Below are 288,358 nucleotides of genomic sequence, written 5' to 3' on the forward strand. Positions count from 1 at the left end.
GGAAAAAAAAAATAAAATAAATAAAAATTCCAGTCCACCCTAATTTAGTGAAACTTTGTTGCTTTTTCTTGTTGTCAATGGGGTACTCAGAATGTGACAGATCAAAAATCGACAGATTAAATACCTGATTTCTCCTTAACAGCTGTGATTAGAAATTCCTACCAGGGAAAACCTGACTCACAAACCATGGGTGAACTTATTCACCACCACACAGCTTACCTAGCGCTGTGTTCAAAGTCAGAACTCAAGTCTTACCAAACACTGAAAAATAAAACAGGGGCACCAGTGAGAGGGTAATCTACCCACACAGCCACCACATTTTCCAATGTTACTTTCAGATGTTGACATAGTTTGATTTTCTGATGTTTTTACACCAAGTAAGCAACATTTGTGATGCTTGTAGGCGGACAAACAAAGATTTTTCCATGCTGGTAGCTCAAATGCACAGAGCATTACTGAATGTTAACTTCCTGCAAAGATAAAATTTTGCTCCCCTTTAATTTCGGTGAGGGGTCAAAGCACAATTGATTTCCTGTCATGAACTGGTCCACACTCGTTCAACTCGTGACTTAAGTTTGACCCGTTGTTCAGGAGCTATTGATTGTTTACATCCTCGAGAGTGCAAGGACTGGGCTAAAAGCTAACAACAGTAAAATATTTTGATAGTCATTCTAGATCCTGTTTGCTTAGAACTCTATATTATTTTCTATCTCGTCTGCCTCACCAGTTCTGGTCAGACCATGCCCTTAAGATGCTTTCATACCGGGTGCAGTTGTCTCCACATCTGTTGCCTAGCATATCCTGCCTATTGGTGAGGAGTTAAGTAACCATCTAAAGTGCCCTGCATAGTCACTTTGTCACCAAACTACTAGAATCAAGTATTTTTTACGAAGGCAGGAACACTAATTTCACTGTACCGCTCGCTCATGTGACCTGGCCTTTAGCAGAGAGCTACTGCGCGGCCATGGCTACTAGCTACATTTGATACTAACAGCAACTCATTACATAGCCAAATACAGTGGATTGTGGCTTGAAACAAAGAAAATGGTTAGCAATACAACACAGTTAACCTCCTAGTACCCAACTGGTCGTCGGTGGAGTTAGGGTTAGGGATGGAAGGGTTTATGATGTTAAAGGGTTAATACAGTACAGCAAGTTTGGCCCAGACCAGAGCATAAAGCCAAGATATTGTTTTGCATGCTTTTGTTGTTGTTGTTGTTGTTGTTCCTCACGCTGTGCTTTATTAACTTTTCTGCTCTCCTCATTTTGTGAATTAAAGGACTTTAGGGACCATGGGCTTATGTTAAGAGGTGATTGCAGGAGGTTTAAAGCATTAACGAACGGTTTTCTATTAGTAATTTGGATTTGGCATTTGACTGCATTTTCTTCTGAACAGATGCTGTAATTCTGCTTTATCATCGTATGATATTGATTTAAAAACTCTCTTTTCTTTTTCAACAATTTTCTCTTTTTTGTCTTGTACTTGTCAAACAATATTTCCAATACCTTGAAATGTAAAAAATAGTTTTTGTGTCTGTGACTCAAGATAGTTTTCACAACAATATGGAATGTTAATAAGTAATACATTAGACAAGAATTCAAAAAGATAGTAGTGGTGTAAAGACTACAACCCTTAAAAGGTCACAATTTGCACTTGTAGCAGGATTTTTTTTCCAGTTATATGTTCATGTGAATTATAAGTGATAAATGATTATGTAGGCTGGATTTGTTGTAAAGGACAGTACAAGCTATTCAAGAGAAAAATGAATGCAAATACACTGGTGCTATATAAAAATACACTCACCACACATACACTTTAACACACACACTACCACAAGGGACTGGTATTTTTAGTCATGCTATTCGATCAACCTGGCTGGCCACTATAATGAGGCGAGGGAGAAGGAGGCTGGTTCCTTTCACAGGTCAGCGGACTGACAAAGCCCAGTGTCCCGGTCTGGAACCAGGGAGTTGTCTGCTTGCTGGGGATTGTGTGGGCTGCGTGTGCCTGTATGGGAGTGATCTGTATTCACCTCCATGGTGCTGTGGCCCGTTTCTGTTTAATATGGGCCTGCTGTAGCCTCCCCGCCATCACCTGGCACTGCAGAGTTCATTCTCGGCGTGTGTTTTTATCAGCACCCCTAGGGCCATATGTAATTGCTCGGTGCTGATGAGAACAGCCCCAGCTCAAAGTACCATCTCATACCGCAATTACACCCCTGGAAGTGCAGGGAAAAAACAGTGAAAATAAAGAAACTACCCCGGTGTGGCGTGGCAGGTGAAAGACTGTGGCCTTACCTCCTCCTGCTGAGCCGAGCTAGGGCTGATAGAGGACTAAAAGTCAGCCATCTCCTTGGGGATAAAGAGTTTTTAAGCTGTTAATCCTCTGTCTGTGGATGATTGAGGTGAACATCTGACATTTGAAGCCTTTTATGTTAAAGTTTCCAAAGCTGACAGCTGTGTGTGTGTGTGTGTGTGTGTGTGGCAATGTAGCTTTGCCAAGACAATGAAGGTGGCAAACTTTCAGAGGAACTTCCTGTGTGCTGTGTGTGAGAGCTGTACACACAAAGGGGGGAAATCTGAGTGGTGCTCTCGCCCAGACTGTGACAGCTTGCCGCTCCTCCGCTTATGAAAATAAATGCTGACGAGTGTTGAACTGGCTGGGGTGCTCGGGTGTCAGCCAGAGAAGAGAGACGGCTCTCCAGGCTGACAGGCCGACGCGCCTGGTTTGCATTGAGATGCATGACGCAGCCCTTCGCCTCGGCCCCACTATCCAGCCTCTTTGCCCCCCCACTCCACCCCAAATGCTTCTGGGGGGAGGTGGATGGCAGTTGGAGCAGAGCAGGGACCGGGGCAGCTGAGGCTCACAGCCAAGGCAACATGTCCCCTATCAGTATTCTGCTGTGACGAGTGCTGATGCTGCCCTTGCTGTCGCGTCACCTCCCTGCAAAACTTCAGCCTGTCTTTGTTTCGATCTGTCATTGCACTTTTCCTCTGACATCTGCAGCTTCTGCTTTGAGGCAGCCTTTTGCGTGCGTGAATGTTTTTCTTCTCTGTGACTTTCAACATCTGAATGTTGCTGAATATTTAAAGTGGCTCACTGCCAGCTGCTTTTGTCCACATGCCCTTACAATTTAATAACTTGACCTACGCTTATATGAGGAGATTTCATGCAAACAAAGCACATTATGCAACTAATTTATAACCCGTCATCTTCAATACCAAAACAAGATTAAGAGTTGACAGTCTTGCTAGCAGCTCTGGGGCTGGCACAGCTGTGATTTGATTATGATTTGACATAATGCCAGCATGCTAACATGCTCATAAGGACAATGCTAACATGCTAATGTTAAGCATATAAAATATTTACCATGTTCACCCTTTTAGTTTAGCATGTTAGCATGCTAGCATTTGCTAATTCAGAATAAAACATGTTCAGCTGAGGATGATGAAAATGTTCAGCAGGTTTTAATCAAAGTGTTGGTAAAAAAAAAAAAAAATAAATAATTAATTTGATTTTATGACAGTGCTGGATGAAAAATTAGGGTATCACCAAAGAGATTATAATTTACTCTGAATTGAATGATAATTTAGAATTAATATATCTAGCCTGGGCCGAAGCAGTGGAATGACCAACATTGCTGCTGCTAGGGCTAAAAACTGGGATGATGTTTTGTGGCGGTCTTGGAATGTGAGGACTTACTAATATAAAGATAAACAAGGTTTTCAGAAGAGGATTAAATACATATGACCTATCTCTCAGAACCCTTCTTCTACTACCACCATCACTAGAAGTGCTAATTCGTGTACATCAAGCACATACATAGATTGTGTCAAATGGGATGTTTTCTACCAGCTGCTCGAAAACTTTTCCCAACCTATTTAAAACAGAGATTCTAAAAAGCCAGCAAGAATATTTTTGTCACACAGAGAAGAGGTTGGCCATGACAGTTTAAATGTATACACGACAGCAGGTACAGTGAGCAGCCTCTCTACTCTGCCTCTGGCTGACTGATGCCAGACTATCTGACCTGAATTTGGCTCCTGATGAACACAGCTTTTGCTTTAGGAAATATACCTCCTTCTTCAGTTTAGTTATTTCAGTCTGCATTATGGCAGTTTCATGCGACCTTTTTCTACGTTTGTCTTCTTCCTGTAGAGGAGGGGAGCGACAGGCATTATTACTGAGCTGCAGGGGCAGAGAACCAATACCACTGCAATTTTAGACCAACATTTTTAGGCTGGTTAGACTTATAATTTCAGAATAAGGTGCTGGGTGATATTTATTGTTCAGTGTCAGTGGATAGGCAGTACATTAATTGTTAGCCTCCACTTGCTGCTTAAACCTTACTTGGTTTTGCATACTCTCTACTCTTTAATTCTTTTTGCCTTTTGCATTGCCAGCTGCCTTACTGCCTCTTGTTTGCGTTTGCTGTGGCTCCCACGCTTTGCCATTAGTTTCTTGTAATGTTCTCTTATTTTAAACCTGAAAACCTGGTTTCAATTTTAATGATGTGTGTACTTATATAACAAGCTAAAATCTATCTTACATGGCCATTTTGACCAGGTCTCTCTTGTAAAAGAGATAATATACCTAAAAGGACTTCCTGATTAAATAAAGGTTAAATTAGATCAAAATGAATAAATAAAAAGTATTTGCTGAGTGGCATTAAACATTCACAACTTAATGAGTAGCAATCAAAGTTAAAGAGTGACTTAATACCTCCTTAAAATCCTGTCTGTATCGCCAGCAGTTAACTTCTCACCTTGCAGCAGTGATTTTACAGGCATACTCCAGGCCATGTGACATCACTGTTGGATGTGGTTGCAGGTGCCACAAATCACACTTCTGACCTCTTGTGTTCCCTGGTGCAGTCTGTTTCTCCATCACCAGCCTTAAAGCCACGGTGAATCAGCTTCTTACTCTGGGTCCAACGTGAACACACTGTTTCCTACCAGTTTAAACACTTTTGATTAGTTCACATGAGAGATTTCTGCAGTTCTGTTTTTGTCCTCGCTCCTCTCACTGGTTTGACGTGGGCGGGGCTCAGTTGGAAAAATGTGATGTCACATATTTCCCTGAACCAATCGGAGTTTACTTACTTACTGAACTTATTATCAAGAGTGTATTTTTTCTCACTAACTCTGATTGTTGCTTATCAAGTATTCAATAATTAACTTTGGCAAAGAAACCAATGAGATTTGAGGCCAGATGTTTAGTGGCTTTAAAACATTTCTCCAGATATTTCAACAGCCATTTAAACCATTTTAGATTTAAGAATTTGTATTCATCGTGCAATAAACAATTAGTTTACCATCCTGAATAAAATCTCTACCAGATGTATTTTTACATTATTAATCTGTTTGCTTTTTCCCAGCAGGTATTTCAGTTTGTTTTATCTGTAATTTCTCTAATACAATTTATTTGCTTTTAAATCACATGTGAACTTCACTTTTCACTCCTTATTCCTCTGGGAAATGTGGTGGAAATATGAGGTCATTCTTCTCTTAGTTGCTCTGCCATTGCTTAAAACAGTTATGTTTCCTTTCAAGGCAACAGAGAGTTATGTCTAGGTGTAGGTTTGTTGTGGTTAAAAGGTTTGGAGGGAAATTATCTCCTCAACTGCAGATCTGACTGTCACAACAGCTGACGTAAAGAGTCACCAAGGTCATTAAGCTCATAATAAACTGGTGATGTTTTAAAGGGACACTCTGAATTTTACACGTAAAGTTCAGTTTCCCTGTCATGGAGTTGTAGTTAGCATTTAAAAACAGCTGCGTAAGACTTAAAAATGTGACATTTTACAGGCAGAGGGGGGGTCTAATGAAAGATGCCACATGCATTATGGGAACTGTAGGAGTTTTGGAGCTTGACTCATACTAAGAGCTTTAAGTCAGGATATGTTGGCCTCTGCTGCAAAGATAATCATTCTTTTTTTGGAATCTGATACTTCAGCTTTATGGAAGTGCAGTGCTAAATGGCCCCTTAAAGCTATTTTCTCTATTACCATAAAAGTCTAAACCATTCAATGCATTTGACACAGCTGGATGGTTACTACACATTTCAGACAGCTCACAAAATGCTGCATGTACTTAATAAAATACATTTCGAGCAACATACTGTATGTGGGCTTGTATAACTTTACAGTTCTGTTAAACCTAAATCCATTCTGTAAAGATTTCACTGCATGTCCTCAGCCAGATGTTACGTCCCAGTCTGTTTCTCTCATGCCACCAGCAGAACGTACTCTGCTGAGGAGGCTTAATGTCCTTAAACTCCATTAAAAGTGATAAGTAGCTGTGTAATACTGCTGTGTTAGGACAAACTACAATTCTCATGCTGTTCTGCTTGATATATAAAGTTGCAGTAGCCTGTATCTCTGTATCCATTACACACACAACCTGAAAATGGCCCTTGATGTGGCCAGTATTTTCAGTGAAGTGTTCTTTGGGGGCATTGTGCATGGACATTCATCAAAAGGGCTGGCTTGTGCTTGATGTGGATATGCATGCGACAGAGAGCACACAGTCGGACACAGGCAGCCAAGACAACAGGCTGTATTTGATTTGTACAACACTGAAGCATATCTGAAAAAGAAGCATGAGTGGTGCCTCTGCACTACGTTTCTTAATAATGGGGAAGATAGAGAGAATATTCAGAAAATATTTACAGAATTACTATAGCATTATTACAGATACATCTGAAAATGCACTTGATATTAGGCTCAAATGGAAAACCTGTAATCAAACACAGTTCTCAAGTATTTGTAGGTCTGGACAATTTCAAATAACTGTTGGACACAGTTATATGTTGGATACATTAAGGTCTATGGCATCAGTCCATAAACTCTTACATTATGGGTCCATGTTCATGATCTGTTTGAATTTACAGCTTTACAGTTTTTTTGAAACAATACATGAAGCCATTTGTCCTAATACTGTTGTTACATGAGCATCACTGCTAAAAGAGTCATTTGAAATCCAGAAAACACAGGTCATTTTCTATATGCAGTGATTTTCTGTTTTCTCTCTGCAGGCAGTACGTCAGTCACTATTTTCATTTCTTTCTAATAATGTGTGCTGTATGTAATGTTTGCATATTGCCTCCCTGCCACCTCAGCTCCTATTAGTGATAGTATACACTCATTAGAATCACGGTCTCTAACACTTACCACCCACATCTCTCCTTCCCTAACACACCAATTTTATTTTTCCTTTTGACACTGATTAAATTCCCCCGCAAACCTAACTCAGGTTTATTGGAAAATTGATGTGTGGGAATGAAAACATTGTCCACAAAATGCTCCATAATTACAGCCTTAGTTCAATACAACTGACGACTGAGTGGGCTTTTTGCTGCACTAACTCAGCCACAAACGCCTGTAAGCTTTAAACTGTGTCACTCTCTGCTCACTCTGGAAACTTTATCATTTATTTTTTAAAATTTACATCTTACTTGCTCATGATATAAACACTGTTCTGAAGGTCAGCTCAGAAATGTCAGCAGTGTTTGGAGCTTCATGTGCTTTGCTTGAGAAAACATTAATATGGATTGAACTTCTAGGTGTCACATAGGATTTTGTTTTCTGTGAGTGGAAATATTCAACATGTTTCATGCAGTTTGACAAGTGAAGTAGACTGAGGATAGCAAGTACATGCATTCAGCAAAACCATCAATAAATAAAACATTTTGTTAAATCAGTGCATTACACAGGGTTCTGTTAAATAGTATACATTATAATACATTATACCTGTTAGTAAGCTACTTGCAACTATTGAATACACCCACTGTAATGTACTTTGGCAAACTGACTTCTCTTATTTCCAGAACAAACTTGGACAAAATGGACACAAGCTCACCATTACCATCAAAGTTCATCAATCATAAAAAGCTGGGCTGAGTCTTTTTAAATGGAATACTGCTGAACATACAGAACTAGATTATGTAACAGTTTTAAAGCTTTGTTGCTAACTCCTACATGCTGACTTTTGACTTATGTCCTGTTGATGTAAGCCCACTTACCTGGACATTTGGGTGCCAGTGTCCATTTGGAAAGCTACTATAAACTGAAATCTGTACCTTTTATCCACAAACAGGCTGATGAATAAAATGTTTTATTCATCAGCCTGTTTGTCCCTCTGACCCAGTGTGATGATGCCTATACTGGTTTTTCAGTGATATTGTAACATATGGGGGCATGCTATTACATAACCATATTGTTTTGCCAGGGGAGAATGACATTTTTTAACCAATTTTCAACCTATCACCAGAGATTGGTGTACTGTACAATGACTGTATGTATCACAAGTAGACTGTCCTGGATCAGGGCTGAGCTAGCAATAGCATCAGCAAGCTAGTCTATAGTGCACAGACTTGGTTGGTTTTGATATGGTTAGTATTCTATTCTATTACTGTGTATCACTGCTTTTGTGTTACAGTACAACAGTGTTTGGTCTGTGTATTCTTCATTATCAGATGATCTGAAAGATACATGCACACATGATAGCATTGCTCATGAAGGATAAATTCTGATGAGAAGTAACAAGACAGAGGTTAGGGTCATTAGCTTAACAATAACTAACCAGCCTGTTAGCCTGTCATCTGTAGTTAGCAACTGAGACAGACAGGCAACATCAATAGACCTTATTCACTGCAGGCATTTTGTCTTGTTGAAAGCACAGTAACTAATAACACTAATGATGGTTTTGTTCCTCTTAAGTGCTCTAGTAAGCCATCCAAGTTAGTCAGGCTGAATAATAGCAGGACCTTGAATCTGGTCCTGGAACCCCCTGAATCAACTGCAGCCATTATCAAATATAATAAGTACACCTATGTTTTGTCTGTGTGAAAGTGTGATTTCCTCATTTATTTGTCTTGAATTAATTAAACACATGATCCTTTGTTAAGTTGTTCTTGTTAAGTATGTAATTCATGCTCACATGTCCTGATAGAGGAAAACAATGGCCTCCATGAAGGAACTCATGCACCATTAAAGTCTTTACCTTGACCTTGTGTGTTTTTTTTCTTTGTTTTTTTTTAAAAATCTATTTATTTTCATGCGCTACAGCTTATATAACAAGCACACTCTCTTTCACCTTTACTGTGTTTCCCTGTAAACTTGTTGAATTTACCAACTGTAAATGAGCACTGCCAAACACATCAGTCATAAGTAAGAGCAAAAAAAATTCAATCCTCCCCCACAGAAAACAGCTAATAAAAAGGCAATGCCAGACTGAAGAATGGCATGATAGCAAAGTGGACTAATAGACCAGCTTTACAGATGCTGCTCATCTCATCTTTAAGTTGGACGGTGTTTAAAGGACAACTCAAGAGTGAGACAAGGACAGATTGGAAATGCAACTATCTGAAGCTCAGAACACTACATAAGAGATTTTATGATTTGGAATTATAGGACACACAAAGCAAATGTTTTCATCAGTCCTGTCCCTTTCAGACATTGAGGGCTGACACTCGATGCAGCTGAAGGCCTCCACTACACAATCTGACAAAAAATCAACACCACAGTACATTAGCCCTGACCAGCCTTGGAACTGCTGTTCACACCGGAGATAATGCAAGTGTTTTGACCAGCCTCCTGTTTTGTGTGCTGAGGAGGGGGAAAGAGAATAAAGACATGGATGAAGCTGTGGCCATGGAAACTGACAGCAGTTTGCACATTCTCAAGAGCAAACTTGAGGTGAGCAACACCACAGTTTGACTATCCAAGACTCCTACTATATTGTTGGTGTTTGTGATTAGTGAGGACTGCATGAAAAATTGTCTGTAGTGCATTTTTTATTATTGCAAGTAATGTAATGAATCAGCTTAACCATTATGTATATTGTGCCATTGCAGTGGGTCTACTACAGTCATTTTAAGTCTTGGTTCTCATTGGCTACTGAAAGTGATAGAGCATTAAACGCTTTCAGCTCATTGTTTCATATTCCTGCCCCACAAATGTACTGTCTGGTCCAGTGTCACTGCTCTCATTGAACTGATTTATAGCAAGAAGGAAGCAGCTGTTTTCAGTCCAAAAGTTAATAGTGCAGCCAGATATTTTTGCCAGGAGTTGGTGGAGACCAAAAGGGAGTGAATGTTGGATGTACATTCATCCAGGTGGCCAGAAACCTGACTCCACATGAATACTATTGTTGCTCCATGTCTGCTGGATGTGTAAAATAAAGCAATTTGTTTGTTAACATGTTCACCATTATGGCTTTATGAAGTGACTGTATATTAATGTTGTGTTTACAGGTTGCTCCTGTGTCCAAAAGTATGAACTGAGAGTACTTGATTGTCGTCTCCTCTGTCACATAGAGCTGATAGATGTCTTATGTTCCTTTGGTTACCAAGCAGGATTTTTAAAAAGACTTTTTAAAGGGGCACCACTAATTTTATATACCTTATGTCCCTCATCTTTATATACAAAACTAAATTGCTTGAGTACTCCTTTAATGCATTTATTAACATTATGACAGTGGAGGAAACTAGTTGACTCTATCAATACATATATTACATAATTCACAGTACTAGCAGTCCATAAAGTTGGACACAGTCCCAACATCCTGCTGGCAAAACAGTGGGTGTTAAAAGGTCAGAACTTCCATCAGCCTCTGAATGTTTTTAATTACCATGGAAGAAATGTGATTATTATGTGGGTACAGTATAAAAAGACTGTGGCTGTACAAACACTGCTGGTGTAATGACCACAGTTAACTCTCCAAACTTTGGTTTCCAGCAATCCTACAGCCCCAGGATTCTGCATCGCTTTAACCCACCCACCAACAGCACTACCTGAAAACAGGTGCACACACAACTGCACTGAATGCCCAGTGCTTGCATAAATGAGCCCATTATTTCTCACTGCACACTATAATAGCTGTGAAAAAACAAGCATTCAAACATTTAAATGCATGAGAGAGGTACAGTATATGTGGCGTTCTCAGTGCCTGTTCAGGTTTGTAAAGAGAAAATCTTCTAAATACAATAACCCTGGGGAATAGAGGACTGTTTTACCACATGGCTGATTAAACTGGGGCCACCTTAACCTGACAAGCAGCCTGTGTCTATTCTAAAATACCAGCAGATCTGATCTATGCAAGACTATTCATCAGAAACAAAGGAAAACAGAGGCTTGCTGCGCTGCTGCCGTGATGAATTATAAAACAGCTGAGACCTTAAGTTGACCTGTGACTTATATCTACTGAGCTGCTTGTATACAGAACATATTGTGGATAATAAAACCACTGCTAAAGGCCTGACTTAAGCACTGCATGGAAAAAAGTGCCACTGCAGCAGCTAAGCATCCGCTTTCTCAAAAGCTTCCTCTGCAACCCTTCATTTACCTTTCCGCTCATATTAAATCACTCCCAATGTAACACATACACCAAAACAACTGCAGCAGTGGACTTCTGTTAGGTTGACCTCAGCTGTGTGCATTCAAGAGAAAAACAGCACCAACACCAGAGCACAAACTGTGCACTGCACCAATCTTGTCATATACTGCAGGGTATACTCACTAATATGTTTTTATTAGGCTAATATTGAAATGAAAATGAAACTGAAATAAGATTTAGCTAAAACAAATCATTATATTTAATATCTCATGGGTGCTTGTTTTGACTTACATATTTGGTTAAAATTGCAAAATGAAATTAAAATTTCATAGAATTTTCTGCAGTAATAACACCCTGTGCAGTGGTGTCTTCCCAGTAGTGTGAATCTTTGGTAATATCTGGCGAGGAAACTACGGGAAATCATAGCCTTGAGTCTTAGAAGTTTCCATAAATACGTCCATAAAAGGTTTTTATCACTTTTTAGAAAATGGAAAATGATGTAAAAATGAGGTGCAGTCTCATCATTGTGGCTAAAATTCAAATTTCAGCATAACTTTAATGCTGATACGAGATAGTTACAGACTAGTAAGTAAAATCAGATTGATATAAACCCTGAAATAGGGACTTTTAAGCTGGGAAAATAATAAATTGATGCTTCCCTGCAGATGTAATTGATTTCTGTTTCTGCTGGTGGGTGTTTGCCTGATGATAATCACCAGCTGGAGCTCTGAGCTTTCCACCTTTATAGTTTCCAGCGATATTACTGGTGACAAAGCTGACATGAAATACAACAGATTTAATATGGGCAAATTAACTGGTTATATAACATGTAATATAAGCACTTTATGAGCAGGCTGTTAATGTAAGCACAGAGGAAGTTATTAGATTTGAAGGGCATGTGGACCACTATATCACTGACACCAATACATCAACCTCCCCCAATAGTTTAAAAATTTACATTGAATTATTACAGCCTGGCAAATGAAGCAAGCTCACAATCTGCCCCCCACTACCATCCTCCAAGAAATAAATATCTCCCAGACACAAGTTAAAAGCCCAGAGGCTACAAAATCAATATTTCATAGGCAGGAGGTGATAAAGAGTCTTGATCCAGCCCTTCCTGTCTTTGAAGCAGCCAGTAGTCCAGTAGTGAGCAGCAGGATGGCTCGATGCCATCTGAAGCCACAGCCAAGTGGATTTGGGCCACTGCACAAATTTAACAGGTATAGGAAAGAATTGGCCACACTTCACCCTGCAGTGTGTTGATAATTTTGGAAATAAAAGCCTAGATGACCATCACAGGTTATATGTGGGGCTCTTTATCCACCAACTCCCTGTCACTTTGAAATGACCCTGAATCAAAGTCCAGGGGATAAAAGTATCTTGCACAGGCTGCGGTCATTACATTACAGCTCAGTCATTCTAACTCTCGGGACTCAGGACCAGTTTAAAAGAGTCCAAATCGATACCCAGACCAGCAGGTCAGGTTAGTTTCACATCCAGAGATTTTCAAGACCAAAACGCATGATCAACATTTGTTGCTACAAACATAAACTCTACCTCACCAACTTTTTATAGTGTTTTTTATGCTGCATGTCTGTTTTAGTCGTTCTGTTTTAAATATCCATGTTAAGGAGAGGGGTTAGCAGGAGGTGCCTATGCATAGATTTTGATAGTTTAGCCTCAGATTTGTTGACTGCAAAGCTTGATGTATATTGTACAAGATCAGGCTGTGCTGTACAGTAATTGTTTTCCCTACAGTAACTGTGATGGTGGGCCAAACACACACATTTTGCAGGTGGAGCATGTCAGCTACAGAGCAGCCTAGGTCATAACCACGGAAGCCTATTCGTGTAGCCAGCACAGGTATGGTATAACTCCTGGAAGTGGAGGTATAAATAAAGCTTCAGGCTTTACCCATGACCACCACACCCTGAGAAGACTTCCATTAGGGCTCCCTGGAAGATGTATAAACCCCTCCTCCAGACCTGTCAGCCCTTTCATTCCAAATTAGACTAAACAAAGAGACAACCTATTAAACGTTAAATGCCAGACTTTTTGCTCTTATGATCTTATCTTATTCAGTTAATATTTTATGGAGTTGATGAAATGTTTAATGGATTGTTTTGTATTGTATTAGCATTACATAGCTACATATGTTTGGTAAGGCATAGGGTGTACATCACACCAAGACAGTAGATGCATTAACTGATATAAGAGTGAGGACAACCTGATTGACTTTATTCATTTAATCTTTCCTCCAGTGCCTGTCACCTGATCAGTGTCATACTTTCCTCTCTAATATTTATTTTGTATTGGAGAAAAAAAGCATCCTGACATCCATCCATTTCCCCCTGATTGATAATAATAGTGTTGATGGAGCTTTTGGGTCTTCTTGCACTCTGGATGTGATATGAGCCAACACTGCTGCCATCATTGTAGTGTTTTTTTTGTTTGTTTTTTTTTTAATCAGCTAGGCAAATTTGGCAACTGGCCTGGGCTCCTGAAGGTTCCAGGTCTCTGTGTGATCAATTTGTGGTAATTTGGTTTGCACATTATACACAATGATACCGCATGCACATAATCAACAAAAATGATGGGAGCCTTAATGCACCACCTGTCATATCACCAAATCTTGAATTCAAATTTAATTTTAAGTCCCTTTTATTTTGCTGTTTCTTGTGGTTACATTCTGTATTTCACTGAATTAATATATAGAGAACACATAGGCCTACATGATTCACAGAAAGAAAAGAGGAGGTGGTGGTCAACAGGGGCCAACGGCACATTTTTTTCTCTGCATAATGGTTCATTTAAAAGATTTTTTACAACTTTGAAGCTGTGAAAGAACTCAGTATCTCACAAGTAAGAAGCAAATGTTATAGAGAAGTTTAAAAAAAGAATATACATTTGTGAAACAGAAACATTTTTTACGTTCAATCACCTGGTAACCCCTGCTGTGGTAATTTTGGTTAACTGTTTTGATTTGCTTGCTTACAGCATGACAGGAGTGACATTTTGTTTCCTTCCTGCTTGTGCATTTTAACAGAAAGACAAAAAACTAAACTTAAACCTGAAATCAAATCAACTTCCAGGCAAGACCAAGATCAGTGCTGAAGAATAAACAGACATATAGGTAAAAACATTTTTCTCAATATACCTACACATTAAAAAACGACTTGCTTAAATAAACGTTAATTAAAAACAAACCTCATAAACAGGGTCAGAGGTCATGGTTCACCTGCAGAACATCTGCAGGAGCTGGAGGAAAGGTCAGCTTTGCTACAGGCGTTTCATCTGTGGCTTGAGCTCAAGCTGTCCAGGCAAAACTCAGTCCCCATTTTTATTACTTTGCCTCCCTGCTGTCACAAACCAGTAGGCGATGTTAAATACTGCAAAGAGGCAGACAGAACAGCTACTCCTACATCATAGTAATAAAAAACAGACTGCCAGTCCCGCACAGACACTGGTGCGGTAGCCTTTGGCAAGGTGTTACTCCCTAAATACCTCAGCAGAGGTGAGTCAGAATTTAATCAGGTGGTTTTTAGCATAATAATGGAGAGTAATGGCCGAGCAGAAATGACCGTAGGAAGCCAAAAACGCACTTAAGGGGAACATCGAGGAAAAATGTCCCCTCTGCTGTGACAGTGTAGTGACCTACTGTATATGTAATAATTCACTGATCCATTTTGCCCGTAGAAACTGCAGATAATGTGCAGCGGTTTGTGGAGGCACGGGTGTTAGATCCTCCTCCTCGCCACATGGAGGCGCCGCAGACCCGCATTCCTGCGTCCCACTTGCTCGCTTGACAATGCAAAAAAAGTAGTGGAGCCGTTACGGGGTAAAGGAGGGGGGGGGCTCTTTTTGAACGCTTTAGCTCCAGATCAGATGCTCCCTGTGCGGGCTGTGGAGGGAGCAGGCAGGCAGGCAGGCAAGCGCTTCTGCGAAGGGGGCACTCAGCGATGAATGAATGGAGCTGAGCGCACAACTTCTCTCCAGTCCTCCTTCTCTTCCTGCTGCTGCTGCTGCTGCTGCTGGAGTTTTCTCTAGGATTTTCTTCTTGTGACAAAACGAACTGGACTTTACTTCCTCTGCCAGCATGTATTCAGCAGCACTGCTACTGATGCTGGCCGTCGGGATCTACGCAGATAGTATGGAAGGACCAACAGGTAAAAGAAGGAAAAAAAAGAGAGATATGTTTGGCAGTTTGGATGTGGCGACATGCTCTACGCGCACCTGTAAATCTCCTCACAGTCAAAGTTAGCGCTTTAAAGTTGATTTTCGAGGTTTAAAGTCGCATTTTCACCCACAGTCTAGACACGTGTTGAAGTCATGATCGCATTCTGCTCTTTCTGTGCTTTCCCAACTCAGAAAGTTGTCTCTGGAGTGTGGATTCAGCTGTGAAAATCACACTCTGGCCATATTCAGTGGTGCGAACTTTGTTCTTTGTGCATGCAGTGAGACGTTAATATTCCAAGGGGCATGAAATCTGGAATTGCCTGCATCCTCAAGAGTATAATCATAGTATCATCTCATTACACGACTCAGTGCTGTTTGGTGAGATTTTCTGAGGACACTTCCTCTCAAGATCAGATGTGCAGAGTTAACAAACAGGCTTGAAAATGGAAGTAGACTCAGTATATGACTGCTGAACGCTCTCTCTCCCTGTACCCTCCTTGAATGTCTCTCTATCTTTGTCAAGTGTATTCGGCATCATGACGTTCACTGTCATGTTTTCATTGTTCAGGCTTCAGTGGTTGACAGCACCATTCTCTACTCCAGTGTGCCAGACCCAGAAAATGTAAATCACATCTCAGCGATTAAGTCTTCCCTCATTGGGTTTTTTATTGCTGATGTATATGAAATGGAGTGCGAACTTGCCTGCATGTTAATAGTATTGATGGGGAATTTTTGCATAATCATGATCCTGGAGCAGGGGACAATCTGGTTGACTGGTTCAGTTTGCGGCAGAGCCGTTTGGGAGAAAACTTTGGGGGTGAACAAATCAAGACGAGTGTGTTTTCTGCTGCTACAAAGCATTAGAGGGGAGATGAATTAGTAATGTAAGTGTTGTGCCCCAAATAACAGCACTGGCAGCTGATCCAAATATTCTCTATGTGTATCTGTCAAAGTTTGATAGACACAAGGAGACAGTTTGAAAGTGCTCTCAGAGAGGAAAACTGATATTTTAAGATGTAATATCTGAATTCCACAGAGTCTATCTGAGATAGGAGTTCAAATCCTCTTCACTTTGCCTGTGGCAGGTTTAACATTTGAACGGCTGCAGCAGTTTTTGAAGATTTCTGAAGGTCTCCGAAACTCGTCTTTTGAGAAATGTTGTTGAGTACAGTTGAAAAAATGCCTCTGGTCACACCCTGTCAAGTTTGTCTCAAGTAAAAGTGCCAGTTGGTTTATTTCAGGAATGCTTTGCAACTTGTGCAAGTGTTGTCGCTACGATATAAATACTCTGGTACATGAGTATCAGTTACACAGCTACCAAAAGCAGTTGCTGAACAGACGTGCACTGAGCCACTCCCTGCTCTCCAGGATCAAATTGGCTCTGTAGGCAAGATTTAATGCAACAAGCCAACTGTCTTTTGAGCTTACACAGAACAACACAGAAGATTGCATCAGTTGGCATTTATTCAATTTAAAGTTGGATGCAATTTCTATTGTCAAGAATGGACACCGGTGAAATTATTTTTCTATGCAGAGGGTGAAGACAAAGCTGGCCCTAACTGCTTATGTTTTAGGCTGTGTTGAACCTTAATCATCTTTTTGGCAACAACTGAAGTGTGTTGTGGTATCAAAAAACTACAGAAAGTTGGCATCAATTATCTGGTCAGACAGAATGATAATCTTGTTGCCTCCTAATTGAAATCCAGATTTTGTTAGTTTTGGACTGTTTGTTTCCACAAAGTTCTGATTGATTTTTTTTTTTTTTTTGGACAGTTGTATATTCATCAATTTAAGATATTGTCATTAGTAGTACAGCTGCAATGAATGATTATTTTCATCATCAGTGACTTGTTCAAGAAGTTGATTAGTCATTTGGCATCTGGCATTCCAGAAAATAGTTAAAAAATACACATTAAAAATTTCAAAAGACCCTTTAAATGTCTTTAAAGAGGAATTTTGACATTAATTCATAAAGTAGCCACAGACAACTTTTTAACTCAACCGCCCTCCCTAGTGTTTCGGAGTGGTATTGCTGCTGTCGCTGCTGTATTTGTTCCCCTGTCCAGCATTTCTGCTACCTGGGAAAGGCTGCTGATAGCTACGAGGAAAAAACAAAATCCATATCATATCATGTTGTGATGGCAACTGGATATGCTTACAGTGCACAAAAAACCCCAAAACATATTGGTGCATGAACAATGGAAGACATACTTCCTTTGTGCCATAAATTGAGCAATTCAGAGAAATGAGAAATTCTCTCTCTTTTTAAGCAAATCAGATTTTGAAGTAGTTTATCTTGAGGTCCAACAGAAGATGCTTTTAAAATTCACCATCAGCTTTACCATTGCCATGTCCAATTCATTTATCAGTATGCTAAATGACAACAGCAAGGGAAGCTGTGCCAATCAGACAATCACAACACTGAAGCGTCTAAGAAGCAGTGTGTTGGGGCATTTTGGGTTCTTCACAGTAGATGGTAAAATAACCGACAAAGATCAGGCTGCTGACTTTGTAATAAAAAAAGCACTGCCTTACTCTCCAGTGATAACAAGTCTGAGGACTTGTCACCCAAGTGAGGCAGTGGAGGTACCAGAAATGAGTTGAGCAGTGGCAAGTGGATAATTTTGTCTGACTTTCTCCACACTCATCCCCCTGACTCTTGACTCATAAAAAGGCCATCACCAGTAAAATAGCAAGATTTATATGAAGTTGTGACACCACACAAGGAAATATAGATTAGGGGAGGGAGGGAGAGGGGTGCAGAATATGGATTACAATCAAATTAATTTGAATGAATTACATGCCAGTCCCAATTCATTTGAACTTGATTTTTTGAAAAAGTGACAGCCCCAGTTTTGGCTGTTCCATTGGTATCCTTAGATACACATAGGGCTGGTACAAATGTATTACATTTGGTGCCAATACTACACTTATGACCTTCACTGGGGGAAAGTAAGCATGCTTTAACTATGTTTCAAATTTAAAGACATATGCATTCAAATAAAGAACTTAGAACCTAAATAAAATATAGTATATTTAATAAAATGTGTGATAAAAGAATAAGTCAACAAGGTCAAAAGTGCAACACACATTGTTTGTGTTGCACAGGGTTGCATCATTTAACACACGTCAGTTGATGCCCATATCCAATGCCAAACTTATCATACAAATAAAAGAAGCAGTCAGGGTACAGTAGCTGGGTTGTAGCGATCCATTAAGTTAAAGTGATAAAATGCTGCTTTTCATAAAACAAAGGTCCTGTTAGACAGAAACTGGGGATGTTATGGTTCACAGTTGGCACCATAACACCCTCAGTCCAGTATGCTTTTAAAAGGGTTTGTACCCTGATAGGTGGTCAAGCCTTGATGACGCACATCTAGTCTGCAATCTACATGTGCATGAAATGTCACTGGAGAGTGTTGGAAACTTATCAAACTTTTGATACTTGTTGCTGCTCGATGCTTCAGACACATTTTGGTTGGTACAAAAATGTGTACTGAGGTTTTGTACACAGCTTTAGCTCTAGGTAAAATTCATCAAAGACCATGCCTTGCAGTTTGTTGATGTCATGTGGTAGGATCTGAGGGGGTTAAAGTTTGAACAGTTGCCTTTGCCAACAAATTGTTTCATGCAGCTTTATTTTGGTCGGGGGAAAACATGAGAAGATGCAGTGCCACCCTCACCTTGTATTTCTGTCATATTCAAGCAAATGCCCCAGTATTTTAGGGAAGTGCCTGTGTGTGGCTGTAGTCTGAGGAGGTCTCTTACCTCAGCTCCGAAGTTTCACCTACAGAATGTGTGATTGCTGGGGTGAAATCTGGCATGTTAGCAAGGGCTCAGAGGAGTAAGAGCAAGAAGGTAATTTAATCTTGAAATGAAACCACGTGAGCGAAGACACGCAGCTCGGAAGAAGGATAGCTTGAAAAGATCTCGCTTAAATAGGTGCTGACATGAGAAGGTGGGATTTCATGGACTGCTGGGAGGGTCCTTGTATTAGGAAAAAAGGCCTGACACACACAGCTCTCCTAGGGCAAATGTGGAGGCCAGAAATGGATAAAATGGAGCGTATGCTCACACAAACCCAATGATGAAATGTGGTTGTTCCAGAGGAAATAACACAAGATTCTTTAATAGAACAATGGTGAATTGCATAATGGCTACACGCTGTTCAAGAAAATGACTACACTCTGTAATTATAGTTCATGATAATGAGATGGAAAAGGAACAAGGTTGCTTTGACACCCATTTTATAAAAGAAGAAAAATCTCAGAAATCTATCAGTGTAAGCCAGTTCACATCACTTACCATACAGTTACAAGCCTTCAGGTTTGCAGGACTGAATTTCAGAAGGAAGAGGCTAAACAATCCACCTTTAATTGTCTGTTTGGCTGATGAAAAATGGACGCAATTAAGCTTGAAATGGATAAAAATGACCAATTTGAGATGATAAAGTACAGCCCACATCTCACTCCTCACCTCTCCGATGCAGATTGCATTTTACAGACTGCCTACACGAGCCTGTTTTTTTTTTTTTCACTTTAAACAGACTATTAAATGGTCAAGCATCAAATGCGTGGACAGCCTGGCAGACTGAGCCAATGAGAGCAAACCAGGCTGGCTGAGGTGAAAGTCAATAAGGCCTTTCCTCCCCTATATTCCACCTCTTTGATGGCTTTTGAGAAATTTTAATTGCCTCTGCTGTTAGTTGCCAGTCATTCTGTTCGTCTCTGAGAGTTTTATTGGCAGCGAGGCTAAAGCAAACTTGTAAAGGTGTTTGACAGAATTGAAGTTTTACTTTTAATCATCAAAGTGGAAGATTTCATGAGCTTTTGGAAGTTCTCAGGCCAATGAATAGCTGAGCGACTTGGCAAACTTCAGTGCCTTTATATAGAGCTGCAGCATGATTACTTCTATTTATCTAAAAATGATTTCCCTGTTATCATCGAGGGAAGGCGTCATGGCCGCTGTTGTGCCACTGAAGTCAATTTTCTCCATGGGAATGGAGCTGGTGAAACGCAGTGTTGCCTCCAACAGACTTTACTGTATCTGTCAAGGCTGAATTCCAGCTCCTTCTGCTCCATCTAGTCCACATCTAAGTAGACATCAGTTGTCAACAGTGCTGTTCAGTTGTGTGTTACAGTGATGTGAATGCTTTTTTGGGTAATAAGTAGTGTAAGATTACAATTTCAGATTTAGTAATTTGTTTACAGTTAGTAATCCCAGTAATTCAGCAATATTTCAACATTTTTGCAGTCCTCTTGTTTAGCAGTGGAATTAGAAAGAACATTGTCTTTAAAGGCACTAACAGGTAACATAACCAAATACTGTTACTTTTGCTGTCAGTATTTCTACGTAATGCTACATGACTAATGGTTAAGGAGTAATTGATTGATTGATTGATTGATGCCAGCTACTGAGTTCACATTTGTTACGTTAGATTGTCTTGAGTAATTTATTCACCTAACTGTTGAGCAGAGTGTCTGAAGCCACATGTTGGTCATTTGTGGTGGTAGCCATCAGTCCACCCTTGACCATTATTGCCTCATGCAGTAATGTTTATGACATTGATCTACCAGTGTTGCTCCAGCTGCACACACATGCCTGTCACCACCATGCGTTGTTAATGGAACTGACAGCAGTGCCAGAGCGCCTTGGCCTGGACCCATGAGGCGTCTTTGTGGAGAGAACCAGGACCGGTATCGCCTCTCCAGGTGTTCGAAATGTGTTGTTTTTCCACCCATCGACAACAAATCATTATTGAACAGATGGAGAAGCGCCAGCAGGCGCCGCGCTGCCTTTCAAGCTGATCGCTAAACAAGGTTTAGACAATAGAATTAATTTGCTCAGTTTTAGACATCCTCACGTCTTGGTGAATGCCTGTGCTGGTATTCAGTTTAGATTACTTTAAAGGAAACTGCTGGGTTTGTGATTGCTGTTGCTCACTCTTCTCCCTGTGACTCATTTCATTGCCTGATGCAGCTCTCGGTTTTATTTCAACAAGCTATATAATGATCTGCTGGATGAATCGCTTCAGGAAATCAGTGAAATAACTGAGGGGAATAAATTCACGTACCATGAACGCCTCAGCTGCTTGAGAGTCAGCTGTTGGTGGAATTTGGATTTTGGAATTTGCTGTCTGTTGCAGGTATGTAGTGTATTGCTAATTGTATGTCAGAGACTGGACCTGCTGAAGGAGCAGCCAACAAAAGCCAGAAAGTTTAAAGCATCCAGACTTTTCATCCACAGACGATATTCAGTCAGTTAAGCGTCCTCGCTGCACTTCTGCCAGCCTCTGTCTTCTTCGGTTTAAGAGCTCACCGTCTGCTAGAGATCACGTCTCAAATTGTCCACAGAGCATTGAGAGTGCCAGGATGATGCTTTGAAAGCAGCGGCATAGACGGCTTACCTGATTGCGGAGCACTGTCTCTGAAACCTTGACTACATTTCATGTCAGCAAAGTGTCTCCTAATTCCTCAAACAGCCTCAAGAAAGGAAATATCATCAAACAAGACAGGAGCACTTATCTTGTCAAATCTAAAGGAGTGAACCACGAACACATTTCCCTTAAAAAACTTTCATAGTATTTGGTAACAGCTGGTGATGATGTGCCTTGCATTCCATGGCCTCTGTTGCTTTGATGATCTATGCTGACCCACCCTAACTGAGAACACTGAGAAGTACAAACCCAACAAAATGTGAAATAATAACACAAAGGGAGTTCTCATGATGAATGCCTTATCAGAAGTAAAGAATTTTTGCTTCTCTTTGTTTTTTCATTAGTTTCAGGGATTCCAAATATTATTGTAACCCATTTAGATATACTACAGATCTAAGAGATACATAAAAAATTCTAGAAATATTAACATAAAACTGTATTAGAACAATGTTCCCATTTTTAATCTAAAGAATAACAACAGTGAGTTCCTGCTAGTTGCAAAAATCAAGGCACAACCACTGTGTCCTATTGCATTAAAGAGATGGTGAAAATGTCTGTCACTGTTTCCTAAAGCCCAAGTTGATGTCATTGACACTGTATTGTCCAAACAACAGTTCAAAACTCAAAAAGAAGATCAGAAACTCCTCACAGCTGATATTGAAAAGTGACTTAAGCGATTAATTGGTTATCAAAATATTTGCCCAATTTCAGTCGATCAGTGAATCAATTAATCAACTAACTGTTTGACACATCTTGTAGTCTTAAGTGCTAGAGTTTAAGGCAACTGGACGTCTTTTAGTTTCATGAAGACCTTTCACCTCTCATCCATAAGGCTTCCTAAGAGTTGGTTGGGAGGGCCCAGTTATTTAACACTTGGTGTGGTTGGCGGTCCTGAGAGTTTCTCACTCACCCTGTCATCATGTGAAACATCAAACTAAAAGAAGTCCAGCTGCCTTCAACTCTAGCACTTAAGACAACCATGACCTGAGAACCTATATAGAGACACATCTTACGTTTACTTCTAATACAAAACGATGCATTTTGCATCAATGTGTTGTATACTGACAACTCCAAAAACAGTACACTATCACAATTAGTATGTACAGTAGCACATATACATACTGTATGCTGTTTGTGGTATGGAACGGCAACACAAACCAGGTCTAGAGGTTTACATCCTTTCTTGTGAATGTTGGGAAATTAAGGAATCAGTTTAGAAAGAGGACTGGCTATTTATTCCTGTCACTGAGCATCGAAAACTGTCAACTACTGAAAGCTATCTTTGAATTCCTCCATTAGATATGTACTTTCTCCTTGAGACAATTTTACAGTTTAATTGAAAAAATTAAATTTAATTGAAAAAAGTTCTTGTACAGCTGCTTGTGTTTATTTTTCATATTCTTCAATGTGAAATTGAAAATAATTTGAGCCCTGGCATACACTCAACATCACAGATTGATGATAGATAACCAGTGTTTGAGGAAGGATTTCTCCTTTCAAGGATAATTTACCCTGTGGTATTAAAATCATTGATCTCAGCACACAGACTTGGCCAACTTGTTGGGATTGGAGGGTGAGACTGATGATGTCGAGTTCTGTTGGTTGAAGCTTCGGCTGTGGCTTATATTAAGGATGAGTTGGACACGGAGATGAGATATGCAGGAGCATGACTGTTCTGCAGTGATGGCTGCCTGACCATTTAGTCCAGTCCTGCTCTCCGTCAGATTCGGCTGCTGCTGCCGTTGCCTCCCAGATTTGTCACTGCTGCTGACAGCCAGCCATGAATAATCTTTATGAATATTCCTCTATCGCTTGCGCTGCCGAGCCGACGATGTGTTTACACTGCGCGGCTGAACCAATTGTCCGGGCTATTCCTAGGCCATGAAACCTGTGGTCAGACCTGTCACAACTGATGACAGTTTGATGCGTGTCGTGACGCTGGCAGCGGAGAGGAAACTGTTGCTCGGTTATCGCTGCAGCGTGAGACAAACGAATAGCAGATTCAGCAGGCCTGGGTCAAAGTTCAGCCACAGGATGATTTTGTGGTGATGCTGTCACGAAGTGTCACTTTAGATTGAGATGACATCTGGGGCCAAACTGCGGGAATAGCATTCCTCTCGCTTCCTTTCCTCACTGCAGCTTCTGGGGAGAAAATAACTGCATGATGCCAAAAGCTATTTCCTTTCAGCTCTGCTACCTCCTCCTCAACTCTTTATCTCTCAGAGTTTTCCCTCTCGGGCTCACATGTTTAGTCCCCCGTGTCATTAATGTAGAAGACCACAGTGCTGATAAACTCAAGTTAGATTAACTGCCAAACTACGAACTCACTCCTTCTTATAACCTTCCCTTCATTTTCATGAGATACGGAAAAAAAAAGAAAAAAAAAAATCTGTGATATGGAGCAAGACCTGGGGCGTGAAGGTCCCAGGGTAGCTGTAGATATTACGCTTTAAAAAGTAGGCGTTTAAAGTTATCAAACCTGTGGGCCTCCAAGTGTCCCTGTGGTGCACAAGAGATATTAAAAGTTGAAGAGAAACTTGAAAGAAAAAAGAAAAAAAAATTATTAAATAAATAATATGACATGTCCCTCAACAGAGTGAACAAGGGCACTGCAGCAGTGCCTGTTCACCCCTGTCAAGGTTAGCAGTGACCCTCCTGTGCACAGCAGGGGAGGTTCTGCAGCATGAGCAGCAACACCTGTGTGTCTGCTTTCACTGTGGGATATCTCTATCACCACCTTCTTCACTTCCTCCTTCTGTATGTAAATTTGAGTCATCGCCAGTTTTTGTGGCTCAGCGTTGCCCTTTTCCAGAGAATCTCATTTTCTAATGGTATACATGAGGTGTCAGAGCCCCTGAGTGCAGACTGAGGAAGTGTGTGTGTGTATGGAAGGGAGGGGGGCAGTGATGAGTATTACTCTCTCCTCCATCTGCAGTTACTCTAAATGGGCTTTGGAGAATATAACCCTCAACCTCTCCTGTGCAGCTCCTGTATGGTTGGTAGTTTGTGTGGCATGTTGTCCAAGCACATTGTCAAGCCAGGGGCAAGAAGCAATATCTATTCAAATGGGATTAGAGATGCTCTGATCCAACCTTTTCTTTCCTGATACTGATCCAGATAGCTAACAGATAGATAACTGATAGGAGAACCTATCTGGTATCTGTGCTCTCTTTTACAAATTTAAACCTGACCATATACAGATTGAGGTCATTTTGATGTAACATAACATGAGACAAAAGATTGCTGCAGCTCTAAAAACAGAGTTGGCAGTGAGCCATGCCTGAGTGAATATAACACAGAATATGTGTAGTAGCTGTGCAGTAATTGTACAAAGAATAGAGAAAGAGAGCTTGAGAGAAAACTTTAGATCCTGCATACTCTCCTCACCTCTTCACACCTGCGTGAAAGTGGGTGTGCTTGTCAGATTGCTGGTTTCAGAAAAGTTAGGAAGATTGTCGGGCCGCAGCCCCCCCCCCCCAATTCTGATGTCAGAAAAGTGTGGGGTTAGGGGGTTTCAGATGCTGTGCAGCGATCTTACAGGCACTTTAGTTGAAGCTCTTCTGACAGCTTTACACCAAGCAGCTCCCGGCCATTGGGAGGAACTGTGTCAATTAGCAGCAGGACTTGTGAGAGAAGCTGACTTTCCCTGAATAAATAGGTTTCAGAACGAAATTAATAAACACTTCCAGCGTTGGCGTTTCCTGCTGGGAATCAAACCTTTAACCCCTGTAGTGTTAACGCCTTGCTTCCTCATCTTGGCCCTCTTGCCTCCCAGCCCATCTGTCCTTCTTCTTCCTCTTTTAGAGATTACTTGGCATGCACATTTTTGTTAGTTCTGTTTCTTTTTAATTTCTACCTTCCCTCTGACTTCTAAGTGGAGGGGCCATCTTGGCAGCGATTCAGACGATGGCGGCATTTTGGCAGGTACGAGAAGCAGTAGCACCTGGGCCAGCATCTGCTGTGTTTGCCTTCCAAACACTGTCTGCATCAGTAGTGAGTACGGGGGGCCGTGGCCCCGTGGCCTCTGAACTCAGACAGATAAACGTAAAGGATTACATTCATGAGCAAGGAGCTGATGGACCATGCCCTGCATGGGAATGAGCAAGCTGTAGCAACTTTGCATTCACATAGGAACACATTAGCCTAGCCAAGGATGATTGGAATCATATGCCTATAAAATCCTCATTCTGTTTTATGAGATGTATCTCTGCAAGTGCCTGTAGCATGATGTTGCTGTTTTTTTTATAAGTTTGCTGTTACAGGAGGTCCTGATTCAATAAGTGAGACACTCAAGTGTAGGTGCAGCATAACAGGTGGAGGTGGAGAAAAAGAGGCAGAGAGTGAAGTGAGGGAAGTGGAAGAAGAGAGGAGTGTTCGGAGTATGGGGGTGGGGGGGCATTATTGATTACATTGGTGGGGGCTGTAGGAAAACAGCATGGAAATCAGCTGGTGGTCGGTTTTTCTGTTTGTGCTGCAACTCTGCTCACCACCTTTCATCTTCCCTCCACCGTCTGATCTAGCAGGCTGGCCTGAGGTGAAAGTGACTCGGGGGAGGCGTCTCCAGATCGGCCACCAAACATGTGTGTCCCTGTGTCCTCCTGGCCTACACCCCTAATCTCAGCATCAATAGAGTCTGAGCAGATGGCACTGTGGACCGGGGTCACCGAGCCCATACACAATAATAATAGGCCATGAGAGGATGATGAGGCTGGCCCAGACACTGGAGGGATGACGCGGAGATGACCTGAGTAGACATTCAAAACAGATCTACTTTGTTTGCCCTTGCATAAGGCAGCAGTTGACATATGTTGTTTGTGAGCTGGTTTAAACACATCCTCCTCTATATTGACCTAGAAAAGTGATGAGAGCAGCAGAAAGCTGGCCATCAAACGACTGCACTAGTTGATTTATTTATTTATTTTCCGGATTCTTTGTTTCATGTAGAAGCTCCTTGCTGGTGTTAATCTATTATGAAACTAAAGAAAATCCTCTGCCACAGGAGGAGCACTGGCTCTGAATGCTGTGTAGGAAATAGGTTAGGGATGGAGTTAAACTGATGTGGGTGTTTGAAGATTTTGCTGCTGTTTATCGTTGTTTTATTCAACATTCAGGCTAAATTCAAGCCAAAATAATTCTCTGAAAGTAACAACAGAATACAGTTCTTTCTCTCGTTATTATTCTTATTCATTTAGGTATTAAAGAAGTGTTTAAATTTCAAGAGATGGAGACAAGCAGCACCTGTAGACAAGGGACAAATGGGAATAAATATAAACATCAGTAATGGTTTAAAGTCAGTAAAGTGTAGTTTAAGTTAAAGGATGAAAGCATTGGTTGGGTGTGAAGATATAATGGGGGCAAGAGAAACATCAAACTCACCCCCAGCTGATGCTGACTCAAATCACTTGAGGTAATTTATCTTATGTTATATGAGGTGTTTGACTTCACACACCTCATATAACATACACAGCAGCACCTCTAAACAGACCGTATGTGTTTAGATTGATTTAGATTTAGATTTAGAATCTAGAAGATTTCAAAAGTCTATGAATTAACTCAGTCACATCACTTACCCTAACATATTAAACTAAGGTTAGCCAACATTAACATTAGCCTCTAGTCCAAGTTAGACTGTAGCAGTTAAACCAGACTGTACTGACTTATTCATATAACAGATACATATAGGCTTTCTATAAGTGAGTTAATACAACTTTATAATTATTCTCATTGAGTTTGAGAAAGTTCTGAGTCACCCACAAGTTTCTGTCCTGGAGGCACTTCTTCAGGTTTGTTATTTTATTGTAGTTGAAGGCATATAAGGGAAGGTGAAGCTAGGTATAGTCAGCATAACTGTAAGAGAAATATTGTACTTCTGAATAATGTGGCCTAAAGGGAACATAGAGGAGACTGAGACCAGGTATCAAACCTTGGGGGACACAGGGAGATCAGGAAAATGCTGTGCTTCAGCCTTAAAGCAAGAGGTTTGTATAACGTCCTGACTCAGCCGCCAACAGGTCACTTTTTTTCTTTCTTTACTGTTTCTACTCATCTCATATGTCATGTGCTTAACAACTAGGTAACTGTAACTTGTCAGTGGCCTGTTACTTAAGAGCAGGCAGGGGTTACAGCGGCCCTGACGTGGCTAGTGGAGGAGAGGAATGCATATGTAGAACAATGTATGACATGTTTGTCACTGTTGCTCCTAAGGGACAGTTTGCACGTAAATTGCTTCTGCCTGAATCTATGCAGCCACGCCCCTGTGGTTCCATAGCAAGTCCCAGTCATCTCTAATTATATGCACACAAAAGTAGGCTATGTATTGTTTTCATATCTCCACTTCAGCCCCCCTTCACTCTCACCCCCCTACCACTCGCCAACTCTGTCACCCACTTTCTGCCAGGCCGGAAGACCTGTTGTTAATTAAACCTGCCAATCATAGAGAGAGAGAAGGAGGGGGAGGGAGAGAATGGGAGGGAGGGAGCAGAGGAGAGAGGGAGTTCTTCACTTTCCAGAAAGTGTTTCACAGCAGTGCTTACTTTATGGTAATAGAGTCAGTCACATCTTCATTTTAGAGGCTGCAGCCAAGGACAGTAACAGTTGACTTAAATAGTGTTTGTGTGTGTATGTGTATGTGTGTGTGTGTGTGTGTGTGTGCCTTGTCCTCACTCTGTATTCGCATGAGTGCATTTAGGGAGTTTGGAGCAATTAATAAGGGGCACAGATTAGGAATGCTGTCAAAAGTGACAGCTCTTTTTTATTCTGTCTTCAGCGAAAGGCAGGAGAGGTTGAGTAACGAGCTCCGAATACGTCTCCTTTCGCCTCTGTGTCCTTGCCGCATGGACAACGTCTTTGACCCCATGTGTTGTCCATGTTTAATTAAGAATCTGCTTTAGAGGGATTATAGTACAAGACAGAGTGAATCTGTAGAGGCAAGGAAGTGAGAGCATAAGTAGAATCGCTAATAGACGGTTTAGTGTGGCTGGTTGGCTGGGCAGAGTATGAGTGGTGTTGGGTTGAGGGGTATTGAAAACAATGGCCACTGTGGGAGTGAAGGCTAACGAGTTTGTCTTATCCATGGGCTGGCCAGCATGTTTTTGGGGCGGTTTACAGTAAATCCTTACTTAAGCAGTGTTCTGTCTAATTAACCTGATTTGTTTGTGCTCAGTTGGATTGGAGGCATGCTTGGATTGCTCACCTACTGGACTGCTTACTGCAGCACAGATGTAAGAATGCCCCGCTACAAAACTTACCTTGCGGCCATGTGAGAAAGTGCACACTAACACACAAACAATGACAGACACACATGCTTGGGTAAGGGGAAAAAAGCACGAGTGCACACCCATGAGTTTTGAGTATTAAATCTTTTTTCTCCCATTTGTGTCACTGAAAGGTTTTTTAAGTATTCATGACCGATATATCACCACCATTACTGAGCCATCATCACCATTGCTGCTACTGCTGCTACTAATGCTACCACTACTAATAAGTCTACTAATACTGCTGTGCCAATGCTGCTGCTGCAACAGAGTACTAATGTCGTAGCTACTACTGCTGGTATTCTAATTCATTCTGCTACCCTTATTACAGCTACCACTACTACTAATGCCTTTCCTGCTTTGTACTAATGTTACTACTCCATCTAATGTTTCTGCTGCTGCTTGTTACTAATGCTTCTATACCTACTACTACAGAACTAATGGTTCTACTACTACTATTAATGATGCTTCTATTACTTAGTTGAACTGATGCTCTAACTATTACTACCAATGCTTTGACTAAGACTGCTACTGCTTCTGCTGCTACAATGCTGCAAGTTCCAATGCTATCTCTACTATACTACTACTGCTACTACTACTGTTAGTACTAATGCTTCTAATAAGACTACTAATAGTGTTGCTGTGGCACTTACAACTATACCATAGTGCAGTGCACACTGACTATGTCATGTCCAGCACATGTCCAACAAGTCCTCCAACCGAAGGCTGGGTCATTTGTCGTCATAGCTACCATAATACAATAATAATTCTAATTTTGAAAAAAAAAAAATCCAAACAAACAGTTTTTGACCTTCAGAGGGAGACAAACAGCAGCCTCTAGTGTTGAAGTCCAAACTTTTCGTCCACTCATCCATCCATCCTCACTGCACTGACTCACTCCATAATGATATCCCCTGACTTCCCTCTTTGTTCTTGTCGTATGAATATGGCCATTAGAGGGCTTTGTCACTTGAATGTTGTACAAGTGTTACTACCACAGCCGCTGCTAGTAATGGTACTGCTACTGCTGTAAATATATATTTTTCTGCTGAAGCTGCTGCTGTTGCTGTTCTCAGTACTACTTTCATTTCTACCACTACAACTAATATAATCACTGCACTTGCTATACCCAGGAACACTGCTACTAATACCACGACTGCCAGTAATTGGTCAAGGATATGGGTTCCACATTGACGACCACTGTAGTGTTGATTAAAGCAATTATTAATACAATCAGTCAGCTTCATCATATCCCTGTATACCTGTCTCACCATAGTCTGAAGACATAAAATAGCTTTAAAAGTATAGGTTGCTGTGTTAGCTCCCACTGTGGCTCCCCCAGCTTTGAACCAGAGATATGAAGCCCAGGCTCTGAGGAGATGACAAGACCACTGAGCACCTGACTCAGGACTGACCTCCAACTTTTGCTGGTGCAACACAAGGCCTGTGGGCTTTGGGTAATTTTGATGGCAGGGTTCGCCAGAGGGCACCAGGGCTGTTTGCTCTGCTGGATGTCTGCTGGGGGGGGGGGTGTTAGAGCAGTAAAAGGACTCAGAGAGCGTGTGGGTGTATGTGGGTGTGTGAGATCTGACCTAGCCAGGGGCATGAATAGAAATGTCCAGTAATTGCCTGATTCTGTCACTGAGATCATTACTGCAGGTGTTTGAGCCCTTGCGGATGCAGGTGGGGATGTAAGCCTGTGGAGCTTTGACAGAAAAACAACCATTCCCCTAGATTTTTTAAAGACTTGGCATGAGGTTATAATGATTAGGTAGGTGGGGGTCTTTTCACTGTCACTAAATTTGACAGTTGGTCTTAATGATGTTGACATTTCAAATATGCTTGGGAGAAAATGTTGTTCAGAGCAATCGCCCTCTCCCTTCATGTTATGAAAAACAAAATCACTGGCATGTGAAATTTGCATGGTGGAGGAGGAGGAGGGGAAGTGGTTGTAGCAGGAACTGGGAGGAGGGCACAAGTTTTTTTTCTAGTTGATTAGGCAGCTGAAATCATCCTTTGTGAAGGCAGCGCAGGCAAGGGAGGGAGGGAAGTTAAACCTCCCAGAGGAAGGCCTTTTGGGTTCATTGCTGGTGGATTGATGCGGGCTGGGTTTTGTTCTGGGCTCGGTTTCAGAGGCGTGGGCCCATTCAGAGGCGAGACTGGAGGCTCCTGGATTTATTCCAGCCCAGTGGGTAGCTGCAGCGGTGCCGGCGGGCCACGCTGGAGGATTTAAACTCCTATCGCAACGGCAAAGCAGCATGCTACTTGCAGAGAAAACGAGAGCAGGGAAGCAAAACCGTATACTCTCATTATCAGAGTCTACAGGAGACTGAGACGAAGGGATGGACAGAGAGAGATTGCTGCAGAAAAGGGAGCAGAATGAGCTGAAGGAACAAAGAGTCACAGAACAAGATGGAGGGAGAAATAACAGAGCAGAAAGTTTGTGTTATGCCTCAGTAATGATATATCTGTCTTTAGCTGCAGACTGAAGGAAGAAGAGAAGGCGATTAGAAGGGGAGGAAATGAGGAAGATGAGAGGGCTACTTAGTAACTATGTGAGGGATAGAGAGGCCTGTTGTCCACTGTTTGGACACAGCAGAGGCACTGTCTGCAGCTGCATGGTCCCTGTGGTAGAGCTCCATCTGTGGGACTATGTGTATCCAAACAAGCACACACATATGCGCACAGAGAACTCGCACTAAAGGGAGGCTTCTCATTAATGTGCGCTACAACACAAGGCTCATTTTAGAGACCATTACGTCCTGGTAGGAGCAGCTCATTTGTCAAGATAGTGCAGGAATCATGCCTGATTTGTCTTCTTTATTGTGGTGCCACACTTGATGCAAAGTCTAACCAGTCCACAGATACTTTAAAACTGGGACTAGATAATTCCCCTTGTGGAAAATATCCAACACTGAGTGTCTTTGCATACAGAGAGTAGAGAGAGAGTAAGAAAGGGGGTAAGAAAGACAGAGAGAGCAATCTATTTATTCTCCTGGCCCTCTGCCGTCTCGGCCTTCTTTCAAGACTTCGAAACACCCAAGGGAGACTCTTCACTTTTGTAAACCAGGTGTGAGAGACGGAGCAGTTTTGTGTGTATGCTGTAACTGTGTCTGTCTATATATAAGAGTTCAGTTAACGATACCTCTTCTGACTTGGGGAAGAGCTCAGCGAGTTTTCTGGGGCATTCTCCCTAAAGTGGTGCCCTCCAAGTAGCACACTGTACGAAAAGTCCGTCTTAAATGTAGACCTGATGCAGCTTTGGGGCTATTTCATAGGGGAGTGGCTGAATGGGCCTGTCTGCTGGCCTGCTCCGGGGTTACCGATGATGAATGGACGAACTCAAGGACTGTGTCCTGAAGTGGAGAGTTTTCCGGGACTGTACAGCATGACCTTGGAGCAAACGTGAAGAAGATTCACAACTCTGGTCTGATTGATGATCTGTGGACCTGATCTTTCACCTGCAGGCTTAGTGGCTGCAGAGTAGAGCGACATGTCGCAACAAGTACACTGATGTATTAGTCTGCTGATACAGGACTTTTATTAAGAATATAAATATCAAACAGGTTGTGTCGTCCACCTGTGGTAAGCTGGACATGATGCACACTGTCATTATTAAGACATTTTGTCAAATCCAACTCTAGTATCAAATCTTGTTGGAACACTTTAGAGTTCCTTGACTCTAGTTAGATTTGACAAGAACTCCTTGTCGATTTTAATTAGAGTCAGGTAAAGCAAAAGTCAACTTTTTAATGCCATCAACAACAACACAACTTGAAATGCTGATTAAATATATCCTGACACATTGAAATAACTACTGCTTCTAACCAGCTTCTGCTAAATGCTTTACTGGATGCATGAATGTTTAACTTGGATTCCCCTGAAATAAAAATGATCAGCATGGTCTGCATTCCTCAGAAGAACCTCTCTGTCTTGTTGGACTAAAAAACAAAGTCCACTTATTTCCAAGTCATAGAGTGGTGTTACAAAGATGATGCATCATTTCACACTCACACAGTCCTTGGCAAATTATGGACAACATCACAACAAACCGAAGTTTCATTTAAGTTGTTACACAATTAATTAGCTACAGCTGATTCAGCCAGCTAAAATTGAGACTACCTAAATGTTTCTACATTGCTTTTTGCCAATAAAGAGGAGCAAAGAGAAATAAAATGCTTGATAACAGGTTTGTTAGCAAGAGAGCTTGATGAATCTAGGTAGCTGGCCAAGCAAGACCTAGATCCAAAATGGAACCCAACACCAACCCTAGAAACTATCCTTGGTGTCATTGGAGAATGAGGCAAGGTATTGAACCTCAGTGCTTTAATAGTACCAACTCAAATGTATCCGAAGCACCATTGGCATATACTGTATATTACTTCAATATCAGTATCTGCCTCAGTGTTGAGGCTATACTCATGATAGTTCAACTACTGTATCACATACCCTTTCTTCTGGACAAGAATAGTTGAGTAAAAGTTAAAACGCTAATTATTTTAAAAATAAATACAAGAGGTTGTACAGTAATGTACCAGTATTGCATGTCAGGAAGTGGTAGATGCTCTAAAAACATATAACTATATTATATTTCTCTTCAAAAATCCATATCAGTCAAATCCTGCTGAAATTGTGTCTTTGGTGTCACTAAATGTGTCCATTGGGATAAATGTAAACTGTCACCACTGACAGACTCTTCACAAACACGACTAGTGCATCTAATGTGCGCAGGAGGCTGTAAATACATCAGTCAGGTTTATGCTGCATTCATGTCAGATTGGATTTGCTGAAAGTACAGTATGAGCTGCCAAGTGGGATGCTGGCAGTTTGGTGACAGTGTATATCACATGAATGCCTCCAGTATCCCACTTCCTGATACCACCTGAACGTAGAATAACTATTTGGTCCACTTCATAGTTTTTGCTCTACTTCTCTCTTGGTCATTGTGCTGTTTTCTACCAATAGCTTTCCTGCCACACCAGCACCTGTGCTATGCTTGTCATCTTTCTGTCTCCAAACCTGACTCTGCAGATCTCCTCGGAAAGGGCTTGATTACTTCAGCCAATAACACAAGTAGATCTGATTGCAAAGACCCTCAGCCATGAATAAGGGTGATTATTGAAAATTCTGAAAACTGCATTTATGGTAGAATACCTCACTATATGGTTGTAATGTGTCATGTTATGTGCTACTGATTGCCATGTTTATAGACTCTTGTTGAAATGGATGATAATTACAGCCCTACTCTGACAGATCATAGTCTTCACTTTACTGAGTGGCGAGTGGAAAATGAGGAAATTGGTGGTATTTTGTCCCTAACAGCAGTTTTTCTACTCCCAAAAAAACATAAAAAAGTGCAATCATCGATGCTTCATTAACAAACCAATGATCAGTGCTTCTATTAAAAGAGGATGGAGGAAAGGGAACTGCTGGCCGATAGTTGGCATATCATCCCTCTTGCAAATAAATTACCCACTTTCTCAATGACTCACATACAATAGACTCTAATTATAATCATTCTCAAGGGTTCGGAGGAATGTGTTATATTGCTAAGTAGGCTGCCCATGCTGACAGAGATCCCAAGACTCTGCAACGCTGAATGCTGCCTGTTGCTTTTGTGGCAGTGTGTAGGTTTATTCTAGCCGATTCTCTAAACTAAAGACAGGTTTATGAGGGTGGTTATTGCTCCCTCTCCCCCCCTTCCCTCTGATGTTCTAGTAAATTCGACTGAATATCTTTAGAGAGGCATCTTCTCTGAGGAATGTGCTTCTCCACAGGGGACTGGGTGTATTTGTAGAAGCGATACGTCTACTTGAAGAATGTGTCTCCTGAGTGTCTTAACTCTCATTTCTTCTCTTACTGCCAAAATGAAAGAAGACACACAGCGCTGTCTAACCATTATCCTCAGGGCTTAGTCTCTCCTGTCTTCTTAGATGAGACTTAAGATGTGTGTGTGTTTTTTGAATGCGTGTATACATGTCTGCATCTGTTTGTCTGCATGCGGTGCATGTTTCTGCCACAGAGATGACATTCACACCTTGTGTACCACTTAGAGAAACCCTAATCACGACAAACAAACAAACAAACAACAAAAAAAAAAAAAAATCAGATATTTAGTATAAATATTATCCATAGGGGGACAGCATGGTGGTGCAGTGGTTAGAGCTGTTGTCTCGCAGTATGAAGGTTCTGGGTTCAAGGCCCCTGGCACCCTGATGCCAGTGCTCTTCTATGTGGTGTCTGTATGTTTTTCCTCCAAGTCCAAAGACATGCAGGTTAACTGGTGACTCTAAATTGCCCTTAGATTTGAATGCTTGTTTGTGTCTATATGTCTGCCATGTGACTGGTGACCCAAATAGGGTGTACCCTGCCTCTCACCCAATGTCAGCTGGGATTGGCTCCAGCCCCCCATGACTCTCAAAAAGATAAGAGGTATAGATAATGTATGGCTAATCCATAAGGTTAACATTAATTGTTGTACACTGCAAGCAAAAATCCTCATTTTGTCAAGTACTGTTTGGCTTACTGAACTCCAAAAAGAGAATAACGTGTCATAACATTATTTTGACATTGGCATTATGATGTCAAATTAACTTCTTTTTATATTTCATTTGTCTTGATTCTGCCGTGGTGATATGCCCTATTGTGTGCTCTTTCAAAATTCTGACACTCATTTGCATAAAATTCTTGAAACATCAAAAAAAACAAAAAAAAAAACATGTTGAAATAATCTCTTCGCTTGCAGATTATACCACTTAGGTTATGAAAATATTTTCTTTGTTGTATGATATACTATTTTGTGTAGCACAGGTATGATATTGTAAATTTGTAGAAAACTTGTGTGAAAAAATGGAATGGGGATTGGCCTGTTTCTGTTTTGATTAGAAAAATAAGTCCTATTAGACACTGAAAACAGGCAGAATTTGAAGGGCTGAATACAACACAGATACCAGTGACATGAAATGACACAGGTATCTGAGGTTCAATACCTTGCCTCATTAATTAGTTCATCTACAAATATTTTCAACTATAAGGAGGAAATTAAAGTCTGTAAATTGGTTCTATTGGCATACATTTGCTGAGGCATGGTAAATCACAACTGACACACGCAATTAAAACCTGTGATTAGTTTAGCGTCCCCAGTTCATCTAACTTGGGATGGCACCAGGGAGAAAACTCAGGTAGATATGAGAGAGTAATCAAACTCCAATAAGACCTACAACCTTTCTGATGTGAAGTGACAACTGAGAAGCTCTATGTATCATTCTATTCTACTATGTCCAAAAATAACAGGGGCACAAGGTGCACCAAAAATGTATGACGGTATCATAATACAAAACCTGCAAATGATTGAAAGGACTAATTAATACCTATGACTCAACAGTTACTCAGTGAGGTGCTGAGATCTCTGGCTTTCAGAACTCACTTTCTCTCCCACCCTCTCTTGTGGAACAATCCCCCCCCTCACCCCTTCCGCTCCCTCAGCTACTGGCATTTTCAACCTGCTGATGGATGGTGCAATGAGTGACTCCCAGCTACCAAAGCTGAAACATTTTGTTCTCAAGCCAGAAACTGACAGCGAAAAAGCAGCATTTTATTACAGTATTTATCAGTATTTATAGTATTTTGCATGGTAACATATGACCTCTGAACCTGTCGTTTTTATTTGATCTCCACTGCATTTAGTCAGTAACTTTATTGTCTCCATGCCATCCGCAGTGTATACAATTTCTATCGGCATTGCCCCAGGTCTTACTTTTTGCCAATAGAGATCGATAAAAGTAAGACTGCTTAATACAGCTTCAAAGCCTAATGTATACAGTGAGTTTCATAAGTTCTGGAAGTGCAGCATATTCTTCACAGACACAAAGTTGGCAACCCTGCAGTGCCAGTGCCCTGTCTGTATGAATAACACATGAAGCCAGAGATGGCTGTTAGCTGTGCCGTTTCCCACGCAAAGCCCTATGCCAGTGGCTTTCCTCAAGGATCAGCTGCTCATTAGGATTGTGTTGCTGCTAATTGATCAGCCACATCGGGCCTGGATGACCACCCCCCACCCAAACCTCGGCCATGTTGGATAAGAGGAGATCTTTTTTTACCCCCCCTTTTTTTGTTGAAAAACTGGCGGAAGCTTCAGCATGATCCAAGCAGCGTGAAGCCTCAGATCTACAAACCATAGAAGCAGACAAACAAGAATAGCTGAAGGCAACTCTTTCTTCCTCCCTTACATACATGCACATTCACACCCACTGCTCCTCTCCACAGACACACTTTTTTCTCCTTCCTCCCCTTGCTTTCTAATGCACACAAAGACAAACACACACACGTTTTTTTTGTGCTTTGTTGCTACCCATCCGCCAGCCCGCACCTCTTGCCTGTCTTGGCCATCAGTCAGCCTTCCCACTGCGCTGCTGATGTGACAGAGGAGCCGTCAGAGCATCTCAGTCAGAGGCTCTGATGGTGAGCCAGAGTGACAGAGCGACAGGGGGAAACGCGCCAAACAAACAGCCAGTAATATTGCCCTGTCCTTTCACTTACAGCTCTCTGTCAAACCAGAGTGCTGACAGAGTGGGAAAAAGTACGGGCACGTTTACACATGCACACACCCAAGCAATATGTACACACACACACAAACACATAAATGCAGTATACACACAGCTGTTTGCATTATAATTGGATCATTTCAAAGAAGCTTTCTTGCTGATGCACATTGAGTGATTTCCAATAGCTTTTCGCTGCAAAGCTCCGTTAGCCAAATGCGAGGATTCATGAATGCCAAAACTGTATCCCTCACATTCAGTATGTGACTTTGCCGTCGTAACCCCCCTCTGAGCCATGCTGAGTTATTTACACAGCTTCGGGTAAGGATTATGTCCGCGGGCCCTGATTGTTTCCCTTGCATGACTGGCATTAATGTGTCTGGGTAGCTAAACAGGATGGGCGATGCACAGAGACACGTCTGGCTCTTACCTCAATCAGGGCCTGGATGATCCAGGATTACTGTAGATCGCATCCATTCATTCCCTATGGGCTGCAGCTTGGTCTGTCTCCAAGATGCCCGCCTAGTGCTACATACTAATCACTGCTGAGAGGTAGCATCTGCATATACGAGGAGATTTTGGGAATACTTGCGAACATAGAGTAACATGTAGTTGCCATTTGTGGTGTAACAGTGAGGGAAGTTACGTATGTTTAGTTTTGGTACTGCAATGTTAGCTTTGCAGGAAGAATCCAAAGGTCTTGACCGTGCTTTATTTATACTAGATTTAAGAATCAGTGACAAATCTACCAGATTACTTAAACTAACCATTCTGTAAGTATACACTGTAGGGTTGTGAGAACTTACTTCCTTCCGCACCACAAGACTTTGGCTCATTTTTTCCTTTATTTAGGGTGCAAAATAATTAAACCGTTGAGTGCCATTATTGAATTTAATGTGGAAAATCAGTCCCTTTTCTTTCTGAAATAGTCATTGTCTCCTGGATGATTTCTGCGGAACAGTGACAAAAGGGATTAAGAGGCCCTAATTCTCCTCAGAAATCCACTTTAGCCCTACTAGAGAATCTCGCCTGAGGGTTGGAGAAAGCTTTATATCCCTATCGCCAGACTGAGCTGCTCTTAGCCTTATGTGTCCCCAGTTTCACTCCCATTCAGCAATGACAGGTACGTCTGATAGCGTTCACCTGGGGCAAATGACTAGGATTACTTCCTAGACACCAACTTTGAAGACCCTTTGACCTCCAGACAGACCCAACGGATCCTCAGACGTCTGAATGCCTATGAATGATATAATTTCCATACTAATATGGAATGTAACTGCATAATTCAAGACATTACACTCCTCTTGGTCCACTGTTAGGTCACCTTTGACCTGTGCACCCAAACAGATCCCGCTCATATTCGGGCACTAAGCACTGACTAAGCACTCTTCATCTTCCAATTCGTCTTTCAAGGCATGTATTTCTGTAAGTGTAAGTGCTGTCAGTCTTGATTATACTCAAACAAACAAAGATATGTCCAGCAGCATGACTGCAGGCTACAAAGACTCTGTGGGCTGCTGAATGCTGAGATCTGGCTGTTCTCAAAGGTCACACCCGTGTTCGTCGAGTCAGTGATGAATTATTCTTTTCTTAATCGGGACAGAATAGACGCTGTCCGTCTTTCCAATGGGCTGCACGGCTGATGTCACTGGCATCAGGGATTGCCATAAATCACCTCTCAGGCTTAGTTGCAGGTATGAATGTGTGTGTGGGGGAGGGGTGGGGTGTACCGCTCCTTGGATCTCCTTACTCTTTGAGGCTTGTGGCTTGATTGAACAGTTAACAGGTAGTTAATTTACCCTTCAGCAATGACAGACCCCTATTGTATGTGAAGCAACTACCGGGCACCCTGCAGCGAAATTGATCTCTCCCCATTCCTCCCTTATCCTAGAACCTATGGATTTCAAGATTGTGACCAAAGAGAGTAATCCCATTTCGAGCACCCCATTTGGTCCAGATGTATTTATGTGTTTCATCTTTCTGAGAGTGAGTGATTCATTTTGTTGTGTCGGGGCTCTCTGCCTGAATAAAGCATTAGCAGACAGGTTAGCCTAATGTAATGCTCCCTTCTGGAACTTCACTCTGTGATAGCCTAAGGGTGCAAACATAAGTGGATTAGAAAACACACACAAAGAGAATCCACTGTCTGTTTTGTAAAATCCGCACGTCCCAGCATCTTCAGCTTACTCTCCTCCTTCTCTCTTCTTAATACACACCCAAGCACTTGCAAACAAGCGCACGCACAAGCATGAAAAGACCCACACGCAGGAACATTATTCTGGGGCGATACTTTGGTGGTGGCCTTGCGCCGAGCATCTCAGCCTCTTGCTCAAATCTAGCTGTGATGCTAACACGAGGTGAAGTGTTATCCCAGCAAGGCCCGGTCATGAGGCTCGCCCTCTGTGGGGTGGCACAGCACCAACTGTGGTAACCACAGTGGGCACAACCTCGAGCAAGGCAGCAGGAGAGAGTGAGATCCAGAGATAATGATGCAGTGCATGTTGCTTCCATTTTTTTTTTTTTTTTTTTTTTGCCATCGTTATGCTGCCTGCCTCGTAGCCTTTTCCAGAGGCAGGCCATTAGTGGGATGTGATGGTGTCCAAAGCTTTCTTCAAGTGACAAACATGATTTAATCCTACTGTGTGTTGTATCTCCATCTGAAGAAAGGACGTGGTCTTGTGCCCAGCGCTGGGATACATCATTACAGAGTGAAATGTCCTCTGTCTCTCCTTCACAGAGTTTTCAGTGAGGTCCCAGGGGTCCTTGTGTTGTCTGGATTAGATACCAGATACAGTATGTCTTCCACACTCACAAAGAAAAACATTCATTACTTCATCATTGACGGCCCGTGTGTGTATTAATATGTGAGGGGGTGGGGTAGCTTGTTTTTGCTCAGGCATGGCCTGAGCTGAATGTCTTCAGACAGCATTAGATAATGCAGGCATGACAGGGGCTTCACTTAATTCATTGACCTCATTCTTTGATCTTGTTTATTTGTGTTCTTCTTGCTGCTTAGTGGGCCTCTCTAATGACGACGGGCAGCTACTGCGGCACGGTGGCTCAAGCTCATGCCTCTCTATGTGTGTGTGCCTGCTGTGAGAATGCTGAGAGATGAAGAGGAGGAGATGTCGGGTTATTAAATTATTTCAAACATTATTTCAGCTCTCCTACTCATCCTTCGCAGGGACTCCACACAAAAGGAGGAGAGTAATAGACTTTTAAACTAACTCTGTGAATGGCTGATTTAATGCCTGTATTTCACAATGCTAAATCAATACTTCGCTCCACCTTCAGGCTCAGCACAGCAGCTCCTATAGGATATCCATAAATTGAGTGGATGATGGCGGCCAAGTCAAAGCCACCTACTCCCATTAAACCCCATCATGAGGAGGGACAGGTATAGGTCACATTGTCCAAGTGCTGACAGAGATTAATTGAGGCCGTGTGACTTTGTGCACCCACAGGGCCTCAGGGGGCATCTCTGTCCCTGCCCTTAAATAACCTCGCAGTGCCCAGCCACCTTGCCGACAGTAACAGGTGAATATTTTATGAACCGCAGGGATTTGAGAGAAACTGCAACCGATTTTTTTTTTTTGGGGGGGGGGGCAGCTAATGGCTTTAGCTGTGAGACAGGGAAAGAACTGGAATTCACTTTCCCTCAACGTGAAGATTTGGAAATCTATTCCCACAGACAGAAGCTGTCTCGATTGCTCGGGCAAACTAAGTGTCATGTTATTCTGCCCTGGCACTTGGAGTTTCTGTTTTTTAAAAAGGGAAGGCCAAACCTCTGAGAGAGCAACTGCAGCAAACTGTGCAGGGAAGTGTGGATGTGAAGAAAGGTACAGATGGCTGTGTTGGAGGTAGATGCAACAGCAAACTGAAATGGAGACTCTATTTGTCATTTGTTTTTCAAATCTTCAGCTGCCTGGGACTCTGTCTCCGTCTGCTAATGTCAACCTGTCTGGCTGTGACAAACGCTTGAGTTAAACCGCTTTTTATGCCTCGGCCTCTTTTATTGTTTGTGGGTACAAAGCAAGCAGGGCTCTCATAATTAGACCGGTGATTTTCAGCCTCAGGATAATTTCTGAAGAGCTTCCTTTGCCCTACAAACATCCACTGTATGATTACACTTTTGAAGATGTACAGTACATCTCTTAAAGTGGTAATGCATCTTTTTTTTTAATTGTATGTCACCATCATTTTGTTTTTTACTTCATCTCTTTCACCTGTCAATCCAAAAATGATTCTTTGGAGGGACTTCACATTGGAATGACTTTATATCTTCACCAAACCTGAGGATAATTTAAAAAATCCAGTGAGTCAGCTCTTTATTGTAGTGACAATGGATATAGTTTGAAATAATAAGATGGCAGCGAATCATGTTGGACAGACAAGATGAAAAGATGTGTTTAGAATTTAGAAAAACAAATGATGCCTTGAAAGTAGTTCATATTTCAGAAATATTCATTATTTACCACATTATATTGCAACATAAAATGATGTGCAATAAAAAAATAAATAGAACAAATGGTCGATAAAATATTTTACAATTATTTTTCGTGCTTAAAGAGCATGCACAGAAATGAATCATGAACTGCCAATCATGTTGCAGGAATAGAGGCATGCATTGCACAGGTTAGGTTCTTGATTAGTTAGGACTGATTGAAATGTTTGATAAGTGTTTATGTTCTGACCAGGAAGAAAAAAAACATAATTAACTGTGGTTTCTTCAAGTAGTACTCAGGAGCAAAAATCAGCTTTACAACTTGAAAGAAATAATAATTTGTCATTTGTCATAATAGGTAGTGATATTGACTGAGATGAACATTTTTATGATGATGACATTCTGTCCACGATGACCTGTTTGACTGGGGACCTGTTGGTCTTAACTTAATTGACCTTCTTTATCACTGCCCAATTCTGTTTATTTCAAACCAAAAACACTTAAAATGCATCGCTTCCTCTGCAACAGAAAAAAAATTCCCACAAAAGACACCAAGTTTTCAGAGAGCAGCATTGTTACGTTAATGAACCCGCTGTGAGCACTCTAAGTCCACTTTGATTTGACTCACACTGGTTTTATTGAGCTCCATAAATGTTTGGACAGAGGCTGCTCTTTTACTTTTTCACCTGTGCGCTGTTATTAGTCTGGAAATGAAATGACACAATACCTACAGCTATGGATTGTTTGCTTCATTTAGAAGCCTTTTTAAAGCATCATCAGATCAATAGTTACATAGTGTGAACATCCTCCTGCCATTTCAAGCTGCCAGACATTTTTCCATTGCAAAGAGAAACTCATACACAAGGTGAATACTGTGTATTTTTGTGTTAGTATTTTCACATCTGTCTGATGAAGGTTTAGGTGTGTGCCACTAAACAGTGTGTGTTCTCACATTTTTTGCATGTGTTTCCACACTGTGGCTAGGTGTGTTTGTATGTGTGTGTGTGTTTGAGGTTCCATCTGTCTCTGTTTGAATAAATGCAAGCTTTTTCAAATTGCTCTCCATAAATGTCAGAGTAGAGTACATCAAAAGGCCCATTGCCTTCCCCACCCACCCCCGGCCCTACCTGGTGAAATTGCCCCCCCCGCGCAAATCTCTGCACCCACTGCTCCATTCAGAGTAAATTACCTTTTGTACACAAAGATGTGACACATCATTGCATGAAAAACATCTCGGGTTTCATCACTCTTTCCAACATCTCGGGCGCTCATCCCCGCTCCTTTCTTTTCCTGTTTTTTCAACTCTCATTTCCGTTCTGATGAGCTGCGGCGGTGACGAAACCCGGGAGAGGAAGGGGGTGGGTAAGGGTGGGGCAGGGGGGGATGTTGTCTAGACGCGGTGGTTTACAGCTGAGACGGGCGAGGGTGGGGATGGGATAATTCTTGCACGGTGGGAGGTGTGAGGAGAGGAAGGCTCTGCTAGGTTTGCAGAGGTTTGTGGGGGGTAAATGGAGATAATTAGAGACATTTTGGAGGCACAGAGGGGGTCTGAATCATCGGAGGCCGCTCCACTTCGCCTGCATCCCTCCATCCCTTCACACATGATGAGATGCAGTGTTTGCTGCAGAGTATCACAGTTTAAATGACAGCAATGCAAATGCAAATAACTCTATGGAGCAAACACCTGCATCCTCATGTGGCTGCTGTTGTTTTTCCCCCCTCCACTTCACGTATGGGTAATTACCACTTGTGACTGAGAAGAATGCAGCAGTGATGATAAGGAGTTGACAAGGGCACCTCTCCTCCACTAGGGGCAGTGTGCACCCCCTGGGAAAATACAGAGCGAGATTGCTTTTTGAAAAACTTAATGGAGAAAGACACTGACGATGCATTTAGAGGACTCTGTAAACAGCAGCCTCTTACATTGTAATAACTTTATTTTGACTTTCAGTTGGTGCAAATAGCTGTCTGGTTGGTGTCGCCAACAAGAGCAGTCAAGTGGAGGAAATGATATATTTCAAATTAATTTCTAATTAAACCAACTGCCTGCTCAGGGGTGATGGCAGGAAGGTTTGGGTTTTTTGTCTGACTCATGCAAGTTCTGTTTTACTCATATATATTTAATCCTCTCTGTCAAAATGAAGCCTTCAGATTGTGTATCAATGAATTTGTTGATCATTTTCACATTTTTTATTGTTTACCTTATGAAATGTTCAAAAGAGCCCAAAAACCCCACATCCCAAAAACGTTATAAAATTTGCAAGGATGATGTATCCTCACATTTAAGAGGAAATAAAGTTTTGCGTTTAACTCAAAACGTTTACCTGTTTCAGTTTCCAAATTCCATGTCCCACTGTAAATACAAAAAAAACACACTGCGTCACTTGTTGAGTTATAGCTTTAAGTTAAGAGGCTAGTTAGCACAGATAATGGGGCTGTAATGTCTGTGTATCATCAGAGTTTGTTTGGTATTTCTAGTATTCCACGTCATTTTACCGTGTTAAGGCACCCTATTTATTGCTCCCATGTGAAATAGATTCTTTAAACTGTAATTCTGCTTAGAGCTGCAAAGAATGATTGCGATCATCATTGATTAATCTGCTAATTATTTTCTTGAATAGAGTAATTGTTTTGTCAGTAAAATGTGAGTGGTGAAATAAAGTCTAAAGCTGATGTATTGAAAGCAGAAGTACTTTACCCTTTACCCTCTCACACGACAAAGAAAAATGTTGCCACGTATTCTAACCCCAGAGCGTTAGCATTTTGTTGTAGGCAACAGAGCTGCTCTAAAACCTGAGCTTGTGTCACTTTGAAAGTTCCTGTGACGTTAATGTTAAAAAACTGAGCACCCAAACTCCACAGAACACTTGACTCAGTGGCTACAGAGCACTACAAACATGCTTAAGCACTCCTGTGTTGATGTTTGTAACAATCAGGTCTTTCCGACAGACGTTCCCACATGACTCTTTCTTCTTCACATCCCCTCTTCCTCTGTGTCTTATTTCTCACTTTAGACGTTCTCACCTCTTAAGCTCACTTGAGTCTTCCTGTCGCAGCTCTCTTGAGCACATACTCAGTCTGTCATACAGTCACACTCCACTCCTGTGTGTTTGTGTGTGTGATAGCCGGGGGTGGTGTTTTTCATCAGCTCAGATGATAAATCCAGTCAATTGTTTGTCTCCTTGCTCCTTCAAGGTGTTTTGCATCACATGTCGTCATACAGGGACATATTGCATATTGTCAGTTTCCTGTGCATGTTCCGTGTCTGGGGTTTGTGTGCCGTCAACAGCCTCTAGTCCTCTAATCTGCACAGACAAATTGACATTTCCTATATGTGATATCAACATTCACTCAAGTGAATGAATGTGACAGTTTACCTGTATTTGATGAGAGAATAGGGTCTGAATTAGCTTTTTTTTTTTTTGTTCAAAAATGATCATGAGTACTGAGGCATGGCTGGTGGATTGGGGTACAGATACAGTATTCCATTTTTGGCTCAGAATAATTCTAGACACATCTGTGCTCTTTATTTAGATTGTTTATGTCCATTTGATGCATTTTAGTAGTAAGCTACTTCTACATTTTTGTTTTCATAGTCTCATTCTTTCCTTTGTTAAAATAAATGTTGGTAACACTTTATTTTTCACGTCCCTAGTTTCCTAATTTCCTAGAAAGTAACTGATATGCTGCTGTGATTTCTAAAGAGGTCCCACATTTTGTTAAATACCGTAGGGAAAGTGAGACCTTGTGCAACTGGTACAAACTCTAGTCAGTTGCTAAGATAACCTTCTTTTTAATCAGTTAAAGAATAATAAATTGCCTTTATAATTAGAATTTAGTAGCATAATTAGTCAGTTAACTGATTAGTTGGTTTTTGCTTCATACTGTGCTTGAGTGTGATCACCTCTCCTGCCGGTCAGCTTGATATAGAGCACACACACAATGCGATAAAGTAGGTGACAATATGCACTAGGTTGGTTTGCAGACCAATGAACAGAAGATATGCAGCGCTACTCTACAATAGACATTCTAAATTTGTAAATTTCCCCACTGTGGGACTAATAAAGGATTATCTTATCTTATCCTATCTCATCTGATGCAAAACTCAAGTATACCTGAGACAACCTTTTCAAGTGGATCATTGATCTGTGCCCAGGTATGATACGCAGCTCTCCCACTAGTCAAACAAACTGGACTTTGGGGGTCAAGTGTGCTCAGATCTAGACCTGGGTCCCTGATGTGAAAGCCCCCTAATTCATTTTTAGTAAAAAATCTGGCTGGCTCCAGATTGTCCATTGTGAGATATCTGAAGATGTTTCCTCTGGTACTCTGAGCCGCAGTGTCAAATAAACAATATGTAAAATAACAATATTTTTCTCATGTATTGCTCATGCGCATAACACATACATAACATATAACACACTGAGATTGTTGGCCACATTACGATCAGATTTTCCCTTATTTTTCCCATCCTTGCTGTATATCTATTCTATTTCAGTCTATTCTGTTTTTTGTTTTATTCCTCTGGTATTTTGTTGCTGCAACAGTTCAATTTCCTCGGGGCGATCATGAATGTTTTATTTTATCTCATCTCATCCTCCTCTCTTTTTTTCCTCAAAGTATCTGCTGCATTCTTTTACTCTCCAAAGGACTGAGCTGCAATACAGCGCTGCTGCTTCAGAGCCGGCACCCGCTGCGCTCTCTGATCATCACATGATGCTGGGTCTCTGCCTGACAAAGCAAGGGTTTGGGTTGGAAGACTCAATGATCCTCTGGGGAAAGAGTGCCTTAGCTAAATGGAAAGAGAATAGCACAGAGAACATGTATGTATATATTGGAATGCAGCATATAAGCATGCAAGATACACAATTGGTGCTAATTGGAACTGATGTTCAACCAGCAATAATACAACAGCAGCACAGACTGTACTCGTTGGTTTGTAATGAAAAATTGAATATCTACAACTGTAAATATAAAAGGGGCACTCCGCTGATTTACTTGTCATGTTGCTTCTCAGTTGTGGAACCCTGCTGATGTAACAGTCATCGTGGTTATGAAGACCTGGGCTTGAGACATGTGATTCATCACAAAAAGGCCTGTGATATAAACTGGGACTACCAAGAATGGAATGTAGTAAGAGGCAAACCTTTGAGTTGGATTGTAGGAATTGAGGTGGATACCAACATTGGTGTTTGAGTGTAAAAATGTGATAAAATAAAATATTATACCAACATATATTTTCATAAACACCCCTTTGTTTCTGTAGACCATGAGCTACGAAAGGAGCAGAAAATAAAATAGAAGTCAGTACAAACTGTGTAATGGCAGTGCTGTTTATAAACCACGTGTCATCTTTGACATCTCTGTAAACGCAATTTCTTGTAATTTACTGGCTGACATATACAGTGATAATGATATATCTGCAATAAACCGGCTGGATTATTGGTCCAGCTCTAATCCACAGGGGGGGTGATAGGCTCTATATCAATTACACGACTCTTGTAGAAAAGTAAATAGCAATCCCTCCACACACTTCCCAGTCAAAACACACACTTCATTTTGTCATTGAGGAGCAGAGAGCTGCAGTTTGCAAATCTCATCATATGACATTTCATCCTGAAATGAGATATGCGGCGTTTGAAAAACGGGACGCCTGCTCTTACAAAACGACTGCTGGAATGAAAGTAACAGGATTTGGGTTATCATTAAAATCATGATGAATACTGAGTATTTTGGCTTTTTTTGGATCAAAGTGAACAGATATGTACTATATGATGAAACTATTGCCAGGATGATGAGAAGAAATCGAGTTAAGTTAATGATTCCCAGCTATTGTTCTTTTTGCTCTGGACCTGTTGGGAAATGCTGTGTGGAATAACATGAAATGTTTTGCAGACACATATGCACACTATATTTGCAGCAGGTATGACTGCTTGAATTCTCTCTCGTACTCATTAAATTTGCCATTTCATGTCATTTAATGGGAGCCCGGGGAGAAGAACACCTAATGATTGTTTCTGAAAACAATTTACAATAGACAGATTGTTCTGATAGGAGAAAGAATATTTGTCCCCAGTATGTAAAGAAAAGCCCAGAGGCTCATGTTTATCTCGCTCTGTGCATTATGCTGCTGCTTCTCTTCCAGCAAAATGAAAGTACAAAGTATTTTCACTTGCAGTCAGATGTGAGAGGTGTGAAGAAAGCCTGATAAAGTAAACACTTCCTTGTTCTCCTTTCATGCTTATTTGTAAAGACTCCAGCTTTACAAAACCACCTCTTTTTTTTCTGCAATCCATTTGCCTTTGAATGAAGCCAAGAAAGCGGTCAATGGCTTCAGTGGAACCAGTGCTGAGGAGGTTTGGGCTGATTAGCCCCTGGGAGACTTTGTGCTAATGCTCTTTTTCATTACTCTCCAAGATTATCAAAAGCTACTCTCTTCCAAGTGTGCTTGTTCTTTCTCTGCTGTGTCTCGTGTTCACTTACAAATACAATCTAGTTCTCTCATCATCGGGAGGGGACACACGTACACACACACACACACACACACACATGCACTGACTGGCTAGACTTTGCTTTTTCTGTTAGCACTCACTCAGAGATGAGAGGGAGGCCAAGGCAGAGTTAGGCTGATAAGGGAGATGAAAGCTGGGGAAGAAAAGAGGGAAACGAGGGAATAAACTGCTCCTTAAGGAGAACGTAAAGATCAGTAATGTGCCTCCTTGCGGTGATTAAGAGGACCCAGAGGTGGGCTCGCTGGGGTTATTTTGCAGGAGCCAGGATCAAGGCCACGTTGACAGCTCCTGAATTCCCTCTCACCCCTGGCTCATTCCTCAATGATTCAGTACTCCTGGCTCACTCTCCCCTTGCTACGATACACACTTTGCAGACGCGCTCGATGGTCATTGTCACCCATGAGCACTTAGCGGGGTTTCGAGGGTCCTTTCTAACCGTCCCCATGCAACAGCGTCTGATTGAAGCCATCTGCTCGTGGCTCCTCCGGTCCTGTGCTTCCTTGGGGGGGGCTTCTCTGGTTCTGTTCAGCTCAACTCATACACATTCATGTGTTCAGATATTTTGGACAATAAAAGGTGATGGCTTAAGTTCATAGTGGAATGTGAACTGATTCAGTTAAAGAAACCGAATCATAGCTTTATTGTTGAGTCCAAAATGCTGTTGCATTACCAAGTAGAGGCAGTTGCATGTTGTACATCAGTCATACAATGGATCAGTCATGCTGGCATATAATGGAACAAGACTGATTTCACCTTGTATCATCACCTTGGATTGAGATGAAACTGGGACAGCAGGCTTCAGGAGTGAGTAGAATACAGGAAAAACTTGATTATAGTCTTAGTGACATATTAGTGTGAGATATGTGGCTACAGGCAAAAGATTTCAGTGCAAGATTCTTTAATGTTTTCACTTTTAATGGCCATTACACCTAAATCCCAAAACATATTGTCACTTACACTCAGTGGTATTTGGCCATGCAGATTGTCTCTGTTTTTGTAGCTGTTATGCTGATATATTGAAAATTATGCAAAGCAAATTGTGTTTTGTTAGGGTTTGCTAAAAACATTGAGAAACATTTTAATGTTTTAAAAAATTCAACACCAACGTCTTTTTCCAGGAACAAAACAACGTCTGGACTAATCGAACAAATCCACTGACATCAGTTTTTATTTTTTATACCTGTTTCTTTGGTAGAAAGTAGTGTTAATAACCCCCCACCCCCCACGTGCGTGACATCCGTACACTACAAAAACCTTCTTCACACCATCCTTGTAATTACTGTTATAAAGCTAATGTGTTTTTCCCAGTTGGTAGCTTGATATAACGTTAACGCTGCATGAGGTGTGAGAGCCAATCTGATCTCCCTGTTCAGAGAGTGGATGTTTAATTGGAGGTCACTCTGTGCATTCTGCCCACTGACACATACAGTCCTAGCAGTGGAAGACATATGGATGATTCGGTGCCCCCACATCTTTTTGTGCACTACCTGCAGAGGGGCTGGATCTTGGCAAGATTCCCACTGCCTCATCTTGAAAGGACACACTGTCTCCAAATACACACAAATACACATCAGGGTTATCTCTGATAAGGTGGTGGCGGCAGTGTGGGACTATTTTAACAGGGCTTTTTTTGTTCTTGTTTTTTTGTTGTTCCTTTTGTCTTCATGTAATTTTAATGTTGTATGGGAAATATTCTGCCTTGAAAAGGTCTTAGTGGGGCTGTTTCTGTGGAGAGCCTAAGTATACCTCGATGGAATCTTTTATCTACTGTGGCAAAAATAAAATTTGAATTTTGGGCATAAATATTAAAATTGAAATATGTGAAATTGCTATTGGCAACCAAAACACCATACTTGTATTGTCCTTTGGAAGCTTGAACCAAATAGCGCGCTCACATAATCGCTCACACACGAACCTGGAACCACAGGTTTGTCTTGTTTAATGCGTCCTGATCAGTTTAAGGTTACGCTTTATTTCCTTATATTTGGAGCTGTTCTCCCACTCTGCTATATCCCATGTTAAAAAGGCCAGATGCCAAGTGGTACTAAATGAAGAACAAACCGACTTGTTTGCTCTGCGACCTAGCCTGGATGCTGCTCCTTGTAAAATATTGGCAGCTGTTGGAGAGTGTGAATGTTAAATGAGGATGGGATCTGGGCTGTCAGGGGGGCCTCAGTGGTCCAGCTGGAGTGATGGATGGAGAGCTTTAAAATATTATCTGAACAGCAGCTTAAGTGTCATAATGGATATTACCATATCATAAACTTTCATTCCTTGCTTAATGCCCTGAAGACAGACACATAAGCTTCTGCGCATGCCTGCACATATGCCCATGTGGATGTGCGCCGTATGCCCGTACACAGACTCGTGCACGCAGGCAGCCGTAAACGTGCACACAGGCTCACACGAGCTCTAGTTAACCTCTGCAGAGTCCCGGTTGCTCTCTAACTCAGCCCAGATGGCCATGTGGGCTGTGGGCACTGGCCCCTATATTGGCCATTATTAATATGCAACACAACTTCCCAGCCCTTGTAATTCTTTACCCTTGCTCTACAGTCTTTTAACTCCTCCCCAGTGTCTCGACAGGCCTGCATATCAGATCTGTACTTCTGTATGACCACAGCTAAGCACCTAATTATCAGCTTATACTGCCCCATGAAGGAGGTTGTCGTCTGTCATCAGGGCGGGCGGTGCAGTGTGTCGGGGGGGTGCGTGGGGGGGGGGGGGGTGCGTGCGGGGGGAGGCTAGGGCTGATTTTGTCATTGCCGTTGTGGTTTCTGAGGGCCCTTGTGAAGGTGTCAAGGCCAGCCCATTGAACACAAGAGTACAAGTGGAGCAGGCCCCTAGCTGTGGTAATTAGAGGCCCCGCCACGGAACCTGTATCTCAGACACAACTCGTCTCGCCCCTTTGCTCACAGTTGTTTTTGGTACAATATCTCATGAGCAGTCCACGCCAGGCTCAGTTGTTACATACTTGTGTGGCTGTTGCTTGGTGAAGGGCTGTAATCTGTGAAGTGCCAAAAAGGGCTTATGATGCTGTCCGGAAGAGAACAAAAGAGTCAGAAATATTGAATAATTTAGACTAAAATGAGTGTCATTTTGTAAGATTCAGATAAATCTACCCCTAATTAGCATTTACTTACATTTGACATTTTTGCACACAGAAAAATCAAACGCTGGCAAGTTGTCTTGTGGATCTCGAGGCTTTTAATACCCAGAAATAATGCATCACGAGGTCATTAAACTACACACAGCGCTCATGTAGACCAACATAATGGGCTGTGTCGCTTTTTATGAAAAGATACCAGAGGGATCAGAGAGCCTTGTGTTTTTATTTTTCTTCCAAACGTGATACAAATAATAATTTTTCAATTTCACTCTCTGTGCACTGTGAAGAATGCATTGTGACTGCACGCGATTGTATGAGCAAACCTTTCGTGTATTGCTGATGGGTGTTTTTCTTTCTTGTTCTAGCCAAAACATGAATTGAAAACAACATTTCCCCTGAAATTTTAGTGGATGCAAAATATTAAAAGTGCAGCTTCTATTGATTTTATGGTGTATTTACAGTGAAATGAAATGCTAAGGCTCTGAGGCGCAAGTGTCAAGTTTACCAGAGTGTTGCATCATTACAGGTGGAGTGGATGAATCCAGTAAGACAAACACCTGAAAAGGAGCTTTGTTGTGTTGGTTAGTTTTAGGTAAACAGGTTTAAAATACATGCATTTCCAAATGAACACACTTAACAGCTGTGAAGAAAAACTGCACTGTCCCATTTAGCCAAGCTATAATGAAGTCAACTAGCATTAGCCTCTACTAGATGTGTTAGCAATTGTATAGATGTACTTACAAGGCAGTGATAGTGGGATGGGCTAATAGATATGAGGTGTTTTTTACTGGCTTCTACAAAGCTGTATCGGTGTGGTTTGATGAGTCAGCAACAGCGCAGGGATGAACCCTGTGTCCTTAGTTGTGTTGAGACAAAGCTTTAGAGGCCTTTACACTGAGCTGCACCAGCACATGTCAGCAGACACTGTATCACATTCTGATGAAATAGTGTGTTATCTGGCAGTTATTACTTCAGTTGCTACAATCCTATTAGAGTGGATTTGATATTTTCCAGTTGTAGACATTGCATAAGGTCAGTGAGTCATCTGAACTGTGACAATGGGGTGTTGTGGTTTTATTGTGGACAGGTCTGAATGGATGCTGTCCTAAACATTTGTCATTCTGGGTATGCTGCCCTGAAAACATATCAGGGACTTTTGATTTCACACACATCCTTCTTTCTCTATGGGATTCATAGCTAATACATAACAGCTAGCTGGCTGAATAACAGAATGGCTGGTAGATATTCTGTCTAGCCTGACCTTACCTCTGCTGTTCGGTCTCAAAGCCTTGACATATGATCTTTTTGTATCTTTCTCCAGTTGCAGATTTCCTACGTGAAGCTGCTGTTGTGTGAGATGGTTCCTTGTGTTGAAGCAAACTTGTAGAAATGCAGCTTGAGAGAAAAAAAGACACATAAATACCACATACCAACTTTATTCAGTGCAGTTCACTCCCAGGTTGTTTTTTTTTTTTTGATACAGCATTTCTTGTTCAGGTGTGACCAGTCAGTTATAGTGGGCAATTTAAGCCAATTCCTTGACTTGATGACTTATCTCTACTCTACATTTACCATAATTCCATAATTGTCCCTGTGGTCAATGGTGGAAGTACTGAGATCCTTTACTGAAACAAAAGTAATAATACCACAGTGTAAAAATACTGCATACAAATAGTTGTAGAAAGACAGAGGTATTGTCAGCAAATGGTCGAAAGGAAAAGTTTGCATTATGTGCATTTTTAGTGGAATTTTTTTAATGTTGGTTGAGACAGAGAGGGTAAAGCTGTATTATCATCAGCAGCTATAGCAGCCACATCTTCACTATTTGTCATTTGGTTGCATTTGAATTGATCAATTGCAGATTAGTTTAAGAATCTACTCCACTAGTGTATAATATCAGCTATGTTGCAGTATTATCTGTGTGGCTTGTTTTGACAGAGTACCTCTGCCTAACTAAATCTAACTTTAAGACATAATCTTAGTTTATACTGTACTGATGCATAAAGTAAACATAATATTTCCCTCTGAAACAAAGTAGAAATCAAAGGCAGCAGTAAGTTTAAGTGCTCAGGTAAATTGCAAGTGTCTTAAAATTGCACTACTTGAGTACTTGAGTATGTAGTCAGTTACTTTCCACCACTGCCTCTGTTCAGCAGAAGTAATATAGTCTTGCTTAAACGCTTAAGCAGACTAAATGAAGTACATATGCTCACAAGGCAGCCTGATTGAGCGACATTTGTTTCTCATTTTGCTCAACAGTCACATGTTATAGCCTTATATAAATGTGAGGTGTATGAATATTCATGCAAAGGGTAAATGTACTCTGTTCATTTGCACTTATTGGTCTGAATCTTCATGTTTTATGGGGCGTCTACTGAATACAAACGAGCCTTTGGAGGCTTTTTAGGAGTGAACAGCCTCTGCTCTTTCTTTTTTTCTTTCCTTCACTCTTCCTTCCTTCCTTCTTTTCCTCACAGAAATTGAGGTTACTCTAAATAACTACAGGCATTATTTCCCTGTGTGCTGGAATAAAGCAGCTCACAAAAGTCTACTAAAAGATTGAAGAGCAATTATGTCTACATTTTGGACATTTGGTAATATTTCTTTATCATAATAATGGACAGCACTCTCATAGCTTAAGCCTCTTATTATGAGTGCTCATTTAAATGTATATGGTGCTAAAAGAAGCGATGCTTATAATGTGATGTAAAGCCTCTTGTTACTGAATACCACTTTGTGTCTCCGTGTCTTACAGTTCTTACATCTGCAGCTGAATGGGTTTAACCTTGTGCTGCTACTAGAAAGGTGCTCCATGCACCCTCAGCACAACACTCACTCACTTGGCCGGGAAAGATGTGGGGTGAAAAAATAAAAAATAAAAAGTGAGAGCAGAAGACAGAACAGCTTAGAGAGGGGAGTAAATGATGCCACTGGAAGGAAAGGATCAAGTGTTCCACAGGGCATCTGAATCAAAGCCCTCTCTTCTCCCCTCTGCAGAGTGAGAGGGGAGGTGTGAGCTGTAATTAAGTCGAGCAAAGACAGTGTGACTCTGTGAAGAGCACTGATCTCTTTCAAAAATCGCTGTGGTTACGGTGGCCTGCTACATGAATTTAGCAAATTGTTGGTGTGTGCAAATGTGAGTGCGTGCCAGTGTCTTTGTCAGTGCTGTTGTGGTGAGATCTGCTTTTGGGCTTGTGGATTTCATTTACCTTGTGTTTTTCTTCATGTGCTCAGTATATTTGACCTAGCAACAGCACCAGGTGGTACCTTGTTTTTCCTGCAGAAAAGCCTGAATTCTTTGGCCTAGATGCAACAAGGTGCTGAAAACATAAATCCACCTCTATGGTGACTTGATAACATCACACAGTTCCTGCAGACTTTTAGCAGCACATTCATGTTACTCACTAGGCCTGAGAATTATTCAAACAACTAGTGATACAATTCCTGAATGTCAGTGTCTAATCAAAGACATGTCACTATCAGCGTATTTGTTGCCCACTACAGTTCAGATTGGAATACTGATTTTATAAAATACAGTGTTCTTAAAATTATTTAAATGAGAAGACCTGCAGTGATTGGATAATTCATTGACTAGTTGATGGACAGAAAATCTCGATTAAATTTGATAATTAATTAATTGTCATTTTTCAAGCAATGCCAAACATCTGATGGTTCCAGTTTCTTAAATGTGAGAACTTGCCACTCCTTGTTATTACAGGACATTCAGTACATTTTAAGTTGAATAACTTTGGCCTTTTGACAGTTTTTGGACAAATGAAGATATTTGATGACATCACCTTGGGCTTGTGTACATTCATTTTATACTGCTCTCTAATGCTGTATAGAACAGAAATATAATGAACAGCAGACTTAAAATTAAGTGACATTTGCAGTTTTCTATGTTCTTCCACACCTGATCATTTAAAGAAGTGCAAATAGTTAAGACCTCAAAGAAAAATCCCAGTCAAATGTATTTAATGCTAAGATGCTGTTGCAGTATGCTCTCAGAAAGTTGAAAGAGTGTAACTCATCGAACCTGGTCTTGTAGGGAACGCACTGCATAAATGGGAAGGTGTGCTAAAGTATATTGTCTAGCCATGTGCCTGTTGGGATTGGGATGGCAGAGAGGCTGTACAGTCAGGGCCCTGTCTCAGTAATGGAGGTCAGGCCCCTGCAGCCAGTCCCTTGGGTACTACAGGCAGCTGCAGGGGCCTGTGGAGTTCTGAGGATCCCTGCATCTCGTCACTTGGTTTTCTTGGCACGTTTGCTTCCCTAGCTGATTTTTCTGTGCAAAGCAAGTAGAAATAAATAATAAAAAATTACGAATGGCTTACTGAGTGTTCTCTTCTTGTGGCTGACCACCCGCGGTGAATACCAGGACTGAGTGCATAACATATTCTGCACAAACATAAAGAAGAAAGCCGCCAATAAATAACCATCACAGTCGGCGTTTCTGCAGTACAGTTGTTGCCTCATTTGTGGTCTCACATGACTAAGTTCAGTCTGCTCAGAGCGATTCTGAGCATTTATTTTTACCATTTGATTGTATGGAAATCAGCATCAGAGCCGCTGGGCAGTTGGCTGCCGTGACATCATGCAATCATGCATGTTGTGTAAATCTATGCACGACATTACCATAACTGCAAATAGCATCCAGCCAGATAGATTCAGGCTATTTTTTAGGCCTCTCTGTGTTAAGGCTTTTAGATCAGATGTGTCTGATTTCTCATTGACCCACACCCTCTCAGAAAAGTATCACGCTTTAAGACCTTTCATTGATATGTAGCTTCTAATTGGCAAGGAAGAATTTAAGTGTGAAGACAGTAATAATTTCCAATATGAATACATCACCACTAAAAAGAGATATAAAGCTTTCAACTAATGCATTTAGGTCAGTCCTGAAATGAATTTTCCTCTGTTGCGGGGGACAAAAAAGACTTGACATAACCACTTAAAACAGCTTTCCACATGAAGGGAAAAAGTGTCTCCTCCAGCACTCTTGATTAAATTTTCATATATAACTCTAGTTGAGTGTATCTGTCATTTTCCTCCCTTTCTCCATCAGAGAAGAGGCCCAGTGTTATAATGCAGGTACTGAAGAAAAAGCCTCCATCTCCTTAAATTGGGGTGATTTGAGCCTCATTGGACAAGGTCTGTTTTTATTCATCAACCCCTATTCATGCGCCCCCTCTCCTCATGACATCTCTAACAATTGCATTAACTGGTGAAGCAGTTGCGGGAGATGGAGCCCTGTAATTGATGTCTCTGTGGAGGGGGGGAAATGGAAAGATTAAATGAGAAACGAAAGAGGAGAGCCTGTGCTAATGAAAAGTATCTGCTCTGTTTGCACTTGCGCTTTGTGACTCTCTTTTTCTACGTGGCAGAGAATTTACGCACCATCTCCACGCTGACAAAGGGTGAAGTATATCTCTTAGCCGGAACCTTTCACCTGTTCTCTGCCGCTATCTATCTATTTTTATATCTCGCTTGCTGCTATATCATATACTCTACGGATCAGTTCATCTGTATTGCTGTGTTGGGTCAGGTTAGACTGATACTTCAGGAACAAATGTGTGGAAGATGCAAATTTTTTTGGACAGGAAAGTGGTCAGATTTAAAGCACATTAGGTAATCAATGACCTTTATAAACCTCTAATAGGCAACTGTCTTCATTTAGCTGCATTTATCAACAACCCTACCAAACTCTGCAAGTAGACTAAGGTGGTTACTTTGTGCTATGAAGCAGTGAAAACCTATCCATTACCCTTTTAAAGATACTGAAAGAGGTCAGAGTGTAATCGGCCTCCGAAGGCACAGGTATAGAAGGCCAGTCCCGGCTGCTGGGATTTTCACAAGTTGCAGTTAGGGACTGGAACCATCGCGGACTAGTAATGAAACAATTTCACACAACAGCATATGCCCTGCGGTGCCAATCTTGCCATCCGCTCCCAACCCGAGCAGGAAAAGTGCAGCATGCAGTTAGAGGGAAATTAGAATTTTACCATTCACTGCCTTGTGTGTTCATAGCAGCTTCTGCCCAGTCTACTGAATCAGAATATGTCAGGCCGGACCGAGATGGCATGAAAAAGCTAAGATAGGAAGCGGGGACAGGTAGACGGGAAGGAAAGGAAGAGGAACGCTCATGAGAAACATGGGTGCAGCTTCCAGGACACATAGTTCATCCTCATTTAATGGAGACTTACAGCCAGGTTTGTTTCGGGTTGGACAGACATATAGCCATTACCAGGGCATTTACTCTACATTTACTGTCTTGTAAAGGTCACACGAGCGCAGCGGTTCAGCCCATCAGTCATAACATGCTTGGATATCTCCAGTCAAATCCCTGTATAATGATAAATGATGATAAATGATAGCAGCTGTTCCTCCGCCAAGTACATTTTGATCGATCTCTCCCCACATACGCAGTCTGTTTACTCACAAAGGTTATCACAGTTGGCATAAAATCAACCACTGCGCTCTGCTACACGTATGTTTTCATTTAGTCTCACATGTGATTGAGTTTTACTTTGGTTTTCAGACTGATATAATAATCCCACATCCAGGGCCAGATGCATAAAAATTTTTAGGTTCACAACGAAAACTAAAATTCAGAAAACAGGCAGGAGCAACAGAGGAATTTAGGTGATGTTGTATAAGAAGTGACAGTCCATGTTAGGAGGACAACCTTAATGTCAAGTATATTGTTATTACTGTATAAGGTCTGGTCTTGTGGGTCATAACTGAAGGTAGGGACAAGCCACCTATGTAGTTGTTTTTATGTATAAATCCATGCATATGCGCGTGTTTCCATTCTTTAAAACTCAGTTTTATTATCAACAGTTACCCATAAAGCATTGTGGACACACCCCCTATTTGCATATCAATACATGTGTCTGCTCCATCAGTCTTCACACGTGTTGATGAAAAGAAAGGCAAAGAGCACCGTGTCACTGATTGCTCTTGTTGCACTGGTGAGGCTTTCCATACACATACTCAATGTTACATACTTCTTACAGGCCTGACATCAGTTCAGTCCTCATTAAATATGAGAGAAGTAATCAGTGATTTCATTTATGTTAACTGTTGTGTTTATTTTATTTTGCATATAAGTCACAACAGAGGGGAAAACAAAAGTAAAATTACAATTTTGGGGAATCTTCCATTGGAGTTTTTGGGTTTGTCTTGTATTACAGATGTAAATTTTTCCCTAGATGGTCTCTAACTGAGCTGTGAGATGATTTTTATAGAGATTTTTCTAAAACATAGTAATTGAATATTTGGCATGGAAACCTACTATTATTACAGTAGGAAATATATACGTATATGTATGTGTATGTGACATAATACACATCCTCATCATTCACTCAGTTTGTAACTGATCATAACCAGGAATCATGTAAAAACAGACATGATTCACAACAGGGGAAATAAAAAAAATTAAAAAAAAACACAAGGAAATAAAAAGATTCAGCCAATGAAAATACAGAGAATAATTGACTATAATAATGACACAGCGGTGACTGTAATTTACATTGAGTTTATAAATGTGCCTTTGATAAATGAGCACACTGCAATAATCATGCACAGTCTATAAAACTGGCTGGTTACCTAACTTACACACATTAAAATTCCACCTCTCTAAATCACACTTGGCTGATTCTAGAAGATGTGTGTACTCGTGACATAGGTCTGAAGTAGGAGTGAGGTGCAATTTTAGAGGGACCCTATGAGCATTTCACCACCAGTAGCGCCAGTGGGTTCCCATTTTGTTTGTATGTTGTGTAGATAATATGCCAAATACACAGCAATATGCAAACAAAAAGGACGGAAGAAGAAGACTGGATGTAAATAATGCATGATTTCAAATACTTTTAAAAATTGGCTGTGTTAATGTTTTATGAGGAGAGAAATGCCCTCAACACGTTTATTAGACCTCAGGGCTATACAAAATGTGTTTTGGTGAGAGAACTGAATGTAAACATAGTTTTTGTTTGTTTACAAGCAAACTGCAGGGCACCTTTAATGTGGTGTATACATGATTTTTGTGCATATGCATCATTTATACATCTGGCCTCTAGTGTCTGGGTTTCAGTTTTAGTTAGTATAATGATGATCTCAATGCAGTTTCAGGTTGGAAACATTGAAATTCATTGAATTTTTTCACGGCCTGAAAAGGTCATGTTTATACACATACAGATATTGGCTCTCTGTGACTTTGGTCTGAATACTGCATATTGTTTTCAATCAAAAATCAATATTGATCAAGCTATACAGTCTGTAAAGAATGTTTGTCTTTGATAAAATTACCATAGTCTAATCTTTTCTTCATTCTTCTTCATCATCTTACTCCCTCTCTTGTGCTGCTTCCTGTCCTCCTCCTTGGTAAGGCCTCTGAAAATGCAGTGGTTGTTATTAATGGTCTAAGAGGAAGTGGTGTTGGGATGATGCTTCTGCTGGCTCAGTATTGATGAGCTGTGCAGCTGCATCTCTCTCTTCCCTGTCCCTCCCTCCCTCCCATCCTCCCTCCTCTCCTCCCCTCCCCTCCCCTCTACGTAAGTAAACTTGTCAGGTCTGATGCATTGCCTGCACACGCTCAAATGCAAATCACGCAACAGCGGAGCTTTATCTCAAATCAAACAAGAGAAGCGGCAGAACATCCTGGATCCTCAGTCCCAACAGAGCTGCTGTATCTGAGAGGCTCTGATTAAAGGAGTGCCAGCAGAGTGCTGCTGCTGGTTATACAATATTAGGTGGTTTGCCTGAGGAATTTGCTTTAATGCAATGGGAAATGAGCTTAACAGATATAGCTGCCTTATCAGCACAGGGTGAGATTTTTTGGTCAGGTTTCAACCAGTCAAGTCTGATTTTTTTTTTTTCTTAGAAAGGGTCCGGTAAGATTACTGATAAGAATGGCCCTGTGAGTGAAATCTGCATTAAAAATAGTATCTCATGTGCAGAGGAAGAGGTAAAAAAAAATGAAAAAATAGCAGCGATCAAGTCAGTCATGAGAGAGGAAGTCCAAAGGTATCTCTTTAATGGAAGTGAGTAGCTTTTGCAGTTCATGTTCTTCAAATGAGTAGTGAAAGGCAATCTTTCAGACTGGCAGCCATCCATACTAGCTGGGATTTATATCCGTGAGAATCAGTCGCCACTCTGCCCTGCGCTGTGTAATCACTGTTATCCATGTAAGAGTAATTGCAAATGAGTGTCCTTGTTAAATCTGTATATAGATGATTTAAGCCCATCTGAGAACTGCGCTGGAAGAGTGTGATCAATAGAAACCCGTCCTCATCCCAGACTTCTTTGATTGCCCTTGGTGTTTTTGTACTGTATAGCTTTTGGAGACCAAGAAAAAAATCTTGTTTTCCATGAATCCTCTTGTTACACATGCTCTGTGCTGTCTGTGATTTGTTCTCATTATCCCCGCCCCTCTTTAGCTTTGCTCTTTCTCTCTCCTTCTTCTGTTTGAGGGCTCTTCACCCCGCCCACGGTTTCTGTCTCTGCCCCCCTAATTTATTTCTCCCTCTCCAGAATAAATGCTATGTAAGAGGCTTGTGTTTTCTTCCCTCTCCATCACAACGTATTTATGATGTGCCTGCTGTGTGTGCTATTAGTCAGCGTCGTGGTGTTCACTGTAGAAGTGAGCTGGGTTGGACATTCGTACCCGGGGTCCATCACAAACACTTCAGGCTGGTCTACACCTTCTCCCCATTAATCTCCCCCCAGGGCCTCCTCTGGCTGCCTCGCAGCCACTTTGTGCAACAGAGTTATGCTCTACCCTCTACTTCCTGACTTTGATCCTACACAAACACTGCTAATAGGATTTAATTAACACTTTCTTTGGACACTGAGGTATGAAACCACTGACTGGTTACAGAAAGCATCTATCTCTGAAATGGTTAGTTCTCCAATAGGGCCTAAAAAAAAAAAGAGAAATACCAGCCTCATCCTTTCAATTTGACCATTTTTTAATCCAAACAAAGTCAGAAAAATTACTAATATTGAGTTTTCCCCTCAGAGATATTGTGGGGAAACCTCTGAAACCATGTTTAGACCATCTCTGAAAGCTGTGTTAATGAGATTCTTTGCTGCCTCTTGCAGGATTTGCCAGCTAAATCCCCCCTCACCACACAGAGGATTTTTCTGATCAGGAGTCTCATGCAAAATTACTAATAAGAAAAAAACCTTTTGTTGCACGCTCGTGTGGATTTTGATGAAACATTGCAACTGATAGGACTGAAGTAATAAAGTGATTTGAAACTGAACATCTGGCATTGTGCTGTACATGGATAACACAACAAGTCTAGTTTTATAGGGTTATAACAGCAGCAAGGTACAAGGGAGGTGAGAATCTGTCTGCACAGGAACAGAAAAAGTCTCACTAAGTATTTTTTTTTTCTTTGCCAGGCACAAGAAAGAGCTGAGAATGTGTTGAAGTTGAGACAGGAGTACAAGCCAAACACAGATAACACACTCCAGACATGGTATCTTACGACAAGCTTGGGTCTTGTTTGGCAAATTACCTCTCCTACCTTTCAAAGAGGAGGGCGCCTCGTTCTTGCACATTTATTTATTTTTCCCTCTTTGTTCTCCTGAGAAACTTGTCAGCTGTGACAGCAGCTCACTAAAGTTATCTCGGGCCCCGCTGTCCACGTCTCCAGGTGTTACTGCTGCTCTGCATGGCGGCACATTGCTCTGGGACTGTGCAGAACGGCGCTGCGCTATCGGCCCTAATAAGCAATTAACATTCTAAAAACTGCTTTCTCTCACTTTCGAGTTATCATTGTGTGGAAATTCAAGCGATCTTGGTCCCAGGTTGGCCGGATTCCCTGTTGCTGCAATGAACACAAATAATTCATTCCCACAGTCGTTACGGCTTTAGCCTGTGTGACATTGACAGGTTCATTATAATTTCATTCATTTTTAAGTAAACATCAAAACAGCAAACATCCTCAGCTAACCACACACACACACACACACACACACACACACTTCTCATGCACACAGTTGAGGAAATGCACACACATCAGTAAGAATTCAGCAGAATGCATGTGGCTTTTCTAATTACATGGGCTTGCCCTCCCGCTGCCAGAGAAGCTCATTTGGGCACTGAGAGGAACGCGTGCACAAAAAAGCAAAGGAGGCTGGGAAGGATGAGTCTTAATGAGGGGAATCAGTGGAACGTGTCTGATGGTGACATTTCTTCCTGGAGCTGGAGGGCTCTCGATGAAAGGCAGGCCTTCACCGCGGGCCCTGCTCCACCACTCAGCCCTCTCATCCTCAGATAACCGGGCACGGCGCAGCACAACAAGCAGCCCTCACACAGGAGGCAATTAAAACTCTGATCTGCTTACACACCCGGAAACACTTGCTTGGCCCGCGGGTGGAGGGGGAGAAGAGGGACGGGGGCGGTGGGGAGGTTCTCTGGTGGTGGGGTGGTGATATTTGTTTGTCAGCAGGAACAGCGAAAATGGTGGTCCAAAATTAGCAGTCTTAGTAGTTTAATGTAACATACAGTATTTCTTCAGACTCAAAAGTTATACATTAACAAAGAAAACAGATGGAGCTTCTGAACAAAACACAAAAAGCAACATTGGGGGAGTAGGCCAAATGGGATACTATTAAGTGGAAACTGGCACAGAGTCAGAGTATCTCTTTAACACCAGCAGCACTGCTGCCAAGCCTTAATGCGATCTGTTAGTGAGGAGGATCCTGGGAGCACAGTGGGCTCAGAGCGCTTGGAGTTAGATAGAAAACCGTTAGGCCTGTCTTCCGAGCCGGGGCCAGACTGAGCAATGGCCAGTTCAGTGGATTGGTGACACACCCGTACTGGACTGTATGTCTTATAAATGAGCATTTTCCCCGCATCCCGCACCATTATTCCTGAATCACCCTCTGGCAGCAGGTCCCGTGCTGTTCTCCGGGCGGGTGGATCTGTACAAATCACACTTTCTTTTGAACCTCAGGAGGCTCATTTGCTTCTGTAGAAGCAATGGTCACATTAATTCTTGCTTTTCCTGTGTGTGCAGAGTTTGCACAGGTTGCAAACTGTAGGCTGTGAGGACATTGGCGCTAAAACTAGTAAAGAAAAACAAGTTCACAACAACTTGGGTTTTATTTTTGCAGCTTCTGCCATTGGTTATATCAGTTATGATATCATTGTACTCACCTAAGTGGTTTCTGAGATTGACTGTTACTGAGCACATGTGATGTTGCTAAAAAATCCTCATAGCACAGGAAAAATATAAGCCAGGGCACAGCTGGAGCAAGTGCAGTAGTTCAAAGTTGAAGCAGGAAGTCAGGCTGGAAGCTGTGGTGGATGATAAATTTAGCTAACCTGGAGGTTTGCTAAAAACCTGCACGGCTGTCTCACTGCTGATGCTTATTTAGATAAATTAATGCATCTGTGGTTGTTACAAATGGTTATTATTAGCAGTGACTCCGTATTCTAAAACAGTGGCTCCTAAACTTGTTTTGTTTCTGAAAAAAATCATGCTAACCTGAATCCTTGCAAAGATTCACAGACCTTTTTCAAAGCAGACATTTTGACTGGTATTAGCAGGAAAATCATAGGTGGAACTAATAACATCACTGATCCTCTGGCCCCAGCAATTATTGCATGGCAGCAATTAGTGGTGTTATCAGTTGCCACTGTGTTTGACAAAATATCTGCAATGAAAAAGGTCTATTCAGTTTTAGAATCAAAGTCCAAATCTACTAAATAAAAACCCACATGTTCCCTTAAGTGATTCATCCGTTATTTATTAATTAATCTGTTTTCAAGCACACATTTGCTTGCTCCAGCTTCTCAACCATGAAATGTCTGTTTTATATCATTGTCAAATCAATAGCTCGTGGTTTGGACTGTTAATTGGACAAGACAAGCAATTTGAAATGGCCTCTGGGAAATTGTGATGGGTACATTTTACTATTTTGTGCCATTTTATAGAATGATGAAATGAATGATTGAATGATTGATAGATAGATTCATTGAGAAAATTATCAGCAGATTAATCAATGAAGAATACAGCAGCTGTCTGAAAGACACGTGTAAACCATCTGTGTCAATGGGAAACATGACTCTGTAGATGAAGCCAAGTAGAACATATAGCTTGCACCCATGCATGACTACAAATTGGTCCTCCAAGTCCAGACTATTCGTTTTTAGATTTTCTGAAGTGCACCTGTGTTTTCTGTCCAATTAAAACAAAAACACAATGCCCCCACACCCCCACCCCACCCCACTCCAGTTTGACAACCGAGCTGGTGGCTTTAAAAGCCTGTGGTTTGTGTGATAATGGCAGAATAGTTAGAGCAACCATTAGAGGCCAGACAGGGTTGGGTCACCTTCACAGGCTGAGAGCCAGGTTGTTGTTGTCCTCCATCAGCTGAAGAATCCCCCCCTTTCGCTGCTCTGGCACCACTGCCCATTATTTCTGGCTATCTGAGTGACCTGTGGCTGCTGTGTCATTTTCACACCACAGGGCTAATTGCACCAAATGGCAGCAGATTTTGAGGGAATTGATGAGATAGGCAGTCCATGCTGACCACCCAGTGCCAACCATTAGCTGTAATTTAGTTTATAGCTGCAGTGATTCTCCAGGAGTTGATGTATTAACACATTTACAGTGAGCTTGTGGTGATGCAACATCATTTCTCTGGTGTTCCTTCACCACTTTTCTCCTGGTAGTATGTACCAAAGAAAGTTTACCAATAGTTAACAGTTTCATGTTTTCTTCTGTCTTACAACACATTTTTCCTCTTTCCTCTCTGTAGCTGGCTGTACCTTTGACGAGGACTCAGACCCAGGCTTGTGTGAATACCGACAGGGCCAAGAGGATGACTTTGACTGGCAGCTAATCAGGACCTACAACTGGCCACACCCGACCCCAGATCTTCTACGAGGTAGGCTTCAATATATGTCACATTCAAGGCTTCTTATGGGCCAGACCACACCACTTTGGCGGTCTGGGTGCATTAAGTCCAAAGCCCCAGTCTGATTGGGAAAACTGTGGTCTGTGTGCTGCTGACCGTGGTGTATAACGCCCACCTGCTGCAGTGGAACAGCTTACTACAGACCAGTTGTGGACTGTGCTCGCACTGGACGGCTCTCATGTGTGAAAAGCAACAGGTGGAAAAGAACATCTGTTCTAGTGACTATTCCAGGGGCTATGAGTAAGTATCTTGCTGTTTTTGCAGCAACATTTAGGGTGATAATTTTCCAGTGTGCAGTAGTCAGAGGAAAGCACATGTATTACAAGGTGGGTTTTTGAAGGATCCATTATCAAACATGATTAATGGCTGTGTTAGTGACTACCTCAGTAAGATAGGGAAAGTTTACTTGTAGAGCACCTTTCATCAATAAGTCATTCCAGCATGCTTTACATTACACATAAAAAGCATTTAGACGAGTTATAAAAGAAAAACAATATAAAAAGACCTACACCTACCACCTATAAAAAAATAAGCTACAATTTCAGCACTCAGCTCCTCTTAATGTTTAGTTTTGATTCTGAGGACAGTAAACAAACCAGATGAGGGGTTTGGATGGTTTGTAACAGCAGCAGACAGGAAGCATATGTCAGTAAATCCCATTTTGCTGAATACTGAACCATATGATTTATAGTATCCTTATGATGGAAACCACAGTAACATCTATATATGTATCATATGTATGGTGGAACAGACTCCTTCATTTCACACCTTTCCAGCGATGAAACAGAGAGGAAAGTGTTTGCCAGTAGCTTTCTGAAGCTGCCAATCAAACAAGAATGCCAACTTTGACACAGTCTTTGGCTGGGTGTGTGGAGGTGTGAACGTCGGCAGCTCTTACACCATGAATATCTTTAAGTTAACCATCATCAGCGCCATCAAGGAGAGATTGACAATTGCCATTTTATACCCGTTCTAATGATTCAGACTTAAAGGGTGGCAGTTACTAACACTTAAGACGACACCTTGTACGCCACTTTGACATACGACCACACTCGTGAGTGGTGATTGTATCTGCCAAGGGATCATGAAATGTTACCAAGGGTAATTTACAAGGCTTGTTAATAAGCCAATCTGATGGCCAGACAGTCAACCCTTAGTCTTAGTTGTTTAGTCAGGTTCCTGAAGCAGACATCTGGGAATAAATATTTTGTAAAAACAAACATAAACCAAAGAAGCACCAAGTGTCTGGAGATATTTCCCAGCTAGTCTAGAAATAGAGTCATAAACAATGCTGTTTTGGTACAAAAACACAACACAGACACGATAACCCACCAGTCTACTATAAAGCAGGCTTGCCGCAGCTTTTATGTGCTGTGCTGTTTTTCAGACGGTTCATTATGGGAGCTCTGTGAATGTTCTGAATAAAATAATGACGCATTTAATTAAAACAAATTTACTGCAAACTGAGTGAGACTGTTTGTGCAGCATTCTGTCAGTTACCAGAGGGGACCTTCAAATCCAAACCTCAAGTCTGAAATCTTTTCAGAGTAGTCCAGGCAGGATAAATGTGTCCATTCCTGTCTGAATGGGGACGGTCCAAAGATAAGGAGCTACTTTATTATCACTGCCAGTGCTGTGAGAGTTACTTTCAAAAGTAAGATTTTTTTTATTTACAATGGTACAGATTTAGATCTGTACATTAGCTCCTGTTCAGGTTTAGAAACATGTATCCAGATATATCCTGACTGCAGTCCACCCTCCCCTCACCTAGCATAACAATGCATCTGAGATATATCTCAAGAGATGCATTTGTGATTGGATTTTGCTTCCAGACTCACTCACAATTTATAACAAACAAACTCTGACTGTTGCTTAACAGAAAAAAAAACCCTACAGATTTACTTGACCAATGCAGCTAGAGCAGAGAGTGGTGGTGGCTGTTGGGTATGTTGCCTCAGGGAGGCTACAAACTTCATCACCTTGTGCTGAGTTGTTTGACAAACAGACTGTGTTTTGGGGGTTTGTCTTGCTATACGGTATGCACAATACAGTGTTAACTGTGGTCCTGCACAGACAGGCATGCATTTGCCTGTGCTGTGTTCCTTCCAAATGCAGTGTGACCAATCACAACTGATTCCTGTATTTTGGCTGCTTGTGCACCTTTATTCAGAGCTACTCACATATGAAAGAATCACTCAAGATGCCCCAGAGAATAAAGAGGTTCATAGATAAATCACTTACAAGATGGAGCCTTTCTGTGTCAGTACTCAGCCTAAACTCAAAACTGAGGGTGACATGGTTTTTGTCAGTTGGACCCAGTGCAGAACAACTTTTTGTGCAGCCATGCAGTAGTCCTATTAATTCTTAAAGCTGCACTAACCAGTATTTTTTCACATATGGGTCAAATGGTTGTGTAACAGATTCTAAAAGATCTCTCATAGTCATTGATGCACATAGAATTATCGCCCAGCTCTGCAGTTCCCCTCCGCTCCACAGATTATCTACACTTACCCTATTATACAGCCGGTCATTGTTTTGGTAGTAAACATAATGCAACATTTAGCAGCTAAAGAGCAAGATGTTTTTTTTTCCTGCATCTGTCAGGTGGCCAGAAACACAGCTCAACAACAATGCTAATGTTACTCAGTGTCTACATGATGTGTAAATACACAAACCATTGCTAACATGTTCGCCATCACAACTTTTAAAGGTTTTAATATGTCAGTGTTTTTAGCTTCTAAGACCCAAAGAGAAGTGAAAAAAACAAAAAAGCAAAACAAAACAACATAAAAAATCTGCAGCTTTAAAATAACAGAATTTTTCTCCTCTCGATTTAAGGCCACATATCAATCAATTGCTCAGTTCAGGGCCATATCGAAAGGTTACTTTCATAATTATCTTTTTGAAATAACTGTTTTCTTTGGGAAAACAATCATCCAAATAATTGCTGATTCATTTTAAATTTCATTATGCCATTCGTCTGAGCTTGTACATCTTCTCCTCTCTAGTAAAAGTAGAAAATTTAAAAGATGATGCAAGAAATACTCAAAACATGATCCCTCTGGTAAAAATGAAGAAGTTGACTAACAGAGATTACACATGCACATTGCAGAACTGCAGAGAAATCTCTTACAAATAATCAGTCAATCAAATGGATGAAGTCATGTGTCTTTAAGAAAAGTGTGAACATGTTTTATTTCTACTCTGGCTGAATGTTAATAGATGTTGAAATGGACCCACAGCCTACGTCTGCATGCTCACCAGGTTTCCTCAGTGATTTATGCCAAACAATCTTATTACCTTGGACCCAGTTCCAATCATCAACCTACTGACAGCTTGTTTTCTCAAATTCAGTCCCCTGCTGCTTTTCTGTTTAACTTTGTCATGCATCTACACAGGTGGCCTGTTTCCAATCTTCGCTGACATTTTTCATATATGTTTATTTAAAACGGTCTGTTTTTCTTAGGAACTGCTATACAAGCACACATCTGAGAGGCAAACATCCAAGTGTGAATGTTGCTGGTTCTAGGCTGCTGTCTGTGGTAAACTGTGGCGATTTGTGGAAAGGAGCCGCCAGACGTCCGGGATTTCATAATTCATTCGCTGTTATCAAGTGCTTGTTCCGCTGTTCCAGGCACAGCTCCCCCGAGGCAGGCTGGGTATGTTAACGAACTCCCTGGGATTGGTGGAGTCTAGCATGGGTCATTGCTGATTACACTTCCTGGTGTTCCTCAGTGGCCGGCAGCGCCACAAAGGCCGCTTTTCATCTTCTTTTCATCCATTAGAGAAGGTCGATTTCAGGCGGGATGAGCACATGCTCGAATGACTTGAATGTTCCTCTCAGATGATGCTGGATAAGAGATGAAGATTTGATATATAGCTGTGAGAGATCCCATCATCAGAGAAACATGGTGTGAGCCCACATATGGGGGTCATACATAAACCATAGACTCTGAGAGGACTAGTAGCTATAGCTACTGACATTAACACCAGTTTTATTCTGTCCCTCTGAGATACTGTATGTAAACGATAAAGTCTTTTCATGTCTGCATCCTAAATATTAATTCCTAAGTCAGTAAGTTAGAGAGATAGTATATACATATACACATGTCACATATTCATACACACACACACACACACACACACACACACACACACACACAGTAACAAGTCTCTTTGTTAGACTGGAAATATGACTTTACCTCTTCATCACAAGTGTGATGCACATGTATGTTTTTACATCAATGAAAAAAGAATTTATCTGTTCAACCCCCTGGATTATCCTGCAGCTCAGGAAGAATATTCAATGTGGTAACACTGCAGATATACATTTTACAATGTATTTCTCCAGCAGCTTTAAATTCTTACAGAGACGCTAAAGAGACTGCAATTGAGACAACAACTTAGTTTATTGGGCACCAGCAGCTCAATAGTATTGATTTGCGCCCACCAGCCAGTGGAATACCAATGACATGAAACATTGCAGCTAAAAGGGAACATGTTACGCCTTTCAGCTTAGCAGTTTTTTTTTTTTTTTTTCATGGTCGTGTTTCTTATGAATCCTTCAGCCCTGCTTATCAGCATTGTGGTGCAGGATATGGGATGCCAAGACTCAGTGTCAGGAGCTATGTTGGAAAACAGACATGACTGCTGTGCACGATAGACAGCGTGTCTGCTGTTTTGATAGCAAAAATGAACAGGTTTGTGCTAGATCAAACAAAGTAGATTCAGCGGCCCTTGGGGGAGATTTTATTGGAGTTAAATTAAACTGAACTCACACAGGGCTCCTCAAAAAAATTGACAAGATTTAAGTTGATTTCACTGCTGGGTTCCCCTGAAGCCTGCAACGTCTAGAAAGGTTGGTCTAGATCAGAGGCTATGTGGTGGTTGCCAGTGGAGAGTGGAGGGAGAGGTGTGAGGAGAACATGCTGCACGAGGTGAAAGGGACAGTTACATGCTGGCGTTATAAAAATAATGGGACATAAGTTATTGTAGCTCGTCCCACTGATTTGACCCGCTCACCAACATGGTCAGCAGCTGCAGCAGCAGCAGTGGCTGTGACACAGCTAATGGAGGCAATTAGACCACTTTAAAACTGTTAGAGTCTGATGGCCACAATTTGTGTCAAAAATCTCACACTTACTTGGAGTTGTACCCCAGTCAAGGGGCAACTGTCTTGTTTTTTTTCTGGAGGAGGCCACAGTGCAATTGTTTTTTTGTTTTTTTTTCTAAACAAAAAGTGGTCGTCAGTTAATTACAGTTTAATCAAGCACAGACGGTCAATAGCTGGTCTGTGGTTAATACCTGGGGTTTTACAATGATCAGTGCAGTTCAGTGCAGTCCAATAGTTATATACATATCACCTTTTAAAACAAATATGAAAAAGGTAATGCTTATTTATTTTCCATATGCAGCTTGTGTAATATATATGTGGAAACACCTATTGTAGTGCTGAGGTGACCTGGACCTTTTCACATTTAAAAAGGAGCAGCAGCAGCGCCGTCATCCACGCAAAGAGATGATGTCTGTTTTCAGTTTCCTTCACTCAATCCTCCCATTTCAAATCAAGACAGAATGCAAATATCATGTGGCTTGCAGAGAAGGAGCCATCGTTAATGGCAACTTTGGTCCAGCAGCTGTGAATGTTATTGCAGCTCTGGCCCAAAATGCACAAAGCTTGGCAAACCCAACTTCTGAGGCTCTTCTTTCTTCCCTCAAACTTCCCTATTGGGGTTTAACACGATGCTCCTTTGCTGAGCAGAACTTCAAACATTTTATGGTGTCTTGCCTCCAACCTCTGCCCTCTTGCCTGTCCCCACTCTTCCGGGTTTTCTCCTGAACACTGCTGGCTTTGATGATCCAGGGCCCAGAGTAGAAAAACTAACTAGAGGAGGCAGAATGACTCTTTGCATTTAAATGGCACATTAACAGAGAGCAGTTTCTCTTGATCCCCATGACTTATTTGAATTTGTCAGCATTGGAGAGCCTGTTGTTGTGGAGGTAAAATAAGGTCCATGAAAGGCCTATTCATGAATACAGGTACCAGTCAAATTTCTTATCTGCTGTGTAGTAAAATGTGGTCATTAGCCTCTTTGATATTGTTTTCAGCAGAATAACAGCAGCTTTGATCATTGTTCAGATGCCTGATAGGTTTAAGTTTACATAAACTTGACAAGCACCTCAAAGGCAGAATGATGCCATGATGGAGGTTGATGTGTTAATTTGCTGTTTGTTATCAACAGTCAACAAAAGATTCTTTTATCCCTATTTAACCATAATCACAATCTTTCACTAAAATTAACCAACTATGTGTAAAAAAAATAAATAAATAAAAGTCCAACCCAAAATCGTTTTTGAACCTTGAAGGAATAGTTTGACATTTTGGGAAATACACTTATTTGCTTTCTTTCCAAAAGTTAGTTGAGAAGAACAGATTCCTCTCACATGTTTAGGAGCTGTGTGCAGAGTAAAAGCAGCTAGCCAGGCTCTGCCAGCTCACTAATTAACATGGTTTTTAACAACAATTAGTCACCTCTGAAGGTGGATTACTGTTCACTTATTGTGTGTTATGGTCATTAGTTTTGTTACCATAGTGTGAGACACTGCATCATTCAGGTGCGGTGGTTAAAATTTGGTATCTGTACTTTTGCAACTATTTTGCAGCCACTGCACCAACACAGTGCCTGGTGGATTTCTTTTACACCTCTTTATACCCTCTTTTACTGTGTCAATACAAATTTGCAGCTTCTGTACCAGTTTGTGGCTGGCACTGGTGTCAGACAGCACCTGAATGGAAAATGTTGCTGACTACTCAGTACAATGCTGTGATCTGGCCCATTTTTTTTTTTTCCTCTTGAAGCAGTGACACTTGTCAGTGCAGTCATCAGTTGCTCTGAGGTTCTAAATTGACTTTCTTTTATCACGCTCAGGAGAAAGTTAAGGGGAGGACATCAGCCATCTGTGTGTGTATCTTGGGTGAGACTGACTGAGTCTACTAAATAGCACAAATATAAAGGCTTGAAAAGTGAAAACAGATTGGAAAAAATATATATACTGAAGAGAGGAGAAAAGGCGATGGAGGCACGAGGAGAGACTCAGGATTGATGTGCCAAAACGAGCGATAGAGCTTTTTCTTTTTATCAAAGCAGCAAGAATTTTCCATGTGGAACTTTAACCTGCCTGTTGCTTTCTTATCCACTTGTGGCACAGTGAATGATAAAGGCTCAGGACAAACAGTGAAATTGCACTTTGTGCTAGAAGAAGACCGATAACAAAGCCATTGAAAAATCCTGTCCCCTGTTCCTTAGGCTTGACCCTGAGCACCACACACTGTGTGCATCAACTATCATCAAGGAGTTTTTACCCTCATGAGTCAACTACACAAGTACAATGCTATAGAAATTATGTCGACAGCACTTATTGATTGGTTTATTATGCAGCTAGACAGAGATGTGATTAGGCGGGCTCCATCTGATTCACTATTGTCTTTAGAGAACTGCTGCTGACCACTATAATCAGTTGATTCAATAGGCAAGATTTTTTCAAGAGTGCATGTCATAATACAACTACATTCTTGAAATAGATTAAAGTGTGTGAAGAGAAGGTAATCATTTGTGAGCTTTGACAAGGGAATTATAAACAGTTTCATCTTTTCCTCAAGTGTACCATCTATTCTAAATATATATACATTATGGGTATGAACATGCTATGCTCCAACTGAGGTTCAGTTTATTCTAAATCCTGAATATATGTACAACATCTGTATATTTTTGACAGTTTAACTCTGTGTGACGTGTGCTGTGTGATTATTTTATTTTTTATTTTTTCATACAACACCATGTCGAGTTCAATTCACAGGCATGGGTTGACATTTTAAATTAAGGTGCCCATTTTGTCCTCACATCTACAGGGGATTATGCAGTCTCAGCAGCAGGTCTGATAATAATGTGACCATCCCCCAGTAATGAGTATGACTTTAATGACAGGCCTGTAAATAGAGGCCAGTGTGAAGCTGCTCACATCATGTGAGTGAGTGACAGCCGTGTTTTGTCAGTGACAGGACTTACTCGATTGGCAGTAGGATATGGAAAGCTCTCACCCATCTGACTCACCCTGTTAAGACCCAAGCTTCATCTTTTCACCCTTTTTGTTGTTGATGTGCATTGAGGAGTACGAGTGAGCCAGGTTGTCAGATTGGTTGTCATTTGAGAAATATCAGGAAAGTGAAAACACAGCCAGCTTGATGTCTAAAGAAAATCAGCTTTTACCCCTGCTGATTTCATCCCACATTTTTTTAAGCCACATCTAATGTTGTATTCTGTCACATAAAATTACATGCAAAACAAAATGCCTTGTTTACTAGCTTTAGCACAGTACATCGCGAAAGCTTGTGATTTGTTTTTTTCAGATGTGTTACTGACTAAATATTTGGTTTGCAATTAAAATCTGTTGAGCTAGTCAAGCTAAGGACCTCCAAAATGGCTGCTAGTGAGTACATAAATATCAGCTAAAATCCACTCCTCATGTCCTCCTTTGAAAACTCTCATTTTTGCTTCAGTTTGCACTTTCCGTGCCTGCAAATGTGGCTCTTGAGTCCTATGCTAACAAGGGGGTCAATCTCAACACCCTTTCTAAGCTCTATCCAGTTTATGAAAGGCATTTAGAGTAGATTTGCATTATTTATTAGCTGTGTCCATGCCCTTCAATGTCTGCCTGAGCTTTTAATACCTGGTATTAACAGCACGTTGCGCTGCAAGTGACTCTTCCTACAAACAGGTCCCATTGCTCCAAAATGGCCTCTGCTCTCTATTGCTACCACTGATAATTATAAGGCTTCTCATACTCCCTGTTGACTTCTCTCTCTGACTACTTTATCTCTCCTCTCACACATCAGTTCACACGCTGTTACACACACCCACAGTAACATTACAATGTCACCACTGCCTGTTTGTAGTTGCTGTCACTATTTCTTACAAATGTAAACAGCCAAGAAAGCCACACTAAAAAGTTGACATTAAAAACAGTAGAAGAGGCTAAGAATGTTTCTAAAATAGATGTGTTGGTGAATCTGAATATACAAACTAAATGTCTCCTGTTTGCGGTTGATCTAAACATACTGTATGTGACTTGAACAGGAATATAGGAGAAGGGGTTGATTGTACTCCAGAGAGATGTTTTCACATTCTTAGTCACTCCAGGTGCATTAATGGTAACAATGTTCTGGAGTAAAGTGCACAGTATAAATGTAAATGGATCTCTACCTTGCATAAGTCAACAGCTTGCATGAGGACTATGAAGAAGAGTGCCTTCCTCTACTTGAGTGTTGCAGCTAATAGCTCATGTTCTGATTATGGTCTTAGTCAGGTTAAGCTACTTACTGTGCATACATTTTAATATCCTGACCACAAATACCTCTGTGTACCTGAATTAAGAAAAGAATTCAAACATCACCTTAGATGTTGTACTTAAAAAGGCAGCAAAAGACATGATAGACTGTCTTAGTATCTGAGCACTTATATTTAGGTTTGTAATAACTGGAACACAGAGAGTAAGAATATGCATATTAATGCATATTTTTGTATATAAATGATATTTTCTAATAACTAACTCAAATATTACAGTAAATACAATAAATATACTGTATAATCGATCAGTATTAGGTTTGTATCATATATTGTAAATAGGTTCATAATGGTGGGTAAGTTGCATTTAGGATTTTTTTTTTTTTAATGATGCTGCTATGGCAACATGGGATGGATTGGCGTCATATTAGTGCCTACTAGTAGTGTACTGTACTGTAGTGTAGTGTGGTGAGTGTAGTGTAGTCCTGTCCACTAAGACTGACCTCTGTTTCTCCCCATTATCCTTACTGTTGCTTTCTTCCTTTCCTTTTTCCTTCTCCCTGCTTTGTTCTGTCCATTTCTTCTAATATCCTTTTCTCTTGTCCTCTTTTTTTTTTTTTCCTGTACTTCCTGTCTTCATCCTCCTCTCCCATCCCTCAGGTGCTGGCAGGCTATCTTTAGGAAATATTTCCATATCGCCTCACTGCGAACATCTCACTGACAGTGTAATTGATATATTATATATTATAAGTTCCAGAGTTAGGATGAGTCATTTGCATATAATGGGCTGATAACTGATGTAATAATGAAAGCCTAGAGCCGCGCGCAGGAAGGATGAGGCTTGCGAAACTAATGACCATTTAAATAATGCACAATAAGTGATATTTTCCAGCCAGATCAAAACCTCAGGAGCTCTGTAGCGAGCAAAAGGAGAACAGACAGGAAATCCACAGTTTGACTGAACTCCAGAACAAAGTCAAAATCTTTCAAAGAACTTTGTCAACTCCTTAACTCCTTTAACTAGCACCTGCTGAGACTACCGGGTCCATGACCCCTGGTCCTGAAAGACCAGACACAAACATTTTAAAAGTACCAAAACTGAGAGAGTTACTTTTTATGCCTAGAGGTCTCAGGAAGAATTTTGTCACTATCACAAATTAACTACTCTGTGACTTTGTAATCTGATGACTGAGACAACTCCATAAGTGCCTCAGCTGTAGAATGCATCATTTGTCATAGACTTGCTGCTTGAAATTATGTTTAAATGCAACCACAATGAGCTAGAAATTGTGTTTTGTTTTGTTTTTTTTTGTTTTTTTTGCTTAGGTAATAAAACAAAGTGGTTTCTTCTACCAAAGCAGTGGTGTCTTATGCTCAGTCACCCGCTGCTGCTGTTGCACTGTGTTGTAACTGAAATTTAATCAGACAAAACAAATCTGATTAATATTTTGGCAGCAACTGAACTGAGATACTATGACATTTACTGCACTACAAAATGATGTTGTAGCACTGCTGGTATTATTTTTGTGACATCGCATATGGGCTAATAACCATCAGCCCTCCCAAGAGGGCGAAGCAGTTATGTTGGGGTGGGGGTGGCGGTGGGGGGGTTGGTGTGGTGTGTGTGTGTGTGTGTGACATTAATGTTGATACTCTGTCTGGGAATTAGATAGACATACTTCTTAACTAAAGAGCAGCCTTCCTTAATTCTGACTCAGTCGAATCAGCTGCTCCCACACTGCGTGAACCAGCCGCCTCTGGCCTGTCAGCTGAAACGCAGCATGGCTTCATTTCACAGAAGGACCACGTTTCCTCCGACACTCACTCAGGGCATTCCTTATGTTGGGTGATGTATCAGATAGCTTCATTAACATGTCTCCAGACTCTGACTATGAGCCTGTGAGCACTTCATGTAGACACTGCCTGTATCCCTGGAAAGCATCACCATTTCTCTGCCCTGCTGTAACCTCTCCTCAAGCACTGCTATTCTATCATTGATGTTCCTATACCGCCATGTATACCATCTCCATAGAAACACACCAATACTCTTTTGTCTTGTCTTGCTCTTCAGTCCCCTCAGGTTCAGGCCCCCATTGGGCTGCTCCCAAAAAATGACCCAGTTCATGTTGTCTAGGTTGATTGTAGTGGTTGAGAGGGCCATCTCATGGCTTTCAGACATGGTGGAGTGTGAGTGCTCTGAGCATTAGCCTTTGTTCAGACTGACAATAGCTTTCCAGCAGAATAAAACATGCAGCTGCTCTGGTCAGAGTTGTGAACCTCTGACCCCGCAAAACTCTGAAAAATGTATTTTTTTCTTTTGTTTTCAGGGTTTGCTAAGGTCTTGAAAAGTCTTACAAATCACTGGTTCATTTCAGTTTTAGCAAAACCTTAAATGAACTTAAATGAATGAATAATTTTTAATTGGCCATCCATACATTTTTTTTTACTACTTATGCAGGTATTGTATGTGATTGGTTATTACACTGTGCTGCAGTAAAAGTTGGGTTGTCCTGTTGTGTTTAATGCCTAAGCCCTCTGCAGCAGCACCCCCCTCAACAAACATCCCATCCACAGCCATTACACTTTGCTACCAAAATGTGGGAATGATTTATTGAAGTGAGTACTCAACACGTCAGGGGTTTAATTACTATGGAGCTGTTAATATTGTTGAACTAAGAAATTCTCTTTGCTTTCTTCTCTTGCCTTGTCTGGAGCTGTAAACAGAGAAAACTGTAATTAGTTTGTACTCTTTGTCCAAGAATACATCAGGAGCAGACATGATATATTATGTTATTTCTTTCTGAACACAGGACTGCAGCTTTTTAACTTGGTTAGCTGATCTTTTGTGCTGATATTGAATCTCTACAACTTTTATCCTGTTCACATCAGGAGTCTTGAGCAGATTACAAGTGGTACAAACACCCATCGGCCCTATCTGTCATTTAAGATATGGATTGCATAAACAAAAAAAACAAAATAAATGGAGAAGCAGTGTTGGCAGATACATAACCAAACCACATATTGGTATAGCCCTAGTTTTTAATGCCTGTAATATTCTTCCTCCACACTCCTCCTTCCTGATAGCATGCTGTGTGTGATGAATCCCTCTGTGTGTGTTAGTATTTCCCACTACTCCATCTCCTTTCAGCTCATGTGTTAGGTATCAGTTGCCCCTGTGGTTGCCTGACTCTCTTAATTCTCGTTTCCGTCTGTGGCTCGCGGCTTTGGCTGCAGGTTGTTTTTGTTGTCGCCTATGCGGCAGCAGTCTTTTCCCTCCGAGTGGCAGATAAAATTCTGGTTGACACAGAGGGATGACATGGGAGGGTTATCGAATGCAGAACAGACAGCCCCGGCGCTCCACTTCCCCGTGGTCGGCTTCCCCACATGGGTAATTGGCTTCTTCTTCTGCTCCATTCTTTTTCTTCGTCTTCTTGCTCGCTGCCCACTGATGAGTGCTTGTCGCTATCTCTCTTTTGCTTTCATTCTCACCAGCTCTTTTTTGCTCATCTCAGCTACGGTGAAATTGAAAGTTTGTAGGATTAAAATTTGAAATGGTGCTGCGAAACACCCGCCACACTCTGCTCAGCATTTGAAGAAGCTAAGGCGACTTGGGAAATAAGGGCTGGGACTGGAGGCTGGTGGAGATGATGATGTCAAAAGGAAATATTTTCACTTTCAGCTGCTCGCATCCAAATGTGAAAGCTCTGTCTGGGGATGGAAAGACATCATTATCTTCCTTTCAAACCTGTTGAGTTAGCTTTGCTCTGCCCAGCTGGTGACCTTTTACTTTTCTATATTGAATTTACTGTAAATATTCAAATAGTGGCCTCGAATTATATTTACCTCAACTGCTCTCCTTTTTTAATTTTGCCTTCTGTTTTAATATGATGTTGATACTGTGTTAAACTGCCACTGCCGTGACAAATTTACCTTTCATGTACATTTTCACAGCACTAATTTTGATTGTGCAACAACAGTCATGTCATACTTCCCACTCAGTTCAAGTTTCTCTTCTTTAACAGAACATTGTCCTTAGATAATTATCTCTCGTCACTTCCATTTTGTAGCCTGTGGATTGCTACTGATAAGCTACCACTTCCTGCACATATGTTGCACATTAAAGGCCTTCCTGCCGCTCAAAGGATATAAGCCCTTTGAAACATCCCTTTCATTTTCCTTTGAAACATGGAGAATACCTTTTTTAAATTATTTCAAGTTGTCGTAAAACTTCACATCACAGTGGAAACATTATTCTTCAACTTATGGAAGAAACTTAAACAGTTGATAGACTTGGAGGGTTGCTCCTCTTTTCTTCATTATCATATTAAATTTTAATGATTTACCTTTTTAGATTTAGTAGAAGGAAGAAAATAGAATTTTTAAAACAATAATAGTAATCAAGAACAGAGGATACTTGTCATTCAAGAGTGGAGGCGAAAAAATTAATAAAATCCTGTCATTTCCATTTTGTAGTTTTTGGATTGTTGAACTACCATCAATAAAACTTAACATTTCCTGCACTGATTTTTCACATTAAAAGGCCTTACAGCAGCTCAATGGATAAGCATCTGTAGGAAGTGTCATATTTTATTGATGGTAACTTAACAACACTTAACAACACTCTGGAAATGCAGAGCATTAGATTTAGGAGAATGCCCCCATGTATCATAGCCAAATGGCTGTTATTTAAAACTAGGCTGCCATTCAAATGACTGTATTAGAGAACTTATGGCTTGTGTACATACTAGGAATTTCTTAAAAATTATTCAAAAATTTTAAAATGTTTGACTTCCATATCCTTTTGGTAGTTTTTACAGTATTTCATAGATGAATCTTGACAAGAATACAGAGCCTGCATGCAGTCGTGTGACAGCTTGGCAGTTACCTCTGGTTTCTGTCTTTGTTTGCCTGCTTGTCTTTGAATTAGCACAGTTCCCATAGTGCCTAAGTTAAAGTCGAGCTGACCGCTCGGAGTGATGCTGGGAGGTGCACCCATGGGTACCTTATGGTTCCTACGCTGTGCTTCAGCAGTGGATGGGAGTTGTCTTGGCTTTCCCCCTAGCGCATCTTTATGCTGAGATGAACTGACATGCTCTCCTGGAGCATCCACTGGAAAAGAGAGAGAGAGTGAAAGCGAAGGAATCTACACTTGCAGCTAATCCAGACTTCAGGATGTGCTGTTCCAGGCTGCTATCTTTAACCGGGGGCTGCAACTCCCACAGAGAAGAATGCAAGACTTTGATTGGGCCGCCCACATTGGTGCAATGTTTTGGCCAGAGCTGGAGGCTTAGTTGTATCATAGTTGCTGCTGCGCACTTTTTACTGCAGGCCAGAGCTGAAAACAACGAATGGAAGGTTGTGACCTTGAAAAGTGCCCTCGGCTTAGAGCATAGCATAGACTTTTGCTTTTCTGCACATTCTGCTCCATGACGAGAACAGCGTACTCAAAAAGATGCTGCACAAAGAAACCCCCAAAATCTCAGGAAAGCAGCGCACTGGCACATGGCTTCACTACATTGCAGAGACGGTCAAGACAAATCTCTAACACTCCTCACCAAACCAGTGTGTTTTCATTTCTTAACAACAGATTAATCTGAGCTTGGCAATTTATTCTGCATAGTTTTAATTAGATGTGGAACAATCCCCCCTGATTAGACCATGCTGTGTTTGGTGGGGAGGCAGGGTGGGGGGTGGGGTGGTCAGTTTGCTACTCAGTATTCCTAAGAGTTAGCATTTGAAACTCCTCCACCGTCAGAAAGGGTGAAGACTTCCATAGTGATGGCATGGGGAGATAAGGGGAGTTTTATTTCCCCAAACAAATGGAAAATTAATTGGACGAGAGAGGGTGTAATCCTGCTTTTCATGGTCCGTAACCGCCCTCATCCTGGGACTTTGCACCCAAAGGACTTCAAAGCCTGGCCAAGAAGACCTGACAGAGACCAAGAGAAGCCCACATCTCGACAACGCATCGTCTCCACCTCATCTTTTTTTCCTCTTTTGCTGTCTAAGTCTTGCTCTGTCTCCTTTCCCTTTCTCTGCTTCATGCTAAAATACTATAAAGATAGAGAAAATGAGAGCGATAAAGTAATTAAAAGTCAGGAAAGTTTCTCTCGGCACTGCACACTAAATTAGGTTTTTGAGTAATTTTTGCCTTCAAGTGGTCTTTGAATGCTGCATTAACCGTATCTCTAAAGGAGTTGTAATGAATTAGTATTAAATTTGCACAGGTCCTCATTTTCTTTTGTTCTACCTCACTTCTAATTGAGTGATGGTCCTGAAAGATCATTAAAAGATGTAGGGTTAGGTAAAACATTCCACCTGAGCAAAAGGTCATCCAGAAGTGTCAAAGTACCTTTTGTTTTTTAAATTTTGGATGAGGAGGTTGGGGTCAGGTGGGGCGTGGCGTCTCTCATCTCAAACCATAACGTGTGATCCCCATTGCCTGCAGGTACGTCTCTACAGCTGTGATAACAGAGCATTTTCCTCGCACCTGTCAGCACAGATGAAAAGGTGGGGGAGTTTATCATGCCTCGATTGTGACAGGACGGAAAATGTCCAACAAAAAAAAAAAAAAAACTGAGCAGTCTGATACAGGCACTGTTAGGAGTAAGTCATTAGATGAGTATGTGTGTGTGGCTTTATCCTATTAAGAAATCTTATATGGTTTATCCATCTCCTGTGTAATAGATATGAAAGCAAGAATATTATGTTGAAACTATCTGTGTAATTGTAGTGGAATGACAATGGTCATATTTCAGCAAAATATGTAGAATGGCCAAGGATGATTTAAGTTGAATAATATTAGTATTTATCTTAAGCAGCCAAACCTTACAAGATAGTGCTTGAGACATGACATGTCGTCCAAACATGTTTAAAGGCAAAAGTGTTAGTACATGTTCCAAATGAATTAAAAAAAATTTTAAAAAAAAGCCTGCCATTGCACTGTAGCTTCATCTTAGACTGCCTACCTGAACTCTCTCCAAGGATTTTCCATCTTTTGCACGTCTTTGTCTCGACACAGTGAACTTTCAGTCGCATTTGAAGACATTTGAGTGCTGGAAGTTTTTCAGTGAAGAATGAAATTCAACCCATGCCTCTCCACCTCCACACACCTAGTCAATAACATTTTAAAGTGTTGACAAATTGCAAAGTAGTTGTACACAGCCCCCTGTTTCCCCCATTGGAAGAAGGTTTCATACAAATCAGAGACTGCAGCAAGGACTGTTTTAGTAATACTGAGACCCTTAAAGGCATGCTATATTGTTGGGCTTGGTAGATCTCAATACTTTTATGGAACTGACTGAAATGTGTCCTTGATGCAGAAACCAAAAGGAGGCACTGAATATCTGGTCAGGTAGTTCCTGATTTAAATCAATTCAATTTAGCCCATTTTTTGCCAAGTTCTTTTATAGACACTTTAAAAAACCTTAACATTTAAGAACTTAACCTTTTTCAAAGTTTCTCAGAGCATGCTATTTAAAAAGTGTCTGCACAGAAATGCCGATATTGAATTGAAATTTGAATGATTGTCAGCTTTCATGCTCTGTGGTGATGTCAAGTATTGTGTAGACTAAAATCACCTTCAGTGGATTCCCACAACTCAGTAGAACTGTTGATCTATAAATTAAATTATCAGTTCCCTTTTTGTTGTGTTGATCCCAAAAGTCAACTTCTGCAATAAGAAAGTTTGAAGAAGAGTGTTTTGTGTGCTCCTATACTGAATGCATTAAAGAAGTGTGCAGGAGTAGTGAAATAAAAACCAAAACTAACTAAAACCAAAGCAGTCCTCAGAATTTTGAATTGATCCATCCCCAGTTTCAAAATCTCTCTCTGAAAGATTGAAATCAGCCTGCCTTTGTTTCCTCAGCTCAGCTGTAGCAGCGGTTTCTCATCTCAGCATTTTGAGCTTTGTCACTGTTCAAAGCACTGAACATGGCTGTGATTAATAGAGTCTATAATGCACCCAGCTCATATACTGCCCTCCTTCAGTGCATACTCATAAATAAAAAGAAAATGAAAAATAATGCATGTAAGTAGCAAGTGGATGGATAGGATTCTTTATGAGGAAGAATAAAACAAGATGTTGCTTGCCTGGATTGAGCCACTGCAAATGTCAAACTAAAACAAATAAATAAATCAATATCTGAAATAGAGATACAGTGGTCTTCAGAGTATGTGCTTTGTTTCAGCACTGTTGTGTTCTGATGTAGCTCTGTTGTCTAGATTGTAATATAAATGAGGAGGTACTGCTTGAACATTCACCCATGTTAATCAATGAGCTTATGAAAATTAAAAATGTAAGTAGAGCACATACTGGACACGTTGTGCCTCACAGTAGTTGCCCATTACAAGCAACTGAATAGTAGTTCAGTAGAGGCCATGGTCAGGTCTCTACGCCCCAGGGTATCTTGGGGCAGAAATGAGCTGTGTGCCCCTTTTCAGCCTCCACCACAACAAGTTAGTTTAATCATATTTTGATTAAATGCAAATGTATTCAAGAACATGCACCATGTAAGCCTATTATCAACTGAAATATTAAAGGAGACTATTAAACATGTACCAGTTTTCAGGCTAGGTTACCCTTCAAGTAACAAGTTGTCTTACCACTAAACTTTATGCAGAGGTGCTGGCATACAATAGCTGCTGTGCATGTGCTTCACAGTTGCTGTGTAACTGTGTATGTAATAAATCTTATTTTCCCCCTCCCACTCGTTCTGCTGTTGAGGAGTTGTGCTTGTTTTTAGACCTTGTCGGGTGTCAACTAAACTCGAGTGGGATGTTATGAGAAAGTGTCTTCTCACCAACAGGATCTCATTATTTTCAAGGTGCCCTGGTTCTTCAGTAGCAGGAACAGCAGCACTTTTTTCTGCTTTGCAGGGGACAGAGAGAGAAACCATAGCAAGAATTCCCAGAGACCACTGAAGGCACATCCTAATTTTTTTCATGCTTGAGTTTAAACTGTACTTTAGGGACCACTTGTAGGTAAAAATGCAACTTTATTTCGCCTGCAAGTACTGCTGAATGAGAAAATAGTTCCTGTCACAAATTGAATTCCTTTATATTTTGCCATATCTATCCAAATAAAATGGGATTTTCTAAGGATTTTGGTAAGAAATGTGCAAAAACTAAAGGACAAACTGAAATTCATGCTCGTCTGTGAAACACCAGCATTTGATAGGTGGGTATGAAAAACAGTTTAGGTACATTTGGGTGAACCTGATAGACGGAGATTGAAATAAGAGAAAACTGAAGTCAGAGAGGAGAAAAGGGGGAACAAAGTGAGGTGAGATCATGCGACAGTTTATTATGCAGATAAGGAGAATCAGTGACTCCTAAACTGTCTGAGCGTTTCCTAATTCATCACTGTCGCTTTCAGTGTGTGTGTGTGTGTGTGTATGTGTGTGTTACTTATGGTACAGCGGAGCATCTGCGTGGCAGCCACCAGCACTGATTGATCACCCCTCTGCAGACTACAGGAGCACATTCCTGGAGCCGCGCCGTATCCATGGATGCCTCAGAACCTTGATTAAGGCAGAGACGACCCCAGAAATGAGTGCCACTGGAGGGTTCGCCCTCTCAGACATTGTTCTTTCTCTTTCATTCTCTCTCACTCTCACTGTCTCGCTGCTCTTCAGATTAATCTACCCGCCCCCCTCATTCACCCATCTGCTCACTTCTTTCTCACTTTTTCCTCCTCTTTTCTCTTGTCCAGCCATTTTGGCACCTTTCTCAGTTGACTTCTCTCTGTCTTTCACTCACCTCTTGCTTTTTCTCCTGTCCAGTTTTTATTTCCTCATTCTTTCTTTCATCTTTCTTTGTCCCTCTGAGTCCATCTACCCAAGGCTTTTTTTATCTTCATGTTTTTAAAGTAAAAGGCTTCAAATCTTGATTAGGATTTCTAAGTGTTGACAACACTGTCAACAAAATCATTCATGTATCCCCCAGTAGATTGCCTGCGTCTGTCAGTTTTTGGAATGGTACTAATTTAGTTTGTTCAGTTCTCCATGCTAATGTTTTAGCATATGCTACAGTGAGTAATGGTAGTTTTGTTTATTTGCTATTTTTGCTATTTGTCAGATACAGATTTTCTCTATGTTATGGTTTGCAACCATTAGGGCTGGTGGTTTGTGCCCAGACTTTCATTCTTTTTCCAAAGCTATGGAGGATTTGACTTTCCAAACAACTAGCATTTTTTTAATAAAATCAAGGCAGTAGTTCCTCTCTGATCCAAGCCAAGGTGTGTTAGCTACAGCTACATTAAATGGCTAATGGTCTGCTCATTCTGTCAGTCTAGCTCATTTAGTATCATTGTAGCCTCTTAGGAAAAATGTTCCTTAGAATCAACAAATCTAAAAAGTTCCAGTAACAAAACAAACAGTTGCTCCTCTTGGGTTAGAATCCCATGTTTAATGCTGAGCATTTGAGCATCACTGACTAAGAGGCACAAGACTGTGAGTTGATTGATAGATGGACTGCCATTAGGGAGTGGCAAATGACAAGCTTCTTAAGGACAGCTGACAAAATAATACCACTAAGAGGTCACGTTAGCCATCATGTCTCAAATTGGACTGGTCATAGGTTTTAAGGACAAATCCATACTGAATCCCCAAAAAGCTGCAGTTATTTTTGACTTTGACAACTGATGGGCAACACCTGCTGTGATATCACTGAGTGGGGAGTGACCAGGAATACAGCCCGCTTGAAACTTTCAGTTGATAAAGAGCCGTGGAGCAGATGTCTCTTTCCTCTGAATTAATGAAGATTTACCCTTTAAAGGCCAAACTGATTTAACAGAACAGTCTAGTAAATCTTGATATGTTGCTTTAGTTTTCTCCTCTCCCTCTTCCTTTTTCCTTTCCATCTCTGGTGGGCTGCTGACACTGGAAGCAAGGGCTGTGAATTTGTCTTCCATTACAATGGAGCATTCCCCAGGAGTGTCACTGGCTCGAATCATACAGCTGCTATTACATCCCATAGGCATTACATTATTTATCTTCCCAGCTGACACCTATCACCCGTAGTAACTGCTCCGCAGCCCCGCTGACATCCCTGCTGTCACCCCACTGCTGCAGCCCATTCGCCCCACATTAACATCTCCAGATCCTCGGGGGACCCAGTCTTGCACTTTCCCCAGTCTCAACATAGGAGGTTGAATTTGCACAAAGCTGTGAAAGGATTAAGGAAGAACGTTATGATGTGAGGCTGAGGTACAATAAATAACTCTCCCCAACCGTTTGATTTGCCCCTCACTCTAAAATCAAACAGTAAAATAAAACAAAGAAAGTCAGTTCTGCTTTTTATGTACAATTTGGGAAAGTTGATAATCCTTTGGAGAACTTCAAAAGGGTATATGGAAAAATGCCAGCAGTCCAACTATATTAGTTACAGCACTACTGTAGCACTCAGTTCTGCATAGCAAACACAGCCTGACCTTGATCCAAAATGAATGCACACGCCACATAACCACAGTCACTACCGTCTCTTACACACACAAACACAGGTCAAAGGTCAGCGGTGTATTGTTTCCCATCTCTTGTGGTTTTCCTGCACTGTCTCTCTGAGGGTCTTCCAAACCCTCTCTCCTGTCATGGATTAATTGGATTTTTGACCCAGTTCCAGTTTGCTCCCCTCCTTTTTCCTCATGCTCCGCTTGGGCGCTGTCATGAGATTGTGTAAAATGCTTGTGTGTGGGTCATGAAATGTGTGTAGAGGATTTAGTGTGTCGCTGGCTACCTCGTTTCCAGTCTGTTGGGACCCTTTGTCTCCCTGCCACCCTCCTTGTCACCCCCCCCCCCCCATAGGAGGGCAACAGCCGGCGCACAAAGCCGGACTCCCTGTTTGAATCCGTCCATGTGCGCAGACATACAAACCAACACACACACACACGCACACACGTATTCCCCCTCCTTCCCCTCTCAATTCCAGCCACTTGCTGCCTTGTCACAACTATAACAGCCACTGCCACTACCACTGCTATTGTTCTCTTGGCATTTTGGGACCACGCTGGGGGGCTGTTGGCGTTAAGTTCATCTGTAGTGCACTGCACAGAAAGCCAGTAAAGGGGAAGAGACAAGGAATTACCCTGCCTGCATGGCTGAAAACTCGTGTCTCTCTTTTTTATTTGTTGTTCTACCTCTGTCGCCCTAAATCAAGCCCCAGCTCTCGGTAATAAAACTGATGAGAAGGCTGTCTTGGGATGCCTCCACTGCCTTTTGTGCGGCTGATCGTGCATTATTATCGAAAACTTGTCTTGTCACTCGCTCCGAAGCAAATTTCACAATAGAGTGTGTGACCTTGCACCGAACATGTTGTGGAAAAATAATGAATGTAATTGCTGCAACTTTGTGTGGATATTTCCCTGTGGGCTTTCATCAGGATTTTTCATCTTGGTTTGCTTGTAATTACAGACCTAAGGCTGCCGTGGGTGCAGGGTCAGCTTTTGCAGTCCCTTTATGGACATTTGTCTGCTCTCCTGCCATGATTTGTAGTCAGTTGGACGGCTCTGCTCCCACCGTTAGCAGATCCAAGGATTAAGAGTTGTGCTCATAAATGTCAAATGATAGATCTGAGAACAGCATGCATTTTCTCTCCAACTTCAGCTGAGATGCTTATTATGCTGATTTATTACTATTGATTTCAATTTCCAAGGCTTTATTTGCTGGAAGCTGTACCATTAAAACTGCAGCCACACAGGATATGAATTAAGATCCCAGGGATTACAAACGCCTTTCAATTGTGTCTGGCAGAGCAATGACTTTTGAATGAGCAACACAGTATGTGTGAGTGCAAATGAACTCAAAGTAATGCCTGCTTCTTGTTTGGCCCATTTGAATCGCGCAGCCAGGCTATTGGCTGGTTTTGTGTCTCCTCGCAGCCAATTGGTTTGAAGCATGGGTGATTTTGAATAACTCACTGTCACAGCGGTGTGTGTGGTACGTTAAGCCGTTACTCCATTGCTTTGGCCCCAAAGGGGATTTGAAAGGCCCCTGTCAGTTAACGGCTCGCCTTCCAGTGACACATTTAAAATTTAAAACACCCTGCTTCTTTATCCAACGGGGTGCCATGTGTTTTGGTTTGAGATTAGGGACACATACAGGTTCATTGTTATTTGAAGAGCCTCAGTGAATTTTGCAGGCCAGCATTAGTGTGCCCTCTACTGCCTGATTCAAGTCCCCAAACATGTCTAGTAACAGACTGAGGGCTATTTTTAAAACTCTAAATCCATAAATTTGGTTGTCATTGTTATCTTTACTCACTTAAAGATTTGGAATTAAGGCCCTAAGTTAAGTTAAGTTGAAGTTAAGGGATAATGGAATCATATTGGTATATAAAAATCCCCCACCTCTGATGTGATGGATTTATTATAGCTGTTTAATTTTATACTTAATACTTAATGTTTAATGCTCTAAGGTTATGGAGACTTAAATTAATAAATAATTGTTAAAAAATAAAAAAATAAAATAAAAATAGAAATTGTTAAATTATCACATACATTTTTGTTCAGTTTTTCCTTTTTTTATTATTATTCATTATTCTGTTTTAATTTGATTTTATTTCAAAATATATTGGCTGCTGGTTTAGTCTGAATGAAGCCTCATTTGTCTTGGTTATATATATATATATATATATATATAAAACTGCGTTTTATTGGATGTTTTTCACTATTTCCTGCTTGATATATTTTTTCTGTATTATTCATGTGACCTTTTATTTAATAATGTTAGTAATTTAATCATATTTCTGAGCTTTTGGGTCTCCGTATTAATGCTGATCTAGAGGCTTTCTGTGAATGAATTTCCTGTGGAGACACTGTACATGTCACAGATTTTTGTGGCTTAAATGGATTTTGTATTTGACACAAACTCACAGCTGTCAGCAGCTTCAGTTAAAAAAAAGAATATTTGAATCTGTGCTCGACTTCAAAACCCTGTATCAGGCAAAACGATTACTGACAAACTCACAAGAATTGCTTCTGTTGTTTCAGATTCCACATCTAGCATTTCAGGCACTTTCCTGCCCATACTAACCTTGGCTGACAATATGTTCCTGGGTCAGGGCCTCATGACTGGGCTAAGGAAGAGACAGGTGGAGGAAAAGAAGTGCTGGTCTTTGCAGGGAGAAGGTGATCCGGACCAGATGGTAGCCTCTCTCCTCCAGATGCACTTTACCCTTCCATATCTGCCACTGGCACACAGTAGGACTGTAAAAGATAGGACCTTATCGCAGCCACTCTGTGTGTGGCGGTGGGTGGAGGGGGTAGGTGGGAGTGGGACCTGCAGTGGGCCTTGATCCAGCCTTCCAGATCCAATACTCCCCAACCCCTCCTCCTCTTCCACACAGATGCTGCAGCTCTGCACTGCACCAACTGATGAAAATCTGATTTTAGGCTATTGGCCTCAAACTTCCCACCCACTTCTCACAGTCCCTGTCAGTGAAAGGCAAATACAGCCAACAAGCGGGCTTATCTCAAGAGGAGATGGGTTTGGGGAATGGAAGGCTTTGTTTGTCTTTGCCAAGCACAACTGAAACCAAGGACTCAGGATGGCTCCCCTGCAGGACCTGGTTTTATCGATTGGCGTCTTCCTCAGGTTACTCTACCTGAGTACTTGTTCTCATGTTGCACTTTGTAATGTAACTTGCACTTACAGGATATTGTACGTCTCCTCTTTCCTTCACCTCTTTGTGCGACTTGATGTCTGAGAGATCTTAGGGTCCTGACTGTGATGGAGCCTGTTACAGTGCGACCGCTCAAGCCGTTTCTATTTTCGGCCCAGAGACACACCCTGTAGGAGTCATCAAGAAAGTGATAATACGTCTGTCTGAAGAAGATGCATTCTCTCTGGAGGATGTGTTTTTTCTCACCCTGAAGGACCGCAGCCTCAGTCACATCCATTAGTCGTTATCAAGAAAGCAGTTCTGTGGCATTTCAAGGCAGACAAAGAAAATAAATAAAATACACAGTTTAGCTCCAGATCATGAATTTTTCACTTTTAGCTTTAGTGGTTTTTGTCTTTGATGGACAGTTTGTTGGTTAGAGTTAAAGTTTCAACCACAAAGGTTTACATTGTTTTACATCCTCTTGACAGCTAGTGTGTGCAGAGGGAAACAACATTACAGATCAACCTGCAGCCAAAGACTTTATTTGTAATGGAATACATTTATATTGTAATCATTTCAAGTACTGAGCAAACACCAGCTTATTCTTCAACTTTGCTGTGTCCAGACTAGATCACTGGTTCCCAGCTCTTGCTAATGACCTTTTATTGTCAAACATATTTATCACAGAAAATAACCTGTAAGTAGATCAGAAAATACAGCATTTCGCAAGATCAAATACACATATGATGAAAAATAAATCACTATCATTTTCACTATCATACACATTTCTTACCTAGAGTTCGAAATAGCCCTAAATGCAGTGGTGTAAAATTGTGATAGTTTCAAGTTTGATCATCCTCAGGGTAGCACAACAAGAAAAAAGACTGTTGTCTTTTCAAACACAAGGTATGCTGATGAATGTACTCTAAAACTCCTGTTTTTCTAAAGGTCCCCATACATCATTCCCTTCAGGGGAGGAGGCGCCACTGGGGAGAGCTCCCTGCTACTGTACCTGTTAGTCCAGGATGTCCCTGCACAAACCCTGATCCTCTGCAACAAGACAGAGCAAAGAGAAGGAACAGGGCCTGGGAAATGACATGCTCTGTTTACTAAATGACCAGAGAAACCTAGAAGAAATAGGACAGAGAGAGCGAGGAATACTGGCATGAAGAGCACAGAGAGTACCAGCTCCCCAAAAGGCCTCCGGGATGCCGAGATGAAACAAACAGTAGATCACAGGAGTTAGATGAAGAGGCTGAGGGCGGGTGGTATATATCAAGATGCAGCAGAAGGGTGGAGAGCTGGTAGTGGTATAAGGAGAATAGTCAGCCCACACGTTGTAACTGGGCGGCTGCTAATGCACTATTGATTTCTGCCACTGAGAAGATTCAACAGCATCCCACATCCACTTCCATCCGCTTGCGTCTTTGTCAGCTGGCCTGGACTCCGAGTTAGGACCAGTGTTTAGGCTCCAGGTCAGGATCAGGATTCGATCTATTTTGGGGAAACCCTGAATCCATGCTGCTGGCAGCAGCAGGAAGTCTGTCTTTTATTACTAAACACTGCTTCTAGAGAGACTGTGCTGAAGTGTGGGCAGTCAACAAGCTTGTCATCGGGAAAAGTTGGCCACAACTAAACTTTTTTCATGGTCATCAGCTACAGGCAGCCAATCAGACTTCTCTGCCTTGTTGCTGCCTTGTTCTCCTGCTAAATAAGCCATGTATTGTGTTTTAGGAACAATAGTTGAGCCCTGGCGAGTACACAGTGAACAAAATGTTGACCACAGCCATTCATATTTCCTTTTATTTGTAGCTGCAGGAATAATTGCCTTGAAAATAGTGCTTGAAAAAAGTGGGGGCCGGAATTGTTTTTTTTTTTTTTTTTTTTTTTAAAGTACAGTACATGTGTGAAACACCTGCAACATTTTTATCCTTCTCTATTTTTTTTAAGTGTGAAGTGCTACCCTCATCCACCTCCATTTACATCAACAATAGCTGCTCAACTTTGCTGGCTTGAATGGAATTCATTACAGAAAAAACTTTCAACCCAATTTAACTACATGAGTTTTCTATAATGAGACATGTAGGTTACATTTTCAGAGATTTTATAGTTGTTTGTATCAGTTATGAGAAGGCTGTTTTCACTACAATAGTGACATATTAGAGTTTACCACTCACCTCAAATTTCTCTTCCAAAGATGTTTTGCTATAGGTAGACATTTATCACCCATGTCATTGTCTGACTGCTTCTATTTCGACCCACTGAATCTGCTGTTGGGTTCCAAGATCTCAGCAAGTTCATCTGAATCAAGTACAATCTTAACTTATAGGACCAATGACCACAGCTGCAAAAATGGTAACCAAGTAACAAAGTCATAATAAACCAGTGTTTTCTATCAAATAAACTACTGGTTGGATCCACTCTTTGTCAGTGGTGCTGAAAAAAGAGTCTGCCAAATTAAAAAGACAAAATATATTGTTTTGTACCTATTCTTTATTCTGACATGTTTTCTGATCTGATGCCCCCATCAGCAGAAAAAACACTAAAATCACTGATTATTAATGAATTAGTCCATTTTAGGATGTGATAAAAGTTTGGCTGGGTTTAGGGAAAGGTTGGGTTTTTAAACACAATCATGGTCATGCTTAGAAGAAACTGACTTTGACTGTTGTTTGGAGACTGGAAACAGCAGCTTCCTGTGTTTAAGTCAAGTGTTACTATGTCATAATATACAAAAACAGTACAAAAACAACACCCATGCTGATAAACACTGAAATTTCCCTTTTTTCACTTGTGAAATTTCAAAGCTTTCTCTTGTTTATGTGAGGTCTGCCAAAGCTGGCTACAGAGGTATGAGCTAGTTGAATATGATTGTCTGTAACAGCAGAAGAGATGTTTGGTACTGAGTGGGCTCCAGTAGATACAGTATTTCTGTTTGCTAATGTTTAACCTAAAGTATTCCTTTTAGATAAGGGTTTTGGGGTTAGGGAATGAGCTCCTCTCTAGTCATGAATGTGTGTAATCCCTCAGCGTAAACAGAACACCAGCTCAGGTATTACTGCTACGGTGCATGTGATGCAGCATTTGCATAAACAATGAAAGCGACATTGTTGGCACATTTCAGCTCAGTGTGTGGTGCTAATCGGTGCATCTTGGAAGTGTCAGTGTAGAAACACAGTAATAACTCTGTTGTTGTCAGCGGTCTCCAGGTTGTCTGCCGGGCTCTTGAGTCTCACCTGGGGAATTCATTAGCTGGAGTTGTCAGCTGCAGTCAAACTCGTATTGTTTGCGGGGCGTTTAGGCTCTGTCAGTATCGCATTCATGACCAGCTGCTGTTGGTTTGCAGATTTCCCATTTGCACGGTGTAAGCACTGTGTCACTTTGTAAATGGCAAAATCTGCATTGCCTTTTGGCTCCAGTAAACAAGCCCCAGCCGCAGTGCTTCCTGCCAGCCGAGCAGATCACACACTACAGCCAGAGATACAAAGAGGAGCAAACAGCGAGACCAATCTGTGCCCTCCCAATCATCTACACCCGCCGCACTTCACTTCTCTTGTATGTGCAATATCATCTGAGGTCACCATGTCTCTGGGTTGCGATATCAGAAAAAAAAGAATAAAAGACAGAAAGCAAATGAAGATCTGAAAGACCAAATTCTGAGTCCAAATTGAAAATCTTGGATGACCTTCTCCAGATGCCCAGGAGGAGGAGGAGGGTCGAGGAAAATAGTCTAGCTCGCGCTCACCAATCATACGATCTCGATCAACATTACCAGAAACCAGACTCTTAACTGTTATTCACGGTGAGTGGAGGTAGAGGAGGTGGTGGTGGGAGGTAGACAGTATTAGATAAGAATTTGATTAAAATGCATCAGGTTTTGTTTGGCCTTTTCCAAGGAAAGATGGTGTAGAATGGGGCCGTCTGAGTTATACAAAACGTTATTGATGGCAGTGGAGGGAGGCTAACGAAAAATGACGGAGACAAACATAAAGATAAAAGCCCTCACTATCTCTCCCTCTTTTCTTGCTGCACTTCCCCACTTCTCCTTTCCACTTTCGGCTCCTTTCCTTTTTTTTTTTTTTCTTAGTGTAAGTGTGATAAAAGCGGGCAGACCTATGACTCAGGTTCCCACCCCACATTCTGATATGAATTCAGGGAGCCGAGGCCGTCCCCTAATCTCTTAATGCATGTTCCCTCGCCCTTGGCAGGGTCATGGGAGAAATAGATGGAGCCTTATCAGCTTTTATGGATTTATGGAGAATTTCTCTGCATTGGATGTTTTTTTTTCCTTACACCAACCTGTGTGTGAGTGTGTGTATACGGTATGTGTCTCTGTGCATGTTTGTGTCCTCGAGGATGTTGAGTAAGGTTATCAAATTCTGTAATACCTGCATGAATTTGATCAAGTTTCTAATTACTGCATCAATCATGTTGACTTACTCCATCATGCTAAAATGAAAAGAAGTAATGGGCTTATTTTGCAGAATTTGAGCCAGTGTGTTAACCTTCAGCAGCTGATCTCTCATCTCTTCTCTTAGGCTACATCTATGATTTAAAGTTGCACCAATCAATATTTTTCATATTAAAGATTGATCAAATGACTGTGCGATGTGAAAGCTGTCACTCATGGTGAATAACCCACAAATAATTTTTACTTGATTCTGCAGCTCCTCTCATTTCCTACAGAGATTTTTTGCATCTTTAAGCTCCTTGTTTGGGGTCAGTGACTTTACTGTTTTAACTCAATCTTGCCACTTTTGTCAAGCTCTGTTCCTGGCAGCTGTCAGCTCCAGTAAACCCACTGTACACTATACCTGCCAAGTACAGTAGACAGACAAAGTTAGCTGCTAACTGATGAATATAGGGGAGCATTTAGCAGCTAGTTGGTGGAGACTAAGAAGGAGAGATGAGAGGAGAGTGAATATTGGATGTACATTCATCAGATGAATGTTAATATTGCTCCATGTCTGCTGGATGTGTAAATTTGCAACTATTTGCTAACACGTTAGCCATGATAACTTAACAAGACCATGCCATGTCAAATGTTTGTGTGATGTTCTGCATGCTGTGGACTTCTGCCAAAAAATAGACAAAAAATGATTGGTGTTGCTTTACAGACATAATGAGGTGGACTCTAACATTCTAGAAAACAATCAGCAAACTGGAAGACTAATCATAGGATCATTTCAGATACACTCTGCCTCACATGGAAAACTGAAGAGCAGCGGCTGCTGTAGTTGGGGGCTGTGACAAAAAGTTACGTCAGTTTTAGTAACCTAATCTAGTAACGAGTCTTCAAAAACTACTGTTAAAGTAATTCTCTGTGAATCAAATGGTATCAAATTCCATGCACACATATATAGCCAGTTGACAGTTTATTAGGTACACCTTGCTAAAACTAATACAGTCTCGTAAAGCAATTATGCACTAGGTCCTTCCGTCATGCAGGTTGTGGTTCAGTTTTTGTTGAAACTGTTTTAGAGAGGTATTTGTTTCAACCTTATGATTATTTTGGAGGAATTAATTTATTGTGCTGTTAAACTGTATTTTGTTACACCTAGAGATTTTTCTATCATTTAGCCTGGCTTCAGTGGTATAAATGGGGAACTTGGTTTGAAAAGCCTGAAGACCTTCTCGATGCTTTATTGTGAAAATTGTGAGTTTTTGTTGGAACTGAGTGTCTGTAGGTTCTTGGCAAATTTCAATGTTTTGCCATGGAAAAGGATGTTTTTATAACTCAGATACACAATGTACAATCTGCCCCAAACTTCACATGACTGAGAAGAGTCCCAGCCTGAAGACACCTACTTGGGTCTTGCACATGGGTGTGGCAAAATGTCTTGATTAGCGCCACCTACCAAATTTCAACAAAGCAGCCTTTATTTCTAGTTATACTTGAAATATGAAGTGATACATAATGTGCAATACATCAGTGAATCTCAATCTCAAAATCTGATTCTTTCATTACTGTACTATGCTCTTTTCCACCTCAGCCTGATCGTGTTGCAGCTCCTCTCCTTAAAGTTAGATGGGCTCTATGCATCCCGCAGCATTAGCCAGTTCAAAATTAGCATGTGTGCTTGTGAAATATTATTTGGACGTGATAGCCTGGTAGTGACTGAGTTCAGACAGTGAGGCTGGAAAAATACACAGGTTCACTAAGCTTTGACGCTAATAATCATTAGCAAGCAGAAGTCACTTAGCAGCTTTTTATTTTTATCCTGTGCTTAGCATTGATATAAAATCTTCTGTCCCTCTAAAAATGACAAATGCTGCCAGCAATACATCATATCAGCTGTCACTAATTAATATTAAGTCAGTAACTTGATGACAGGCCTAAATTAAACTTGGCTGTTGTCGATTTATGTGCACTCTGCACGCCACTGTCAGTACTTGTCAAAGATAGTTTATGAGCGAAGAACCTTCTACTCTGTAACACCACTGTGAAACCACAAGTGAATTCACCGTTTCTTTAGTTCCAACAAAGTGAGTTTTTAGTGGATTATGTCATGTGACTGTTGGAGGTGGCATTCTCCCAACTGAACTTTGATTTATATCTGTGGATAAATTATTTGATTAGTGATTGTAGATTTTATATTTATGAATGATGGCCTTTACTATGGGTGAAGAGGCTTAAGAAAATAAGGTGTTTGAGATTGACTACTCTACAGTTGTGTTATTTCAATGTGTCAGATACACAGGCTATTTAATTCAACATTGCAGCAACATGAAAATAAACATTGGCACATACCCAATATTAATGAACTTCGATTGGGAAAAGGGCCTAAAAACTAGGATATCCCTAGGTATTAGAGAAAACTCACATTCCATCTGTTACCAAGTAGCCTATGTATTGCTTATTTTGGTCTGGACTACTGGAAATGAATTAGAGGTGCAGCAATTAGTTGATTCATCGATTACTTTATAGCAAAAATGTCAAAGATTTGACAGTTCCATACTCTCAAATGTCAGAATTTACTGCTTCTCTTGGTCTTACTTTATCTGACTGATGATCAGATAAAAGACAAAGATAGAAGGCACTGTCTTCTTACAGCAGACCAAATGATTGAATGAGAAAATAATTGGCACATTAAACAATAATGAATAGAGTTGTTAGTTGCAGCCCTGCAATGAATTTATTCAATTTCTCTGGGTAGATAAAAGTTCTCACTCACCATGGAACAGTTATTCTGTTGACTGAGTAAAGCTTTGAAGTAAAAAAATAACAAGGATAAAAACTAGATCTTTATAATTGAACAGAAAATGAAGATGTACTGTTGACACATTTGAGTTCTTAGATCAGTTGAAAACCAGATGTTTCACATCGTGCAAAGAGGCGTTGCAGGTGGTGTAGAGGATCCTAAAATTGCAGCTGTCTTGATGTCATGAGAGTACCATTGCTGATGTCAGCATGACATCACAGCAAGTCTGGATGAAGTCAGGTCAGGTAGAAATCTGACCGGCACATGTTATCACCAATCAGACAAGCTTACATATTGCATGCAAAATGGCATCATGGTATCTTTAAATGTCCATATAGGAAAAGCTGTTTACTTGTCTTGTTCATCACTCTTTCAACCACTAGATGGCTTCCCTTGGTTCAAAGAAGACTGTAGCTATCAATACAAAGATACTGTAGAAGCTATGTCTTTATTTAAGTTGCTAAATAGGATGATTTGCTCAAAGATATTTGTATATTATGTGGAAAACAGTATTACTGTAGCTGAGGCTATGTTTCCTCACTGTCTCCTCATTCTTCCCAATGCAATCCTGTCATAAGGACAGCTGGAGACTTGCCCTCCAACAATGAGGGGGTCCAACTCTCATAGCTGAAGGAAAAGCAATTTACCCACAGAGCCCCCCACACCCACCACCCACCCCCGAGAACTCGCACATCAAAGCAGCAGCGGTGGTTGGGCGGGGGAGGAGGTGGCGGGGTGGTGGACTAAGCCAGAGCCTGCCCCGCTTCGCCCGCGAGCAGGTGAGGAAGAGAAAAAATATTAGCGTTGTCCAAGAATACAGCCGGATCTCAAAGGACAGCAGCTGCTTGTTATCACAGGATATTTCTGGCAGTTTGACGTCTCATCCATGCTTTTGGGGCAGGGAAGATGGAGCTGAGGGAGGGAATGGACAGTGTTCAGGGAGGCTTTGTGATATGCATTTTAAATCTCTTTATATCCAGGCTGTATGTGGATCTGACCTGGCTTCTGACCTGTTTCTTTTTTTTTCTGGATGAAAGAAATCAGAAGTCCCTCTGTAACTGTGAATGAGCAGACAGGACACACTCCAGGCTACACATGTAACCAGACTCCTGGTGACTTGCTTTTGCATACCAAATGATGCAACTGTATCATGGAAAATTACTTGATAACACACAAACCGCACATAGTATAATTGAGTTCATTTCACATTTGCCTTTGCCTAAATAAATAGCTGCACTCAGAGGATAATTTCTTATTTCAGAGCACATTAAAGAGTAAAAAGACTCTCTAGTTTGTTACCAGTACACTACACTCTAAAATCTAAAATAACACCACCAATTACTTCCTGGAATGATGAAAATGAGTCCACACGTCACCTGTTAATGAAACACTTTCACCAATTTTTTTTTCCTTGATGCTTGGTTTTTGCCTTTACTTGAAAATTGAAAACAGATGCTGAATCTTTGCGTATAAATGAATGCTATTTATGTCTTCGAGGCTGTTTGCATTTTAAAGAATTTGGTTGAAGAGGAGCTGTTGGAGGGAGAGGATTAGGAGATAGAAGAACTGGGGGTGAAAAATGAGGAAGAGGAAGAAGAAATAAGGAGAAAAAACACAAGATGATGATAAAAGGAGGAGGAATGATGGGGGAGCTGAATGAAGAAGCCACTTCTCACTCTTGGGAAGGTCAGCTCGGGGTTTGCTTTTTGGCCTGTAAACTGTGTGTGTGTGTGTGTGTGTGAGAGAGAGAGAGAAAGAGAGAGAGAAGTGTGTGTGTGTGTGTGTGTGTTGTGTGTGTGCATGCTGATATGTGTCCTGGATGTCAGCGTGTGAGTATTACAGCCATCTCTCTGGTTTAAGCATTCCCTTGGTTGCCATTATGGCCTAATAACCGTGTCAGTATGATTAATGCAGGAGGCAGGGCTCTGATTGCACTCTCGCTCAACTACAGTACCTAGGCAACTACACAACCCACGATCCCGCTGTCTGTGCTCGTCCGCCCCGGCCATTTCAAACGCTTTGCACTGGATGTGAAGGTTATACGTGCACTTAGCTCTCGCTCACCCCCCCTGTTGGCAGCAGTGAAGAGTCAGTCTGATGATGATTGGGAAATTAGAAGTTAGGGAGGAAACTATGTGATCCCCAAGGCCACTTTAAGCAGACCAAGGTAATAAACACAGACAGCTTACTGCCAGTCTTTTTTTCTCCTTGTGTTTATCTTCATCGCTGTTCAGCAGTTGTTCCTTGATAGGTTACAATGACACAGCATTTCAAAAGCATCTTGGGACATATGTTTATAATGTTCCAGGTGGTTGAAGGATCATTTAAGTCAAAACTAGTTACGGCAGCTGATTTCAAACTTTATGTCTGACAACCCAAATTTAAAGAGATAACACTTAAACGATTCTGTCTGTCAATGACATTTCCATGATCTTATCTGTGATTGTGTTTTCATTAAAACTTTTCAAACATTGTAGTAAAATAAAATGGGAATCGGTTTATGTCTCCTACGTCACCTACCTTCATGTGAATACTTGATATGGCGCATTAATATTTGTATACATTATCACATTTCATGCTGTTTGCTTTTTATTTTATGAAAGAGTCTGAGCCTTTCATATTTTTTATGAGTGATGGTGATATAGATGGGGGTAAGGTGCAGCATGGGTGGGGTGTAACTGAAAAATTTCTTCCCATTGGGCTGATATTTGATATTTCAGCTTCAGTCTGTTTTTTAAATCTAACTTCTGGCACCTCTGATCATGTTTTGAAGTCTTCAAAAAGTGTTTCTCATCTGCGATTGTGGTTTGGATAGTTTTTTCATAGTAGAGTGCCAGTTTGCACCAGTTAATAGCACCACCACAGGTGGGTATGTCGTTGGATCCGAAAGTTTGTGGGTTTGATTATAATCCCCAGACTGTGTTTACATTCTTTCATTCACTGGGTGATATAAACAGTGGGTTATGTCTATACTTACAGAACTAGAGTCACATCCAAGTAAGGTTTCTTTTCCCTCGTCTCATTGCTGAATAAACGACTACTGCTGTGCAGTCGTTGTGTTTATTTCCTTTCATTCACTGCAACACAGAGCAGCGATTATAGCATAGAACATTTGAAGTGGAGATGGCTTTGCTGGATATGTGGTATTTAAAAAATGCAGATTTCTGAGCCTTTTTTCAGCTCGCTTCATGTTGCCCTCCAACACTTACATTTGCAGTCAGCAGGGACGACTGCAGAAAAACCGTTTTCCTCTAAGTTAGTCAGAACAACTAATAGCAGCTGGTTAACATTTGTGTATTGGTGATCTTTAATGCTGGGACCATGATCTGACTACAGATGTTGTATTGTTGTATTGTCAACAACAACAAACAAGCGTTGGGCATGACACTTGTATCCCTGACATTTTATTGTGTCATGGTGGAACATAATTGATTCAGAGTTGCCAAAATTATTGCTTGGTTTCTATTCCCTTTTTGGTAACATTTGTAATCCATCCTCATGTTGCCATGGTTATTGACATTCAGGCCCGTCCTATCCATTCATCTTTGCCTTTACTAAAGGAGAGGTTTTTTTAATTTGGATTTTGATGTCATGGACAAAAATCATGTAGTAACTTGTAAAATTTTGTTTGTTTATTCATTTTTAAATAGGAATCTAATTGTTGCAAATCTCCCGTTTATTTTCCCATTCTCCACTGTGGCACTGCTCTCTTGGCCAGGGGGATTTCTGCCATGCTGCGGGGATGACAGAGCCAACAGTGACTCTGTGAACCTAAGTCCAAAATGAAAGCCCAATCTGACACCCAGCACTGCAGCTTTGAACACACCAGATCTGAGGCAGCGCTGCAAAACTGATGGAAGCCCTGTGAAAGCAGGGAGAGGCAGAGACAGACCAAATACAGACAAATAGCCAGAGAGGATCGTGCGGATATTCTGGGTAACAACCTTGAGCCTGTCAACTTTGGCTCTCAGGCTCTTTTTCGGGATTTAAAAATAAAAAGAAAGCAGTTGAAAACTAACATGACATGTCTATCCCAGGCTGAGGTGTTACAGGTGAAGCCCAAAGAATTGCATCTTGTTATTTTTTATATCTCAGGTCACTCAGGTCTGTCTGGCAGTTGAAAATGCTGAAATGGCTGCTATGTGTGAATTGTATAGGTACAGCGGCTGCTGTTTAGAAAAAGTAGAGTCTTTCTTTTCACACAAGGTCATTCCATTTTATCAGAACTAAACTTTCAAACAGCTCTTTATCTTTTCCTGTCATCTCAGTAAGCTGTCCGTGTTTGCCAATAATATTTCAGCAGTAAAATGAGCTCTATTTGAATTGATACTTGAGAAAAAGTACATATAATCGTCTAACCTGTCTTTCTCCTCTAGGGTCCTTCATGATGGTTAATTCGTCGCAGCATTTCGGAGGCCAGCGGGCTCAGCTACTCTTGCTCCCACTCAGCGAGAACGACACCCACTGCATCCAGTTCAGCTACTTCCTCTACAGCCGTGATGGCCACAGCCCAGGGGACCTGCAGGTCTACATTCGGGTCAACGGAGGCCCCAAGGGAAGTGCTGTGTGGAATATCTCGGGCTCCCAGGGGCGCCAGTGGCACCAGGTGGAGCTTGCCGTCAGCACTTTCTGGCCCAGTGAATACCAGGTAAGAGTCTGTAGACAATTATATGAGGATAGTTTTTAATCAAGTTTTCAGGCTTTAAGATCAGCCAGTATTGGCAGTAATCTGGGACTTCTGCCATCACACTGAATTCTTCCAGATACAGTGCTCTATAGTGCTAATGTAGCATTTTTTCAGAGATGAAACCTGGCAGGTAATTACAGATTTGTAAATTGGATACAAACAGTGTAGAAGCTCACATGTATCCACCACTTTTGTCCAGAGCCCAAAAATGGTTAAAAAAAAAAAAAAAAAGAAACAAAGGAAAAAGTAAACTGACAAATGATCTCATTATTTAAGATTTTATTTTAGGTACAAACAACATTTGTACCTCAAGCCCGTTTGATTTAGCAATGTTCCTTTATGTAATGAGTATACATTTGACATAGACATTGGAGTGCAGACACTTTCAGTTAAAGGGGCACACCACAGACTTCACCCATGAAAATCAACTTTATTCTTCACGGGGACTACTACTATAATTGCCTTGAAGAGACAGGATCGAAGGAAAGAGTTGCATTATGTGAAATGTACTATTCGCTGTGTTTGGAGCTTAACCCATACTAGAGACTACAAGTCAGGATATCTTGGCCTGTGCTGCTTTTATTTTAGTCATTAGTTCACCTATTTTATGGAATATATAATATTTAACTGACACACTGATTGACAGAAAATTAATTGAATCTTTTCCTTGTCAGTTTTACCTTTATCAATATAAAATGAACATATTGATCAGTAATCAAAAGATAACTGATACATGAATAAATAATGAATGTAGTTAGTCAATAGTTGCAACTCTTATCGGTGAGTTGCTAGCTATGATATGATGGATAGTGATGCTAACTGATAAAAATAATTACATACAGTACATAATGAAGCTGATGCAGATTAGAGCTGGATAAAAAAAACAACCAAAAAAAATCAATTTTCTGATTAATCACAATTTGTTTTAATGATCAAATATACATTTTTAAAATCCCAACACTGATCTTTGAATTTATGGCTTTTCTCAGTAAACATGTAAACCTGCACTAAGTGCTATGTACATGCGATTGTCTGATTTTCCTGATTGTCAAAGACTGAAGAATCAGCCAGTCTTAAGCTTTGTCCCAAGCTGTAGTCTTGCAATTTATGCAATTGTGATATAATAATGATAATAATAATACGTCAAATTTCTATAGCGCTTTTCAAGACACTCAAAGATGCTTAACAATATAAAAAAAGAAAACAGAAACAGTAAAAAGAAATAAGTAGATTAAATAAAGTGACTGTTATAACTATGCAAATGCCAGGTTGAACAGGTGGGTCTTGATTAGTGATTTGAAGGTCTATAATGAGTCTGAGTTCCTGATGTGTTGTGGAAGGGAATTCCAGAGGGTACGGGCAGCGGCAGTGAAGGCTCGGTCCCCCAAGGTTCAGTGCTTGGTTCTGGTGATGGGGGTCAGGAGGTTGGAATCAGCAGATCAGAGACAGCGGGAGGGGGAAAGAGATAAGAGGGGGCAAGGTTATTGAGGGCTTTGTAGGTGATGAGGGGGAGTTGCACCGGGAGCCAGTGGAGCTGTTGGAGGATGGGGGTAATGTGGTCTCTGGAGCGAGTGCAGGTGAGTAACCAGGTAGCTGAAGTTTGCAGTTTTTGGAGGTCAGTAGTATTGAACAAATATATTTTTGTAATATCATCATGCTAAATTCAGCCATATTGCTCAGCCCCAATAAATATTATCTTTCCCTTCACTGAAAACTTGAGGTGCCATAGCTGCTCTGTGGTCAAATACTGAACCATGGCCACTGTCAGCCTCAGTAGTGCTATTATCATCCTTCCTATCATTCAATCCACATGCTATAGTTAGCAAATTGCAGCTGTGTCATATATCACAGTGGCTCAATAGATGTATAATTACACTGGGCATGTGTTTGCCTTGTATCTTTATTTATTAGTCAATTTACCTGTGTGCTGCAGTGTAATCAATAGCTCCATTTGATGCCTGTATTGTCGGTGCTGCATTATTAGCACTGTTGTGTAGCTTGTAAGATTCTGATGACTGGATGCAGCCCTGCCTCACCTCATTACGGCCGATAATTTATCCCCTAATGCTCTCTTTCTTCCCGCCAAGCGTGCCGCCTCCCACAATCCCCCCCGCCACACCCCAAAACAGTCGTTAATGAGAAGGCAATGGCTGGTGTAAGGGATTGTGGGAGCGTGGGTCCACCGAACAGTCGATTGACCTCAATTCCATGCGACCCTCAGTGCGGGGGAGCGGGCCGGGTGTTTGCTTCCATAACCTTGGCGCACTCTGGGCCCAATCTCAATAAATCAAGAGCCAGTTAATGAGATTAGAGGGCTGCACAGATCAATGAGGACAGCCTGCGCTTTACCATCCTCAGCTCTCCTGTCCTGAGCGACTCTCACAAACAGCCAAACTGATTTAAAGTAATGATTTTCTTCCCTCCTGTGTGGACATTTGAAGTTTGTCTGCCACGCACCACGGCAGAGGAGGAGGCTGAGGCAGGGGGAGAGTGCTGTCAGAGGGGGGAGCTGAGGTGTACAATCAGACAAGTCGGTCTGGGCGGGGAGTTTGCTTAGCGCTGCAGTGTTTACCATTTGGAAAGGCGTGCATAAGCAATGTAATCTACTACTTTGGTAATGTATGTCCAGGCTGCCTGATTGATGAGAAGGTGCTGTTCTCTAAAGTCTTCCTGCTGGGCATGTAGACACAGGACAGATTGCATTATTTGTCCTATAAACTTGAATGATCAGCAGCAGGTAATGAAGCAGGTAAAGCTGTGCAGATGAGTGAAGAGGCTTAAACACAGGCCTGAAGGAACAAGTGTGTCTGTCTGCTGGATGAAGAGAGACACGGAGTGAGTCTAGAGTGAGGCTCGGTGCCTCTTTTAAAGTGTTCCCCTCACTTCTTTTTTTTGCCATGGGAACGCTCCCCCTCTCCTCACCAGCTCCCACTGTTATGACTCAAAGCTCAGCACAGGCCCCACAGGGCTCCACTCATCCATCCAGTCCCATCGATAAAGATCATTGTCCAGCACTGCCAGCCAACAGATCAGCCCCTGCAGGCCACTAAGGAGCAATCCACACAGGGAGAGGACTACCACTTCAGAGAGCTTGGGGGTTTGGCAGAGAAAGTGTGTGTATGTGTGGGTGGCTGCTGGAGGTAGTGGTGGTTAGAGATTAAATAAAAAAAAAATAAATAAATAAAATCTAGTAATCAGTGAGCATCAACACCCCCTCAGGAAAGACCAAATGCTACAGAGATGTGTTGGACTGTGATCAGAGGTGTGGGGTATTCTGCATTCAGACTTTCACTGATATGAGATTTTAACATTCAATGCTAGTATTTTTGGATTCCAGATGTCCATTGTTGATAACATATTTTGTGCTAATAACTTAGAACATTTTCTGGTTCATCCAGCATTTTAGTGATGGAAGGGTGGAAGGGAGTCTTAGACAAGATGAAAGTAAAACATATGCATCATATCAGCCAGAACTTTTGGGAACTGTGTGGGTTAGCAACTGTGAAAGACAGATATTATTATATATATAGATATTGGCCCACTGGTCAACTTATCCATTAAAGTGGCTCTCCAATGATTTAGTGCTACACTTGCATAAGGCTCATGGGACTCACAAGAGGCAGATTTTAAAAAAAAGAATGGATAAAACTGATGCAGCAGAGGCTGAGATATCCAAAGTCAAAGCCCCTAAATGCTGGATCCACAACACAACCAATATCACCTTCTGCTTAGACCCCCTGCCTCTTTCATATGAGCATGTCCTTCAAACTCTGTATTGCCAGTTTGTAACAAAAGTTTTTGATTTGTACTTTCCAAGATAACCCTGATAACATCATAGGGGGTTATTTTCTCTGGCTTGACAAAGGTCCTCTCGAGCCACAGAAGAAATATAGAATTGTTTTCTCAGCTGACTGATAGTCTCCACGATGAGTGAACTGACCTTTACATTGACAATTCACCTTAAGTGCTGCAGCCGTAAGGTAGTGCTTAACTTTATCACTAGCTGACTATTAGCTAACACTTTAGCACTTTGTCATACACATTCCTCCTGCCTGTCAAAACTTGGTACCTACATTACCCAGCTAGTAGTGCCTAATGTAGCCTTGAGCTGCTAACCTCAAACATACATAAGGAGGTGTCTACAGAAGTTACAAAATGCTTTATACAACTTTTTTTCATATATGCAGTTGAATTGGAATTTACCCTTTTGAACATTTTTTTTAAAAGAGCATAGCAACAAATTTAGTGACTTTGGAAAGGCATTAGCTACTTTCCCTTACAGAGTGTCCAGAACTACAGGAATTTACATTCCTCCCTGTTCACTTGTCTGGATTGACAGCTGCATTGAGTTAGTGGAAGAGAACAGACGTCTTCAATCAACCATGAAACATGAATGAGCTGCACACGTGCATGTCAGTCAAGCAACAGGACATATGCAGCATATATTTTCTGTTTTTTAAACTGTGTTTGATTTCATACTGTTAAATAGGTTTTATCAGCTGGACATCTTGTCAGACAAATCTTGCCAAAACAAACATTATATATGAATCATTGTGTAGCGATGTCACATATAAAATTTATGACATCATCTTAGCAAATTCAACATGGCTTATTTCTGCATGCAGGCTCACACTTTGAATTGAAAATAGCTGTTACACTGATACTTCACTTTGTCCCGCTGCACAGTAACACCTTTTAAACTTGCACTGTCTGACTGGATCAGAGTGTGTCATCTGACCTGAGTTCATGACCTTAAGCAGTGTCAGCCAAGCAGTGTCTTGGAGGACATTTCAGTTGGAGAAAGGAGACTGTCAGGGCTTTGAAGGACAGAAGAGAAAACGGATCAGACTGGTTCACTTTTTCCCTGTCAGCTTGGTTTTGGAAAGTACAGTCAGTGTTAAAGAGGTGCTGTTTTGGAAATGCTGGCTTCTCACCTATTACTGTTTCTTACTGCTGCTCCAGGTCCTTCTTTTCTCCCTCAACACTTTGTCCTCCTTATCCTGCTATCTTAATTCACAGGGCATCTCACTATTACTATTATCTTTCCTATCGCTCTCTCTTTTGTTCCCTCATTTCATTGCTTTTTCTACTATTATACTATTATATTATATTATATTCTACTATTATTATTATTATCTTGTTAAATTATTCACTTATTTACTTTGCTTGGAATATTGCTGACTAAAGTTAGAATCCTTAAGACCTTAATGTACTCAAACTCTCGCATGTGGACGCGGGACAGTGAAGGATAGACCTAAAAGATATTTTTTCAGCATTTTTTTGTCAGCTGAATAGAACTATTTCTCTGACAGAATGTTATTGGTGGTGAGGCTCAGGGAGGACTCATCCCATGACTTCTGTATTTCAAAATCCTGGTGTCCCGCTGCCAATATAAAAAGAGGGTTTTTAACTTTCTTTCTGATATTAAATTTTTATGTATCAGTTTCATGATATTTTCTGTAATGTACATGATTACGTACTATATAATTTCGCAGATTAAATAGTTGGGAAAAGTAGCACACACAAACACACACAGTCACAAAAAGAAAACCTCCAGCAGCCACACTGCTGTGGAAACACTGTACACCTCACTGTATTTCCTCAGCCTGCAGAGAGAAGACAGCAGGCCCAATTGCATGCCATACATTTCAATGTTTTACTGCCACAATCCCAATATGGATCAATAGTGTTGGTCTCATTCTAGCTGAAGAAATCAATTAACAGAACATTGTTGCAATTTTCGTTCAACTCAAACGACTGCATGTACATCGTTAAATTAATTAAAGTCCTCATGAAGATTGATGGTGTCCACGCATCAATTTAGAGCTTTATCATTAGTGCACATACATAAATAATTTCTGCGGCACTGTAATGAAAAACAAAAAGCTAAAAATATTAATTACCGTGGATGTCTTGTTTTTAATGCAATCCCTTTTACTGCCAGCACTCTTGATTTTATGTATTCACTGTGTGGCCTCCTGGGATGCAGTATGGATTTTGTTACTCTACACTATCAATTCTCCAGCATTGAATTTTATGAGCCAAACAAGATGCTGCAGGAGGTGCATATTAAAATGCTCGCATACGTTCCACATCAAATGGGACTGTCCAGCTGTTTCCGTCTTCTTAACTGTCTGCAGTTGCTGTTGTTGTGCCAGAGCTTCCTGATCCTGATTTCTTTCTTGTGTCATTTCCTTTGGTCGCTGACAGTGACACAGCACTCCATCCTGGGAGATGGCACCCTGCTGCTCGCAGTAAACCAAACCATACTTCACAGATTGTGCCTTAGCAATGTTACAAGCCTCTTTTTTGTCAGCTGTTTTTTTTTTTTTTTTTTTTGGTTGGTTTTTTTTTTTCATAATAAAAGCCTGAGAGAGACTGAGACAGGCTGGAGAATGACATCACCTTGAACTGGATACTCTCAATTGGACAAATCCATCTCTTATATTGTTTGCAGAAATAGATTTTCCTCCGTGCCTACTTGTGTGAGTATTGGAAAAGGGTGAAACTTTGCTATCAAATATTAAAGATGCTATCAGCCTCCGTCATGACAAACAGTATCGCTGTGGCTTAAGCTTCCACCATCCACTTTCTATGTCCTCCACCAATGCAAGGAGCTCCACTGTCTTTTCCCCCACTATTTTCCCCTCGATACATCTTTGTCCTTTTTATGATGGCCCTGGGAACTTCATGCACTGCAACATAAGAAAACACATGCAAATAAACAAAATATGAAAATGAAGAGAGCCAATGCACATTGACAGACAAAAAATACTGCAGAGAACACAGGCGAATAAAGAAACACTCGCCCAACACTTCTGCAGCAACACTCCCCACACACACAGACAACAAAAACACACACTGAGCCTGTAGATAAGGAAAATAAACGCAAAATCCATTGATAATATATTTTCCACAGTTACATTTTGCTTCTATTTTTGTCTCATGATGAACAAACCATTATGATAGACAAGTAAAAACATAAGGCCATTTCTGCTGCCTAAGCACAGAGGAAACTCGACAGTGAATATACTTTTTATTAAGTTGAAAAAAATTTAATATTCAGAAAGTAATTTCATGTTATCCTAAACCACAATTATAGATTAAGATTATAAAAGCATTTGCACTGTCACAAATTCTGCTGGCAATGAAATGAATAAAATACTGCTGTAACCACCATTCACTGTCTCTGTCTCTGTTAGAAGTCATGTTTTAAACCCAGAGTGACCCACTTTCTACTGTCTTTGACATAATTATCATGGAAATTAACTTGAAAAGTAATTTTACTGATATATTAAAAATGGTGCTCTGTTACTCTTTCTTCCCAATTCATTCTGAACTAAACGAACTGAAACAACATGTTGTCTGGTCCCTGTCAGAATCCTGTAGGAATGAGGACTCTTGGTAGATTTTTGACCTCATCTCATTCACTTGGCAACTTGGCTGTGGAGCCTAGGTTTCTATGGTAACAATATCTGTCAATGGTTTTGGAAAATAAACTAATAATTTAAGTTTATTTTAGTTTTAACATTCAGACTGCATGATTCAGATATTATTGCAGCGTATATGGTGTGTAAAATTTTAAGGCTAACAGACTGCATCACATCCCCTGGAAACTTGCTTTTGTAACTTAGTTTTAAAAAAAATAAATCTTTGCAACTTGCAATGTCTTTGAGGTGTGTTTTTCTATTAAGTTGCCTTGTATGTGTTTGGTTGCGTTGCCTGTGTTGGTTAGGGGTGTGATTCTGAAGCCAAGACTGAAACCGTGATACACGGGTCCATAATTTTGTATTGCGATACAGGAAGATGGAGCCATGATGCCCCCCCAATATTTTATTCCACAATTAACACTAAATCATAAATTATTATTCTATTTAAAGTTAGGGCCTACTCTACATTTTATAAATATTGCACAGTAGACCAATTTTATTGTCTTCCATGGCATGTGACTATTTTGATCCAACATTTTTATACCCCCTAGTACTGGCAGCACATTTTCTTATGCTGCTGTTGTAAATTGGTTGCTAAATTTACTCATGTTTTTTTATCAGCTGTAGTGTGTCAAGCTCTCAGGGCTACCATAGCTTCTCCCGTCAGACTATCCTTATCCTGCACTGAGCAAATTGTATCATTTGCAGATCCCTGGTTTGTATATACAAACTGCAAGGGGATCCCACTGTAGTCATTTGTTTAATAGCCTGTGTTTGCATGTGCACAGCTATTGGATGCCAAGTGTTATCCCTCAGCGTCTGGCACAGTCATACTCAAACACGCTTTTCTATAAGTGAGGGCAATGCGGAGGAGCTTAATGATGGCTCAAAGTGCGGAGCTGAGTGAATCGATGGTGGTGGGTGCGTTGACGCGTGATGAATTGAAGAGTTAATCGGTCAGACGTCTCTAATGGCCCGACATAGGAATGAAAAATAAAAATAAATTAGTGGAAAGAAAGCCTTAGTCTGTATCCATCTGCCAAGGCCTTTTGTGGTATTGATTGGCCCTAGGCACTTAAAGCCTGATGTATTGTCAACATTGCAATCCATTGCCCGTCTGAGTGCACAGTCACAGTCTGACTTCCACTTGGCTTTGGTATAGATAACTAGGGGTAGTATGAGTGAGTGAATATCTCTGACTACCACAAATGCATTCACACACACACACACACACACACACACACACACACGTCTAACATAGTGTACAGCTACAGCTTTCATCTTTCCGGCCGTTAATGCACTCAGCACTCAAGTTCAGAGTTTGTCGCGCTGCAGTAAAAAGTAAAGAGTTGCTTGTAGAGGGAATGATTTGGGCTCTGCTGACTGTAATTACTACTTGGAAACCTAGAATGACTTTGTTGCACTCTGGGAGGCCTCGTGATTCACTGTAAGGCTCTGCATGCACCCGTCTCATTTAGATGAGTGAGTGAATATTTAAGCTGTGTTTAAGGACTCCTGCAGCTGCCGTATGGATTGATAAAGGGGACAGTTGAGTAGGAGAGAGGGATTTATTCATGCACCACGCACTGTGGGGCTTGATAAGGTAAAATATCTCACATTTACAATAAGTCTAGTCAAATAACCCCAAAACCTTGAAAATTCCCCAAACGGTACACAGTGCAGAGTGAATGTTTTCAGACACTGCCATGTTTGTTCATTTTGAGCAATGGTTCTGTCAGCAGTTTTAATCATACATTTGGTTCCCAGCTGGATAAACATATTTTTAATAAAGGGTTTTATATGTTTAGAAAGGTTTTCTATATGTAGTCCAATAACACAAATTTGCCTCAAGGGGCTATTTAACCCTCTGTGCTTAGACGCTTCATTCAGATAAGATTAAGAACAAAACCTCTTAGAAGGAAAAAAGAACGGAGGAAATATTAGGATAAGTTAATGATCAGGATCATAACAACTGGGCTCATAACAACTGAGATTTGCGTGTTGACAAATGTTTTATTGCAAGAAAAGTAGATTGAAAATGTGTATCTCCATGCCTACAATCCACATTAGGAATATACAGTACAATATATTTAGCAGTCCAAGCTGTTTATGAACATTGACACCACTGAGATCACTGCACATAGCTGAAACCTCTATCCTGTGGTTGCCTTGCATTCAGAGCTCTTCAGGCCTGTTTTGGTAGCAGAAATTGGATTCATTACCTCCTTTATCATAGTTTGCCCATGTGATCTGTATGACCTTTAGAGTACAAAATAGTGGCTCTAGTGAGCACTTGTTTTTTTTTTTTTTAAATTCTGAAGGACTGAAAAGATTCTGCCCATAACTAATTTTACTGTAGAAACATACCTCACAACAGAATTAAAACTTTTTAGTAACAATATTAAATTTTACCCTGGAGATTGATTCACAGGGGATTTAATGAAAAATCTGTGCATTTCTGTTCTCAACAGGCCTTTGGACCCGATCCCCTTAATTTCCTAAACTGTCGATTTTCTTGCCACTCAAGATGTAATGGTCTGTAGTCATTTAAATTATCCATTGTCTCCACAGGTCATCTTTGAAGCGACTGTTTCCGAGGAGCGACAGGGCTACATTGCCTTGGACGACATTGTGCTGCTCAATTACCCTTGTTGTAAGTAACACACCCTGCACTGCTTATAGCCTACATGCTGACCTTTACCGAGCCAGAGGAAAGTGTCCAGCAGCACAACACAAGCCAGAAAGCTCAACACTTTCCTTGAGGTAATTGAAGACTATGGGGTAACTGAAGGTACATGTACATGGTACCTGTCTGAGCATCAGAGCCACACTAACACAGCAGGAGGCTTCTCTTTTGTCCTGGCAGAATGGCTGACCTTTTCCTCTGATCGCTATGCTCCCAACTGAGTGCTTTTAAAACTAACGTGATGTTACAGACAGGAAAAGGACAGCTAGTAGTTGTACTTTGATCCTCTCTGGTACTTTTTTCTTTGTCATTACTGGGATATCAAGGGTTTGGAGCTTTATGAATCCTGGTAGAGTTACATTATGTTCTGTTCTGTTACATTTACCATTATACCCCCCATATACTTTTTGTACACTGGCTCTGTATAGATGGCACCATCATCAGACCCTTTTCTTTCACTGATTGTGTTTGCAAGGTAACATAAGGTAAATCTGATTGGTCTGCCTGGAAGTAGAGGTCATTGAAAATCTCCACTGACCCATACTGACATCTAAGACAAGCTCACATGAAGCCACAAAAGTAAATAATGAGAATTAATTTCAACTGAAAATGGGGTCATTATTGGCTTAGTATTAAATAGTAGGTTTATCCATTTGACAGTTAGCATGTAGACCAATTATTGTTTCCCAGATAGATAGATACACATTTTTCTCAGGAGTTAATAGTGACCAAAACAGAGGTAAAAAGAGAGAGAGAGAGAATTCATGGACTAAATTCGTCATCTGTGCAATTGTAATAGACAATTGTTGTGCTTTTAGCTTGTCCTACTGCTTGTCTGCACCTGTTAGCAGAAATCAATTCATGCAGCTTACATAACTGTCATATGTCAGTTATCTGCAGCTTCAGCTGTCAGTACTGACATTGTATTGTTGTTCAGAATGTAGTATTTCTGTAAATGTGTCTGCTTAGAGCACATTGCTTCTGTGTGAACGTATATTTTTAGTTGTGGAAAATGTTAATGACTGATACGTAGGTATTTATGAGCTCATGACATTCAGATATTCTTTCTGGCTCTTCTGAAAAATCACGCAGGCCACACACTGTAAATCATTGAATCCTTGCCAGGAAACAGACAGAGGAACTGAAATAATTCTTTACCAGCTTTTTTTTTTTTACTTAACCTAAGCTCATCTCAAAGTTTACCACTTGCCCTATGTTGCCCTATTCTCAAAAGAGCAGTACATGTTTCCATGGTGAGGGATTGGGTATGTGGGATTTGGGTATTCAGCATTGCCAGAGTCCCTCAGTATTTGCCTCAGATCATGTTAGGCCTGTACAGATGGTGGCGCATGGACCCTCACCTGAACACGGTAAACACAACCCCATTTGAAGGCAGCATGAATCTTTGTTAGAGTGACAGCTAGGTTCTCGGTCACCTTCCTGACCAGAGCCCCTCTTGGGTGATTACTCATTTTAGCTGGACAACCATGCTAGGAAGACTCCTGGTCCTTCCTAACTTCTTACATTTTACAATTGTCAGGGCTTAGGAACAACCAAAGCCTTAGGAATGGTTTTATACCCTCAAACTGATCTGTGCCTTGCCAGAATTTTATCACAGAGGTCTACAGAGTTCCTTGAATTTTATTGCTTGGTTTTTGTCTTGTGCAGCATGAATTGTGGGACCTTATATACACAATTGTGTATTTCTGTGCCTTTCTACTATGTCCAATCAGTTCAAATTCACCACAGGTAGATTGCAGTCAAGTTCTAGACACATCTTGCCACAGCAAATGAGAGATTTTGGTTTTTGATTTTTAATAGATTATAGGGGAAGGGGCCTGAATACTTTCTGAGGCCCCTGTATGTATACCATAAACATATGAATAATAATTCACAATTTTGCCTTATACTAAATACTAATCTACTCACACACAAACTAATGATACATACATACACAATCACATATTTTTTGTATCAGCCAGTGTAGCTGCAAGAGCACCCTTACTGCCCCTTAAAAATACTCACACACACACACACACACACACACACACACACACAAAGATGTAAGTAGACATTAGTAAGCTGGTATAAATTTCTCCAAAGGCAAAAAGAATAATGGTATACCCCCTTAGGAAAGATTCAATCTCAAAGGCAACTGCTATTCAGTTTTCATTCCCACTCATTTGACATTTGTGTTGTTTTCCTCTAGAGTCCATGTCTTTATTCTAAACACGTGTTTCAGTCAAGACCAATCTCTCCTGCAACAAGAATAAGAAGCAGCATCACTAATTTAAAGAACCACCATCTCAGACTATTGGAATACATTTGAGACTCAAATTACCTTGCCTCTATTTATGTTTAGTGGTATTAATTAAGGCTAGGCAGGTCACATATCCACACTACTGGGCTTTTAGATTTTAAATTAAATTTTATCAGTATTAATGCTGTTGCCTCATCCTCAGATGACTTTTTCCATAACTGGCACTGTGAACGCTTGTCTTTGAGAGATGACTTGAAGTTTCCTCCAGACAAAATACCCTGACTGGCACAACAACAAACATCCATAGGGTGTTTACTTGTTTTCATTCTTTCGATGTTACTTCAGCTATTTTTACTTCCAATCTGTGTAGGTTTTAATGGAGAGAAGGTTTATACATGTGAAATGAGTTGTTAGAAATACACCTGAGGAAATAAGTTACCATAAAGCCCTCTCATTCTGCTTATATGAGATGGCATGAAAAGGACTGTAGGGAGGAAGAAGAAAAATGAGCAGCAGGTAAAATGTGAAATGCAATTTCTATCATCCCATCCTCAGCCAGATGTTGCTGTTGGTTACTGTGGAAACCGAGCATGAACGTGCGTGTTGTGTGAGTAGTCCTGGAATTTAATTTAGCCCCTTACATGGGTGTCCAATAGAAACATAACATATCCTGATTGCATCATAGCAGGATTTCCCGTCAGTGTGGCCCATCTCTTATATGATTAAGTTTATTATTTTCCTATTTCATATTATCATTTTGTTTCAGATGGCTGGACTCTTTCCAGTGTGATGTAGGACTTAACTCTCTATGTGAAATCAGAATGTTGTTAGCTCACTGACAGTGGTCTCATTGGTTTGGTTTTTAGATGGTTTTATTTAAAGGGTGGTCATGTTGGCCAATCTCATTTTTTAAAAGTTGTGCAGGAGAGGTGAGATGAGATGCACTTTTTTATGCTTCACCACAGCTTCTTCTAGAACACTTAAATCATAGACTGTGATAAGTCACAAGAAGTCATAAATATACAATATTTTTTACAGTACAGGCCTAGCTATTCATTGCTTGCTCCTAAATCACTTAGACTTCAAAGGTGAGTACTAGCTATCCTCTATTTGAAATTCATTATGCGCTAATGTTACCTTGTTTTTGGCTACATTTTAGAGAAGAAAACTAGCTAGCAAGCTGATGAAAGAAGGTGTTTTCCTGATACTAATAAACACTATTACATTAGGTAGAAAGCAGACATTGTTATAAAATATACATTCTAAGCTTCATGTTCGGAACAAAAGAAACTGCTGTGTCTGCAAGCTAGTGTTGCTTACTCAACTATTAAACATAACTCCTCAGAGCGGTAAAGTGAGTTATCTACTTACAGTCGCTACCCACTATTTTATATTCATTATCAAGCTAACTTTATCTCGGTTTTGGTAAAGAAAATCAGCTAGTTGAGGAAAGCTAGCTAGGCCTGATGCTAAAAACACTCACATAAGTCAGATGGTGATGTATTTACACAACCTAAATTGTACTCTTTATAGCAAAACATCAGTTGCTGTGTCTGCTAGTTAGCATTAGCATCAAAATGACGTTACAGTAGTATCTGTTAGATGTTCATTATAACCTTCAGACAACAACTGTAGAACTATAACCTTTATCTCAATTGTAGCCCTTTCTTTAGCGCTTCAGTTATTCTTTTGCAGCTTTGTTTATATAGAACAAGAAAGACAGGAACTGTTTGCTGTGTTTGCAATGAAAATGTAGTTATGTAGTTGTTATGTAGTTGTATATTATTATAAAAAAATTACACTAGCTGCTCTTAAAAAGTAACAGCATTATATACTCTTGAAAACTTCTCTCAGTTGAACTTTTGTAATTGTAAACACATGAAAAGATGAAGAAAACAAATTTGGAGGTACAGATATTGTTGATATACTGTGGGAGGTTTAGGTAGCAAAAGCTTTAATATTCCCAACAGAATAGTTAGATAGAGTGAAGATACAGTGAAGACCACAGCATATTTTAGTCTAAGGTAATTCATTTGGATCTTGATGTATAGCCAAGTTAGGCATGATTGAAATTGCTAAGTACCACTTCAAAATAGGTTTATAGTAAAATGGGTTATACCTGATTCTTTATAGCATTATTGACAGTAGGCCATTTTCACAAAAGACATTTTTGACATGTCACAGCAGGAGAAGCACAGGTAAAGTGTAAATAATCAAATCAGTAACAAGTGAATTCCATTCAGCTATTTCAGTTTCAGGATCCTGAAATTGTGTACGGTGACTCACACTGTGTCCCACTGTCATGGATTGACACCTGAATAAAACAGTGGCATAATGTTATTAGTAACACCTCTGCATTTCCTACTATGACAAGTCATAATGTCTGCTGTGAAAAAGATATTTTGTAATCGGTTTGAGACCCATGCGATTAAAATATATTTATGATAATATGTTTATAGTAAAACATTATTTTGAAGCATAACACTTTATTTTGAGTGCTTTATGGGGAGCTGAACTGATACTAGTACAAAAGTATATCGGCCTTCTGCTTCTTAATAGCAGTGAAATGCTTTTTGTCTGCATTACAGTAACAAACCATAATGCCCGGCTGACGTATGTGAGAAACTCACATACTGGAAATATGACGTCTTTGATTGTGCTCTGCTACTTGCTTATGGATCAGAACAGAGCTGAGCAATGACAACCATCTGGCAACAAAGTAGCAAGAGCAGCAATCAGAATCACCTAGAACTGACAAGCAGACACTCAGCCTCTAAGACATGAGAAGAAACAATGGTACTTGATTTTCAAATGGGTTCACCTGGTTTTGAAAATTATCAATAATTTGTAGAACTCCACTCCCCATTTAAAGAACCCTGTGGCAAGGTTTTGAAAATATGGCACACAATATTAAATGGCAACAATGAGGATATAATTACGTCTCTAGAGGCTACCATATGGTGTTGCAAACATTACAGTAAACAAACGTAATGCTCATTGTATATTGGAAGAGACTAGTGTGACTAACTGTGGGGGTATGCCATTTGATAAACAGAATACACAACAGACACATTTAATGCTCTTAAGCATGCAAACAGTATTGTTCAATAGAGTCATTTGGTAAAATTATATCTTTTCCTACATATATTTTGCATCTCAGCTTTAGCTGAGCAGTACTCTTCAACTGTCACAGAAATAAAGTCAGGTTTTGCTTGTGTTTCTTGTTAGGGCTTTAAAAGTAATTCAGAGTCTAGATTCAGAAGTTTTCTAATGCTGAAAAAGTATCGCATTTGATGCTGAAGAAAAACAATGTCCCTCTGTGATCCTAGGCAACTATGTCTCTGTCAAAGTGAATGGAGAATGTGTGTGTGGCAGGATGGGTGTGATCTTCAAAAAAATGTCTGTCATAATAAGTTATTTAGTCTCATATGCAGCCTTATGATCTGCATTTTCTTAACACAAGTTGAAGCTTCTGGAAACTGGGTGGGATGATTCTGCTTGGTTCCAAGACAGCTTTAGTAGACAAAAATTAAAATTCATGAAGTAAGATAATTACAGGTTTAATGACTTGTTTAGAAGAATGTTTTTGCAGGCAACTACATACTGTAGGTTCATATGTTCATTATACATGACTGCACTATGCAGTGTGTATGCATCCATGTCTGTGAGGCTGTATCTAGGCCTGCGTGTGTGATTACTTTACAGGCTCTGAATAAATTACAGTCACATCTGTGTGTTTAATATATTTAGACAGTGATGCTCAGCTCCAGATGTGCCATTTTCATCACCATGTGTGTGTGTGTCTTGTGTGTCCCTTTCCACAGACAAGGTGCCTCATTTCTCTCGGCTGGGTGATGTGGAGGTGAACGCCGGGCAGAACGCCTCGTTCCAGTGTGTCGCCACAGGCAAAGTTTCTGAGACTGAGCCGTTCCTCCTGGAGGTGAGAGGGAGGGGGTGTTTATAGGGGTGTGTTTTTTTTTTCTTTTTTTGTTTATTATCTTTGCTTGAACAGTCAAGCCAACATCTCAACATCTGGATAACAGAAGACAACTAGGGGCTGTAGAAAGAAGAAGCTACACAAAGGAAAAATAGAAAGACGTTTTACATGTTTGGCATTTAGCTGACAGTCTTGTCCAGACCAGCTCACAGTAGGTGCATTCACATGCATGGCTGCTGGACGTACTCCATTAAAGTCTTATTCAGGCTGCTGTTAACATAAGCTTTTCATACTGTGACTAAGTCTAAACCAGTTAAGAGAATATTCCGGTATGCAGGTAATGTGTCCACCGCATAAGCCTGAAAAGCATTCAGTAACCAGTGACCATCCTCTTTGACTAAGCACTGATGCATTTTAATACAGGTCAAAGACGAAAAGGTCCCAGTAGTAATTGCATTAGCAAGTGCTTTTCTCTGCACTGCTTTTGGACACAACAAAATGTCAGGCACACTTTGAGTGAGCACATGCTTTGATGATCTGTCTTAGGGAGGGGACAGTCACCATAACCAGGTTTGTCAGAATTGGTTACACTGTGATCTTACCTTCAACATGACCACATTTTTACATGTTCTATGTCATGCTCAATGACACTTGGCTGTTGCAGAGATTAAATTCAAGCCTTTCCACCCCCCAAAATCAGAGATGGAGTTGAGTGGAAATTTCAGTCTGTTGGGTGATAATCTTGACACAATCTCTTTTGCGTAACACAGACTAAATCTGCTGTCAGACAGCGAGTGGTGGCACTCGGCAACTTAACTGCTCTACATTTTGAATCACCATCAGCAGGGTGCGAACGCTGACTGCCATGGCACCCAGCTACCTCCAGTCCTACCAGTCTGTAACTACGATAATCTTATTACACAGCAAAATAGAGGGGGTTGTAGCTTAAAATAGAGGGACTGGTTAGCAGTATGACACAGTTAATATTATGATAAGTGTTGTTTTTTGTACTAGACTGGATAATCAGACTTGATGTTGATGTTGATTCAGTACTGTTTCTTTTCATTGATTTGTTCCATGCAAATAAAGAGGTGTGTCGTTTTGATAAGCTACTCTTAAAATCAACTTCTGTGTTGTTTCCTTTGCTGTAGTTTTCATGGTTGCCATGGTCACACAGCTAGCTGCAGTGCAGAGTTGAAAAAGTTAAACCATCATAAAACTTTTTCTTCTTGTTGCTCCTGCTGTCCTCAGTGTTCTATTTAAACATGATGTCCAAGCTGCTAGCAAGGTCAAAAAAGCTGGAGTTCATGCCAGCCTTTCATTATTTTAATTGTGTAGTGGCAGGTTCAATACACCTGAGCTTCCTGAGCACAACAAACCTTTTTAAAAAAGTGAATATGATATTTTCATATTGCCTGAGTTTATAAGACACACACACACACACACACACACACACACACACACACACACACACACACACCACTGAAATGAACTGCACCACCGTGAGTTCTAGGATACTGAGGACTGTAATGCCAGGGTCAGACTATACAATATTTTTGCCTTTTCATTTTGGTTGCTGTTTCAGATGAAGGATTCTGACCAGAGTCAGAAAATCTTGGCTTGACTTGGCTGACAGACATGGCAGGTTACAAGCTAGACCCTGACCAATAATGGTTTGCTGTCTTTCATTACTTTCGTGATGTAAAGAGGTGATTGGGAAAGGAGGTGTCGGGGACAGACCTTAACATTCCACGTGATATCACTGGCAACACGCCTGTAGCTGTGGATCGACATCATGGAACAGCCCATAGAAACTTTCAGTCATTATGTCTGGATGTCACAAGATGCTCCAGATGATAAATGGGGTATCCTCAGCAATGGAACTCTACACATTCTGTCAACATTTAAAGGGACATACAACCTTTTTTACACTTCAACATGGTCATGAAGAGGACTACTCAGTCTGTGAAACAGTTGTTTAATGTCTTTAATTTAACATGAGTGTATTTTTAATTTTTTTGTATGGCATTTTCAATTTCTGCATAAAAAAATGTGAGTGCAATCATTTAATATTTTACAGTATTGGATGGATTTAGCAGAAATGTGGTTAAAATGTGAGCTACATTTGGATGGAAACCTGGCTGGAGACTCAGAGTTTTGTCAAGTCTGAAATAATCATTGAAGTGACATATCTTTCATATCTTGGGTGTGGACACTACATTTTTTTTTTTTATTTAAAAGCCAGGAATTAAAGATTTAAAGAAAAAATTTTAGTGTGTTGCTCTACGGGAAATGTAGGATGTAGGACACTGTTGTGGAGCTAGACCCATATAAGAGACTACACATCAGGATATCTCAACTTCTGCTGCGTCAATTTTGTTCATTATATTTTAAAATCTTCCTCCCACAATTTAAATTTATGGAATTGCAACACTAAATCTCTGTTAATATCCAAAAATTGAATCACCTCATCTGACCTTGTGATTAACTGCATAGTAGCTATTAAAGGAAATGGGATCCATTATCTTAGGTGTCAGCATAATACCAGTAATAGTAATTTGATATTGTTAAATAATGCAGTGAGTTTGTGACTCAGAGTTTGTCTTTTAATGGTTGTGTTGTTGCGGGGAAATGAGTCATTTGAGGGTTTGGAAGATTATTAAGTTTGCGCCTCTGCTTTTGTAGCTTTTTGATTGTGATGGCATTTAGTTTACTAAAGCCCCTAAAGTCATTTCTCTCATGCAGCAACTGAAAATAGTTTCAATTTTCCTAGTTTGAATATGAGCTAATATTAGTCTTCAAAAATCCATCCCTGAATGCCTCCACTCTTCCTCTGGCCTTGAAGCCCGCACATCTAAGTGCTTTTGAAATGATGGCAGCAGGGAGAAGGCGCTTTGCAAATGAGATCTCAGTATACTTGGTGATCCATCCCTTGTGTTTCTGCCTGATTTTATTTCACACCCCTTTCTCTCTTTTCTCAATTGAAGCCTTTGAAGATCATCGGCATGTGAAAGAGACATTTTTTTTTATCAGTTCCACAGTTTGCAAATTTGTTGACGGATCTACACACACACCCACATACTGTAGAAAGATGCAAACAAACAATATGCGGCTTGTCTTTTATAATTTGACTGTATACCACAGTGAACTTCTCTGCCTAAGTCAACTCTCACTTCAACTCCTCCCTCCATTTCTCATTAAGAAAAAAAAAACTTGGTAACAGCAGAAAATAGAGATATATCACAAACCATTACTGCCTTCTGTTCCTCCATTTGTTGTTTGGGGCCTGTTTGATCACCAACACTGAGTCTGCTAATTGCAGCCTTCTCTTTGATCTCCCTGGTGCTGTGGAGGTCCTCTCTGGGCCAGTCTGAAGCTGCTCTCCTACACTCTTTATTCTATTTAGGTAGTAGAAATAAATTGTTAGCATAATGTTTCTTAATCAATTAGCATCATATTTCCTCTGCTGTCCTCTGGCCCAAATTACAGACGGCTGTCTCAGATGCTATTTAGATCTTTAACATCAACATGTTCCGAGTCCAAACCTGGATTAGTTATTGCACCAACTCTTAATTACAGTATGATGCAGGGCTTGCTGCCAGACAAGAACAGCAGCAGGCTTAGCAAAGGGGAGCATTTATTTGCTTTAAAGCCTGCTGGTGGACTTTAAAGTCGATGTAAAAATCTAAAACGTGCGTGCTCTACTCTGAAGAGTCACTTCAAACCAAAACACAAAGAAGAGTTGAAAACAAGAAGAGCAGGAAACAAATTCAAAACTCTTTGGAGGTTATAGGAAAGAGGAGACAGATTAAATTGATACCAGAGTTCAAGGTAAAATGAGGTGTAATCTGTAGCTTTAGGCGGTAGTACCCAACCACTGTACATCTAATTTCATATTTTCTAACAGCATTGCATTTTTTTCCCCTATCCTCCTAAACCAATTCAGACATGCGGATGTCAAACCCACTTACTTGTGAAAAGCGTGAGCAGGCGACAGCTTACATAATAATCTGCTTATTCTCTGAGAGAGCTGCATATATTGCAGCTTGCACCTGGAACAGCTCATTGTGAGTGTTGTCTTCTGATTTCCTGTTCCACTGGTTGAGCCAATTGCCACTGTGCCTGAAGCACTGACACATTAGCATGGCAAGAGATGAGGAGATGTCAGCTCGAGCCCCTGTGCTGGAAACAACAACCCCAGGGGCCTGTGTCACTTGCTTTTGCGAGCAAAAACACTGTTGTTATCAGTGACATTTATCACATACTTATTATCTTGCCCTCCCATGTAGCTAATTCCAAGCCTCCTTTGTCTTCCTGTCTGCCTCTCAGCCTGTCGCCCATTTTTAATCACTTGAATAGACTTCAGGTAACTCTATGGATGGGTCGGTGTGCTTGCAGCTGATTTCTCTCTCTCTGGTCTTTGTCTGGTTGTCAGCGGAGGAACGGTGTGGTGCTGGACATGCCTTTGCTGTCACGGCTGAGCCACAAGCGGCTGATGGCAACTTTCCAGGTGGAGGCACAACGTGGGGAGCAGGACCTCTACCGCTGCATCACCCTGTCCCCCAGAGGTGCTGCCGTCTCCAACTTCGGAGAACTCATTGTCAGAGGTGAGCTACATTAAGGAACATGAACAGTTTAGTACACATTTAAGCCAAAGAACTAGCTCAACATTTAGGAAAATATGCTTATTAGAAAAAGAAAAAGTGGCAAAAGAGTTGTGGCGTTGCAGCTGAAGATGCTGCACAGAAATACAGAGTTTGAGCATGAAACAAATTTTCGTTGTTCTTATCTTTCTCTCTTTGTATGGGTTAAACAAAAAAGACAAGTTTTATTTATTAGTGGTGGTATTAGTATGCATTTATCACCTTCCTCCACTCTTTGTTCTTAGCTAGAGCTCCATACTTAATGTGCAAACACTGATGGTTCACAACCAAGTCTATTTTAAAAAGTAAAAATATACAAGCACTCTCAGCATCTCTGTATTCATGTTTCAATAAATCACATAAAATCATAATCATAAAACACTCAGGTGTAATCACTGTGTACTGCATCAGTCAACAAGCCTCTGTCTGTCCTTACACGCACACACTATTTGATGAATTAATTTGATGTTTGCCTTCTTGATAAGGGTTGTATTGTCCACCAAGGCCGAGTTTTTTATGTGCAGAGAGGAAAGAATTAGATGCGCAATTATTCATGCAAATAAGCTCTTACTCAGTGTCATTAAGGTGAATATTAAGAATCTGCAGCATTCAAGAGTCTCTCTCTCTCTCCTCTCTCTCTCTCTCTCTCTCTCTCTCTCTCACTCACTCTCTCATAGTCCTGATGTGATTAAAAGATTTTTATGACTCAATGCTCTAGCAGAGCAGAAATAATGTTATTGAAACTATAAAACAAAAATGAGACAATCCATGACAGAAATCCTTGACTTCTCCTTTGCTCTCATGATGTGGTTGTTTTCTGCTGAAAATGGCAATATTTGAATATATTGTTATTCATCAGTTCAAGGACTTATTTTCATCTATAGTTCTCTGTTGTTTCTAAGTGTAATTACTTAACTAAACAGTTCCAAAAACTTTATTCTAATAGGATTATACATTTAGCTATTTAATGACATGATGTTCTTTGCAGTGCCCCCAACGCCGATTGCACCCCCTCAGCTCCTGCGGGCAGGCCCTACCTATCTGATCATCCAGCTCAACACTAACTCCATCGTAGGGGATGGACCAGTCATTCGACGGGAAATCCAGTACCGGGCCAGCCAGTCCACGTGGACAGAGACTCACGGTGTGGGCTCACTTACCTATAAGGTTTGGCATTTGGAGCCAGACACAGAGTACCGCATCAGTGTCCTGCTCACCCGGCCTGGGGAGGGGGGCACCGGAGCACCTGGACCCCCTCTGATCAGCAGGACAAAGTGTGCAGGTGAGTCAGATCAAGCATCGTATCATCTGCCAAAATTCTAAGTAAAATTTATGGCAATGAAGCAAAGTGGAGCTTCAGTTGCAAACAAGAGACAGAGCTGCTCTGGCACCAGAAATAATCTCATTTGTTGGTATAAACATCAGAGAGTGAGACTCTTTTTTCCTTCAGTTTACAGTCTAGTGAAAAAGGAAGGAGAGGAAGAAGCTAATATTTTGAAGCCAACAATTTTATTTTTGGACAGCATTTCTGAGTAGCCCAGCTCTTCCTAAATATAATGATGTATGGCAGGTCTTGTTAAGTCACAGCAACAATGCCAAAACTCCATCAATAACGGAATACAAAGAGTAAAAACTGAGTAAAACAACTGCTCAAAAGTTAAAAAATGTATTATTTATTAATAGTTAAATGATTGATTAGTCTGTAGATTTATTTTTTTTATGCTAAATAATTTTTTTGTATTATTGCTGACCGGCTGAATTTTTTCAATAAATCACACACGACTCATATTAAAATGTCAGAGGATGTGTCTTTGCCCTAAATAGAAAGTGTAATTAGACATGACTTTTGATGAGTTACTGTGACACCACTAGTGCATATAGCGAGCAAACAGAAGACTTAAAGCATCAGCAGAAAACAGTAAACATAAGACCATCTGGTTACTCCTGCAGTTCACAGATACAGAAATCACTGTTTTCATAGTCTGTTCCTGCTCTGATGCTCCAAGATTCATCAGAGTTCTGAGCTGCAGCTGGGAGCTGCATCAAACTATTTTGAAGCGTCACTTAACAACTTGTAGTTTGCCTACAGCTAACTGAGAACAAAAGGTGTGTTTGTTGTCATCGCAGCACGGAAGGTGTCTGATGGTTTCTGTTTATCCTGGGCTCACTCCTAATAAACCCACATATTTATATGAAGAATTGAGGTATGCTTTCATCTGCAGTCATTTATATGCAAGATGAGAATGTGGAAAATCCTGTGACAAACAACAGATAATGTGTGAAGATTCGCAGCAGCACCACACCTGGGGGTTAATGACTGGTCTGAAGCTGGCTGTAGAAGAAAGTGTAATTCATGAGCTTGTATATTATTAACTTTCTCATTTTCTAATGACATGCAAGCAGAGGGCAGAGTCTTCTCACAACCTCTCATCTGTGTTTTAGCCACGGTGCTACTCATCTGGTTGAAATGGCACCCTGCTGCTCTGTCAAGTAGACAGCATGACGCCCCTGTCACCTGCCACACTCTTTGATCCACTCTTGTCAGTGCCTTCCTCATGCCCACCTCCTGTCTACTCCCATTGCTCAGATCTGAAGCTTTATCCCTGGGGAGAAAGCAGCAGACAGAAGAGGCCCTGTGACATAAAACTCTGGATGAATTTGTCTTCCTAATGTGTCACAGAGAGCCATTTCTTTTAACAGAGAGACTCCTCTTTTTGGACAGTTGTTGAGTGTGACATTTCATACTTACTGGTGCGGAGGATTTCACTCCCATCGGTGCCATTATCGAGGGTGGCCAGCCACACAGGCCCTGTTCAGATGCTAAACGAATTATGTGTCCATTTGCCTTTTTTCCCCAGTGTTCGTGCTTCCTATTTGTGGCTACAAATAGGCAAACTTGGCATGAATGTGGATGTGCCATTCAAGTACTGTAACATTAATGCTTCCTGTCCTCCATCTGGAAGCTATGTGATTAAAACATCTTTTTCAGTTGGTATAATTAGGTGAAAGAGACAATCCTGCTGAAAAGTAGTAGCATGTATATCAATCCAGTCATCTGAAAGCTTCATTGTGAAATGTTTGTTAAATACTCTCTTTTCCAGCATGAGAATTTTGAAGTGAAACTGCAAAGACTAGAGGCACACAAAAAAGTCAATGACAGCAGGCTTTTTGCTTCATCTTTTGGTGCAGTCATCCAGGAACACATTGGAAAGACATTAGATGTGTTTTGACAAAATGTTTTATGTCACAAATACTTCAGAAGAGTATTGAATTGTCTATACGTTCTTCCTTACTTTCCTCCATTTGTCTGTCCACCCCATTCTCATGAATATCTCAGGAATGCCTTAAAGAAATTTCTTCAAATTTGGCGCAAAGTTCACTTGGACTCAAGGATGGACTGATTATGTTAGGATTTTGGTGGTCAAAGGTCTAGGTCACCTGGACCTCACAAAACACCACGTTCTTGGCCATAACTCAAGAAATCATGTGTTAATTATAACAAAATTTCTGCTGGACAGACAGATGGATGTCAACTGTAATTCTGGTTTGATACTATCAGAGTGGGGAGCCAAAGTCATAGATTTTCAAATCCTTCACATAGTGGCTGTAAATGATTTTTCCAGTTTATTGATACTCTGGCCTTGTTTTTTTGAGTCTTGGCTGTCATTCCTGTTGGTTTGTTCACAAGCATTCTGATTGTCTGACTGGCTGTGTTTCTTGCCTAGTTGGACTTTGCTGCGGCAATGTCACTGATAATAATAACTGATGATAATTATGACCAAAGATCCAAGCATAAGACTAGTTATGAAAAACTGGAAATACCGTTAAAGTTGCTGTTGGTGCTGCTGGAAGTATTTAGCCAATCCTGGAGTCACACTCACGTAACTACATCTGCATTCTTTAAAATGTGAAGTTGTGCGCGACTTTGCAGATAAGTAATTTTGGGAGCAGTGACAGCATTTTACGACTCACATTCCTTCAACATAATTTATATCTTACAAGTGAAATTTCAATATATTGATACCTGCAGAAATTCATTCTGAAGTACATGTGTCAGCAGTCAAAACCCCTTGTGGTTTCAATGGTAAGTATGAGGGTGTGTGCTGATAGTCCATCATAATTCCAACATAGCTCCTGGCGGGAGGGACAGGCCTCAGTGGCAGCTCACTGAGGCAGCTGTTAAAGATGAGGAGGATGAGATGAAATGCGCAGACCCATAGGGACTCTCCCTCATTCATCTTTTCCTCTTCCCTTGCTCATCTCTTGTCCGGCTTCCCTATCCCTTCTTCACTCCCTCTGCCTCTGGCTAATCCTTCTGATTAGGCTAATCAAGCTGAATGTCAGTTTGGGGCAGGACTGGTGGAGGACTGGAGGGTAGAGAGGACAGGACAGAGCCTGCTGCGGTGCTGCTGTAATGATGAGTAATGGTGTTTGGTGCAGAAACTGAACATTCAGTCAGTGAGCCTCTGGTGGCAGACCTGGTTTTAGCTGGATTATGAATATTGTTAAAAAATTGGATGCCAAGCCACTTATTCTCATGCACCTCTTGACATGAAAATTAAATTTTACTGTATGATTGATTCATTCCAGTCCCCTGGGAAGGTGTTAGTATGTATTGTTATCGCAATTTAGTAACATACTTCAACCAAACTCTGCCTGTCTCACCCTTTTGGGCAGAACAAACATCTTTCAAATCAGCAAGGAGTCTTGAGACATTTCCTTCTCCGTCTCATCTCTGTCCCCTCAGAGCTGATGTCTCCTCCATGACATTGCTTAGTTAATTTACGTAGCAGCTCTGATCTATGTTTAGTGATGCAGCAGGGCTATAGCTATTGCTTCCTCGGTCCAGCACCCCCCCCCAGCAGTTTGAGCTCTACACTGCCATTCCATTGCCCTCCTCTTGGTTTATCTGATGTCTCAGCAGTACACTTGGAGATCCAGGCCAGGCCACAGGACAGAAATAACCCTCTGTGTGCTTGAAACTGGACATTTTGCATGACAGGGGCATGGCCATTTGCAATCACAACGTTCACACATGACAGCAGTAATTAGGCATCGTCCACTCACATGTGGTTCTCTGCCTGGGCCACTGGTCTCATGAACCTCATTCATTCATGTTAAGATAATAGGAAATGTAGAATGCTACATTGTATGCTACATCCTCCAGCAGTTTTTTTTCTTTGTTTCACCCCTCTCTAACCTCGAAGTGTAAGTTTGGAAAGTCAGCTGCAACTATTGCTGTCTGCTTTTCCCCATCTCTTTTAAGCTGTATGGGGTAAGATTTCTAGGTAAAAATACACTTGTCAGCATAAATCACAAACTATAATATATATTCCTTCTTACTAGCAACAATTCCTAGGTTATCTCCACAGGGAAGCGTCCTGATTAGAGGTCCGCAGCAGGCACTGTTCATTGTAACTTAGTGACTACTCCATAATCTTTTTGGATATGTGGAAATCCTTGCTGCCCCAAAAAATGAGGAAGTGGTACCCTGAAAAAGATACTGGTCTTCACCGTGTGCATCTGTGAACTCTTTCTTTCAGTCAAAGCTTATGACTTAAGCAGATGTTTGGAGTGTAAATCGATGGGTAAATCCCCATCTACCAGTGCAATGCATAGATGCAGACCACACCAATCTGCCTATTGATCTCATGCTCTGTCCTTCACATCACCCCAAGCACCCTTACTTCATCTTCAATTAACCAGTCTATGAATTTCTTTATTATTATTATTATTATTATTATTATTATTATTATTATTATTATTATTATTGGGGGGCCTTTATTTGGACAGGACAGTGAAGAGAGACAGGAAACAGGGAGAGAGTGAAACAGGGAGAGAGAGTAGGGGAATGACATGCAGACCGGGAGTCGATCCATGGACCAGCTGCTCAAGGCACTAAGGCATGTGGTACGCGCCCTAACCATTCGGCTATGAGGGTGCCTCTGTCTATGAATTTCTTGACCTGCGAATGACCCCTTATGTAAAAGCACTCAATACAGGACATGCTGATAGGTGTTTTAATTCATGTACATTAGGTCTCCAAAAGTCTGAGTCCACTTTCTGATGATCACACTTCTAAAAGCAAGTAAAAAATAACACTTCTGAATAAGTATAAAGTATAAAGTGGAGACCAAAACAGAACTAAAAGAACTGGACTTAGATATGTCAGGTCATCAAAAGCAAGACTCCAAAGGATGTGATACCAAAGAAGACAACTTCTTGTTCCATATTTGTTCCACTATCCCCAGGTGTCCAAATAAATAAATAAAACAATAAAATAAAATCAACGATAACAATAGTAATAATAACTAGTTGCTAGGTTACTAGTCATTAGCTTTTGACCACATCTTATGGTCTTCATCAGCAAATGGAATATGTCAGTAATTATTAGTAACCAGTATGGCTATCAAGAGATTGTGTCATTTTTTAACAAATTTATGCTCAGAAACCCAATTTTCCTTTTTATTTAAATATTGCTTATGCTCTTATACTCTTCACAATATATAAAATCAAAGAAAATCAATAAAATATAAAAAGATAAAGTTAGAATACCCACATTAGCAGATGTATTGGCTGTGAATTAGTTCTGAAAAATCTGCATAGACTTTAAATGTAGACTAGAGTTGTCCAATTTGTCCAAATGAAGTTCTGGTTATAAGTATGGACATTTCTTTACTTAGTAAGAACTGTGAAACAAAGTGCTATCAGTGAGCCCCTTTCTCACAGTCTTCTGTGATCCTTCACAGAAGCTGGTTAATATGAGCTCTGTGTTTGCACCGTATTGATATCATTTCTGTGTTCTGTCCCTCCTAGAGCCCATGCGTGCCTTGCGGGGTCTGACAGCTACAGAGATCCAGCCACGGCAGCTAGCCCTTCAGTGGGAGCCCCTGGGCTACAACCTCACCCGCTGTCACACCTATTCCTTGTCCTTGTGCTACCGCTACTCGATGCCAACAGGGGGCAGCGGAGGGAACAACGCCACTGTCAGAGAATGCCTGTCCGTGGAACGTAACACTTCTCACTTCACCTTGAGAGACCTGCCACCCTTCCGCTCAGTCCACGTCCGACTGGCTCTGGCCAACCCTGAAGGAAAGAAGGAGAGCAGAGAGGTCACCTTCCAGACTGAAGAAGACAGTGAGTGGGAGGTTTCATTTTACTTGGTGAAGACCAGGAGAAAAAGATGCAGGGGTCTGCTAGAAAAAGACATGCATTTTTTTTTTTATTTCTATGCAACTGCAACATCATTATGCAGAGCAGGGATGTTTTTTATGTATGCACTGAAGCTCTGTATTGTCATAGTTACTGAGCTCAGTCCTTAAAACTTTTTGAATTTCTAGTTGTCTATGCACGCTCCTTCATGCTCAGATAATTATTGTGCACTGCTTACACAAATCCATGCCATTAGTCATCCAGTACCAACGAAAAAACACAAATATTGACTCACAAAATAAGCTGGATCAGCGTAACTAAATGGAAGATCAGCCTTTTAAATGGAGACCAGTGGAACAATAATCAGCTCGGGCCGTGGCCGGGAGCAAAATGGTAAAATGATTTTGCTTATCTTTGTATTAATAATTTCCTGTGTACATCAGCAGATTAGGCACATTCTAATGCAAATTCCCAGAGAGTGGAAGTACAGAAGGTCAAACACTTATTGTTATGGAGAATAAGCAAGACTTTTCGGTGTAATTGAATGCCACTCAGGGACATTTTTGACCCAGTGGAGAGAGTGTGAGGGAGTGACAGCTGTGACATGAAACTGGCTGCTTTTTATTGCATCTTCAAAATGCATTTTAGTGAAATGTAATATTGTTTTACATTCCATTTTACAGCAACACTTGAAAATACCAAGCAGTAGAGAAGACATGGAAAAAAAACACTTAATTATCTACACCTACACGTTGCTGTCTTGTTGGCAGAGGGGAATATGTTCACGTAAATAGAGTAACATACAGAATGTATCATGGTGTTTTAATTTTATTCATTCGATTTGACTGGTCAGGATGTGACACAAATGTCAAAAAAACCCAAAAAAACAAGCCTGATTGTTTTCTCCCCCACTTCTCTTGATATTTTGAATGTCAGCACCAATGGAGAGTTTTGCTTTTGAGCCACTGAATGCCAGTCTGACAACCTGACAGTCCCCAATCCCCCTGTCACAAGGAGAGCCGCCATCACCCTCACAACTACAGTAATTGAGCCACAGCCGGTGACAGTTCCTCCTGCCTGTTTCCTATTGGGCTCAACAATCAAACACCAGTGTAGTGCTTTGCTTACACGGTGTCTCTGCTGCTTGGTGGAAGCAGATTTGGCTGTCAGGGATTCATGGATACAGCAGGATTTTCTTCTAGGGTGCTTTGCCAAACCTCAACTTCAGCTTCAGATGCAAAGAGACAGGCCAAAGAAGTTTGATATTGTCTCCTACAGTATCAAATATTCTGTGCCTTTTTAGAAGTAAAAGGTCACGGATAGTTCATTTTTTGAACTAAGGCAGTGGAATAACAACATAAAGTCATGTTCAACCACCACATGCATTATTTTTTCTATATAAGTTTCTATATACAATACAACACAATAAAAATAAGATGAAAGGAAATATGATAAAATAACAAATTGAAAAATATTGTGATTTGTTGCAATGTGAAACAGCAAGACGAAGGCTGATCAGATGATCAGATGATCTTACAGGTTGTAAAAAAAAATCAACACGTCAGCCAAATCTGGAGGAGAAAATGAAGGTGAACAACAGGGGTGAAGTAGGAATAAAAATAAAAACCACCATCCACATCACCCATATCACACAGGAAGTAAGTAAGTAGAAGTAGTAAACAAATATTTGATTTCTTAATTAATTATTATGATCATTTCTATGACGCATGAAATCACTGTGCAGTGTTATATAATGGTAATAATTTAATCTTTAAATGTTCCTTTTCCTTTGGCATTACATCTGTTTGAGAAACGCTCAAATCATCTAAGTGCTCACTGAATTTCACCATTTTGCCTCTTTAACAGAGAAGGTCGATTTGTGCTTTGTATCTATATAAGATGTAACACTTAGCTCAGAGCATTATTCTGCCTTAGCTTTCATTTCCTGTATCTTCCTGAAAGTACCTACATTTTACAATAGAAATATAATTCACTCAAAATAGATGTAGCCAGGTTTATTTTGGAAATATTTTAGGTGAGCACCTGTGTTTTAATCCAGTCTCTCATTATCCATCCCAACTTCAGTTACTTACCATGGAAACACAGAGAGCAGTCCCTGGTACTTCAAAGCCTGTTTTGCTGAACTTTTTTTCAGACATAGTTACATATTGTTTTTTTTCTCTCAGAGTTAGAGCTTTTTCATTCTCATCTTGCGATATGTTAATTCTAAAAGGCTAATATCACCAAGCGATACCACAGAGCACCAGAGCACCAACAATAAAATGGGGACTCTTGTGGACGATTATTTACTTATTTATTCTCAGAGTTTAGTTAACTGTCCTGTGCTTCAGGCACTCAAAAACTAGCTATACTCCTTTAAGAAGATGCATCTCATTAAGGCAAAAAATGCAGAGAGGTACTCAGGCAGTTCACAGGTTGGATTACTTTGCTGTTTCTTTGTCAGTAAGGCGCTAAAGAAGAAAAATCGACTGTCATCCTCCAAGACACGGTGCTCTGTTATCAGACAGTAGAAGCCAGAATCTCAATTCATCCTGAGGGCTGGGAGCAAGCCGGTCCACAGTTTCCTCTCATCACCTCCCTTCTGTTCCTTCTTTTTTGTCCTCCTCCATCCCTTCTTGGCCCTGTGCCTTCTCGTTCTGTCAGAGGTGTTTTTACCCCCTGGCATGCCTGCACAAGATTCCATTAACTTGAGACTGGAGCCAAGTGTTTGTTTCAGAGGAGGTTGTTTTTCTCTCCCGCTGTAGTTCCTGGCGGCATCGCTCCAGAGTCCCTGACCTTCACCCCACTCGATGACATGATCTTTCTCAAGTGGGAGGAGCCCATTGAGCCCAACGGTCTCATCACACAGTACGAGGTAGGATGCCTTGTTAGTCATGCAAGAAATCTACAATCCAAAGCGATACAGCTGCCTTTGCGTCACACACTAATCCTTTCCAGGTGTAGGCTGTTATTTTCCCCTTGCCAATATCTATTATATTCATCCTCCTTCAGTATAATGATTCAAGTCAAGGAACAGTCCTCTCTGCATGCTTTAAACACTGTACTGCTCCCCCTCTTTAATTTTCCCCAGGCTTGTTTTTCCTGTTTCTTGCCCAAATGCTGGTAACACACATGAGCCTGAGCCACTAGAGTGGGGAGGACCCACTTTTCACAGTTCATAGGATTTACTGTACATGTTCATATGGTAATGAAGCTGAGGCACAGACTTCAGGCTGTAATTACATGGGGGACAACCATTCTAATTACTTATTTGCCTAAGAGATACCTCCACAAGGGGGCAACTTTAAATGTTTCTAATTAATTATTGATGGCCCCATATCAGGCATAGACCTTTGTAGCATGGGTTTTGGAGCTTTTTTCTGTAAGTAGATGTGAAGACCCACTCTGGCTTAACACATGGTCGCCTGATGGCGAGAGAAACTAGTTTCCATTCACAAGCAGAAGCTGAGGAACCAGGCAGAGAATTGAGTGATGCTGTAATCTTGGTCTGCATACAGATGAAGTGCCCTTGCCCCTAACTTCCAAACGACTACTGCTCTGGATGTACAACTGAGCATGAGCAATACATGGGTTTTTGAGGTCCACACCAATATCCATGTATGAGAATCAAAGATCTGATAACAATATTTCAGTTTGTTTGTTACCATATATGGGACTGTGTCCATTGACCCTCACACAGCCTTGACAAATTACACTGTGCTTGTAAGTACAAAGCTTCATGTTAGGTTGAAACAATTCTAAATCATCAATATCACAGCAACAGAAGTTGCCTTTTTTGTAACAAGAGTGCATACAAAACACCTGTACTTGAGGAGTCCACTGAACCCTGCATGGATATTGCTGGTTATCCTCAAGCTCAGTATGCTGTATGTGGATAATGATAATAATTAGCTGTAATGTTAAGCTACCTAGCAACAGACACACCAACTGTATGTATGGGAGTGTGTGTGTGTATTTTTGTGTGACAGCTTGGCCTCTGACTGAACCTCAGTACTCACCAGAAACTCTGGGAGGTTTCACAAAGCCTAGGAATGAGTGGAAAAATTTTGAACCTGTGTGGACATCTCCACATCAGTTTGAATTGCTTTGTGGCCACTTGTGTCTTTCTGATGGGCTTTGTATGCAGTTGTTCTGTCTCAAAAATTCACTTCTGCATCCTGTCTGAACACACAGCAAACGTATATGACAAGACAAATATGAGGCAACTCTTTGTTTCTTTGCATGAAATATGCACAGGTATTTGCATGAACAATTTTAGTAGTAGTAGTTTAGTGAATCTTTTTTAAAATGAAATATAGGGTATATGTCACCCAAAATTTATATGTCATCACCACATGTTGTACTGAATGTGTCCAACCTTACATGGCTCCATCTTGGAATCTAAGTGTACCTGGAGAAGCTATCAGCACATACAGTGTGGCCATTCCGAAATGTAATAAAGAAAAAGACATGTTAGGAGAGGAAAAAACATGCATTTTCACTATGTTTGTGTTTCTATAAAATTGGCACAGTATTACATATGTCTTTGATAAGCTAAAATCGATTGATGATATCAGCCATGCCAATATACAATGTACCAATGAACAATACTTAAAAGGGGACTGTTTCAACATCACATTAAGGAGTTGGGCTCACCTGTACAACCTATAAAACCTGTGAGGAGAAGGAGGAAAAATAGACAATAAATAAAGTACATCATTTAAAGATTTATAAATAATTCAAAGACAGTTTATATCCTGTAAAGGCAAGAGCAATCATCTTGTCCCCTATAGGTCATGTTCTACACTTCCACTATGAGGAACGGGAGGCTAAAGTCTGTCCAAGGCAAACCACCATGCCACCCTGAAAGTAAAGTGTTAACATTAAAATGTCTGTGGATATGCCACGAGAATGACAAATGAGCAAATTTATAACAAGCCTGGTTGATTTCTGCAGTTTTACAAATTTTGATTTACAGACTTCAACACATTTATCAAATGGCAACAAAATACCAGCATCCAGCAGGTCTTGATTCATACTCGTCATCTTCAGTACCTGTTGTTTTTCTCTGCTTTTACTTTATCTACTAATCCAGAAAACTGTGTAAAATCAGGCCAACAGTGCTGTAGAAGAAGAATATGACACAGAATCTGCTCGAGTCTGATTATTGGCTAACTGTGGCATAAGATTTATTAGATCTGAGCAAAGAGATGACATCTTTTTGCAGTAGCCCTAAGATTAATTGAAAGGTGTTTCCCATGAGAGAATCTTTAAATAAAATACCATCGAAATTCAATCTTTCAGGTAGTGTGAATAATAAGTTTTGTGCTGCTTAAAGTGGATTATCGCAGATACTGCATCTTCTCTACAGTTTTACACAGCACAGTGTAGTACAATTAGTAAGATTATTTCTGGCCTAAGAATGATATATAATAGGGAATATTTACTAGTTACCTAATTTGAACACATACTGAGTGAAAGCCAAAAGTCTACCTTTTTGAATGTGTCACAATTTACATAAACGTTTCATACAGATATTATGTCCTCCACAGGATGAATTGTAATAATTTTGTTGATCCTCTGTTTTTTCCTCTAGCACCAACATCAGTTCTAAATTGTAACTAAATACCTGCAAAACTAATGACATTATCATCAGCCTCGGCTTTGTGTTTAATGCTATTTAGCAAATGTTAGCATTGTAGCACACTTAACTAAGATGGTAAACATTATACCTGATATTAGCAAGTTAAATTTGTCATTGTGAGCATGTTAGCAGGCTGGTGTTAGCGGTTATCTCAAAACGTTATTGGGCCTTAGTACAGCCTCACAGAGCTACTGGCGTGGTTATAGACCATCGGATCTTATTTTAATCCAATGGCATCTTTTCCCTGTTCCCAGATCAGTTACCAGAGTATCGAGTCGTCAGACCCAGGCATTAATGTGCCTGGTCCTCGCCGTACAGTGTCCAAACTGAGGAACGAGACCTACCACATGTTCTCTGGCCTGCACCCTGGAACCACCTACCTGGTGTCAGTCCGTGCCCGAACTACCAAGGGGTTTGGCCAGACGGCGCTCACCGAGATCACCACCAACATCTCTGGTGAGGCCTACTGCTGTCGTTGTTGGCATGAGAATACATTATGACTGAGCTGGGGTAGAGTAAGGTCAATGACTGCTTTTTTGGAAAGTTCAATAATGATACACTGTACTTATGGTATGTGTGATAATGTATATTGTTAATGTGGATTTCAGTTATTGTTACAACACCACTTCAAAGAAAAGAAAAAAACAACTTGTTTTTCCCAACAAAAATGCGTTCCTACTCAAAACATTTCCAGACTATAGCAGAGGCTAAGTAATGATTTGTAATTCCGTCTTTTTGAAGAGCTTTTGATTAAATTACACATATACTTGTAGATTATACAACTCATCTTCATTTTCCTTCAGCCAAAGAGCTTTCACTCCTGCATTGCCTTTGTCTGATGCCGACCCGAATCGTAGTGAACACAAATGTTCAGCTTGAATGGTTTGGCTGAAAACAGCTTTGTTCAGCCAACATCACCGCAAACTGAGTCTGTGTTTATCATTCAAAGACGACACAGCGGCTCAGAAATTAGAGAAGCAGCGTTTGTGAGTGAAAAGGTTGCTGGTATGGAGCTTGAGATTGAACTGGAAAATGTGACTGTGGGGAATGTGAAACACTATTTTCTACAAATGGGGATCTACAGACTGTTTCACTTGTTATGTTTACTCTGATGAAGCATAACATGCTATTGTGATGTTTGAGTTGAAATTTCTGATGAATCTGTGCTGAAAAAGCAGTGAAAAGTGAAAAAGTGGGCTTCCCAAACAGGTCAGCAGACATCACTTCCTCCTTTTCCCTTATTTCAGCACATAAACGTCTAGATGTTGCATAAAGAAGAGTGCAATGCTCCAAACATGATGCAGCCCGAGTGCCTGCTATACTAAATGCCAATAACAACCTGTGTTTATGATAGATTATCCAGTAGTCATGTGAATTTTGACTTTTATTTCTAAGAAGCTAAGGCTGAAGTAGTGTAACACTCCTCTTCTTGGTAAACTGTCAGGGTCTTAATTTGGGAAAGACAATAATGTTTCAAAGGCAAATATCCTTCTGAGTACGTCCAAAGATGTATGTCCAGATTAAGACTGCAGTACTTTAAATACATACAAACCAACAACTATTAAATTCATTCCTTCAAATTAATTTTACATTTATCACATCTGTCTTTGTACAGCTATGATGTGTGTTTTAAGTTGTCAGGCCATGGACAATTTTTGTTGGTTCTAATGCAGTTTTGTTAGGATTTGTTTCTTAACAGTTTGCCTATTGAACATTTTGTTATGTTTGACAACCCTTTAAAATATGATAAAATGTCAGCAATTGTTAAAGTTATGTTCTGCTAAGTAGTGCGCACGATTTATTTATTTGAGAAAATAATTAAGATTATGTTTTGTTCACAAATTGTTTTGATTTGGAGAGCATGATTTATTAATTTGTGCACTTTTTTCCTCTGTAGGACCTGCTCTGTGTAGATGATATGAATACATTTTAAAACACAAACATAGAATGGCAGATCAGAATGCACAGATGACATACTTTGTCATTTAGTCTGAAGAGCCTTTAGCTTATTAGTGATTGCATTTGTGCCAAACATATCTAATTAAAATGTGCACTTTGTTTAGTTTATAACACTTATAACACCATGCTAAGAAGCTATTGCTGACCTGTGATGCTAGGTTCATGCTATTACTGATGCTAAACATAGACTTTTAGTAATATAAGTGATGGTTAATATTTGAAAACTATCAATAAAAATTACTGTCATCTAAATGATATACATGTTAACACCCTCTAGCTTATTTTTTTGAGTGTTGGGACCCCGCACTGTAAATAATGCAGCCTGTTTGCCATCCCTCCTTATTTTCTGTACCTGTTCCATCTGGTTTAGAAGGTTGCCTATGTGGGCTCACAGCTGTCAAAGTATACAATTCAACCTACAGTATCACATGCTCTCTCCTGGCTGTACTGTCAGAAAAGCCCAGCCTGAAGCCAGCTCCTGCACCGATTTGGTAGCAGGCATGAAAGTGAAATGTCGCACTATTAGTCTTTTCATGATTCATGTTGGATTTAACCACCTAACATGCACTCACTGAAACACTCCTCGACACTGCTATGTATAATACAGACCTCAGTTGCTGTGTGCAAGTGTGAGCTTGTGTTTTTCAGATGACAGGTTACACAAGCAAAATTTTTACAACAAGCATTAATGTCCCACCTCAGAAGCAGAGAGACTTCCACTTCCATTCCAGAGCCTCTTTTGTTTCAGCTTATCTGTTGCACCAGGATAGCCATTTACTTCTCTACATACTCCACTTAATTCACTCCCTGTAGTAAACAGAGATGGGAACACTCAACCTCATTGTCCCCAGAGCTTTACTGAGGTTGTGCAGCTTTGAGATCTGTCCTAATTATATTATAAGGGCCTCTTGTTTTCTCTGTAGTTGGCTGCTGTTTCTAGTCATCATCAGTCAATGGCACTGTGTGGGAGGCCTCCACACACTACAGTACACGGGGGACATGTGCAGTAATGAATAGAGATAGCACACTGTATTTTTTCATATAGGGGTGGATAAAGTGCAGCTACATGTCGTTTTAAAAATTCAAATCTAAACAAAACATATTTGCTCTTTCCCAGGAAATGCAAAAGTTAAATACTTAAGATTCTGGTTTTCTTCCACTGTGATTCAACTTTTTTGACTCTGCTTTAATTCTGTGGTTTTCCCATTCCAATCCTTTTCTCAGCCCCGGTGTTTGACTATGAAGACATCCCCTCTCCGCTGAGTGAGTCGGAGAGCACCATCACTGTGCTGCTGCGCCCTGCGCTGGGGAGAGGGGCTCCTGTCAGGTACAACTAATACACGCTTCACTCCTGCGCCAGCATTCATTGAGTGTTCTTCTGCGCTGTGATATTTATAGCTGCCGTCAAAACGAGCCTGGTATAGAAGCAGGAGATTGTTCTTGAGGCTTGTAACATAGCAGATTTTAAGTACAATGTATGAGCAACCAGAAAGGTTTTCTATTATTGTACAGAATGTATCAAGTGTTTCGAATGAATTACCGGGGGATTGATTGCACAATGATATGTGTCACATCAGGATTTATTCAACAGCTGACTGTCTTGATTTAGCTAATATTGAAAGAAAGAGTTGATCACAGTTGATCATTGGCACTCCCTCTATCCTGAAACCTGACTCCTCACAACAGACAGCTATGGAATGACACCGCATGTCAACCAATCACATGTTGACTGTCTGACAGCTGTGTCTCTGTAATGAGGGCCACACTCAGATTTGCAGTCAAGAGTCAGGGTTTAAGAAAAATAGGAAGAGCATTGATTCCTTCAAGGTAGAGCAAATTTGTTTTGGTCAAATATACAGGAATGTAAATAGGAAAACGTGTGGTGAGGTCAGGACAAAACAAGAGCTAACTCTAAAGATAGTCATAAATATTGAGAGCTGTGACATGAGTTGAGACAAACATTGCACTATTGAGTTTTTTTAATGAGTTTTGCATTTTGAAATTTTGGTTTTGTGGCATAATAGAATGACATACGATAGAACATAAAAACTGATACACCAGCAAAAATTTTCAAGGAGGTTTAAATTAAAAAAAAAAAAAAAACAATTTAAATGGTATACAGTATATTTTTATATTAAAACTGTTATTCTCTATGAATGATATATTCCATCAAATAGAGGCATTATTCCAACTGCGATTATGTCCCCCCCCAATAATGATAGAATGATGCCAACCCTCCCCCAGTGTCATATTTATTCTTAAAAAGTCATAATTGTAGTTCATTTAATAGAAAACATATTTTTTTCCCTCTAAAAAATGGGCATTATTACAGCTATTTAAATAGGAAAATTCATATAACTCGGATATTAATGTAATAGTTTTGGCCATCCATTCCTATCATTAATTGTAATTTGTATTCACCAAGTCAGTTGCTGAGATCGTGTTGACACTGCTAAAAAAAGAAGTGACTAGGGATGAGAAACAAGCAGGCAACAGGTTGTAAACAAACCTCCAGCTTAGCCAAACTTATTTGGAAGAGAAAACACAGACACATGGAAAACTTATTACTGTCTGTTGTAAACATCCATCACAGTTTACAGATGAGCTTCCTGGTTCAACTTTGACTTGTGATATCTTCCATCCTGTACAATGAGGAATCAGTTATTACTGTTTTACCTCCAAGTTTGACTCTCAACTTACGCTGTCAGATTTTATTGTGGTGGTGCTGTGGTTTTCGTAAATCTCAGCAGTATAGTTGGACAGTACAATGTATCAGTTAGTTTGTCAGTGAATTTACCTTTGATTGTGTTTAATCTAGTTCTACCTACTAGCTTTTTCTATGGTACAGCTCTACAGTCTCCATTAGCGGATCTGATTTGAATAGTGTTCATGCAGATGACTCACTACTTAGCACTGTTAACAAAGACCATTAGATGAAAGCCCCAAAAAAGTTAAGATTGTTGACTATATATTGAAACTATATTACCTCATTACAGTAGTTTGATTTGATTGCAGTTCTTTGTACTGTCCTCCTACAGCGCCTACCAGGTGGTGGTAGTAGAAGAGGACGGGTCCCGTCAGGTGAGACGAAGGGAGCTTGGCACCGTCGACTGTTTCCCCACTCCAAACTCCCACAACGAGGCCCAGGCCAAAGGGGCTCCACATTACTACACAGCCTGAGCTGGCTCCGAGCAGCCTGCCCGATGCCACACCTTTCACTGTGGGCGACAACCACACCTACAACGGCTACTGGAACAGCCCTTTAGATCCCACCAAGAACTATCTCATCTATTTTCAGGCCACCAGCAACTTCAGAGGGGTAAGAACTATTAAGATGCCTGACAAGGCTTTTGTTCCTAGTGCTCAGACATCCTGCTTTTTTGTTTTAGCAACCTTGGCAGTCAATTTGGATTTGTGTCAAACATGTTCAAGGCAGGAGGCAGTATGCTGGAGGCACCGTGAGAGAGGAAACAGTCCTCTGCATAAACAAGGTTTTATTTATTACCAAATGCGGTGATGTATGTTATGCATTTTTAGGATGGCTTTGGGTCGAGTGTTTCCCACTGGTAAATCTTGGACTTATTAATGTTGCATCATTTCTCAATGAAACAAAAAAAGGAGGACAGTGTGGTTTTTTTCCTCCCTAAAACACTTTAGAAACATCACATAAGCAACATGGCCAAGTGAATCTTCCAAAATAAGCCTTTAGAAGATAATTAGGTGCAGAATACAATGTGTACTTCTGCATTTTTTGTGATCTTCCAGCTGTCAGATTCCCTCATATTCAAGCTCTTTAAAAACTTTAAGAGTCTTTTTTTCTTCGGGGAAAATCAAACCCTGCTTCACAGGCTAAAAAATATCAGAAAAAAAAGAGCAATTGGTAAAGCGACTGAAGCATGAATAGGGAATGTGCTGGCCAGTGTGCAGAGAAGCAGTGAGAGCAAAATGTTCTTTAAGTCACTACTACATACAGTATGAAGTGTACATGTGACTGCCTCATCTAAATATCACTACCTGACTCCTCAGAGGATGCATCCAGTTTCCTCTGGGTGCTAGTGGTGGGGTGGTGCTCCAAAGGTGAGGAAAGCCAACAGTCAGCCTCTGGTCTGGGTCAGGAACCAACATCTGAGTAAAATTTCTCCCTTTTGATCTAAAATCAGCAGTGAAATTTTCCCATCATGGAGATCGATTTGTGAAGATTCTCCCCGAAGACCACATTAAAAGCTCTGTTGGCTCAGCCGCTCTGAGACAGAAATCAGCCAACACAACAAACTGAATATTATAATTCATGTTGATGATTTTCTTTTTTGTCCTGCAAACATTTTCATCTCCAATCTATTATCTAAACTATAGTTGTGTTTCATGAGAGATGGGCTGCTCAGGGAGAAAAGAAAAAAAAAACTAATTATTTTGACAATTACCCTGGAAAAATTAGATGTACGAGGCTTACTATGGACCATGAGCTGCCGTTGAATTGAAACAGTAATTGCTTTGGCAGATATGCCTTCAGTGGGGCTTGAAAGATGCATGATTGGTGCTGCCAGTTTCTTGTGAAACACACAAGCAGGAAATAAACACACATCAGTATTTTTCTCTCTATCATGTCTGCAGGAGTCATTTGGCTCTTTAGAAAAATCTAGATTATTGCTATCTATTACGCTAAAAATGAAAATAATAGTATGTTGATATTTTTCCTTTCAACCCTCTGTTGCAGTTATCATTGCTCATCATCTGGGGTTACTTGTTACTCTTCCTAGCTTTTCACTTAGTGGATATTTGACATGTGGATTGGGTAGGGTTGGCTTCTAATCTGTTTTTGATCCAGCTCCAGGTTGGCAAAATACCCACATTCACAAAACTAGCAAATCAATTATTGAATCTTTTATCTGTCCTCGTCCTTTTATATCAGCAGCTAAATTCAGGTTGAAGGCCTTTCTGCTTTAGCCCTGCTTATCACCACTTTCATTGTTTTGAATGACAAATGTTCGCTGGTAGCAGTTTATATCAGCTGTAACTAATGTTAATTCTATATGAAAGTAACTTGATTAAACACCAAAATGAAACTTGGCTATTGTTTGCAAGCCAGTGCTTTGTTAAAGTTAGTATCTGTACCTATTCATTCGCTAGAGAAAGGAGCACCACTCTGTAGCACCACTCTACAAGGACCTGCAACTTAACTGTTTAGGTTTTGTCTAAATATTCTTATCAGCACAATTTCTAGTAGAAGTCAGGTGTTTTCAGTTGAACAGTTCTGTACAGTGCCTGCCCTCAGCCGTTAGAGCTGTTAGAGACTAGTTAGTGAATATGGTGGAGAATTTAGCAGCTAGTTATTGGTAGAGACCAAAAACAGATAAAAGAGAAGGAATGCTGGACTAACATTTGTCACATAGACAGACATGCAACTCCAAATGAATGCTACTCTTGCTACATGTCTGCAGCATGTGTAAATGGGCTGCAGTTTGCTAACATGTTCACCATAACAAATTTGCTCATCTTATTTTAAGGTTATAGATCGTAACCCTTGATAATTTCTGCTGCTCAAAACTGTAGTGTTTCTGTCTATCAGACAACAAGACATGTTAACATATCTCAACTGAATCTGAGTTTTCATTATTTATAACTTTGTTAACTTACAAACACTGAAAGCTGAACTTAAATGGGTGTGAGGGATTACCCAGGATTCATATTTGATAAGCAGATCTAATACTGGAATCAGATCCGAAATCCGCCTCATTGATGGGGATTCTTCAGTATACTGTAAATCCCTCTCCTTAACGAGACTGGAGGCTCAGTTGCATTAAATTGCTACTTTGACAAGCACAAGCATTTCTGTTCCAAAAGGCCAAAAGCCCACCTTGACAGAGGACAAGATGACACATGACATACTACCTGCCACTACTTTAATAACCCCTGGGTGGAAGTAAATATGACTTATCTGTCACTGTAAGAGATGAGAGGAGATGAGAATACACTTGAAATGGATTTCCAATTAAAAAAGGTAATTTGGCAACCGTTATAGGTGAAAGGTTTTTGACTCCAATCTCAGAGCACAGATTAGCATAATTGCCCATAAAGACGGTTTAACTTCCTTAAATCTTAATTTGGTAGCATGCCCCTCTATCTTTGGGATAGAGGTGGCTGTTTTGGGGGGTGAGTCAGAGCCAATCAGTGGACCTGGGTGAGGGACCTCACATGGTGAAGAGGAGCAGAGGTCTGAGATGTCTTCCATGTGGAAATTTCAATTATTTTCCCCCCATAGCAAAGGTCTGGGTAATTTTGACGTATAAGGCCACCTGTGTTTGCAAGTTTTAGACGAGGCTGTGGATTTCAACAGACTGGCTCATAATTAAGTTACATTGTGGTCATTTTTGTACTCATCATGCCAATCATTCAATCATTGCCAATGCCAATCATTGTGTCCTGATAGGTGCCAAGCCAAATGAATTAACTCAGCCCTTCTTTTTCTCACAGGAGACCAGAATAAACTGTATTCGGATTGCTCGCAAAGGTAACACTTTTTTTTCTTCAGTCATGAAGGTGCTACATGTATCATTTTCACATTAATAAGTTACTATCAAATAAATTATAAATCAGTATACCTTAAGTATGGGTATGACAACAGTTATCTTATGGCCTGTCTTTGTACTGTATTAGATTGCTGCATAGTTTACAGCACACAGAGAGGTGGTGTTCTTTTTTCAGTGCAGGTGGAGCTTCAGCCATATGGTAATTACAAATACTAGATGAAGTAAAAGTTTGAGAGAGGCAAAGTCAAACCAGTATTCCCAGATTCTGTTCAAGGAGGAAGAAAACCTCATTCAAAATTACATTGACATTCCTAATAATGCTAAGTACTAAAAATTTTGCTTTTACCAAACTACCACTGTGCTTTAAATGTCACCCTGCTTGACAGAGAGAGGTGTGAGTTAAGTGGCCACAAATAGTCTGGACATGTATGAACTATCCATTCCCCGAGGACAGAGGACTAAATGTGTCACCTTTGATATTTTTTACTGCAGATTTCATTAGAAGACATAGCTGGAGGATATCATAGATATTGATACTGAAGAAACCAAGTTAATGATGAGCTGTAAGCTGTAGTCTTTTGTATATGCTAGCAAATAAATTGTTGTTTAACTTTGTGTAAAATGAAGAAGGTTTAAACTTAATGTCAGAAAATGTGATAGTAAGCACCCGGAACTATAGTTTTATTCAGACTGATGTAAAGGCTAAATGAGAGATTTCACTGAGTTAGAAAAGTACAATAGCAACTAGCCAGCACAGGTGTGACATCTACATAGTTTATATAGAATATAATATATAATTTTATAGTTAGTTTTATTGTGTCAAACCCTATTTTTTCCACTAATTGATCCATTTTTAAGCAATAGCTATTGTATATTATAGTGTATTTGTATTCTTGCTTTCATACTGAACGATGCATGCACATACTGGACGTGTAATGAAGGTGACTTTGATGCAAAAGATAGCACTCAGTCATGAGTTCATTATCAGTGTGATGGACGTCGTCGTTGACCTTTTTTTGGAGTCGTCGTTATGAAAGTCAAAGGTATGTTTGGATGCTCTATAAACTGATCATGGATGAGCTGGATTCCAGATTACAAAATGGCACCCACCAAGCACATAAGCCAAAACAGTTTTCTGGGTTTGCTGTGGCATTGTGTTCCCACTGTACATGCATATTAGTGTTTCTCTCACTGGCCCCACCCATGCGTTTCCACCTGGCTCCCGGAAAGTTTTGCAAATGTAAAGCCCTTACGGTTTAAAATGTGTAATACAAAGAGTCATAACTGACCTTGTTCACAGTTAGAGGTGTCCTGTTTCAATGGTAGTCTATGGGGAAAATGCTTTGAGCTGCATTCCTTCTGTTCTGATAGAAACTGCTCAAGGCTTTTTTGCTGCCCCCGGTGGTCAGTACACTTATTAACAGACACTTAACCAGTTACCACAGGTCCCACCAAATCATCCAAGGATTATAACTTCAAAGGCTGATAAATATTAATATTTCACTCATCAGCTTCATTGTTGAGATATGGGATTGCAGGGTTCTTGGTGTCAGCTTTACAAATGGTGTTCTAGGGCAAATAAATTAGCAACAAGACAGCTTTTTAACAAGTCCTTGGTAAAACCATTTTATCTAAACTACTTTTTCTGAGGTGAAAATGAATTTGAACTTTACAGTTATCACCTTAACTCAGTTGTAATTGGGAGATTTGTGTTAGATCCTGTTGATTTAGCTTCATGGGTTCACACATTAAGGTTTGCAGTGAAATGGATTGGATGATTATGATAAGTAGATAAGATAATAATGCTTTATTGCAGACTTATTTAACACCTGTGTGTTGATGTGATTGCCCCATGTACCCCTTTGTTAATGCTGTGTCTTATAGTGTTATATCCCCATGTCTCCACAATTAAGCTGCTGAATAAAGTGTTATCATTACCTATTGTAATGAGAGAATAAAAATAAGAGGCAGGTTATTAAAAGCTGGAATTCTGAAAATGCTACCACAATAGCAGTAACACTGGGGTGAGACAGAGGCCACCAGTTGTGTTCCTCCTTTCTAACATAATGTTGAAGTGAAATTGTGATTCTCGGGGTGATCATAACCACTGTAGGAATGTTTGTGGTTCTAGTGGTTTCAGCTACGTGGTGCAGGGTGCATGTCAGAGACTTCAGCAGGTATCCTGGATCAGGCTTCTACTTAAGGGATTTGACATGGACTTAGTGTTGTTTTGGGTGCTGCAGGGAGGAAGCCCATGTGCCAATCTCCCCTCAACAGAGACACCAGAGGAAAGGTGAAAGCAAACTTGCATCCGTGTTCTCACTCTGTTTCCCTTGAATCACTGACACTGACATTTGGCAAAGCCCTTTTGGGCTCTGATGGCTTTGAAATCCAGAATGCGGCATCGTTTCAAGATTTTTTTTTTTTTTTCCCTTAAGAGAGGAAGCGACCAGGAGTGTTTGCTTGAGAGACAGACACAGATAGAAGGCTCTCAGTTCAAACAATAGAGGAGAGGGAGACAGACAGAGGGTAAAATGGAGTTGTTCCCTCCTTCCTCCCTACTGAATTATGCCTGAAGTTTGTAGTGCTCTTGAGAAAGGTGGCAGTTAAATTGGATTCCTCTCCCTGAACTCTTTCTTATCTGAAGTGCAATGACATCAAAGAATCCTGCCTTACTATTGTCTGCCGGCGTGTCACGTCTGTAGAGAAGGGGAGGTGGGTTGCAGGCATATTTATAGAAACTAGAATTTTTTTTTACTGTAGTAGTGCATGTATGTCTGTGGCAGGCTGGCCCAGAGGATATGCTGATGTTCCTGCAGCTCCCTTAGAGGTGGCACAGAGGTCCTGTTAAGACCGTCCCTGGCTGCTTTTCATTTCCTCTCACCACCTTCCCACACACAGATGCTGCCAGCTGTGTTCAACAGAGCGCCTGGCCAAGCCACCGCAGTGGTGGGCGAGGGTTTTTTCTTTATTTTTCTTTATTTTTTTTTTTACCACCTGGGCAATTTTCTTTGTTTTTTTGTCCTCAGATGAAATGAGGCCAACATTAGCTGACACTAAAGAACGATTAGAACATGTTTATTACAAATCAAATTATCTTGAAAATTCCCCTTTCTGCCACAGGAGGAGGTTTTTATTCATGTCAGCTCAGCCTGTAGAGAAGCATCAAATTCACATTTAGCTTTTGCAGCATTTGAAAATTTTGCTTAAAATCTGTGTGACAGCTAAATGGAGTCATATCATGAAATTCTAAAATTGTCTTCTTTTTTGTTTTTAAACTGGCTTATGTTACATAAGCTGGTTTGAAATCCTAAAATGTGACTAGATAAGTGTATTTGCAAGTGTTGAGTGACAAAATGAGCATATTTGGTAAGACTTCTGTCCTCCCTTTGTCTCCTCCCTCTTAAATTTGCTGTTGGTGCTGTTTGCTGTACACAAACTCAACACTTCCTCCAAGTTTACCTGTTGTCGCCTTGAATTTAGCATAATGCACATTTCCACAGCACTAATTTAATGGAGCAAATTAAACCTTGGATCCTGCTTGAGTTAGATAATTCCCTCTCAATAGGAAGCCATGGAAGATTAGTTTGTGATTCGAGCCAAGTTTTTATAAATCGTAGCTGAAATGTCCAGTAACAGAGTTTAAAGTTGGGGGGTGAAATTCCTCCTGAATGTCAAGGTCTAGTCAGATTGGGTTAGCTTATGCTAGGACGTGTGCTGGGAGCACACAGAGGAGGAAATGAATGTGACTTACAATGTTCAACTATGTTTGTCCTCTTTGTGACTAGACTAATATGATGTGTCTTGACTGACAAATTGCAGACCAGTTCAAGGAAATGGCAAAATGTTGAGCTCAACATTGATCAAATAAACAAAAGTCTCTGTGTTAAAAAGAGAAAGTCACATCACACACACTCACAGATTGGTGATTGGAACATCATCTTTTATTGTGCTGATATTCCACTTGCACACCATACATTATACTGCATTGGAATTAGCGAACAAATACAGTATTTCTATTAAAAGCAGAAACTCAGCACTGCACACTGATGAGTGTGACATGTCTCTTTTACCCACATTAGTCTTAACAGTGTGGTAATTCCAGCCTCCTGCCAGGCCTGGCCTTTATTTGTTCCTGCTGGGTGGCTTTTATTTCACAAATTATGTTCTATGTGTGTTTATGTCTTATTTATGTCCTCTTTTCTGTGTAACCTAAATGATACTGTGTGTTTCTGATAAATTGTGGACCAATACAAAGAAATTATGAATTATGATGAAATATGCGACTGACTGTCTTCGCCTCTCTTCTCATAATTCTGTGGATTTCCCTGCACAACCACTGCTGTTTTTTGTTTTGGTGCAATAAAATTTACAGTGATAGCCAATTTCTAAATATGGCACTAAAAGCAGAATGACTCACCCAGTATGATTCATGTGATTACGGCAAGTCTGTCAGGCTGTATTGTCTGCCAGGAACTATAGTCAACACCAATCCACAGCTTATCAAGCCAAACTAAGCATTCTGCCTCACTGTAAAGGCGTTCTTTCTCTCTTTTCAGTCACAGATAAAAGGCAATAACTCCCCCATGAAGCATCTTTGCTTTGTTTAAATACAGAGATGCTGTCCAATTCAGCTGTGCTGCCAGTCTCACCGAGACTGGCCTAAGACCCTTAAATGATTCTATCGCTCCGTATTTTGTTTTACTCCCTGCCTTATTTGTTTTCTAATCAGTGAGATGGCTTATTAATGAAGAGCATGCTGCCAGAAGTATAATAATACTCCTTCAGTTCATTCAAACTTAATAGCAATTATTCACATTTGGATAAAGCACAGGGAGCCCAGATGATTCATAGAGGGTGATATTTCATGCTCTTGGCCGGCTGAGATGGCAACGTGCTGAGACTGTGACATATGGGTAGGGGAAATAGTCGCCTGAATGCATCAGTTTGGTAAGATAACCATAGTGTTGTCTCTCCCAAGCCTAACATGTTTAAGTCTCCTTTGTAGAGGCCCATGTTGCTGATAACAGTGCAATGAAATAGCGTTCAAGCCCTTTCTGATACTGTCTAGTGAGCTCTTTATTGTATAGCCCCTGGTGATTACGTGTGGTGCAGCCTTTGCATGGTAATACATGAGCTTACTGACTACTTCAGCCGGAAACACTCTCCTGTGTAAACTCCATCTGGATCTGTAGTGACCTCCAACACACCTCATTCCCTCCCTGGCTTGTTTGAATCAGTCTGGTAGATATATCCTTATCCTTTCTGTGTACTACAATAACCAAGCCAGGATTACTGTAGAAGACTCCATCAGGCTCTACAACAACACCAACCTGTTTGTATCCATAACTGACTGTATTCTAATGTCAATTAGGCTTGAAAGTGAGCTTCATTATAGTGATAGAGCTCAACACAGGACAACCTGGACTACAAGAAGGCCCACCCCTGATTACCTGATAATGATGAAATATCAGAATAGGGTGCAGTCTCATTCCCCCATACAATAGGTTAAAGATACAACATGTATGCTGTGTCCAGAAAGTGTGAAATGTATGCGCTGTATGTTACCCTCAAAAATTTCCATAATGTAATGCATAGCAGTTTATAGATGGAAATTACAATCATTTAACACTACCCCTGCAAGTGATTCAAAATGAGTACTCATAAGTGTGTTAAATCTTAGTTGACTGGTCACTAGATGAATACTAATTGCTCACGTCACTTAAATTGCAGAAAAGGTCTACGTTTTCTCCAGGCTCCCCTAGGCCACCCAATTCCAGATTCATGCGCCCAGGTTTGAGCACCACAAACTAAATTCCTTTCACTGCCACTTCAGTGAGGTGGAGGGAGAAATCGTAGGCACAGCTATCTCAAAATGGGGAGAAATAAAACCAAAACAATTTGCATGGCTTCATCAAAAACCTCCACTGAGAAAATATTTGGGTGAACTTGCCATTGAAGCTCTGTTTGTGGTAAAAGAACAGCACTGTCTTAAATCCCACCAAAGCAGACTTACAGTATCAAGACCAGCACAGGCTGCCAATCTTCTTGGCAATAGTTTTGTTTGTTTATGGTAATTATCCTAAAATGAATGGTGACAATGATTTATTGACATCAAACCACTGCATGTAGCATCTTGTTTTTGCAATTAGAACTGATTAACCAGTCACAGTGCCTGTCTTTGTCTCCTCCTCTTCCTAACCTCTCTGTCACGCATGGCGTACAGCTGCCTGTAAGGACTCTAAGCGGGCTCTGGAGGTATCCCAGCATGCAGAGGACATGGGTCTGATTCTTGGGGCCTGTGCCGGTGGTCTGGTGGTCCTCATTCTGCTTCTGGGGGCCATCGTCATCATTGTCAAGAAGGGGTGAGTGGCTGTGACAATGTTTGCGTGTCTGCTGGCTGGCTGATGTGAGATGGGTTAGACCTTTTCACAGTCAAACATTTACAGTCTTAAGTCTTATTGTTCCTGTATAGCCCATCCAAGGGAGTAAATTTATCTCTATCCCACTTGGCAGCTAGGGTCTATTGAGGAAAGCATTTGGCAATGAGAGTGAATTACAACCAGAGTTAGTGGAATGGTAGAGCATTAATCCTAAACTCTTCCACCGCTGCCTCAGCCAAGCTTTTGTGTTTCATCTCATCTTTTAATTTCAAGGTCTACGTGTTGGCTGAGCACATTCAAATGCAGCCTGCTCGCACTGGAATCGTTGGCTGCTTTCCACCTGCAAATTACCTCTGTCGTCGATCGCACCTGCAGTGTATTCTTCCTTCGCTCGCTGGGCGATGGTGGAACACTCATCTGAGTGTGAAATATTTCATCAAGGGGCATGTTATTCCATTGCCCACTCAATTACATGAGGCGAGCAGCTGTGAGGTGCCAGTGGATGGGCTAGTAATTGGTTAGGAAGGTTGTTTTTGCTTCTTTTTTTTTTTTTTTTGGAGGGAGGAACTCCTCAGCCCCGAGGAATTTTCTCACAGAGAATAGAGGGAGAATGAATGGGGATGTCTGGAAGAAGGCAGTGACTGATAAGATTCAGTGGGCCAATCTAGCAGGCACAATAGGAGCTAGACAGCCACATGGGGGCAACAGGAGCAGACATGTTTGTATTTAGTCACAAAATATTGTCACTGTGTATGTGCAAAGTTAGACTCTATATGTTAATATGTTTTGGTCCTGTAATCAATAGGAAAATCAGAGATCCCATGCACAGCAAAATATTCAGTGGGGCGCTCGCAATGCAGGAAATGGGAAAGAATCAAAAATGAAGAAAGGGCTGTCTGCACGTCAACACTGTACTGTGAATCAATTTCTGTCACCATCTTGATAAAGGCTGATGGACTGTGTCAGCAACTGACATTTAAGAGATGAAAGCATGTGAAATTTAAAGTGTAAGTAAATGAGACTGTTGTATACCTGAATATATTCCATAGGCCTAAATGAGGAGGCTACTGTGTAATGAGTGAGGAGACCATATCAGTCAACAGACAGAGTTCAGAGATTGCATCTCTGTTATTTCTAGCATCCTCCTTCCTTGTCAAAACCTGGCATTGACATTACCTACCATTCAACTACACTGCCAGCAGCTTGGTCAGAGATTAAGATGTGTTAATGTGGTAGCTAATGTAGCCTCGAACCACTAGCATCAGCCAGAGATAAGGAGTGAGCCACAGACATCTGGTAAGCTCACCTTCTCTTAAAGAAATGACAATAACATACAAAATACAGCTTATTACACACATGTAAATACGGATTTAATCCAAGATAACCCTGAGACAATGTAAACATTTAGTTGGTGCAGAGATGGGTTTTGATGTGTGGTAAGTCCTTTCTTCATTTTTATGCTTTGTCCTGCTTCATGACGGCTTGCAAAGAACATTCCAAGGCACTGAGCATCTTCATTTATCTTTCTGATGCCCATCTTGATAAACCATAGTCACCTCTCTTTTTTTCTCCTCACTCTCTGTCTCTCTCCTTTCCTCCTCCTTCATGCTAATCAGAAGGGACTTCTATTCTTACCCTTACTACCCGTAAGTTACTCCTTTCTCCATCTTCCACCCTGACACCCTGATGCCATCTTTCCCCTTGCTTGCCCTTCGTAGTCCCAGGATTACTAAAGTGGAAATAAGCATTGCTATCTCTAGCTCAACCCTCAGTATAGACCCCCCTCTCCCACCCTAGCCCCTTCCTCCTTCTCCTTTCGCCTCACCACCTCCACCACAACCCCACTGCCACCCCCAACACTCTCTTGCTATCACCAAATCTCACTCTCCCCCTCGTCCAGTTTCAATCTTGTAGCCCTTATATTTCCCCCTCAGTCCAATTTCTCATCTCCTCACCCGTCCTACTTTCCTTTCTTCCTTATCTCTTTGCCTGTCTTTCTCTCTCTCTGCCCCTTTTCTGCTGTCCTCTGTCTATTATTACTCCCCCCCCCCCTCGCTCTATCCTGCCTCTCTGTCCCTGCATCTCTACAGTAGGAAGAAGGTGGCCATAAACAAGGCAGCCATGTCCTACAGGCAGGAGAAGAGTCGGAAACTGAGTTCTTTAGACTGCAGCATGACAGAGCAGAGCACTCTCCAGCAGGATGAGAGGATGGCCCACTCCTTCATGGATGCCCACGGCTGCAACGCTCGAAGTAAGACAGCAAGGAACATATGGGTACTCTGGAGAGAGTGTCTAGAGAGTTGAAGTTCCCTCCTTCCTGACCTTCAGCCATGTTTACTTCCAAGCATGTATCCAATCTGTTCTGCCAGACCATAAGGTGCTCTCAACAGAGAACTCTCCTGCAAGTCTCTTGTCTGTTTGAATATTCTGCAGTGTCAGTCAGCTCTCACGTCTCTGCTGAAACACTGACTTTTTTTTTTCCTTCAGCCGCCCCCCCCTAGACTTTTCAGCCGAGTTTACATTAATAACAGAGAACAGAGTCTGTGTCACAGAGCGTCAGTGGTGTGGTTTCAATTGTATGTGATTGTGTTCCCAGATGAACAACGTAGCTCCTGTCAACGAGTCCAGCAGCTTACTGGGGGGCTCGCCGCACCGCCACTGTCGAAGGAAGAGCTCGCCGTATCACACGGGTCAGCTCCACCCTGCTGTAAGAGTTGCTGACCTCCTCCAGCACATCAACCAAATGAAGACGGCCGAGGGATACGGTTTCAAACAAGAATATGAGGTAAGACAGGAGAAAAGAAAAGGAGGAGGAAGAAACATACTCTACAGTAGTGCTGTTGCTTCTGGCTGTTTTCAAGGTTTTTCATTCATTTTTTCATTGCTAGGCATAAAGCTCTACTGGGGCACAGGCCCCCCACTGCAACTACCCCCCACCCCCATGCACACATACCTACACACACCCTACTGCCACACCTACCAAAACTGCTATTAGTAAATTATTAATGACTGTATGAACATACTTAACAACATACTCAACTTTCTCAGCATGTTCTGTGGCAGAAAACGCATACTCTTACATCCAAATAATCACAAACACAAACACAAAAAGTCATGCAATAATGTTTCAAATAGTATAAGGCCACTTGGTTTCATAAAAAAAAAAAAAAATGTGGGGGGTTGTGAATGTTCAGTGTTTTGAGGGGGTTATTATAGTTATATATCGGATGCCAGAGGAGAGGACTAGTCTCACTGAGAGCAAAGCCACGCATGAAAAAATTTATTGTGGACTTTTCCAACGTTTGGGGTCGGCGTCTGTCCATCTATGATCTTACAGGCTTTTAACGCTTGCTCTTAACCTGGTGAGTTGTCAACCTGTCTCCCCTGCGGCTTCTCCGCTCCTGTGCACTGACGCATTCGCAGGCCGCCTTGCCAAGACAGAGGCAGGGGAAACACTGCTGTTGTTGTGTCACATTACCAGACCTCAAACTGCGTACAGTGTCGCGCACCGACACAGGTGGGCTATAGCTTCTATTTGGAGTCAACACTCTTGCTACACGTTTGAGTAGAAATATACCTATTCTTTTCCCGTCAGTATGCCGTAATTATCTGAGTTAATGTAATGATAAATATTTATGTTGTTGAGAATTAATCGTGGCATCTATGCTGGGGCATGTGCAAGCTGAACTGTTAAGAACATTGTGAGGTGAGGTTTTGGTACTAGGTTCTTCCTTCCCACATCATTTTTGAAAGAAGGATGCATTGTTGCTATCCAAAGGTGGCATCCAGTGCATCAAACCCCTTTGTAGTCTTTTTTTGGTTTGGTCCACTGTACATTGTGATTCCGTATCTTTTTAGGGTTAGCTTGTTTCAGTTGTCTTTGTTGTAATGTGACAACACATCTGCTTGACCAGTCCCTTAAAAGTAGACCAGTGATACCTGCAATCCAGTATCACCATCTGAGCAGTACTACATGTGTAGTTCCACATACTCATCTCCAACACCCTGGGAAGAACAGTGGAGAGAAAATAGAACCTACTGCAATGGTCAAGTCATGTCATGCTGTGTTACTTTGGTGGAAGAGCATTAATATTTGTTTCAGGTGTCCACATTTTATTTATTTATTTTTTGCCACAAAGTTTATTTATTGTGTTCAGCATTTGTTTTTGAGCAAGTCATTGCCTGTTTACGGCAATGTATTACAAGTGACCAGAACTGCTCAGCACTTGTCAGACAAATGGCAGCTATGGGGCTCCAATGTGTGTGTTTTTATTTACAGGATGCTCTCTCTAACACCTTGATCACCCTCTCTCCAGCTGGGGAAAAAAGAAGCAAAAACAGTATTACAGATGGTATCATTTAAAAAATCCTGATATTTTTTAGGTGCAGCTAGTGTACAGAGCTCGTCTCTATTACTGCAGACAGCTACTGTCTACTTTGAAAAGGCTTAAATGGAGAGTTAAATATTCATGAGCAAGCTGTAAAATGCTGTTTTACCTCATCTACATTACAGAGATAATGCAGATATACTGAACTTCCTGGTGTTGTGTGGACTAATTATGCTTTCCAAAGTTACTTCTTTCAGCCTTCTTTTTACTTTTTCCGCATCAACCAGTGGTGATAAGGCTTTTTTTGCACCTACACCTGCAGGAAGCCAGATGTACTTTTTCGATTCATTAAGCTATCCCCTGAGGGGCCAACAAATTTCCCCCCTCCAAAATCAATATATGGGTCGCTTTTTCACTCCTCAGTCTGGCTCCCCATTGCCTGGAGAAATAAACAAGATGAAGGGGATCAGCTTGCACACTGCTGTCAGACTTCATAACCCTTATTTCCCACAGGGTCATGCTGCTGCCATTGATCAGACATGTTGCAAGGCATTGTGGGGGGTTGTGAATGAGTCAGGCCTTCTGTGTGGGGAGGGTACAGTATGTGTTGTGCTTGGAAGCCAACATCTGGAACCAGAGACAGTGAATAAGCCAGTGACAGAAAGTGTGTCACACTCCACAGATGATGCAGCCCCCCCTATGGGTGAAGCTATGTCACTTTGTTTTCTTCTGGAGCTGAAGCACTCCCTCAACACTGCAAGACAGTGAGATGATGCAGAGGCTAACAGATAGTGGTTTAGTGAATATTGTGCAGAGACAGACACAGACAGATTTTCAACAACCCTGATTTGTTAAAGTTTTCGTTTCTGAGAGAAACTTGTCAATCTGGTCACTTTTTTTGCTTCTTTTTTTTTTGCTCACTGTTTTGGACCTGTTTTCAGCTGCAATCCTGAAAAACCCATGGTACATTACCTGCTCAGCTCTAAACAGCAGACAGACAAAGTTATCAGCTAGCTGGTGGGATATCTAAGCTGAAGAATTAGATATATTTCTCAGGGGTTTGGCTAAACCAAGAGCTAAAAGAACATTTTACAGAAAAATAAACTTGTGCTCTCTAGCAGACAATTCCTTGCTAAGCTATACATATACGTGATACCAATATATGTGTGATATTAGCTGAAATCAGCCCTAGCTTGATTTATCTCCGTGTGAGAACTTTGTACATCATGGACCAAGGAATATCCCTCTGTGTATTGCAACAAGTCTTAAAGGCCCTGAAAAACTGTTTGGTCAATCAGCTTCTTAACATGAGTGATGGTGTCCAACAAGAGTGCTGAATGTTCTGCAGGTTTTCTGAGAGATTTTTATATTTGTGTTTTTCTCTGAGCTGGTTTGAAGCGGGAGGTGCTCAGTGGGAAAAACATGATGTTTCATTCCTCCATGAACAAACAACCCAATTCATGCTTGCCCCAGACACATTGGATGCAAGGGTCTGTGTGGGTTTTGCGCGATGTCGATTTTGTTGTTGTCCCATGTTGGTGACCATCCATCCAAAATCTTTGACTGCTTGTACTACAAGCACATGGTCTGCACATTGCTGGAAAAGCAAACTATTAACAAAGCTTAAGGATTCAGCAATATTTGAATATAAATCTTCTGGTAGTTGGGGCTGTTCGCTTGTGTTGCCACTGTCAATCAAATCTGATCAAACTGCTCTCAGCTCTGATAAAGCAGAATATCTGAGTTTTTATCTGTTAATAGGTAATGACTAAGGTTGTTTCTTCTGAACTTAAGCTGTGATTGGTTCATATTTAACATTAATATTTAATGAGCAATACTTGAGCTTTGAAACCAACTTTTTAGAGGCTTTATGTATTGAGCATTGAATTTAACTGATAAGATAATAGAGAAGAAATAAATCAAACAAAGCTCCATGAAGGTGAGCAGGTTGTTGTTGTTGTGGCTCCAGAAAATACAGGGTGCTGGACAAAGGCAGGTGTGTTAAGCAGGATTAAATCAGGCATTACCTGTATAGGATCTAGTGGCAGGTGTAATCCCCTGATCAGCTTGCTTTCTCCAGCTCAGGTTAGGATCTCAGGTGGTCACAATTTGCACCCCCCTCGCACAGGAGGGATTGTTTGGCCGCAGATGAGAGGCAGTGTGTCTCAGAGCCGGGATGTGCCTACTGATACGGCTGGGAGATCAAGCCAGGACTTAAGTCAAACAGGGTATGACACAACCCGAGCCAGGCCCATACAAACTCGTTTTGTTTCTCCTCGTGCTCTTCCTTCACTTGTAGTATTGATTTAGACTCAATGACTCATCTCGTAGCACCAGCAGATTTAGTAGATGGGTGTCATAAACAGCTGTCACAAATTTAGCAGTTGAACACTGAGGTATTATAGAGCTATGGCGTCTTCAAGCAGTGAGCCTCACACTGTGTCTAGAATGAGAATGACTGCAGTGGGCCGCCTCCTGCCTCTCAAGGCCACAGCCATCTCTCAGTGCCGCATGTCATCTCTCAGCCTCAGTCTCTCCCCTCTATGTTGTGGCAGATGTCTGCTGATGACTTGGCAAGACGCTGCAATCGTGAAGTTACTTAGACAACCTTAGGGTAACACTTTAGAGTGCATTAGCAAAGTCGTTTCTATTGTGAGTTTCAAGATGCATCAAAGACGCATCACCTCTTTTTTTTTTTTTTTTTTTTTTTTGTAATGTCTCTCTTTAAAAGTTAACTTGTGATCTTTAACACTTTACTTTGCAGAGTTTCTTTGATGGCTGGGACGTCACGAAAAAGAAGGACAAGACCAAAGGAAGACACGATAGTTTGCTTAGCCGTAAGTATTTGTGTACTTAACCTGTTGGGTTAAATAGCAAGGAAGAAATGTTGATTCTATTGTTACACCTAAACATTAATAACTTTTTATTCTTACATGCTAAAGAAGGTTACCATTAATGCCACTCCCTGTTTCCTGTGAGTCAGTCAGAATCACCCAATAATTATTTTTACTCCCAGCTGAATGGTTGTTAATTCTTGAAAAAAAACAACTTATAACACAGTTAAGGTTCAGTCACTTAAAATTGATTGCTCAGCAGCAGCTTTAATGGTGTTTTTGTTAGCAGGTACAGTCAATATCTTAATTTCAGTGTTCTTCCAGAGTCGCCGTGGAACACCATCAGAAATAATATTTACACAGTCATCAAACACTGAAGCTTTGCCTCCTTATTTATGGTTGTATGTAAGTTTAAAAAGAGTTAGAGCGAATTGCAGCCATATAATCGTTTGAGTAAATAAAGTAACAGTATAATAAACATTATTTTCTATCCATAGATACTGAGTAATGTAAACCCAGCAATATTTACCCAAAGTCACTTTTAGTGCGTGAGCACGAAACACCACAAGTCAAATGATGAAACAGGTTGTAAACAAGCCAACAGATTATTATTCATTTGGATGTGAAATCACAAGTAAACTATACCCAAATGTTGGTACTGTTTAATCATCTGAGTGATCCTGTTTCTTTCCCTGGTCTGACTTAGTGAAGTTCCCAGACAGTGAATACAATATTACTTTAGGATGTTAATATGATGGAGATATTTACTAAAACTAAAGCCAAAATTAAACCCATGTTTTAATAAGCTAGAATTATCTTTTAAGTTGATGAAGACATCCACATTCTCATCCCTAATACATTCAAATTGACTGAGAGGAATGACCTGACTTCTGCTTTTTTGTGAATAAAAACTATTATATTGACTAAATCTTGTGTTTTTGTGCATTTCAGATGATCGGCATCGGGTCAAACTCCACTCTCTGCTTGCAGACCCCAGTTCTGATTATGTCAATGCCAACTACATTGATGTGAGTCACGTGCAGTTGTATTTTTCCTCCTTTTTCGCTTCCTACACCTCCATCTCTGTCTTTGCTGATCCCACAGCTCCACCTTAAGAGCTTGTACTAATCGTCTTTTACTGTTGTGGTCGATCCAGTGTTTGACCAGAGAACTTCTCCACATGCTGTCTGATATTGTGTGAGCTCTCTGTTACTCAGTCTCATTTAGTAACTACTCCCACAACGTAGCAACGTAGCATGCTAGCACACGCAGGCCTTGAGGTGAGATTTTATCGCAGCAACCCCAGAGATCCTCAGAAGCTCAGCGCACCGGGCTTCACGACTCACCCAAATGCTTTTGCAAGGCGACATTGCTCAGCAATTGGAGCCACTATAACACAGCTGATCCTTTCATCTACTTTCAGATATTTTGATCTCACCTACAGTTCAGCTCGAGTGAGTATCTCAGGAAGCCTCTCCAGTCCCAGCAGCAGTTCTTATCAGATCCTATCTTGGCAGCTTTGCATTAGATGGACCAACAGTTTTTAAAGGACAGTCACTTTTCCCTTCAGTACAGGTCAGGCTGTGATCTCTGCTGCTCACTCATAATGGAAGGGTCACTTGAATTAACTCTGAAAAGCTTTCAGCAGTCTTGTATCTGTTTTTGCGGGAGCCTACTGAAGTACTCATCTCAGGTTTTTAATGTGAGTTGTAATGGTCTTTGTTTGTGCCATTGTTTGTTGAACAAAAGGAAATGTGAAGTGGACAGAAGGGGCTAGATCACTAGTAGATGCCTGACTCAGTACGTGTGGGTGGCATTAGTTAAAACAGAACGTCAAAGCTCACAGGCTACTTTATCCCCTCTAGTGCTCCGTGAGGGCTCAATTAGGACGAACGTTCCAAGGACCTTTGTGTCATTAACCGCCTGCATGTCATGCCAAGAACCCTGGCTCACAACACTGCAGTGAAATGATTCCAGATGATTCATGGATGAGTCCAAGATTGGAATAAATGGAACACTGTTTTTTTTTTTTTTTTTAAGGTTAAACTGTAAAGTTCCACCAGCCTCTCCTCTCATTCACATGCAGGTTTATATAATTTTTCTTTTGCATGGGTAGTAAGACAAGAAATTTTATGTCAGATCTTTAGATGTTCCTTTTGTTGCTATTCTGACAGATGTAACACAAAAGTGACATCATCCTCACTCAGTTCTTAGAGGATTTTGCATTTGTTCTTCTAAACGCCCACTGCCAGGGATTCTTTTCTTGCTCTGGTGCTCGGAAGTGATGCCTGTTACAGTTGGTGTTGGTAGCAGCTGTAATTTGTTGGGGATAAGATGAAATAAGATAATAAGGATGGGAAGTAACGGTTGCCATGGCTTAGCATACAAATCAAGAAGTTTAATTTCTTTGAATGACAGATAAATTCTGCTTTAGATTAAAACTCAACATGCTTCATGTATCTTTCCTTGTCTTTTTTTGTATCATCTGAGGAAGACAGGATGACCCAGTTTATTGTTACTGGTGTTTGGATGTAAACTGTGAGGTGCACAATCATCTAATATAGATGTAATTCCAAGGGATAGCGGGCTGGTCAGCTGCTGCAGAACACACTAAACATACAACACATACCTTGAGCAATTAACAGAATATGTTAAATGAAATTTTGCATTATCCCTACACATGCCATGTGTCATGTTTTTAACATGAAGGACAACTATGTGTTATCACTGGCCTCCAATCAAAACCTGCCATAGCACTCTTTTTTTCTCTCTGCTTCTTAAACAATCCAATAAAAATACAGTATGCTGAAGCGACAGTAATCAGAGAAAAATACTAAACACGATAATCCTGTATTGTAGAAATATGGGAATTTGAGGTTTCTGAACATTATTCTCTCCACAGGTCCTCAGAGCAAGCTGCTCTCTAACCATTTCATTACCCTCTTTTCCTGGTCTTTAATCACAATAACTAGCTCTTGTTTCCTCCCCTACTTTCCCTCTTTCTCTCTCTATTTTTTCCACCCCGTTTTCAACCTTTTGGCATCTCTTAGATTCGGATAAACAGGGAAGTAAGTACCTTGCTTCTCATCTCTTCTCATCTCCTCTCTCTTTTCACGCTGCCCCCTCTCGCTGTCCCTGCCAGCCCATCATGGCTTCCCTCCAACAGCAGATCTTCCTTCCCTCTTCCGCTCTGAGCTGCTGAGCCTTTCTGCCTTTAGCCATCACTTTTCCCCCCTGGGTATTTCCCCCTGAACACTGACTGCAGCAGTCTCTCGGTCGTCTTTCATCCGTAGTCAGCTATGCTCACCTGGAGTTCTTGCTTAACATCAGGCTGTCCTTATAAAAGGCTGATAGTATGCCACAGAGGAGAGAAGTGCGGTCAGATCAAAGCAAGCAAACACTGAGTGACACAGCAGGCATTGTAAATATATTCAGTGGACTGTCAACTGGGGGGGAAACTTATAAAACACAGTGCATACAAATTCAGGAATTATTTTAAAGATTAGTTACAAGGGTTTTACCTACCTCTCAGTTTCACCACAGGTACACCAGTGTCAGGGTGTCAGGGTCCATATTTATCAAGCATCTCAGAGAAGAGTAATTTCTGGTCTAACCATAAAGTGGCACTGCAGAATTACTTGTCTTTGTAAAATAGGTGTATTGCTTCAAGTTTGGTGATTAATTGTGGGGCTTGTTTGTGAGGCTTTGTGGCTGACTAGCTAACCAGTAACATGCTGGCATTAGCAAGCCACAAAAGCCATCAAAACTAGCTGACTTAACTGCCATTTTACAAGCTAGAAAGCTTGTTAATCTATAACTATGCTTAACTGGGAATGAGCAAGCTAGCCAGCTCAGTGTTTAACAAAGTTTATTTAAGAGATGTATTTGTATCATTAACTCCTGTTTAATATCTGCAAACGGTTACTGTATTGTGGAACATCTAAACTTTAGCGCAGCAGGGTTATGTAACATTAGATGGTGTAACACTGCTGTGACCAATGAGTGCCAGTAGGAGGCAAATCACAGAAATAAATATACACATTCCAAAATGTATGAATTTAATTTAAGTCTTCATTTACAATAACAAAACAATCACAGATACTGAGTGGATAAAACATTTTGTGCAGCTTTTCAGGATGTACATAATTGCTCACACAAATAATCACAGTGTCTTGCAGCTTCAACAGTGATAATTTTGATCCTTTGGAATCTAAATTGCAACGTTGGACATGTTTTTAAAAACACAACTATAATTAGTATATTTTAAAACTTTTGTCATATTTGGCAGAATATGTTCTTAGTTTTTACTTGTGCTTAACTAGCTTGTTGTACACCCACGAGTGTTGATACTTTCTGTGTGTTACTTGCTTTTCCTCCAGATTTTCAAATACAGGCTGTAAGTCATATGAATTTGTTGATCTCACAGTTTTAAGTAGAACAAAAAGCTACAAAAAAGCTCCAGGTGTTGCAAAACCCTGGTGTCATTTATTCTCAAAGGAAGAAGCTCAGAACTCCAGGGAGGATGGTTTCATCACTTAAAGTTCCAGCAAGACTCTGAGATGCATGATTAATCTGAGCTCATTTACTTGCATACACCAAGGTCAGATGTTCACCAACTTGTCACACGTTGTAGTCAGAGTGAGCCAAATTCTTCAAGGCAAAACAAACTCAATGTTGTTTTCCTGTCTTTTTGATAGAATTGATAAGCTTTTCACGTCTCAAATGACTCTGCATGTTTGATTTTTTTTCTCTCTCTCTTTTCAATCCATTGCAAATTCACATTGCTTGATGTTTTTCTGCTTGCCTGCTGTTGGAAAGTGCAGTTGCCAAGGTGATAGACAGGAAACTGGTTGGCACAGGGAAACTCAGCAACAGAGGCTCATGGGAATGAGGGTCGCTGCACTCTTTCATAGCGATGGCCATCCATCTCAACTTCCCTCTGTGGCATGACAGTTATGGAATGTCATTTGTGTGGCTGTCTGGGTGAATAGTACATATGTGTATATTAGTGTGTGCGTGGGTTTGGGTGTGGGGATGTGTGTGCGTGAGGGGTGTTGGGGTGTACAGTCCACACAGTGTACATTATTTGTACAAATGTTTACCATATACAGCAGTTGGAATCACTTTACCCTTGAGTGATGAGAGGGCAGACTAATCTTAATGCAAGGGATCTATCGATGTTTGGCTGCTTTGCATTCAACACACAGGGTTTGCATGGTGGAGGGCCAGGATGCCACTAATAGCCTTCCAGACTATGCACACTGTATCATAACTGCACTAATGCCAAGCTGAGCAGAAAGGAGACAGCCAGATCAGTCAGTGTCACTCAGGTAGAATTACTCCCAGAGCTGAAGATCCCTCACTTGTCAATCTACCTTTGATCAGCAGCCCTGGCTGCATGCAAAGCACCGCATGCCGGGCTGTCTTTGAAATGCAGCTCTCTCACTCTGCATGTAATGACCCAGCTCAGAGACAGACTGAGAAAAACTTGAATTAATGCCATTTCTCTATGCATTATAATTCAAATGCAATCCTTCACCCAAACTCTGAGCCTAAACAGTCCAAAGAATATGGCTGGTCAAACATGCTGATGTATTTTAAGCAGAGCGCCATCAGCCAGTAGCACAGTGCAGATTAGTTTTCACGGCCGCTGAAATATCTTCAGTCAAAAGCAGAGCAGAAATTTAGCAGAGCGCTGACATCAAACCCAGCTCTGAGATGAATAAGAGATGACGTGATGCTGAAAATGGAGAAAGAGAATGGATGGAAGGGGTGAAATGAGAGTTAGAGGTCCTTGAGTCTCACTTCATCATGTGCTCTTGTAATTATTAATTCTCTCCCATCTTTTTCTTTCTTTTCCCCACTATCTGTCTTACTCTCTCTGTCACACAGGGTTACCAGCGATCAAACCACTTCATCGCCACTCAAGGTGAGTGTAAAATACCCAGCAGCAGTGTTTGACTGCTAATATTTACGTTTGTTTGTGGTGTTCTTTACACAGGAGCCCAACTGACAATATTAAAATAAGTTTACTGAATTATTAATGTGTAAACAAGAAGGAGCGTGTGTTGCATCATGCTCACATCTGGATTTCCACCGTAAAGCTTCACTTTCCTCCGTCTGTGAGAAACACTCCCAAAACAATCGACTGTAACTGTCAGTCTGCACTGTAACACTACTGACTGTCACTCTCTGTGTAAGTTCTGCTTTTGTGTCTCTCCTCCCCACCATCTGCATGTGTGGTGCACCATCTCTCTGATGTCAGTTTGATACACTATATAGGCTGCATTCCCCAGGCAGCACACACACATTCACACAGAGAGAGAGAGAGAGAGAGAGAGACAGAAAGAAGGAGAGAGAGAAACTAAGAGAGAGAGAGAGCAAGCCATTCTCTTTATTCTCTTCCAGCTCTGATCCTATTTACTCAGGGAATATGTTTTTCACTTCCGTAATCCCCTTCTGATTTCTTTCCATCTTTTACTTTGGTCTCACTTCTACCACTTCACAAAAGTAACCCCTGAAAATCTCTCTCTCTCTCTTTCACACTTTGCTTACAAAGTCTTTCTACATACAAAGGTGCAGGCAGAGGTGGAAAGAGTGTCACAATGTGCTGTTCAAGTGGAAGTATTTGGTAGAATTTGACTTACAGTGGAACTAGTGGAAGTTACTGATTTAAAGAATCAATCAAGATGAAACAAAAAGTTTCCTTGAATCATAGAATAAAGTAGTGCTGATTATGTTCATTCAAAAACAAATCACTGATTTTACACATTTACTAAGTTCCCATTCTAAAATATCACCTTAAACACCTGAATGTCAATGTACGTTTGTTTTTATTCTGTTATGAAATAGAATATACACATACATTACCATACATAACCTGTAAGCTATGCACAGGCACACAGAGTGGACAGTAGGGTTATATGTACATACATGTTGTTATGCGTTAAAATGAAACATGGAAAGTTACTGTAATATATTTCTGGCCTGTCAAAGTTAATTACAACAATAGGATACTGCTTTTACTTATGCTTCTCTATGGAATTACATGAAAATAGTCACATACTGGTAATTTTGGTTGCCACAGATACTGAATGCCATCACTGGAAATATTATACAGTATGATATAGCACTGAAAAATGTTATGGATTCTAGAAGTGTAGCATTATCTTGAAGGTTTCGAATCACATCATATTAGCGTACCAAAAAAAACCCCCAAAAAGTCCACCGCCATAATGCACAGTACCTCTGCTGTTCTCTGATGGCTGGCTATTTAAACATAAATGCTCATGCCTTCTTGCTAATAACCCTGTTAGCAATATAAAAGTAAGAATTTAAAATGTTGTACACACAAATGTGTTTTATCATAACTGAGACATACATGCTTTTATATACTTTGTAAGCAAGCCTGTTGATGCTTTGAAAGGTCATGGTAATAGATTTTCAGTGTATATTCCTTTTATTGTGTCATTACCATACCAAACATTTTCTCACACTGCTTATTAGGAACATATTTTGTCTATTTTGTGAGGGATGCAATTTAAATAGCAAATACATAGCTCCTTTCAAAAGTGACTTAAAGGGCAAGCCATTTACACTTTTTAAAGGTTGTATCTTATTTTCGTAGTTTGGGCCATTATCCCTGTCAGTTAGGATACAATTACTAAAGCTAATGAAATCACCAGGTTTCCGATAAAATTGCCATCATCCCTGCTCCACATCTAGGAGGTGTAAGTCTGCTGCTCTGTCTCTGTGGTAGGATACGTTCAGGCACAGCACTGAGTGTAGGTCACCCATGTTTTGGCAGCGCACAGCGCTCAACACATAATTACTACAGTTCTGCCTGTAAAATGGAGGAAAATAGACTTAAAAGGTACAAATATGCTTTGGGTCAGGGTAAAAGCATAGGCTGTCTGTTCCATCAGACATATGAGACAACTAAAAAGCAGCTGAAGCAGCCTATGTGTAGATACTCTATTGTGCTATGTGTGCATTAGTACAAAGACTATGTTACTTTCTGTAACTACAGTGACTGTGCACTGGGCTGTGAGAGCTGCCTAGAAGACAGGTCACCCACACTCACTTCTGTGCACAGGCTTATTCCTTGCACTGCACTGAAGCAGCTGCTGCTGCTGCTTTCACATCATGGGCTGTGTAGATACAATGTAACCTGGTGCTTATGTCTATCTATCTATAATGTCTATCCTTACAGAAGTCCTCCCATAGTGTCTCACCTTTCGGCCTCAGTTTTTGTTTATGGTATGGATTCCACAAGATGTTGGAAACATTCCTTTGAGATTCTGCTCCATGTTGACATGATTACATCATTTCTATAGATTTCTCAGCTACACATTCATGTTGCCAATCCCCACTCTACCACATCCTTTGAGTGTTTTACTGGATTCAAATCCAGTGACTGGAGGCCACTGACATTCACTGACCTCACTGTCACGTTCATTGAACCAGTTTCATACGACTTTTTCTTTGTGACATGCTGGAAAGTAGCAAGTAGAGGATTGTAAATTGTTGCTAAAATGGGATGCAAATGATTAGTAACAATGCTCAGATGGGCTCTGGCATTCAGATATTCCCCACACCATTATACCACCACCACCAGCCTACGCTGTTAACATAAGGCAGGTTGGGTCCATGGATTCATGCTGCCAATTTCTGACCCTACCATCTGCATGCCTCAGCAGAGTTCCAGATTTATCAGCCTAGGCTACATTTTCAGTCTTCACCACTTTGGGTGAGCCTGCGTCCTCTGCAGCCTCGGCTTTCTGTTCTTGGCTGACAGGAGTGGAACCCAGCATGATCTTCTACTGTTGTATCCCAACTACATCAAGGGATGTGTTGTGCATTCTGAGATGCTTTTCTTCTCACCACAGTTGTCAAGAGTGGTTATCTGAGTTACTAGCTTCAGCTCCACTGACCTCTCTCATCAACAAGGCATTTTCATCCTCAGACCTGTGCTCATTGGATGTTTTCTGTTTTTTGAACCATTCTCATTAAAATTGTTGTGTGAGAAAATCCCAGATCAGCAGTTTCAAACCAGCCTGTCTGGCACCAACAATCATGCCATGGGCAGAGTTATTGAGATCACATTTTATCGGCCATTTCTGATATTTGAGGTGAACATTAACTCAAGCTCATGACCTGTATCTACAGGATTTGTTGCTTTGCATTGCTGCCACATGATTGGCTGACTTAAAAACTGAATGAATTAGCAGGTGAATAAAGTGCTCCATGAGTGTATATTAGACACACAGTTTTTTTTTAAAAAGTAACAGAATTTGTAACTTTTGACATAAATTACTGTAATTCTACATAGTTTAGAATTGAATTAATGTGTCTGTCTTTTTCAGGTAAAGGTTAATGCAGATATTTTGGTGGTAATTATGCATTCATGAACTTGACGTGACAAAATAAATTAGTTTCTGGTACCAAGATTTAAAAAAAGTCTAACCTGCTAACCTAATCTGAAATGATGTTTAAAAATATGCCATTAAGACCTGCTTTACAAAACATATACCAAAGTACAGCCTGTTGTAGTTGCCAAAGTAACTGCACACACACACACACACATACACATACATCATACATACACTGCATCATTAAAGCTGTCACCTGTCCCTCACAGTCTGTACATACTGAACAGCACTCTGCATATACAGGCATCAAGCCCTGTGTGGTCGGCTGTCGCAGCAGGTTGAGGTTGATTTTTTGTATCTTAGATGAGTCTTGAGGCAGCTGAGGTTCTGCAGCAGGCAGCAGGTGCTCTGGGCTAACTCTCTATTATGTCCAGAGATGAGGGAGCGGGCGGAGGTGGGTGAGGGGGAGGCAGGCAGGGAGGAGAAATGCCAAGCGTGCTCTGAAAGCTCGAGTCCAAAGCGGCAGCGTGTTGTGCTATGCATACAGATTCACCCAGCTGCGGGGATCGCACATCATCCGTCTCTTAACTGACTGCCATGTCCCTCTGGCGATGCATTAGTGGTCTTCTCCCGCTGCTGCTGAAAAATTAACATCTCATATCACTAATACACACAGAAACTGTGTGCACAGTGATTGCTAACAGGGGAGGGAACTGTGAATAACCCTGTAAAGAGAGGAGAAAACAGTGGTTAAAGTAGCTTCCCACTTGTGCATATTAAGATGTAAACACAAGCTGGTGTCAGCTGACCTCGGGTTGACTACAGTAAAGACCAGTATCAGACAATCATGAAAGGGAAAGCTGTTGTCAGGCTCCACAGATGCCCTGTTTTTTAACAGGCACATAAGGTTTCTCCTCCTCCTTCTATTGTATTTCTCAACCTTTGTAAGACTTTGCATGTTTGCCCTGGGGCATTGAGTTCAATGCTATCTTTTGATTCCTCTTATTAGGACAACCATGGAGGTAAAAGGGAGGTAAACAAGCTCTACTATATATTTCATTGTATTTGTCTGCAGAGACAAAAAGTCTCTATAGGCCTATGTGTTGCCCTTTTCATGTTATTTTTACCTCTTCCAGGATAATTTTAAAAATCCAGCACTTCATATCTAAGTCACATCCTTTAAAGGACAAGTCTGTTGCTACTCTTTATCTTTCTGATTGACAGCAAATCCCATGAAAAGATTGATAGCAATTGATAGAATTTTACAGTCAGATGCGGCAAGGAGATCACAGGAAGCGGGAAACACATTCTTGAATTTGTATGTTGCCCAGGCTTCTATTGAAGTTACTGGAAGACGGAGGAAATATTGGCAGGACAGAAGCATAATTGTCCAGCCCAACAAAGGATGCCATGTCAGAGTTTTAATGTAGGCAGTATAAAAATAGCTGGGCACTGCAGCAAATGTTACCCAAACAGGAGTAAATGGAGTATCTCCTGGGCACTTTTTTACTGGCAGATTAAAACACATTGGTGTTTTGGCATGGATTGAGTCAAAATAAACCACACTGTGTGTGTGTGTGTGTGTGTGTGTGTGTGTGTGTGTGTGTGTGTGTGTGTGTGTGTGTGTGTTCATGGTAATGAAGGAACACTGATGTGTTTTTGTTTTTGAACAACAGTGGAGGTCTATGGCACAGAGGAATAAGACTCATAAAGCAGCACTTGTTAGTCAGATACATTCATCGTTGGTTCAGGTAGTTTTATGGGATTTGTCGACTATAAAAAACAGAAAATATAGAATATCACTGACCTCTTCTTATTTGAGAATTTCTTCCTGATTGGTAAAGCTGTTAATGGTCTCGTCTCCTCATATGAAGACCTGGGAGGTTGGACATTAGGTTATTTTGTTACATGTACTGACCCTAAAGGTCAAGAATGAACCTACATGCTCAACATTTGGTTAAGTTTAGATTTTACTTGGCTTTTTTGTTTCAACTCACCATTCTGTAAAGACCTTTGAATTGCTTTTGTATGACAAATAAACCTGAAATAAATTATTAAAAACAAACAGAAAAAAAAGATATAGTGGAGAGTTAAAAGATATTCTACTCTACCAGCCAACAAAGGGATGATAAGCTGCAACGTGCTCTTAAAAAAGTCATCTAGGTCAGTTACAGGAGACCAGATAATATTCCTATTAAACAAACCGCGTGGGTAGAAATGAATAGACATCTTGTTCACTGAACAAGGTGTAGTGTGTTTGGCAGAGGAGGCAGTATGAAGGAGGACCTTGTGATATTATCAACGCCTCAGTGTAATGAAATCAATGAAAGTGTCATCTTCTTCAGGGGGCTGTGATTTGTGTCAGCCACTGGTGCCTGGGAAAGGCAATACATGAGCTTGTTTGCACAATGGCTCAGGATTTGTGGGTGTATTGAAATGACATTTCTCTGTAGTATTAGGAGAACACAGAGCGGGCAATAGTTCATGAATGACACATTGTTACTCTATTCCCTGGCATGGATTACACAGCGCCTCTACATTGATGGTTATTGCTGCTATTTTCTCTGACTTATGGCTCATCTCTCCACCCTCCTTATCCTCCTCTCGTTCTCTTCCTCCACCTTCTCTCCTCGCTTTTTTTTCTCCCTCCCTCTTCTCCACCTGTACTTCTACTGTGTATTTCCTCCTCCACAGGCCCCAAGCAGGAGATGATCTACGACTTCTGGCGGATGGTTTGGCAGGAGAACTGCTTCAGTATTGTCATGATCACCAAGCTGGTGGAAGTGGGCAGGGTAGGTTTCTCTTCCCTTTGTCCTGTGACCTCTCCAGCTCCTGTGAAGATGGATGGAGGGAATGTATTTCTGGAGGTTCCTTTATCATTTACTATATATCAGAAGAGGTGCTCTGTGTTGTGGGAGGAAATGGCTGCCGCTGTCTGATCATGAATGATCGCCTTTTGCTTTGGTGGCTGTGCTCCAAGGTCAAAACTTTGATGTATATGAAAGCCCATGGAGGAACTCTGTGGCCTCCTCTCTATTTACCAACCCTGCCTCTGTTGAATGCAGTAGGCTACTGATACAATATTCAAAGCGTGTATGACAACAGTGTTAAGTACCAAACAAAGCATAAAATGTGATCAGTAAAGATACCAGTCAGACAGAACCATTATTAGTATTGAACACATAGGTGTGTGCCCTTTACATGACGAATTAAAGGAGAATTCCAGCAATTCTACACATCAAGTTGAGTTTATTCATCAGTTGAGTTTATGACTTTGGACCAGTCACTGAGTTCCTAATCCCTAATAGATGGCTATTTTCAAACTAGTGGTTTAAAGCTAATAGGCTAATAAATTGATTTGCTCCATTAAAAGCTAAGCTAGAAAAGATTTTTGTAATGTGTAAATTGGTTGATAGGAAACATCTACCGAGCCAACCGATCACAGCAGTCAGCTATCATCAGCAGTTGTAGCGTAATTGCAAAAAATAGCTTGAGGACGTTGAGCAATTTACTGTATTAAACTTTTTACCAATTTTTTGTAATTTGTCTTATACATGTCATATATGGAGAAATATTTAATGAGATTTGATACTAATTACACAATGTAAAATAAATGGGAGATATCCCATCATATTATCCTGACTAGCACTACTTAGTCATTAATTTGATATTATTAGTGTAAGGTTTTGCAGTTTAGAGTATATTGCATTATTGTCTTGAAATGTGCATTACATTTCCCCAGCTCATTATTAAACAGCATTTTATCAAGTGTCAGGTCAGGTGTATTCCATATTTTACTCTTAAATTTAAACAGGTAAAACTAACTAAAACTTAGCAAGGTAATATTCGTTTTGTTAGCTAATTCAGTTAGCTACACAACAATTGCAGCCAGCAGAAGAGGGAAATGTCGACACCACAAAACCACAATGCATCTACAGAGAAATAAAACAGCCATTCTCTTAAAAATTTAACAGTGAAGGGTTGGAGGGCCGACTGGTTATAGATAGAGAGGGGGAATAACACAATTACAGACTCTAAGTTCTATTTTCAAGAGTGGGAAATTCTCTTAGGAATCATATCAAAACATGCCTTATCTTCCCTCAGTGTCAACACTTTTATGTGTCAGATCTGATGGTGGAGATGATTGGAACAACTGTAGTAAAGTCCAAATGTTTAGTAAAGGTCACAACAGGATTAGAGCTTTGCAGCTTGTTTACTGGTGGAAATCTCAGTGCCAAGTGGTGTGTGCTGTCTAGTGTTGAGATACATCAGCTGTTTATGTGTGTGAACCTTTCTAAACTTTTAAGTCTAAGCTGTTTGTTGTTTGTCCAGATGAAGTGCTGTAAGTATTGGCCTGATGACACTGAGCTCTATGGTGACATTAAAATAACGCTGCTGAAGACAGAGACACTGGCAGAGTACACTGTGCGCACCTTTGCCATGGAAAGGGTGAGTCATAGTCTCATATTATTTTTATCTCAGCTCTCTCAGTATAGACTCTATGTCATGTATACCCACCAATACAGTTGGCAGTTTATTAGGTACACTTAGCAAGTACTACAGCCCTGTGATAAATGCTGCCTTCATGACAGTTAAAATGTGCAGTTTGTATTGAAACTGCTATAGTGGGGTGTTTATTCAACTTCATGGTCATTTTAGAGGCTGCACTTTGTGCTGCTGTTGTATTGCACTGCATTATACAGACAGGTGTCTCTATTATTTTGTCCATTCCATTTATATCACTGAGGTTAGGCACCTAACAAAAATACCTCCCTGTAGAATGTGTCAAACAATCCTTGTCTAAACATCTCCAGTCTCATAATAACAGCACCTCATTAAATCTGCCTGGCTGTTTCTTCCAGAGAGGTTACCCTGCCAAACACGAGGTGTGCCAGTTCCACTTCACATCCTGGCCTGAGCACGGCGTGCCATACCACGCCACCGGCCTGCTGGCTTTCCTACGCCGTGTCAAAGCCTCAACACCTCCTGATGCCGGCCCTGTGGTGGTCCATTGCAGGTAACTCATCACTTTCCATCCTGATAATGAGCGAAACACCTAGCAGATGTAATGGTCTAAAAATAATTCCAGCCTCATTTATTCTTCTTCTCTTTAATATCACATTTCTTTAATGTTCAACACATTGTAGCACACTTAATTCTACTTCAGTGTGTGTTTTTCTACATTTCCTGAAATAACTTGCTGCTTCTTGGTGTTGAAAATTGTGTAGGTGGAGAGCAGAATAGTGATTAGAAAAAAAATGAATAAGACTGTCCAACAGGATGTTGTATTTCACACATAAACAAGAAGAAATTCACAAACAAAAGCAAAGAAATTTGCATTTTTGACAATCAATTGTTGATATTGTCTACCTTTTTTCCTTTAAAGACATTCATATTCTGTGCTGACTTTTGGACATTGATGGTAAACCTACAAAAGAAACCTTTGCCCACAGATTTCATTTCCAGCTTTCTTACCAATCTAAAAAAAAAAAAAAAACATGCTAACCAGGCAATTACACCTGAGTTTGTTTTACCTGAACTAAACAGAGTAATTGTGAAAACATCCATCTTGGTGCCGTTGTTTAGTCAACACCAGAGCAGCCTAAATGCACCGAACTAACCAAGCAAACACACAGATGGTCACAGAAGTGTGAAAGTCCCCTATTGACATTTATTCTGCCTACATTACAGACTTTTCCTCAAAACATGCATAACATCTAGTGGAAACACAACTGTTGATTGTGTGGGATTGATGTCAAAATGTAAATGACAGAAAATCTGTCCATTGTTCTTGTGTGTAGCTCGATTATAGATTACTCACAGTTCATGAGTCACCCACTTCATTTATTTTTATATGTTCTACCTTTCATAACCTAATTGCTTTGTGCGTGACATGCCACCAAGTCAACTAATTAATTAATATTGTGCTGCACATAGACACCTGACAGAAATATCAGCATTGCAAGTCAAACATGAGTACATATCAGAGGGACTCATGATTTTCAGCAATCACTTAGATGCTGAGATCTGACTGTGGGTTCTAATTCTGATTGAGCACAAGTCCTTGCGCATCTTATCATAAATTATGTGGTTGTTTAACAATATTGATGCACTGCAGGGAGAATTTTTTTTCCTGTTGTTGAAAGAACAATTGAAAAACTATGATGACAGATGTGTTCTTCAGGCATAAAGCCTCCCAGTGCAGGCACTCAGATTGGTTTTAAAGCTGCAAAACCTTACCTGGGGAGCACTGAGGCTTTCACAGACACCCACACCTACCTTTGTACCTGTGTTAGAGCAAGACATGCAAGGCACAGGCCAGTATATAGGGCTTTTTGAAAGTTCTTAGCACTCCCTAACTAAAAGGTTTTTAACTTTCAAACTTCAGCTTAGAATTTCTGTGCTGCCAGAACACAATGGCCACTGTATTCCCTGTATTTCTTTCCAGAACAAAGCCCCTTATTATACTTGACTTTGGGCAGAGTATCTCAATCATTACTAAAGGCTCCCTGCTGAGACTTTTTCATTTCAGTGATATATTCAGGCTTGTCGATCCCTCTGCTGTCTCCTTTTTCACCAGTATGGGGGCAGGCAGGACCGGCTGCTACATTGTGCTGGATGTCATGCTGGATATGGCTGAATGTGAAGGAGTGGTGGACATCTACAACTGCGTCAAGACCCTTTGCTCAAGACGCATCAACATGATCCAGACTGAAGTGAGTGGGAGGGCAGTGATGTGGTTAGAGAGGTCACGCAGAACTTTAACCTAGAAATGTCGTGGCATAAAATACTAGGATATCATTATCTTACCATGGAAGTACTCAACATTTTAGTATAGCTTAACTGAATAAACTCATTTACTTTGCACCACTAATAATGGCATAAGTATTTACTGTGAACTCCCAGTCTTCCCAATCAAATAAACCAGAGAAAGACACGAATTATGACAATAAATAAAACTATTAGTGGTTGAAAAGTTCTCTTATTAACAAGTCTGGAAGCACTGCACTGTAAACACCAAAACAATGGTATTTATCTCCCTTTTAATTTCATCTTTTCACCTTTCAACTTGAGCTTGTCTACCAGTTGAATACATATTTCTGCAATTATAGAACACATTAAAAATGATAAATAAGTTGGAAGAGGGACAGTTTTATGCCTGTAATTTTGAATGTATCTTCGCCTCTTTGATCTTTTGTTTGGTTGGATGTCAAAATAAATTTCCTAGTTTCCTCGCTAATTGCACAGCTCATGACGTTATTCAGATATTGTGTGTGGGCAGTGTTTGGCTTCTCTGATGTCTGTTTTCTGCACTTTTTACCCCATTTATAGACAATTTTCTGCCTGGAAATAATGCCTAAGAGTGGGCATGGCAATATGAAGAATGTTTGACAGACTGTTAGTCAACATTCAACAGCAGTAATTAAATTCAGCATTGTTCTTTACAAGTGGGCAATTAACAGTTAGGAGGCTCATAAGTGCAGTGAGGGTTTTTAGTGACTTTGTAAATGTGTTAATGTTTCCCCTGCTTTCTGTCTCTCAGGAGCAGTATGTGTTCATCCATGATGCCATCTTGGAGGCTTGTCTGTGCGGAGAGACTGCCATCCCCGTTAATGAGTTTGCTCTCATCTATAAGGAGATGCTGAAAGTTGACTCTCAGAGCAACACCTCGCAGCTTAGAGAGGAGTTTCAGGTAACACACTCTTACACGCAAGTTTGTCTAGATGGTGGTTTATGATTGATCACACTTCCTTTAGCGGTAACTCCAACCTTAAAGCTAAAATCTGTAGGTGTGTGTTGCTGCTTTCAATGGTGGAAAATGTTGAAATGAAATATTGATCAAACCACAACAAACCAGTTTACCCACACCAGCTTCTGTATGAAGCAGACACAGTTAAAAGGCCTATTGAGCATTCTCATGTGTCATTATTTGTTGCTGGATAAAGCTAAGTGGCTGGCAGACCTAACACTAGCTTTATCCAAACACAATATCAACATGTATACATGTACATGGTTATTGAGTTTATCACAAGGTAAACACCAATTTATCTTAACAAGGTGCAGCTTTTATTAGCTTGTATCTTACTAATACAAAAGGAGATCCATCTGCTTCAAAGCCACTATGGGTGCAGATTAGCTGTTGAGCTAATTCTGGCTAATGTGCACTGATGATCCAATGTGTCTATTCATTTTGACTGTGAGCTTGGTTTTGTTTTTTATTTAACTGCAAGAATTCTCCAGCTGATATCACCACCACAGTGATAGATGGATGTATTTTGATCAGGCCATGTCGTGCTTATATCCCCACAATAGCAGTGTTTTCATTCTTTTTTTTTTACTTAGTGTTATTATTGTTTGCCTCTTGCATAGGTTTTTGTTGTTGTCTTCTGTATTCTCATCTTGTTCTTTGGGCAAAATAGCTGATTTCAAGCTTTAGTCTTTAGTCTCACATAGGTTAATCTTTTCAACCATTACATGTCACATCCCATTGATAACAACAGTGCCTCAGTTGATTTACAGATGACAGGCCAGGGGATAATCACAGTCGAGTGAGCTTCATAGGGACCTTGAATATCTGTACCAAATTTCATGACAATCCTAACTTGAAAGTCACAGGTTCAAAAACCAGTTGGGCAGATACTGTAGTGTTGAAGTACTGTCTGTGTTTAGCTTAGTGTAAATTAGCCACAATACACAAGAAATTAGCCTATTCTGATTTCATTTTAGGACTTCTGGAAACTAGAGATCCAGAGAAGAAATTTTTTCAAGTGAAAATCAGTTTCTGCTCTCAAAGCCAGATTTGCTTGCTTGCTTCAAGAATGCTCATATCTCATATTGAACTAATAACAAATTTCTGCTTTTGCTCTTACCACTGCCTTTTTTCATTTAAAACCATAAATAAAATGTACTCTTTTCAGTTTTCTCTCAGCTGTAAATCTTGAAAGTCACTGTGCTGGATCATCAAAAGTCAAACAACAAATAGTAGAAATGTCCAAGGCCACGCTCTAGTTTTGTCATTTTATTTTGCACAAGCCTTGCCACTTCTTGACTTTTTTCCACTAAATGTCCGTTTTACTACAACTCTCTGATAACTCTGACACAGCTGTGATTCAGTCTATATCTTTCTCGTGAGAGCTTTTACATTTGCCCTCCTGAACGCACTGCACTATGGATGTTTCATGAGAAAAATCTTGATAGAAATAATGAAATGAGAGTGATGGCTACTAAGGCTGAAGCTGCTTATCTAATCAGTTTGAAAATTAAACATTAAACATTTAAATTTTGTGCTCTGTGGAAATGTTTTAGAGTAAAACTAAGATCATGCATATGTGTCTCATGTAGTGCTTTTGCCTTATCCAGTTAATGCAAGTTATAATGATGTTATTGATTGGTGACCTTTGGTCAGAATAATTAAAAACTCTTCCCTCCCACATGCTGCACAATTACCTTGCTTCAGTGCTGCTCATATGGGTTGTCCAATCAGACAGCCTCTCATAACCGTAACATGTAGCCTAGATGCAATATCCCAGTTACGAGCTGGAACATTCTATTCATTTTGTCTAAACCAGTGGGGAGTCATTCACAATATGAAGCTAGTTAGATAATCAGTTCATTTCAATTTCCATTGCTTCATAATATGCTTATTCATAATGTATGAGATTGTACTAAATGTGTTTTTATCCATTAAGCCTTGTGGGGGTTTCGACTGATAATAAATATGTTTTAAAGTTTCCCGGAGATGATTGGAGATAGTTGTGCTTGTCAAGTATTGACAGTTAAGCTTTGAGTAGAGAATATTTTCATTGCCTCTGTCCATCTCGCTTTGATCCCATTTCTGTTCCGCTGCGTCTGTCTCCTCTTATCATAATCTTTATTCTCAGCCTTTCATTTTATCTCTGCATCTAAAATGTGAACACATTCTCAAACACACACACCAACCTTTCTAATTATCTCCTCTGCACACTCTTGTCTTCTTCACTTCCTCCTCCTCCTCCTCCGCCTCCTCCTCCTCCCTTTCCTCCCTCAGACTCTGAACTCGGTAACTCCTCACCTGGATGTGGAGGAGTGTAGCATTTCTCTGATGCCCCGGAACCGAGAGAAAAACCGCAGCATGGACGTCCTGCCCCCGGACCGCTCCCTGGCCTTCCTCATCACCACAGAGGGAGAAAGCAGCAACTACATCAACGCCGCGCTCGCCGACAGCTTCCTCAGGCCTGCCGCCTTCGTGGTGACGCCGCACCCGCTGCCCGGCACCACAACCGACTTCTGGAGGCTTGTTTACGACTATGGCTGCACCTCAGTGGTGATGCTCAATCAGCTCAACCAGTCAAACTCTGCCTGGGTAAGAGGAGGGGGAGGGGGTAATACACCAGCTGGAGATTAAATTGTCTACACTTATCCTGGAAGTATAGAAGTCATTTTATTATTAATCTCATTAGGTTGAGCTCTAATTTCTAACATCAGCTTGCCACTTGCAATTTAGCCATGGGTAACATTAAAACCCTCTGTGTGACAGCATCTTCAACACAGCTGGATTTTGATTAGTGCTACACAGTGCATTTACATGCACTCTTATAATACAGATAGTTCCACAGTATGATCTTAGAGCAGGGTTTCTTAACATTTCCTGGCCTGTCACTGCATTTTTTAGGACCCCAAATTCTCATTACCCTGACAGAGAGATTTCAGCACAATGGATGGGGCTTCAGCTGCATCAGAAATCATGCATTTCAAGCATATTTCTTCAAGACTAATTCATTGTGTTATTAGAAATAAATTTGAGTGGCAATATATCCTTTTTGGGATCACAAAACAACAAAGTTTTTACTGAGGTTTAACTAAACTGTTAAGGTGATTTTAGCCATCATCAACGTCTGCCCTGAGAAATGTACAGTATGTGTTACCTAAAGAAAATACGGGAAATCCAGAGTGTTGGGGCCAATTTTCCACCACTTTCAAACACTGTGAGGCAAACAGTGGGTTTAAGATCAGAGCAACAGTATAGAGAGAGAGAAGGCAAAAGCTCTGTAAACCAGAAAGCTGTCAGCCTCTCTCTTAAGTCCTGTCCACTTAGCCAGCAAACTGCAAAGAGCAATTTCTCCTCCCCTACAAATCAAACAACTCCCTTTTAAATCTTGATATTCTCAAAGACAAGGAGCTCTCCCATTGCTATAGAGAAGGCAAAATACACTTTCATCCCAGCTTGAATAAGACTCTCACACTTCACACTCACTCTGACATGGACCTTAGGTTTCTTATTCAGGAAAGATAGTCTTCATTCATTTCTTATTCAACAGTTGATAGTTTGATAAAGTGTTAAGTTATCAATTTATTGATTAGAAAATGTCAACAGTAATGAAAAGTGCTCATCACAAGATCTTCACATTGCTTATGTTGTCCAACCAGCTGGTCAAAATCCAAATCTAGGGAAATTACAATGATATAAACCCTCACATTTGTTTCGTGGTTGGTTTGTATCTCCTGATACCATCTACTGTCAAATAAAAGCAAAACTGCCCTTAACAAAAAATTAAATAAATAAATAAATAAAGTTGAGGATTAATTTTTGATCAATCAATTAATTGCCTCAGCACTACTTATTATCACAAGTGGATCCCTGCTTAAGAAAAAATAATAATCTAATGATTTTTTAAATTCATAAGTAGACTGTTCATATTGCCAGTCCTTATGATGTAACATGTGGACAGTAGTAGTGACAACATGTCATCCATTTTCTTCTCCACTTCAGATAAGACATGAATGTGACACACAACACAGTGAGAATAGGTCATCACATGTCTGGCCTTTAACTGGTGCACTGCCACACAGATTCAGTCCAGGCTGTCCATTTAATTTGCGCCAGGCTGTCATGGCATAAACACATTCTTATCGTTTCCCTCCATGTTTGCTCATGCGTGGGTTTGTTCTGCCATCTTCCTATCGCCGCTCTGTCACCGTGTCATGTCGTATTCCTGCTCAACATTTCCACCATGCCTGTCAGCTGCAACCTGTCCTTCTTCCTCTGTCACTCTCTCCCTCTCTTTCCTTGTCTCTTGCTGCCAGTGGATTAACAGTTCATCCCTCTAACGTACACACACTCAGTTTGCCCTCCTGGGTTGGGGCTGCCAGTCTCCTGTCTACATGTATAAATATTTATCTCCCCTCCTGCCCAATGTCACCTGTTAATACCCTTCTGTCATTGTGAAATGCCATTATCACTTCCTACTCCAGGGGTCCCCTCAACCCCAAAGTCACCGCAGAACGTGTTAGCATGTCAACACTGCTCCCCTGTGTGTTTTTTTTTTTTTTTTTTTTTACCGCTCCTATTGGCCAGGGGGATGCATCTTTGAAGCAGCGCTGATAGGAGACCTTGACTTTTGTGAGCACCAACCTCTCAGCTAACTTCCTGTTTATCTCTCCCAGGCATAGCCAAGGTCTCTTACCCCATTAATTTATAATGCGCTAATGGTAATGATTTAGACTGATGAATAATTCAGGCTAGGTGACCACAGCTTATGTGAGGGATTGTTGTTGTTTTTTTTTTTGTTGTTGTTGTTTTTCCTTTTTTTTCTGCTCATTTAATTTACGGTTGCTATTTGTAGATAATCATTGTCATTTAAGCTAATTGTCTCTGCTGTCAATACTCAGGTGTCTTGTTACTGGGCTTCGCCATCACTGGCTGCTGACATAATGATTTGTCCTGCCTCAAGCAAGTGTGGGCTAATGACCTGTTACCCCCCTCCTCTCTCCTCCTTTCCTCCTCCTCCTCAGCCATGTCTGCAGTATTGGCCTGAGCCAGGGCTGCAGCAGTTTGGGCCCATGACAGTGGAGCTTCTGTCCAGGACAGCCGACGATGACGTTATCATCCGTCTCTTCCGGGTTCAGAACATCACCCGGGTAGGTTGAAATTTGAAAAGACTGAAAAAGTAGAGTCCTGTGGTCCTGTTTATGAAGATGCTGTGAGGACCCAGTCAGTGATGTTTGAATATATCTGGTAAATCTCTTGTCAGAAGGAAATGCTTATCCACACACTCACTGTATGAGAGCAAGTGTGATGGTGTGAAGCTATGGACATCACCTCTTTTCAGTGTAGATGCACCGTATCTCATTCAGGCCTATGTGTTTAGACAGAAATAAGGAGTTTAGGTGGAGTAACCAGGTCTGGCCCCACATCTCCCATAAAATACTGTGAAATTCCGAGCAAGGTTTTGAAAAGAACGTTTAGTTAGTATGGTAACTTTAGTTCTCTGAAAATTATCTCACAGTGCGGTCCTGCTTGCTTGTGTAGGACACATGGAGCAAATTTGATGCAGTGTTATCAGGGGTGCCACAGGTGGTATGTAAAGGGGACTGACTGGCCCATGCAGCTCCAATGATTGGTCTGCTCTGAGAGACATGGTGGTAGTAGAGCTTCCATAATTGGACACTCCTATGTCAGTCAACTGGGATTACTCTAATAACCAAATGTCTTGAGTTTACGAAACCTGTTTACTTCCTCCACATTATCCACCCTTATCTCTGGCATTATTTAATGAAAGGATGTAATTGCTGTCATTTTGCTCTCTTCACAGTGAAGAAACAAACATTAAGATTCAAGTGTAAACTCTGAATCACTCAGTTTCCTTCAAATGTCAGTTTGACAGCCTTAATGGCAAAGTTGTAAATATTTTTCTTATCCAATGACATGTTTTTACGTTAATATTGGATATGGACAAAAACACTTGCTGAAGTCCTGCCTCAGCAAAAGGCTATTCCAGCTGTATATTGCTGTGGGAGGCATTTCCTGGCACTGAATCAATTCATTTATTTTTAAGAGGGTTAATGAGGCCTGATACTAATATAATGATTCTGAATGGTGACCAAGGTCCCAGCTGGCATTTGTTGTTCCCAGCGGTCAGAATGATTTGCAACATAATAATCCTACTTTCAACAGAGCAACTGTTATCAACAGCATGATAATGTCATTAGTCACATATAGTACCCAGGCCTGTATAATAAGCAGATATGACCTTGTTTGAGCAATAATGTGATCATGTTTCTTGATTTTGACCATATTCAACATGGCTTTTGAGTAAATGAATGTGTTGGTAGATTGTGTGTCTGTGTGTACACCCATGTAGTTAGTCCTGCTCCAGCTCCCGTTTTACACTGTCACAATGTTTCCACTCCCATCCTTTGACCTCTGTAGATTCTCAGCAGTGTCCCGTGGATGCTTCCAGCAGCTAGCTGTACACATGTGTCCTTGTCATTAAGCCCCCTTCAGCAGACAAACTCTCATTCACCCCCTTGCCTCACCAGCATGATGGCCTAAACCATCTCTGTCAGTGCATTTTGTTAATTTTCTAATGTGTCATTAAAAAGGAAAAACATTCAACTTTCAGCATCTTGTTTTGTCAAGAAAATGTGGATGTAAACATAACTGTAATTATTTCTATATGTTTAAAAAATCCACAGGATACCTTTAAGCTGCCATTTCTCTCAATCCACCGAACATCCTCTGGCTGTCTTTGACCTTATTGAAACTGGTAAACAAGTTAACCCAGAAACCCTCAGTTCTGCATGTGCTGGAAGAACAAACTTGTTTCCAATCACCAGCCTGAGGAAAAGGAGAGTGAGAAAACACACAGAGAAACAAGGATGTGGGTTCTCTGATATTGCCTATAGGATATGGGTTGATTGCTCCTTGGCATGTCAGGGTCCACAAATGTCCAAACTTCATTTAGGACAAAGAGAAAGCCTGGGCTGTGCTGATGTGGGACAAACAAGTAGCAACCAATATGGCAGACTCTTATAGTATGTGATACATGATAATAAAGAAAACACAGATTAAGATATTTGTCTTTACAGCTGCTGTAATCAGTTCTGTATTAACAATGGATCAAATGACTGTGTATAATTTGAATGTGATTGGTCCCTGGAAGAACTTAACCCACCTCTATAGTTCCCCTCACCTCTACAGGACTCTTCAGCATCTTTCAACCTACTGTTTTGATTTTAGGGCCTGCAAACTCCATTGTTTCGACTCACTCTCATCAACCTCAATCTGCAGCTGTTATCAACAAAGAAAGCTCAAACAAAGTTAACAGCTACATCGTGAGCCAGATATTTTTCTCATGAGTTAGTGGAGACCAAAGGAGAGTAAATATTGGATTGGCCATGAACACCACTCTATATCTGCTGCTTGAATAGGTTCTTTTTAAGCTGCAATAAGACTTTTATAGCTTGCTGCACTGCCCCCAAGTGGCCAAAAAATCCATGACTGCAGCATAATGTGTCAGTATGGAGAGATTATTTTCACAGTGAGAAACATATTTAACATTTAAACGAGGAAAACATAATTGTAAGATTTGAACTTCATGTATAAAAATGTGCTGAGGATTTCTATAAATCTACTTGGTAAAAATGCAGTACTGAAGCCACTGGTTTGATGGCATGGGAGTTTAATTTTGTATTACTTTTGATAATATTTCATTTTAACGTGGCAAGTTCCAGTACACTGCTACACACTGTGCCTTTAACAACCCATTATAATTTAAGAACAGAAGCTCCATTATTGAACTTGAGCAGAATCCCCTCTGCTGAGGACCAGATATATGTTAGATGAGTTAGTGAAGTGAGGAGCATATGTGGTGGGTTTAATGCATGTTGATTGGATATATCGGTAAAAAAAAAAAAAAAAAAACAAAACCCTCTCACTTTTTCCTCCCTGTCCACTTGTCTTACTCTGTAGCTTCAGGAAGGCCAGCTTGTGGTGCGTCACTTCCAGTTCCTGCGCTGGTCTCCGTATCGCGACTGTGCCCGACTCCAAGAAAGCTTTCCTCAGTCTTTTGGCTCAAGTTCACAACTGGCAGAGGGAGTGTGGGGAGGGACGCACCATCGTCCACTGTCTGTGAGTCTACTTATCATACACCTACCCTGTGCATACGTGTTTTTAATGGCCAGCACGGACGTTAGCCTCCTTAAATGTAAGCTGCAGTCTGTGTTCATGTAATCGCCAACATTTTTAATGTCACATTTAATAGTATTATAAATTCAGCAGCTGCTCATGAATTTTATTTTCATCTGATGGAAAGCTTGAACAGCTGAATTTAGACCTGAAGTAGACTGTGTTCTAGTGCAATTCCAGACTGCATTTCTATTATTAACCTTGGTGTTGTTATTAAAATTTGCCATGGCCACCCTTAAAAAAAGTTTCTATACTTTTCAGAGTTATTAAATCTCATTAATCAACAGGGAAAATTAAGCATGTGTTTGTGTCATTACATCAGCTGCTTGATTTAGGGTGCTTGCCTTCCATTAGATTTGCCCCCCCCCCCATCTCCATGTCAGAGCCCTTTGATCTCTGGAGGTCAGGCTGTGTGTTAGACATCTCATATCTGATTAAGTCCCTGCTCCTGTATTTTAATGAGAACTTTTCTCAGATATTCATCTTGAAAGCCAGTTGGCCTTTTTCTGACAGCATGCTTGATCTGTGCTCAGTCAAACTGTGACATTTCATTCTGTAGCTCCCCCTCCGTGAGGCTGTCTGAGCTGCTGTACCACATCTTTATTAGGTCACTCATGTCTTTATGCCTCTATTCTGCGTGTGTGTGTGTGCGTCTTTCTTCATTGTTTTCTGGAGTAGGAATGGCGGCGGTCGAAGCGGTACTTTCTGTGCCTGCACCATGATCCTGGAAATGATTCGTCACCACAGCATGGTGGACGTGTTCTTTGCTGCCAAAACTCTGCGCAACTCTAAGCCAAACATGGTGGAGACGATGGTGAGCAAGCGGGGGGTCTTAAGCTGTTCTGCAACACATTATATTATACTATGCCGCTGCAAGAAATGTCAGTGACAGGGAAAGCTTCTCTGCAGGAGGTCAGGGAGGTTACTGTACATCAGCAGCTTTCATGAAACACATCAAATGTTTTTTGGTTAGGGTTAGGGTTTTTTTTTTTAGGGTTTTTGTTTTTTTTACTGCTTGTTTTATTTCAGTATTCTACATCGATTTAGAAACAACATGAAAGGGAAATTCTACTCTTGAGGTGTGTTGTAACTGAATTGGAATTGCGTTTTAGAGGCAGTGTGTTGCATACAAAGTCTAAGAAAAGCAGAGAGTGGGTGCAAATCAATACAAATTCTCTCCAGAATTTGTAAGAATTTGCTTGATAAGAAACCTCAGATTTTTGTGTCAGTTCCTTTAGATTCAAAAAGCGAGGCCTTCTCCCTAGATCCATTATTTAGCACTGACATTCAGCAGTCATTCAGGGAGAAATCCATTGTAGAGGAGACAGCGTTACCAATCCCTCCACCCACAGTAACCTTAACACACCAGGATGCACAGCAGCTGTATGAGAGACATGGTGGCTTTTGAGTAAGTCGATCACACAAATATATAGACAGAAGATGATTCTTCACAGTCATCTGCCCCCACTGCTGACATGTAGTGTTGATTTTTGAGGATGCATATGACCAGCATTCAAAGTTACATTGGATAAGTATTCATCCTGAGGATTTGGATGCATAGTACAAGTACAGCAAGTACATCAGAAGCCTGGGTGAAAGGATAAGGCATTCTATGTTTCTGGCACACTCAAAAAAACCAACACTGTGTTCTCTCTCAATATTTTGTCTTCCCCACCTTGCCTGTGGCACTCAGCCCCAAGCTCACTGGTTCCTGATGGAAATGTAAATCTTTGAAGGAATAGTTAAACGTTTTGGGAAATGCACTTATTGGCTTTCTTGCAGAGTTAGAAGATTGATGCCACATTCATGTCTGTCTTAATATAGAACCATGACCCAGTGATGGTTAGCTTTGTTTAGCCTAAAGACTGGAAACAGGGGGAAACAGCCAGTCTGGCTCTAACTAGAAGTAACAAAATCCACCACCAGCACCTCTAAAGCTCAGTAATTAGATGCTACATTGTGGTTTTATGGGGGCTTATGTGGTGGGGTGTTTCCTGGCCAACAGGGTCACTGTGAGGTTGCTAGGCAACCAGCAGGTACTTCAGAAAGTCATTACTCCCGGCCAGGAAATACTCAACCTGCCATAAAAGTACAACATTATCTTGTTACAGTTTGTTTTTGTAATTATTAAACAAACAAGATATAAGATTTTAATCAGTAAGCCTGTTACATTTGGGCAGAGCCAGGCCAGCAGTTTTCCTCTTTTTCCAGTGAAGCTAAGCTAACCAGCTGCTGGCTCCAGTGTCATATTTAGCATACAGACCTGCATAAAGACTTAATGCAGGTAGACATCGACTAATTTACAGTGCAACACTGTCTGACTAAATAACTGTAATTCATTAATGAAAATGATTTACTCTTATTGTGAAAATCATCTTGGTACTTTTTGAAAACTAAACCTCTGTTCTGTTCTTAGGAGCAGTATCGGTTCTGCTATGAGCTGGCCCAGGAGTACCTGGACTGCTTGGAAGTCAGATAGCACCTATCCCTCTCCTCTCATTCCTCCTCAAGGAGAGGGTCTGGATCCTGGATCCTGCATCCTGGATTTCTGCACCTGGCTCCTTAGCCCGTGTATACAGCTCTGGTTGTCTTCTTCGCCATGCCTGGTTGAAACGTTGTTTGCCATAAAAACTGACTGAGAATGCTCACTGGACAACTTGTAACATACTACTGACACCCTTTTTGCTTTTCCTCGGCGCTCCGATCCAACGTGTACTCTTTTGTGCCACTTTACATCTGCCAAACCAGAGGACACTAACAGGAGTGGAGTTCATTTTCTATATGACCACTATCAAGGCAGCCGAACTACCTGTTGTACACCTCGATGACGGGACTGGAAGAGCTCTGCTGTATCCTGCCTTACTATGAACAAACACTGAAAGGAAACTACAGTTGATGCCAACCACTGAGTGATATTTTGTGTTTGTTTGTAACACTGTAAATGGTGCAATCTGCTGTTGGTGAACATCCCATGTCGTACTATATTTGAACTTTATCGTGGGTAAGACTGACGATTGACGGTTGATTTAGTGAGGAAAGGAAAGAAGTCGGTAACATCCGATGGACATATCTGTACAGTAGAGTTGTCTTGGACCTATTTTCTCTTTATTTATTCTTCGTGTAAATAGATGTTTTTTTCCTCCCCCTCCCCCTCGGATGTTTCTAGATGTTCTCAACGTCTTATCAATGTGCCAATCCATTCTCTCTGTGTCTGTAAATGGGGACCACTTCAGCATCTGCATGCCCAGTCTTAAGTGTTTCATTGCAGTGTGTGGCCCAAGTCTGCTTTAGGGTGGATTCTGCGACGTGAATCCTTCCGCTAGTCCCGAGAGAGCTCTGTAAGAATAACCATGTGTTGCTGTGAGAATACGGCCAAACTCTGTCGCTTTCTAAATTTGTATTTATTCAATGTGTTTTATTTTCTAAATAGTGTATAAAACAGGAAAAGAAATAAAATATGATGTTGTTGCTTAACAATCATGCTTTTTGGAGAGTTTTTTTTTAATACCTTATAGACAAGTGGAACCCACTGGTGGCTGAGTGATCACTACAAACTGATGCAAAATGACAACCTTTTATGTGCTTTTCAGTCTGGGGGTCATGTCAGGGAGGTGCTGTCTTAGTTCAGGGGCCCATGGCCTCATAATCTGTCCATGGCTGTGGGCTATTTGCAGTTATTGATGAAGTTTCTCATTAGAATATTTTTGTTAAGTTGTTGTGCCCCTGTGTCTCAGTCTGAGGTTTCTTCAACACAACTCCAGCTGGAATTGTGGCCCACGCTGCACTCTGCAAAAGTATTTTTAAGCTTTATGAGTTGTTGATTATCCCGGACACCTCCGCCATCAGCGCCACCACCACCCCTGCCCCCCGCCTCATGCACCTTAGCAGATATTCCTGCTCAAAAACCCCACGGTTCACTCTCTTGACCTGTGTTTTAATTTATGCTTATCATTTAATTAGCAACTTTAATGGACTTTTTTATCATTACCACCAAACACAGCCTCTAGTATTCAGCCACCTCTTTAATTGGAGAGTCTTGATGATCCATTGATCGAGGGCTCGACGCGCTTAATCTGCATGTGGTGCGTTTACAAGTGATGTCACATCTAGTTACTGTGTTTTATGAGTGGCTGATAAGCTCTAGTGATTCACAGCTTGACCCCTCTCTGCCCTCTGCGCTTCGCTTCTTATCAATATACTGTACTCCCTCTGCTGCCTATGCACTTTTTTAATGAGAGACAGGACACTGACAGATGATGTTCTAACATATGCAGAGGAGAGTGCACAGACAGCAGGACAAATGAACTCCAGAAATAGCTGAACAGTGTGTTAAAGGTCATAAGGCCACACTGGACTGTATTGTCTGGCTGTCACTGTTGTTTCCCTGGTTCAATTACACCATCTTTTTGTATATCCGAGGCAATAGATCTCCCCTCACTGCATTTAAAAGATGATGAAAAGCTGCGTAATGCATGTTAGATGAAAAACACAATTGCCATTGTGTGCAGCGCACAAAAGGACAGGGACGGCACTCTCCTCAAAGCAGATTACACAAACACAAACCTGGAAATGTGTTGGGTTTTTTTCGTATGTTGCTGGAAAGAAAACAGGTCCTCAGATATGCCTCTGTCGCTTCTGCTGCTGCCTCTTTTCTTCTTTGAGGTTGATCTGAATGCTTTAGAGTACAGTGTGTGTCTCATTGTCACAGCAGCGGCGTCTGTAATTACTATAGGAGCCATTGTTTCAGTCTGAAAGGCTGCATTCAAGCGCTGGATCTGAAGCTTTTCTAGATGACTGAATGCAATAAAAAACAGAAAGAGGGCCTGTGTGTATGGAGGATGCTTATCTTGATGATTTCATTAATCACAGGGCATTTTCTGCACACACATACAAACACACACACTGGCAGCAAAATTATATTAATTCCGGGCAATCACCAGAAACATACAGATTATCTAATTACTGCATACAAGTGTTAATAACGCTCAGTAATCTTAAAAGTGGTGGCATTGTTTTAGCCGCAAACTACCTGCAGTCACTGCTCTCACTACAGCTCCAAACATGAATAGTTCATTGTTTGCTCTTTTGTTTCATTTTTCATTGTCACACCCTCCTGCTAAGAGAGCAATCACAACAGACTTATGCATGCCTTTTGATTGTTCAAATTCTCACTCATAAGTTATTAATATCCACACAAAAGAACAGACACACAGAGCCGTTTGAACAGAATATAAGCTATTGATAAACAACACTGGGCTGGTTTCCACAACAGATCTGCTGGCAGTGGGTAACAGTTTATCTTTAGTTGAGTCCAGCAAGCTCTGCAGGACTAGCCTCCTCTTTATCCCTGTCGTGTAAGTCCATAGCTTTTTAACTTCTGCAATCAATCAGTGGCTTGCTTTCAGAGTCAAAACGGGCTGATGGGATGTAGGAACATGGGGGGCGTGGGCATCACAAGTCTGCTGAAGAAAAGCTATGCAAACACAAAGATGCATCGCTTCCCTCTGCTGGCTTTGTGTCAAGGCTCCAGCTCTGCAGTGGGTAGCCACATGAATCAATTAATATCTCCTTCATTTTGACACAAATTCACTATGGGAGGTGGACCACAGCCCGGCTGGTGAACAGAGATGTATCTGTGCGTCTCCCCCGACTGATGGCAGATTCAATTTGAGCTCACTTTATCTCCATGCGGATTCATCTTATCTCTGACACGACTTTACATTGCATTAAATTAGATTGCTCTTAGCGGGTATGTGGACTGGGAGCTTCTCTCGTCTCTTTACACGGTCAAATCAAATAATGTCCCATAAGGTCTGCAAAACCTATTTCAAGATGGTGGGGCAGCTGACAACGAAAGCTGGTGTTTTTTTAAGAAAATGTCTCATTCACTATGGCAGTCATCATTGATTATGTCAGGCCCCGATGATAGAACGTCCATGAAGGCAGCAGTTAATGGCAAATATGCCGTTTGGTAAGATGGCAGCACATCATTTGGGGTAGCCTGTGGCAGTGCTGAAAATGTGGGGCAGAGAAAAACTGATGGGACTGGTCTCCCGCCCACAGCATAATCTACTGAGGTGGGAGGGAAGATGCGAGGCTATGGCCGAGGGCGAGTCAATAATGACCTTCTTTCATCCCAGTGGTTTGCAGTTCACAGGGCCTGCATCTCCATCTTCCACCTCGGAGTGTGACAGTAAGCTCGGAGGGAGGCTGAGAGGGTCTGGGGTGGTGTGACCTGTACAGACCTGAGTCATATGAGTAATGCTGCCCTCCCTGACTGATACACAATCCTCACTTCTGATAAATCAGCGGTCAGAGGTCCAAGCCCAGCTCACACACAGTTTTCACACTGAGCACCCTTACTCATTTGAACATGTGATGAAAGGGGGGTTTAAAGAAATACATTAGTTTTGTTTTAGCGTGAGCCACACAGTGACGCCTGGAACACAGCCGCCATTAATTAACGTTATCGGTTACACCTGTGATGAGGCCAGGGGGCGGGGGGAGGAGTATCACCTTCCCTTAAAATGGCGGTACCCCCGATGAACTAGGCATATACTGCGTGTTTAAAAAATAAAAATAAAAAAAACATTTGGCCAAAAAGTGAATCTGACAAGATTTATGTAGCCGCTATACTAATAACTGCAATTTCGAAGCCTATTTATTTATATTCTAAGCACAAACGCCCCCAGGTTTGGATTGGTTGCTGAATGTGTCGGAGAGTTTAGCCAAAGAGCCATAGTTTGGCTGTATTTAGCGTAGACTTAGCTGTTAGGCTAAACACAAACATAACACCTGTGGAGCTGAGGAGTGGCTGCTGAGCGTCCGAATGGGATTATTTCTTCAACAATGCGACAGTGGACGAACAAACGACGGCAAATTGTCAAAAACGGGAGGATTCGTGCTCTGTGACGGGTGAGTCCATATTAACGCGTTTATTTGCTAAGTGGCTGTTAGCTGTTAGCATGAGGAACTCAGTAATAGTTATTGTTTGGCCCGAAGTTTCATTTCATTTCATTTTCATTGATGCATAAATGTATCGGTTTACATATTTGTCAGCTCAGTGTTAAAGTCTTCTTTTCGACCACCGACGCTAGTGATTGTTTCTGCTCAACTGTATGTGAAACTCGTGTAGGAAGTCGTGCTGTGTCTGCTCCTGTGGCGTCAATCAGCGACTTTTCTGAAGGGAAGATGACGTTAGGTCATTTATGTTGTTGTAACACGGAGGTATGGTTTATTATATCAAATGTTTTCTGTAGCCTCTGACTGTTTATAATTAGGCTGTATGGTGAACACATGCAGTTCTATGTGTAACTGTCCCTGGCTGCATGCTGTTGTGTCTTTGCTCTGTGTTGTGTTACAGTCTGTATACAGGCTAAAGGGCAAGCAAGGCATTGTCTGTCTTGTCTTAAATGAAATAGGCACATTGTTTTTTTTGGGGGGGGTCGGGGGCATATCAAAGTCTAAATGCACCACATTATTTTTATTGTGTACTATTGTGCAGGGTTTTCCTTATAAGGCTACAGTGCAGCACCGATGTCAGCCACCTAACCACCTAAGCTAAATAGATGTAAAATCATTGTGGAGAGCAAAAATAAGTTTTGCTTTTGGGTGTTGTTTATTGATTATCTCCTCGAGCTTCTCCAAAGTTTTGTGCACATAGGTGGTAATAATAATGTTTAATTACATACAATTAATTAGAGCGTGTAAAATTTTCCTGGAGGAGGATCATTAAATTACACACCATCCAGGAGCACCTAAGTCTTTGACAAATGTAGAGATTATACTGTTGTTTATTACTTCTGCACTTTTACTCAGGCAGAATACTATCTGACCTCAGGACAGGGCCTCCAAGATCAGGTAATAAATCAGGACCCACCATAACGCCATTATCATGTCAGTTGATAGTGATGCTTTAATGATGCATATTCCTAAACAAAGTTTTCTATTAATTCAGCACAAACCACTTGACACACAAAGTGCCTGGGGCTTTCAGAGCCCCTGGAGATCTGGTGCCCCAGGGCAGTTGTCTGCTTTTCCCAGTTGGTAATTCAGCCTTGCCCTCATAGGCCCCCTAGACACAATTACCTGCCACCCTACTGTGTCTGCTGTGAGACAGGTAGGTTTTGATGCTCCCTGATAAACTCTGTGTGTGGTAAATACACAGGCCTATAGTTTTTGTTTTGTTTGTTTTTTTTGGGCTTTTATTATGACTGATGAATCCTTAAATATGCTTTTATTTTATTTCTCATTACTCCATAAAGCCATACCAAACTCCCTGATCAATATCCACGTGTTTGGTTTGTTATGATAGCCAGAGATCTCTTAATTTGTCAATTAATTTTGAAAAGGTGACAGTTGGCCAGCTTAAGAAACACATACTTTCAACAGTTTCTCTTTCTGCCCTTGTTTCTTGTCCCTCAAGACCAGTGTTTCCCAACCTTTTTGAGACACAGCAGAGCCACGGCGTTGTCTCACTCGCAGCATGACTATGTACTTTTGTATTTAGCGCGATACTGCCTCTAGTGGAAGAGCATGTAATTGTTCTTCCTGTCATTACACGCCGCTCGCTTAGAGTACCAATCAGGTGAAATTGGGTAATCTTCCACGGCACACCTGATGATTTCATGCAGCACACTGGTTGGGAAAGACTGCTCTAGACTGTCAAACTGTGGCAAAATACTATTTAAAAAATAAATAAGTAAATAAAAAAATCTGGACATCGAAATTAGATACTTATATAATTAGATATTCCATGGAATCAACCCCATTTTAAACATTATAAAATGGAAAAAATACACACTATAAATAGTGTTGTTTATTGGTAATTCTTGGGCTACAAAGACAGGAGATTTACTGGAAATGATGCACTAGTTCATCTTGATGTCCGCCTCTCTGTTGACTGTATAATGTTACTCTGTGCACTGTATCAGAGCTGCACGTCTTACTGCAAAGCTTCACATTAAAAGTGCTCAAGTGGTGAAATATGTGGCGGCTTTTGTTGTGAAGCACAACAGGAAACAATTTGTCACCACAATTAGAGATTAAAATTGCAACTGCAAAATAAGACAATGGTCATTTCTGGCTTCTCCCTCTCAGCAGATCATTTTTTGTATTTTTTAGGTGGGTGATGCAACAATTATGGGCAAGCCCTTAATTAAGAAATACATTTGTTTGTAAGGAGTTGACTTTCTCTTTAATTTACAAGTTCACTTGACCGATGGGGGTCATCAGAATGTAAAAAAAGAAATCACATAGACCTGTTTATCTTTAGAAGCCTTTAATTAACAAGTGCATTTTAAAAAGTACATGACTTTACCATAAATTCTGAAATATATACATGTCTTATGTTGACATATTAAAATAAATAAATAAATAAATAAATTCAGATTGGTTTCCTCACCTCTGAAAACAGTCCCTCCACTCTTGTGTGTGTGAACAGAGAGGAGAGGAGACAGGAGGATGGCCAGAGCCAGAAAACAAACCAGAAGTCAGAGAGAATTTCTGGTTGGCATGCAAAAAGAGATAATCTACAGAAGAAGCAGTGACTCAGTTCTTTCTTTCTTTCACTTACTTTTGCTTGGTGGCAGACGAAAGACCTCTGTGCCTCTCTGGCGCTCTTTTGATTTCTCTGTCATTCAAGTGGAAAGGGAAGAGAGTCTGCAAAGAACCTGGCTTGTCTGCATAGTGAATACTAATACCACATCACTGTTCATTAAAAATACTGGACTAAGATTTCAGTCTTACCTTACATTATTATATTTGCTACTGAATAGCCAAGGTGGCAGCATACAGCAGACACAGTGTCAGTGTTGTAAGGGAGCTTGGTTATCATCAGGCAATGTTGGAGAGTGGTTCCAGTCAGTACCTCCACAGTAATGTGCTACATACCATTACACCTCTGAATTGATTATTGCACAGCAGCTATTTCATGGACTTCACACAAAGAAGCACTGTCATGTTTGAACATGACAGACAGTCCATGAACAGCAGTTAATAAGTTCTTCAGCGCTAATGGCCCTGGAAATGAAATGGCAAAGGACCATAGTCCCCCCCGTCTTTGTTGGGCAAAATCCACTGACCAATCTACCACACAGATGGAAAATCAATAACCAATCACCTAGCAAAGACATGAATTGGTGTAGTTATATAGTTAACCCCCTGGAAAAATGTTTCCATTCAGATTAAGACTGCAGCGATACCAACCATTTATTGGAGAATTGTTTTTATTATCTACATTTAAGGGTTTACTGTGTGTGTGTGTGTGTGTGTGTGTGTGTGTGTGTTGTCATGCGCAATTTCAAATAAATTGCAGTGCCCATGAAATAGACCTGAGGGAACAGTGGTGAATAATAGCAGGAGTCTATGAACACACGGGAGTATGATCAATGGTTTCTTTTACTTTAATGCTGGCTGTATGGAAGCACGTGACTCCTTACTGCTGTAGGCCTCACTTTGAAACTGTGGACTTGGGTTAGCATGGAGATAAAAGGAGGCAAGAGAAAACAAAAGTCTGGCAGTACAGAAACTATTGTTACCCTTCCTGAGAATGTTACACACTGCACGTCTGTCTGTATTAAGTGGAACAAGGCTATTTAACCTCTTATACTACTGTACTGCTACCCTAAAATAAACATAGTAGTGTCAACAAAACCTGAACGTGATTTAGCCTAACGTTGCTGTCATTTTATCTTTGTGATTTAAATCAAATTCTGTAGACATCAAGACCACCAATGAATTTATTCCTGTAATGCTGTAATGTGTTGCCCAAGCCAGGTAAGCTATATATGTACCTGTTGCCTTCATACATTCATAACAATCATCCTTCAAGTCTTAGTGAAAAAAACAAACAAAAAAACATACTCTTCTATTAGGTATGACCAGCAAATTGAAATTGTTAACTTTCTTAAAGAACCTTTATAAGCACTTCACAGTCTTTGCGAAAGATTGTAGTAATGGTTTAAAAAAATCTAACTGAAAGTGTTGAACAGAAAATTAATCAGCATGTTTGTTTTTTTTGGGGGAGTTTTTTTCCATAATAACAAACGGAGTATCTTTTGGGTTTTGGACTGAAGCTTTGAAGACATGACTTGGGAAACTTTGATAGACATTTTTGGAAACACTTGACATTTCACACTGTTAGCTCCAACCATCTCAGACTTTCTTTTTAAGAGGTTTTATATGAATACTACCTCTTCCTCTGCTTTTGAGTGACAGAAGTCTAGTTTGCACAATCTCTACCAAAGGAAATTTTCATCATTTTTGGTGTTTTTAGAAATGGCTGATGCTGTTAGTGTTATGGTGCAGCCAAAGTTGAACAACTTACACCGGCCATGTTCATTGCAGTGGAGGAGTATGTCACCCAGTCGAACAGCACAATTGTTTTTAGAAGGGTAAATTTATCATTGCTTTTGGCCTTTTCATGGTATTTGTAGTGCTATCCTTATCTTTTTAATAAAGCAGGGTTGCATTCGGAAACCACAACCTGCATTACCTGATGTAAGGAGCTCAAAGTCTTTCTCCTCCCTGCAGAGGAACAGACAGATAAATAAAACAGATAGGGAGAAAGAGACAAGACAGAGAGATTGAGATTAAGAGGTTTTCTCATCAGGGGGCTTGTGAATCTTCACCTTAAATGGTGAACTTGAGTTGATCCAGTGATGCCATTGCCGATCTAGTTACACCAGTGTTCCTGGCAATCTTCTCTAGGACTGCATTTCTGAGTGTTTTAATTTACCCAGCTGAAGTTTGGGTGTGGAACCACTAATGAAAGTACCTTCAGGATGCACTGACTGAGCCCTGGGGATCAGTTGTGCTATATCTTTTAAGAGATCTGTAAGGTTAACATTGCATTCGGTAATTAAAGTAGATTTGGGAGGAAAATCAATGCCAACATGTTCATTTCAAACTAATTGCCAGTTAAGCTTGATTTTCTTATTGGGATCAAAGACCTGTTGCTGTGCCTCAGTAATCGCACTGCAGCAGCTAGTAGGTAAGTGTGTTGATGTGCACAAGTGAACTGAGCGAAACCATGCATGTCTGTCAGTGTAATGATAGCAGAGCACACCAAGCATACAGCTATGGGACATGAACCAGCACAGCATGATAAAAGATAGCTGCAGCATATTGGTTGATTAATAATGTTGCAGTATTTTTGAACTTGACTCTGATGTTTTTCCGCTGGTTAATGCTCTCAAACTTTCATAAACTGCATCATTATTTGGTTACTCTCAGCTGTTGATGCTGCGGTGGCTTTTGGGTTTGTTACTTTGTTCAAATGCTGTTATCATAACCTGAGGTAAAAGTTCCCCTCTCTTCACCTTAATAGATTCAATACTTAGTCTCCAAAAACAAATGTGTGGCATCAGAAAGCACTAACCAACTCCCCCGATTCTCCAGGACCCAACTTGTCAGACTATAAAGCACACTAATGTGGCAGGGCATAGGGTCTCTGTCCTGCACTCCTAATCATGCACTACACTAGTGCAGTAATTAAAACTAAACTTAATGAGTCATAGACTACAGACTTGCCCTCAGAAACACCAATTAGTTTTTGTTTTGGCTACTTACAGTCCTCTTGAAGGGCTTGAGGCTGTTAGCAAAGATCTGGTTTAGTCACACAATAGAGCAATAAGCAGGAGTCAAAGCAAGGGACAAACCTAACACTGCTCGATAGAAACCCAAGTCCCCTTCATGCCCAGAATAAACATTAATATTTTCTATCTGGATCTTAGTTTTAGTTCAATATTATCATTTTCGCAATCGCCTCTGCTCAGCCAGATCTCTTAAGACGTGCGCATTTGTGAGAAAATAAGTCTTCCTTTTCCCAGCATTGATGAATAGGAGCAGCTACAACCGTAAACAACAGTTGAAACAGTTAGCAGTCATAATTATCACAGCTCATAAATTCATCCCAATCCTTACTTAAGATGATTAACTAAGGGCCATTTCAGGGATTTTGTATTGCACCCATAATGGTAGGGGACTTAAATTGAAGCAGCAGACACCTAGATACCTGACTTTTCATCTCCATAATCCAACTTCAAAAAACATTAGATATTGTTTTGAAGGTTTTCTGCTTGATAACATTTTTAAAGGATGGATCATATGTCTCAAAATCTTTATATGATATTGGTATTTATCATGACCATATCCGCTATGCACTACTATTTTTACCAGTCCAATAAAGAAGAACAGATTACTGTTCCAGGTTCAGCCATTGCTGTGTGTTTGGACATGAATAATAATATTCATGCTGACTCCAACATTACCATGAACTTTAATTTCTTCATGTCTGTTGGTTTTATCAGCCTTTAAATCAGCCTAAAGGTGCTCTACTGCCAACATCCACCTCACCGGCTGGTGACTGTGGTGAATTGTTGGATACACTTGGCTCTGAATCCTGCTTTGAAGCAGCATTAGGTGTGTATCAAATACGGGTTAAGTGTACTGTGTCTGTGTCTATTACCTGTAGGCTTGTGAACCTGTGTTTAAAGTGCTCAGGACTGAAAGTGTGGGAATGGGAACAGACCTTAAAAGTCTTTAGTCAATGCCTCTTGACCATAGTACTGCCATCCCTAAAGCCATGCTGCTAACATGGCTAAGAATAACTGTCAGAGTGTTTTGGAACTTAATAGATAAAAACACAAACTCACAGTAATATTCTCTAAGGGAGGACTGTTCCTTTTATACATTATATGACAAGTTCTGGTTATTAGAAAAAACATTGTATTTTATGCATACCAGTAACTGGTTCAAGTCATCCAGTTATGTAACTATAAAACTTCCATTCTCTCACCAACATCAGAGCCAATTATTGCTCACATCTTTTTCTATCAGTTTAATTGAACCCAACTTCACAGTAATGATAACAAAATGTCTACATTTTATTCTACATATTATCACATACAAGCTTTATGTAAGCTAGTGTGTTGTGACTGAAACATTAGTTATTAAAGTTATTCTTTAGATTTCTATTTAGATTTAGATTTCAGTATAAAAATGTTCCTCAGGTGAGCTGTCAGGAAATATGTAAACTCTCACCTACTGTGAGGTGATGGAAGAATTGCAGGATGGTAAGCTTATTTAACCACATGAACAAATAGTACATAAATCTATTAAAATTTAATACCCACACATTTTTAAGGGGGAAAATGTAATCAGGGCCTGTATTCATAAAGTATCTTAATAATAGAAATGGTAATGAAATCATCCACCCATCTATTAGCTATACTGTTTATCTTCGGAGGATTGCAGGGGGGGCTGGAGCCAATCCTAGCTGACATGCAGTGAGAGGTGAGGTACATGTCAGTCACAGGACTGACAAATAGAGACAACCATTCACACTCACATTCACGCCTACAGACAATGTAGAGTCATCAGTTAACCTGCATGTCTTTAGGTTGTGGGAGGAACCTGGAGTACCTGGAGGAAACCCATGCAGGTGCAGGGGAGGGTAATTAGAGATTATTTCATTATTTAAATCTCATGTAATGAATTTCTCCATGAGCATTTTTGTCTTGATCAATAATCCTGACAGATGGCTGAGATAAGTACTCTAAACTACTGCACATTTCCAGTATTGGAAACATTTGCAAATCATTATTTCTAATGCAACTGAACTGTTTCCTTTTGTTGGTGACCTGCTTGGTTCCTTGTTAACTTGTGAGCCATTAAAATTTCCTTTTTAAAAGTTCATTTTTTTGGTCTAAAATGCTGGCACAATGATGCTCATTAACAGATGGCTGATCGTGAGTAGGTCGCATTCACCTCTTCCTCTGGACTGTTTCTAACTTCTTTCAGTGCTATTTTCAGAATTACTCTTAAATCAAAACATTTGGCTGTAGGATGTTTTGTGATCACAATTCCAATCCTGCAGGCTGCTAAAGCAGATGTAAAGTTTGTGGTTGTAAAAAGTTAGCGACAACCTATAGATACGAGTTAAAATTTAGTAATAAAGTTATTATTTATCACCTGCTGTTGTGGTAGAGGGTGGTACAGTGGTTCAGTGGTTGGCTTGCCTCACAACAAGAAGGTTCTGGGTTTGAGCTCTGGTTTGCCTGGGGCTTTTCAGTGTGGAGTTAGTGTGTTCTCTCTGTGCCTGCGTGGGTTCTCTCCTGGCAGTCCAGCTTCGTAGTCCAAAGACTTGCAATTTATGCTGCTCTCTCTTTAGACAGGGAATGCCTCTTGTGAAAATAATCAGCAGATTAACTGACAGTGAAATTTATTGTTAATCGTAGCCCTAGTTACAGTAGTATACTGTTAGTATACTGTATAGTAACAGGAAATTGCAGCTGAGAAAGTTGTAAGTTTAGTGTGAAACTAAGTAATCACAATGCAGCAGCTAGTGATTATGTTACACACAAACTTATGTTCAAACTTCAATAAAGCTGGAGATCCCTGCTGAGATTTTGGAGCAGTGGTTAATTTGTGCCACAGTATCAGGACCACTTTTCTGTGTTGATGTTACACGTGAACTAAAGGCATGTATGTTGTTGGTAGTGCAGATTATACAAATATCAGTTTGCAGGTAATTTGTCCAAATGTGTCTCTTACCAATGATCAGGGGTTTTGGATGATCAGTTTGAATTTTAAGAGCACCTTCGGTGAATTTGCAACAGAATTTTATTAGCTTTTTCCTTCGTCCAATTACAATCTCATCACCCAGGATACAATTTAATGCAGGTGGAAGGGTTTCATCATCACTCCTTCTTCTCTCCTTTAGAGCGCAGAACCCATTTACCCTAAGGGCCTCATTTCATTGTTAAGCTTTGTGCCTTTCCACTGCCTTCCATTGGACTTGTAGCCCTTTACACACCAAACCCAACAGGATAAGGCTTCATGATTGTAAAGCTAAGGGACTGTGCAACAGCTCTCTCAGCTAACTAGTTTTTTATCCTAATTGGGGATATTGAGCAGTTCTCTTGTCCTGTGATCTACCCAGGCAGAGCGAGCCAACCTCTCTTTAATGTGGTGTTTGAGCCACACAGTGAAAAGAAGTCAAGCAAAATAAAAGCCTGGTTTCGGTTACTGTCAAATGAAAATCTCTCTATGCAGCCTTTTGACATCTCTCAGTGGTGCTATAGGCAACTCTCCAGCCTCATTCTGTCAAACAGCGTTTGGCAATTTGGTCACAGTGAAATGATGGAGGAGTTAAGTAAGGTTTTTTTTATTCCACTGAAACACCAGTAGTTCAGCTCATTGTGAGCTATGGTGAGGTAGAATGGGAGAAAAGTAGACTGATATCACACAGACTGATAGATAAGCTGAGAACCATAGATGATAGATAAATGTTATACCTGTTTCTGTGGAAACCAACATTGAGGTAGAGGTGTGCAATATTAAGTAGCCTACTGTTATAGACTTCTCTTGGATTTTTCATCTCTGGCCAGGTGGAATGAGCCGGCGGACATCCATCCCTAACAAACCTGCTTTCGAACCAGCCATCACCACTGGGCAGTGAACCGAGCTGAACTCTTACCTTTTAATATTTATCAGATTGCGGAACCCATATCTGCAGACATACCTCAGCTCTGCATCGCTTTATCAAAACACTGACTCTCAGCTTGAGCAGCTGGTAGTCATCTGGCAAGACTTGGTTTGGGTTAGTAGATGAAAGTTTGTCTCGAGGCATGATTTCAGACTCATCTGTTGTACTGATTCTGCTGGACACGTTTGTCTCAGAGCACAGTGACGGCGAGACGTCTCTATGGAAATACTGGGCTACAGTGTGCTCTGAGAGCGAGCCAGTGGTGCCTTTGCCTTTTTGACTCCCGAGAGTGAAGCTGAGGCTGACTGCCAGCATATCAAGGGAGGGTGTAAAATTGCTCTGAAACATTAGGACTGAGAGTGACCAAGGAGTGAATTAGGCCATGGTGAATCATTTTATGCCACCCCCAGCTCCTACCCACTCATCTGTCCCTTATCATTTCATTCTGCTGAGGGTGTCTTCTGTTGTTCTGTTGAGTTAAAAAAAACACTCCCTGGGGTCTATCAACATGTATTTCATGTGCTTCCATCAGCACTCTTTATAACGCATAGGCTCAATGTGAATGGATTTGATAATATTATATTGAGGCTAAAAAAGACTAAATATGACAGCAAATGTCATCTATGTATTTGTTTGTTTTTTTTTTGTGTGTGCATGTCAGGTGAACAGTCAGTATTGCAGAAATATTTGCTCCCAGTCTGCTGTCTTTTAATGTGATGGTTAGGAGCATGTCCTGTATCACATCAAGGTTATCAGTCACTTACAGTAATAATCTGACATTCATAATATATTTGCCTAAATGTTAAGTTTTCAGCTTTAAGAATGGCACACACTGAGGATTTACAATACAGTATATCTTGATTGACTTAACAAGGCACACATGGTAAGAGTGTTTAAGACTGTCCCTTTGTTCATTATTCAAATATCAAACTGGAAAATGCACTGTTGATAGCACAGACCTCATGCTAAGGTTGTTCACTGAGGAGAGGTGGCTAACTAAGTGATAAGGTTCAGAGCATTTTGAGATATCATGGTACCAGACCAACAGACAAGCTGATGACTCAGAGAAAACATCTGAACGAGAAATATCATGGTGCTGCCACTGATGACCTCCTCAGCATGAAATGTATTTGAATTTACGTAGTGTATGTGGATTTTGAACCTTTGATTGTAAAAGAGAAAAACACAGCGGTCCTTGTTGATCCTCGGTTCAAGATCCACAACATCAAACACAAGTTTGAGGCAGTGAAATCCAGAGCTGCGGTTCAGATGCTCGATGAATGTCAGAGCACACTGCAAACGTCTCTTGCATTCAGATCCACTGCACCATGGGGTGGCAGACGAGATGCTACAGCTACACCAGCCAAAACACTGGTGACACCAACCTCCTGGTACGGAGACTGAAGTCAACAACATATCCCAGAGTGAGCCTCCTGGCAAAGCAGTACCTCTACAGACTCTGTTAAACAGATCTTGATAACACGAGGGTGTGTCACCTGCATTGTTGTGCAAAATTTCTGATTGATGGTGACGTTGTTGTGGAACACTTTTACATTTGTCAGTGTAATGTTACTGTTGGAGCATCTGTTAGTGTTTTTGATGTTGCCAGTTTTTGTCTGACAGTTGCCACAGACACAAAGGAAAATAATAAAGATAATAAACATAAACTAATGAACTAAATACCTGTGTATTCCTGCCACAAGCTCACCTTCAGAGTGCGCTTTTAGCACTGGCGGCAACAATGCGTCCAGTCACAGGTCAGCTTTAAAGCCAGACTCTGGACAGACTAGCCTTTCTCGCAAAATACGTTATTCCAGTTTTGTCAAACTCTATTCTTATGTTTAATTAATGAACCCTTTGCTTTCTTCACCTTCCCATACATGGAGCTGTGGATGCAAACTTTCCTCTCTGGTGTGACAGTCATGCACCTGCCATCCATCCCAACGTCCTAGTAACTCTGTTGCTGTTAATAAAAGCAGTGCTTCATTCATTCAAAAAATCATTCCAGTCAGTGATTATGTCTCTTACAAAACATATTTGCTGTTGCAGTTAAGTTGTATAGATAGTAATTTCAAGGAGACAGGGTTGGATTAATGGCAACAAACAACTCAAAGTCAACTTAACAAACTATAGTCTGAGCTTATAGTTCTTTTGTGGAGATCATCTGCTGTACAAGTCATTATGTCTTTTATGTTTGCTATTGTTAATAGAGGAAGATGTTGTAGTGGTAGTACACTTGAACATCGATATTTGGGAGACAAAGTGTATATTATCACCTTTATCATTACTTTATAAGAAATCAAAGCATCCATACACCTGTCTCCATTGTATCTACCCAATTTACTGTCTGATCTTTTGGCCACACTCACATTCATCAGACCATGAAATAACACAACAGTCTCTCACAGAGGAGGAGGGGATATCAATTATCAATTTACACACCTGAGGTAATACAAACATGCTTTCTTAGATGTTCCTTGTCTTTTTATGTGAATAAATAAGTATAATTTATTATCTTGTGAGTTCCTGTACTAACTGTATATAAAACAAACTACTTTTTGCCCATTATTACATATACCTGTATGTATGTTTCTTTTTTTTTTTTATCCTTACCATAATTTGATATTTAACATACTGATAATTGATGACTCCTCCTTTGGTGAAGATGAGTGTGATTTCTATTCTTGACTTGCAAGTTTTCATCATAAATAGACTAACATGTTGTTGAACAGCAAACATTTATGGGAAGAAACTGCCAACATTGCTGCAAAGTTGTCCAACTATGAAAGAGAAAAATGTGGATTTTAAACTGTTGCCAAACACAACTTGGAAAAATGTGCTTTGCACATATTTAGATAGGTTATCATAAGGACAAAATCTGTTTATAAGTCATGTTGAACATACACAACACCTGCTAGAAGATCATGATTTTTTTTCACTGGACCCTCATTCATGTGTTTATTTGTGCATTTGTCTGCTTGCAAGTTAAGTCACCCTAATGCTAGTGACTAATGCCATAGACGTCACAGCTCCAACCAATATGTGATTTCTGAAATGCTCTGCAACAGCTCTTCCAACGATAGGAACAAAATAAAAAAAACATTTGGAAGAATATGGTCTTTGATAACCTAGCTGCAGTACACTTGCAGAGAAATGCAAAGTTTGAGGCTACAGCAAAGACCATAGAGTCATCAAAATTGGTCTGTCTTCTTTGGGACTTTCAGTTCATCGGGATCAACAAATTATTAATAATCATCTTCTGGGAACCAAGAGTTGCCACACTGCATTTCAAGGAATCTGGCTAGTTTTCAGATATCTTGCTCTGCAAAAAGAGTTTCCTGTATTATCTATATTAAAGAGCCAATTTTATCCCTGTTAGCCCTCTGTACTCTAGACAGAGTACTTCCCAGACTTGTGTTTAGGACTCTGTTTGTGTGAATGTGTGTGAAACACTGCATTTCCCCATCAGTTGCTTCTTGTGATCCATAAATACAAGATAGACACAGTATTGGCTGTGGGTACTGAGGTGGTATGAAGAGACGCTGGAATGAATTTTGAAGCTTTCTGAAGTGTGACAATTGGCAGTGAACACTGCTCAGTGACACAGAAGACGTGCCACCAGTCAGACATGTTGCACTGCTAGCCCACTGCTGAAAGTGAGATTTCTTGAATTGGAAAGTGTTCTGTTGGGCTCAAAAAGAGAGGTATGCCAAGGGAGAGAATGAGTCAATTGGAAGGGAATCATTTAGCAGCATTGACCTCCTTCTAATAGAGGTGGGGTGAACTGCTACTCCATGATGGCACAGTGGACAAATGGGACAGAAAACTACTGGATACTTATCTTGTGAAAAGCCACTTGTTGGGAAACAACAGGGAATTTTGTGCTTAAGGATCTGATAGGAAAATCTGAAAGGAACAATTATATGTCTTTAATGAAACATCTCTACAGTGGGCTGTCAAGTTGTGGTCACTTCCCCTCTGTCCTGTCACAATTGGTATCCTTCCCTTTCCTCACATCATTAACCAGCACTTTATTCTCTCTGGAGGATCTTCTCTGTATTCTAGTATAATGAGTTATATCTCTCATTTAGCAGGGAAAGATTAACATACACAGTTAGAGTGAGTGGATAGCCTGACACACTGAGGTCTTTCTTTCAAAGCAGCATGTGCTGCAGTCAGCTGTGTGACTAATCTGCACTATGTATTTGGGTTGCAGAAATGTGCTCTGTATTGTGAAGGTGAAAAGGGTGGTAATATGTAAAGTGATTTGCATATAATTGCCTTCATGAGTCAAGTAGAGCCACAAGTGCGCAACATCACCAGTCACCATCAGGAATTAAGGCTTCCGACAATGTTCAGCATCTGCAGTAGGAAAGAAAACTAATAAAAGAGGTGATGGGGAAATAAAGGTCAGCCTCTACATAGAGTTGTGCCTTCTCAGACAGTGACGTTTGTGTTCAAATGACCCCCAAAACCTATGTGGATTAACAAGAATGTCACTTCAAAGCTGCATCAGGCTTCACAGACCAGTCATCACACCAGTCTCAGTCACACTCTTTGGGACTACACAGTTGATTTAACTAGTTTATTCAAGTAACATTCTGGAGTTGGATATTGTCACATCTACCCCCTTAGGAAATGATTAACCTTCATAAAAATAATTTTCCTTAAGGTTTGCATAGGGAACACTATGTGACTGAGTCACATGACTCTAGACATTGATTTATAGCACCATGACATGATCAGTCTGTGTTGTGGTATAATAGTATATTCTAACAGTGACGGTAATATAATTATTCTTTATTTTGAAATACAGCGTGATGATTGGCTACACGCATATTTGCAGAGCTTAAGTTACTGGTCTGCAATATTACAATAACATGACTTTGCTAGATTTCAGTTACTGAGAAGGAGAATGCAACTGAGTCTTTTTCAGTTTGCTTGATATTGTCAGGTCAAAGACAAGTCATGCTCATTTTTGTGTCCGCATCAAATAAAATGTACTCAAGTGATTTTATAGACATAGAAAACATTGCATAAAATATGTTTATTTAAATATGTAATGGTAAAAATTGAAGTGAAGATCATGACACTGAATGACAGTCTGTTCCAGTTTGGAACATTATTTAACCCATATTTTGACCTTTTATTTCCTCTGTATTGTGATCCTTAAATGGAGTCTATTAATGTGCCATCTAAGCATTGTTGCTCTTAAAATGCCTCACAAGATGAGGATGATGAGTATTATTCTTTTAAACTGTTGTTGAATGGCTGAATGACATTTTGGTGTTTATCACCCACACAGATATTGCATTAATTAATTCTATCTACCTGGGCGGGACTTAATCAACCTGGGCGGGCCACCCAAGTAGAGCCTATGTATGGGAAATGCTGGGCAGTGAACAGTGATGGGTCCAGAGAAAGCTAGACTCACCATCAATGTAGTGTGTACCTACTGTTATCCTTTTGACATCTGGTTTCTGGACACTTTAGTTAAAGGCTTTCAGTTTCCACTTCCTGCAAAGTGAAACACACATGTATTCTAAGAAAGAAAGAAAAACTACACCTATGTCTGTAGTTTCAGTGATGGCATCAAGAACAACCCAGCTGCTTTAGGATATTTAGAAAATGGTCACTTTACCTCAGTTTCAGCAACTGTTTTCAGTTGTACCACACCTACCACATGCATCTGTTGCAAACTGCCTCTGAACCTGTAGATTTTGTGCATGCTAGGAATGATGAGATGCTGGGAAACTTTTAAGATAAAGTTCAAATGTATACACACATGAGGGTGTAATTGAACACCTGTACACTTACTTATTCATACTTCAGACAACAGTCTCTAGATTTCTCAGAGTGGATTCAGTATGGTGCAGAAAAACAGAAAACTGGTGAGCATCAGTTCTTTGGGCAGGAACACCTTGTTGATGAGAGGTCAGCATGGCAGGACTTGTGGGAGCTGACAGACGGCAGCACACTTGTAGGGCTACTTTCTCATCAGCAGCAGAAAGCACAGTCACCACCACCAGATTGCATGCATTAAACCTATGATTTAACGGAGACTTAAACACTTATAGGAGGTTTTTTACAATGGTAGGTGAAACACTGGAAAGGCTACAGTAACTCAAATCAAGTTTTCAGTCACTCTTTACAACTGTAGTGAGCAGGAAAGCATCCTGAAATGCACAACATGTTGGTTTCCACTCCTGTCAGCCAAGAACAGAAACCTGAGGCTATAGTGGACACAGACTCACCAAAACAGGACAGTTGAAGACTGGAAAAACATGGCCTGGTCTGATGAATCTGGATTTCTGCTGAGGAACAGAAATGGTAGAATAACATGAATCTATGGAACCAACATTCATGGACCCAACTTGTCTTGTGTCAGCAGTGCACACTGGTGGTTTTGATGGTGTAACAGTGTGGGGAATGTTGTCTTAGCACACTTTAGGACCCTTAATACCGGTCAATCAATGTATGAACAACAGAGCTTATTGAGTATTGTTGATAACCATGTGCATCACTTTGTGGCCACAAGTTATCATCTCCTAATGGCTACTTCCAGCATGTTAATGTTCTATGTGACAAAACAAAAGTTGTCTCAAAATGGTTTCATGAATGTGAGAATTGTTCTTCAGTGGCCTCCCCACTCACCAGACCTGAATCCAACAGAACACCTTTGGGTTGTGGTGGAACGGGAATTCAGCAGCATCAGTATGCCACTGAAAAAATGCTGAAAAGATGGGATGCATTCATATCAACATGGACCAGAATGGGCCTTGTAGAAGGGCACAAATCTTGTGATAACATTTGATAATTTAAAGCAACAGTTTATTATTAGTTTGCTCACTTGCTATATGAAGCACCCATGTAAAGCAGTGCTAAATGGAGGTTCAACCCAGCACAGTATGTGCTTTTCTTATTTTACTTTAAAAGGTTAATTAGTGATGAATCACAGGATACTGCAGAGGACTACATAATAAGACAAAAGCAAAAGAGAGAGAGGAACAAACTGAAGACCCCCACAAAATATGACGTTATGTTCCTAATAAATGTTTCTCAGACTGTGAAACCACATTTAAAGATTCTGTCAAAATAACAATAGTGAAATACTTTTCAAGTTTTGAATTGTAGTTTTACCCTCACAAAACTTTCCCTCACATTCTTACTTAGCAAACTCTCACTTAACAAATGATTTCCAACAGCGTTGTTCAAAATGTCTGTCTGGATAAATATTAGATGATGACAAGGGCACAGCTCAGTGCAGCTGTAGTAAAAAGACAACAAACATGATTTTTAATAATCACGTCCACTGAAATGTATCCATGGCAACATTTTCTTTTAATTAAAAGTCCTGAAACAACACTCTCAAGCCCACAGTCAGTGAGGATAACGTTCTACTAACAGCTGCATTGCATAGTACGTGCTCTAACTGTCAGACATAGCTCACTGATGGTAGTGCTAGCTCAGGGTCCTCCCTTTGGTCACATGACCCTCAATTTTCATGTCATAGCAATGCCTGAAGAATCTCCCATCACTGTTTATGGACCAACTTACACGTAGGGCTGGGCGATATGACAAATCATGTCATGATCATCTCATGTTTACCATGCGCTGTCATAACATGATATGATTTTTCATATGGATTGATAGGGCTGAATGATTTATCAAAATCGAACCACAGTCGCTATTTGAACTAATGTGATTTGCAAACCGCAAAGACTGCCATTATCTCTACAACAGAGAGTCAGTGGACACACGTTGCACTTTTTTTTCACTGCCTCACAGTTCACACACACAGCACTGCAGGAGCAACAGAGTGACAGGCTGCAAACTTTCCAAACAAATCTTGTCTTGAAATGACCAAACAACAAAACTAACTGTGGAGATACTTGAGAGAAAACTGAGGCAGAGTTGCAGTGCGATGCACTGGTGTCATGTTCTGCCTGCATGCCCGTCTTGAGAACGGACACAGCTAAAGCTAAAACTACCACTGTTGTGACAAGTTAAAACTGATTGACAGTGTCAACAGGCTGGCAAGAGAGATAACAGAGCTATGACCAAGACGCCAACAAGCGGTTGAGGCGAGAGGGAGAGAAAGAAAGAAGAGACAAAGAGAGCACTGAACTAGAATGAACTAGCTATTTGTATTTTCTACTGGGACACCCAGATCCCAGAGTTTTTATCAGCCGTGTCTGTCTCTACCAGCTCTCTGTAGGCTACCTGTCTTCTTCAGTAATGCTGTTGCTCGAGTTTTCATTAACATTTTGTCATTTGTCATTTTCTCCTTTATCTCGCTCCTACTCCTGACGCACTGGTGTGTACGCATCAGCACATGTGCTACTCCTGTGTCTACTCCTGCGGTCTGTGCTGTGTGCGTCAACCTAACCTGTAACTCTGTTCCAGCCTCATGTTCTATTGATGTTGTTATCGACCATGTCTTAAATATCTATCGAGGAAAATGTCGTTATCGTTTTATCACCCAGCCCTACTTACACATTCAACTTTTACCTAGTGTTCTACCGTAGTTCATTATGGATTATTCCCAACAAATGTTATTATGTCGTTACTTTGAAAACAAGGCCCGCATTATTGTTTGATCAAATTTGCCTTTATTCACAAAGGCTGGAACTGAAACCATTTCACATGACAGTGTTCACATGACAGGTACAATAATGAAGTCTTTCAGGCTTTGTTATATTTACACCATTGTGTCATACGGCCACTTGGGGTTCCAGAATATCTTAGCGCAGCCTTAAAACCACTTAAAAATCTCCTGTAATTTTGACAACATCAGATCCTTGTTCTTGTGGCAGCCCTGGGAATGTAGGCAATCAGCAGCCTATCTTGTCAAGCTGGTCAAAAATAGTAATCACATCAGCGAAAGCAAAATAATATCAGTCATCTGGGAGCTGCATGGAGAGCGACTCTGCAGGTATAGACCATTTGATGGATTCTATACCCAATGTGATGAGGAAACAGAAGAGAACAGCAAAAGGATCAACCAATAATTCCAAACAGGCATGTGTAGTACCCTGTCATTTTCCTTACATCTCCACAGACCGAGGCCACAAATGGAACATTATGCAGGCTTAAGAGGGATTGATTTGGCCAGAAAATTAATAGCACATTGCAGTACTTGAGCTGTAGGTATGTTATTGTCTGCCATCACAGCCTATTCAGAAGAGATGACAGACTATTCCACTGATAATTTAGGAGTCTGCCATCAGCCTTTGTACTTTAGAAAAATAGTTCCAGACCAAGACCTAGGCTGAACTGTGTATTTAAGGTCAGGAGCATTTTTAAAAGTGGGCATTTGAACTCAAATGACTTTCTTATAGATGTTACAGCAGTGACCCATAAGATGTGAGACAAAAACCTACAGTTTACAGTTTATCACTGAGCTGCAGCACAACAGCATGACATGCACTCTTTAGATGATGTGTGATGCTGCCTGTGAGGGCCTCTGAGATTTCTTTTGGCTCATTTGGGCTGTGATGGGCAGTGTGATGTGGCACCTCACTATCTCTATTGACAGCACATTTATCACACTTTGTCTCTGATAGCATTCATTTGCATGGGCTCATCTCCAGTCATGTTGCTGGAGGTTGTCGTGACAGTATGTTCATTCTTGTCCTAAAGCCACACAAATATATAAACATTTGTTCAATGCCAAACAGAAGGACTGTGTTACACACTGCTGAAAAATGACATCCCTTTATTCCTTATTCTCACCATTTATTTGCAGCAAACGTTTTATCATGTGCTGTCACATCAGCTTCATATCATGCGTCACAGCACTTAACAGAACACTTGACTTCTTTGATTTTGGTAATGGAATCATTATTTGCATAAAACAAGAATTTCTTATGAAAGTAATCATTATTACAAGAAGTTACTGATCCAAACAATATTTCCTTTGAAAGTGGATATTACTGGTCTGCATGTATGGTGGTCTAAAGATGACAGTAAAAAAAAACCCCAAAATGAATAAGTATGTAAATAACAAAAAAAGATAATATAGAAATAAGTAAATAGGGAAATATAAATAAGGAAGTAGATGATAGAAATATTGATACATTTCTATAAAGAAATATGCACTAATATAAGTACATAAATTAAAATGAAAATAAATAGGGAGATAAAAACAGAGATAAAACAAAAATCATTAAATACCAAAAATATATGTTTAATGATATATTTTTGATTCATTCATCATGATCTAGTTGTTTGAAAGAGTACCTGGAATTGATGAATTGAATGAAAATCATTTTAGTGGCAGCCCTAAATGTGTAGTTTTCAGACCTTCTAGACTGCAATATTCAATAACTTTCAGTCAGCAACTGTACTGGTGGTTTGTGTTTATACTGCACTGTGCCTGCACATATGATAGCTTGCTAACACTAGCTTGCTGGTGAGTTTTGGTCTTCTCAAACTGTTTCAAACTTCTATCAGTTTTTATCAGCTCCTGTTTTTTCACCTTGAAAACCAGAAGCCAGCCTTCTGTCTTTCTTCCTCTCACCAAGGACAGCAGCCAAGGCTGCTCTGTGAACATATAGCTATTGATGTTAAACTGAACAGAATTTAGAAGTACCATTAAAGTGTTGTGGAAGCATGAAACCTCTGGTGGTAATATTGTCTGCATGAATATGTACAGTAGCTAATGGTATGTTATTGTTATTTCATTTCATTCTTAGGTGCTGCTGAACTTTATTGTCATAGCATTTAACTACTTACAAACAACATGGTCTAGCATCAGCAGATTTTTGATCTTGGCTCTGATACACATGATGAATTGAGAATGAGGTTAGTCACTTATGTTTATGTTTAAGAGGCTAAAACATATGAAACTAAAGTTAGTCTCTTTATTTCTTCTTCTTATAGGACATTACAGCAGGACATCTGTGCCAGCATTACAGCAGAGAACCAGCATGTGTGATGTCAGACAGATCCTCCACCAACAGTATCTGTTTTTACATGGTTGTCCATGGAATCACAGAAGGGATATGACAGAGGCAAGCATTTGTTAATAATATGATTAATGTGTTTCCTGGAAGCTCAAAAATTAGATCATGGCCACTACAATTACTATAAATACTAGTATTTAGCTTTACTAAGGATAGTTTTAAAAAAGGAAAAAAAACCCCAAAACAATCTTTTTAATAATCATATTTACTCCTCAAAGAATGGCCACCTTAACATGGTGGAGGGATTTTTGTGTTCCTGTGAACCTGGGAGCTGTGTTATCAGGGCCACTAGCCCCTGGTAGGGTCTCTGAACTCTGAAATTGGACCCGGGAGAGGGTCCAGACTAAGAGTAATTCACAGAACCCTAACGAGACGGTATAGTATGAGCTGTGTTACCTCATTTGGAGTAGGGAAACCTGTGGCCAGGCTTGCAACTATAGGGCCCAGTTGGGCTCAGCCTGAAAGAGCTACATGAGCCACCACCCTGTGGAACCACCACCTACAGGGATAAGCATTTTGGATGAATGCTTTGTAGACTGGACAGCAGGCAAAGGCAGGGATCCAGGCATGCTGACTCTTGGTATTGCAGAGTGGTTCTAGGGACATAGTATGTCACCTCTCTGGTGGGGAAAGAACCTGACCTCATTCGAAAGGTGGAGCATCAACTATACATAGTTGTGCGCACCTCTATGCATCTCATCGAGTCCTGGAACCAAACCGCTAGAGAAGAGCTGGACTCTCTCCTTTTCCAGAGTTTCCAAAGGCTGAAAGGCACTGGGTCGGTGTGGGGATACTCACAGCCCCTCCCTAAGTGCTGCTGTGTTGTTCTCCCAGGGAAATGAGAGGGTCACCTCTATGTGGCTGTTAGTGGCTTAGGGGAAGGCTCTGGTTATTGTGAGTGCTTATTGCACCAAACAACAGCTCAGAGTACCCAACATTCTCTGAGTCTCTGGGTGGTTTCCTGGAAAGCGTTTTGCCTGGGGACTCTATAGTTCTCACATTCAGATTCAGACAAGTTTCTTTATCCCATGGGGCAATTCAGTTTTGCAGTCTGCCTGCCCAATCTATACCTGAGCAGTGTCTTGTTATTGGACCTGCTGGTGGACACCAGTGGTGAAAGAAGCCATCAGGCTGAGGAAGGAGGCTAGAACAGTGTTTACTCCACTGTACTAGCCTCCTTCCTCCAGGGTGCTGGAAAGTAAGCTCCGACCGATTGTCGAGCCTTAGACTTAGGAGGAGCAATGTAGACTGGACTTTTCAGGAGGGGAGCCAGGAGACAGAAGAAAGAAGCTAAACCTGACTTTGAGACAGAGGGTGAAAGCAAGTGCTACACGATATAGACATTTAAGCATGCAAGCATTTTGTAGTAGACCCAGAAATAAAAATTTAACCTGAAAATTAGTATGATATGTCTCTTATGTGTGACTTACAGTGCAACTCTTTAATTTTGAGCCAGTTCACTCTCACTCCCTGGCTTTTGGTTGTCCACGCAGAATAGGTGTTGTTGGGGGCTTGGTGTAATAGTGACTATGCACACACCTACTTGATGACCTACTGTAGCTGGTGAGTAAACCTTTATCTCACTAATCAGCCAAAGTTAGCTAGCACTAGTCATTCACAATAGCTCTTGGAGTGTCCCCCTATATCCCCCATTGTGCATCATTTTGTGATCCTTTTTGCTGCCAGGCATATAGTCAGTAAGTGCACTACCATTTCATCCAGTAACAAGTTATTGGAGAGTGAAACTCTTTGAGCTTGTAAACTTGCTAATGGTCAATAAATCTTGGTTATATCCAGGCCTGTAGTCTTGAAGATATTACCTGAGCCTTGGGTTTTTGGGTTTTTTTTAAGCAAAGAAAGTTATGTACACATGAAGTGTTTCTGGCCAAAATGCATAGTGTGTATCATTCAGGCTTGATAAATGTGTTGTTTTTCTTTGGAAACATTTGCATAGCTGATTTTTTACAATTATTTGAAACTTTCACTGTTTACATCTAAGTATTCTTACTAGCAGTCGTCTTCTTCCTTGACTTGGTTTTGGCTTATTGGCACATTGCTCTGCATGCTACCATCACCGCCAATCATTGAAATAAGGTGAAACCATTTGTGTAGGAAATAAAAACAGAATGGAGACAGACTCGTCAATGCATTACTCCTGTGGTAGGGCTGGATGTCAGCTTTGATTTCCCAATTTATTCAATTTCAATTCACAAAGTCCAGGACTGAATCATTTCGATTCAATTTCAATCGATTCCTGATGATTCTAGTGACATCAGTTAAATACTAATGTTGTGTTAAAGTGCTTTTATTCCTGCAACATTTAAAAAGAGAACAACACTGTTGTGTTAAGTGCACATTATAGGCTAGTTAACACGTTTCCATGGACCAAAGACTATCCATAGCAGATGCTTCAACTAAGTACAGACATCCACTTTAATGACCACTTTGAGCACAGACTGAAAGTCTGCTCACTAAGTCATCTACACTGTTTGTGTTTACAAGACATCAGCTTGGTGTCTACAGACAACTAGCAACTGCCTCTACTGTCTCCCCAGTCGGGACAGACAACAGTGTAGAATCCACATGGTAAATTTAAGCTTTATTTAATAGTGTTAATATGAGCTACAACACTAGTAAAAAATTGCAGTTATTATTTATACCATGGAAAAGTCACTCAATTACATAAAGCTTTAATCTTGTTTTTTTTTCAAGCCAAAACATGAACATTTACAGGTAGTGGTTGGATTACTGACTGAATTTAAACCGCGTGTGGAGTCTGGTCTCAAGTCAAGAAATAAACATGTAAACAAAGCAAATACACAGAAAGAAAAAGACAGTGTGAAGAAGTGTGAAAAGATGTGTTAAATGATCAAAGGACTGATGTCTCTTTGTACCTGGTGAGATGAGTCCTTGATCAGACTTTCCACTAGACCCTCATTATTACAATAGACAATAAGAAAGCAAAACCAAAGTATGCAGTCTATAAACACTTAAGTCTGTCATTGCTCACAATTGGTGCTGCATTTGACTGATAAAAGCCAATAAAAGCAAAGGAAAACATGCTTAAAGAAACAGGAACGTATTCATATTGCGCATACAGTCTTAATTCAGTCTGAGACCTACACAAGTAGGTGTAGCTCTGTATGGGTGTGTGGCAGTTGGTGATTATGCAGAAAGTTTGAATAGTTACTAATGTCTTTGGAATTTCTGTTTCTGGTAATTGAAAATTCCAAATCAGCACTGTCTGAGAAAATGGACAACATCAACCTTTGTGCAGTTATCTGCTTAATGTGGATTTAAACTCATCCAACACCCGCCTTATTCACCTGATTTGGAACCCTCAGACTCTTACCCAGGAGCTCAGCAGTCACCATTTTGACAGTGATGATGACATCAACAATGCTGTGGACCATTTTTTCAGATGGTGCTGACTTGCAATTTTCAATAATCCAAAACATAAATACAAGTTATTGGGTTCAAACTTTCTGCATAATCACTCCAAGAGCTGAACTGCACATCCATGTAGCAAGAGCTGTTTGACGCATCTCCTTGTACCTTAGGCCACAACTTATCAATCACCCCTCTTACATTTCTACAGTATAAGGAAAAAGAACACTGGGTAAAATAGCTGACAGAATGACTGTCAGCTGTTTTAAAGATCAGGCTCATTGATTTTCCCCTTAAGGCTTATGTTAAATAACATAATGACAATATCACATATAGATATTTACAATATACTTGTTCCAGATCTTTCATAGTTTCTGGGTTTCTTTGGAAACTTTGATATCTTGACTAGAATTGAAAATGAGGTTATGTGGGTAATGACGATGCTTGGCCGCGCACCATGCATTTGTATCGATGGGCGCAGTGATGGGTCCGGCGAGGTCAAAGAGTTTAATTCACACTTATAGACAACATTGAGCTGTCTTAGTAATCCTATGGGAAATTATTAAAAGTTTTATTTTGCACTGAGTAACCAAACTTGCACTGCCACTGCTCAGCAGGAGATGAGCAAATGTGAGTAGGTGTTCTTGTGTCATCCCTCCATCAGTTCTTCCAAAGTAGGACTAAAAAACCATCAGGGATTTGTTAGTGTCTTGCATGAGCATTTGGTCTTTATGAGCAATTTCCTGAAAACACACAGCTCTAAAACCATTACATACAGCAGATATAAAAAAAGACATGTTTGAGTTTATTACACTGGTATTTTACTACAATGACTCTTTAGGGCTCTAAGACTAAAGAGTATGTCCCAGAATGAACAGCACAATCCAATTCCCACAAAATTATATTGTCGAATTAGAACACAACAGCTCAGACCACCAGCTATTTAAAAGGTAGAAGATTATGAAAGAGAGTTGTGCATTAAAGGCCAGCTAAATTATATGATATGTTTGGGAGATGAAATCTGCCTTGATAATTAAAATGTGATATATGATGATTTACCAATATAGAATCTGTGCTGTTAAAGAAGCCTGACTGGATCCATACTCTTGTGTCTCACTAGTCATTGCGGGTTTATGGAGGACATATGAGTTTTACAGGGCACTGTGTGATGGACACCATAAACTTAGTAAAAGAGATTTCATTCACTCATTTGGCAGGTGCTTTATCCAAAGTGACATACAAGGGTTGCTACCCAGCCAAGCCACCTGAGCCAACCAGCCCTCTTCAGTTACCTCACCTTAGCAACAAAACACAACCCTTTGTCTAAGACATCATCCACCAACATGTTAACTAACAACAGCTAACATGTTAAACCAACATCTAACATGTTAAACCAACAACATGTTAGGCTGCCATCTAATCTGTATGCTGCCGTCACTGCCAGTAACCAAAACAGCCCATCAGGCACTAACCATCATGCTACAGTCAAAGGAATCCATGCTGGTTCTCTTCGATCATCCTACCTCCCTAGTTGTGGGATCTAATGAAAGACTGCCTCAACACCATCAGAGCAACCTGGGGCTGGAGTGAGTGAGGCTGGTGAGATGTAAGTGAGCCTAGACAAGCTATTTTAGCAGGAGCAGAGGTTGGAGAAGTTTTTGAGATATGATCCAGAGACTGTTGTTGAGTTGTCATTTCAGCCTAGGCTGACATTATTTTTAGCTCTAGAAATAGAAAATGCCCCTGTATGAGGTGTTAAGATGTGTTATACTGTATTCCAATAGATACATTAAGCAGCCAAATCACAGGCTCTGCTTCTGCAAGTGAATAGAAGAGGCTGCTGGGGGCTGATACCTCTGTAAACTTGAAAATGTCATGTCTCACCAGGAGGTCATCCTCAGATACACAGTGAAAGCACTGCTTAGAGAAAAAGGGACTGGCAGAGGTTGTGCACAGGTTAAATGGAAGTACAGGAACTGAAATAATACGAGGCCAGTTAGATGATTCCCTGAAGAGACTGAAAATGTTTTTCTGACATAACCATCAGAAAAGAAGATGTTCTCTGTTGGTTCAGTCAATTATGGACTGTGGTTTTTCTGCATCACACATGTTGCTTACAGTTTAAGGAGCTGCATGACTTTGTACGTGACTTAAGAAATGTTATTTTGGTGCACTCTGCTTGAAGTCACTATTGAATGCAATGTTCTCTAAGCAAGACGTCCACAACAAACATAAATCCAATACTTTAATTGGTCAAAGTGGGCACTCCTATGGGCCATGATGCTTTGTGAGGGCCCCAGAAAGTGAATCAAACACTGTTTCATTCTCTTGCCATTCAGTTTAGATTACTAAGGCCTTGGCAAATTGTTTGTATTCCTCACTTTCTCTTTTATTCATGTGTAACTACTTTACTGATAGGAGCTGTGAAAGCTACCAGTCTAACACATAACAGGTCTGTGGTGTTATTGTTTTGATAGTATTGCATGTGTGTATTTTCTTTTTTTAAATTTTTTTTATTTCAATAGATCATTTTGCATGACTCCAGTCATTGATAAAGAAAGCTGGGGAAAAGCCTTTAGCACTGAAGGTGGATATAAAACTAGCTCTGTACATTGGAAAATGAAAATGTCACACCAAAGTGAAATATCACTTTTAAGTGCTGAGTCCAAGTGCAAATGCCCTCAGAATGCTTTTGTGTGTGTGTGTGAGAATGTGAGAATGTGTGTGAACGCATTTGTATGTGTGCTCATCTGCAGCATCCATGGGGAGTCTTTACTCATCTAATCACTTCACTCCCCTGAGTCGGCGTGCTAATTAGGTCTAAAATATACATCATAGTTTCCCTCGTCTCTTTAATTAAAAGTTGATGGTAGTTATTCAGCTATCAAGTGATATGACACTTTCATGCTTGGAAAAGTGTCCAAAAAGTGTGGGTTAAGTGCCAGTTTAAGGACAAAAAAATACCCAATTTTATGGGAAGATGGAATGCTATATGCTTCTTTTATGTTCTCAGAAAATGTGCATCATTGCCTCTTTAACTGAGAGTGTGAATAAAAAGGAAAAGCTGTGAAACTCTAAATGATGAAATCATTCACAGAAGAAAAGAGATCTGACACGGGTAATTATTTCAGGCACTGAGTGGTGGAGTACATTTTTAGCATTCAGCAATGCATTCAAATAAGTATTTGCAAGTGCAGAGGTTTTCCCTGTATGACTTGCACTAAACCAGGTAATGAGAGGGATGTGAAAGGGAGCTCAGGAAAATGTTTCTTAGCATGCAGCCAATCATGTGATAAATGAAAAGGTGGCTGAACTCAGTTAGTATTCCTCATCATCCTTTTAAGCTTAAGATTTTTAGCCGAAGTAAAAGATTCGAGATCTCATTCCCTCCCAGTCTAACCTATCAATCAATAAGAATCAAATCCCAACTTTTAAAGCCCCTGTGTAGAGTTGTCACAAGCTCATATATATTTTGTTAACTTAAACTTGGAATCCTCAAGATTCTTATTAAATCATACCCAGAGTTTGATGCTTTTTATGGTAGGGTTTTGTGCCGCACTTCAGTGCCATTCATTTTATTTGCATTTGTGCAGTAGTTCTCATGGTTACTGGAGAAGTCTGCCTTTCCTGTGGGAGATTTAGATTATGTACCCGTGCACAGGGTGTTCTCACGCAACCAGACGTCATATGGAAGACAATATTTCAAGAGCTGTGGAAGACCGAGGCTGTTGCTGGGCATTTGGAAGAGTAAATGTAGTTGTTGTTGCCTGTCTTTGTTTTTTTCTGCCATGTGGTTCTTTAGTAAGTAGATGCTAATAGCTAACTTTGTGGTTCTGTCATTTGGATTTATCAGATTTCGTAAGGTAGCAGCTGCTGATGTAAACATAAAATAAAACAGTGAGCTTAAACATACTAAAGCGCTTCGTAGAGCTGAGGACAACTGCAGGGTCGAGTGAGAATTCTCTGTGGGGTTGTTGCTACAACATGGCAAACAATTACTTGATCCTTTATATAATATATATATAAAACTATTAAGTAAATGTGAAACAAAAACGAGACCGTTTCTCCATGTAGGGGTTAGTTGTGTCTTTTTTTGGGGCACAAAAGCTGAACATTTTTAAATTCTACCCATAATGACTTTAACTACAACAATCACCTGCAGTGATAGTAATTGCCTTTGTGGGGTTGCTCTAATATTTATAATAATATTTATCTAATAAATTGTGATTATATTTAATGTTGCAATACAAAAATAATCTTAGCATTCCAGCATCTCTACCATCTGCTGCAGGCAGTCAGACAGCTCACTTGTATGACATGTGTGCATTCTACTTTGACATGCAACTGTAAGCAGTAATGTTAAACACAATTGAGTCATCATTATCACATCACACAGTGTTAAACTCAACCTGATAATTTGGCATGTAAATGAGTTAAGCATGAATGTTAGCTTTAGGTCTTCAAACCTGTATTCTTCACAGCCTACTGAACTGATGTGAGGCGACAGGTTGAATGTGAATTTACTGAAGAGGTTGCTGACAGCAGATCATAATGGGTCACTGTAGGTAAACAAACATAAAGAGGGTCATGACGATGTGACAAACCCGGGTCACAGAGCTCAGGTCTCAACATTTGTCATGGCTGAACTAAACTAAGAACTTCCATTTTTCAGCATACGGCCGTAACACGAGTGACCTGCCATTTATTCCCATTCTGATCTGAGCTTCAAAAAATGACCCGCAGCAGATTTCATTTTCACTGTTTTTCTTTACCTTTGGCGAAGCTGTGTGAAAGGGGGGAAAAAAGTACATTACAAATCAAACACAGTTGTTAGCTCTGGCTGTGAGGTCAAGTAAAGACAGTACACGGCGCACCTGCAGTGACAGTGGCTTGGAGGGGTAAAGGAGGCTCTCACTGTGCTTGGTATGCCCAGATTCCATCGGAGCCTGGCCTGTTACACATTAACACCACTGGAGACTCTCTAAGGTTCACTCTGCAGTCTCAAACACTTGACCCAGTCATGATTGATGGGACAGCACTGCACAGGAAAACCAATCACTTTACATTTTATCAGATGGATGCACAGGTGGTATGGGATTACAGTAGACCTGCTGACACCCAACTGTTGCCTGCATCCAGCACTGCACACACTGTGATCCCAGGATGGAGATCAATTCATTACCTGACATCATTTATCACAGCAGAGACAGTTCCAATCAACTTTAAATCACTTAGTGGTTCTTGAAGTATTTGTCCCACATGACTCCATGGAGCTCATATGCAGGCAATTTAAAATCTCATTTTCTGCACACTATTAGTGCACAATTTTTTTACTCATTTATCTAGTGCATGTTTTTCTAATCAGTCTGATTTGTGCAAATGTTGGAAATGCTGTTACAGCAGCACATTTGAACAATGCACAAGATAGTCTTGTCCACTGGGCTAACAAATTAAGTGCTGCTGATTGCTTGCATGCAGCTGTAATTTTCTGTGATATGCCTTGCAGTTATGATTAAAAAAAACAATTCTGTACTGAATATGATGCTCTGGATTGGAGCAGTATGTTCAATGTGTGCAATGTGGGTGGCATACAAGAATCATGATCTCCCATGGCCAACATACCTTAACTGACCAAATACTGATAATAATAATGTTCCAGGTTACTGGATATCACTGAAAGAAAGTGACACCAACACACTGACCCCAAAGCACACATTAAATAGACTACGTTTGTCATTTCAGAATGTTTGAATTATTTTTTGCCACCTGTTTGCAGCTGAAGGCACACCATCTGACATAATAGTAGATCATGAAGTTGACAAGGCAAACATACTAACAAACTTGTATATTTTCACTTCTGACACAGCAACATTAGCACTCACTTGGAATTGTATTTCTGGCCACCTTATGAATTTAATTCCAATATTCACTCTTCTTTTAGCTCTGATTTTGTCTCCTCCAACTCCTGATAGAAACCCTTTTAAAGACTCAACTATGTTCACTGGCTTCTTGCTAACTTTAGACTAGAAATGTATTATCACAACTGTGTGAAAAACTTGATAATTTTCTGCCTCTAGCTCTCCCCTGATGATTAACTGAATGAAACCATCTATAAAAGGAAAATCCTCCTTTGATTAAACTTAACCATTATGCACGCCTCGGTTGGGGACTGCGAGAAAACATTGCTTCATTTAAAGAGTTCACAAGCCATAAAGTTCGAGAAGCATTGCCAAATGCCACTGCAGTCATTTCACAATAAAAATAAAGTTGTGATCCAGGGCCAGTTCTTGTTCGAGACTGTTTTTGTGACATCTTGACTCATCTCATATCTGCGTTTTAAGATGGGCATTTAGACAGACATAGGAGTGGGTGGGGGTGTGTTAAGGGCAGCTTCAAGGCACTGATTTGAGGGTGGAGACACTGTAATCAGTTGAGAGTGACAAACTGTCTTTTTATCTAGGAGAGTAGTTTTCAGCCATTTGTAGAAGAGATGCTGAGGAGCCTCAGAGGACCTCTGTAACAGAGAGACTGCCAGATATTCACCACGAAGGCCTAACACAATAAATAACAAGACCAGCCACCACCAAATGCTTATAAAAATGTCAACTTAGACGACCAGGCTGGGATCATTATAGTGGAACAATGTCCAATGTGAGCAGTATATGTAGGAAGGGGTCAAAAGGGTCCATAAACTTTTTGTAGGTGGTCACCATGTCATCCACATGGTACAATAAACATTAACTGTACACCCACTAAGTGCTACAAAGTAACATTAAAATGATACAACGACTGATATTTGGTGAGTTATAGATCCATGAGTTTGAATGCTGATCAGATACCAAAACACTGCACGTAAGTTTAGAATGCTATGAATATTTTACTGCTTTATGCTTTGCCTTGACCATCACAAAACAGTATTCTCTGTCCATATTACAAAGTAATAATGACCTTGTAGCCTTTACTAAGTCAGAATCAACAAATTTATCAAATGACCCTGCATTTTTAGAGCGGAGCCCTGCCCACCACCACCACCACCACCTGGACACACACACACAATCACACACTGTACCAGTACAGAGGTCTCATTGAACTGAAGGAAAATGGTATGTTTTTTCATGCAGTACTAATGTTGGTCTGACTACAGTCCATGTCAAATCCACACATGCAGGGAAAGGTTTTCAAGGTTGCAATCTCCTGAATCTTGATGCTGAAACCAACAACAGTGCTGTGACAGAAAGAATACACTGAAAAGCAGAGTGCAAACAGGTCAAGCATCAAGTGCAGAAGATAACATTACTACACCTCCTAACATTGTTCCCATAGATTTTAAAAAAGCGCTAACTGATTCTCCATCAAACAGCGTTAAACCCATACACTGCCAAGACATCAACAGGAATAGCGACACATGCAGCAAAGGTTCCCTGGCAGGGAGTTGCGATGTTGCAGTTTGTGGTATGCAACCAAACAGTCTTTATGAAAGGACTGGCAGCAAAAATATTGACTCATGATCTATGAGTCTGTGTTTTAAAATCAGAATTGTGTTACGTCTTGTGTTGCTGTTTACCTGTTTCCTGGGAAAATCAGTGATATGATCCCAGGAAATAATAATTGTAAACCTGTGATAAAGCATTCAACCCCTGCCCAAAGGGGAGAAGCTGCTCAGCTGAGGCAGATGATGTTAAGATTATGCTCATGAGAAAGCTTAATGAGACAATATGCATCCACTGCAGTCATGTCCTTTGGGGTTGTCCAGAAAATGAAGCTCTGTGTTGGCTGCGGTTGCATTATAGATGGCCCTGTACTCAGCTCTTTTATTGTTCTTGCTGCTGTCGGGTCCGGAGGATAGAGGTGTCATTTCACCATGTTATTATATGTTCATATAAACATTCCTAGAAACATTCAAAAGTATTCATCCCGGCCGTTAGATATAAAGTAATCAGACACACTAAATGTTTGGAACAGTTTGTGTGTCCAGCAGTGTCCATTAGTTTCAGTGTCCCCTGAAAAAACTTGTTTTGTAACTTATTTCTGTTATGTTCTGTGCATCTTGCAGCATTTCTGTGTTTGGTTGTGTTTTCTTTATGTACTTTACAGGAGTCTATGTTTTCAGATTTCTAAGGATCTTTTTTCTTTAGCTGCTTAGTTTTTCAGTTTCTATTTGTGTTTACAGTGCATTGAGCTTTCAGGCCACCACATATCTGGCTGTAGAGCTGGCAAAGAACCTCTGCAAAGTATTTGTGTAAAAAGTTAAAGGATTTTTCAGTTGCTTTTATTCTCTATGTAATAATGGTTAATGGTTAATGGTTTGCTGTATAATAAGCAATAAATTGAGATTTCAGGCACCAGTTCTTATTGAGACACTGTTGTACTGCATAACTTTAAACAACTTAACTTTTTTTCCATCATCCATACTTTATATTTTCTGTTTTTTTTTCTAAGTACAACTGAAATGATTAGTCCATTAACTGCAGTTTGTTTTTAAGCAAAATATTGAAGAGTTGAATGTCTGCCAATTCTCCCAAATAGGAAGGTTGGATTAGATTTTTTCTTTGTCATATAATTTATTAATATTAAACTTATTATATTTATATTTTGACTGTTGGTCAGGCAACACAAACAATCTAACTAATACAAGACTCAGGAGCTGAAGGCTGTTCTTCAATTCACCTTTGCTGAAGTATATTATTCACTTCCTTGCTCATGCTGCGTCAGTACATCTCACCTGCAGAGCAGCTGCCCCACACTAACCTCAGCTGAACAATCAGCCACACTGGTCAGCAGTAGATGAGATAGTATAATCACACTGCCCCATTTCCACCACCCGTCTCCACTTCCATCACAGATAGTGTTGTGGTTTGGCCAATTTGAGAGAGGACTTGGTTTGTAATGTCTACCACACTGTTGTTCTGTTGCTCTGTGTACAATGAGATGACTGACAACATACTAAGACTGTGTAGGGCCTCTCTTTGCTCTCAAAACAGACTTAATTCTTCATGACATGGATTCCACAGGATGTTGGAAACATTCCTTTAAGATTCTGCACCATGTTTACATAATTCCTGCACATTCATGCTGCCCATCTCCCATTCTACCACATGCCAAAGGCGCTCTTTTGTATTCAGATCTGGCGACTGGGGAGGCCACTGAAGTCCACTGAACTCCTCATGGTTATGAAACCAGTTGGAGACATGGTGCATTACCATGGTGGAAGTAGACATTCAATTTACATGAGTTTTTGGTAACTACCCTATACTTTTCCAATGCTTAAAATGTCCCTTTTCACCTAGGCAAAATATTAGAAAAACTTGTGATGTAAGATACACCCATGTACCAGAGCTGTTAGTGTTCCAACAGACATCCAGTAATTGAAGTTAAAATCATCTCTTAACATATAGTACAATCACAATGCACATAAAAAAGATGACAATGGTGATGTATGGTTAAAAAAAAGACCTGATCCCTATCCTCTACCTATCCTACTCATCCCCTATCCCAGTCTTTTTTTCAGCCATCAACAGCAATGACACATCACACAGTGTGTCAATGCTCGATAGATCCACAGACTTCCAGTAAGTGTGTCTCTTTCCTCCCGTTGAAGCTCCATAGCTCCTTGAAGCATATTTAAATTCAGCGCAACCCTTCCAGCTAGCCTGATGTGATGGCTGGGTAAACAGAGCGACAATAAACAATTACTGTTTATTAACTTTATTGAAGGTGTCCTGGATGACAGCTCAGAAGACAGTGAGGAGATGGGCAGTGTTTGCAGACTGCTGTTATTTTAAAGGTGGGACAGCAGCAGCACAGAGTAACCTGTCATCTTAGACGCTGCACTCTTTTTTAAAAATACAATTATAAGAAAAGTGGGGATTTCTTTTTCGGCAAATTTCAGTGCTGTGCATTTATGCTTGTCTGAGGTCTGTCTCATGTCTGCAATTTTGTACAAGGACATAAAAGAATGTCCCTGTCCCTAGAGAGGAAGAAACAAAAATTGTATGTCATTGTAAAACAGAGGTTCGCACAACAAAACAATGGGTGAGTGAAACGGAGAGCTCTCAACATGTCAGAACAAAGTCATTTCTTTGACATTTATTCAAACACCAAATCCACTTGCTTTCATGGGATTTCAATGGAATGACATCAAATGCCCTCGCTTGTTATTTCATACCAGCTTCTAACATGTGTATACCTCCTTTAACTGCCCTGTGCTGCTATAGAGTTTCCTCAGATTAGGCTCTTAAATGCTATAGATTATGTACAGCATCATGCTGTGCCAAGAACACAGATAAAAAACATGAACAAAACAGAGACAAAAAGTGTTCTCCATGAGCTTTTTTATGGCCACTGCACAATGTCAGTAGGAGCACTGAAATAATTTTCCACATGCATGCCTAGTACACACACACACACACACACACTCACACACACCTCAAATATGTAGCAGAGATGATAACAATACAACCCCACATTTCCTGACAGCCGTAGCAAATATATCAATTTTCCACTTGGCTTTTTTCTGGGACATTTTCATGAATTAATTTCATATCTCCAGGCATTAACAGCACAAAACAGCGTGTACATTCTATATAGGGCTTGTTTGATGATAATCTCTATCATCGGAGCATGTTTATAGACTTCTGGTGTATCTGACCATGATTGCGGGTTTTCATTAACATTTGGTAGTGCTGTAGCTGTGGCTCTGGAGGACTGCTTTTCATGGATGTCTCCTCTGTTAATTGATGCTTTGGGATTTAGAGCAAGAGGGACTCTGCCCCTGAGGCTACGCGGGTCAAAAGTTGAACTTCATTTTCAGGCGGGAAACCTAATAGCTCTCACAAATGATCTTTAGACTTTTCATATCCCCAAATGTTAATTAAATTGGATGCTGCCACTAGCACAGCTAACCTGCTTTAAATAACTGTTCAAAAGAGTGAATATAAGCTTTGAGAAGGATGATGGCAGCATTGTTGCAGCTGGTGAGTAGAGGTGATATGATTAGGAGGTGACTCTTTGCTCTGACTGAATCAAGTGGCTGTTATTACTCAGTGATTTGCTTGTCATTCTTCAGTTACAATGACCTCAATACCAAGTGCATAGTTAATATTCATTCCTTACTTTGTTGTACAGATTCTGTATATAAGAAGCATATCTGTATTTCATGGTTACACGCTCTATGACCACATCTTAGATATATGACCTTCATAAATATTCATCATTCTCTTGCACAGGGACAAATGGGAAACCCAGCATAATATTTAGTCAGAAAAAATATGAAGAAGAAAAAACATCTTCTGTAACTTCAGTACATACTGATGAACTGATCAAAGAACACACAGCAACATAACAATCAATATTTTATCTGCTGAATTTCTGTTTGATCACAATCATAGTGTCTTTAAGGAAAAAGGCAAAAGTAGCGAGAATATACCGAAGTTAAAGGATATGTGTGGTGATATTCCATGTTTTCTTCTTGTCAGAAAATCCCATGTGTACCCAAAGCCTGATATATATTATTCCTATGTGCCATAGAGTTCCATTGTTGTCCAAAAACTATTAAAAACACATTAGTGAGTCATACCGTTGGACTGGGTGACATGTTCTCTCATTACCATGAGCACACACTGTAGTTTGCTTTGACTCAATCCCACATACACCGTCCTCCTGCCAGTAAAACTCACTATTGCTCCAAATGTGTATTAATCTACTGGTGAAAATAGTCCCCAGCAAATGTACTGTTTTCTCCTATCTGTAATGTTTTTGCTAAAAAAAAATTACAGTATCCAACTCTGCTTTAAATTACTTGGTGTTATAAATTGGAATTATATAATTGTAATCTTTTTTTAAAGATTGATGTCCGTAGTGTGTGTGCCACAGACAGAGGAAGGAGATCAGAAAACACAGAAATAGACCAGACATTTTTTTTTTTTTTTTGGTCAGAAAAGTACAGAGGATAAGTTGCATGCTTAGAAAATTGACATGCAAATGCTGCATTCAACAACAGGTATTCATAATCCCATCAAATATATGGAAACAAAGTTAAGAAAAGGAAAATAGTAGGAATTATTAGTACAGGTAGCACAATTTCATAGAAATTAGCTTGCAGACTGTATCTAGGTCCTATTTCTGCTTTGTAATTTGCTTACATGACAACATTTACTGTGCTAATGAACACTAAAACTCTGAAGTTTACCCTGTGTGGAACAAATTATAATCTGTGCATTTCATACATGTACTGATTGAGATGGGGAACAAATATAAGGAAAAGAAACCAAAGTGTGTTAGAAATATTAGGGAACGCTGACTAATCCCATAGGTGTTTAACTCCTAAAATCTACTATCTACGTACTACTATGGCCACTTTAAGGATCACTTAAACATTCTTGACACTTCCAAAGGACCTACAACCTTCTCACTGACTGCTAAAACTTTTAAAACTACATGAAGAATGTTCACAGTGACTATTAGAATCTCCAAAAGGACCAGTAGAACCTTGTGTAAGATTTTTTGGTTTAGATTGGAGTTTTGTGTTGATATTTAATATATTAAATCACATGGAAAAATATATATCCTTTTTAAGATAGTAGAGCTCATTGATAATCCAAAATAAAAAGCTAAACTGTACTTAAAATGCCTTTAAGTGGAATATTTTTGAGTGAGAAATGATTAATTCACTTCTGTCCTTTCTCCACCCATAATTATGTGTTTGATCTTTTTTTCTATAAGACAAGAACAACCACCAAGTGTGTCGTCACCAGGCAACATTTATTATGTTTCCACCTCATATTTTATTATCTTAGATTAGTTATCAAAGTGTATTTCTATGTGTCGCTGCAAGCTTCAACATTCCTGGCTTGCTTTTATAAAAAGTCTAGAGACTAATTTCCTTGGCTGTGCAGTATCTCACGACTGCAGAGTGGCTCCAACACAACTTCTTAGTGCAATTAACAGCTGATAACAGATAATTAAACTTGCCATTGTTTGTGTGAAACGTTGCTGCAAATTTTCCTTGGCTGAAGAAATATCCATGTCTCTATATTTATCTGCAACCAACAGTTGATGATTACTTTTTTTGTTAGATGCAAAACTAATTCACATTGGGAGATAACATTTGTTTGGCTCTTTGTTTTCTTGCGCACAATATTATACTAGCTCTTTCCAGTACTGGCAATACCAGGGTATTTTGTTGTTTTTACTGGAATATTGGAGTGAGTGACAAAGAGATAACTGAATGTCTAATTGAAGATAAACAGATTAATGCTTGTGCCAAGGTCTATTCCACATTTAGCAATTTCTCCCGTAGACAAACAAATACTGTAGCTTAAAATTCACAGGGCTCTTATTGTTAAACTTGGATCTGAAGGCCTGAAGTGATGCACCATTTGTTCTCACTTCTGTTCGTGTTGAATGTTTAATCTCGAAACACTATTGGGACAGAGGTCGGATGAACAAGTGTTACAAAGCTGATATCACAGGTGACAGTGTATTTCAGGATGCACATAGAACTCCTCATTTACATTTTCAAATCAACACAGCAATGCATGAGAAATGTGTTTGCTTTGCAGGAGAGTCATAATCCTTCTGTGCACCAACAATTCCCCAACTTCCCTGTCAAAGCCAAGAAAGAAGTGGAAAAAAGTAGAGGCACTTTGTCTCTTTGAAAAGCAGAATAACCAGCCTCTGCCTCCCTCATTTGCCTCGTCTAAGCACACATCTGAGCATGCAATAGATCCCATCTGTTCATTTATACACATTATACGTATGTATTCTGTATCATTTATACAGGTTTTGTCCCTGTAAAGTATCCACATATTGGTCCCTTATTAGTTTTGCTAAGATTGTGTAATGAAGCAGCAAAGGTTTCCATTATGATTCAGTCAACATGCCTGCAGGCAGACTCTCTTTAGGTGCTCTCTCATTATTGCTTTGACTCTCAGCGAGTTGTTTTGTCTTTCAACAGGAATAATGCAACAAATTAGACAGGATTCAAGGGTAATGAGAATGTAAACTGCTCTAAAGTGACAATGATCAGTTTGTCTAATCTTATGATGCATGACAGCAGTTTAAATTTAGCAAAAGCAGTGTTGTTGACCTTTCAAACACACCCTGTTCAAAAACACCTTTGTAGATTTCAAAAGACTCAAGTTATTTTACATATGGTGTGCAGCTTGGGGTATGCCAGAATGGTGGTAATTTTAATGAGTATGAATATAAGTAGGGCATAATGAAATAGTCTTGTGAATAACTTGTGGATAATATATACATGCTGAAATAGTGAATGATAATGTATTAAACATTTAAACTCAAGTCATTGTTATGAAATTTTATTTCATAATGCTCACATTCATAAGTCTCTTTTTACTCCAGAAAATCATTTCACATTAGACATGTACTTCATGTCACATTTTATTACATAATTTTAAATTGTTTACATTGTATGTCACTCAATTACAGTATTTATTAATCGGATCACTGTGAACTTCCGTATAAGTTAAAAATCGGTGTGCATCTCATTGCCTTCATTGTTGAGGCAAGAATACTATTTATTTTTTATAGAACTTTTCATACAGAGGATGATTTATGTGCTTTATGTACACTACAGGTCTGAAATGAAAACATAGAACAAATAAACAACTGGAAGTTTTAAAAGAAGTTTTTTTTCAAAATTTTTGAGTTGCCCAAACAGAAAGTTCATCCCAACACTGTCGCAGAAGTCCCCACAAATGTGTTGTACTTGGAGGCTGCTTTCTTTTCACCTTCTATCCATTTCATCCTCAACCAGCTCGACGGGGTTTAAGTCTAAAGACTGTGCTGGTCTTATATTATTTGAAGCCCTCTAGTTGTTTTCCTCTAATGTTTTTGATCATTATCTTGCTGTAGGATGAACCCCTGACCAACCAGTCTGTCTCTCACCATTCTAACAGCAACATACAGGAGGTCTCCTGTGCTACAGTATTGTCCTAATAATGCATCAGAGGGTATAGTTTCACAGTTTGCTCCAATACTGCATTTGTACAGACTGAGGGTTTGTAAACAAAAAGAAAAACAGAGAATGTCAAGACAACCAAATACATAACCTCAAAGAATGCAATCTATGGTATGGATCTCAAAGTAGAGTAACTTAATACCAGGCTGTTAAGCAGTGTTCCGCTGCCCTGTGTGGTTGAAAGTTTGAGGTCTGTTTCTGCTCAGTTAGGTGTAGATCAGAAGTGGTTTGTCAGATGTGTGGTTTTCTTAACCTGTAACCACAGCCAAAATGACATCATGGTGTCCTGGAGTGCACTTCTATATCACTGCAGAAAGAAGTTAAATCATTGAATGTTGGCAAAAACAGGTTCTAGGAGTGTTAATTTACCATCTAATTAAAAGCATCTGCTCATGATATTTGTACATGTATGTAGAGTGGAGGGAAAATACTCCATTACATGTTAAATGTTTTGTCAAATATTAAAAGCTGCAGGAAAAAAGCCCTGTATTAGCAGTGGTATAAAATCAGTTGAAGTCAACTGCATCTCTCTTGACTGGTGTATGCACATTGGTATAAAACAAATCAAATATACTCAGCTAGCAAGCATTAAAGCGGTTGCTGTTTCCCAGATGACCAAGTTACACCATAGAATGCAAGGCTTTGTGAAAACATGCAAAACATTTATGAAAGAACAGAAAAGTAGGTTGCTTTTATTCATTACAATGTTTTCCTTTCTGTCCCATATGGGGCTCTGTAGAATTTCTACTTCATGGTAAAAGTCGTGGTCACCAAAATGATCAGGAATCTTCCTCTGGGGACCTAGCTAATTTTATGAGGGTATCACCAGCAGCTGAATTGGGATCTTTCAAATCACATTTTGAACACCATAAACACATTAGCAAACGCAGGTGAGAGAAGCTCAGAGTGGTTCACAGAGAGAGATGGGCAGACAGACAGAGAGAGTGTATCTCAGCATTCAGTGCTCGCCGTCACCACCATTAGAGTGAGACCGACCAAACTTGCTTTCCCTACAGCGTGGCACTGAAGGGGGCAGTCACTGACATGCTCAGGCCCATTTCTCCTTCCTCAAAAAGTTCCCACAGGCCGTGTACCATGTTGTGCTTTTAGCCCCCCTCCCCCCACCAACACGATCCCATTCCCATTCTGTTGACTGCGACCTCCTCCCTCTTCTGCCTGCTTTTGACTGTGAAATGGAGCCCTTCTCAATCACACTGCGCTGTTGGCCTGCTCTTTATTTCACTCATCTTTTTTTCCTTCCCTCTCTCTCTCTGGCTGGGAGCTTATCTGAGAGGCTCAGCTGCTGGTCGACTGTCCACAGAGAACCCCAGGCCACAACAACAACAATAACAAAAAAGTCTGGCAAATATAGCTACTCTTTGGCATGGATTTATTTATGTTAAGTACTGAGACACTTCAACTATTTACCGTAACCTCAACTTGGAAATATGAAAAACGATAAGCTCCCCGCTATTCTCCAGCTCACATGATACATCACTGGAATGCCACTGAAATTGAGTCAATGGAGAGAGGTGATGGCTGTGTTTTTCAGATTTTTTTTTTCTATTTATATATTTTTGTTCAGAAGAGTGGGGGTTGGAATAAAGTATCTCTGCTGTCTAGTGAAAACCATGCATTTAATGTCAGCTTTTCTTGGAATAAAAGCTGAGAGCTATATTTTTAAGCTTGTGACAATATGTCTTTAGACAGTTTGATGTATTTTTAAAAGGTTTTTACCAAAGATGTAGGAGTATTTTCCAAATAAATAATAAGTATTAAAACCTAAAAACTGCCAAATATGAGAAACATAGTTTTCATTGGACGTTGATGAACTATCCAGTAGTACCATAAACACGAGACTCATTGGCATTCATTGGTTGCAATTTTCATTTATGTTTACTCGTTCTGCATAATGTAACTACAAGAAATGGCAAGATTTTCTGAAGAAAGTTTGAGTTTGAAGGATGGATGCAACATATGCCAGTCTGCCAGCTCTTAATATAAGGCGATTGTATTATATCTGTCTGATGGTTCAAGCATGATGGCTAGAGTGAGGTTTGCATCCCAGACCTTTTGGCAGAGATGTAATCACTGAACCACAATGCTAAACCAAGGATAACCCATTGTACAAGTTTGCACCGACATCACACACTTGTGTGGGCTGGAAAAACTTCAGTAGTACACAGATATTCAATGAAGCGCAAGAGTAGATTCAGCCCTCCTACTTTTAATCAGTTACTCATATGGGCTCGATTTAGCATTTCACAAGGGAAAAAAAAATAGTGAGATTAAGAAAAGGTGTGTAAATTTTCTTTGCCAGGAAAACCACAGCCCCATCTTACTCTTGCTCTCCCATAGACATTCACCAAATCAGCAGTTTGTGATGGGTATTTTAAAATTAGATATATGATGCACAAGTAGAATTTTGCCCTATGCGGCTAAACATTTGTGAAGCTGCCTCAATGATCCATCCCTGTCCAGATGTTCACTGGCAATATCCATCTAGAGCTGGGTCTGGTCATAAAAGTGGCAATCCAACACCTGGGCCCCACCCACTGCAACAACAGCAGGCCTTACGCCCTGCACGGTACTACCCCAGGGGCTGACCTACCCTCTTGCCCTCACCTTTTACCATGAAAACATGTCCCTAACCTAGCAATAGGGCCCACCCTAGTCATGGTCTCAGCCCCAGCACATGTCACATTTGCAGTCACCCACATTGGTGGCAGCAGCCACTGGTGTTGTGAGGTTCCACCCCCTTTGGTGGCATCAGGCCTCACCCCTGTTGTTGTCTCATCCTCACATCCTTCCACACCTTCCAGTCAACCCACTGCAGTTGATACAAGCCCCTTGGTGCTGTGCAGAACCAGTCCCAGTGACTGTACCACTTCCAGCACCGTCCCTCAGTAGTGGCCCTAGCAGCAGATAGGGCTGGAGCAGGTGAGCATCTGTACTACATTTGGTAAAAAAATAAAATAAATAAAAATAAAAATATCTTAATGTAAGGCAATCAGAAAAACATATATAGGAGTTGTATACATACATTTGTGTAAAAAAATAAATGCACATCAGTAATTACAGAGTGCTACTTCATTTACTGGGAGGCAGAGAGTTGAGAAATCTGATTGCATGCATTATTGAACCTCAAAGGCTCACAATCAGAAAGAATAATCACTGACAAGGCTCTAGTGATTAATTAAAATGTGCTGTAGATGATGTTTACAAGTTTTCAAAGTAATCTCAGTTTTGGTTTTCACGCAGGTCAGGAAGTTGAGATCTTGATACTTGTGACTTGACTTTATAGATGTTAACTAAGTGCTAATAAAATCTTATTTTAGGCATTGAAGGATTCTAAAGAAAAAAAAATCCTTCACATTCTATTCCTGTGGGGCTTTTGCTCAACACCACAATTTAATTTTCAGTATTGAAAACAAATTTGCAGTGTCGCTCAGTGTGGTTCACTGTGTGAGGCATGCTGTATGCATCCCCACTCTGGTATTTGCTCTAGTGAGACAGGTGTATTTTACATACTGTAGACGTCTTGCCTAATAGCTTTAACTTGTGATCTCATTTATTGCCTAGAAATGATGATTAACACAAAGGGGTCGCTAGAGACTGAAAAAAGAACATTAGCATAATGCTCTTGGATCTTTTGACCCTGTAATTTCCTTCTCCAACTCTCCTTCCACGTGAATCAATCTCATCGATGGTCCCTTCAGTGCCCATGAAGGAACGTAGAAGCTAACATCAATACTGCTTCATTCCCAGGTGTTCAATATGTCAGCTGGACAAATACTATTTCTAAGCGATGATTCAGTCTGCATGCCTGCCTGTGTTTAGATGTTTCTACATCGGGAGGTGTGTCATTCTGTGTGAGATGTGTCATTTATCATCAGAACATTTAATGTAGTGATTTGATTATAAAAAAAGATGTTGTGAAGATGACATCGCCAGCCCTGTTAATGTTACTAGTGACTGCTCGTGTGATGAACAACACTCATTTTCTAAAGCTCTGAATACATTATCAGTGTAACTGAGCCAGCCTTGATTTTAAGTTGATCTTCACCAAATATTTATTATTTATCCAGCATTATTTATAATGGAAAAATTTTAAAATTGGATTTGGGAGTGAGAGGAAGTATTGATATGTTTGGCTTTTCTGATCACGTTAACACCAGTACAGTGGCAGGTCTTGAAACTTATGTCTAGGGGTGCTAGACTGGGTTACAGATTCCAAGGAGGGGGGGCCACATTTGAGAGATTAGTAAAAATGTAAAGACTTAAACTGATCGACCAGCGTTTATTATCTTGGTACAATGGCACCTGTCGAGACGTGGGATATATTAGGCAGCAAGTGAATAGTCAGTTCTCGAAGTTGATGTTTTGGAAGCAGGAGACGTGGATCTGAGACACTTTGATGAGGGCCAGATTGTGATGGCAAGATGGCTGCGTCAGAACATCTCCAACAAGGCAGGTCTACTGGGTTTATTCCCAGTGTACCTACCAAAAATGAAGGACAACCAGTGAACCAGCAACAGAATCAGAATCAGAATATCTTTATTATCATTGTCACATGTACAATGAAATTAAAAGTGCCATCCCACTGATGCATCATTCCTAAAGTAGAATATAAATAAGTAAAATAGAAACAATAAATAAATATTAACAAGCACAAACATACACACACCATCCATTCTGTTCTTATTGCACAGTTCTTATTGCATGTCAGGTTATGTTTTGGCTGCATTGAGTGTGGTTATTGCTGTTGGGTGAAAACTGTTCTTGAATCTGTTTGTTCTTGTTTTAATTGATCTGTACCGTCTGCCTGACCGCAGCAGTTCAGACTGTGTCCAGGGTGAGAAGGGTCCTTTATGATGTTATGAGCTTTTTTGAGACGGCGGGAACTGTGTAGATCTTCCAATGTAGGGAGAGGGCAGCCGACGATCTCCTGGGTCATGTTAATGACCCTCTGGAGCGCTTTCCTCTGAGCCACTGTACAGCTGATGTACCACACAGATATACAGTATGTTAGGATGCTGTCTATGGAGTACTGATAAAAGGACACCAGCAGTCTCTGGGTAATGTTATTTCTCCTGAGCACCCTCAGAAAGTGCAGTCTCTGCTGGGCCTTTTTCAGCAGTTCAGAGGTGTTCACGCTCCAGATCAGGTCCTCCTCAATGTGGACTTCCAGGACGCGGAAGTCCATCACCCTCTCCACACAGTCCCCACTGATGATCAGTGGTGGAATGTCCGTTTTCTTCTTCCTGAAGTCTATTATAAGCTCCTTGGTCTTTGAAGTGTTGAGGAGCAGGTTGCTCTCTCTGCACCACACTGTCAGGTGCTCCACCTCGTCCCCATAACTGGACTTGTCCCCTTCCACCGGGATCTTGTTTGAGTGGAAAAACTCGGCTGTAACACTCCACTCGTAAAAAATTCCTATCTTAAGGAGATCGTGTCGGCTGTAGATGTTGTTCGCTCCACAGACTGTGCACCGAACAAAAACACAACACGTACACAACAAGCCATACAAAGCACTGCCCGGGAAAGCAGTGACCTGCTGCAACTGTGCACGCCGCCATCTTTCTCACTTCAGTAAAAACAAATCTGATCCATGTGGGCCCCACCTTTACAACTAACAGGACTAAAGGATCTGCTGCGACCATCTTGGTGCCAGATACCACAGGACACCCTCAGAGGTCTTGTGGCATCCATGCCTCAGTGGCTGTTTTGGTGGCATGACCCACACAATATTAGGTTGGGGGTTTTAAAGCTTGGCTTCCTGACATTAATAAACAGTACATTATTAGTAGTTATATTAATTATTCAGTGTAATAAATGTGTGTCATGCAAACAACTTAAAATATTCTAGCCATGGACAGATTATGGCATTATTGACCCTTGGACACAAACATGTAAAAGGCCTCCCACCCCACCTACACTGGTACAAGACCCCAGACTAGAAAAGACACAACTGACTATAAACCACTACAAATGTTCTGCCTGTGACCACTTTTGTGTCTATTTGTGGTTGTTTTGCATCTATTCAGATGTTTTTTTTGTCACTTTACATTTTAGTTTAGCTTCTCTGTGGTACTTGAATGTCTCGTTGTGGTCATGTTGTGTCTCTTTGTAGACATTTTGCGTCTCTTAAGGTGCCAGTATTCTCTATCACAATTAGTCATCGGATGGTGCGAAAGTGTTAATATTAGCATGCACACTGCTGTTGCAAACAGTCCTCTTGACTTTGGAAGTCTAGACTTTTTAGTTGAACTTGCCCAAGTATGTGTCAGAACATGGTGTACTCTGTATTGAAAAGGGTCTGAAGGGAAGAGGCAGAAATAAATAGCAGGTGGTAACCACCATGACTAAGTAAAGCCTAAGACTCCCATGAGTCAAGCATTGCATTACATTCATTTGGGAAACAGATTTTTACATAGCGACTCACATCCCCTGAAAGCTGCATTATTTATCATTGACCATTATTAATTTACAGATATCACACTCAATATAATGCTTTACAGGATTAGCGCAAAACCAGAAAAAGTGAAAGAAAAAGAAAGAAATAAACACCACAGTTGCCTCTGGTGGCGTTTAGTGCTCAGCTCTACTGGTTGGGTCACATACCCTTTATCAACCCAGTTCATATTTCAATAATTGTTTTCCTTCTTTTAAAAAATATACTTGTGTTGCTTGTTAATTGTGTTTTTTGTGCCACTGTTTTCGCGTGGGTGCAATCTCTACACTGGTTAACAGCAAAGTACACAGTTTGGTCTGTTGTGGTTATATCACCTTCCTATATTATTTTTCACTAATTATAACAGTAAAATACTGTTTTTTTTTTTGTTTTTTTTTACCAAGTATATATCCTTTTATTTGTGTGCCTTTTATTCTTGTACCTCGTAGGTGGAAAGCATATGTGCTGGTTTTTACAGGTGTGAAGAAAAAAACGTGTGGGACATACCGCTCTGATGTTTGTGCACTCTGTACTCTCTTTCATCTGTATGCTGTTTGAGAACATCTGCAATAGCATCTCTCTCCACTCTCTCATATTCATCACCACCTAAGACCTCTGTGTGTGTAATGAGATTGATACAGGTGGCTCTCTTTTAAACGCAAAGTTTTTCTTCCAGATACTGATAAAACACCTGAGGTCCAGCAGGATTTGGGCTTGTGATGGGCTGAAACCACTCAATTTGTTATGAGCCCGCACTTGATTCAGGTGTTTAGTATTCCACAGTGTCCTCCTGGTTTACTAGGCTTGTCGTCCAGGCTTCGTTACAGCTTCTCTGGGATGACAACAGCGCTTTGCCGTTCACATCTGCTTTGTGTTATTATAGTCAACATAAAGCAGAGTCAGTCAGACTGCATCATTTAGTCTGTTTGTTTCTCTCCTCGCAATTTATTTGCTTTCACTATTATGGAATGAGTTATTCTGCAGCTCCCTGACAGCCAATTGTAAAGGTGCTGGTGTACACTGAATACACGACATATGACTCTTTTCATGATGAGGTGACTCTTCCCTTATTAAATTTAAACTGATCCCAAAGAAGGAGGAAGACACAGGAGTATGTGGATTGACTTGTGAGTCCCTGAAAGTTTTGTTATGTAGCGTGTACTCTAATTAGTTTTTTTTTTTTTTCAAGCAAATCTTTGGTATCAGTTTATGACACTGTTGTTGAAGTAGCAATGACTCATGGCAAAAAAAAACGTGGGTCCATGAGGAGAGAGTGACTTTCAGAGACACGACATGGGACAATCCACAGGTATATGTTAAAATTAGATTTCTGTGATCACAGCAGGCTCTCGGCAGTGTCATGCTGAAGGATATTTCCTGTTTGGAACAGGTGTTGCCATCCGCATTGGCACATCAAGTGAGAAAAACAAGAATTCAGTTTGCTAAACCCAGATCAGCTGCTGACCTCAGGGGCGATTGCTAAACAGCTCCAATTAAAGGAAAACTGAAAATAATAAAGAACTAAGTATTAGTCTTCCTTTTATTGTTATGTCCTTATTTGTGTAATGGACTATAATTAAATGGAGAGCGTTAAGTGCAGTAGTCGATGCACTTGTTCATTGTACATTCTATTTGGTGAAGATAAAGGCCATGCAGGGATAATAGTCTAGGCCCTCCCTCTTGGTATTAAATAAGTCCAAGTTTAATTTCAAAATATTCCCCCTTTATAAAAGTTTCTAGTCAGCTAATCAAGAAAAAAAAGAGTCCAAATTGATAGTTACAAAACAGCAAATAAAGGATAAGGCCTCGGCTTGCAGCTTTTGTATTTCCCTAAGAGGCACACCATTAGATGGAAAGCAGTGGGTATTGACTGTTGTGCCTGAAGCTGGATACAAAGGGCTTTTTAAAAGCCCACTGATTTCGTTAGATAATGCAACGTTTGTGCTGCATTTTATTATTCGCATAGTGCCAGATGAATACAAATAAACAACTGTCCTTACAGCCTTGCATCATTTAATCCAGGGGATCACCAGATGAGGTATTGGTAAATGAGACTAATTCCAAAAAGCAGTTAGAAGAAAGAAATGAAGAAATATGCCTAATGCCATTCTGAAGGAATGCTATAAGCTGATGTTGCAACAAAGTTGGACTAGCGTAAAAGTAAACTAAATTGATATGTGCAGCAAGAGAGAAACACACTTGTGGTAATGAACAAGGCCCAGGCAATAAGTATTAAATAGGAAGACTTAGTGCAGTCATGGGAATCATTTTGTCTTGGTATTTACTTTTATGACTTCAGAAGTGCCTCCTCTAAGCTCCGCTAGCATCCATCTCTTCCAATTAGTCTAAGTCCTGCTGAAATATAACTTTCTGCTCTCTCCTCTCTGTTATGATGGTTGATGTCAGGATTGGGTTTAAGCGGTGAGATTTTAATGAGTTGATTTGTCATTAAATTAGAAGGCTAAAATGCATCCATCCATGTTATTTGCCATTCACTGCATGGCTGGGATTCTAGCAGCTAATGTGCACGGCTCAATATGGAAAAGTTGCATGATGACTTTGTGAATGTAGGGGTTTTTTAGTCACTGGTTCAAAGCCATATACAGTACATTATCATGGTTCTAGGTCATTTGTTACCTTTTGACTAATTCATGTATATTTTGCTCAGTGTGACAATAACACAGCACAGACATGAATATTTGTTTAAATTTAAAGGCTTTGTCTTATATGAAAAAAAAACGCTAAAACGGGAAATTAGACATAACTCTATTCTATATCCTGGATGCTGCAGTATTCTGGGAAATTTAAACACTAAAGCTGGTGTGATTCTGATCATTCCTTATCGACAAATCTGATGAGGAGACAAAAACCACCAATGTGTTAAATCCGTCTCTCATACTTTGCCACCCTGCCCATGGCTCTCAGCCACTTATCTTTCAAAACTGCTCACAAATATATAGTTTGACTTTCTAAAAAGTCTGCATGGATTTCCTAAAACACATGGGCACTTTGGTTTTGTGAAAATATTATTTAAACAGGAGGAAGTAGTGTGTGTGCTGAGGACTGTTTTCAGCTGTGGATGAATACACATGTTGGTGCCCAACTGAGTATTCACAGCAGCACTGTATATGTGGGATTGAGTGGGATTCGAAATAACTATAGTGTGTGTTCAGGGTAATGAAGGAGCTCCATGGCACAGAGGACTGAGATAAATCAGGCTTTGATGTATACACAGTATTGTTAGTGGGATACATTCATTATTTGCCTTCGGTGCTTTCATGAAATTAGTAAAGAAAAATAGTTATCCTCTATGGGCTTTGTGGCACCTGCAGTTTTTGTCTGTTCAAACAATAAAAGCCTTCACTTACATGTCAGAGTAGATTTTTTTTAGCTGCCTCACAGTTCACACACAGAGCACTGCAGGAGCAACAGAGCGTCAGGCTGCAAACTTCCCAAATCTTCTCTTGAAATGACCAAACAACAAAACTAACTGTGGAGTTAGATACTTGATGAAAACGCAGGGCAGAGCGACAGCGTGACGCAGGCAGTGTGAGTCGCTCTGATTCTCTCGGCTCCGGTGTCAGGTGAGACAGACGAACACAGCTAAAATGAAACTACCACTGTTAGGATGAGTTAAAAGCGGCTGACAGTGTCAGAGAGATAACTGAGCTGTGACCAAGACGCATGCAAGTCTGCAGTGTTTCCACTATACATATTGTGTAGCGGTGGCCCACCATGGAAAAATTATTGCCGCTGATATTATAAAGTTGCAGAATACCTGGTTGAGCTGAGAGGGAGACAGACAGAAAGAAGAGACAAAGAGAGAAAATGGTAGAATGAACTAGCTAACATAAAGTTAGGTTTGTATTTGTATTTTGTATTTTCTATCGGCCTCCTGTCATTCCCCCTCAGTGTATCAGCATTTGAAAAATCACCACAGGCAGCAGAATGACTGATGTAAAGTTACTGCAGAGAAAGCAAGAGAACATAGTGCTGCTGTTTGTTCTGTGAGTACATTTTTTGTTAGAATAAATACATTTTGGATTCGTATATTTTCATTCTCATCCTTGGTTTAGCACACAGTGCAGTTAATATTTCCGTGATATCTTAAATGGTAATGCTCCATCACATGTTTTACATGTATATAGTGAATCCTGGACTGAAGCTTGACTTTCAAAATTATATTGCAAATAAATAATACCTGAGGGTTTAACAAAACTCTTCTGCATTTTATTTATTCATGTAACTGATAACAGGTTATATAAGCACATGGATCATACATTATGGAGAATTTAACCTGCCCAGAGAGAATAATTAATACATCAGATTATGTATGTCCCCAGACAGCAGCAGCAGTCTGCCGTAAAGCAGCAGTCTGTCAGACATCCCAGGCAGTAAATGCATTTGGGAAGATGTCGTCAGAAAATAACAACATGGAACAGGAATCATAAGAGTCAACTGTGCTCTGGACCATTTCAAAAGAGATAAGCTGCTGTGAGTGAGAGATGTTATTAACATAGACATTACACTGCTGCTCTGACTGAAGAAAACAGCAAATGATTCAGCTGCTTCAAAGCAAGAGATTCTGAGTTTGAGTGTGTGTGGTGGCTACGTTGTCTGGAGAAGTCTGCTGGGAATGTGCAGCTTTGTCTCACAGATAGAGAAGGAGACACTGGAATGTAATCTCTGCCGTCTCACAACCTGCAGCTGCTCCTAAGAATTGGATGCTGATAGTTTGGCTTCAGTGTCAATATTAGCTTCATTTTATAGTAATGCCTGAGATATCTTTAACACAATATCTCATCAGCTTTCATAGTGATGAAACATTTTTCAGATAATGGATCTCATTACAAGTTGGAGGCTAGAACAGTGTTTTCAGGCAGTAGGAGGTATTAACACCTCAGCCCAGTGTGGCTGGGAGTACTGTTATTTCACTATAGGAGGTCAGGAAATGTAATTTTCTCCAGCATAATTTCTTGCAGAAGTTCAAGCCTGTAGGCCTGAATTCATGCTGTTGTTGCACTGATTTATTGTTTCAATTATCATTATTTCCCAACTTTTCTCATGCATCAGGAAATTTGACAAAATTAGAGAAATGAGGCTTACTACCCAATGCACATGTGCCTCTATAAGGAAAACATTTTAAGCTTAAAAAGACAATATTTTCCACACCACGAAGGTGATTATCAGTAAGGGTCTTATTGCCGCACTGCTGCAGCTGCAGTCAGGACAAATTGTCCATTATCAAGACCCTCAGTTCACTGTCAGCCAGCCACTTTCCATAATATGCCAGGGGGGGCGACACAAGTTCACCTGGAATATTTTTTTTCTTTGGCTTATTTGAAAAGAAAGTCCCCCCTAGTCTTTTAAAAACTTTTAATCTTTCAACACCAAACTTGGATTATAATATTAGTGAACCAATAATGTTCAGGTTAGGGGCTTAGTGAAGCCACATAACTAAATTTTCAGCTGAACATAATTTAGTTTAACAAAAACTTTACCCTATCCCCTTTCACTTTTACGGTGTTTTAGTGACACACCTCACACTGTCAATCCATTTCATTAATACATTACATATTGCATCCCAGTATTTCATCAGATTTGCCTGTTGAACACAAAAAACTAATTGCTATTATTTATCATGACAAAACCCAACCCACCTTTGACTAGCCACTAATTAAACTAGTGTCAAAAACAGAGAACTAACTATTCAGTTCTAGTTTTAGAAAATTTAAAATGGAAAAAAAAACCTAAGGCCTGGCCCGCTCCAGTAGCCAAGCACATGCCACTGTGCCTGCAATGTCCATGGTTCAATTCCAGCCAGGGATATGTTGCATGTCAGCTCTGATAAATCCTCTATGCTACGTACACCACCTGACCAGCACCAAAAGGACAGACAGACAAAGTCAGCAACTTTCCAACATGGTGGCATCTGGCTCTTCAGCTGATGCTCCACTGAGATGGTGGAGACCAAAGTCTGAATGATCATTAGTGTAAAGAAGCAACTGTTTGCTAAAGTAATTTGCTTATATTAACACCACCTCCACTGTTGTTAAATGATTGTAGCAGTCTACCTGTAAAAGCCATACAATGGCATCAATTATCAACAAACAGCACACCCTGATGGATATTTCATTATTGATGGCAACTTTTTTAGTTAGTATACAAAATACAGTGAACTTGATTTACATCTAAGTTGTTGCCACTTTTTAAAGATTGCTCACTCTTACCTTTAGGACTGAGTGGTGTTTGTTTGTTTATTCTACACTGTACTGAGGTCTATGAGGAATGACATGTAGTTTTCCTATATGTACGTCAAACATATGTGTGGAAATGATAATGAACCTGAACCTTAAACAATGTATGTGTATGTCATGACATGTCATTAAACCCCTGAAAATCCTTTTTGGACTTCAAAGACATGATGTCCTTGAAGCCCTAAATGATAGCTAGAGCCCTGCGTCCAAATGCTGTCAATATTAACCAGTTAATAAGAACACGTAAATCCACTGAGTATGTTTGAAAAATGACAGATACAGATAGAAAGATGACCTTGACCATGATGAGTTGGTGTGGTAAATTTTTTGGATTTCTCAGAAGACCCTCATATCCTGTATTTTTATGTACATACTGTATGTCAGGGGAGGGGTTAATTAAAGGTCTCTGAGGTGAAGGTATTTCATTAAGAACAACATATGAGTTTGGTTGTGCAATTCTTTTCAAACCTTGAGCACAACAATTTTTTTCTGGGCATTTGAAGGTGGAGACACTGTACTTACCTCTGTTTTATTTAAATGAAAACTGCTCCCTGTTTCTAGTTAGATCTCTTGTACATAATCCTGTCATGGTTGGCAAGCAGTCTTCTCACTCTTTATGCACTGAGCACATTATTTGCATTTTAAGATAGTGCTCTCATTTCAGGAACATTTCAGGGCCCAGGCTGTGAACAAAGAGTGTATGTGATAAATATGTGTTTACATGGGTGAACATATTCCTGTGTGAAAATACTCCATAAATACATCTGCATATACAGTATGTGCAAACACTGGACTGATTTAATAGAAAAAATATGGAGGAGACAATTTTCATAAGGCTTTTTCCTATTGTATCTTCACTATAGTAAATGGAAACCTAAGAGTAAGTTGTCTTAACTTGCCACTGAAATCTAAAGTTCAATCACAGCCATGCGTGTGTAGAGTTCACATACAAAAATCAGCGAGTAAAAATCAGGTCACTTCCTGAACCTCGCTGTTACTGGTGTGACGCCCGAGCCCCTTTCCAGTACTGTGAACATGTGCATTTGTTCCCTGTTTTGTTTTTCAAGGAGTTCACACAATATGTGTAATGAATGCACACCGCAGGGATGCTCCAGATTTCACATCTGTTCATTTGCTCTGGCAGGATGTAGATTGTGCATTGCAGTAAGGCCACCTCCAGTCCAAATCACCTCCACTGTCATTTGACGACCCGTAATCAGTGAGGGCAGGCTGGACTTACCAGAGAGCGTGTCCAGGAAAGGAAAGTTCAAGGGCTCAAATTCAGGGAAAGGAAAAATATGCAGCATTTGGACAAACTAGACTTTTTATGCTGTAAAACTGCAATTATGAGCCTTTGTTCTGTCTTTTTCCTGTTTTGCAAGTGTGTTCTCCTGCAGGGAATTTTAAAGCAGCTGCTTTGTTCAAGTTCTTGGCCAACTTTATCAAAACCTGATCTACAGAGAGAAAATGTATCAGAAAAGCACTGCATTTAATGCATCACTACAACTGAAGTGATAGGTGAAGCTACAGTGTAGAGCGAGGTGATATACCAGCTAATTGTCAACTGTGCATCATGAACATATTAGTGTTTGTGGATGGGTTATGTTTAGGTAACCAAAATACTTAAAACTAGCTTATGTAAATTTACCTGAACAGTGGTCACTGGGACTGCAAATGGCAAGAACAGAATATCAGATTATTGAATTTACCTTCATTTCATGTGACATTGATACTATGGCATTTTAATCTGTGACGTGCTAAAATGCAGTGTAACAGCGGGATAAGAAGACAACTCATGAATCATGAAGCCTGAGTGATATCATACGCTAAGCGACTGTGGCTCAAGAGGTAGAGCAGTCGCAGGATTAGTTACTTCCTCATAATTGTAGTTGATTGAAAGTTACATATACATTTTTATAGAACTCAGTTTTAATTTTAGTCTAAGTAATTTTAGTCAGAATAGTCTGGATTTTGTTTGGATTTTGCTGAAGGAGGTTTCCCTTGGCTGTAAAATCTTGAATTGACAAGGCAGTCCATCCTCACTGGGAACAATTCACTCAGTCTGTCTTTCAGTTGTAATATAAGTGACCTGTGTCCACAGATCGTCCCTCTTCTCTCCTCCCACCTGACAGACCACTGGTGAAGTTGATGCACTCATCCTCTGGAGGGGGGGGGGGTTATGGTATTGTTTGTCTTTTTAGGCTCTGACAAGGTTAGCTTGGATACTGAAAGCTGGCATTTGCAACCAACCAACCATTTACCAAGCAGGGAAAAAAGATATCCAATGAGCAACATGCACAGAGGCAGTTAGAATTTGTACTTGCACTGGCAGATGTATACCTGTATGTGATGAATTTAAAAGGAAATCAACCAATGCTTTGAGGTGGCCACTGTGATCTGTAGGTTGTCTGGCAAAAAAGAGGCAGCTGTTTTATCTTTATTTACTCATCAGGACATAACATAGATTTCACCGCTGTCAATACTTTTTCATCTATGTTGTAGTTATATCTGATGTAGTGTGTCCCCATTTGCCTGGTTTTGTCAGCATCACACCTCATGGGAAACATGTACTGAACCTCAAAATTTCTTGTTGTTAACAAATGCCAAAGAAATATCAAAAACATCAAGGAACAACTAATTACCTATGTACCTATAATCTGATAACCCTCATTCCTTTGTGCCATAGAGCACCATTGTTGTCCAAAAACCTAAAAACACATCAATGAGTCACACTGTCCTGGTGCAGTAAATACACTTAGAGCATGTATTTTTCTGCTGTTGAAAATAGGCCCTAACAAATGCATTATTTACTCCTGTTTGAATAAGGTTTGCTAAAAAATGTACAGTGCTCAGATGTGGTAGGATATTAACGAGCTGCTATAAGAAGTCTAATCTTGAGCCATTTTTAAAGATTTATATCTTCTGTATAGGAACCAGCGGTTTCACTGGTATTTGTTGAGTACAAATATAGAACACCAGCCTTATTCCTCCAAAAATGTGTTGCTTTATTTTCAGAGCCTGTGAGTCATTTAAATAAAACAAGATTATCTACTTTATGTAATATTCAGCATTTTACATATAATAGGCAGTAGGCAGATAGGGCATCACATCTGCTCAGAGCACACTGTATGTTTAAATTTTCCTTCTCTATAAAACAACATGAGAGTTCATGAGGTAAATCCTTGCTGCATTTTCAACCTCAAACAGCCCCATTCCACTTTCACCTATGTGCTCCCACCACAGGTCCTCAAGTGAAAGATAATTCCTGGTTAGTCAGAAGAAACACTTTACCATTCCATATCTGTATGCTATCAAAAGGCATACTCAACCCCAGCAATTTTCTTCAAGTCATGTTTGTTCAATTGCTCTTCCCTAGGAAACAGAATGACCTTAAAGTTGTGTTATTTTAAAACATAGGTTCAACTATAAATCTTACCTGCATCTCGGCTGCACATTTTAAAAGAAATTACATGAATTTATAGAACATCACATGTTGGTTAAATGGACTTTGGACTCTTAAATTACTTGTATTTGTGGACACAGTCTCCTCATTCTACAGTACTTTTCTATGTCATCCATTAAATAATTTCACACTGCATGCCTGATTTTTCACCTTCTAGCTGGCATTTTTCTGAAGAATAAATAGACAAATGCAAGACCAAAGTAAACTGGTGAGAAAACCAGGCAACACTTTTTCAGTAAAAGAATATTTCGCTTAGGCACTAAGTGCTTCAAGCTGCTTCACCTTCTCAAGTGTTTTTCACACAATCAGGTGAAGAAACAGGCATGTTTCATGTTTGTTTTAGAGAAACAGCAAGGTATCAAGATCCTTCAAGATCCACTCCAAGAAAAGGATCTATTGTTGTGAGAGCCCCATCTGTGTTACATTGTTACATGTCCCATGATGGTAAGACAAATCAGAGGAAGTACAGTTTTTGATAAGAGCAATGCAGGAACCTTAGATTTCTGACAGTCATGTAGTTGCATGCAAATACAGCTCAATGTACCTGTGAAAAGAAAACCACTTAAGAAATATAGTAGATTTTTGTCGACAAAAAGCTAAAAGATAATGTCAGTTATCAATACACAGTTAAAGTTGAATGAGCATTACTATATGGGGCCTATGTGAATGCGGTCATAAATCTGCTGAGCTCCATGACAGACATTATCATTCTCAAGTACCTTTAAACTGACCTAAATCACCTTTAAAATGGCAGCTTGACACAGCATTGCAACTACGTTGTTTCCACTTGGTCCATATTGCAATGGCTGGCCCCACTGGCTTGATAGACAGTTTCATCTGAATACTATGGACCAGTGATTCAGCTGTCATCTCTACTTATCTATATCCATTAGTCCTCCTGGTAGTTACTACTTATGTCAGAAAATGACTCTCTGACCTAGTGTAAAGTGTTGCTGAATCCTATCCTCACCTGTGCAAGGAGCACATACCTGGTGACACGACCTTAAAATATCTGTAATGCATTTTCTCAGGTGGCTGGCCCAACTAGCCTATTAGGCAGTTTAATTTGAGGGCCAGACCTGCTCAGTTGTCTTACCACCATCACTGTATAATTGGTTCCGCTGACCTAACCAACACCTAATAACTAGAAATCCCTCTGAATGAATTATGACCATTGATCTGTTTTAACAAATAAAGGACCATAGTATCAAGGTGAATTTCTGTGAGTGCAGGGTCATCAGGTGGGCACCCTGTCATCAACTGGTGTTTCATTTAAACTCTCAACAGTGTGTTCCAGCATCCCAGAACCACCCAAACCACCCTCTATAACATCACATTCACTTTTGTCTACAGTATCACCGGCTACTAGCCTGCTTACCTGCTACCTTTTTACATTGTATTATGTAAGATATTAAATTATTATGAAAGCTTGTCAACATGTTGCTACCAATTGCATCATGCTGCTCAACCAACCATAAAGCATCCAAGTAATTATTCTCAGCTACCTCATCTTAGCAAGTAACAATCATCATCCTCAATCATCCTATCTACCTAACTATCCCAGTAAGCTAATTAGCATGGCAACAGTATGCTAAGTTAACCAGCATACTGCCTGAGCTACCTACTAGACCAAACAATAAACAACACGTTTAAGTCACCGTACATGCTAACAGCATGTCATGCTAATTAGCAGGGCTTACTTTTCTGCAGGATCCTGCCAAGACAGGATGCACCTCCCCAGACTGGGACTGGCACCTGTTCAATTCAATCTGGTACCTTTATTGTCACTATCAAAATAAATTTTGTATAATATTTAATGTTATCTGTTCTCTCATTCTTTTGTTTTCCATTGAATTTACTCATAAATGACTTGTTTGCAGATTTTGAATGCATTAGATTTTGTGGAGTTTGTGCATGTCATGTTACTGCAATTTCAACCTCAGCAAAAAGGAGGATTAAAAAGGAAGGATTTCATCAGCCACAAAAAAGTGTCCACTAAAAATGCTAAAAACATAATTAGAAAGTTTGTCTCTGCAAAAGAAAAGTCATTATAACATTCTCATTAATATGAAGTGCTTTGTTGTTTTACTGTTGACCACCAAAATAAATAAATAAATAAATAAGGGTGTGAGGGCTTTCTCAAAGTGCTCTTACTGTTTGATACTGTGTAGGACAGAAAGCCAGCAGTGCTCTGGGCCTAAAAGCAGGATCATGAAGAGAAAGAATTATATTTTTATTATCACAGTTCAAGCATAGAAAGCATTTGGTCAGACAGTAACGATTTCTTCCTTCCACTCAAAGACCTTTGGCATTGCTACTTGATAATACTGTCATAATAACATTCAAAACGATGTTCAAAACTTTGATTTTGCTTTTTTTAAAAATGCCATAAAAACAAATCCTATGCTGCATTGAGGAGGTTACAGTAAAGTACTGAGGAAAACACACATGTATGATGCACATCAAAACACCTGCACACATTGCTCTCTATGTAGGCCCATACACTGGCTAACATGCTGTTGAATTACTTCAGTACAGATGTTGTTACTAATGCATTTAACGTTGATGAGGTTTTGGACAGCTGTGGTGCTTTTTCACATCTGTTTTTCTCATGTCAAGACAAACTGGTGAGGTTATTGTAATTCATAAAGCAGCTGTTTGTTTTCTGTTTCTGAATGTTATCAGCTGTGTTTTATCAGTGGGGACAGGTTTAACTATTATGTCAGCTGACTGGTGTCAGTTTTTAATTATATTTCTATAATTAATTAACATTAACATTTTTACGCAGCTGCTCATGCTTTGCCGTTTTGACTGTAGTTAGCTGTATTTCATCCCAGGACAAATTTTGGCTGCAGTTTCTCCAGTGTTCACTTAAGCAATATTAACCGAGAGGGTGTGCTTTAACATTATTTGAGCACGAAGCGCCGAGGTCCGCAAGCATCACTGAAGTGCTCAAATGACGTTAAAGCACACTCTCGAGTTTAATATTGCGATTATACAACTATTACCAACAAAGCAAAATGTATAATCAAAATCTGTTCATGTTGACGAGCAATTTGCTCTCAAATTAAAAGGTTTTAGCGAGTGTTTTTCCCGTTTCCATGGAAATACATGGGTCTGACTATTAACTGGAACACAATCAGTCACGTCAGTGGACTCCTACGTGTAATGGAACCGAGTTTATCACTACAGCAAATAATCAGAGCCTTAGTAACGACCTAGCAACAGAAATGATTTTCTAGTCCCAGATGAGTGAACTCTGAGCTGACATTAATGCTTTATTGAGATCTCAGACTTTACCAAGCTAAATCAACAGCCTACTGCACAAATGAATGCTTACTTTTATCAACCATGTTATAACAAAGACACTGTGTTTATTTACTCACACAGATGTAGCTTCTGCAACCGCAAACTTTTACATGAATTTTAAGTTGAAGCGCCGTGTCACCGCACAGCTGATGGAGAAAGCCGAGGCGCTTTGCTCAAATGACATTAAAGGACACCTCAAGTGTAATCTTGCGATCACACAACTATTACAATAAAGTAAAATGTATATGCGGAGTAATATTTTTAGTGATGAGTAAGGTGTGCTGTCATGCTGATTTGAGCACATTCTAAATGTCTTGTGGACAATCAGATTGCTCGTCAGAACTACTTGTATAATCATTATTGAAGCCTGATCCATACTACTGCTATCATGGATCACTGCTGATTACACTGTGATGACACTGTCATTGGCTTGATTGTCATTGGCTTACTCGGGCTTTTACCTGAACAGTTTCTTATAAAATTCTTATAAAGTTCCTGGCTTACACTGTAGTTTTACATGGCTACCTCCTGTCTGTATGACATGCCCAGATGCACCCAATATGTGTTAAAGGCTTCAGTTGACATGCCTTTAGCATGGCCTTTAACACTGCAGCAGTACAACCCCTGCATGAAAGATATGTTTGATGAAAACTTTGCTTATCCCCACTTATTGTTTCTTTGGATATGACTGTTCTTTACAATGTAAGCATGTATCTGATATAGGTTTTTACATTATTATCTCTACACAATTACATGTTTGTTAGTTCAGCTGAAGTCCCCTTGAGAGATTGTCACATGGCTGGAAACATTGTGTCTTTGCATTTGACTTCCACACACAAGGATTTTTCTCATGTTCAAGGAACAATCAAAAAGTTCAGAGACTTTGTTCCTGAACAAAGAGACAGATGTGCATGTAGCAGGTGTGAATCAGTACTGACTTTAGTGAGTAAGTATTCCATGTTGTGCGATAAACATTGGGACCTTTTTGTGACCACTTTTAGGTTGTGTCTTGCAATTTCACCATGGAGCAGAAGTCTGTGAGGATCGCTCCCTCTGATTTCTGCCTCTTTACCAAAATACAATTCAAGTTTAATGGTCACCCTTTAGACACAGTAGAGAACCAGTGCAAGTGGCAGACGGTGCTTGACGAGTCTATAGGCAGGACTTCCAGCTAGTATTCCAAATGTGGCAGGGGTGCTGGAAGTGGTGTGTGTACGTTACAGAGGATGTTGGTCAAATTTAAATCAGGTACAGCTTTTGCTTGCAATCTCTCAACTTTCTGATCACAGCTCATGGTAGAGGGAAATCTCCACTGTGTAGAGTGAAGTGTCCTCAGTCTATCTGTTTGGCCCCTGACATTTTCTTTATCCACAGCTGACACAGTGATAACAGATGATAACAGGCTATCAGGCTATCATTATAATGTGGACTAATCTTGTATCTGAGATTACCGTCACACGGTCATTCTCCGTACACTCCTACACCCATAGGGACATCTTATTACAAAAGAAATCAGGAGTAAGGCAACAATGGAGAATCCAGGATTCATGCTCAGCCTCCTCCCTGGATTCACTGTTGTGTTTTACTACCACAGGCTAATGTCTTGACATTTAATTACACCAATTACTTGGCCATCAAGCTTTACTTTCAGTCCCAAAATAACCACCTCCATCATTCACTCTACAATCTATTATCCTGAGACAGCTCGACAAGACACAAATACAATGTATCAGTCCCAGCCTTCAACATCAGTGATGGTCAAATACACTCCTTATACAGTTTCATTCGTAAAAATATAATATCACAATGAATATCTCTCTTATTTAATGTGTGCCATGGACATTTTGAGTGGCTTAGTTAGAAAAAAAAAGTGCCTGTTGCTCATTTTGACATCGGCACTACATTTGAAGTTGTTCTAATTTTTAAAACTGCATTAATAAACATTTTTATATTAAACAATGCTGTCGCATTCATGCTGTGAATCTTCTGTTTTACCGTATCCTAAAGGCATTCTGTTGGATTCATTTCTGGTGACTGAGGAGGACACTGAAATACACTGAACTGAATTAGCCATTAGAAGATGGTAAGTTGTGGCCATAAAGGGATGGACATGGTCAGCAACAATACCCAGATAAGCTGTGGCATTCAAACCACTGCCAAGAAAACACCACTCACACCATTACACTGCTTTTGATGCACTCTAGGCATCATCTTCATTGCACTCTAGGCTACATAGACTAGGCTATGTTTTTCCAGTCCTCAGCTGTCCATTTTTGGTGAGCCTGTGTCCGCTGCAGCCTCAGATTTTTGTTCTAGCTCTGTTGCATGCTCATTGCAAATCTAAAACAGTGCACTCTGTGGATTGACTGCATGCACCACCTTGCTGATTATAGAGGGTCTGAGTTTACGTCCCCCAACATGCGAAGTGTAGGCTGTAGACACAGCAAAAACGGGTAAAAATACTGTTACTGACAACCAGGGTACAAAATTAACCTAATGGCCTATCAGTCAATATATATATAACCATTTCTATATGAATCAGAGCCAGATTAGCACATTTCAAAATATTTTTTTTTAATCAACCATTAAACACAAACCAAAACTAAATACCATAGCAAATAATCAGCTGATAAAAAAGTCGGTTTACAGTATACAGTGTATTGACATAAGTAAATATATGTATAATTTAGTTGTAGAGATAGACTGATATGGTTTTTTCAGGGCTGATATGGATACCGATTATTAGTAGTCAAGGAGGCAGATAACTGATATTTGGAGCTGATATTCATTTGCAGTAAAAGTGAAAATATTGGCGTCAAAATTTGAATAATACAAACTCCAACACTTAACTTTGTTTAAATCGCCTTAAGCATATGTTTATTAAACAGCTTTTCAGATTTGCAACATGTTAAAGGATTTTTTTTTTATCTTAGATAATAGACGTCTTTATTTTAAAATTCTAACAAAAAGTGCAGGGAGCTCCCAGGCTCAGCAGCATGTCTTATAAAGTTAAATGACAACTTAAACAAATAAATAGCTCCCTAAAGTTTTCTACAGTAAATAAAGTTTTCCAAAATTTCAATATAACTGAAATGATATTTTATCTTTCACTTATCTTTGTTCAAACTTTTTCTCCTCTCCGCTGTGTGTGTGAGCACTGTGCATGCGCAGCTTTCACTGCTGGATTGGCTGTTACCCTTGCTCTGTGTATAACCAATCCGATGGTGCTGTGGGTGGGACAATGCTGGAGACAGAGTAGTGACTGTGACCGCAGACAGAGAGGCGCGGCTGCATCAGAGCCAAAATAACCCAGTTTTAAGTTGATCTCTTATCAGCCAAAAAAAAAGGCTGATGCCGATATGCGTCAAAATACCGAATATCAGCCTCATTTTCCCCATATGCTTGTCACTGTAGGAAAGCACTGGGGTCAGGGTGTGGACAGAACCCCTGCATATATGTGTAAGGAGTGTACGTTCTGCAGTTGTGATAGCTCTAGAAAAGAGGTGGGCAAACTTTTTGGCTCAGGGGCCACATTGACTCTTAAAATTTGACAGACGGACCGGGCCAGCACCAGATGCATACATATCAAACATAAACATAAAAAAGGCATTACAGTGTTAATACTTATATTCACTTTTAGTAGGAACAGTGTTGTTGATCACCATTTTTTGCCAATGCATCGAAGTCTGGTGTTAGTTTTGTTGTGGCAATTCTCAGAACAGATCTGAGGTGTTCATCACTCAACTGGGATCTGTGGGGTGCTTTGTTGGTGTTCATCACACTGAAAAGTCTGTTCACGCACATACGTAGAGCCAAACAACACCAGCATCCTCTGTGCCATCTTCTGGATGTTTGGAAATTTGGCTGTGCTTAATGATCTCATTGGAGATCAATCAGTTCCAACTGCAACTCCTGTGGCGCCGTTTCAGGGTCTTGTGTGAAGGGACATGACACCAGCTGAAGTGACTTTCCAATTTTTCCAAAATCAGAGAACCGACGGCAGAATTCTCCATGCAGGTCACCCAGTGATTTCCTGTTTTTTTTTCCGCATGTTGAGGGGCCTCTTTCAGCTTAGCCAGTGTGGGGAAATGAGCGAATGACTTGTTTGACAGTTGCTTTGAATTTAAAGCTAGCTTGGTTTTGAAGGCTCTGATGTTTGTGTACATTTCATGCACAAACTGGTCTTTCCCTTGTAGCTTCACGTTCAGCTCATTCATGTGTGTCAGTATATCTACAGCAAAAGCTAAATCACAAAGCCAATCTGTGTCACTCAGCTCAGGAAAATCGTCAGCTTTCTCAAGTAGCTCCAAAAATGAAGTAAACTCCTGTTTGAGCTCCCACACTCGTTGACATTCCCCAAACTCAACCAGCGGACACTGGAGTGGTAAAGCAAGTCCTGCTGATCAGCGTCAGTTTCTGCAAGAAAACTGAAGACCCCTCGCTTGAATAAAGTTAACGAATTCTACAACTGGCTTCACGTCGTGGTCAAGCTGCAATACAGATTTACACAGTGCCAGCAAATAACTTGCCTTCGTGCTTGATTCTTGGATGGCAGTCTGTTGGATAAAGGTGTTTTGCTGAGCCTGCAAACTAGCTGCCAACCTCTGAGCGGTAGCTGTCCGTTCTTGCGTTGACTGGTTGTTAGCATAATTAGCATGCTTAGTGGAAAAGTGACAGCTGATGTTGTATTCCTTTAAAACCACAACGGTTTCTTGGCAAATACGACATACAGCCTTTGACTGGACTTCAGTGAAAAAGTATTCAGTTGTCCATTCCTTATTAAACACTCGGCACTCACTGTTGACTTTTCTTTTCTTTGGCCCACTCATTATTGCAGATGGGTACAGAGCAGTAGCAGAGTAATAACAGAGTGGCCCGGGCTCCGCAAAATCAAGTCAGTGTATCACTGTGCCTAATGTGCCACCTAGTGGAACGCCAGGCATTACAGGACAAGGTCAAATGAATGCAGTCTAATTATCATATGATTTGATTTGGGCATTTCTGTACCAATCTTCGGCGGGCGGGATTAAAAAGACTTAATGGGCCAGATGTGGCCTGCGTGCCGTAGTTTGCCCACCCCTGCTCTAGAGGCCTGTGACTACAACTGCTTTGTTTGTTCAACATACTGTTCCCAAAGTAACAGTGCGATGTTAATATTAGCAAGCTCATTTAGCAGGTTTATTTATACAACACATTTTCATATATAACGGTAATTCAATAGACTTTCAAAACTGCAACTGCACAACTATGTTGAACCTGTTGGAATTCTCTTTCTTTCATGTTCATGTTTTAATAATCATATGGCCTTGATTATATAATTACCATCCAGCACACACACACAACCCCTCCTCCCCATCAGCTCTGGTCCAAACCTGCTGATGCTGATTGTGGATCACAACCCTGAATGAACTTGTAGGTATCAATAATCCCAACTGAACCACTGCTGTGATGCCACACTGTGCTGTGCCAATAGAGTCTGGTGCAGTGTCACAAAACAATCAGATATATTATTTTCTTTGATAAGATGAAAATGAGAGAGGGGGAGAGTGAGGAAACTATCACAGTATCATCTTTGAATGTCCTCATGGGCATTTTTTTGACTCTCGGTACGTCTGAATTTCTTCAATTCCAGCTTGTCCCTGTGAAGAATCCTTTATTCTCCAAGGTTACGAATATGAAAATAAATTTGGTCGGTCAAAGTTGCAGCTGTTCTGCCTTTGTTCTTTGTGTCCTATTTTTACATTAGAACATGTCTGTTAAAAAACCACCTGGGGCAACTTTGAAATAAAACACCGTTTCAAAAGTTATCAGATGTACTAACACAAGTTTTCATATCTCATCTCCTACTTATTGATCAAAGCTGAAGCTATTACCCAAATTGATTGATGCCATAATCTCACAGAGGTGCAATTATTAAAGTATTAGTAATTACAAATACTGGGATTGGAAAGGTTATTTGACAATTTGTTTGACTGACAGTCTTGAAAAATGTAATTATTTGGTGTAGAAGAGCAAGTCTTACGACCCTACCTCTATATAGTTTGATGTCTGTTGCAGCGGGAAAATTGCTGTTAAAAGCTGAATTTAATGTTTTCAAAGCATGACTCTCATAAGCATCTAATTACATTTTCAAAAGGCTTGGGGTCTCTCAGTGTATTTCAGTGTGTCTTCTTGACTTGGGTAATTAAGTCTTTCACCTAATCAGCTCTGCCACATTGATTCCCACACTATTTTAACAAAGTACAGGTTTTCCACCTAGCCTTTTAAAGCACATACTCATTTGGATTCATGTACCCTTTAAGTTATTTGCCTCCTCAGGTACTAGCTGTTAACAGCAGGACAGATAAACAAACTATGTTCATAAAATAATACAATCACTTCTAAAAATCTATGCATCTGTAATGTAAATCTATAAGTAATACAGTTTCTAAAATGTCCCTGGAAACACTGTGAATCAGACATTGTTAGAACAAGATTTCTATGTGATTCGAGGAAAGACTTGGCCCTGGCTTTAAAACTTGGGATCTAAAAACAGGATCAACATATTGTTGACCGCCCCTGGCCTTTATCTTTTATGTCTGCCTTTTAAGAAGTACCTCTGTTTTGCCTTACAGGACTCACAAGGACAGCAGGGTTCCTTTGAACAACTCCATGCCCATGACCTGGTTTCAAGGGACCTATCCACAACAGGTAGTGCATGTTCTGTACAACAGTACCTTGGCAAAAGGACTTTATGACTGACATACAGCATTCAAATGAGACATGGAGGTTAAGTGGCACTCACACCTCAAAGTAACAGTTGCTTGGTTACAGTGGTGACTACTTGCAGGCCTAGCTTATTGAACTGCAGTAGCTGGCCCACTAACTGTGCTTATCAGTCACCTATGGCTGTTCAGTTTATTTTCCTGTGGCGTTTTGTTCAAAAAGGTTAATAGGAGAAATATGGCACCATAACTAGCAAGCTTGCTAATGGTCAGTTGACAAACTTGACCTTTTTAGTTTGGTCACTAATGGGACAATATGTTCACACATTTTATTCAGAAGGTATATTTGTACCATTGGCTTTTATCCCCTGTCATTGCTCTTTTGCTGGACAATTTTTATTCTGACAGAGGAGGCTAAATAAAATGAATGGCACAATACTACTAAGAAACTATGATGGCTTCCCACATTTTGTATTCTCTGGCTCCCTGTCCCCTCAAAGGTCAGCAGTGACAAGAGGGCTTGGTCAAGGGCACAAATTTGCATGCTAAAAGTAAAAGTTTAAAGTTGAACTACGCGGAACATTTGCACAGATTAATTATGTCTCCTTGAGTCAATCCTTGCAGTGATTCCATTGAAATGAAGTGAACATGGAGTGAAATATCAGCATTTTAAATCAGAGGTGACCAGGGGTGAAACTATGCATTACACACCAGATGTAATGCTCAAGAGCAGTAACACACAAAATGTGCATCTGTGATGCTGTGATTTCAACAGGCTGTGTTTTACCTCTGTAGTAGAACTATGACTTACTAAAATGGGAATGGCAGATGGAGGATAAAGAACAACCAAACTTGCTAGTTGATATGAACTCCAACATGAAGCAGGAGGACTTCAGTGAACATTCAGTATATCTTGGAGTTAGTGTATCACTGGATATTGATGGGAGATGATAAGTTTTCTTTTAGCTTTTGGAGGCATTTGATGACTGAATTTTTTCACCAATTTGCCAGTTTTTCATATACTGTAGGGGCATGACCATCTGTCCCCTGTGGTGATTAGGCACTTTTAGCTAATGCAAGAAAAACAACAAGGACACTGAGTGTTTTGGAGAGCTTGAAAGGTTATGACACCCCTGTAAGACCACCATTAAACATCCTCCTCCAAAGTAGAAAATAAGGTGGGACACACTGGAGTTTTAACAGAAAAATCCAGGAACACATTTCATGTTTTTACTGAAAAAACACTAAATTACCGAATGGAACAGAGGTTAGATGGGAATGTCAGCGTTGCTTCAGCCCTCTGTTTGTAAAAAGTGTGAACAAATGCAGGAAGGTATCTGTCTGTTCCACTTGATATTTGTTCCTGGATGGAAGAGGGAAGAGATAGTTGTGGCCACTCAGTAGTTTTAATAAAAACCTTATTGTGGTGATAAACCTCTCTACATATGAACATGTATGTTAAGTAGAAAGTCAAAGACATCACAGGTCAGAAAGCACAACTTCATTTCACAGTGGTGATTACATCAGAAGAGTAAAAGCCCACTAATTTCCCACTACATCTTCAAAGTCCTTTCAAGATCGCTTCAGAAGTTCATCAGTTTCCAGGGGGAATGAAGGAGACAACCAAACACTGGCCTCACCCTGAAGACAAACTATTTCCACACACAGCACTTTAAGATTTCTGCAACCTTGCTGACTATGGATTCTAATGAATATGTTTTTACACATGTCAGACCTTCACAGTGGCACCTTCAAAACTCAAGAGGTGTAACAACATTACTATCTTGGCTGTGTGTCTGCTGAGTCGCCTTGGACTAGTGCAACAATGTAGAAGGTAGTGAGAATCATTAATGTTGTGCATTTCTGAAGAAAAGTGAAAGTTTGACCTGTTAAGACCCCAGGTTGGTCTAGGGGAGTAACATAAAACTAGATGAAGGATTTGAGGAGTCATTTTGCTTGAGTTTTCAGTTTTTTGTTGCCAGTCTTCGAGCCATAATCTATCATCAGGGAGATCCCAGGGCAAAAATAACAAACCAAACAACCCTAACTAGAAATGAATCCTCAATACTGAAACTACAAGTAAAGGTTACAGTGCTAACCTTGAGTCCCCAAAAACACAAAAACACAGGAGAGTAGACAGTTAAACAAAAATTATAGTTGTAAGGTAGGAGAAGTAAGCAAGCAACTGAAATTTAAAAACACACGCAAGGTTATCACAGAGCCCCAGATTAGATCCTGACAAAAGATAGCTCTTCACACAGACATTCAGCATGTAAACAGGCAGCGCCAAGTAGCTAAGAGACGTAGAAGTGCAGCTCTTCTGTCCTTAAATACTCTTAGGTGGACTGGCTGGCTGAAGGTCCCCAGATACACCAACACATAGCACAAGGAAAGAGGATTGAGAGCTGAGTCTCGCTGCACTTGAGAAGCAGCACAGCACATCAATACACTTCACATAATCAACTATTACATCCACCTATAGGGGAAGCAGCCAGGCTCTTTGGATGGCTATATCACCAGATCTGCAAACAAATACACAAATCAAACATAAATGCCATATTTCCATCATGTTTCTGCATGGTTTAGAGATCCGCCAGATGTCATTTTAATTATGTTGTCTTCTTTTCCGCTGGTTTGGTGGCAGCGAAAAGAAGAGTTAGCACCACCAGCTCTGTATCCTGATGCAACCAGCTCCTAATATTCACATAACAGTAGTGAATGGAAATGTGCACTATTCAGTGTAAATATGGGTAACATTTAGATGGAAACCTGATGATTGATGGTCTCCTTGAAGATAAAGCCCAGTAATGGCAGCTATTTGATGGGTTGCTAGTGACAGCTGGTACATACATACATGTCTCTCAGGATGAAATAACTTTGATGGTCTCTTTACTTTTCATGTAGTGCAATGAGGTGAAACCCTTAAATTTGTCCAACCAAATGTGCTAATAAACAAATGTTAAAATGCAAACAAGCTAAACTAAGATAGTGGATATGGTAGGTATTATACAGTACCTGCTAAAAATCAGTAAGCTGGCATTATAGTTGGGAGCTTGTTAGCATGCTGATGATAGTGTTTAGCTCACCACTGTGTTTACTTACAGCCTCACAGAAATGCTTTGTTTTGCCGTGTCTGTCTTTGACAGCTAGTCCACCAGGTAGTGATTTTAATCTAATAAGAGTTTATGCTCTGAAAGCACTAGCCCTTCTTCACACCACATAATGAACACTTTCAAGTTTTATTTATTTATTATTTTTAATCAGTTAATTATTTTTTTGATACTGACACTGCACTGGTAACATTAAAATTTTCAAGACTTCCCTCCCATCTAACTGATACTTTGATACTTTTTTATAAAAAGAAAGCAACAACATTAATTTGAATTCTTAGAGACAAGAACAATGACATAGTGAAATAACTCTGTCTGACTGATTCACAACCTCTAGATAATGTGTGTAATTACACTTCAAAGCTCAGCCTACTGTAGTCTGATCTGAAAGGATTTCCTCTTGATGACTTTGCTAAGTAAAATTTCCACCTTGTTACAAATCGTCAGTAGTACAATAAACATTTATCAATACAGCCCCCATTTATATTCAAGTAATGTGCATCTGCAAATACATTTTGTAGGAAATGTAATACCACACTGTTTTGCGTCAGGAAGCAGTCAGTGGATCAAATTAATGTAATGTGAAAGATGACAAACCACAGAGAATGATCAAATAACTGTGTAGTTCCCCTCAGCACGTTGGAAGCGTTTTCACACCTTTAGCTCCTGGTTTTGGTTTTATGGCTTAAAACTGTACTGTTTTTAGTCAGTCTTACTGCTGTACTCTGAGTCATTTCCAGCAGCAGCAGGCAGCTGTTTTCAGTGAAAAACCACTGCTCAGTATCTGCTCAGCACCAAACAGTGTTTCTCAGCAGTTGATGGAGATCAAAATGGAGCAGAAAGAGTGAATATTAGATTTATATTTATCAGCTGACCACAATCATGACTCCAAATGAATGCTAACGTTGCTCTCTGCCTGCTGAATGTTTAAGTAGGCACCTGTATGAAAACAACTCAACTTTAAAGATAAGATACAATGTCAGTGTTGTGTCCACAACTTGCCCCTGATCCTAGGTGGCCAAGTTGACCATTCATTCAGGTTTAAAGCACTTGTGCATTTAGTCCACTAAAGGTTGCGAAGAGTATTGTCACTAAATTATTTTATGCAATTCAAGTGTGCAGGGAGCCAGCAGGAAGTGAGCCAGCTCAACCAGAGGAAGAGTCTGACATGCATGCTCTTAAATGGCTCAGCTGTGGTGCACATGCTCTGTGGGCCCAAAATGACCTTGTGGAAGTCTGAAAAGCTTTTTTGACAAAAGAACAGGGCACCAATGTGGAACAATGTATCCATAATACATCAGTGAACAACACTTTGCACTTGTGAAAGCAAACTCTAGTGTCTATCTCAAAGTCCTTTTATTTGCCACCCCAGCCTCCACCTTATCACTTCTGTGTGGGAAGAAACCGTTGCCACTGAATTTATTCAAGGCAGCAATTATGTTTGGCTAGTGGTCAGTGTTGATGTTTTCATAGGTGTAATCTGAAGGCTGAATGGAGGACAGTGCTCAGGAATAAAAATAATAAAATAAAGAAATTTTGCTCCCATTTAAAGTCTGTAACTTTAAAGGGACAATGTGTAAAATTGGCCAACTGTCAAATTCCCCCCTGTTTGTAATTCATGAAAGTGCGCTGGGTTCATGCTCTGGGACTGGCCTCACTGACCACTCACAACCAAAATGTTGGGCTCTCATGAGATCATTGATCAAATACTTTATTATACTTTACTTTAATACTAATTTGGCATCCATACAAACAAGAAATTTACATTTTTCAGACCTTTCCCTAATTAAACCTTAACTCAGTAGCCTGTGTAATCTGTGACACAGTGAGCACTACTCTCTTTAATTGCATCTCACCTGCAATTTGAATAATAAATAATAAATCAAATAAACACCCCCCCAATTATAAACCATCTGTTACATTCTTGAATATTTTTGAAAAAGCTTTTTTAGTATTCAGCTGTTACATAGGGCTCTGGTTACATGCTGATCTCAAAGTTAAACTGCGCACAAATAAAATATCACAAAAACATTATTATCACTCACCCTTTATGCATAATTTAAGGATGAAAGCAGAGTAGGTTATTACCAGGAGAAACAAAGACGTCTGGGACTGTGTGTATGACGCAATGAGATGATTTCAGCTCTGTGTATTTATTGTACTGGCTTTTTCCATCATCGTCACCGAAGATATATTAAAATTGCTGGTGTACAACAGAATCTCATTATCACATTCAAGCAAGCTCCAAACAAATTAGACTGTGATTCCTTTTCATCTTGATATAAGCTCATTTTCATACTATAAACAAGAGGAATTGCAATCTTGGGGAAATAAATTGACTTTCTACACTGCTATTCAGAGGGGGTAAAATGAGCCACAAAGTGATTCACAGACGATACAAACCGTTTTTCACAATCAATTGCAGAGGAAAGCCAGCTGCTATTTTTGAAAAAAGACAAAACCTCTTTTGATCTGCTGAAATATCCTTAAGAGAGAAAGCTGACAAATACCTACACCTCCCTGACTTTGACTGAGTTTTGTAGAAGCTGCTAACTCATTCATCATTGCGGGCACTGGATGCATTGAGCAGTGCACCTGTATATCCTTGCCATGTTTCCAATTCAGCTACTTCAAGGTAATTATTTTCCCAGATGTCATTGATCACCGCCATTTTATCAAAATAGAGAAAGTTCTGTAACATAAAGACACTTTTAGAAACTATGTGCTCTCCCCTACAACACAAACAAAAACCAGAAAGTTATTGTTTGTTGTACAACAGACACTAATATCTTTGTGTTCCTCAGTTCCACAGGAATTCAAAGCATTTGTTCGACAGTTGAACAAGGACGAGGAGTCTCTGCAGAACCAAAGTGGATGTCAGTCCACTCACTCAGTCAAATAATCTGTCACTCAGTCAGTCAGAAAGGCAGGTGGTAGTGCATTGTTAGATGTCATTGATCAGTTGTCAATCAGTGTAGAATGCATCTTGTGCTGCCTTCATAACACAGAAATACCATCAAATACTCCAAGCCAATGTCCCACTTGTCATATTTTTATGGTGGAGGAAAAGTTTTAGTTTTAGAATTTTACTGGCATACACTATTTGAAGTATTGCTATTAGCTTGCTTTGTCCAGACCATCTCAGGATCTTTATCAGTAATTAATCAAAATTAGGTTAATACACAGCTTTGAATGACATTCTGCAAATTGTTGCATGAAAAAAAGAAAAAAGAAAATTACACAATTAGTGAAAATGACTAACAATGTGTTGTTATTTGCATAATCTCACTAAGCCTTTTCCCTTCTCCACCTTATCATGATACCCGCGGCTAGTTCTAAAAACATATGTGCACACATGGTCTGAAGTATGTGTGATATTTCATATGCAGGAAATGGCCCATTGTCATCGACTCTTGGCGCTTTCCCACTTGATGCTGTTACTACCTTTAGTCTGGTGTTCATAGAAAGCTGATGTTTTAGGTTTCGGGTGTATTAATATAATGTGGAGAAGTTCCATTCTTGGGTCTCATGATGACAGCTTTGCTATTTCCATGGCAATTGAGTGAAGATCATTTGCTGAGGAGGGCTGAGGTTTAAAATTCAGGAAAAAACCAGTGAGTGAGGAAAGGTTTTTTCATCAAACAGCTGTTATGAACTATGAAAATATTTAATTCTTTAATATAATTTCTAACATCACTATCTGAAAATAAGCCTGTGCATGCTCCATCCACGCCATCCACTGGTGTACTATTTACACCACAAGTGTACCTTTAGTTGGCATAGTTTCACTTGTGTCTTGAAAATAATCTTTATGTACCTGCAGGGGGGTGCAGTCAAAGTCCCGGCCCCTTGGTGCCCTTGATGGCCAGTCTGCCTCTGAACATTCAACTCAAAATTACAATCAAATTCCCTATTATCTTTCCTCGAATTAACATTCAGTTATCCTGAAGTCAGAGATGTTTGTTTTGTTAGTGCATAAGAGGATCACAGAAATAGGCTACATCTCACATGAATGAAAAGGGAGTCTATAAGCTGGAGGACAGAGGACCTCAAACCCATATTTACTATAACCTTTTTGATTTTACCACCACATTAGCCTGTAGATATAATTCATAGTGAAACAAAACAAGCATGAAATGAACAGCTATGTGAGTGTAAGCCCACATCCATGTAAGAAAAGTCTACTCAGGATTTAAGGAATGTGTTTACGGAGGAAGATTTTCCCTTTTATATCAAACACTTACTATGATTAGTTTTTCTGCAGCAGCCTGCTTCTTTCTCACCTAAAGTTGCATTATTATTTAAAGATGTTTTTGATATTTCTGTTACCCACCCAGTCACATTGTAAATTATGGAAAATAATGAATAAATAAATCAGGAGACAGTGAAATCAATATGATATGATGGTCTTAATGTGAGGATGTATGTGTTAAAGGCTGAAGGAGGTAAATATACTTTAGGCTGTGTGAAGGCGCTGACTGGTCGTCATCTGCAGCCTGAGTCACTCTGAGAGGACGGCAGTGTAGAAACCGAATGATCTGAGCTCATCTCCTGTAGGAATATCTAACTGCCGGATATGATTTTTGGAACTACAGGCGCATTTTTGTTTTTGTCTCTTTGTTGGAAAAACAGACAGAAAGTTTGGAGTTGAGAAACGCTGCAGGTGATGATGGAAAGGGGATGGAAGCGACAGTTTTTTTTCTGGGTGTTTGTGTCAGTAATGTGTAAATGCCAAAAGTTCTGAAAATTAAAGTTCTGATTGTGTACTGTTCTAAGTGAGATATGGTAAATACGGATGACTCACAAATTAAAGGAAAAAAAAAAAACGACATAAAGTGTTTTAGCAAGGTAAGGCCAGAAGAGCTTTAATGCTCGCTGGCATTTATTCTACAAGTCTCTAAAACTCTGCCGGAGGGATGGAACACCATTCTTCCAAAAGATATTACTGCATATGGTTTTTGGATGATGGTGGTGGAGAGAGTGTCTAACACATCAGTCCAGTATCCCCTATAGGTGTTGAGTTAGATTAAGATCTGGTGACTGCAAAGGCCGTAGTGCCCAACAGATGGATGCATTATCATCCTGTTTCATTTTTCAGGTTTTTCCTCTAATTTGTCACCTTTCTGTTTGTCCTATAACCATCTTTTGTCTTCACAGTGCTAAATACAAAAAAAAATGCCTGTGGCTAATTATTTAACAACCATAGTATAAGAAGAAAGTCTGATGATGTAATTTTGTTTCAAAGCATTCACCTACTGTGATGATAAAATGTTTAGTGTTGTTTTTGTCTGCCCTGGTAGTATCTACATGTTAGCATACATTAGCTAGTGCACACATTAGCTGTATTGTACCAACAAGACACAGATGATCAGCTGAATGCTAGGTGGTACATAATAGCACCTGAAAAACCACTGTTAAAATGTTTCATTGAAGGGTTTCAATATGGAAATCCATTTGTAAGTTGTAGCACATCTGTCCGTTAGATGAAAAAATTACAGCAATACATTGTTGTGTAATTGCATGAGAAAAAGTTTTTTTTTGTTTTTTTCTGTTTGTGTGAAAAGCAGTCAATTTTCAAAGACTGAAATGACAAAGTTGAGCAAACACAGCCGCTAGGTAACAATTTAAACAACATTTTTTTCTTTTTCTCCTCCATCCTCCTCGACTCTCATCCATATAAATTGATTCCTGTCACATGCTATGAGTTATCCGGTGATTTGAAGGTCACAGAATTTCAGATAGATTCTTGCATGTCTCTCTTCCCTCATATTTTTTCTCTGCTGTGGGCGATATTGATTTGTTCCAAGTCAATTAATCATGACAACAACGTTGTACTGAGGAAATGCGTTTCTAAATGTAACCTCACTGAAGGGAAGGAAAGAGCAGGAGTGTACAAAACACCAGCATAGTTTTAGTAGAGGAATATCCCTCAAAATGATCAAAATAAATATTACAATAACTAGTTCTTTGGAAAAAAAAAAAAAAAAACCTAAGGTAGATTCAAACCATTGTTCACAGTCAAAGCTGAAAACCTGAATAAAAGATGCTTCGACCATGGTCAAATCTACCCAACAAAGCTCTTTTTAAAGCTGGACTCAAACTTGTCAGTAGTTTTAGATTGCTCATGATTGTGCGATCTATTATCTGCCTGTTCACTAAAAAAAAAAAAAAAAAAAAAAAAAAAAGATAACTATAATTACACTTCTTGCACACAGCTAGATAGATGAACTGGGATAGATGATACGTTGTGACCAGTGTGCATTTTATTTCTTCTTAGACACATGCATCAAATATTAGTTGTGCTTCTGCATTGTTTATTGAATGTAGGCAAGTAGACACAATGTTGTGTTGAGCAGGTCAAGATTTTAGATTTTTGGTTGAGAAATACCTCACCACTCCAGACAGTATGTTCCTGTATGCAGTATGCTACTTCCATCTGTTCATTGGCTCTTACTTATCATATTGTAACAATCTAATAATGTGTTGTATATGATATTTAATTCTGGACACTTTCTCAGCTTTAGCTTTCACATCTCCATAAGCACAGATAGTAATTTTATGGTTTGTATGAGTGTGTCACCTGCTCAGTGTGCAGGTGTGTGACTCACTCAATGCAGCCCCAGATGACGACCCCTTTCATCAGCTAAGGATAAATAAGCAGAGCCTTCCTCGGGATGCACCGTGTTCGTTGTGTCAGCCTCCAGTCTGCCAGCTAAGAAAAGCTATTTTGCACAGTGAGATCTGATCATCAGAAAAAGAGAATTATTGTTTCTTAATGCAGGTGTAAATCAGCCACGATCAGATGTCATTATCTAGTTATCATATCCAGAGCGATGTTAATACCAAGTGTAAACAGGGTCTAAAAGTCATTTTCATGTTTGCATCACCTTTGCACAGAAGACATGAAGATTAGGCAAATGAAGGTGATAAGACAGAAAAAAGCCTTTATTTGAGACGTCCTTTTTACTCTCAGACACAATACAGTCATGTTGTTTGTAATTTTGTGTAATGTGCTAGAGTGCTGAAAAGATTTAAAAAGGTTAGATGTCTCTCTACACTTAATGGCCCTCTGTTGCCTGATAGCTCCTCTTTCTCTTAACCTGGTGTGGAATGTAGGTAAATATATGGAATGTAGGAAGACGTGAAGAACAAAAACCTTTTAAAGCCCCAGTCCTTGGTTGTTGTGCAGAATAATAAACCCAGTCACAGTTTGGATGGAGAAACTGATCCAGTCGGCAACAACTGTGCACTAATGATTGAGCGTGCATTTAATAATTAACCAAGGTTACTCTGCTCATCTCTGACAAGGGTTGTTTGTTCTACATGTGTTGCTGAATTTTGTACTGGCCTGTCTTTCTTTCACAGTCAGACACTTTTGTTGAGCAGTGCAGCTGTTGGCATATTGTTCTAGACAGTCAGGACAGTGGGGTGGGGGAGAAGGGGTTGGGGATGTGGGGATGTGGGGCTACAGCTCTGGGGAAGAAGCTGTTATTCAGTCTGTCAGATTGAGCCTTCATGGCTCTATATCTCTTCCCCAGTGGCAAGGGGACAAACAGTCTGTGACCTGCCTTCTTGTGTAGACGGGTAACATAGGCCACATCCAGGTTTGGGACTACAGTTCCCACAATTGTCTGTGCTGTTTTTACCACCTGGACCAAGTCTGTGCGGTCACATGCAGCTGGCATACCACACAGTGCCACAGTGGCGGAGGATACTCTCTGTGGTGCTTCTGTACATGTTTAGAAAATCTTCTATTGAGCTTTGTTCACTAGCTGTAAGATGTTAAGGGGCCATGAAAGATGTAAATATATTATACTTCTGGCCAAAGCAGTTCAGTTTAAAGTTACTTTAAAGCAGGTTTTAGATACTAGCAGCCTAATTTGAATCATATAGGCCGTCCATGTGCCTATTAGTCTGTGTTTTAGTCCAGTTATTTCATGTTTCTTTATTCTTCTTTTTTCCCCTCACATTGGTTGAATATACAGTATATAGTAATGTTTCTTTATTTAGTGAGATGACCCTGTACATGTTATCTCAGCATCTATTGCAGGTTGGTTTTGCCTCTGAGCTGAATAAAACCACAGTCCTTTTTCTTCCATCCAATCCTGAACAATTGTTACCACTTTGCTTTGTGAATGAGGACAACTTTGTGGAGGAAATGCTGTTTTTGCAAAGCACTCAAAGGTAGAGCCAAGGGAAAATACATGTATTGAATTTTAGATGAGTACCTGGAATTTAATGGAATTAAGCAGTCTCGGTGTGTGGGTGTACATTATGCACTGATGGGACCGTTGCCATGACTGGCAAACACAGCAGGCTGACAGAACTTCAGACAGAGAGCTCTTAGAGTAGTTACTAGGCTATGTCGGGAGGCACTGGTTGGAAAACAAATTGATCAATTTGATAAGCAGCATGTAGTTAAAAAAAAAACTTTAGAAAACTCTGCCGTGCCCATGACTTGTTCTTCTGGATCAGGCTTTAAAGCCTGCTGTTGTATATGCTGGCTTGTAAGAGGGAACATTCTGAGGACTGAAACACTCTCCAAAGGTAACACAACTGCATTTAAGGTCAGTGCAAAGTCAGGAGAGGACATATCTGAGTAGTGCAACTTAAAGTGAAGTTGTGTTAAATAAATGTTGCAGCTTTGTACTTGATGCTGTCAATTCATGTGAAATAACAGTCTAGCTGTTAAAATGGTGTAACTTATTAATTTATTCTAAAATATTGTCTATTTCTTCTAAGTTCGTAGTGCTTTCAATTTATGAATTTTAGTCGTTACCTCATATGGAATAGGTGGGTATATATTCAAGGTTAAATTAATATGAATGAATTGAATGAGCCTTCGCAAGTGTAGTCATAATAACAAAACACTGATTTTTCAATGTCAAGCTCCTACTGAAACACACAGCCTCTTTTTAAAAGGAGATCTGGCCAAGGCCAGGTAGCTGCACAAGGTAAAGAAGCAGTAAACAGAGACACTGTTTCACTGTCAGTGGTCAGTCTCATTTCTGAATGATCTCTCCATTTGTTCTGCCTACTTTAACATTGTTGTACACTCTGTCCATTTCAAATCAATCTCTCTATTTATATATAGGACATGTCAATGTCATACTGTCTGCGGTCGCTCCAATCTCGATAGTTTCTCGAAGTTTTCACTGCATTGAAAGATGTAATGATGGTTTATTAAAAGTTAATAAAATTAAAATTTAAACATGTTTTGCCTCAGAACTACAGCAAAGACGATGGATTAGCTTCTAGCTTCTCTCTTCTTACTTTGACGCCATCGTCGTTATACATGAGTTATAGTTAACTGAGTGTACTTCATTTTAACTTTACTGTACAGCCTTTACATTTTCTGAATAGTATTTCCAGCCATGCGAATAAAAAAAACAGATTTTATGTATTAATATTTTATAAGATTGGATAACATGTCAGCCAACTACTGCCTGTTTAATTTAACTTAATGCTTATCTCAGTGGTAGAAAAATACATTCGGCAGTGCGACCAGTGCAGCTACACCAGGGCCAGGTGACGGAGATTGTATGTTGCCACTTTATGGCATTGCTGACGCGCTATCCTTTCTCAAAATTATGCACTTGTGGCAAAAGATATGACTTCAAAAAAACTAGCTCATGTCACTGTAACTATTGCATTTCCAGTTTGTATATGTAGATTTACTGCAGGTGTTTTCTCATTTTCTGCTAGTATGTATTTTTGATGCCAAATACGCTACATTTGACTTTAGGGATGTGTCGGTCTTCTTTTTTTTTCATACTGCAACTATTGCGTGCTAAAATACCACATTTGACATTATTATCAAACTTTGTTGAAATCCTGCCATGGATTTTTACCAAGCCCAAATATCTCAACTGTGACTGCACATTACAGCATTTGTTATTTTTCCTCAGCATATAGCAGGTGTGGACCTCTAAATGAATTGAGAACTTTGAATTTGAATATTTTGTGTTGAGTATTTTGATATGCTGGTATCAAGTGGAAGCAAAACAATATGCTCCACTATCCTCTGCTGATAACCTCTAAAATCAAAAGAGTTTTCACCTCACTTACATCTTACGGTGATAATTGAATTGATGCTTTTACAGTAAATAAACAAAGCTTTAACAACTTTGTATATTGTGTATGTTGTTGTCATATTATCAGTAGCAGCAAACAGTGACTCTGGCACGTGAACAAACCTGGTGAGACCCAAAGCTCACAAGTGGTCTCTTCAGCACGCTTCGGTGTACGAGCTGCAGTTCAGCTTGTACAGGATATGCCGAGGGTAGCGAGTGTGCACTAGAGCTGGTATCAGCATCCATCAAGTTGAGTCGAGCATATGGGCTTGTAAGGGTTTGTAGCACTTAACGGTCTCAGCAGCATCTAAGAGATGCCCAGAGGGGAAATCTTGATTCAGTCAGTCACCACCTGCACAGCCGAAATTTTTTTTTTTTTTTTTGTTTTGTTTTATTTTAGCGTGATTTAAGGTTAAAATACTTTTATATGGCTGGCAGTTAGTTGGCCTACATATAAAAACAGAGAAGATGGGTCTGTGTTGGACACAAGAGTGTCAACATATGGCTGTTTCCTGGTGGCAGTTTGTATTGGCATCAACTCAATTCATAGCGAAAGTAAAAATACCAATAAAAAGTATTCAGTTGTTCATTCATGGACACGTTTTCATGCATGTTCTGATCTCTTTTGGGTGTTAATGGTTAAAATCATTTTAAATGGCTGAGAACAGAATGAGAGTGTTATATTATAAATTGCAGTGAAAATTGTGTCCCAACCAGCAGCAGGAGCTGCTGAAAAAGGAGGTGTTTACACGCTGGATGTAAGGGTCAAGAATGAATCCTCCCATAGCCGCTCAGGCCCGAGAACTGAAAGGTCAACCTGATGAATCAGAACATAACTGACAGACATGGAGAGAAAGAGGAAATCCCCTGGAAGATTAAGTGCTGTGATCACCTTTTCATTTGCCTGCATTACAGGAAAATAAGCCACTCCATAGATCCATGAGAAAATGAGGGATTATCTTCTACATAATAAAGAGACCAAGATGGTCTGAGAGACCTTGAACACTGGATGTTCTTTAAAGGTGAAGAGTAATTTCAGTGTTATCCTGAGCTGGTCACTCCTGTGCTGTGATACAGATTGATTAGTATGCCTTGTCTGAGTTTTCTGAAATGGAAATGGAGAGAGGGGAAAATACTACTATAACGACTGCAACACTGTAACAACAGTCATCACCGTAGGCGTACGACCTTCTTTTGTGTTGTGTCTCCTTTTAAATTAATCTCACCTGGGACTGCATGGTTCATAAACAAACACAAAACAATTTCCTGACTAAATTACCAGCAAAAGTCACCAAGGAGATGGAGGGGAAGAGTGAGTATCAGCGGGTGCCCTCAATTCATAACTGCAGTCTTAGTCTGAAGTTTGAGTAGCTCTCATCTGATTTCCATGTTGTGTGAGTGACACGGTCAATATGAAATGGCATCTGAACTTGATGAATGAGGAGAATAACCTTGAAGACAACAAACAGGATGAGAAGCTGTTGTCACTTTTTCATGTCAATTTTTTTTTTTTAGCAAATCATATCCAGGGAGACATACACACTTGGCTCATATGGTTCATGAAAGAAATGCAATTTTCTTAATTAATGACCAGTTTGCAGGGATTAGTCAGAATGATGCTGCCTGAGTACAACAATGTCAGAAGTGACACTGATAAAGCTAAGCAAGGTCCTAATTGCTATGTTCATGTCATGTAATAAAAAATACCCCAGGCAACCTATTTGCAGTGTCAGAGCCCTGGATGGTATTCTAACACCAGTGGCGCGAACATGAGCCAGTTCTGACCCATAAATGGCTCCCAGTTTTTGGGAGTGCAGACTGTGTCTGATGTGGGCTGCATATCAGCTCCAGTTAGAAGCACCTGGGCTAGATTTGGACTGCTGTAGGTTCCTGATTCTGGCAGGTCATTCATCATGATGCTGGCATAAGTCTGGTGACCAGGCCTGCCAAATTTAGGTTGTTGTTCAGTAGAGTGTTTTTGGCATTGTAGGGCTCACATGTTTTAACATGATGGTTACTTTTATAGACTTTGTTTGCTCCTGGTAACTAGTCATTGAATCGATAAAACAAAGAAAACACAAGCCTCAGAGGGGTTAGCAGCAATTCAACCTAGATCCAACAATCATAGAGCAACTCAAAGTCCTGTTGTATTTCAACCTAGATCCTCACATCCTACCCCATGACTAGGATGTAAGTCATCTGTCTTTCTACTACTTTCAACACAAATTTTAGCTCTTTTTTTTAGGTTTCATTGTTTTTTTAATGCCTGTGTCAGCTGGTAACAGCTTGCTGTTTCCTCTCACAACCCAAAGCCCCCTTTTTTTCCTAGTAAATGCTGAAAGCAGTGACAGACTTCAGTCCCAAGTCTCCATCTTCTCTGATGGTCCAGCAGAGATTTAGAGCTATTTAAATTTCCAGTTTAACGTTAGCTTAGCGATGCTTCAACAGATGTAGCAGAGGCAGCAATGAGATAGGGGATGTGAATGAGTGGTAGGGAGGGTGTAAATTATCTCCCAACACAAAAACACTGACCAACAATGTAAAACACTAGCTCATTATTGGTAGAAGTATTTCAACAACACTCTAGGTTGCATGCTCTCAATCTCCCCATGTCTCTGTAAATGGCAGCTCCATACTCTACACTGATCTCTATTATTTATATGTCACGACTGAGACTGTGAATGTTGGGGGTGAATTTCACATTGTCTCATAGGGTGTGGTGTCCCAGAGGATGTCATTTTTCACAAGTATTTGGGCCATAGAGGAAAGAATTTGTGGATTTTCTGTGGAAAAGAAAATAAAGTGAATGAATACTACACAATGAGACCAGGATCAATAGATATAAGGTGCAATCAGAAAGTTCAGAGACTTCACCTGTAACAACCAGAACTCCACCATCCCCTTCAAAGTAGTCACCTTGTGAAAATTTTCACACTTTTATTATGCTGCTATTCACACATTTTGTGCTGCTTAGTGTTATATCTCCACATAATACGTTCTGGTATCTGACCTAATTTCCCAACGGGGATCATTTAAGTTTCATATTATCTTTCATCGACATCTTATCTTAATAGGTCTTGGCTTTTTCTGATTGCAATACCCAAAGATCCGTTCCCTGTAATGTCAGTCGCCTGAGCAGCGTGTGTGGGAGTGTAATTCAGACTCTCATACACCAGCTGACAAAATGATTTATACACCTGATGGTGATCAAAGTGTGTGAATTACAAAGGATTTATTGATGAAAATGTACTATGACGGGGGGGCAAAAAAAGCTAAAACTATAAGTTATTATCAGTTTGTCTGTTCATTCTCCACATTCAGTATAAACACTTTTATAAATACATGATAGTTCTATCTATTTTTAGAGTAGAGATTTAACTTTTATAAGAAATATATGCATTATAAATCATCTGAGTTGCATGGAAAATTCAGTTAAAATTAAATATCTCTTTGAAGGAAACCTACCACTGTATATATGCGCACACATACACACACACACACACACACACGTATATATACATATATATATATACATATATATATATATATATATCTGTTTAAGAAGGACCTGTTTGTTGTGTAGACCGTGCCCTGCTTGCTATTTGGAGTGCCAGTTTATTAAAGCACCTTCCCTCAGCAGTGTCACATTACTGATATGAGAGGAGACGATTTGGAGAAGGACGTGTTTAACATATCTAACACCCCAGTGTGGGGGTGTTATTTCAGCAGGCGATTTTGCAGTTTCTGTGTAAGTGAATTTTGCAGCATCATGAGCGACAACTTCACTGCTTCAAAGATGGAAGGAGAACTGGTGGTAGAAATTAGGGGGGGATGCTAAATATTAAAATGTGCATTTGGGCTCAGTTTGTCTTTCCTTCTGCTTGTTTCATCTCCACTTTCACCCCCCGGGAGGAAGTGAGGAAAAGCAATGAATACAGGAAAGAAACACAGAGGCTTAGGGATGCAACTAGTGATTATTAATTTGCCAATCATGTTTCTAAATAAAGGAGTATGCCAGTGCTTTGACACATTAAGTCAATTAATCGTGTAAATTGTTTAACCAACTATCCAATTGGACTGCCACGAGGTCTGGTACAGACATTCATATCTGTGGCTGTGTTTACTTGCAGCAGCAGCTCCCAGTTGATTGATTCACAATAACTTTGACGGTGCTGTTGCTATAGGTAACCAGTGTTTACTGGCTAAATCTGGTAGCTGTTAAGCTTGCTAACTTAAGAGAGGCAGGGGGCATGTCACTGGCTGAACAGTGAAAGGGCGATGACAGCACCACTGTTATGAAAGGTGACAGTCTGGAATATATGGAGAATATTTCGTAATGTCTTTTTAAATGTATTTAATAATGAAGACTTTGAGCCTCCGTAGCATGAGAACTTATTCCCTATAATTGGAAAAGGAGAGGAAGAGGCAGAGATAGACAGATGGAAGCATGTTAAGGGAAATAGAACCATTGTATTTCTACTGTGCTGTCTGTTTCTCCCTGACAATGTCCTTCAGAGATGCACGTCATCAAACAGTTGTGACTGATTTTCATGTTTACAAAATAGCGTGATCAAGGTGAAATAGTACCTTGCCTTGGCAGATGAATGAGGCAGCCTTGGCAAAAACAAACAGAACGAGGCTTCAGCAGCTTTTTCATTTGCTTTCTTAAACAAATTGCACCCAAGATGAGACATAAAATACTGCATTCCAGCATTTGCTAATTTTCACCCTTGAACTGACAAATTGAACTACCCTCATGTCAGATGTGCAATGAGGCAAATCAAGCAGACTCATTTTTATATCCAAGCCCTCAGTCAGTAGTTATCAGCAGGGCGAGCAGCTCTAGCCCTTCGTTCAAATGCAGCTTTGAATTTATTTTTAAAGACAAATTCAAGGGAGCCTCGCAGCATTATAGCAGCTCAGACTCTGATGATGACATTTGAAGAAATGACTGAGGTGCCTGAGAGAGATGAGATCATGACTGACGTGAACAGTTTGCTGGGATTCTTCCTGTCATTATTCATTGATATTTATCATGTTTGACGCTCCAAAGGCAATCGCTTTGCAGGAAAAAATGCCTGTGTATGACAAGTTCATAACTGTGTGTACACTGTACATGAAACAACATCATTTCAGAGCCAATTAGTCACGACACTAACTAATCCTGTAGCTAGCGTCGACCATGGGAGCAGGTGACTGCCTCAATTTCCACAGCTTTACGCTATTATCTTTGTGTGGGAAACCTGATAACAGCAGCAGGGACAGCGAGGAATCTCTCTGCGTCGCCGCGGTGACACTGTCTGGGTAATTTCTGGCTGTGCTCCGATTGTCAAAAGTCCCCAAATGGGATGTGCAAATCTATCGTACATGAGATTCAAAAGAGAAAGAGATGCAAGAGGAATTTATGTTTTGAACCATGTTTGCAAAATAATTATCCTCAGCCTGTGATGGGGGTAATTATGCAGGTACGCTGACATTATTCAAATGAAAAGCAGTTTAGCAAAATAGTTTTGTTTATCTTTTTCTGTGTGGTGCACTCTGGCAAGGGAGCAAAACTAACCAAAGAGGACAGAGGAGAAACAGCTACAATTATGTGAAATACAGGCACTTGAGAATAATGTGCTTTAAATGAGTTTGAGGAAAAGACGCTGTAGTCCCTTGGTGTGAGGTGAAAGCAGGTTATAATAACATGTCCTAGATATTGTTTCTGAGTACAGTTTTTGTTTTTAAAGAGAATCGCACAGTAGTTCTTCTGTTATTTAATGAGCAAATCCTACTGCAGACCCATGAGTTTTTTGTTTTTTTTTTGCATCAAGTGGAAATGATACATCAAGTGCTACCACTGCTACTAACCTTCAGTAGAAGTTAGGAAGCTGTAAGTGTCTATAATTAATATTTTTGTGATCATGTTAAACCAATGTGACACTATGAAAGGGATCTCTCATAGTGATGAACCTACAGAGGATTTCATCTTGACTTTACAGAGATTCAAACAGTAAGTCCAGTCCACAACATTACTATTTTAGTTCACTCTCACTGCTCTCATAGTGTTGTGTTTGGTCACAGCACACAGCTTTTTCAGTTAAAAAAGCTCTATAAACCAACTGTACACAACCTGCTCAGCAGCAAAAAGCAGACAAACACAGTTAGAGATCAGCTGGTGAACACAGTGGTGCATTTAGCAGCTAAAAAGCCAAATATTTCCCCAAGAGTTGGTAAAAATCCACAAATGGAGCTAAAAGAGAATGAATATAAGACCCACATTCATCAGGTGGACAGAAACATGACAGTGAGTCATAATGTTGCTCCATAACTGCTACATGTAAAAAAAAAAAGAAAAGAAAAAAGCAGCTGGTTGCTAACAAATTTGCTATAACAGTTTAAAAGGTGATATGTAAGTGTTGCCTTCACAATTTGTTTTCACTGCCCCCAAAGTGGCCAAAAAAAAAAAAAAGTTACTGCAGGTTTAAGAGGAACGTAATGTTCCTAATGAGTGGTATGGAGATTGTAAACTTGCTCTAAATACCAAACCTTTGTTCAACACTGTACCTATGTAACAGTGCCTCATGGCCAACATTAAAACTTTTTTCATAAATGCTATTTTATTTTATTTTGTAATTATTTGGTCTACAGGGCAAAAATAAATAATTTTTCTCAAGGAAAAAAAAGTAAATTACTATACACTCGGACCAGATTTCCAAACTGTCCAAATCAACCAGAATTTCTGTCCAGTTTGATCACATCAATTGTACACGGCATGTGCATGCGTTTCCTGTGAATTCCTAGCAATCTGAATCCAGCGAAGAAGAGGCAGACTCCACCACCAAGAATGAATTCTCATAGTAATGGGCAGTACAATGTTGATGTTAGCCATTTTATGTTTTCTAGTTAGCCTTGACATTTCATTATCAGTCATGAATGTGATGGTAGCAGTTGCCGGGAGCCATTAACACTTTTTAATGTTTATCATGACAGTTGAAAATTACCGTTTTTCTTTATCTTACACGAGAAGACTCTAATTGGCTTGGTGGTTTCTCCATCCTGGGAAATAACTGTTGATGACCACAACACTTTGAATTGCAAAAAAAAAAAAGGAGCCAATAATAGATGTAAGAACAGTGTCTGTAGTATAGAAATCCATCCAGAAATCCAACCCATAGAAAATCTATAGCTCAAAACATTTACAAAAAAACAAAACGAAAACCCCCATTTGTGTTATAACAGCAGCACATAGTGTGTGTCCTGTTTCCTTGTCAGAATGAGAAGTCAGTCCTCACGGGCAAGGACTTGACAGCATTACCAGGTGTTGAAGGCCCCTGACTGCAGGATCTGACATTGAAAGAACAGGAATGAATCATTTCCCCTGTAAGATGAGAAGCTTTATAAATTGCCATCCAATGTGAAGGTGAAAAAGTCAGGAAGGAAGTGTTATTGATTGTGTAAAGATTAGGTAAACTATGAGGCTAAGGGTTGAGAAAGCCTAAACAAGCCCATATGCGGTAGACAGCAGTGGATTTGTTAAGTATTTAAACTGGTGTTCATGTTGCAAGGTCAAAGCACCTTTTCTGATTTGCTTGTTCATCAATCTCCCCTTGTCATTAGGGGAGACAGTAATCGCACATCCATGAGTGTTTGCATGCATGTAAATATTTCTTTCATCAGGAGACGTGTAAACTCCTGTCCTTTCATTACATAGCTGAGATAAGCCTCTACCAAAAAAGTCTTTTATTTACGGCTTTAGTGAACAGTAATGCTGTCTCCCTGGAGGCATGATCATAAAATTCAACTTTACTACAAGTGGCAGAAAAACTTCTAGAACAACTGTCTCAGTGAATCAGGTATCTTACTGAGACAAAGTTTACTTAAGGACACGAGGAGCCTGGGTTAACTCAACACAACTCAAGTGTTTTAGTAGTTATTTAGAGAATTATTAAGAAACATTTAAACAGATTTTTTTTAATGTTAAAATATATTCATAGTTGAATAGAAGTTCTGCATCTGTTGTTGATGAGACACAACTCGTTTTGAGTGTCATCTATAATCATATTGCATGGTCAAGAGGAATTATTTTTGCTGGTTGCATTCATTTGAAGTGTACCGATGTTAATCATTTCATGCTGATCCTCAGAAAGTTCAATAAATGAGCTGGAATGAAATGTTTGAAAAGAGAAAATAGAAGCGTGATCTAAGCACACTGTACAACTTTAATTAATGTGTAATCCTGTAATCGCGTAATCCTGCCTTTAATTTCTCCCCTCTAATTATCAATTAGTTCTTTGCACTCTCCAGCAAGGCAGCTGAATACATTAAACACGCAGGTCGGTGGAGGCAAAATCATTTAGGCGAAATTGCACCTACGCTAGTGTTCAAATTGTCCCTCTCACCTCCTTGACAGAGGTAATTCATGCAGTTAGACTGATGTAACTTCATACTCTGAATTCTCACTGTTCCATCTGTAAATATATATACTGTCCCTACAACATGTATGCATCCTCCTCTGCACTCCACCACTGGTGGAGCTCCTTTGGTTTTAGAAGTCACAGTTCAAAGGAGATCAACTGTGTTTAGACACCGGGGATTTCAACTGGTTGTAGTATATAAATACTGCTGCATCTATAAGGGTCCAATATTTGGCGAACCAGTGCAGTGGTAAAACTGCGACAAAAACCAAACAAGACATATAAGATACAAGAACCCTTGGAGTCCAGCTAAATCAATCGCTGACAAACAGAAAGAGCAAAGAGAGTGAAGAAAGAGACACAGCTGTAAATCTACAGCATGCTGTCCTAAAAAAAGTGAGTGAACATACAAGAATTCTAGTAAGAGAAGCCACCAAGAGACCTGCGACAACTGAAAGAGTTACATGTGGTGTTGGGAAATTTGAGTGTTGTGTTGCCATGGTATACCAGAGACCAGGCCTCTTAATATAGCAAATTTTGGTGCATGAACGAATTTGGTGAGAGACCAAAAGCTCCCAGGTTGTACTGTCATTTGAATCTCAGTCTGTCACCTACATCACTGCTTAAAGCAAGCTAAACTTTGTAAACTTTGTCACAGGACCTGAGTGAATTTGGTACAGTGTTTTAGATTGTAATGTTTTCATGTTTATTGCCGGGAGCAGGGTTGGTAACATATACTGTAAATGCTAAGTGGGCTGGAAAAGCAGAGAGCTTTTAGACTTTAGAGTGCAGCATATGGCTATTTCCTGGAGGCAGTATGTAGTAGAGCAGACTCAGTATGCATTGAACTTGCAAAAGAATCGGTAGAGAGGATTTGTTCATTCATTTTTGCCAACAGTAGTTACAATCAGAGGCTCAGACAGTAGAGACTTGTCAACAACAACAGTGGGCTGGTGCTTCATCAGTGGTAAAGGGGAAGGCGTTCTTAAAAACTCACATGATATCTCAACTTCAGTTTCCCAAGAGGCATGTGGACGACTCAAAGTCAGCCGGAACAAGGTTGTATGATCTGATGAGACCAATAGTGAGCTTTCTGCTATCTGACTAAAAGCTGTGTTTGATGTAAGCTAAATGCTAAATTATAAACATCCCATCCCCAGCGTGAGGTATGATGCTGGCAGCATCATGCTGTGTGGATGCTTCTTAACAGCAGGCTCTGCAAGGCTTGTAGGGGTAGATAAAATGACTGCAGCAACATACAGAGAAATCCTGAAGGAAAATCTGATGCGGTCTGCAAGAAACCTGCAGCTTGGGACAAGATCTGTTTTTCCAGTGAGATAATGAAGCCAAGAATAAATCTACACAGTAATAATAATGTTGATGTAGCTACTGGAATGGCCAAGTCACAATCCAGATATCAGTCTGAGAATTTGTTACTGGACTGCTGGACCAGACCAAGACTCTTTTCAAACGGTCTTGATACTGTGTCTTTTGTAAACCTGCTCAGATTAAAGCTGAGACTTGGTACTAATGTGTTTTACTTTATTTCATGTTGAATGTGCTGAAGCTCAGAGCTTGAAGAACAAAACATGTTAAGTGTTAAAGTACTTACAGTCTGACTTGTGCCACCAGAAAACATTAATAAACCTATAAGAAGCATTAAGGTGCAGACTAACCTGCTGTCAGTCACTGCAATTTGATTTTCCATCAGGGGTCCTGATAATGCACTGATAAAGGATGTTATCAACAAAACAGTGCAAAAAGTGAGCCAGCTTTCAGTCTGTATAACTTCAGATTTACTCCTCTTTTTCATTTGTAGAAAGTCAGAACTAAAATGCAACAATCACGCTCCTTTTTCCCTCAGTCTGAACCATATGAACTTAAGGTGTAAAAACAGCCTACATTAACTTTACTTTAGTCTTATAAGACAAGTAACCATGACGCTTCCCAAGGAATTAATAATTCCTATACTCACTGTAAAGTAAGTGTCTGGCAGATGCATTAACATCTCTCATTCATTATGTGGTTTGCAGTGTACTATATTTGTATAGTTGCTAAATACACTTCCTGTAGAATAGGCCTCAGTGTGGTATTGTAAGAGCAGAGACAGAAGCAATTAATGAGTCTTGCAGTTTGTCTGATAGAACTACAGTGAACTGCTGCTGAGCAAATAACTCTGATAGTTGGAGTTTGTGATAGGCAATTTAAAGAACTCATTATTTTAATGTAATCTGTATGAGAAACCTCTTGTTCTCCATTTCTAATTCAATGAAGCGAAGGCGCTGGAAGGAGATGAAATCTCTTTCTTCCCTGGTGCTTTGATGATTTCAGGCGAAGTGACCAGAAGAAGTACAAAAGAATATGCATGACGTGGTATAATTGCCCTTTGTCTTCAGACAGACATCCATGCTCCCTATGTTCTGTAATAAAAACAGATCTGAGACACAGAGACATTACAGGGGGCAGAGCTGCTATTGAAAAAGTTAAGACAGTCTAAATGCCAGGTTCAGGAAAAGGCCTACAAGACTGTAATAATGACTGCCTGCAGGTTCATTCTTTACCATTGTTCAGCTACTGTTATGATAAGACTGGTGTACTGCTGGGAGTGATTTTACTGTATATCAGATATATTCATGCAGTAGTCCCAGAACACTTGAACCTTTCAGTCAAAGGGCTATAGTTTTCAGCAGTTACACAATGATAATTGGCAATGGATGTAAATTGTGTGCTGCAGGACTGGAGCTAAGCAATCTCAGCTTCTCTTAAATATCTTAAATATTTCATATTACAAACACACAACATCAGTAAAGCTGATGACAATAATTAGTTACAAACTTACAAACTACATAAATCAATAAAAAAGGAACTGTCTTTATTTTAGAAACTTGTTGACAGGTATATGTGGTGTGGGGAGTTCAGATTCAGAGTGAACATAGTAGGCAAAATCACACATTGATTATGTTCTATTGTATCTGTAGTTAATGTTATAGCTATTTGCAATGTCATAGCTATTTGCCATTTTTCAAGCTGATTGCTTACTGTTACTTACTGTTGGTTTGTTGTCACACTGCCCTACATTTATAATGCCTAGTAATATAAATAAGTATTATTTTTCAGTGGTATGACATAATCTGTCTATGTCTTCCAAATCTATTCAATGATGTGACTGAATATCACTTTGTTACTGTTCTCTACTTTTAGATATTTCATCTCAGAATGTCAAACACTTTAGTTTCTTTTTTTCTTTCAGAAAATTTCTAAACCCAGATCTCTCCTATGCAGGCTTTGCTAAAGGTCAGAAACTAATTATTTGTCTCATTCTTGCATTAGATTGCATCGCTACATTAACTCATCCTGACCTGGGATTTGTTAGCGACTTTTCCATCTGCCTGGTTGGAGCTCTGTGATCATGGGTAGCGACTTGAACAATGAGCACCACTAATGTCATGCCATCATCTTAAAAGAGGCCCACCATCCCCAGGCTACAGACAGAGTGTTCCATTCAAATCTTCACTTTGGATAATATCCTGCATCTTATAGTGAGAGTAATTCTGTCAAATACATTCCCCAGTCACACTTTCCTTGCATTATCTCAATAAATTCAATGCCTCATATTCAGCATTCAATCAATGCCTTATTTTCTCCTTTCTTTGCTGAGGCAGGCTCTTGCCCATTAAAAGTCTTTGCCATTAAAAGTCATTTAGGGTGTAATTCAGTGGGATTGTGTAAAAGTGGCAGTGTGGAATTTTGAAGCTGACTGAATTCTTCCACAGGACTCAATGGCAACTGTGTTATTACCTGCTGCGTTGCAGTTTTCAGAGGTTTGAGATTGATTTTCTTTTCTACATTTTAGGGGTGAAGCAGGGATGTGACATAGATTGCCACTAAATGTTTGAGTAAAAGGATGCAGTGAAGAGGGCCTTTTTGACTGATTGACTAATGCAAACTGCAATATACGTGTGTGTATGATAACAATAAAGACCCTGCACAAATCCACAGATAAAAGGATTAAGAGAGAGGGTTAAAACAAATCTGCTGACTATCACTGTAATCACGTCAAATGAAATAAAAAGTCTCATCTCGTCACCTGAATTCAAAGGTTAAAAGTTTGCCATTGTGATATGTGAAACAGTTGACAGTGGTATTAAAATCCTCTTCATAAACAGCTTACAACTGCAGAGAGTGGTGATACATTAAAGTGCTTTACATAACATCAGAAGTTGCAAAAATCATTCCTCATACATTTATGCAGCCTGAAATTAAAGAGAGTTGCAGATCACAAGTTAGAGACTGTTTATTCTACAGATGCAAATGATCATGAAAAAAACTTATTTTTTTTTTTTTTTTGGTTCTTTGTTAGTTTTTACTGTAAAACAAGTCAGTGGACAATAGACGGTAGTAGTGGAGTTGTGACCAAACTACACTGATCAACCACAACATTAAAATCACTGACAGATGAGGAGAATAACACTGATCATCTCATTACAATACATTACTCTGTTGGGAAATAAGTGGGTTCTGACATTCATGTAGATGTTACTTTGACATGTACTACCCACCTAACACAGTTGCAGACCGAGCACACCCCCATGCACAGCACTCCCCATTGCAGCCTCTCCCTACAGGACAGTGCTCCCACCACAGCACAAAAAACTGCTCAGAAATGTCTCCAGCAAAGGACCAAAGGTGTAGGCTCAGCCATTGCCAATGACCTGGTGTCAGACACCATAGGACACCACCAGAGGTCCTGTGTCCATGCCCTAACAGGTCAGAGCTGCTTTGGTGGCACAAGGGGGACCTATACAATATTAAGCAGGAGGTTTTTGTTGTGTCTGTTGTAGCTGATTGATGTATATTGATAACCACAGCATCGACAGATGTGCTGTGGATTTAGTATAGTGTCTCTGCAGAGTTGTTGGTCAGCCACAATAATCAGTCCAATCAGTTCTTAGCTAGTGCAGATGTCCTATCAGAAAGAAAGCTAAAGGTCAGTGTTAATCTATGAGGCATTGGTAACTGGGTCTTTTGTTGAAAAGTGTATACAGTTTGATGTAGGTGTAGTGAATACTTTGCCGTTTTGACACCTGTTTTGATGAATGTAACTGTGCCTTCACTTGACTGACAGTTTAAGGGAATAAAGAATAAAGGAATAGTTTTTGGAAACAAGCTTTACTTTTTTTTGCCAAGTGTTACAGATGATCAGCACCACTCTCAAGTGTGTAATCTTAATATTAATGCAGCTATAATCAGCATTTTTATGATAACAATGTATCAAATAAAAATATAGAAACCGTGAAAGAGGTCGCTCGTTGATTTGCAGCTGCTCTCGGCCTCGCAGAGCTTTATAGTGAGTTTCAGCTCATTAGCTGTCGTGCCCACTGCTTTACTGTTCTGTTTCCCTGTCACCGCTCAAATGTTCTAAAAATCCACTATACACTATCTGCTCAGCACCAAACAGCAGACAGACACAGTTAGCAAGTAGCTGGTGAACATAATGGAGCCTTTAGAAGCTAATATGCCAGTTACGTCTGTCAGGAATTGGTGGGCCAATTGAGGCCAGAGACAGAGCTTAAATTGAAAAACACGTCCCTAAATGAATGATAATGCTGTAACTACTACGGGTGTAAATAAGCAGCTATCTGCTAACAGTTAAAGTATAAAAGCATAAAGTATGAAAACAGGGAAACAGTTCATCTGGCTTTGTCCAGAGGTTAAAAACCTGCCTACCAGCACCTCTAAAGCTCATTTCCTAACACATATCTTTGTTTAATTCACACAAAACAAGAGCTTTCTGTTAATTTGCTAAGCTAAGCTCACCATCTACTGCCTCAAGCTTTAATTAATGTTTATGTAACTAACTTCTTGTCTTGTCTTCTTGTAGCATGTAAGACCGCTGTTGTGTCTCATTTCTAACCAACAAACAGTTTTCTTTTACCCAGGACCAGTCAAATTAATCGGCCATATATGTTTTGGAAGGTACTAGCAGATTACACCATCCTGCCAATGGGGATGTTCTAGTTGGAAAGCAACAAAAACTAACCTGTTTTGTTATTTATTTTGTTGGTCTGGATGCAGGGACAGTCTGGGTGTACACATAGGCACAAGTCCAATGATTTCTGCCATAATGGTATTACTGTAAGTCCCCACCAGATAAGATTATTATATCAGCCTTTCTGACACACAATCTGGAATAATACTTCTATTTCCCAAAATTGTGAAAACAAATACAAACCCAAATCCCACACTGCTCTGACCAAATTTCTAAGCTCCCACTAAAATCTGGTCAACCTGCATGTGATACAGTGTAACTATAATGAAGTTTCCTTTCTAACTGGGCATCCTGGTGGTTGAGTGAAAGAGTAAAAATGCCATAAAAGACTCTAGACTTTGTCTTTGGTGGTGACTCAGAAAACACACACAATGCTGCACATACTTTCCTGAATACACTGCACCTAAACTAACACTTCTGTATTAGCAAACAAAGTAGTGCGGGAGAATAACCACCTGGTGTGACTCAAGCTTTACCCCTGATATCTCTGTAATTGGTGTTGGTTTAATTACTGTATGCTTGTTAGCACTTTCAGGACTGTCTGTTAATTGCACAGTTAGTCTAGAGTTAATAATAGTTGCACTTATTAAATGGGTTTGCTTTCTGTCTGAAACAGGAACACACTAACCTGAGCCTTATGAACAGATGAATACAGATATGTAAAATATGTAAACTTGCAGTTTGTGTGAAGAAACCGTTTTCATGTTTAGTAAAAGATGCTTTGTTCGCTGACTGTGAAAAATGATGTGCACTATGAATGTGGAGACATCATAAATTAGAAGGCTCTAATACAGTGACCCCCCTAAGGACAAAACAGACAAGCGAGAAAGCACAAACATTAAGGGAAACATGCTCCAAATCCAGAAATGCAACAAATATGAAAACAGATACGAGAGTGAAAGTATAATAACTGAGGGAAATGCTCAAAATACAAAAATGCTACTAACAACAAAACACAGCCCAGAGTGAAAGTGGATTAATGGGTTATGTTTTTTTCAGGTGAGAAAGTAACCATCTAGCTTTCAAACACTCCCCTTAGTTTTCCGGAGTAATTCTGGTGTAGCAGTTCTTGTTATACGTCTTTCCCTGTATTTTTCTGTTTTGGCATTTGTTGCATTTCTTACTTCTCAATGTCTGTGCTTTCTCTCTTGTATGTGTATCCCAAGGAGCCATTGTACTCTGAAGGGTATTTATGTTTTTTATAATTACCACAACTTTTTTTTAACTACTACTACTAATAATAGGTTTTGTTAATGACATGCTGTAAACCAACCTCAAAGCTTGTGAAAAAAAGATGTTATAGTTTGCTTATAAAAGAAGATACTGTTGTTAGCAGACCTGAGTTCATATGGTAGACAGGTTAAGAGAGAAGGACCAGAATGACTGAGGGCACCATAAGCTGATTTAGATTTTACTCCAGGTATAATGAGGAGACCTTTGCTTGATGATCAGGGATCAATCCGGTGTGTACTCCCTCAGTGAGCATGTCAACGAGGTAGGGAGCCAGTGAAGACAAGTTAAAACAGGACTGATGTGCTCAAATCTTTTGGTTGAGCTAGAGTTTATTTACCATATGCTTTATCAGTGCAGCAAAAAGTGCATTCCACTAATCTAGTCTACAAGAAATAAATGCATGAACCAGCTTTTCAGAATATAACTCAGACAGGAAGCATCTAACTTTAGATTCCATATATTTCTGAAATGATAAAAGGCAGTCTCAGAGATATTAGACATCTTCCTGAAGTTATGATCTGCATCCAAACTTACACCTAAATTTTTTGGCACAAGGTTTTACCAACAGGGGAGTTAACAAAGAGTGAATCTAGTGCCTCAAACTCTTGGAAACTACTAAATCTCTGTTTTGTCCTCATTTAGTTGTAGAAATGTTTTGGCAATCCAGTATTAATATCAGCCAACAATGCCAACTTCATCTGATTCAGAGTTACCAGTAGAAACAGAGAAGGAAGGATAGGAAGAAAACCAACTAAGAACTGTTCTTTTATAGCCTAAGCAGTGTTCAAGGCGATGAAGAAGAATTACATGGTGAAATGTCTTGAAGGTTGTCTGAGCTTTTGTGTGACAAAGTCTAATCTACACTCAAGATCTGTTTATTACTTTTTCAGAATTCTGATTTCAGAAACATCTCACAGTCTTTATCAGCAAAGTTCAATTCTAGTTCAGTGTTACTGCGTGAGTAATGTGTGGAACTGTGGGCACCAGATGACAGGTAGTGTGTGTATGAGCTACCTGTCCCTAATCAAAGATGTGTGTGTTAGACATGAATATAGCCCAGACTTTTCCTTGTATGTGATTCACCTCTCTCTGTCCTCCTCCTCATTAATAAGATATGCCCTATGTGAGAGGGTCCCTACCACTGATCGTATATGTTGTTAGTGATGCTTCGAGTGAAAGGTACCCTGTGGAGCTGTCTTGTAAACAAACAAAAGTTATGTTTACGTTCAGTTACACTCACCAGAATGCACTGTGTGTATCCTTGAGGCCTAGAGAGTATGTTTCCTTCCTCATAAAACATTCATAAAGTCAATTTTAAAGATATTTTAGCCACCAACAACTGTAGATCAGTTGGGTAGCATGAAAACAATGGCAGGAGTGTGTATTACACTGCCTGTGTGAAACAAAATTTGTGCTGGTGAGTCCAATTTGCTGTGTGATATTGTTGAAAGTTCTAAATAAGCTATTAAGGGCCTTGGGTTTTGGTTATTTTGTCACACACACAGATTCCAAGTTAAGAATGAACTCTGCTTAAATGTTTTATTTTTCTTCTCTTTTCTGTTGATTATTATTTCGTCTGTTTAGGCACGTTTTTGGTAACTAACCACTACTTTCTGTGTTTATTCCAAACCATAATAATCAGAGGGTCCCATTGTTCTGCCTGATATCTTGGTCTAGTGTTAGTTGTTTGAATTTTCATATTATCAAAGTGAAAATAACAATCAGAATTGAAATATCAAGATAGCAATGTATTGCATTTATTGATATAGGAAATAAAACTGCACAAAATATTGGGAAAGCTTGGCAAGCAGATAAAATTGTGGTGCTTCTTGTTTTGCTTTTATTTATGTATTTTTTTGTAAAGCAGCTCACTCAGGCTGACATGTGTTCTATCTGATACTATAAGAGCAAGAACCTAAGTGCCTCCTTCTCTCCTTCACTCCTTTTCCCAACATGCAGTTTGATGCTGTGGTGACAATCTGTGAGGCTGAGAGCGCACTAAAACTTTTTTCTCACTGAGGTTTTCCCCACAGTCTTCCTTTACAGCTCGTACTGTATTTCACATTCATACACATCTTCACTGCCTTTCCATCCATTTTATACTTTACATTCCCATTCCACATTGTTAGCAAACTACAGCAGGCACTACTGTCACTGTTTCAGGCTCTGGTGCGCTACAATGAAGTCTGAAACAAATTGTGTTTTACTTAAACCATGGAAATCTCTGTAGAAACAACCTGAGTTGCCCTGTAAAGCCTGGAGGTGTACCAGGGTGAAACCTCTGAAGTTGGATTCAATTATTACTCTCTTCCTCCTCTATATTCTAAATATGTTCTGTGATAAGAGATAGTCCATTACAAATACAGTGTATGTAAGTAAGGCTGTGTACATTTCCACAGGGATGACATTGTTAAGATGGTGGATTAAAGCACATGCCAAGAACTGCAAAAACCACAGCAGCAGAAAAAAAGCAAAAGGCAGCAAATCTTTAAAAGACATTAATTGCAGTGCAGAATAGTGCCACAGCATCATTAAACAATGTTATAATGCCTCAGCAGGCAGCGATTAAAATGACCATTAATGCAAACTAATACCACTATATCTCTCTTCTGTTGGACTCCATTAGATGCCCAATGAAGTTAACATGTTTCAGCTCATTTGGATCAATCTCTTAGTGAGTAAAAGCTAAAGAATCCCAGTCCATTTTCCACTCAAAACTTCAGTGTGAAAACCTCTCCAACACAACATTACTGGTCATTTTTCTCTCCAGGTTTAAGTTTATATAACATTTTGACAGTGCCTGGTGGTTACTGTGACATTACATTATCATTACAAAGAGTTAAAGCTCATTTAGTTGTAAGAGCTAATGAGTGCACTAAAAAAGTAACAGTCAACCAGTTTTTTTTTTTTTTTTTTTTTTTTTTGTTATTAATGGATCAGCTAAGGGCCACGTCTCTTGAAAACAGAATGGCTCTTATTCATTCTAATATATCCCAAAATATTTTTAGAGCATGGGTTTCTCTTTCTTCAGTTTTTAATTGCTAGCCAGTTTGTAGAATTCACTGAATCCCTGGTAAACATTTGCTAAGTGTTAAATTATTTATATTTATATTTATAAATTATATAAGTGTCCAGGTTTGAGGTGTTAAACATAACAAAAGCTGAGTCATGGTTAACTTTGCTTTTTATGATATAATCCTGGGTGGTCACCTTAGACGCAAAGCACGCAAGGACGAGGTGGCCGAGTGGTTAAGGCGATGGACTGCTAATCCATTGTGCTCTGCACGCGTGGGTTCGAATCCCATCTTCGTCGAAGTGGTGTTTCCTTTACCAGGTTTCCATACTAACTAACTACCTCCACCATGACAACTCTCTTTGGAACAATATCAGTTATAAGTTATGTTCTAAACATCATGGATAACGTTGTCACATGTACTGTACATGTACGTGAACACATCAGCAAGCTCAGTCTCAACCAGGCAGTTTTCAACTTTTGATGGGAAAAGTAAGCAGAATGTCTTACGGAGCAGGCAGATGAATATGTTTAGATGCGTTCGCTTTTACAATAACGGGGCACTCTGGTCTTGATGTCATAAGAGCGTGCCGAGCTGGGTTAGGGGAAGCATGCAGGCATGATGCCTTGCAGCATGAAGTGTATTTTACCCTTGAGCATTCAGTGGCTTGGCTGAGGCATTAAACGGTACACGAGACTCAGCATCCAATGGGGAATTAGCTCAAGTGGTAGAGCGCTCGCTTAGCATGTGAGAGGTAGTGGGATCGATGCCCACATTCTCCACTAATAAATTTAGCTTCTGTTCTTGAAGACAAGACAGTGTGTGAAAATCAGTGAGTTCTTCTGCACCAGCCCCATGGACAAAACAAGTGGATGTTTCAAATGTTTGCACCAAAAATGGTAACTCAGTTACTGATGCGACAATGCAGTGATTTCCAGGAACTCCACCAACTGTCTGTTTTGCAATAATCTTCCAAGCGGCCGTTAGCTCATAATACAACTCCAGGCTTTGACATGACTCACCATGACAATCTCACTGTGCTCTTGAACTCAGTCGTCTTTTCCTCAGATCAACTTTGCAGCAGACACACAGAGGAAACTTATGGTAAAACTTAACAAAAGTTGAGTCACGGTTAACTTTGCTTTTTATGATATAATCCTGGGTGGTCACCTTAGACACAAAGCACGCAAGGACGAGGTGGCCGAGTGGTTAAGGCGATGGACTGCTAATCCATTGTGCTCTGCACGCGTGGGTTCGAATCCCATCTTCGTCGAAGTGGTGTTTCCTTTACCAGGTTTCCATACTAATTAACTATCTCCATCTGACAACTCTCTTTGGAACAATATCAGTTATTCTATAAGTTATGTTCTAAACATCATGGATAACGTTGTCGCACGTACTGTACATGTACGTGAACACACCAGCAAGCTCAGTCTCAACCAGGCAGTTTTCAACTTTTGATGGGAAAAGTAAGCAGAATGTCTTACGGAGCAGGCAGATGAATATGTTAAGATTAGCACTGAGTGGCTTGGCTGAGGCATTAAACGGTACACTAGAGTCAGCATCCAATGGGGAATTAGCTCAAGTGGTAGAGCGCTCGCTTAGCATGCGAGAGGTAGTGGGATCGATGCCCACATTCTCCACTAATAAATTTAGCTTCTGTTCATGAAGACAAGACAGTGTGTGAAAAACAGCCAGACCAGGTTTCCATACTAATTAACTATCTCCATCTGACAACTCTCTTTGGAACAATATCAGTTATTCTATAAGTTATGTTCTAAACATCATGGATAACGT

At 40.2% G+C, this 288,358-nt stretch overlaps 1 protein-coding gene and 4 non-coding genes across 5 annotated transcripts; all 5 read left to right on the top strand.

The window, feature by feature from the left end:
• The first annotated feature begins 14,023 nt into the window (after positions 1-14,023).
• ptprua (protein tyrosine phosphatase receptor type Ua) lies at positions 14,024-186,152 on the top strand. The gene is given in 34 exon segments (XM_051078931.1): positions 14,024-15,506; positions 65,587-65,715; positions 101,263-101,534; positions 111,575-111,656; positions 117,774-117,889; positions 122,322-122,493; positions 123,518-123,811; positions 129,346-129,666; positions 132,447-132,556; positions 135,580-135,781; positions 138,509-138,611; positions 140,323-140,461; positions 140,463-140,603; positions 143,756-143,792; positions 150,038-150,176; positions 151,811-151,840; positions 152,285-152,445; positions 152,791-152,807; positions 152,809-152,979; positions 157,287-157,359; positions 158,308-158,384; positions 160,407-160,424; positions 163,249-163,285; positions 169,422-169,519; positions 171,060-171,176; positions 171,590-171,744; positions 173,308-173,443; positions 174,271-174,420; positions 176,755-177,069; positions 179,499-179,624; positions 182,458-182,520; positions 182,522-182,616; positions 183,352-183,487; positions 185,090-186,152. Coding segments are annotated over 34 exon segments (4,365 nt in total). The 5' UTR covers positions 14,024-15,436; the 3' UTR covers positions 185,153-186,152.
• Positions 186,153-286,778: 100,626 nt separating this feature from the next.
• On the top strand, positions 286,779-286,860 carry trnas-gcu (transfer RNA serine (anticodon GCU)). The gene has a single exon. It is a non-coding gene; the product is annotated as a tRNA-Ser (tRNA).
• A 410-nt stretch (positions 286,861-287,270) lies between these two features.
• Positions 287,271-287,343, top strand: trnaa-agc (transfer RNA alanine (anticodon AGC)). Its single transcript has one exon. It is a non-coding gene; the product is annotated as a tRNA-Ala (tRNA).
• Positions 287,344-287,752: 409 nt separating this feature from the next.
• On the top strand, positions 287,753-287,834 carry trnas-gcu (transfer RNA serine (anticodon GCU)). The gene has a single exon. It is a non-coding gene; the product is annotated as a tRNA-Ser (tRNA).
• A 297-nt stretch (positions 287,835-288,131) lies between these two features.
• On the top strand, positions 288,132-288,204 carry trnaa-agc (transfer RNA alanine (anticodon AGC)). Its single transcript has one exon. It is a non-coding gene; the product is annotated as a tRNA-Ala (tRNA).
• Positions 288,205-288,358: the final 154 nt, after the last annotated feature.

This window comes from Lates calcarifer, linkage group LG3 (assembly GCF_001640805.2).
Source record: "Lates calcarifer isolate ASB-BC8 linkage group LG3, TLL_Latcal_v3, whole genome shotgun sequence".
Lineage (NCBI taxonomy): Eukaryota > Metazoa > Chordata > Actinopteri > Centropomidae > Lates > Lates calcarifer.